General features: G+C 39.3%; 2 protein-coding genes across 3 annotated transcripts; one reads left to right on the top strand and one right to left on the bottom strand.

Moving 5' to 3' along the window:
- The first annotated feature begins 42,433 nt into the window (after positions 1-42,433).
- HAPLN1 (hyaluronan and proteoglycan link protein 1) lies at positions 42,434-117,074 on the top strand. Its single transcript, XM_070412294.1, has 5 exons — positions 42,434-42,515; positions 88,140-88,265; positions 106,669-107,040; positions 111,033-111,335; positions 113,330-117,074. Exons 2-5 carry the CDS (start codon positions 88,166-88,168, stop codon positions 113,617-113,619), a joined length of 1,065 nt encoding a protein of 354 aa, XP_070268395.1. The 5' UTR covers positions 42,434-42,515; positions 88,140-88,165; the 3' UTR covers positions 113,620-117,074.
- Positions 117,075-170,571: 53,497 nt separating this feature from the next.
- Positions 170,572-284,574, bottom strand: VCAN (versican). Of its 2 annotated transcripts, XM_070412292.1 has the most exons (15): positions 284,499-284,574; positions 272,227-272,302; positions 265,362-265,736; positions 261,347-261,521; positions 261,134-261,261; positions 246,770-247,063; positions 236,764-239,400; positions 210,200-215,428; positions 206,870-206,983; positions 204,949-205,062; positions 198,029-198,187; positions 196,462-196,544; positions 177,365-177,509; positions 172,627-172,809; positions 170,572-172,483 (listed from the first exon to the last, which is right to left on the bottom strand). In XM_070412292.1, exons 2-15 carry the CDS (start codon positions 272,294-272,296, stop codon positions 172,356-172,358), a joined length of 9,834 nt encoding a protein of 3,277 aa, XP_070268393.1. In that variant the 5' UTR covers positions 272,297-272,302; positions 284,499-284,574; the 3' UTR covers positions 170,572-172,355. The 2 variants fall into 2 exon arrangements, with proteins under 2 accessions (XP_070268393.1, XP_070268394.1); XM_070412293.1 differs by lacking the exon at positions 210,200-215,428.
- Positions 284,575-288,358: the final 3,784 nt, after the last annotated feature.

Here is a 288,358-nt window from a genome sequence, read left to right as displayed (position 1 = left end):
TGACGCACAGTCCCTCTGTCAAGTGGTCCCACCTCCCACTCTGCCAAGGGCCGCTCACCTTGCCCTCTGGTTCTCCTTCTCTGGAGTTCTTTAGCACACCAGCATTTTAATATTAAAACTGAGAAAAATGCAACCTAGAGGAGCTGGCCTACTTGCCTAGAGCTTTAACATAAATCAATAAAGGGCTTCTGTAAACCAATAAGAAAAAGAGAAATAGCCTAATTTCAAAATAGGTTTAAGACTAGAACCAGACAATTCACAGAAGAAGGAATCCTGCTGCTCAGCCATCATAAGAAATGTGCGCTTTCCTCCGTGGTCCTTCTGTCCTCCTGTCAGCATCCCGCTGCTTCTTTAGGGTGGGCTCTGCCCTGGTTGGCAGTCAATCGATCTCCCCTGATGATTTCATTAGGCCCTGCTTGTAGGAGGAGGATATTAAAGAAATTCTACTCTTCCGTTCCATCATCAGAGTGAAAGAACTACAAGTATATCTTTCTATATCAATGATTGAGTGTCTGATGGCATGATTTCAGTTACTTTCTTAGCACAGTCTCTTTTCTCTGCCTTACCCAGAATACTACTGTTGCTTGCATCTGAGCACAATTCCTAGGATATGCTTATATATTTTTCTTAGCTTATAAAATAACCTATTCTATCATCAAGAAAGTGTTTAACGGAAGGAATTCCACCCTGTTACATTAATATCAAAATCCCTTTATTAGTAAAAGTTCCAATAAATAAATTTTCTCACTTAATGAAATACATGGTTGTAAATCATTTTAAGCCAGTACATTTATTTTATTTTAATTATCATCGTTACATTACAGTAGTTCCAGCTTAGCCTAGGTTTTGCTTTCTGTGGTTTCAGTTATCCAAAATCAACTATAGTCCCCAAATAGAAAATTTCAAAAATAATCAATTCATAAGTTTTAAAGTCAGCTGTTCTGAGTAGCATGATGAAATATCACAACATCCCTCTCTGTCCCACTGGGCTGTGAATCCACCCTTTTGCAGCTGTATTGATTCATTTGATGTGATAGAGACAGATGGAGGTCTGTGTTAAAATCTGCCACCATGACTATGGTTTTGTCCATTTCTTCTTGAATTTTCAATATATTTGGTTGTACATATTTAATATGTTTTATTTAATGATTCAATATTCATGGCTGTGATATTTTATTATGGAGATTTAATGTTTTGTCAATATTTTTTTAATCTTCCTCCCATATTATGACTTTTGCATGGTGACTTCTGATAGTAATGTCGCCAACCTACTATCCTCTTGGCATTTTGCCTAAATAGCTTCCACTCATTCTTTTTTTTGTTTAGCTTTCCAATTTCCAAGGAACTAAATGGTTTTAATAATGTCCACACAGTCTTTATAAATATTTGCAAATTCAAATAGTGAACCAAAACTGGTCTCCCTTTTTAAGAATGAGCAAAGAAAAACACCTCTTTTATTGGCCTAAGGATCCAAACTATACTAATAAAAGGGTAATATGCTAATTAGAGTGGACATCTTCCAGACGTCCTTCCAAACAAAGCTGCAGTGGCTGCGAGGGCGGAGGGCAAGTAGCCATGGCAGTGGCTGCGAAAGGCAAGGGAAAGCAGCCATGGCATCAGCTGCGAGGCCCAGGGCTCAGGCAGCTGTGGGCTCAGGCAGCGTGAGACCTGGTGGCTGTGAGGCCTGGGGCTCAGGCCTTGCAGCCACAGCAGCCGGTAGTGGCAGCAACAGTGGGGTGATGGGGGCATTGCCTTCTTCTGATCATCCTGGTCACCTCCCGCAGAGGGAGGCTAGACTACAACTTAGGCTCGCTCCCCACAGGGAGCGGGCCTAAGCCATCAGTAGGACATCCCCTGAGGGCTCCCAGACTGTGAGAGGGGACAGGCCAGGCTGAGGGACCCCCCCACCCCCAGTGCACAAATTTTCATGCACCAAGCCTCTAGTTGGTCGCAAAGTAGTTCTGATGGAAATTCAGGGAGCTCTCTGTTTTTCTGAGTGTAGTGCAGGTGGCCATTGAAATTGTAGGCACTCCTTTAATTATGTGGTCTTGGGCAGGGTCCTTGACCTCTCAGCTTCTCAGGTCTACCTCATCTGTAAAATGAAGGTGATGATGATGCATACTTTCTAGGACAGATGTGAGACTCAACAGGTTATTGCATAAGAAATGCTTACACCAGAGCCTGGTACTTGGTAAGGACTCAAAAAATGTGAGGTCATGTCATCATTCCTAATGTTACTCTGTCACAATATGTGCTCCATCCAACTGTTTCCCACTTTTCCTTCAGCTCCAGAGCCTGCTGGTGGACATTTAGGGGTATCTGTGACAGGTTAGAGCTGCAGAAGTCAGTAGGAACATGAGTCCATGAAACTGTCCTTGCCATTTTGTTTTTAAGTTTTAAACTCAGCAGAAAATGTTGTGTACACATAATTTTTTTTCACAATATAAAAGATATATAGAAACCGACCACCCAGTTCTCCTGAAGCCTTCCTTCCCAAGAAAATTCTGTGACCAGCCTTCTATAAAACCTTAAAATATGAGAAAAAAATCAAGGAAAAAAAATCCATAAATTGCAGTTGTTAGGTCTGACCAAATAATTGAATACATACCCCCTCCTCTGGGAACTGACCTTTAGGTCACTTCACAGTGGATATTCCCTTTCACTTAGACCACATCCCACTTGCTAAGACCACATTCCACTTGCTAAGACCATTATCCTGCCCCTCCCGACCACTCCTAAGATCTAGACCCACCCCAGAATTCTCCACCCAGAAAAAGTCCATCTAGAATCCTTTAAAATCTCTGATTCCCTGTCCCTGGGTGCTGGTATCATTTTAGGGATCAGCCCATCTGGTATCCAGATGACCTAATAAACTCATGATCCCTAACCACTTTGGCCTCGCAAGTTCTTCCTTAGGAGACCCTAACAGTAGTGCTCCACCTTTACAAATTGACCTGCACTAAATACCTCTTGCATATGGTACAGACATTTCCTTATAAATTTACCATAATTTATTTAATCAGCAATCTATTGATGGGTGTTTATTATTTTTTAAATATATTTTATTGATTTTTTACAGAGAGGAAGGGAGAGGGATAGAGAGTTAGAAACATCGATGAGAGAGAAGCATCGATCAGCTGCCTCCTGCACACCCCCCACTGGGGATGTGCCTGCAACCAAGGTACATGCCCTTGACTGGAATCGAACCTAGGAACCTTCAGTCCGCAGGCCAACACTCCATCCAGTGAGCCAAACCAGCTAGGGCGGGTGTTTATTATTTTATTTACAAAAAGAAAAGTCCCAGTGAATATCCTTGTACATATAGATATATTTTCTGAAGAGTAAATTTTTAGGGGTGAAAATATAGGCTAAGAATCATGAGCACTTTTAAATTTGGGAAATATTGCCAAAATGCCCTCTATGAAGGTCATACCAACTTCCATTCCCACTTATAGTGTGTGAAGATAGAAAGCTGTTTTCCTCACACATGTACACATCAGCAAACCTTTTTATCTTGCCACTCTGATAGCTGGAAACAGTATTTCATTACAGTTGTAATTGACTTGGCTTTAATTAAGCATGAGATTGGGTGTGTCTGCACTTGCCACCATCTTCTAACAATTTTGTTAGTGAGATGATGTATGAGAATGAAGCTCTTAGCTGTAGATTTTGAAGCTCCATGGTTGGCAGCCTGAACCTTAGTTGCTTCCTGTTAATCACAGAAATATTTTAAAGAGCAAAACTGCAGATTTATTTAGCTTAATCGTTTGTTTCTTTTATTTCATACTTTTTTTTACCAATTCAGTAACATTGCTAAATTGCAGTGGCCGCAAAAGTTCTCAAGGAGTCTTTTAAACTTCTATTCATTTTCTTTTCTGTTAAAATATACTAAGAAAATGTAAAGAAAAGAAATCCTTTTCTGCTTGCCTACAGCAATTTAAAGGCCAATGATGAATGGTTAGCTAGGAGAGCAAGGCTCCCAAAGCAGGGGAAATAGGATGATTAGGCTCCCTATTTTAAATTAAGAATATGTTCTCTGAATATATCAGCAATCAGATACCCATTTATGCAGAAGTAAGAGGAGCTAAAGATTAATCCATTAGTTATAAAGGAATCCAGCATAAAATGCAACGTTGGCCAGAGAATAAAATTTTCTTTAAAAAAAATTATGATATTCAAGTCATAGTATTTCCTGTGTTATATTTTTTCTACTCAGAACTAAGTGTAAATAAACAGACATATGTTTAGATGAAAGGACAGTGTATTTTCAGTTTGAAAAACTGAATCATGAAATGCCAACAAGTCTGAACATGGCTACCCACATGAATCATTTCTTAGTGAGATGAGTAGCCCTCAAATGAGTTGATATTTGTAAGTCAATATTTCAATTTATAATCTAAACTCCACATAGGTTTTCTAAAAGCTTTCTTGTCATACTTCATTGCTCAGTTACAGAATGTGCAATGACAATACCTGAATCAATGAGTTGTGCTGGACAATTTTATTGCTACATTAAACTGGTAGGAAGTAAATTTCCCCTGATGTTTTTTCTGTTTTCTACAGTCATATTTTTTCTCTGTTAAGTAGATTCTGGTTTAATCTAATTCTTCCAAAATTATTCTTCTGAACCTTCCACTGGAATTTCTACAGAAATTAAGAATTAAGCACTTTAGGACATGCATCTGAAGATTGCAGTGCTGGCTAAATTTTATTAGTAAAGAGAATTAATAGTTCATCAAGTTATTACCATATTTACATGTGACAACATGGAAATTAATTGTTAAAAATAATGATATGGAATATTAATTAAACCCATAAGAATAAGTTAATCAATAAAGAGAGCAGCTTTGGCCTAGGACAGTAATGGTGAACCTTTTGAGCTCGGCGTGTCAGCATTTTGGAAAACCCTAACTTAACTCTGGTGCCATGTCACATATAGAAATTTTTGATATTTGCAACCATAGTAAAACAAATATTTATATTTTTGATATTTATTTTATATATTTAAATGCCATTTAACAAAGAAAAATCAACCAAAAAAATGAGTTCGCGTGTCACCTCTGACACGCGTGTCATAAGTTCGCCATCACTGGCCTAGGATGTAAGGGGACAGCTTCTTTAGCAAATCTTGAGATACATTTCTCTTCTTACTCTAGCAGTTTTGACCCAGTACATTGTATTAATAATTACTCATTCTTTTTTTCCCAAAGCAATAATAATAAATACTGGTGGGGACAACACTTGAGGGAGCATCTGTTCAATACCTTCACCTTCTTATGCAAAGAGCCTCTCTCCTCCACATAAAACAGAAATCTGAGGAGCCACTTTGTTGAACAAAATCCTCCCTAAACCCTAGCCACAGAAGCAAGTACCTGACCAAGCTGGTCTTGGACTTGGAACCAAAGAAATAATCAAGCAGTATCTCCAAGACACTGAATTTGTGAGACATAAGCTAGGGAGCTACCGGTGGCAATAGAAGATTAGAGGCAAGGAACAGAAAGACAATCATTTGTGACAAAAGGCAAAAGGTAGGAAAGAGCTAAGGGTGCCGACAGTCCACTTCACTTTCAGATGGACGGGTCCGGGAGGCTTGTCAGGGAGGTGCCATGTCAGCAGGGCCTTAGCTCCTGGGAAGCACTGAGCACACATGCCTTCCGTGTGACACAGAATGCTCTGGTGCAATTTTAGAATTTTTCCCTCTTGTTTTTCCTTCTGGAGGTCTTTTTTTCTAAGTCAAAAGATAAGTCTTTAGATATATGTATCAGTTTGTGAGTGTGTATATGTATATGTAAAAAAATTATTAATTAAGTTAGATGATTAAGGTTGTTCATGGAAACTTCATTTTCCTTAGAAAAAATAAATGTGGATATATAGATTTGTGTGTGTGTGTATATATACATACACACATATATAAATAATGAATGACTCCATATTATGACATAAAACCGTGAGGCATCTGTGAAGATTATATTCCAAATACTCTTGTATTCTTTGAAACATTTTTGCAGTGTGTAGTATCTTTATTTTTATTTTGTTTTTTTATTTTTGTAAACGTTATACATGATCACAGTTTAGAGTTAATAGCTCTTGTTTTAATAAAAACAGCATGCCTCTGACTTCCCACAAGGCACTACTTCCTGATTTTCAGAGGCAACCACTTTTGATTCTTTTAAGAATTTATTAATTTCTCTTATTCTGAGTATTTTACTTCAATTGCTTTTGCTTCACCTTTGAATTGTAGACACTATTCACTTCCCACTGTGAAGATGAGGCCCCATCACCTCTTCATATTTGCTATCTCTCAATCTTATAAGAAAATAACAACATAATTTTTATTATATCAATGTTTATTTTTCTGCTATTGTATACTATTTAGTGTACCATGACTATTTTTTCCTTCTCTGCAGAACATTTTATTATTCCTGTTGTAAACATCTTATTTTTGTATGCTTTGTTTCCTGATTGTTAATCAATTCCTAAACTGTTCCCCCACCATTACTTAAATCTGTAAATTAATTCAAACATGTTAGATATTCAAATATATACTCTAGAAAAAGTTTCTTGTAGAGTCTGCTGATATGCTTCAATAAAGACCAAGTATTCTCTTGAACTTTTCCCAGGAGATTCCTTTTGTTTCTTTCTTTCATTAGATGTCTATTCTGGATACCATATTTTCTGATTCTTGCTTTATTCCCTTATTTTAGGCACATACTTCCCTGATGCGTCTAGAAAGAAAACATTGATGCTAAAAATCTTAAGCCCTTACATTTCTGAAAATGGTTTTAGTCTATTTCCAAATTTTAATGATATTTTGGCTGGACAACAGATTTCTAGATTAGAAAGCATTTTTTCATTAGTATTTTATGAAAGTAGTTTTTAACTTTTCATTTTTGTGCCCAATATTGTGAAATTTCAAAATAGTATGCCCAGGCAGGAGGCTTTTTTCCCTATTCATTGTATCAGATACCATATACATTTTCCAACCTACAAACCCACAACTTTCAATGCTAAGAATTTGATTGCATTATTTCTTTTATTATCATCTCTCACTCCCTCTGTCCCCTAAACTTCTTAGATATTGGTCCTCTAATTCTAGTTTGTATTCCTTTTTTGCTTCTTTTTCTTTCTTTTTGCTATATTTTCTGGAAGGAATTTTCAACCTATTTTTATTTATTTTGTGTTCTTTTATGAAATAATTTCCCAGAGCTCTTTTATATCCTATAAAAGTCTTTGTTTTATTGGCATTCTGGTTTTATTTTTATGGACAAAAATATTTGTTTTAATCTTTTATTGTTTTGAAAGTGTTTGGGTTTTGGTCATTGTTGTTTTTCTCCTTGTTCCATAGTAACACTTTCTTCCAAGTTACTTTGTTTTTCTTTTATTTCATTTATTTTGTTCTTTATTTTGGTTACTGTCTTTCACAGTGGAGACTTTTCTTAAATACTTGGTGATCCCTGACTGTCTGCTCAAATTTGTGGCTCGGCCACAAACTCCTGGTTAGGAGGCCTGCAGGTGGCAGAGGCAGATGGGTGTCAAGTGGGGGTTCTTTTCAGTAATGTCTGCCTAAATTAACCCACTAACTAACCCACTGAGGGTACTCAGTGTTTTTACTTGGGGGACCTATCAGATTCCTCAGAGACAGTTTCTTCAATTCCTGTTTGAGGATGGAATCTTAACAGCCAGACTTAGAGAGTCAATACAGGGTACACAAATCCTCACTTCATTCCCCTGTGCACAGTGGGGAATTCTATTCTGTGTCTTAGAACAGAAATGGGTTGGAGACCTTTTTTAGAGAACAAACCTGCCAGCACTGGGGAGAAACAGCGATGAGCTGCAGAGAGTAGGGAACCCAGGACTAACTTTTAAAAAGGTTTCGAGGTCGATCCCCAATGGGAGGTGCTCAGGGGACAGCCAATTGATGAGTCTTTCTCATCATTGATGTTTCTGTCTCTCTCTCTCTCCCTCTCCCTTCCTCTCTGAAGACAATAAAAATATATGTATTTTAAAGTTTAAAAAGGTTTCTACCAAAACTTTCTTTCAGCCCCCTTCAATCCCCACTTCCAGGACTACCCAATAAGCAATTCTCCAACCTTTTGGAGGCCCCACGGTGTGGGGTTAGGACTCAGCCTTCTGGGATCTGCTAAGTCAGTTATCATGCTTCCATTTGCTCTTCAGCTTCCAACATTGTGTTCCTGAAATTTTCTCTTCCACTCTCTCTGTCCTTGCTTATTTATAACCTTCAAAATACCTTCACTATCTTGCTATTGCAGTTTTTCAGGAGAAAGCAGAGGTGAATGCACTGTGTTGAACTTTCCAATTTGCATTTTATAATATACTTTTATTTTTAAAGACTTTAAAAATTAAGGCTAAGTTAACCATGTCTCCTTATTTATTGTAATCCCAAACATTAGATTTTCTAACAACAGAATTAGAGTCTTTTTTAACTAAATATAAATGAATATCAGGCAGTAAAAATCTACTTTAAAGTAATTTTGACAAGATTTAACTCCTGGAACTTAGGTACACTGAGTTTAGAAGCTGTGTTCTGATAAATATTAAATATTTGAATACCAACTTTTTGAATCAGTATACTGAAGATTTTATTTCTGCTTTGGAATGAACAAAAAAGATTCCAAAAGAGAAAGCAAAAACTTGAATATCTGAGAGACAAAAACTTCTACCATTCACAAGTTCTCACTGTATTCACTGTGTGAGAAACACTTCAATTATTGAATACTTGCAACCCTCTCCCCATAAATTTTGAGGAGATTGAACTTTTAGAAAGAAATGAAGGCAATTCTTCTTACAACTAAGTAAACTGTGCCATCTATCTCAACATTTTAATTTATTTTTTCACCATATTAACTTAAGGAAATTTTAGAACAAGTTTTAGAATCTTCTTGTTTCAAAAGAATTTCTATAATTGTTTTTATCTCAACCAAAGGGGATATACTTAGTGTCATGAATATTTACCAGACTATAAGATTTCACAGAATGTCTCAGACATCAGAGAAGCAACGTTCCCCTGTGGCAGCTACCCATAGCCTCCAAGCAGAGACCTCTTACAAAATACAGAGGTTTCCCAGCAGTTCTAACCAGTTGGTACTGGATTATATTGACTATTTGTACCACAATAAACATCAGGATTTGTAACAATGTAAGCCAACACTGATAAAGGTAAAAACACAATTTCCATAAGACATTCTCACTTGCCAAAGTTAAGATAAGAAAAGGTTCTTCCAGATTGTCTTAAAAAAACACAGATAATATGTGTTACAATCTGACGAACTATATCAGCCCTTCAAAAACGATTCCCCTTATCATTTGGGAGCACACAAAAACCTCTTGGGAAGAAAATGATTTGCACAATTTGGAGTCAGAGTTCAAAGCCATCTTGATATTTAGGTAACTGACTAGTTGCAAGCTTCCCCACATTACTCTCTGTGGCCTGTTATCCCCGTGGTTCTAGAAGCAGAGAGTTTGAGTTCAAATTCTGGGCCTGTCACCTACTAGTTGTGGGTATTTAGGGAAGTCAGTTAATTGCTTGTGTGTAAAATTGAGAAGGAATAATAGTTAGTATTTTTTATTGTAAATGCCAGAAACCTTACTCAAAGTGGCTTAAGCTAATAATAATAATAATAAATAATAATAATAATAACAAAATACTGACTAATACATGTATTGGCTCTGATTTTCTCCTGGTTGACTTTGTTTGCAGGAAGGTCCTTCTCATGGAGTAGCATGATGGACCCTTGCTAATGCAAGCATACTTACCCTTGATATTAGAAAAGCCAGGTAAAATAGCTCCCTCGAGAGCCACATGAGTCTCCAAGGTGGATTCTTGATGGCTTTTGTTGAGTTGAGTTATTACCCCTGGCACAGTAACAGTAACTCTGACTACCTCAATTAAGCACAGACCGGCAGTTTTGATCTATGTCACATGGAAGTGAAGGCACAATTAGTTTCCGCACGACCAGAATTACATGGAGGGTTTGTTTCAAAAAGAAAAAGATGAAGGCAATTTACAAAGTAGCAGATAAACATGAAATGGTCTACCCATCCTTAATTTATTGTCACCGTGATAAATACGTGAGATAACTTCAGCAAAGTACTTGAAACAATACCTATAGTAATGATTTTTTTTAAGAGGCTTGCTTACATAAATAAGCCATTTCAATCCTGGTATTTCGCCTATTTACTTAGAAGTTAGATTTTTGCATTTTGCTCAGCAATCTCTTGAACATCTAATCAGATGCTATTTCATTTAAACGCACATGATAAACGTGGTCAGATAAAGCTAGAACTTTCAAATAAATAATTCCAAGTCCTTTTTCAAAAAGAAAGTCTGAAAACCTGAGCAATCAAAATACAGATTGCAAGCAATGCACGGAAGTGCTAAAACTCACACTGCCAAAAAACAGAAAATCGCCCCACTTCAAAATACAGTCACCTTTAACCTCCATTGAACTGGCTCAGACAGGGGCCATAGGAATGATTTCAGACTTAGTGTGTTATAGAAATGCTGTATGAAATCCTGAAAATAAAACTTAGGTATTAAAAACTATATGTTGGCCCTTGTTGGCCTGTGGACTGAAGGGTCCTGGGTTCAATTCTGGTCAAGGGCACATACCTTGGTTGCAGGCGTGATCTCTGGCCCTGGTGAGGGCTCCAGTGGGAGGCAACCAATCGATGTGTCTCTCTCACATCAATGTTTCTCTCTCTCTGTTTCTCCTCACTCCCTTCCACTCTCTCTCTAAATATCAATGGAAAAATATCCTCAGGTGAGGATTAACAAAAATAAAAAATAAAAACTCTATGTCCTTGCTCTTTCAGAAAATATTTTAAGATCCAAAATTAGAGACAATTAGTGATATTTTTCCTAAGGTTGCCAATAGAACTACAAGAGTGGTTTGTGCACACACTATTTTAACCCAGATACATCTACTTTGGAGGTCTTCATTTTTCTAGTTATAAGATAATGTTTATCAAGGAGCTGGAACTGAGTATATACTAAATGATTGTGATATACTTTAAGGGTGAACTTGAATCCATATTTATCTGCTATAAGGTAGGGTGTTGTCAATTATGTCTTAACTGACATAAGATTGGATTGCCTATATATTACAATCCCTGGGATTTCTGATGGAAAGACAATGAAAGTAGAGACTTAGAAGTGAGGAATTAAACTAAATGAACACTTAGTAGTTAAGTTCACCTGGAAAAGAGAAAGCAGAAAAGAAGCTATGGAAAGTATGCATGGACTATTGTAATAAATAGCTGATGAAAGCAGTTTACAGAAAACCAGATTCTAATATTTCTGTTTATAAATGAATCAGTAAGAAATTATTTTTTAATATATTTTATTGATTTTTTACAGAGAGGAAGGGAGAGAGATAGAGAGTTAGAAACATCGGTGAGAGAGAAACATCGATCAGCTGCCTCCTGCACATCTCCCACCGGGGATGTGCCCGCAACCCAGGTACATGCCCTTGACCGGAATGGAACCTGGGACCTTTCAGTCCCCAGGCCAATGCTCTGAGCAAAACTGGCTTCAGCAAGAAATTATTTTAAAGAGAGGATTATATAGATCTTTACAACTCCAGGGTAGCTATAACTCAATACTGCTTTCAATATGTAAAAAAGTCAAAATTACTTCACATGTGAGAACAAAGGGCTTTCTCTGTCATCAACTGCATCATTGTCTGGTCATGCTCTCCTACACTTTTTTTTTTCTTTTTCAAAAGAATAGTATTATGAGAGCTGCTTTTTAGAAGATGAATTCCATGTAGTTAACACATTTTAATTCCATGCTAAAATTTAAGCAATGTGGCTTTTTTATTAAGCAGTTGCTTTCATTGTACTGCTTTTCTTACTGCCAGCTCCCAAGAGCCAAAAAGGAATCTGCTATGAGTTGTCAGCACACATCATTTTTGAGGGCGATCCTTTCCCAGGACGAGGATGATCACACTGTCTTTCTGGGAAAAGCCGTTTCATTAGTTTTTGGACCTTGAGAACTTCTATGTGTTATTGTTAGCCTTGGAAATGTCTTCAGAGCTTTAAGAGTTGTAACAGAAAAACCATTTTATGGGACAGAACCTGTCCTCTAATAATTTAAATCTGGCAATTTTGCAACTGGTTATACAGTGAGAACATTTGTTTTGCTAATTTCCTGAGAATGATTTTTTTGAGCATAATGATATTATTTACTAAAGATAAATAGATCCCCAGTACTCTAAACATCCCCCAAACCCCCAAGTGGAATAAAATTAATAATAGACTGAAACCCACATTGGCGTGCCAAGTGGAGAAAATAACGAAGTACATATGTCATCAAGAAAAATTCAGTCTCTGTTATGTAGCTATTCTGAATATTAACTTTCAGAATCACTCAGGGAAAGGAGGGAAATGAAAAGTTTTTATAATATGTGACAATCTTCAGATAGCAATCAGTAAACTGATATATTAGGTCCTCCTATTAATTGTGGAAAATGCAAATATACTCCTTGCCCTCAAATACCTTATAGTCTAACTAGAGATAAAACATATTAAAAGATATAAAATGACAAAGCATCATAAAATTGATTAAGAGTTAAAGATTTTATAAAAAACTAATTGTTGGGTTTAAAAGACAGTATATACAACAATATTGAGAGCAGCTCATGAAAAGGGGAAAAACTTAATTTAACTGGACCTTAAAAAAGGTAAGAATTTAATAGAGAAATGTTGACATCCTCTGGGTGGGAAGAAATAAGTGAGCAAAGACATGAAGGAATAGTGATTCGTTAAGCTGGATTAGAATGGAAGGTTTGTGTGAGAAAAGTAGACTAGCTCAGAAGGTATATAAAAGGTAAATTGTGTGGGACCCCTCCAATGCAGTATAAAGAGATTAAATCCCAAAGGTGAGGGAGACTAACCTTAAAGATTGATGTATGCAGGGGGAACTGAAAACACAAGGAACATAACACTAATCTTTGTGTGGCCCTTTCCTATTCGGTGCAATTGATCTCCCAGGAACAGAGCCAGCATGTGTCAGTGGGAATGGAAAGGAAAGGATGAATGCGGGAGATATGGCAAAGGAATGTCTGATTAGAGGAAAGGATATCAGCCTTCTGCGCCTGGGGGACTGGAAACAGTAGCAAAATGTGGACATCAAAGGAATGCTGTGCACAGAGGGAACAAGAAAGAATTTGATTCTAAAAACATGATGTCCAGAGAGCCGCCCAGAGGCTAGCGCTGGAATAATACGTTTGATGTCTGCCTTCACAGTGTTATAGGTAAAAACACATGCAAAAAAAAAAGACCCAGAAGGGAATGGGTATAAGGAAGATACTGAACTGTATGAATATCCAAGTCTCAGTATAACAAGCAAGAGAAGAGGAGGCAGCAATGGAGAAAGAAGCTAGATGGACAAGAGGTGTAGCGAAGAAAGAGAGGAACAGGACAGTGAGCTGTGACAGAAACCCAGGGCCAAGGGTGTTTTCTAAAGGGCAGAGCTCTGCGCTAGAGCCACGTGTCCTTGAGACTTCAAGTGTTCTCTGCTCTGTGGGAAGCTTGCAGGTACAGGCTCTGCCCTTCAGGCTCCACTATGCCAGTGTCCAGGTAGATAAATTCATTCAGGGGAATATTTCAGATACATTTGGCTGCCCACACAAAGCCACAATTATCCATTGCCCTCATCTATGGTAGTACCAACTTTTTTATCTCAATAACTGGCAGGAAAAGAGGGAAGAAAGGGAGGAAGGAGGGGAAAAGGAGAACATATTAAATTATGTAAGATGCTATAGAAAATTTAAACAATGTGAGTATGTCCCTTGCAAAAAACAACAACAACAAATTCAAGTCTTCTGAGAGGACATCTGAGGAAGATGAGAAACGCTGTATTCTTTAGCAGTTGTTTTAGCAGTTGAGTCTTCCATCTTCACTATAATAAGTCAGAAAAAAAAAGAAATTTAAAAATATCCTATAGCTCAATACATTGAATTGAACTTTGCAGATTTCATTAATTGTTATGATGTCCTTTAATGTAATTTAATTAAAAAATACATCCACAATAGATTAGGCAAAAATGAAGTTTTTGTAGCATTAATTTTGTGTAAATGAAAATTAAGAATGTATTAATTAGTGCTTTATAATAATTTTCTCTTTATTAATTTGGAAGTGCTGTAATGACTTGACTTGCCATATTTTTTTCCAGTTAAAGCAAATAAACAAAACACCAGTAGCTTCCTAATTGAATAGGCGTACTGTTGTATTTTTAAATATTCATTGAAAAATTCTCTGGCGTGGAATTGAGCTATTCAGTTTCTTTCCCCCATATGTCCTTTAATAATTAAAACTTCAATTCCACTTTAAGGAACATTTAACACCATCTTTCTCGCTTTTCTTCAAATAATAAATGTGACTGCTAAATCAACCATAGACTCATAAAGTTAAAATACATCTCAGGATCATCAAGTCTTTGAATCAGAATAAAGGATATTACCTAAGCCATTGTAATCAGAGACACATTTCAATAGTTTTTAAAATAACTTTAGGTTTTTAATATCTATTGGCTTTGCAATGGGTTACCAACTTAGTTATTCCCATGTAGGCTCATTCCTATTATTTCTCTAACAGCACAGTTTCTTTGTTTACAATAAAGGGACCGAGAGACTTCCTAAAACACATTTTTAGATATAAAAGAAATGCATTCACATATAAACCAGCAAGTATACCTATGCCAGTTAAAACTGGGTTGAGTTGTTAACAAATGAATCCCAAAAGAATAGTGCATTTTATTTTTCTCATATAAAACTCTAGGAATGTGCAGTGAGGATAATTAGGGCAGCTTCTTCCAACTTTTATTTCATTGTATAAGGTCTCCATGCAAAATTTCCTCTTGTTCCAAGATGACTGCTTCAAATTACATTTGCCCAAATAAATATGGTTTCTAATATTCTATATTATAAATAACTTCTCTAACGAATTCAGTTACATGTAACCCTTGTTTATACCTCCCATTCTTCCTCATAATAAATGTCTACTGCCAAAACATCATTCAAAAGGGTGTAACAAATAACTTCACCAACAGTACAGCAGTACCTTTTTGCCAAGACATGCCCTTGACAAAAACTGTCTATATCATTCCTTCAATTATTTGGCAGGTGGAAATGTTTTCTGGTCATTTTAATTTATAATCCATTGGTCATAAATGGCCTTGACCAACTTCTGTGAATAGTAATTACTCATATTTATTCTCTTGCAAATTGACCTGATACTCTGATAATTTGAGTCTGGAAATGGAAAATTATATGAAAACACTTTGCATATTATAAGGTGCTCTATAAACATGAGATGCCATTAGTGTCTTATTAATAATAAGAATGTCTTCCCTGTCTACTTTTCGGATTACTCTTCAGATCAAGTAAAATATTATGTGACAATGCTTAGAAAACTTAATATATTTTATGTGTAGAATGCATTTGAATATACTCAAAAGTTGCTAAATTCATACAGATGAAAGATGGGGGAAAGGACCTATGAAATCAGTGTTTCCCTCTGGCATCACTTTACTCATGCCAGATCTCCACATTTATACAAGTCCAAATATATGGCAAAAGTAAGTTTTCTACTAAGTTCCCTTCAAAATCCTCATTAGCAAGAGGGAAAACAGATTTGGGGAGGAGGGGAGGTTTGAAAAAAATGGAGCTGCTTTCTAGACTTCTAAGAAGAAATTGTCACTATGGATTTTGAAACTGACCTCACCTTTCTTCTAAGAGAAAATAGAAGCTACGTTGCAGAAATCCCCTTAATATCCCTTCCTCTCTTTAAGTTATCTAAATATACACACATCATGTTTTGCTTTCCTGGGTAGTTAAGGTAGGAAATGCTTCTCTATAGAATGCCATGCAAGTTCATCACAGGCCAAGGCTGCAACAAATCTGTATGCTTTTTGTCTCTCAAATCAATATTTCTAGCTAAATCGCACCACAGACCAGCTACCTTGGCATTCACTTCAAACAAAAACTGAATCCATTAATATTTTCTGCATTTCATTGTCTTAAGCAAACACATTATATACTAACACTTTGCCAAAAACATAATATCTTTTCTGTGTGTGGCAATAAACATTTAAATGCATATAATTCATGTTAACAGGATATGCAGATTTGGGACACAAAGAAAAGTAATGATGGCAATTCTATTTTGTTCTGCCTTATTTATAAATTTTAATATATTTTAATTATGCTGCTTGAAAGTACAATAAAGTAGATTTAAATTATATGTGATTTTATCAGAATTTGAATAATGTATCGGACTTATGCTATTATTTTTTTTGCATGGTTAATTTTTTTTGTATTACTTGACTTGTATTTGCTGGTTATTTTGTGAGCTCAGTAAGATATTAACGCAAAATAAATTAGAGGAAAAAATACCTCCCCAAACTAAACAATCCCAATATTAAATATGCTATACAAGAAATGAAATGAATGCTTCCAAAAAATAATATTCTCGAATAAATTATAATTAATATTTTTTTTGGAAAAGAGTCCAACATAATTTAGTCATTGGCTACTGAAAATTACATGGACCTGTTTGGGAGCAATGGAATTTTCCTAAAAGACTTTGGACCCATAGAAGAATGCAGAGCACAATGTGATTCTTTTTGCAGTTGGGAAAAACAAGCATAATGATTCAAGTGCCATCTATAGGAAATGTTCAAGTATAGTAAGAAACCTTGCAGAGTTGATTGATAACTAACCTTTAGATAATATATTTCTTATGTAAAATAATGAAAGCCTTTGGACCTTAATTCTGAAATGATTAAAAATTTCTCATGCAAGATAAGCTGTGGACTTTAATTCTGACCTTTCCTGCTATTAGAGTTGGCTTCTCTATAGATTGTCTCTGCTCTGAGTCCATCACAGTGACTGCATGTGGCTACATCTGATGCATTAGTGCCAATCTTTTCATGCTGAGGATGTGTTATGAGTGCCGCGTTAACAGCTGTGATTGTTGTTTGCAATTATCACTGTTTTCCTCATAGGTGGTCCTTCCCTGCTTCAACTTCTAAGCAATCATCTGCAATGTTGACTTCTCTTAATGCTGTGATAGTCAGGACTGAACTACCTCCCAATTTGTCTCTCTTAGGGAAAAAATGCTTAGACTACAAATGTCAAATGTGTATTTCCTGAAGCTGCTGCCATTTAATGTGTAAAATGGAAAACTAGATGTTTAAATAAAATAACTGTTTGATAGTAAACTGAGGAAGGAGTAACGCTAAACTAATGTCATATCTCAACTGAAAATTCTGATTAGTAGGGACTGTCTTTGCTGCTAAAGATTACGAATCTATATTTACGTCTATCAGAAAAACAGTTAAATATTCATTAGCAATGTCTACCCTCATTGCAAGGGTAGTGATTCAAATCTATTCATTTGGGTTGAAGGGATTCTAGACATATCTGATTGCTATTGAGAATATTATATTATCTGCATAATAGATGGTTTTTAAAATCCATCATTAAGCAGTGCAATGTATACAGCAGTAGGTTAACTGTAATCCTCAAGGCAGGGCATTAAGTTAGCATATGAAATAGATCACAAAGGAAGTACACCTAATCACTTCAAATATTTCATCAAAGTCTTTACAATAAACTTTGTTAATCTCTAAGAAATCTTAGCAAGAAGTTTTCATTGCTAAAATGAATGGTTTCAGAAATATATGGTTGTCTACCATATATTTAGTTTCACAGAATATGTGAGACTAAATGAAGAAGGCATAAAAATTCAACAACCCAAATTGGGACTCACTTGAGATTCAGCATTCGAAAGGCCTTGAACTGCTCCATTTCAAGGAAAACTCTGTTATTTGACCCCCACAAATGTTGGCTGACCCTGCCATCAAAATATTGTTGAATTGGCCTCAGACTGAATCTTTCATGCAAGATACCTATCAGAGGGGCTGAGGACAGAGAGACGGATGCCCCAGAGATTTAATAAAAAGCAGAGTATATACCTATATTTGCTCCTGTTTGCTAATAAGTATTTGTCTATGAGGCAGAATAGGGGTCTAGGCTAAGACTTGCTTTCATCATAAAATATCACCAGGGAAAATGAAGATGGGAAAAGAACATGTAGCTTTCCACATATCTCTATTCATTTAAGGTGACATTGTTTGCCAGTCAAATTGGCTTAGATTAGTTCACAAACAGGGTTACTCTTATTCAAGATGATTATCTCACCTTTCTATTTTTTTGCAGATACTTTTTATGTGTAATGCTTGGTTAAAAATTATCTTCTCCTCCACCATCCTTCTCTGTACTTGTTCCTTACATTTTTTTATCTATTGCATTTAATGAGGCATTTAAATAGAATATAAGTTTGACAAATTTTCTCATAGGTTAAACTCAGAATTTACAGTCTGCATAAGTATCTCAATATGCTAACGGCATATCCATTCATTTTTACAGGCTAAAAAGTCAACAATCTGCTCTTTGTCTGGTATTTGAGCCACTTAAGGATGAATAAAGCACAACATGAGTTACAGTGTTGAAATACCAACTTTGGGCCAATGCCAACTCCAAAGCAATGCTGCTCACATAAATGAAAAGGTACGTATCAGTTGTACAATTAAAATTTCCAGCTTTGTTTATGAAAGAAGACATTATTTGTTGTTGGGTAATTATCTATGGTATCTTATTTCCCCAGCCTTTACCTTATATTAACTCACTGGTTAACAAATCAAGCGCCTCTGGTTCAAGTGGTCCAGTTTAGGCAATGACAAAGCAGTTAGTATCAGACTAACTCTTCCACAGAAAACAACTCAAACCTTGGACAAATTATTTTTAAAAACCAAACAGCTACTTGAAAGCATTAGAGAGAAACCAAAAAACAGGCAGAAACTGAAGAAAGGAACTGCACTGAAGGATATTCATATTTAGATGGCTTTTCCCATAAAGGAAATTCTCAGCAGCAGGTGACACAGGTAGAACCCAAGCAGAAAGCTGCAGTCTTTGGGGGTAAGGTATCACAAGACAGAGTTCAATTAAAGTTATACCATTTTATGTAAATATTATGAAAATTGAAAGTATAAGTTTGTCATACTAGAAATATTTATTATGCAGAAAAATGATCTTTATATGGAATGTCTTTCCTTTCAGACAATTGAAATATTTAACAAGAGTATTGAACATATGAATTTATAAATTGTATATTTGAAGGTGTTGGTTAATTTTTAAGTGGTATCAAATATTATTCCAAAGTATTTAAAAATGATGGTTACAAGTTGTTAGAGACTTAAAAATTACAATAGTAAGATTTGTAAGCTTAAAATAAAAATGTGCTCTTAAGGAAGAACTCAGTTTTTGAATTGTGACTTTATAAATTGAATTTGAGTTATTAGACTCAAAAATAAGCCTCTGGATAGTTTATGAAAAAAGGAAGAAAGGAAGAATCTTCAAAGATACCAAAGATCTTACACTCTCAGAGACAAGAGCATGAGGACTGTAAGAGGCTGCCGGATGGAAGGTCCAAAGTTCAAGCAAATGGGCAAGAGGGGATCTGGAGACGCTAAGGAGCCAGAGGGAAGAATGCAGGAAGAGACCAAATATAGCAAAAACAGGAAAAGATCTCGATAACCACCAAAGTCACCCTTTGTTTTAACCCGGGGGAAAAATAGGTCAATAGCCATCATTCTCTTCCTTTTTATCAAGTTAGAACATATGGAATACTGTAATCACTCAGCTATAGGGGAAAGATAAAGCCCATAAGGAAAACTGCACCAGAGTAAGTCGATGTAACCCTACAGATCCATCATTACTCATTCTTAGAAATCAACTATTTCCGTTCTACAGCAGAATGTAAATGAATTTGGACAATAAAATGTACTACAAATTTATAAAGTGAATGATGCTAACATGAGACCTATGCAAGCTATTATATTATTATTTTCTTGAAATACTAAGACTCTCGTAGTCAATTTATGTGTATTTCTACAGACTATCTTATCACTGGTGGGCAGAATAACTACTTTTCCTTTTACCATGTGACTTCTAACTTCACTTTTTGTCCTTGATGCTCCAATACATAGGAATGTAAATAAGAACCTATTATACTTTCTACATCTCTATTTTAAAATCCACTTAAATTGTTTGGAAGAGTAAAATTTATATTACAATTTTTTCCCCAAGGTTTATCATAATCTTCTGACTAACTATAATAGAAACTTGATGAAAACAACTTTTGATTTACTTTTCTAATTTACTCATACCACCTGGTAATGCTGCATGTTCAAAAACATTCTTGTTGTTCAAGTGATAGATAATGTTTCTGCATAAGCACTGTAAGTGTCCTCAAGTAGGCAGGACTTCTGGGCTCAAATTTCATTCAGGTCCCACATTATTGATTTTAAAATCTAATGATATTGTTATTGTAGTGGTTGTTAAAAGAATACTTGAACTGTTTTTAATAATTTTATATGTTTGAAGGTAATAATACACACACACACACACACACACACACACACACACACTCACTCAGGCTTCCATAACAGAAATTTATGCTGAAATAAACCAGTCAGAGAAAGACAAGTATGATATGATTTCAGTCATGTGTAGAATCTAATGAAAAAAACTGAACTAACAAGCAAAATAATGACATGACACATAGATAGTAGGCTGACATATCATGGGTGGGGCTTAGTGGGAGGGTGAAAAGATTGAGCAAAAAAGGGAGAAAAAACTCAGTGTAGTGATTGCCAGGGGGTAGGTGGGGAGGGAAGTGGAAGAGGGTTTAGTGGGAAAAATGGTGTTGGATGGAGATTTGATTCAGGATGATGAACACACAGTACAGTGCACAGATGATGTGTTCTAGAATTGTGCACCTAAAACCTGTATAATTTTGTTAACTAGTATCACCACAATAAGTTCGATTTTTAAAATGGTAAAAATAAATAAATAAGCTAAACTACAGAAATGTATTTTCTCATAGTTTTAGAGAAAGGAAGTACAGGATCAATTGAGCCAGATACCTCCTTATCCTCCAAGTCTAGTGAAGTCTTACTTCTTGGCTCGCAGTTGGCAGCCTTTTCCCTATGTCCTTACATGGCCTTTCCTTTATGCACAAACCAGAGAGGCAGGTGGGAGGTGCTTTGGAAAAGGAGGAGAGAGAGATCTCTGATATCTCTTCCACTTGTTATAAGGACAATAGTCCTGTTGGATTAGGGCCCCATGTTATGTATGACCTTACCTAACCTCAATAGCCTCCTTAAAGGCCCTATCTCCAAATACACTGGGGGTTAAATATTCAACCTATGAACTTTGGGGGGGACACTATTCAGTCCATAATAACATATAATCCAGATGGTAGGCACCTTTAAACAAAACACCACTATATTCCTTCCTACTAATAAGCCCATATGAGTTTAGCTGAATTATTCACTGGAAGAACAATTTTAATGGCACTCTGAGAAATTAAATTCTTACTTCCTAACTTCTGCTAAAAATAGTATTTTCAAGTCAAACTGAATTAATCATAGCTGTAATCCAATATTTGCCTATATCTTACCCAAAGGCTTCTTAAGGAAGGGTGAGTCAAGCAGAGACAAGAAGCACAACCTGTAGATAATTAAGTAATAATTACATGATAATTAAGTCAGCATTATCATGGGGAGCTGCCTCAAAACATACCTGCCTTTCTCACTGATCTCTCCAACTCTAAAAGGTTGTATGTGGCTATCTTTGGGTACTGTTAAAATATCTCCCTGGATTTCTCCCATGCCTTTCCTCTCTTTTCAGAAAATTATACAACAAATATTTCCCTGCCAAACCCATTGGCTGCCAGAGTACATCAACTTCACTTCCCAGTGAATAGCAAGCAGTTATTTAAAGTTTTCTAGCAATTGAGCCAGATACCTCTTTATCCTCCAAGTCTATAAACCAAATTATTTTGCAAAAGAGAAAAAAATTTAATGAACCAGACAGTATCTAATATACTGATGCCACTTAGTTTTGTAAATACTTTTTAAAAATAACTTTTACTTCCTCTAAAGGTTGCGGTTAGTTTTCCATTACTATTACAAGGTCTCTTTTTTATTTTTCAAAACACACTAAAAATGCATAATTCTTTAAAAACAATTTGAGTGAAAAGTTTAATGCCCATGTTAGCATATCAAAATCATAATAATGCCCAAAGAGCAGCAAAAAGGGGAAAAAAATACATGAACATTTGAATGTTGACGGTGACCTGGAGAAAAAACTATGTACTGTTCAATGTAATAAATAAGTTACAAAATTAACTTTGAGAAAATACGTAAAATATATTTTATATATAAAATCAATGGAGATAGCTAGTATTGGTTCACAAGAACTAATTTATTAAAAAAAAAATTAGGAACTTTGCTAGCCAGTTGTTAAATCACTGGTAGCTTGAAAATGACTAATATAGAAATATTAACACCACAAAAACAAACAGAAAATTCTACAAATCAGGACTTTTTCCCAAAGACCAAGTAGTTAAACATTTACCAGCATACCACCATAATAGTCAGTGCAATTTACTTACCCATGTTTATGGCCTTAATTTTAAGCAGACTATTATATGAACATGACTTTTTTTTTCCTTCTTCCTCATCTTTCCACCCCCAGTTCATTCCAGTTCATCTATATAAAACTCTCTTTTTTTGTAAAAAAAAATGTTGTTTAGAACAAAGAGAAAAAACTCATATGAAAGCCACATTGGCTTGGTAGCTAAGCTCTTATTTTGAAGTAGTAATATATTATAGTCCTGTCATGAAGAGAAATATGCATACCAAAGAATTTCTCTATCTACTTCTATAGCTTCTTTGTGTAAACAGACCCCTAGGTTTGCCTATCAGTAGTAGGTCGAGTGCATAGTATTCTATCAGTTAATAATCCCTAGATGGTAATGGACCTGAAAATTAATCAAAGTCATTATGAAATCAGATCTTTGAGTTTCCCTTTCAGAGACAGTGAGGCTGTAAATTCAGGCTGGGATCCAGAAAACCGACATTTGAAGGTGCCCCTGGTGACTGCGGCAAGAAATGCTCCGCCTCCGCCTATGAAGCCCTGCCCTGAGGTGGTGCACAGGGTGGTGGCAGAGAGTCTGCGGGCTTTGAAATTACTTTGAACCCGCCTATTCTAAGGAGCAGTATTTGCCCAATCTCTTTAGGTCAGGTTTACCTCTCGATATCCCATTCACCTCTTCCAGGAGCCCTGATCCAGTGAACTCACCTTCGGATTTGTCCCGCTAATTCCATCTCAGCACTTTTCCTCTTGGAAAGGGATATTTTACTTGCCAGTTGATTGCTGCTGAATAACTACTGCTGGTTTTCTTGGCTAACGATTATATTGCGGCATCCAACTTCTAAGTAAAAGCAGGACTTTGCTGGGTTGGGACTTCCCTGAAGATCACACAACTTCTCTTCCAAGACATGCTTCCCAGCTTGCAACCTTTTCCTTGGAGCTCCTTAGAAATGCCCAACCAGAAACGTAAAGGCTTTTTAATATGCTTAGGGGCCTCCTTATGTCTCCCTGAGGAATAAAAATGGAATTTAAACTACTTGCTATCAGTGCTTTATTATCTATGGGGTTAATATTTGCCTAACAACTTCAGAGACCAAGCTAATCCCTTTGCTTATTGGAGTTCTGTATCTGACTGGCACCATGTTCATTGCCAGCACCTGATCCATTCCTCAGAGACTTGTCTTATATGAATCTTCCATTCAGTTAGACTACGTGACTACATGTGCTGGCCGTTATCTGCTTTCTGAGGTATTCCCAAATTGCTCTTTTGAAAGTGACTTTTAGCACATACACACAGGGTAGTAGAATATTTCTAAATTTTAATCACCGCTTTTCCCTGTCCATACACCTGAATTTAGTGATTTCTTTCCATTATTTCTCTCAGAGACCTCTTCCCTCTCCCAAGCCTGCACAGAGACAGACAGATGTGAATCACCTCCTGCAGAAACATAAACCAGGCCTGAGTGGAGAAAAAGAGAGAGAGAGAAAGCGAGAGAGAGAGACTTAGAGCAGAGGAAATTTTCCAAGGCAAGATCTATAGAAGCTATCAGTTAAAACGATGAGGAGGCACAAGGTAGAAAGAAGACAGTGGAGAAACCACCAGCCCCTGGAAGCTAGCGCTTCTACACTAACTCAGTGTGCAATTTTTCCTGTTTGAGATTCATTCCTTTGAGTGGCCAGCCAGTTGTCCATGTTCCTTTGGTTTGTATTGACTTTGATCTATACCACAGAGAGACGGCGCAAAGTACACACGACCCTCTCCACTCACTGCTCAATCTTCCTGCTATTGACAATAGAAAGCTCAGGATACGTGAAAGCTTCCAGAAAAGAGGTAAGAAGGTGCTAAGGATGCTTAGAAAAGATGCTTGGGAGTTAGAGAGGATATGAAGAGGAACCTCGCCCTCTGTCCAACAGGGCAAGGCTAAAAGCACAGTGCCTTGTAAACGTTGCAGAAAAGTGCCCCTTCTGAGTGGTCAAAGATAAAAAGGCACCACCCTTAATAGAGAAAAAGTTGCCTCATCTGGACAGATGAATCATAAAAAGGCTTAGGAGTGCAAATTAGAGCAGCATGGGCTTTTCTTTAGCATATGGCTGGCTCTACCTTACCAGACTGGGCCCATACTCTGTTCCCTAATATACCTTGAGTGCTTCTTCCTGAATACTAATTTATAACTCTTGTATTGAGATGCCGTAATCGTGTGTCTATGTCTCCCACTAATCTGTAAACTCATCAAAGACAGAAACCACGAAGCATTGAGTTGGGTGCCTCTAGTACCTAGCACAGTGCCCACTCTATAGTAAAATCTTAATAATGTTTAACTGTCTATCCCTTGCAAAGCCATGGCATGTTTACAATAGCATTTGCCTCTCTGTTAAACACTTCTAACTAGAAGAGGAAAGCCAACGGTGTGGAGACTTCAGTCACACACACACACACACACACACACACACACACACACACTCCACTTGACAGATTCAGTGAAGAGCCTTTTCTTTAATTAGGCAAGTTTAAACGGCAGCATTTTGAATTATTAATGCACTCCCCTCGCCTTTCACATAAGCACATATTCAGGTAGATGCTTAAAAATAAACTCCTCCAACCTTAACCTATTTTGTAAAGTCATGTGTTTCAGCATATCATTTGGAAACATTAAGAAAGGAACTAACTAGCTAACAGTGATTATTTTAACATCTATAGTCTCTGACCAATATTTTTCTTAAGTCAACAAAAATGTCATCACTGTAATTGATGGGACTTACTATAATTAGGGACACAATAATATGCATAGTAAATGTTTAGATTTATAATTTAGAATACAATAATCAGTAAATGAAATATTTGAAGAAGTTGTTATCAGGTATTTTTCCAAAAAGATATGTGTTAGGAATTCCTAATGACAGCACACTTTGAAACCTCACAATCTGCTCGAGTCTTAAAAGCAGGGATGAGTAGAACCCGAGGTGTTCTGATATCTTCATAATGTGTTCAGTTTTTGTAAGTAGTCATTTATGTCAAAAGGTAACAAAGCATAAAAGCTATGCTGGGGTGGCAGTGGTTTCATAAAACTGCCTCGACAATGAAATTAGTAATATACCTCACTGTTTGATAGCATTTCTCTTTCAGATGTTATCCACATGCACTTTCAAAACCCTGGGGGAAAAATATTACATTTTAATTTTATGGGTGAGCTACAATAGGTTTACTATACATTAATTGAAATTCCTGTGTGCATGGTCAACATGATATCCAATGATTGCCCAGACTTAAATTTTGAAACTTACTTTGTTTTTACTTTATAAATAGGAAAGAAAGGATGAAAAAATGTGAACAAAATATAGTTATAAGAATAATCATCAGGATATTGCTTATATAGGAAAAATGGAAAATATCACACATATAAGAGGACATTGGTTATATAAATTATGGTACAGCCATGCAATGGACTATACCATGCATCCATAGAGCAAATGTTGCACAATTATATCTTCATCTTAAAGGGATGTAGATAGTTTGTTGCTCAGTTTAAAAGGCCAGTTTGGGAATAGGTATACTATAACTCTTGAAAATATTAAAAATGGTAATATTCCTGAAAAAATAAGAAAAAGTTGAGACTCTTCTGACAGTAGCTTTTTTCCTTCCCTTTTGCTGCTCAACTACCATAAGTCTGGCTTTTGCCTCATTCACTTGACTGTTCTCACTAAGGACTAATGCCATCTACAGTGTCAACTATAAAATGAATGGACAATATTTGTAACCAGAAGAGGATGAGGATGAGGATGAGGAGGAGGAGAAGAAGAAGAAGGAGAAGGAGAAGGAGAAGGAGAAGGAGAAGGAGGAGAGAAAGAAAGAAAGAAAGAAAGAAAGAAAGAAAGAAAGAAAGAAAGAAAGAAAGAAAGAAAGAGAAAGAAAGAAAGAAAGAAAGAAAGAAAGAAAGAGAAGAGAAGAAAAGAAAAGAAAAGAAAAGAAAAGAAAAGAAAAGAAAAGAAAAGAAAAGGTCCAAGTTGGAAATTCAAAAGGTGGGTATTTAATAAGATTGCCCAAGAAAGCTTGTTTGTTAAGTAAATTATTTAGCATATAGTAGTTAAAATTCTCTGTGATTACAGTTCATAGCATTTCTCTAATAACTTTGTTATTAGTTAGCATTACCTCATGTGAAACATAAACCACTTGGGATACAAATTTTCTAGGAGGAAAACACATTTGGTAAACTATTGCTTTTATCAGAAAACAAAGGTTTCCTTTTCCCCCATACTTGAGCTAGCGAGGCAGATATTAGTACCTCCTGATGCAATTTGGAGCCTTCAGGGGGTTTTTGTTTTTGCATAATTAGCCACATTTTAATGCTACTGCAGAACACATTATCACCTTTACCAAGGAGAAAGCAGAAAATAGAAAGGCAAACATAAAACAACACAGTCAGTAAAATTGGAAAATCTCAGTTCAGTCTACCTCTGGAGGGAATAACCAGTCCTTCCTCCTGTGTTTCCCTTTTGCTCTCACACTACTACACTCACACCGAACATTCACTCCTAGTCACCACATGTGTGGAGGTTTTCCCCACACCAAGAAGCAGCACCCAATTACAATGGAGTGGGGGCGTTCCCCCCTAGCACCGAGCAATGCTTGGGACATGATCTGGGTGTCCTAGAATTTAACTTGCTTCTGGCACCATATACCAGGTAATAGCATCATATTCCACAGGTTAAGGCTCAGTCCTACAAGACTGCTCCCACCCCATTTCAGATGCCAGTCCCAAGTCCAAGTTGTTACCTGTGCTTCTGAAGTAATGGCTACACACTGGAGGTTACAGTGACTTCCTACAACTTGGAATGTCAGTCACACACCCAGATGGTTACTTTCACTTGACTGGCCAGCTATGAAACAGAGATTCCCACAGCTCCCTTTGGGTTCAATTAATTTGCTAGAGCAGTTCACAGATCTCAGAGACACATGTTACTTAATAGATCACTAATTTATTATAAAACATATAACTCAAAAACAGCCAGATGGAAGAGATGCAGCAGGCGAGGGATGGGGAAAGGACTGGAGCTTCCATGCCTTCCCCCAGCAAGACACTCTCCCCACAGCTCCACTCTGTCCCCATCTTTAGATGAGGTCCAAAAGTCACCTCATTTACAGTACAAGAGATACCTTGTCCCTCTTATCACTTAAGAAATTCCAAAGGTTTTAGGAGCGCTGTGCCAAAAATTGGGGTGAAGACCAAATACAGCATTCCCCGTTACCTGTGGGGGCCATATTCCAAGCACCCCAGTGGATGCCTAAAACCACAGAAATTACTGAACCTCTATATAGACCAGTGATGGAGAACCTATGACACGCGTGTCAGAGGTGACACGTGAACTCATTTTTTTGGTTGATTTTTTTTTGTTAAATGGCAGTTAAATATATAAAATAATATCAAAAATATAAGTCTTTGTTTTACTATGGTTACAAATATCAAAAAATTTCTATATGTGACACGGCACCAGAGTTAAGTTAGGGTTTTTCAAAATGCTGACACGCCGAGCTCAAAAGGTTAGCCATCACTGATATAGACTATATTTTTTTCTAGACATAAATAGCTATGATAACAATTTATAAATAAGGCATAGAAAGAAATTGACAACAAAAACTAATACTAATATAGGACAATTACAACACTATACTATAATAAAAGTTATATGACTATGGTCTCTCTCAAAATATCTCATTGTATGGTATTCGATTTTTCATTTAAAGGAATCACTTCATGGCATCTCTTTGGCATTATCTGCATTGCCAGCATCACTACTCTTGTGCTTTGGGGTCATTATTAAGTAAAATAAGGGTAGCAAACACAAGCGCTGCGACACAGCAACAGGCCATCTGATAACCGAGCCAGCTGCCAAGTGACTAACATGCACAGTGTAGAGATGCTGGAGAAAGAGATGGTTTGCATCCCAGGCAGGACAGAGCAGAACACATGAGATTTCATCACAATACTCAGAACAGTGCACAATTTAAAACTTGTAAATTGTCTATTTCTGGAATTTTCCATTTAATATTTTCAAAGCACAGTTGATTACAGGTAACTGAAATAAAGAAAGTGAAACTGCAGATAAGGGAGGATTACTGTGGATATTTCTTATTATCACTATATTCACAATATCACAATCACCTTTAAGTAAGACAACCTTAGACCCACCTCTCCTTTGTTTCCAGGCTTAGGTGACTGGGCAGATGGTATCCACATAAACCATCTCTTCTGACAAGGTCTCATTGCTTTGATGACCTTTGGGTTGCTAAGCAACTCCCTTTTCTCGCCCCCGTGTCTGTCCCACTCATCAGCGCTCATCAAACGCTGGCCAGGTCATCCCACATACTCCATAATAAAAACACAAAGTAATTCATGGAATTCCACATTCCACAGGTTCTTTCATGCTTTAAGAATATTTCATTTTGCTCTCCCTTTTTCTTAAACTTTGCAGAAACAATCTTGTAGTTGATATTGTTTTAACCTCTTACCTGCTTACCTTCCTTTAAGGAGTAACTTCTAGTCCTTTCCTAATGCTTAACATATCTTTTTAGAGTTTTTTTCATTCTTTCTCAAATTTTCATATGGCTCATCTGTGCCTATGTAACAAATGTCATATGTCATTTTCCTGCTCAAAGGGTAATCTTTCACATAACAACCCTTAATTAAAAGTCCTGCCCTATAAAGGAGTTAGTATATCATTTTGTTTTTACAACAACCAGAATAAATAAGTTTAAAATGGTTCTTCCAGGGACACTTTAACAACACCAAGAACAACAACAAAACAGCTCTAGTGATGGGAACTCCAAATACTGTGGCAACCAGATGGGAGCTATTTTTGAACTGACAGGCCGCTCTCAGTGCCTCAAATTATACCACTGGTGTTACTCTTTTTATAAGTGGGCTCATCCCAGCTCAAAAGACTCCAATACCATTTCTTATTAATAGATCTGTAAGGAAGATTTGTGAGGAGGAATGTGTAAATTAGGGCAGGAAAAAATTTTCTCTCTAGTGTCAGTGCCATGCAGAGTCAATTAAGGACACCTTGGACATGAAATCCAATTTTTGTTATGAAGTTTTTTTTTTTTAATTTACTTTTAAAATAAAACAATTTTTGAAGCTTTTGACAAAATATTTGTCAATAACTTACAACATGCTAGGCCCTAAAGATACAACAGTGAACGTAATGGACTTACTATGTGTCCTAGGGTAGCTTAAACTCTACCAAGGAAGACCCGATATCAAACATGTCACAAAAATACCATGTATGGAAATTCAGGACACCAAGGGAGTATACGACAAGGAAGCTGAAGTTATAATTCTTAAGAAAAAAAATTAGATATCATTTCCTTCTACTTCTATTACAGTTTCCATAGTTGATCATTCCTCCCATAAAAACTACCATGAGGAAATACATTTGAGAAAAGAGAAATTAATCGAGGCCCTTTTCTGGTTCTTGTTTGCATGTAACTCTACTCTTAGTTTCTAAAAATGGTTACAACTTGGTAGGCAGTAAACATGTATTATAACTACAACAGCTAAAGCCAATTTAAAATATAACTGTATAGTGATTGAAATTCAAAAACATCATAAGCAGAAGTCTTTCAGCATTTTGGCAGATTAAGTGGATGTTTTTTTTCCCAAAAACTATTTCTCAAGTACAAATAAGACCAGAAGTGATTACATCTCCTTTTACCAATATGCTGGTAAACACATCTTAGGAAGAGAGAATCATATGATGTCTCTGAGGAAAAAAAAAAGAAAGACAATGTATCTGACAAGGCAATTAGGGTTCTTCTGTAACTTTCCAAGCACCAAAGATTCCCAGGTATAAACCTTTCCTTCACAGAGCACGTGCTCTGTTGAACAGGAGGACTCAAAGGCCTCTGTAGAGTATGGTTTGACCAATATGTAAAGGAGAAGCCCACCTAAACTATATATATACATATACATAAAGAATATAGGCTTTACAAGTGTATATATATATATATATATATATATATGTGTGTGTGTGTGTGTGTATGTATATATATATATATACATATGTCTATGTATATATATGCATATATTCTATTTTTTATTATTTCCATTGTCTGCATGACAAGTGAATAAGTCAAAATAGCTTCAGTAACTGCTGATGAATATTTTGATGCAATAACACCAGCTAGATGATTCAAAACATTAAGAAGACATTATTATTTTATTTTATTGATTAATTCATCAATTAATCGTGATTGCCTAACCTATGACTTGAAGCAAAATCTGCTTCTATTTTGGAGTGAAACGACAAAAACCTTAACAAGAATGTTCATCCTGTCAAAACAACAAACATGGATTACTCAAACCCTCCCTTCCTAAAGGCCAAGTAAAGAAAGAATGGAAATGACAGCCATGGGTCTATTACTTTTCTCATTCTTTGGTAATAGCAGCGTACAGAAAGATTATAGACATTAAAATTATGTATTTTATTTTATAAAAGTCTTTTTTTTTTCTAAACTCCAAGGGAAAAAAAGATAGCTTTTGACAGCCAGAACTTTGAAGAATCAGTGAGGCAAAATATGCTTCAAGTTTAATTATTTTTTAAATGGTGCTAGGAAGTCATTTTCAGAGTTAACTTTAAAAGAGTAGTCACAAAATGACATAAATATTTCACATTGAGATAAAAATAATGCTATGAACCTTAATTTCACATGAAATTATGCAGTTGAATAAAAATAATTAATTATGTTTCATAGCAATATTACTAAGTAGAAAATAACACCATCATTAATAAAGATTGAAAGAAGGCTAACTATTGCACATCAGTAGTAGTGAAGCAGCCTGCATAATAGTCCATGAGACAGAAATGAAGCACTATTCTTAGTAAAAGGCCAAGAATATACCCCTAGTGCATTGAGTTACTTTACCTCAAAACTTTTAATTTATCCCCTTCTACAGAGAAGCTAGAAAATGTTAGGACATATTTTTAAAAAAATAACACGTATTTTAAAAGCTCACAAATCAGTGCTCTGTTATGTTTTCTAAGTGGTTGCTAGGACTGTATATTTTCATTCAGGATGGGATCTCATAGAAGCTCACTGTTAGCTTCTTAAAATATCTAGAGGCATTAAAAATGGAAACTCAGTGGTTGCCAGGAGTTAGGTGGAAGGAGGGATAAATAGGTGAAGCACAGAGAATTTGTTGAGCAGTGATAATATTCTATATGATATTATAATGGTAGACATATGTCATTATATATTTGTCTAAATCCTTACAATGCACAACACCAAAAGTGGATCCAGATGTAAACTATGGACTCTGGGTGATAAGGATGTGTCAACATAGGTTCATCATTTGTAATAAGTGCATCACTCTAGGGAGAAATGTTTATAATGCAAGACACTATGCATGTGTGAGGACAGGAAGAGTTTGGGAAAATCTCTACACCTTCACCTCAATTTTACTGTGAACCTAAAACTACTGTGAAAAAGTTAAGTATTTTTTAAAAATAGAAATTCAACTCAGCAAAGTACACAGTTTTTTTAAACTGATATTTCAGTTATGGGAAGGGCCTTCTGAACTCTCTACACACTATTCTAAGTACTCAATGAATAAGTAATACTCAAATAATACACATCCCCTCCCCCCCCACACACACACACCTCTATATTAGGAGTAGCCCAAGTCTGATAAACAAGTATATTTACTCAACTTGATCCAAAGGTAGTTTCTACTGACTCCAAACAACTTAATTAATTCAAATAGTAAAGAATGCCACTCTCAGGCCAAGTATAGTAAATCAGTGTAGATTTTTAAAGTCTAGGTCACAAAATCAAATACAGGTTCTCCTGCTATCTAAAAGTATAGTGTTTCTATGAAACCTTTTGTAAACCAGAATGGTATACAGCAAAGAAACAATTACCACCTATATATATAAAAGCCTAAGCGACCTTTAGGACCTGATGACCAGACGACTAGCTGGTAGCTGACACACTCTGACCACCAGGGGGCAGATACTCAAAGCAGGAGATGCCCTCTGGTGGTCATTGCACTCCCACAGGCAACCTCCCATGGCCGGCCAACCTCCCATGGTCCCTCCCCTTGGCTGGCCAACCTCCCGCGGTCTCGTCCCCCTCTCTCCCCCCTGCCAGCTAGCTCCAATTGGCCTGATTGGGACTGGATGAGATGGCCCCATTGGCCCAACTGTCAGCCAGGCCGAGGGACCCCACTTGTGCATGAATTCGTGCACTGGGCCTCTAGTTAATTCATATGGAAACATGTTTGAGCAGACCCCAAAAATAACCTACCAAATCATATCAAATACACTTCATCATGTCCAGTTTTATGCTAAGGGTAACACTGATAGATACCTTAGGGCACATCTTTGCCAAGGACCTCACAAAAAAAATCAAGATAAAGCATAGATGTTCCATTCAAAGCTATGGCAGCATGAGACTGAGATGCTGGGTGTTGTTCCCAGGAAGGAGTTGGGCAGGACCACTCTCAATGCTTGGGGTGCCTGCTTCCTCTATAAGGCTCAGTGCAAAACAAAGAAATGCTGGAAGTTATCTTCACTTTTCTTCATTTTTTTTAAGCATAAATCCTCTTCAGATTTCTTTCAGGTATTGAAAACAGGTGCTAACGTAGTTCTGTGGTAAATGTTTCCCTTCACGTCCCGCGTGGTTCAGGGTTCAGGATCTGGAAGAGAAGCCACACACAAATGAAAGAGAAAAGACAAGAGATAATTTGGAAATATTGGGGGACCAGGCGGGCAAGTCCAACTCAAGGAGAAGGACTTCTCCTGGTGCTCAGGCCGTGCCAACCTTTTATTGGTTCGGGATACACCCATAGCCCTTAGGCAGGCAATTTCCAGTAACAGGCAGACTAGCCCATCAGCAAGGATTTACATAATAATAAATGGGGAAGTTGCTTCAGCTACCATTGTCTGGACTAACAGAGGTGGTGCACAGCTCTGACCTTTGCTAGGGCTTCAAAAGTCACCAGCCTTCCGGGTTTTCTGTCCACACCTCTCTGCTAGTGAAGACAATAGGCGGTCTCCCACAAGTTCTTTCATTAAAAGTAAAGTGAATTGAGGGATGCCTGTACACATCTTGGTTTTTTAGAGTTCAACTCTCCAACCAGCCTTGGAAAAATGTTTTTGGTGAAGGGAGTGCTATGTACAGAGTTATGACAGAATGAAATAGCATTATAAGCATGGAGAACTGGACCCCTATAAAGGAGAGCTAAGAGTCAGGGAGGGCAACTAAGATGCTACCAATAAGAGTGGGGTTCAAATAAGAAAGCATTATTCAAAATGAGAAGAAGGTGACAGGTGTGAGAAACATTTCCAGCTTTTTTATAGAGTCAACAGAATCTTGACACGATAATTTCCAACTTGTAGGAAAGATCAAACATTTGTAGTGCTAGGCATTGAGAGCAGAACTAACCGGAAGAGCGTGAAAGGGCGAGGGCTAGGCCCTCCACCTTGCCCCAGGGTAAAGGCTACACCCTCCATCTTTCCCCAGGGTAAGGGCTACGTCCTCCATCTTACCTTGGCCACGTGCTTGGCAAAAAGGTTCTTCCTGGAAGTCTAAGACTCTGCTAGCCACACCCAGGAACAAGACATTGACTTGTGCCTGGCCAATCGGCAGAGCACAGTCCTTTCTCCTCCCCTTACTCCAACCCCCCCTTTAAAACCCGTCTCTAGGCGGGGTTCTGTCTCTCAGCCACTTGGCCTGCCATTGTGTCGGCGAGTCTGGTGGATGGGGAGCTCAAGCTAGCTTGAAATACAGATTCTTATGCTTTTGCATTGGATTGGCTGGCTCCCTGATGTGGTTTCTTGGGAATCTTGAAATCTGGGCATAACAGAGCAAAGGACCAAAGGCCATAAAAATGAGTTAAGTCAGGTCCACAAATCAAAACACATTGCTATTTTTTAAGAGAAGATTGAAGTATGGTACCTATTTGCTTTGTTTAACAATGGACAGGTTATTTTGATTTTCTGAATTGTATAAATCATCCCATTCGATTGAATGCCTTATTGATTGAATGACTATCCCATTGATTGTGATCTTACTGGTTATCGAAGCACGTTCTTCTGTACCTGGAAAACAGGACAGCACAATTACCCTAAATTGTTTTAGTGGCCACAGGTGGTGCATTCCAGCTGACTCAGTGGATCCGAGGGCTCTAGATAACGTGTTTCTATCAACTCAGTGATCCGGAGACCCAAAACTGTAATTTAGATAACATGCCTAAGTTTAACCCAGGTTACCCAAGGGCTCTAGATAATGTATTTCTGTCAATTCAGTGACCCCGAGACCCGAAACTGTAATTAACATGCTTAATTCTGCTTCTGTAATCTGCTTTTTTTGTGAGCCAGGTTCCTCATTCCAAACCCTAAGATGTAATCAATACCTGTGTGATTTTTTGCCTATATAATCCTGGAACTGTGACTAAATGGTTACTATGAGATTTGGGAATGTTCCCTCATAGTCCCGGATTGCAATAAATGTGACTCTTTAATTCGACTTCTTGAGGTGTCCTTCTGTGATTCGCGGGGTACATTACAACAAGATAAACCTAAAAAGTTGAACTAGAAATCACTTTCCAATTTTTTCCTGATAACATACTTCCTCTATGGTTTGATGCAATTAAATTCAACAAACATTTCTCTATCCCTAAATGTACAAGGAATTGTGCTCAAGGTGGCATGGGAAGCAACATTGGAAGACTGAAGAATGAATTAGACATAAATAATCAATTTGCTCATAGTATATAAGAGAGATAAATATATGCTTAACTAGTGAATTTAATTGTACTAAGTTCCATAATAGAGATATAAGGTAATAAACAGTGAAAGGAAAATTAATTCTTAGCCATGTTTTAGAAAAATACATTAATTACAACTGCATTCTAAATACTTTGATTTGCAGAAATAGTTGGCAAACTTGTAGACTTATACCAGGATACCAGGATGACATTGGGACAATTTCTTAATCTAGTGTGAATTCTCAATTTACTTATTCAGAAAGTCAAGGATTGTGTTAGCTCCTTTTAGCTTACCTTTAATTCTAACAACTTTCTACTTCTATTTAACTGTTATTGAAGGGGATACAGTGAGTTTAGAATAGAGAACATTAACAGGGAAAGACTTCCTAGAGATTATTAGATTCTAAAGGTACTGACAATTCTTTCCATTACAAACTGAGAGATAGTCATCTGAACTTTGCAAATTTTCAAAACTTTTCATATTCCCAAATTATCTGCCTTTAAGCTCAAAAAAGATCCAATGACAGGTGCTTGCACTAGCAAGCATTATCTAGTTGACATTTAGGGCAGGATTACTAAAAAATTATTGTGCATTTAGCAAAAAGGCTAATAGCAGCTAGAGCTAGACACATAGAGAAATACTTCCTCTTTTTCATTTCTTCATTTACTCATAGAGTCTTCATTCCAGTTTAAACTTTTATGCCTTAATTTAGCCATATGTTGGAACAACTTGATTGTGGTTAACAAAGGAGTACAGATTTCCTATTTATAGTAGAATCAATTGGCTGGGCTAGTCTCTGAAAGGAAGTATTCAAGATAACTGTATGTAGGGTTATTTCCACATGCACTGTTCAAAGACTTCTTCCAAAATCCTTTTACTTCCTCAATGCTTAAAATAAACCACAGTGAGCTTTCTAATGACCTCAATGCAAAATATATGATTTATGTATATGTTGTATATATAGATATAGATATGCACTTTAACAATTATTTTAAATACTGCCTAGTGTCTGCCTAATATTTGGATGTAAGGAGAAAATTAATTTTGTATTTCTGGTGAGATGAGAAAAAAATGATTTTATCTATCAAGTTTAGCATAGACTTGTATATAAAATTTAAAAAATATACAGATGTTTACTCAAAACCATTTAAATTAAAATTTAGTTAGATGTTAATATTCTCTCTAGTCTTCTGGCAGAGCTGTTCCTAAACTTGACATTTGACTAATCTCTCCTTTTTGAAATTCTTCTTAATAGGCTTCTGATACAACACAATCCTGTCTTTCTCTCCATCTTTCTCAAAACTCTAGACTATTTTTCTTCCTTTCCAAATAATCAAAGCCCTATACTTTGGTCTCTCCTAAGTAGTCTTGCCCTATGCCAACCTTGATGCATTAGCTAATTCAAACTCATTTTATCCTAAGAAGGACTATATATAAATCATTCCAGCCCAATTAAACTTGGCATCCTTTTCTCTGAAGGTTGTAAGAAGAAATAGTAAGAAGAAAATACGATAAGAACCACATTTACTGATAGTTATAATTGGTTTAAATTAAAAATAATTATATAAATGCAAGTGAAAAAATCAATATTCTAGTGACTGGTAATGTAATTCTAAGATAAAGCTTTATTTTTCACTAGCCTCAACCTATTTTCTTAAAGGAATAAAATATTTACCTTCATTGATTATGATTTATACCATCACTCACCAGCCAAGCATGGAAGAAAAATATGTGTTATGTTTCTTTTAATTCTATGAGATCAATAACAATGACACGAATTATTAATCAACCTTTGATGATTTATTATTTATGCCATTGGCTATTAGATGCAAAATACTCTAAACTAGGGTTTTTTTGGTGGTATCACCTGCTGTTTTATTTTTTCATTTAATTGATTGGGGTGAAAGTGGTTAATAAAATTAAATAGGTTTCTATAATACATTATCTGTATATTTTATTGTGTGTTTACTACCCCAAGTCGCCACCCTGATACCTTCTTCTACCTCTCCCCTCCCCCTTCTCCCTCTGGTAATCATCATACTGTTGTTATCTGTGTCTATGAGGTGTTTTGTTTTTAAGCAGCTTTTTCAATAACTAGCTTTCCTTATTCATTTTTATTTTCTCTACTGAATATAAAAAATCTTATCATCTTCAACAATAGCAATAAACATTTTTTGGTAAGCTTCTAACAGCAAGGCTGTTTGCTAAAAAGTAAAGATGCAAAGATATAAATATCGTCCCTCAGGGAGTTTACAGTACACTGGGATTAAAAAAAAAAACACCTAAATACATGAAAATACAAATAAAATACAAAGCAATATAAAAGTGACAAATGCATGTTCTTAGCGGTAATATGGGATTCTGAGAAAGGAAGAGCTTTCCTAATATTAAGACAAAGAGAGCATGACAAAGGACTTAAAGCTGGAGCTTAGTGCAAAATTAGTAGAATTTGTACTAATGAAATAGACATCAATTTATTGAAAAAAAAAAAATGAAGAAAGGCTTTTGGCATTCTGGATAAAGAAACACGTGAGAGAACAATAGATAACAAGAAGGTGCTGTGAACCCAATCCAAACAACAGACGAGAAGGGGAAAGCAGGCCCTTACTTCTCAGGAGTTGAGGATATTTATCACATGGTAGGATATTCCTATGGCCTCACTAGCTTCTGCAAAGGCTCTGCTCTTAACAGTTGAACAATTTATTGCCTAATTATTTCATTTGCCCTTTTGAGGATCCTCTCTGCAGGACACTTTCCCAGAGTGAGCGTACAAAAGGTGGGCCCCTGGAATGTCACCCCCCCGCAACACACACTGCATTAAAAGCAAAATAACCTTTTATCAAATGCTTTGTGATCATTTAGAATACTGAATTTGTGTTTTCATCGTGGAGTTCAACAGGAATATAGCCAGTGGGAAGGACTTAATTACAAATGATGTCTTTCTCATGGTTAGGCTGGTCATCTCCAGGGACACTTTAATGAAGTGCGGAGCCCGCAGACAGGAAAGGTCAAATGGCTTCCCAAAGTGCACATAGCTTCACCTTTATGCCAGCAGATGGTCAAGCAGGTACAATGCTAGCCTGAGGTGGAAATTCCAGGGGACTGAAACGCACATGGTTGTAGTTCTCTTCAATTCAGTGGATAATAGAGCAGCCTCTTTTAGAGTTAGAAGAGGAGGTGATTTTAAATATAAATGTATATTTTGTCCTAAGTGTTATATGCTGGAAGGAATGCCGTTCTGCTGGTGAATTTATTACATATTCATGGTATTTTAGATCGATATTTTTTAAATGGTGAAAATGTTCCTGCTATGTTTATAGTATGCACACATTTAAGTTTGTATTAGGTTAAGCCAGATAAAATTGCCTTTTTGGATTGGTCAAAAATAGTTGAATATTCCATTTTATTGGGTTCAGTCTGGTTACTCAAATTGTCTAACAATTAGCAAAAGAATACAAAGTTACATTTTATGACACCATTCTGATTTAATTTTCATTCTTAAAAAATACTTTTGTACATGATCTTTTCAAAATGTGCAGATTCATATATCCATTATCTCTAACTTTGTGTTTGCTTTTTTAGAACTGTCCTTGATTTTCAACTTTGATTTTTGAGCTTTATATCTCTACAATAGCCAGGTAATTTATAGGAAAATGTGACATAAAGTTTAAGCACATAAGTCATTTTTAAAATATTTGGTGTGTTTTTTTTTCTTGAAACTAAAAAAAGCTGGTCATCCTGCCTTCTCCAAAGTAAAAACAAAAACACCTCAATGTGCAATGGAAAACATGGGTTTCCACATGAATTAATAATGTTAATAACTAGAGGGGATCTTTATTTACAGAACACCCTTTTGATATGGTTTTCCTTTGAAAAGATATTTGGGTCTTTAATATATTTTTAACTTACATCTTTGTAAAATAGTTGGTCATGAAAAAGATTTGTATTTTATTTATTTACTCAATTTGTTTAACCAAAGCTTATTATGACTTTGCTTGATACATAATAATACTGACTGGTCAAAGTAATGTGTTCCTCTGTAAAGCACTATTTAGTGGAACGTTCATTAACAAAACACACAAAAAATTTTAAAGACATAAAGGTAATTCCAATGTCAATTTTCAATAATTAGTAAAAATGAGCCCCCAAAGAATGAAAATGTACATTAATAATTAAATTAAGTCTAAATAACACTTAAAACACACATATTGCCCTAACCGGTTTGGCTGAGTGGATAGAGTGTCGGCCTGAGGACTGAAAGGTCCGGGTCAAGGGCATGTGCCTTGGTTGCGGGCACAACCTCAGTTAGGGGGTGTGCGGGAGGCAGCTGATCGATGTTTCTCTCTCATCGATGTTTCTAACTCTCTATCCCTCTCCCTTCCTCTGTGTAAAAAAATCAATAAAATATATTTTAAAAACACACATATTGACAGATTAAGTACTTATGATTAAAAATACTGGAGATCTTTTAACAAAGACCAGCAACCAAGCAACTTGGAAGGGGAGGTAGGAAACAGGGGTGAGGAAGGAAGACAAGGAACAACAGAGGTGAGTAGCTGCCATTATTTCTTGAAACTTATCTCAATTGAGGTTATACCTGAAATTGAAAAAAAAAAAATTCTAATGTAACTCATTGTGGTCTAAGTTGCAAAACAGATGTTTTTGTGTGGCTAACAATTTCTGAAGAGAATGCACTGTGTGCTCTTAATGTTCTGATGACATAAATATAGCAGACTCGAGATAAGGGGACAAGGGCCCTCCATGGGCCAACTGATTTGATTTATCCTCAAGGCAATTCCCAGAAATTCGTATTTTAAGCTGAGGAAACACGATCAGTATTTAAACTATCCTAATATGATCGCATAGCCACACACCACCAGCCTTACCACCTTTATGGAGCTTTAATAGAAAGGATATCTGTTTTTTAAGTCTAATTCCTTTATGTTCCTTAAAACACATAACATTCTGGACATTTACAAGAAACTGCATAAGCCCTCTTTTCATCCTTAACAAGCAGAGGTGTATCATATTCGTATTGGCAGCCCTTGAAATAACCACAAAATTAATGACATAAAATTGCAAATCTTTTAGGGGCCTGTGGGGGGTGGGGTGGGGAAACAATAAAACAAAAAATCAATGAAAAGAGGCGTCTTGCCTACTAGGTTTTGAAATTACAAGAAAGGTATTGAATAGCCTGTTGGAGGATTCATTTTTAATTATTTCATTTCGAAAATAACTGTCTTCGTTTAGTGAGGGTTTGTGAGTAGCTGGTTTGTCTTTGGAATGAAAGCTTTCCAAGAGGCACCTGTTAAATTTCCAAAAATCCGAATGGGAGGCCAGGGCGAGCCGGGGCACAAGAGCTGGAGAACTGGTGAAACACGTCAGGGAAAAGCAGGAAGATTTCTTACTGTTTTTTTAGACCTCTTTCCCGCCTCTCTCCAAAGAGGAAGCTGCCTCGGTGGTTTAGGATTTATCTTTAAGACAATAGCGCCGCTAGCCGCCTCCGCACAGCTCCGACTGCGCGCTCCCTCTCCGCGCGCCCCTCCGGACCCGCGGCCTCTCCAGCTCCGCAGCCCTAGGGGTCACCTGCCCCGCCGATCGCCCTGCCTCACCTGCTCCCCTGTCCCATTAACGACCCTCCCTACTAGCTCGTCTGCCCGCGAGAACCCCCGCTCCATCAAGCACCCCTCCCGCACCAACCCTCTGCTCCCTCATCCTCTGGCCCAGGAGACCAGCTACCCCACTGGTCCCCCAGCCGGCAGGCGCCCCAGCAGCAGCGGTAGTGATGAGCCCGAAGTCCGCCCGGCTCCTCACCCAGGCGGGTGGACCGGAGCCTGGAGCGTGGCCGCGAGCCCCTAGAAACCTCCAGCGCCCACAGCGCCCACAGCGCCCTGCACCCGCCTCTCCTGCCCGCCAGCCTGCGCCTCGCCTGGCGAGCGCCCCTCGGGCTTGTTTGCTTGTCCTCGTCCCCGGGCCAGCCCCGCGCCCTCCTCCCGGCTGCCTCAACAGCCTTTGCTTCCTGCCTTGTGTTTCTTTTTTCCCCTCCTGGGCTCCATCAAAGGTGGCTCTGTTATTGAAATATGAAGCCATTTCCTCTCCAAAACCCTTGGTTACTCAAGGCGGGAATCAATGGACCTATATACTCTCCCAGGAGTTATAAATAAATGTCTATTTGTTCAGGAGGCGTTTTCCCCGCGTGTCCCAGCATCTTCCAGCGGTTATTTTAGGGGCGTGTGTGTGTGTGTGTGTGTGTGTGTGTGTGTGTGTGTGTGTGTGTCCGTGAGCGCCCTGTGCCCATCTGGTCTAATCCTGGGTATGGATCCATAAGCCAACCCCACCCATCTCGTCTGCCCCTCGCATTCCACGCTCTATAAATAAATCCAGGTTTCTGAGCTCTGTCATCCAGGGGTACAACAGTTGTTTGTCTGTTAAAGGAGATCCCAACCCAATAGCGATACTGAGTCCAGAAAACAAGAAAATATCCCTCTGACCATTGCAGCGGAAGGGCACCTCCAGTTTAGGAAGCGTTATCTGCTGTGGTCAGAACTGCCTCCCTACCTGGCTACCCTGGATCTACTTTGGGGAAACGGAGGCTAGAAAGCCACGATCTCTCTCCTACCCTTGAATTTCCCTTGTTAAGCAGAGGCTAAACAACAAAGCGAAAGTTCCGTGTCCCGGGGCGTCTGCCTCACCCCGCTGGCCCACACATCATTTCCCAGAGCCCCTGGCCCCATCCCCTCTGGACACACCTCAGAGCGGTGAGGCTGCAGGAGGTGTGGTGTGGGTGGGGGCTTGTGGTTGTAGCTGTTGCTTTCCCTGTACTTGGGGATCCGAGCAGAGGGGAAAGTCATCTAAGAGCTGCTGTTTCACAAGGTCTGGGCACAGAGCTGCCCCTCCCTTCCTCCCTGAAGTTTGCATGAAGTGCACGTTAGGCTGTAATTAGGGGATCCGGGAGGAAAACTTTCCTGGTGACGCTTTGCTTTTCTTCTGCTCTTAGTGAGAAAGTGCCTCCTTCTTCTCTGGAGCAGGACCTCTGCCATCCAGCGCCACAAAGACACATTCTACACACGGACACACACATACAAACACACTCCTGCGCGCGCGCACACACACCCTTGCCCAGAGACAAACTTAAGGTGAGGGGAAAGAGCTTTGGCTCCACTGGATCTCCAGGCTCCAACTTCAGCAGGACTTGGGAGCATCTGAACTTCTGGATTTCGGGACAAGGTAAAACTTCCACAATTTTTTTACTCTTTCGTCCAAACCTTGGTGCCTTTAAGATTTCAGAAAGCAATACATATCAGGATATATGTATACATTAAAATAAATTTTCTTATTATTTTCTTTTGAATTTAATGTGACACCTCAATTTTTTTTAGGATTCCTGTCACGTAAAATACTGTATTGCAATAAACAAGCTCAGTTGAATTGGGGTGAGGATTAACTCTAGTATCCTGGCATTTGCCGGTGCTACTATAAATCTGGTAGACGTCTGGTTTCCAAGTAGTGGCTTTTTCATCTGTATTTCAACAGGCATTTTTATAGCACCTGAGATGAAAAAAAAAAAAAAAAAGAATAGTATAGGCTGAAGGAAGTGCTGAGGAAGGGGACTGTCCATTGCAGACTTTTGAGTTATGTTTTAGGGAATCCCCCCAAAATGTATACACACTTTAACAGCTGATAGCTCAATTTTGAAAATGAAATGTATTTTAATAAACACTGCCTTTATAATTATTCAACGTGTGTGGGTATATTTTTGGGGTATCCTATATATAGGTGTATGTGGAAATGAAAGTTATTACAATCATAGATAATGGCGGTTAGGTAGATCATCTTTGAGATGTTACCAATTTTGGTCCAGGCCTTGCCAGTTAACTGTGAATTTAAGGTCATAGAATTATGATGCATTTCATATATTGAATCATATTGATGGGTAATGTTAATACACAACAATTTGTGTTAGAGCTGTTAAGATTACTTTTAAAACTTGATTAAAGGAATTATGTAAGTGTTGAGACTGTTCACAACCCTAAGCAAATCTGAACTTTTTGGGGCTTAAATGAAGTTGCTTTCTTCCATTGAATATAACTGTTGTGTTGAAAATAAGATAGTTTATTATTTTGAAAATGGATTATTTTATTCTCATTTATCACTGGAAAAATACACAAAGTGGCCAGTACATTTGGGAATTTTTAGGGTGGAAAGTGTTCCTGTACATGTTCCAGCGTGATGTCATAAAATCAAACATACTGGCTGGCTTCTTGGAAGCTAACGGTTCTTAAGAAATAAAGCCTGTGAATTAATTTCTAAGTGAATGTAATATTTATTCATGATGAATGTAGTTTCTGGTAACCATTTTTATTTGATTATTTCGGTGTACTAACTTTGAAGTAATTTTATACACACTTCAGTGACTTCAATATTTTAATGAAATCATAAAATGAGAATTTTGTTCTACCAAAAATATAGCATAGTAATTCTCCTTGGATAACTTTTAATGTAATGTTTCTTAATCTTTACATCAAGTTTTAACTTTATTTCCATTTATTCCTACCCATAAAGAAGTTTTTCCTTCCATTCTGTAAAATGGAATGTATGACAAAGGTTTGGTGAGCATTTAAGCTTTAGTCTTCACTTATTTGGGGGCTATCTGTTATTAATTTGATTGTTTAAGCTAAGAGAGAATAACTACATTTTCGGTAGTCTCTTCATAAAATTGAAGACAGCTTAAAATGGAAAAACTAGATAAGGAGAAGTAATTTTGCTTCCTTTTAATTAAATGATCAAGAGAAAACAAACAGTATCCAGAGATCAGTGGTCCCCAGGAAGAATGTACCCAGAGTGCAGTATTCCAAATAGGACACCAGTGAGCCTGGACTTTCTATGAGAAACAAGAAAGAAGGGAACATCGTGTTCTCATAAAGAGAGCCATTTATGTCAGCAAGAGCCTGTCTCTCAAAGGAATGACTGACACTGTCATTTAGAAGTACTGAAGAGACTTTCACAGATGAATCAATTCATTATACACCTAGTGCAGTGATGGCGAACCTTTTGAGCTCGGCGTGTCAGCATTTTGAAAAACCCTAACTTAACTCTGGTGCCGTGTCACATGTAGAAATGTTTTGATATTTGCAACCATAGAAAAACAAAGACTTATATTTTTGATATTTATTTTATATATTTAAATGCCATTTAACAAAGAAAAATCAACCAAAAAAATGAGTTCGCGTGTCACCTCTGACACGCGTGTCATAGGTTCGCCACCACTGATAGTGGTTTCACCTCCTTTTCATCCCTTGGGAGCAAGTAACACATCCAGGATAAATACATTCAGAGTAAGCAGAGTTTGAGGAGATGGTCGTCCTGCTTTTTAGTGTCCTGGGTGTGAAATACCGGTATTTTACTGAGTAGTCAAAGAAGTCTTTGAAATCTTCGGTAGCACTGCACTTCACCTTTGTAAAGATGAACAAGAGTCATATTCAGAAAATAACTCCCCTTGCCAGAAACTACTAATTTTCTTTTCTTTTCATGAATGTTTTATCTTCCAGATTATATTTTTAAGATAATGGTATTCTACCAATTAAAATTCCAATAAAATACAAAACAAATTTGAAAAAAAAAACTACTTTCACATTATAGTCTTCTGTTGCCTCTAGTTAGTTTTCCAACAGCCTGGATTTACTATTAGTAACCATAGTACCTGGTCTATGTTATTAAATGTACTTAGTCTGTTATTTAAAGGAAACAAAGTGTTGTTGGGGGAAATAGGGAGGGATGGAAACCTGACTATACTTAGGATTTTAATCAATAGTGTTTAAGGAGGATTAGAGGAAGCAGCTGGTTAAATAAATATTAGGTGTAGAGTGGACGTGATGGTATAAATTAATAATGCAGCTCTTTATTTACACCATGAATGGGAAGGTCTGTGACGGTTCAGTGTGTGAAGCATGGTCCCGGGGTGCCACCTAGTGGATGAGTCAAAGAAGGCGTTCACAGCAACCTTCTACTAAAAAAAATCTGAGACTTCCATTCTGTAGACACTGCATGCAAACTATATGCAGACATTGGGGTAGGTGCTCAGAGTAAAACTACAGCAAAGGACTTTTATATAATTTAAAACCTGAGGCACCACTTAACACTCGATTAAGTTCCCGGTGGTTGCATTTAAAATCAGTTTACTCTTTGTTGGGTAATTTACCATCAACTTTCTGCCTCTATGAGGATACAGTTTAATAACTGAAACTTGCTTCTAATATAGGATTTGTGTTGTGCAGAGTGGTCATGACCTAGTTCAAAAAGAGTGGGGAGAGGCTGAATCACCAATCACCTTATTTTTCAAGTGGAAATAAATTTCTGTAAAATGTATTGTTTTCAAGTTTAAAAGGGTAAATACTAGCTTAAAAGTTTAGCACACAGTATCACATATTGCTATGTACATATTCAGATTTTTTTCATTATATATAAAAAGATAATAGTGAAAATTGCTTTTGGGTAGTGAGGTTTGCTTTTTATTTTTCCGAAATACTGCTCTCAAACTCTAAAAATTAGCATATAGAACAACTTCCCCTATACCTGTTTATTCATAGGTATTTTTTGAAGCAGGAACATTGCTTCCATTAAATTGTCATAATGGGAAAAAAATCCTAGACAGGAACAATTACCAGAAAAGCCAGTGTTTGAAAGAAGCTCCAGGATATCATAGAAGATTAATCCATCAGAATATTAAACTGAGAGTTTTGAAAAACTTTTCTCTAGGAGATATATGAATTATTACTCCAATTGGCTCTCAGCAAGATCTATGGCTTAATGGTAATGGTGTTCAGCACATCAGCATTAATCAAGACCAGCTCTGAAATTCAGATGGGAAGGTAAAATGCCTCAGTCGGAAAAAAAAATGATTAATTTGTTACTTGCCGAGTCTAGAGGTATAATCCATAAATCGGCCTGCCCGGGTGGAACGCAAGTTTCCTATTTAGGGAACTTTGGTTGTGTGTGTGGCAGTGAGAAAGAAGGAAGCTGCTCATCAGGTCACACTAGTACTATGTGCTGTAGCTCTCACTTTATACCTGGAAAATTAATTCTAACAAATCAGAAAGTCAAAATTGATGAAAACAAATCTAAAACATTACAAGAGCCTGAGTCACAGAAACAACAAAAAAGTTCTAGGCTCATAGTTTCTGTTTTCAGAGAATTGTGAGCAGGCATCTTGAAAGTCATTTTCACTTGTTTGCTCTCTCTTAGCTGAGTGGGTAAGAGCTTTCTTCCTTGGTTGTGTGGGCACAGATGGGCCTGGGAGGGCAGCTCTGAAACTCCATGGCTCCAGGAGGGCTATGCTTCCAACAATATGTCTAGATGGACGGACAGGAAAAGCAAAAAATTCACTTACACACACTGTCCTCCAATTTGCAACTAAAATTCAGACTGAGCACAGAGTGAGCTAGTGCTCACCGTTTGCACCAGGCACCATGCTAGGTGTTGCAGAGTCATTGGCTCACGGACTTCACAAGCTAATGAAGAAGACAGATGGACAAACATCATGAATCACTAGTAAAATTTGCCAAGTAGGTGCAGTTTGCCTTCTTAATCTCCTGGGACTTCTTCCTTTGAACTTATCCAAACTTTCCTCCCCCCTCTACCTGTTAACCTGAAACTCCTGCTCTCCACCCTTTAAGTCAGAGGATCTGATACTTCTCTGGTTTATTGATTTCTTGACTGATTACACACGTGTGAATGAGTTTCACTCATGCCTTTACATTTCAAGCTTTTTATCTCTTTAAAGTAAATGTTTTGTTTTCTGTAAAAACAAAAATTCAAACATCTGGAGGCCTAGCCATCTTTACACCAAAGGGTGTAATTAAGTTGATTTACTTCTCCATGGTCTTCAATCTCTCAGGGACTCCACTCCAGAGGGATTCCCTCAAGGCCTGTTTATAAAAAACGTGAAGGACCTTGGGTGCTGTTAACCACTGGCTCCTTCTAGCTGAGGCTGATCAACCTGTCCTCCCACCCTGCCCCCATCCCCAGGGGCATCCAAACCCATTCTTCTGAACCCTGCCTTTTCACTTTGCCATAATCTACTTTCAAGTTCTCACAGCCCTCATTACCATGATTGGGTTGCTGCCCCTGAATAAGTAGACCCCCTCTGGCTTGTTACATTCTACCGTTTGAGCCCTTACTGGTATGCCACCCCAAGTATCTGGGTCTAGAGGGAGGAGACAATGAGAATTCACACATTTGGTCCAAGAATTCCTCTAAGTCAAGGAGCTAAAAGAGGAGGACAGAATATACCCAGGGCAAGCACAGGAACTGGCCGTCGCATTGAAAATACTGGTCAAAGCCAACATCTTTTAGAAATATGTGGACAGGTACTTAACTGCACTTGGTTTCAGAGACATTTTGACATTTATGCTGATTATAGATTCTGGAAAACTAACTGCAGAAAAAGGAACAGTAAAAATTTGCTGTAATCAGAGTCATTTGTTTAAATTCCATTTTATATTTAACATATGGCATGACAGTCATGTTTTATTAACTGTTTCAGATTTATGTTCTCTTTGAGTCTACTTCTTTGATTATGTTTGGTGCCCCTATAAGATACTGATCTGGTCTTATAACATAAAGGTGTGCTTCCAACTTCTTAAATTGCTAAGATGGTTGGACCGGATTGAGAGAGTTGACTTCCTTCCCTATCTATTCTGTAGCCTAGAGGAGAGGGATCATTGGCCTGCATTATTCACCACATGGTGTGATATAAATGCTGGACATTCTGTAGGCACTCTATGAATACTTATTGTTGCTACAAGTGCCCAGTACAGTGCTGGACATGAGGCACCAGGGGTCTCCTTGTCTTCTATCCCAAGTGCCTATATTTCAAATGTCTGAACACCTCCAAAGCCCAGGCCATTCCATGATTCTGCCTTTATTTCCTTATCAGTTGCCTTCCTATCTTTCAATGGTGTTAAATTCACAAACTCTTCTCAGATTTAAATAATACCGATTGGTATAAATATTATAATGTAATTCAAATTAATCAATAATTTTAACAAAATTTAAGGAAAGTGAGACGGGAGGTGGAAAATAAATTTAGAAGGTCTTGGAACACTATGGGCACAATTTAATAAGGCTGCATTGATTGATGGAGGAGAGAAGTCAAGGATAGTGTGAATGTTTCAAGGGCAGAAGATAACATGAAGAGGGATGCAATTGACTAAGATTGGGAATAAATGAATAAAAGTTTCTGGAGACAAAGGTGAGTCTAATTTAGGAAATGGGACAGCCAAAACCCCATTTGAGTTGTACATATCTTAAGCACAGGGGAGAAGTCATAACTGGAAATAGACGTTTGGAAGTCTTCGGTATTAAAACGGGAGTTAAAATCATATGGAAGAGCTCTATAGAGCAGCAAGAGTCATCCACCCTGTGTTGCCAGAGCCAAGCACTAAACACCGAGAATTGCAGTGGAGAAAGTGTTAGGGTTGCTGAAGGAGGAATGCACCAGGCCAAAAGTGATAAGGAATTATACATTTATTAGGTCATCTGGATACCAGATGGGCTGAGCCCCAAAATGGTGCCAGCACCCAGGGATGGGGAGTCAGAAATTGCAAAGGACCCTAGATGGGCTTTCTCTGGGTGGAAAATTCTCTGGGCAGGTCCGGAGGGGAAGGATAATGGTCTTAGCAAGTGGAATGTGATCTAAGCAAAAGGGAAGATCCATTGTGAAGTTTCCTTAAGGTCAGTTCCCAGGGGAGGAGTATAGATTCAATTATTTGATCAAAACTAACATTCCAGCCTTTTCGTTTTATGGAATAGGAATGAAGGTCATATCTTCAGTAGTTACTTCCTGCTGACGGGGAACGTGGAGAGCGTAGCAGGATGGACTTTGATAGTATTCAGCTGGAAAACTGTATAGATTCCTCATGGTTGTAGCGAGGGGTCGTAGCAGCATGATTTCCCTGAGAGACTGCTTGATGAAGGATCAAAGCGGTCCTGAAGGAAAGAGGAAAAATGGCACAGAATACATGGTCCAAAAATGAGGATGAGGAATAGGAACATTAATGGTCCCATGAAGGGAAGTAGCCAGGTATATCAATTTATATTTTTTAGTCAGTAGCCCCATGAATTTGCAAAATATGCTAGAGGAGTGGTTAAGCCTCCTATGGCAGTTCTAAGCCCTGCTGTGATGCCGAGGGTTATGAGGAGAGGGATTATCTGGACTGCTCTTTTGTGTCAGATATAATGGTTTACAGGGAGGTAAAGACTGATTATTGAGGACTACGTCTACATTGGGTGAGAGATAGACGAGAGTACAGGTTCCTGGTTGGGAGGCAGATGTATGTGTTTTCCCCACAGAGGAAGAAAAATCCCAGATCATGGAAGCAAGCTGAAAGGTGTAGGGAGAAGAGGTGGACTAAAGGGTGTGAGGTTCCTTTTCCAGTTCCGTGTTACAAGCTGAGAGGGTAGTTGCTATAGCGCTACCGATACGGGGTGACAGATGAGTGGTTGAGATTTTATTGCAGTGAAAGTGGGCGGGAACGCTAGAATGGGCTGTTATCCAAGGGAAAAGTGAAAGAGAAGGAAAGGAGTTGAAGCCTCAGGCATGGATGGTTGGATAAGAAGTAAAATGGACCAGCTCTAGGAAATAACCATTGGCTTCTGGGGAAACCTGGTAGTCAACCCATTGGGACCAATGGCCATTCAGTAGTTCTAGGTTAACTGTGGTGTTGCCAGCTGATGATGGGAAATGGCCTATTGTTATATTGCCCTGTGACCTTGTAAAGCATAAAGGGGCTTGAGCAATTAGTGGGGTGTGTAGAGTGATAGGACCTGTGCCCGGGATGAGGAAGGAGCTACTTTAGTAAGAGATTTAATATAAGTACGGAAAAGAAGGGAGGCTTGATTTGCCTGGGCTGTAGGATAATTACCTGGAAGGGTATCTGTCTTTTTGAGAAATATGGTTTCCTTTTCCTTTTTATAAGCTAGAGTGATTTTTACCTGATTCAATTTCTTGATTGGTATAGGGATGGTAGGATACACTGAAGAGGAGAGGGAAAGGCAGAGCCAGCAATTTCTGGCTAAGGTTGGATTGGTCTGGTTTAGGAGGGAATGGGCAAGGTTAAGTGTTCGTTCAAGATGAGTGGAGGTGAGAAAGTTCCTTATGGGTATAGTAGAGGAGGGTTGGAGTAGGATGAGAAGGAAAGCTAATTCCCACTTCCAGGGTTGGGATTGTCCTAAGTGGGGGAAAGGGTACATTCGGGATCTAAAAAGAAGGAAATCTCATCCCATAGAATGGTGGTGTTCCGGGGGCGAGTTTTAATTTGGAAAGCAGAACCATAGGGTAAGCCCCAATAGTTTAGCTGCAGTTGGGGTAGTACCCGATAATGGCTTTGCCATCAGGGCTGTAAATTATTTGATAAATGGATTTCCTTTAGGAGGACCCAGTACCCTGGCTGTAGAGGAGTAGGGGGGATGTCTCTCATAAAAGGTTGAGGGAGGACCTGATCAGCAAGATCTCTCACTAATTGATGGACAAGATTTAAAAACAGGGACATAGTCTCCTAGAGGAGTCTCTGTGGAAGGGAAGTTCCCTAATAAGAAGGGTCTTCCATACATGATTTCAAAGGCACTAAGAATGAGGGTGCACGGGGGGGGGGGGGGGGGGGGAGGGGTTGCCCTGATGCGCATAAGGGCTAGAAGTACAAGAGTAGTCCAAGGTTCTTTAGTTTCAAGAGTTAATTTAGTTAGTTGAGAATTAAGAAATTCACCTTTTCTACCTTGCCTGAAGATTGGGGCCTGTAGGGGATGTGTAACTTCTGGAGGGAAGGATAATGGTCTTAGCAAGTGGAATGTGGTCTAAGCAAAAGGGAATGTCCATTGTGAAGTGGCCTAAGGTCATTTCCCAGGGGAGGGGAATCAATTCAAGTGTTTGATCAAACCTAACAGAAAGATTGGCTATTTTATTATGAATAGCGCCATCTAAGAGGACAGGAAGCTAATGCTCAAGACTGAAACGCCCCAATGGCCTGCAAGATACAGGTTATATAGGGCAAAATTACAAGAAATCCTTGGTTAGTGGTTAGGCAGCGTTTTGGGAGCTGATTGTTTGAAGGTGAAGTAAGGGTGATGAATCAGGTCTTGAAGACAGCTCTGAGGGTCCCCCCCCCCCCCCCCGCCCCACCCCTCTGTCTGATCTTATGGGAAAGTAGCCCTAAGGTTTGTTCCACCTTAGGACTCAGGAACTGATACATCACTTAAATCAAGATGTTACTGTCAGCCTACCAGAGGTGCAGATCCTGTGAGCATTAGGCAGGTGTTCTGTTGATTATCCAGGGGAGAGGAGAGGTCCTCAGGAGGAGGAGGATGAGAGAGAGAGAGAGAGAGAGAGAGAGAGAGAACTATTTTTAGAGCTGGATTTAAACCTAACTTTTTTTTCTTTGAGCCTGGGTCTCTTCTCCTATAAGTAATCAAATGAAGCAAAACATTCCTTAACAGATCTAGGCTCTGCCCTTTGGGACTGGCCTTGGCCCTTGGGGACTAGGTTCACCTCTGAGAGTCTTGGCTCAACTCTTCCGGGCTGGGTTTGGCTCTTCGGTGCTAGGGTCATCCATTGGGGACTGTCTTTACCTCTTCAGGCCTAGACTCGACTCCTTGGGGCTATGCTAGGCACTTAGGGGCTAGGCTCCGACCCTCTGGACAGGGCTCAACTGTTTGGAGTTAGGCTGGGCTCTTTGGGCTAGGCTCGGCTTTTAAGGACTAGGCTGGGCTCTTCGGGCTAGGCTAAAACTAACTTTAATCAAAGTCATAATTCTCTTTCTTTTGATCATTCTTCAGTCTTGAGAGAGAAGGGGTGAAGACCCCTCTAGCTGCTTCCTGCTGAAAATTCAGGGGCAGAGTTTGGGATTAGAGGAATGAAACTGTCTTATATTTACTAGTAATTAAAAATATTTGTTAGTTTCCGATCTATCATGAGTACTCTGTACCTTCATAATGTTTGCTTTTTCCCTGAGAGCACTGTCTTTGGTCCTAAAGATGAAATATTTCCTCAAAGACATATGACCTTTAACAATTAAAAAACAATATGCTAAGGATTATCAATGTAATAACAACCAGGAAAGAGACTTCCCCCAGAAGGTAGCCAGGAAAAGAGATCACAGTGGGTCTTCCTTTCTCACATCTTGTAACTAAGTAGCCTTCTGTATGATTCTATTTTTTTCAGAGTCTGAGCTTCCGCAGAGGTGGTAATGTAGGTGTAGCATATTGTGGTAGCTGCTGTATAGACGGCTTTTCGTTTTGCCGGCAAGTAATCGAGAGCAGCCCTGTTGTCGAAGCATCCACAGGTGCTGAGGATGCTAGGAGATCTGCTGGAGTGTTAGAGTTGAGAAGTAGAAAATGGCTGACTGTTCAATTCCATAATATCAGGTATTTAATAAGAGATGTGTCTATGAAAACAAAGTAAAAACAAAGGCTAAACAGAGCAAATTATAAACCAGCTTCTGGCCTGGCCGATGTAGCTCAGTGGTTGAGTGTTGACCTAGGAACCAGGAGGTCACAGTTCGATTCCTGATCGGGGCACACGCCAGGGTTGTGGGCTAGATCTGCGGTGTGGGGAGTGCAGGAGGCAGCCCATCGGTGATTCTCTGTCATTATTGATGTTTCTGGCTCTCCCTCTCCCTTCCTCCCTGGAATAAAAAATATATATTTAAAAATAAATAAATAAACCAACTTCTGAGTTTTTAAAGCTGTCAGTGGAGATTTCCAGATGTAAGGCTACAGGCAACTTTGGTAGTTTGAAATGTCTCTGATGACATCATCAGGTGTCCAGGAAAACTTCATGGCTTATACAGCATCAGTCATAGATTGTTTAAATGTGAGTTGTGGCAATTGTATATCAAGCTGTCCCTCTTTAGTTTTCATGGCTTTGGAGAAAGACAGTTTTAGCTCTCAATGATTCCTAGACAAAGGATTGGAGAAAAATGAAACATGTTTGGCGAATCATAGCAGATATTGGAGGAAACTAAAAGAATTCAGGATCCATTCCATTTTATAAGCAGGGGAAAAACACACCAAAAGCCAATGAAAATAACTAGAGTCTAATATCTACAAAAGAACAGATCCTTATAAAGAGAACAGATTCTTATTGAACTTATGCATATAATAAGTTCTTATTTGTCTTAATCATTTCATGATTACAATTATTCCTTAGAGTTCTATAAATCTTTATCCATTTTAAAGGCATAATATTAAAGTTTATTCTCAGAGACCTGTATTGGGAATAAAGAATCCTCTCAATCTTTCTGAAGATGAAACATATTTGCAAAAGTATCAGAGTAAAATAATGACAAAAAATAATAGATCTGATTATAATGCAATTGACAAAGAAATTTGCTTTTTTCTACAACATAACATTTTAAGATACCAACTAGAATTACAAATAAAAATATTATATCAGGACTTTACAGACTCATGGAAAATATAATCTCCTGAAAATTTATTTTTAGTAATGAATACAAATACCATGTAATTATTATTTCTTTATTTGACAAAGCCTTCCATGTACTTTAGTATATCAAATAGGCCTAATTTGTTTAAATTTTATCTTTTGTAAAGAGAGAGAGAACAAATCTCTGAGGCATACCAGGCACCCACTGGAATTACCCAAATCCATATCCAGGTTAAAATAAATAATAATAATCTCCTTTTACCTCCTGAACCCTGGGAAATTTGTCAAACATGCTTGACCAAAAAGATCACATATCATTATGAAACAATATGAAATTATCCATTTGCTCTGAGTGAAAGTAAAAGATGTCAAAGATAAATGTAGGTGACCTATTATCATCAAAACCTCAGTTCTTAGGATTGAGAAGACCATTTTCTTGAGGGATCTAGTACCTGATAAAGAAACCAAAAAACACAGAAATGTATTTAAATAAAATATCCAGTCCTTGCTTTCTAAGCAGAAAACTTTTCATAATATCTGGTGCAGAACAATATAGGAAAACTTTGTCCTTGTGACAGTGTGAAAGAACCAAACTTCAATTCTGTATTAGTTTACTTTAGGTATTTAAATTAACTTAATCTACTACTTTTATTTTAATACTAGACGCCCAGTGCACAAAATTCGTGCATGGGGGAGGTCCCTCAGCCTGGCCTGCACCCTCTCCAACCTGGGACCCCTTGGGGGATGTCCCACTGCCAGTTTAGGCCCGATCCCTGCTCGCCTGCCTGATCACCCCTAACCCCTCTGTCTGCCGGCCCGATCACCACTAACTGCTCCCCTGCCTGCCTGATTGCTCCTAATCACCTCTGCCTCAGCCCCCACACCCAAGACCCGGGCTTCCCTCCCTTTGGCTGGCCACAGGCACCTGGAACCCGGGCTTCCCTCCCTTTGGCCAGCGGCAGACACCCGGGACCTGGGCCGGCTCGGCCCGGGCCGGCCACAGGAACCTGGGACCACGGGCAGCTTCGCCCGGGACCACAAGCAGCTTCTCCCAGGAAGCCACAGCCGCAGGTGCCCGGGACTGTGGGCAGCTTCGCCCATGCCTGGCTTTGTCAGGAAGGACATCCAGAAGATGTCCGGTCTAATCAGCATATTACCCTTTTATTAGTATATATTTTTCAGCTTGACCATTCATAGATTTTCCTTTCTTAGGATTCCTTCTCCACAAACCTCTACAACTTTCCTAGTCCCTCTTACTCTTCTTACTTATTCAGAAATAACCAACTGTATTTTAGGACAAATAACTTTCTTTTAATTCCTTAAAAAATGTATTTTCATACCTTATACCTTCCTTTACTGAAAACACACACCATTTCCTTCCATATTAATGTGAATGCATAACCCTTATAACCTTAATTTTTACTGACAACTTTAATATAAGTAATCAGTATTCTTTAGATTGGCAAATTTATAAATTATAACCTTTAGAAACATGTGTTCTTTTACTGGCAAAGCAACAAACATTTTCATTAACATGTAAATTTATCTTTTAGTTTCTCTGTTATAAGAGGTCAATAGTAAGTAAACAGCCTGGCTGGCCTGGCTCAGTGGTTGAGTGGTCGACCTATAAACCAAGGTTCAATTCCTGGTCAGGGTATATGCCCAGGTTTTCAACTTGATCCCCAGTAGGGGGCATGCAGGAGGCAGCCGATCAATGATTCTCTCATCATTGATGTTTCTATCTCTCTCTCCCTCTCCCTTCCTCTCTGAAATCAACAAAAATATATATATATTTAAAGTAAGTAAACTTAGCCATATCTAGCAATTAATGTTTTAGTATTTCATGTTGTTATTTCATGTTAGCCCATGTTGTTTAGTTTAACATTTGAAGATTGGAAATGTCTAGATATTTAGTAATTTTTACTCCAAACTCAGTAAAATTCTAAAGTTTCAAGTTACCAAAGAGATTTAGAAAATGATTTAAGTTCACATAAATTATAATTATTGCTAAAGAGGTAACCTAAAAGAAATGTTTTAACCCAATTTACATTCACTTAATTTACTTGCTTCTAACAAGTTTAGATTACTTACGAAAAATTTACCATACCAAATTATTTTCCTTGCTGATAAAGTTTACAACACAGATAACATGAGTTTATTTGACTAATAAACTCAGGTGGAATAAAAGTATTATTTAATGCTGGTGATTTTAAAGATGTGCCTATATAACCTAACCAAACCAAACTCAGAACCAGCTTTAATATCAAATATTTTTCCAAATCATGTGATTCTGAAAAGCATTTGGGTTAGTTTGTTCTATTTTTAAGTATTACCATATAACAATTTGTTTAAGCCAATTTAATATTAGAAATAAGCAATACCATTCAGCAGTAGAAATGTTATATCTACAACACACATACATAGATATACATAAACATACAAATAAACATAAACAGAGATCTCACAGCTTTAATTTTAATCACTAGCTTTGTATCCCAAGTACAATTCAAAACTTAGAGGAACAATTGGATCCAAAGTATATTTCCAGCAGATGGAATAATTTATTATTTTGTTCAGATGACCAAAGCTTTGCATACAGTAAAACAAATAATATGGACAAGCAACATATCTCACTCACTCACATTCCTATATCTACCCCAACGCGCCCCCTCCCCCCGCCCCCCGCCCCGGACACACACACACACATACAATACTTTCAGATTTAATTTGCCAGCTTTAAACCAAACTCAAAATTGGCTTCAAGTTAAAAACAAAATTCCATGGCTGGGTCAAGCTTCTGCTGCCCACTCCTTCAAGATCTGCTGAAATGTGGAAAAGTGGCCAGAGTTGGACCCCCAACTCATCAGATGCGATACAGACTCCACAAATAACAGATACAGTTCCAGTAGTCGATCCTAGTTGCTCATTGTAACATCTCAGCGCCCTTTCCCTAACACAGCCATGAGGGTGATCCCCAAACCAAGTCAAATGAGTGCCTCAAGGGCCCAACCAAAAGAAATAGGGGTGTGTCCCTGAGATCACCCCGCTTGAGGCTACTCACCAGTAACCATCTTCTAAACCCAAGTACCCAGTTTCTCTCACTGAGAAATGAAAGCACTGACGGTCAGGCGCGGCCAGTCAGCGGCGAGCCCTGCAGGTCCATCCCTGAAACAACCAGTCCAGGCAGCTGCTCGGACAGACCCTGGGAGATTGCTAGCAGCCAGAGGTTTCTGAAGAGGGAGCTGAAAGCCCGCTCATGGCCGAGTCCCTCCCTAGTTGCCATTTATGTTTCAGAACAGAAAGAATTTGCCCACCCAGTGCTGGCAGAGCCAAACACTAGACACTGAGCATTGCAGTGGGAAAAGATTGGCTATTTTCTCATGAATGGCGCCACACAGGAGAACAGGAAGCTACTGCCCAAAGCTGAAACTCCCCAATGGCCTGCAGCTTACAGAGTACATAGGGCAAAATTACAACAAATCGTGGGTTGGGGGTTCCGGGTCATGCTGAGAGCTGGCTGCTTGGAGGGGAGGTAGGAATAATAAATCATTTCTTTGGGTCTTGAGGACAGGTCTGGAGATTTTCCCCAGCAACCCTGTCTGATCTCATGGGAAAGTAGCCAGGGGATTGCTCCACCTTAGGGCTCAGGAACTGAAATACCACTTAGATCAAGAGGTTGTCTTTAGTCTACCAGAGGCTTGGACTCTGTGACCATTACTGAGGTCTGGTTACTGTCTTCTGCTTTGAGAGTTGCTGATTATCTGGGGAAAAGGCTGAGTCTCTGAGGAGTAAATATATATATATATATATAGAGAGAGAGAGAGAGAGAGAGAGAATATGATTTCTACAGCTAGGATTTAAAACTAAATTTAATCAAAGTCGTAAGGACCCTCAGTTCAAGAGGGAAGAAAATCATCTCAGGGAAGAACAATGGCAGATGGTGGACCAAGAACTGAAACTTTGGGAAAAAATTGGTAAGAATGCATTTGCCATTATGTTAACCTTTTTATTATCAACTGTAAATGTGCACTGAGCTGGGTAACTTCAATGTTTTATTAGTTCTTATAGCGCACAGTCTTAGTCCTCTGCAGGTAGAAGGTATCAGACATGTTTGTTGAATTAAATGAAATTAAAATGTCATTTCCCAGCCTTGATGCTCTAATGAAAGATTTTCATAATGATAACCCTCAACCTCAGTAAGACCCCAACATGTCTGAATTGTAGTTATTTATTCAATTTTGCCCAATACTGAGATGGCTTTAAACATATGTTGGTGCATTTTGTTTCTTGTTGTTTAAAAATCAGTAATCAATGTGTGGTGTAAGTGGTAATTCACCAGAGCACTTGATTAACCTTAGCCCATGTTGTTTAGTTTAACATATAAATGAGTTTGCCACAGAATACAACCAAGTTAAAGTCCATTTTTAATTATTTTCCTGGTTCCTTGATCCTGAAGACCTCTAAATCTTAGATTAGATTTGAAGACCAAAATCCTAAATTTCTCTGGTTTCTCAAAAACGCGCTTTTTTTGGTCTAACTTTCCTTTCCACTGCACCCACCACCCCACACGGTTGGCCATATAAAATACAACAAATAATTGAACAATTTTAATATAAGCATGTGTCAAATATTGAATGTTATATGCAAATACAAGAAATTATTTGTTGTTTCTCTTAAGTTCATATTTCACTGGGTGCCTTGTATTTTGCAATGACTAAATTTGATAACCCTACCTATCCACTTGAAGTTACTATAACTAGAATATGGCAAAAAAAGAATTTCTCCATGAAACTTCTAAACTCTCCTTCAAAATGTCAACAAATGAAGATAATGAATTTACTTTCATTAGTGAGATAAATGTATTAAAGAGATAAAATAAAATTATCTAACTACAATATACCAACCAGATGCAAATTTATAAAACATTTATAACTATGGTGTTTTATACCCTATATAATAATAGCTATCTTAAGAATGCCAGAAATGTACATTAGTGATCATGTTTTAGTCTAAAATGTTTTTAAAATAATGTGCAAGTTAAAAAATTAAACTTTTAAATTTTCACCTTTTCAAGTTGGCAATAATGACAAACAATTTTAAATGAAAGAGCATAATACATATATATATATATATATATTGTAAAATGGATATAAATTCTCAAATATTCTAACTACAGAATATCTGAAAGGGATCTTTTCCCTTGTTAATGTTATATTGTAAATGTGCTGCCACCTTGTGATGTTTTGAGGTATGGCAACTTAACTCAGTACATTCACATGTTACACCAGATTGATAATTTGGTTAATTCTAAAATCATCCTTCAAGTGCTTAATATTTTTTTCATTTTACCCAAAATTTTAATATGGTTTAATACCAAAGAAGAGCTCTCAAGTATTTAATGCAATTATTTTCTAGGAGTTTAATATATTATCTGCAAATCAGTATATCATTCTTGAGATAGTTACTAAATTGTGTCATTTAGTACTACACTAATTTCTCTTTATGCATGAATTTAGTTTGCATCTGCACGTGTGTTCAGTTCACTTGACCCTTCAGCTTGAATTTCCAATAAACTGTAACTCAGTGTGTCCAAAATGGAACTCATTACCTTTCTCCTACCACAACATGTAATCTCTAAATGGATGCCAATACCATATAATTTGTTATCCAAACCAGAACACTTTTGGAAATAGATGATATGCTTTACTAATTATTTCAGCTAAATAGGTAGAAGCCAATACTAGCTCAAGCAAACTGGTCTCGTTATATATAAGTAATTCTAATCACCAAACTAGAAAATTTGGAGTTACGGACTACTGGTTCATCTAACTGAGTGGGAGCCTCCATCCCAGACTTCCTCTATCCCTTCTACCTATTTTCTCCCTTCTGTCTTCACTTTCTTCTCCATTGTCCATCATATTGGCCGACATTCTCAATGTCCTTGTCCTGTTGTCTGCAGAGGGACCTGCCAGTCAAAAATTCCTTTTTAGGAAAAATTGAACTATTCACTCTCTCTGCTTGATCCAAACTACTGTAAACTGCTAGGAAAAACTTGTATCACCCTGAAGAATAGGAGCACCATACACCTTCTTGTTTCTGACTTCAGCTGGTCCTTAATGCTGTGTGGCTGTCCTACCATATTTCTTCAAAGTGTTTTGCTTCTTGATCTCTCTGTAGCAGATGTCCAAGCCTCCCTACTTTATCCTGAAAATAGAGCCAGCTATAAAGAACTCCCTTCTCACCGTTCTGCCACCCGAACTAGTCCCTGATTTCTCCCAACCCCACATGTTTTTTTACTCTTCTATTAGGAGGAAAAAAAAATGGTCTCCTTTACCTCTAGAGCAGTGGTTCTCAACCTTGGCTGCACATTAGAATCACCTGGGAATCTTTTTAAAATCTTGATTTCTGGGCCTCATCCTCCGGAAATTCTGTTTCTTTGTTACTAATATTGTGGCCCCACCCCATAACAAAGAAACAGAATTTCCGGAGGGTGAGGCCCAGAAATCAGGATTTTAAAAAGATTCCCAGGTGATTCTAATGTGCAGCCAAGGTTGAGAACCACTGCTCTAGAGTCTAAGGCAGACATTGCCCCCTGAGCTCTAGGTCCCTTATCCTTCATCATCTCAAAAACATCCATTATCAATTAGCCTCTTTCCCTCTTGTATCTTCATCTTTCCCACTCTGGCTATTTCTTCCTCTTGGCATTTAATCATGGTCAAATCTTTTTGTCTTAAAATATATGAATTTCCCTCCTCTCACATACATTCTATCTACCAATCTTACTCCTACCAGAGCCACACCTCATGAATTACCTCTGCTCGCTCTCCACCCCGTCACCCCCTCCACCCCTGAACTCACAGCAAAGTGCTCTTTTCCTCACCTGCTCCACTGAAAGGCTCCTCAGACTCACCAGGGGCTTGTTTTCAATGTTTTCTTCGTGGCATTTAATGCTGGTGGCCAAGTTCCCTTCACATCAACCTCCTGGCTTCTTTTTTTAAAAATTTATTTATCTTCATTGTGGATAGTATTACAGATGTCCCTCTGTTTTTTTCCCCCATTGACCCTCTCTAACTGGCAGCCGCCCCTCCCAAACCCCTGGGCTTCTGTGACATTGCACTTTCCTGACTTTCCCTGGACTTCTTTGATGACTCAATCTCCCTCTCCATTTCAGGCGTCTAAGGAGAAGCCTACCTGCTCCTTGGCAGCCTGCGTTCTAATAGCCCAGGGCGCCTGGCCCTCACTCTGCCTACCTATTCTCCATGTGCACTTACATCTGCTTCCCTGCATCACACCACCGTCACCTATGGGCCCATGACTCCCAGGTCACTGCATCTGTCCAGAATTCTCTCCTGAGTGTCCAAACCACAAGCATCTTATGACTAGGAGGTCTCATAAGCATCTCACACTCCATAGGTCCCAAATGAACAACTTTTCTTTCTCCTGTATTTGGCTCCATTTCTCTCTACTCTGTTTCCAAAAATAAAAACATGGGAGTCATCATGTTTTTATTCTATCTCATAAATACCTCTTGAATACACACACCCTTTTCTATCTCCATCAGTGTAAAACTTAGCCTTTGTTACCATTCTCTTTGCCTGAATTCTAGAAAATCTACCCATTGGTCTGTGTCTCCAGTCATGTTGCTTTCTCATGCATCCCCCAGCCCAGACCACCCAGCGCCCCCTGAAGTTAGTCTTTCTAAATTGTAAATCTGTAAATATTTGCCTACGTAAGCCCTTAAATGCCTTTTCTTTTAGTGAAAATTTAATGCAAATTATTTAATTCTAGAGGCCCAGAGTGTGAAATTGTGTGCGGTAGCCCACTGCTGCTCGCAGCTCCGCCCACCCATCCTCATGGTGACCGGTCATTTGGTCGTCATGGTTGTCATGGACACTGGCTTTTTATACATATAGATAATTTGCAAGGTTCTCAGTAATCAAGTCTAGCTAACTTTTCCAGACTCAGCTCCCTTATCTAAAATAACCTAGCATACCAGCTAACAGGATCAAATAACCAAAAAATCAAGACAAAAAAATAGAAATAGATTAATATGAGATATAAATATTAGAGTTAGCAGATGCAGATTTTGTATGAGTAAGATGTTTAAGAAATTAGATTGTAAGAGTATCTTTACCAAAGAACTGGAATGACAGGCAAAGGATTCAAATGGAAATTCTAGAACAGAGAAACATAATAGCTAAAATTAAATAGTTCATGCATGAGTTTCTCAAAAAGTTTAAGCACATTGAGGAGATGGTTAGCACACTGGAAAGTAGGTCTGAAAAAAAATAACCAGACTGAAATCTGAGAGAAAAAAGGAAGAAAATTACTGGGTGAGAGGTGGAGGGAAGAAGTAAACATATTATGTGGGATGTAGACATTGGCATCCCAGAACGAGAAACAGCAACGGGACAGAAACAGTCTCTTAGAAATAATAGCTTCTGACCGAAGCACAACAGCCCCAATAGATAAATAATAAGTAATCAAAAATAAAAAGTAAAAAACCCATGCTCAGACATGGCATAGAGAAACTGCTGACATGTCAGAGTCTTAAAAGCTTCCAGAAACAAAGGACTTCAGATCAACTAACAAGTAGCAAAATTAGCCAGTTGGAAATATTGCTTTTCTTTCCACATTAAGAATTGCCAAAAATCAGCGGGTTGGCTTGACTGCATTCTGGGTAGGTATTATCTGTGTGGTCTGCTTTCTCTGAAAGAGTGAAGTCTTCCTGCACAGAGGGATGAGGTGCACCTGGTGCCCGGAGAAGCTGGACGGAGATATACGTTAGTGGTAACCCATTTCTACAACCTGTTTTTAGATGCTGTACCATCCTATTGCTACCTAGGAAAATTACGGAAGCTGTCAGGGAGGTTTATATTCCTCTTTAAAATTAATGTGATTATTTGTTTTAATCTGCAATACCTTGTATTTCAAGAACTGGCGAGAGTGCAAATACCAATTACTCAGGAAAAAAAAACTTTAAAAGAATAATTCAAAGGTGGAACTCAATAAATAATGTTAAAACATAGGATGCCACATGCATTTTACTGTAAGTTATTTGAACTGAAGCAGGGACCCAATGGATCTTGTGAGCAGATTTAAACTAGGTATATGGCTTACATTTTTATTTCTTTTTTTTTCCTTTGGAAAGGAAGATGCTTCCGAATTTTGTAACTTTATCACTATCTGATGTTATTTTAAATGGCAAAGAAAAAATTAATATGATGATTGAGAAGTTTATGATCTATACTGGATATTTTACAATATATAACTACTAGAGGCCTGGTGCACAAAAATTTGTGTACTCGTGGAGAAGGAACAGGGGGGTCCCCAGCCCTGCCTGTGCCCTCTCATAGTCTGGGACCCCTTGGGAGATAACGACCTGCTGGCTTAGGCCTGCTCCCGGGTGGCAGAGGGCACGCCCAATCCCTAGGTGCAGCCCCTGGTCAGGCTCAGAGCAGGGCCGATTGGGAGGTTGCGATGCCACCCTCAGTCACGCTCAGGGTAGGGCCAATTGGGGGGTTGGGGCACTGCCCCCTGTCACACTCAAGGCAGGGTCGATGGGGAGGTTGCGGCGCCACCCCCTGTCACTCACAGAGCAGGGCCCATCAGGGGGGTTGGGGCTCTGTACCCTGTCACACACAGAGCAGGGTCAATCAGGGGGTTGGGGAGCTCCCCCTTGTCATGCACAGAGCAGGACCCATCAGGGGCTTGAGGAGCTCCCCCTTGTCATGCACAGAGTAGGGCCGATAGGGGAGTTGGGGCACCGCCCCCTGTCACACACAGAGCAGGGTGGATCCGGGGGTTGGGGAGCTGTACCTTGTCACACTCAGGGCAGGGCCAATGGGGAGGTTATGGCTCTACCCCGTTACACACAGAGCAAGGCCCGTGGAGGGGGGTTGGAGCGCCACCCTATATCACCCACAGAGCAGGGCCGATCAGGGGGTTGGGCGCCGCCACTGTCACACTCAGGGCAGGGCCGATGGAGAGGTTATGGCTCTACCCTGTCACACACAGAGCAGGGCCGATCAGGGGGTTGGGGCGCTGCACCCTGTCACACACAGAGCCGCAGGGTGATCAGGGGATTGGGGAGCTCCCCCCTATCAGGCACAGAGCAGGGCTGATCAGGGGGTTGGGGCGCATTCTCCTGTCACGAACAGAGCAGGGCAGATAGGGAGCTTGTGGCCCCGCCCCGTCACACACAGAGCCACAGGGTGATCAGGGGGTTTGGGCACTGCCCCCTGTCACGCTGATCCCGGTGCCAGGAGCCTCGCTGCTCTGCTGATCCTGGTGCTGGGAGGCATATTACCCTTTTACTATATAGGATAGAGGCCTGGTGCACAGGAGGGGGCCAGCTGGTTTGACCTGAAGGGTGTCCTGGATCAGGGTGGGGGCACCACTGGGGTGCCTGACCAGTCTGGCTGAGGGGCTGAGGGCTGTTTTCAGGCTGGTGGGTTGACTGAAGCTCCCAACTGCTCCTTTTTTTCTTTTTCTTTTTTTTTCTGGGCCAGCTTTAGCTATGAGGCCTCGGCTGCTGAAAGCAGGTTTCTAGCCTTTACCTTCTGTATTTGATACAATGTTGCGGTCCGGCTGGCTGAAGCCTGGCTGACTAACGCAGGTTTCTGGGGTTTTGTTTAGCTTCTATATTTGCAACATAGTTGCTTAGAGTTGCAGCTGAGAGGCCGGCAACTGAGGCGGGGAACGTTGGAGTCTGCCATCACTGGAGCAAGCAAACCTCCCTGTTCGCTTCAGTGCATGGCTGCCGGCCACCATCTTGGCTGACAGTTAATTTGCATAAGGATATGCTGATTAGCCAATGGGAAGGATAGAGGTCATGCGCTAATTACCATGTTTCTCTTTTATTAGTGTAGATTATATTTACTGCACTGGAAGGCAGGCCTTGGGAATAAAAGCAAAGTTATCACAAAGATTCTGATCATTTCCAGAATATCTATCTTCTCTTCCCAAACACTCAAGAAGTTCAATTCCTCTAAGTCTTTGCTGAGCCCTTCTCTTGGACAGGACTCTCTTACCTTCTATCCTTCCCACCCAAAATAGGGCTCACACTAGCATTATCAATATAACATTTCCTCCAGTCAACCTTACACTGAACTACTGCCTGGAATTAGTCACTTATTTCTCAATTCTCTTTAATATTCTGTATGTACCATTACTTCAGTTAGTATTCTTTTCTAGATATTTTTACTGTAACTGTTGAAATGTCTTTCTTTCCCTAATTTATAGCCTCCTTGTTAGCCAATTGTTTTATCCATTTCATGTCCTTCAGAGTTCTGACCTCAAAGGTTAGACTTGGAATCTGAGTTCAAAGGACTAATCTGTTCCAACTTCCCACCCACTAGGGGAATCCCTTGTGTAATGTAATTGACAGATGTTTGTCGATCTGTTTCAACACCTGCAGTGGCAGAAAGCGCTGTGTATTTCACGAGCGATTCATTTTACTTTTTAGGACTTACCAGAAAGTTCTTCCTCACATTGAGCAAAATCAGCTTCCTTAACTTCCATTCATTTTTCTAGGTTTGCCCTGTGAAGCTACATTGAATAACTTTAATATCTTCCCTGGTTCATATCTGGGCAATTTTTTTCTAAATGCTAAACATTATGTTTTGTTCTGTAAATTTTTATTATTGCAGGCACACAGATTTCCACTCTGCAGATCATTTTATTTCTTCTGGCTCCCAAACCATGTTGCAATTACTCTCATTATTAGTATTATCACCCAAGTATAGGTTTTGAGTCTTGAAATTCTAAGACTAAAAGGGAAAAAAACTCATTTATAATAACATGACTTGAAAGCAAACCTCTTGAATTGATCATGCTCAGAGAATTATAGATATGAATAAGATAACGTCTTTGTCACTGGAAAGGTCTCCTTTCATTAAACAAATAGCTGGTGCAGCAGAGAAAGGGAAAGTAAATGTCAATGCAGAGTTGAAAACCTTTATTTTGAAAACAGAAGGCATAGATCATCTGCACTCTCACTGTGACTTTATTTCATTATGTATTGTTACTATTTCAAATTAATCTTCAGGCAGCAGAATGAGAGGAGCATTGTACCATCATTAAATATCTGATTTCTTAAACAAGTCATATCAAAAATTGAAACCTAGCTTAGTCTGATAGTTATTATTAATGGTAATGCATTAATTGCTCAAAGGTAAAATGAAATAGTTTGATGAGTTTGAGATCTAAATATTAAAGGAAAATGCCAACTCACTTATAAAGCAAAATGAGTTCTTAACTTGCATTTATGTGCATCCTTGTAAAAATGCACCCCATTCTACCCCACCCTCATCGTATCTTGCCTAAACCAGCAAGACAATATCCATACTAAGAATGAGAGGTGACCCTAACTGGTTTGGCTCAGTGGATAGAGCATCGGCCTGCGGACTGAAGGGTCCCAGGTTCGATTCCGGTCAAGGGCATGTACCTTGGTTGCGGGCACATCCCCAGTAGGGGGTGTACAGGAGGCAGCTGATCGATGTTTCTCTCTCATCGATGTTTCTAACTCTCTATTCCTATCTCTTCCTCTCTGTAAAATATCAATAAAATATATTTTAAAAAAAGAATGAGAGGTGAACAATCTGAGACCCCTGAATAATGATAATGCTTCTAGATTCTGAATGGCAGTAGATTTGCTATAGTTCAGTAACTGTCCCCTAAACTGATGGGAGGAAGAGGGGCATTCAGAGACAGGACATCTGTAGTGCCTGGAATGCTAGGTTGACAGTACTTTAAAGATCTTGCTCCACTTTTGTCTCAGACAAGCAATCTGCCTTGATCCTTACCTTTATTCTGCACATATGGTGCATTTTTTTTCCTTTGGCCTTTTTTATTCAGATTTTCTCATTGCCACTGGTTTTATGAAATATAAATATGTGCCTTGCTTTAATTTTCTTCATGTTTCTGGTGCTTGAGTTTTGTAGAGATTCTTGGATCTGTGGGTTTACAGTTTTCATCAAATTTGAAAATTTTCAGTTTTTATTTCTTCAATTTTTCCTAAGCCCCCTCCTCTCCTTTCAAACCTCTAATTACATATTTATTTGAGTACTTAAACTGTAGTTATGCGATTTTCTTTTTTGTTTTTCAGTCTATTTTCCCTGTGCTTTATTTTAGATAGCTTCTATTTTAACATCAATTTCATTAATCTTTCCTTCTGTATTGTCTAACTTGCCATTAATTTCATTCAGTAAACTTTTCATCTTGGACATTGTTTTTATCTCTAAATGTTTTCTATGGGTCTTTTGGAAATGTCTTTCCCATGCCTCTATTTAACATGTTCAATAATTCTTATAGCTTCTTGAACATTTGGAATACAGTTATAATATAGCATTTAAATTATTTTATCTACTATATCTATCACTGATTCTATCATCAGTATCATTTCTGAGTCAGTCCATTGATTGCTTTTTCTCTTCATTATTTTTTGGGGATATTTTTCTGTTTCTTTTCATGCCTGGTAGCTTTTTATTGAGTGCCATAAAATATGAAATTTGCCTTATTTTGTGCTATTTTTTTATTCCTTCAGTTATTATTATACTTCGTTTGGTAATGTGATTAGGGTACTTAGAAACAGTTTGATTCTTTCAGATCATTCTTTTAAGCTTTGTTAGGTGGTACCAGAGTGGCATTAGCTTAGTGTTAATTTTCTCCCACTGCTGAGTAAAGATGCTTGTTAGGACTCTAAATCAATGCCATGTGAATTATGAGGTTTTCTATTTTGGCCGCTGGAAACAAGTGCTATTGCCAGTGCTGTGTGAATGCTAATCTTTTGGGATGATTATTCCCTGGACTTGGACAGATTCCTCACCCACATGTACTAATACGTCCTCAGTTGAATATTTCAGGGACAGATTCTATAAATCTCAAGAGTTTTCTCTTTCTGCCACTCTCTCCCCTCCCTCCCCTCCCCTCCCCTCCTCTCCATTATCCTATGACCTCTATGATCTCTAGCTTCCTAAGATTTCCAGAACTCTGGGCTCCATCCCCTCAGCTCAAGTTGTCCAATGGGCTCTGCATACATTCCATCTTCCTGCACTGCAAACATCCTTTAGGCAATAAGCTGGGATAGTCACACAGCTCACTTCATTTGTTTCCCGTTAATCAGAAGTCACTGTTTTTCTCTGCCTAATGCCCAGTATCATGAGTGCTGTTTCTGTCTATATTTTGTCCATTTCTTTTAGACAAGAGGGTAAATACGGCCCCTCTTACCCCATCTTCATTGGAACCTGAAGTTGTAAATGGTTTTATTTTCATATTTTGCTTCTTTTTACTTTTCTAGTTTCTCTAAAATAGTACACACATACCTATAAAAATTGTGACATTAAAAATATGTGACTTTTTATTTTTTATGTGTCCTTCACCTCCCATTGCCCCCCCACTCGTGCCCTCACCCCCCCCCCCCCCCCCCCCGGTGTCTGTGTCCATTGGCTAGGCTTATATGCATGCATACAAGTCCTTTGGTTGCTCTCTCCCCCTTCCCCCCACCCTCCCCTATTTTCCCTCTGAGTTTTGACGGTCTGATCGATGCTTCTCTGTCTCTGGATCTGTTTTTGTTCATCAGTTTATGTTGTTCATTATATTACTCTGCAGGGGAAAAAGAAGGAATTCCATTTGCAACAGCTGGATGGAACTAGAGAGCATTATGCTAAGCAAAATAAGCCAGTCATAGAAAGATAAATATCACATGATCTCACTCATTTGTGGAATATACAACATGTGATTTTTTTAAAATAAAGTAAGCAGTGTAGTATTAAAAGATTTATTTGGTAATTAATCACATTAACATGTCTGATAGCTAATATGTAACTACATAAATAGCTTTCAACTTCTTTACCAATATCCAGATTATATGAGATATTTCCCCCTAGGGCAGTGGTTCTCAACCTTCTGGCCCTTTAAATATAGTTCCTCATGTTGTGACCCAACCATAAAATTATTTTCGTTGCTACTTCATAACTGTGATGTTGCTACTGTTATGAATCATAATGTAAATATCTGATATGCAGGATGGTCTTAGGCGACCCCTGGAAAAGGGTCGTTCAACCGCCAAAGGGGTCGAGACCCACAGGTTGAGAACCGCTGCCCTAAGGATAAAATCAAGGCACACAAATACAATAATTTAGGAGAAGAAAATGCAAGACCTGTTTTGAAAAGAAAGATATAAAACCTATATCAATTAACCCTAAAATGTTACAATGGTACCTGTTAGAATAGCATTTACTTGGCTGTAAGTATAAATTACCCAACATTTTCCTTATTCTAGGTTCCAGTGTACTCCTCAAATATTTTTTTATAAAACCTTTTAGTCCCCATTACAGATGTTTCTTCCATGACCAAGCAGCTAATGAGAATTCCATGGCCTAAATGCTCCACTTTGAATAACATCTTATGCTTTCCCCAAACTCAGAAACTCATCACACTCCTAAAACCCTTTTCTACATCTGTGACTTTGGCTTTTATGATCTCCTTGGGTGGCTCATTTTTTCCCCTGGCATTTCTAACCCTCAAATTATGAAGCAATGTCTCTGAAAAAGGTCTCAGAGATTTCTAACTATTTTCTTGCTTTGGGTGTTTTAGGAGCAAACAGTGAAGACGAAGGTATTTCCATAATTTAAAATTGTCTTTTCCATTGTATCCAGCCCAAACAGATAGGACAGAGTTCTGATGCCAGGAATGTGTCCCATGCAGCCTTTCTTTTTAAATAAGGTAAAGAGTGCTTCCTCAATTAGTTGAAACTTCTGGGTGGTCTTTTCAAAAATACTTCTTTGAAGAAAGTAGTGAACTAATAATACTGTAAATGTAAAATAACATTAGTCCTTTAACTTTGAAGCTAAGAAAGAACGAATAGCAATTTAGTGTTTTTGTTTATTCATATAAAATTTCCTATCTCTGACTTTTAAGAGGGAAAATGTCTACATAAATCCAGTAAAAGACATTTTTATTTAAAAAATATGTGTATGTAACTGGGCTTAGAATTGGCCAAGTTTAACTAATTGTGTGTGTAAACTACTTGGTTTACTTCTTTTTATATGTAAATAGATGTGCATACACACATGCTACATTCTGCATTAAAGTCAGTGTATGATAAATTTAAAAGATCTGGGAGTATATAATACATAAAAAGTGTCTTTTATTTCTGAGAAAATTGGCCATTTTTGGCCTTACTTCACACATTTGATTCTTTCAGCTCTGAAATCACCCCTGTGTGTTCTCTTGATATTATCCTCCCATTACAGTTTGCCTTTGGCAAAATACTAAAGTCATTGAAGTTGCTTTTGTGGGCATGCCATTTTCTTCCAAACACTCCTTTTTCCTTTTCCCTCTTTTTGGCTGGTCAGTTAAAAAAAAAAGCGTATTTCAGTTGTGAGAGCATTCACTGACCTTTAAAATATCCATTTAGGCAGCTGTGCCCTCCAGAGAAACATAGGACAGGCTGACAGTATGTGTAATCTTTACTACACAGACAGCCATAACTGGGATTTTCATTACTACACTGGCTGTGTCTATGGAACAGTTTGGCGGTGAAAACAGTCACCCTTTAGGTGTTCAGAATGTTTAATTTTGACCTTAGCTAAATCCAGTGACCCCAAACCCTCCCCATCCAACCACCCCAAATAGAAAGGGTAGTGAAATCTGTTACAAAAAAGAAAATCTTCCTCAAATAGGGGCCTAATAATTGGGATGACTGGCTAGTGGACTGAGCAAATTTAAATAAGACAGACTGTGCGCTCATTGTAGACTGCAAATCCTCCAGGCAGGCTCGTCCTAAATGGCACTTTTGGCTGTGTAAATGCAATGTCTGTACAAAGAATTAGATTTAAGCCTGAATGCAGAACATGGAGCAAAATTCCCCATGGTGCTGGTGAATTTCCTCAGCTCTTGACCAAATGGGCATTAGTTGGCAAATGAATACGGTCAGGACCTTCAGTGTAGTTTTCTTGGCTTATGGCTTTACTAGTGAAATTATTAGTAGCTATTCTTCACTGTGCTTAAGGAGAAAGAGAAGTTTCCTGCTCTGTTCACCATTGCCCCAAATACACCATTTTTTTTAGTGTTATTGTCTCCTCAGTCTATATTAATAATTCCCATCTAATAAGCTTTCCTCAAATACCCATTATCCAACATTTAAAGAAAAAAAATGCTGAAAGCTGCATTTGGCAAATACTATTCCAGGAAATTAGCCAAAATTGTGGGTGCCCACAAAGGAGGTCAACAACCATTTGCTTTTCATGTGCATTTAATTATTGGAGAGAATTTGATTTGCCAATTATGCTAGTATTTTGAAGCAGCTCAATTTTACAATTGGGACTAAGGAGCTCTTAAAGTGGGGACTGTGCCAGTGAGCTCATGCCAGATCCATTGTGGGCACCAAAAGTTCAACTTGTGAAGAGAACCAAATAAAGAATGACAGGAACCATGCTGCTGCATAGAGATAAATATAGGTTGTGTTCAGAACAGGCAGCCAAGGAGGATGGTGTGTTCAGTGGTCATTGGGATGACTTCTTGGACAAAATATTTCTCCTGTTGCCTAAAATGTTCACTCTGGAAGATGAACCTTCGAATCAGAAGCATTATTAGAGAAGCAAGAGATTATTAACAAACTAAAAAAAGAAAAGAAAAAAGAGGAAGTGTTATTTTCAAAGGAAGAGCATCAGAAAGGAGCTAACAGGTGGGAGGGCCTAGAAAGGTAGATCTGTCAGTAGCTAGAATGTTTCAGACACCAGCGTGTTCTAAAGAGAGAAAAAAGAAAGATTGAAAACAAAGGAAGGAAGGAAGGAAGGAAGGAAGGAAGGAAGGAAGGAAGGAAGGAAGGAAGGAAGGAAGGAGGGAAGGAAGGAAGGAAGGGATATTAGAGCAAATTTACTTGGTCTTATCTGGCTTATTTTGTGACCTAGAATTTCTTATCTATCTAATATTTGCACCTGAAGGAAATCAAGGGGGTAAAAGGAGCCTTTAAATGTTTCCATTGAAAAGCAGTAATTAGGAATGTTATATATAAATGCATTTGAGACTAGGTATTCTAACACAAAAATTAGTCAATCTCCTGATGTATTTCTCTTTTTTTCATTATGTGAATTAAAGAATAGGATGTTCCAAACATTAACATTGACAGAAATAACTTGCGAAATAGTCATGAGGACGTTTTCCACCCTATTTGCTGGAGGTTCGAGGATTGAAAATATACAATGTGGGCATTGCTCTGACCAAGGCAGTTGTACTTTATCGGGGACATTAAATGTCTAATCACATTAGGATGACACCGATGCCATCCAATGGGAATTAAAGAGGTCATTCCATAATGGTGAGAGATATTTGGGGCCATGGGTTGCATTTTATATACTTGCCTTTAAAATATTGTTGAATACATGCTTTAAATAAAATGTCAGTAAGTAGCTATTCTGCCTATGCATATGGCTAAACAGAAATTTATGCTTTGGCTATAATGGCTATTTTGCAAGGACCTTCATAAACTATTACTAAAAATGCAAATTGTGCTCAAGAAGTTTCTAACTGAGGGCGATGCTTTTCTCCTCAATGGGAGAAACTGCAAGCAGATGCATCCTTGGGCCATTCACCACATACAGACAGAATATTTGCCAATTTTGCAGTTTTTAAAAATTGATTTTGACTAGATCAGATCACTGAAGTTAATGGTTCAATGAGATTATTGTCTTTTCCTCTTTTCCTGTTTTTTTTTTTTAACAACCAGTTACCCTTTTTTAATACCAGTTACATTTTACATTGTTTTAAGTACATTCCCTCTTTTGTTTATATACCAAAATAGCCTGGCTGGTGTTGCTCAGTGGTTGAGTGTCAACCTATGAACCAGGAGGTCAGGGTTTGATTCCCCGTCAGGGCACATGCCCAGGTTGTAGGCTCTCTCCACAGTGTGGGGCATGCAAGAGGCAGCTGATCAATGATTCTTTCTAATTATTGATGTTTCTCTCTCTCTCTCCCTCTCCCTTCCTCTCTGACATCAATAAAAATGTATTATTTTAATATAGAGATATATAGATAGATGACAAAATACCTGTCACCTTACCTACTTTAACTTTAAAACAGCCAACTTAAACCTCCTTTTAATTTTTTTTTTGTTTTGTTATCAATGGCATTTTTACAGAATGAAAGTCTTCCCTTGAAATTCAGGAATGAAAAAAAAAAACCCAACACACCCTTCCAGATGTGGAGGAAATAAACTTACCCTGCCCTTGAACTTCCCATAATTTAAATGACCTTCTTTTGTTTTGTGTCACTTTGCATCCCACCTGCTTTACTATCTTCTCCAACGCTTTACTTCTCCGACCCTTTGGTCCAGCAGTAGACTCAGGACGCTTTCCTAAGTTCACTAGCTGAACTGTCTCCAGTGGCAGACGTGGGGTGAGAGATAGGACAGGTGGGTGTGTTTCATTGGATTTGATGCATTGCATTTCCAGTCAGCATTAGCAGGCGACATAGATGCCTGTGAATTTATTCATTGCTATAAATTACTCTCTAAAATCCAATGACACTGAGCCTTCTTACTTCATTGCTGCTATTACTATGACCAATTCAGATAAAGTATGTGGATTTCACTATATTTTTCTCTCATACAAGCCGAGAGAGATTCCCATAAGCTTGGCAGGAAAGGACAAGCAGAGTTCGAAAGTCTCACGAAGGAGATTATATTTGACTCTGGTCTTGTTGTCCCTTCCACTGTTTGACCACTAATAACAGCCACTAGCACCGGTCATACCTTTCCCTAAGACAGCGGGCAAATAAGCCTGCAAGGGGTGCATCAAAGGACATGATCCTCAAGCAAATTTAAAATTAGGAAGCAGGAGGAAACGAGATAGACAACTTGGCCTGGAGTCTTGTTCTTTTCTTGTTACCCTATTTGACTATATTTGTTTTGAGTCTGCCATTGGTGGTAGCACCATTTCAAACCTTCTCCAGAGTACCAGAAGAAACGAAATAGGAAATGCTGATGCAAATCAATCCCACTCTCACTGAGCCTTCAATGGCTAGCACTGTGCTTGTTATCCATCAGCGTGAGCATACTCTATCCATAAAGTGGGCTGGGCATTAGCGGTGGAGGTGGAGGAGGTGGACAGTTACCAAGGAGAGCCCACGTAAATGCCTTAACAGCTCTTATACTGTGTGTCCCCCAACAAATGAACTTCAAGAACGTGTATGGAAATACTGGTAGAAAGGTATAGGAATCGCCTGCTTTTGGCCAAAAAGTGGTCCTTTTATGTCAGAGTAGATTATACTTTTCAAATGAGCAGCAAACTTGCAAGATTGGCCCATGACAGGTTGAGGCTGAGGCAGGCCAGAAAGGGTCACAGCAATCAACACAACGTGAAGTTAACCCTCGTGCACCCTCCCATCAGCTGTGTTTTGGACGCAGAAATGCCCATCTCTTTTGTCATTCACCAAACACTCACTGGAAACTTGCTAGATGCCAGGACTATAACGACTAATCAAATATGGTTTTTGTCCTCAGGCAGTTTCAACTTTGTAACACTTTCAGGTGCTTCATCATTCATTTGAAAATTGTGTGATGGTTTTCTACATTTGTATGAATTGTGATGATTTGTTTATTAGATAAGTTTTGCATTCATCTTCCTTTGTAAGCAGCATATATATGACATGATTAGAACAATCCTGTTTGTCATGATCTCGAACACAGATGTAATTTTAGGACATTACTATGAGATATGTAAAGATAAGGTGGGTAATGTGTGGTGGATGTGGCATTTTGTCTAGAACAGTGGTTCTCAACCTTCTGGCCCTTTAAATACAGTTCCTCATGTTGTGACCCAACCATAAAATTATTGTTGTTGCTACTTCATAACTGTAATGTTGCTATTGTTATGAATCGTAATGTAAATATCTGATATGCAGGATGGTCTTGGGTGACCCCTGTGAAAGGGTCGTTCGACCGCCAAAGGGGTCACGACCCACAGGCTGAGAACCGCTGCTCTAGAAGAACTGCCAGCACCAGTCTGGTCTCCAGCCAGTCCCTCTGATTACCCTCCTCTCTAGTCCCACTGAGCTCCGTGCAGTCACACAAGCAGCCCAAGCCCTCTCACAGCTCATTTCCCCTGCAGGTGCTACTCTAGTAGACAGCAGTGTCTGTCCCCCTCCTCTCTAGCTAGCTCTCCTCTTGCAGATCCATCTGAGCAATCATCTTTGCAAAACCGTTCTCGTCCCCTCAGGCTGGGTGAGGTGCCTGCCAAGGCTACTGCTCTGCACATCTCCAGGGGTGCCATTCCCTGTGCTTAGTGGAGAGACCCTTCTCTTTCTACGGAAGTATCCTGAGTATGCCTGTGTGCACTTGGCATCCTGCTCTGTTCCACTGCTTCTCAGCCTCCCTGAAGGGTGACTGCTTTGGGATCTGAAGCTGAGCCTTTTTCCACGTGCCCGGCATAAACTGGTGCCTGTGGATGGATAATTACTTAGATTGCGGCTTCCTTTGGCACAGTACATGATTTAGGAGCCCCTGAGATATTTAAGCTAGGTTTTCTCTCCCTGGATCTGTTCAGATGGTTGGTTCACTTAGCCTCTCTGGCTGTTTTTTTTTTCTCTCTTGTGATATCTGACTTTCAGGCCATTTCTCTCATTTCCGGTGGCTGTGCTGCTGGCTGACTTTTAGGGGTCCATTGGCACTAAGGGACACTGCTTCTCCTCTTCCCAGATGCTGAGTTTTCTTCCTCCATCCCTCCCCCTTGCCCTCCTTGTCTGTCTTCTTTTTCTACTCTCTTCCTTCCCCACCCCCTCTCCCTCGGTTCCCTGTCCCACTCCTGCTTCTCCTCCTCCTCTTTCATGTTCTCTTCTACTTGCTTCTCATTGGTAGGAGTTTGCACCTTTCAAACAATTGCCTACCAAAGCATCCATTTTTAGAAGCCAGTCTCTGAACCAGCCATTGACATTGTTTCTGTGACATTCATGTCTTCCTTAGTTCTCTCAGTATTTGCTGTATTGTGTGCATTAAACATTATTTTGGGGTATGCAGCTATTACCTAATCTGAGGGTGATGACTGACAGTGGTGTGTGTAGTCACATAGTGTATGTGAGGTTTTTCTACAACCTTTGACTAGCAGTTCTTTTTTTGAAGAGTTGTACAATGCTACCTTTCCCTTGCTTTCTAGGTCCTATATTCTCGGGATTCCATTTCAACACCTATATATAAATCCATCTATGTATCTGCTAAGGTTAACAGGTGGAAGAGTTTATTTAATAATCATTAGTATGCAAATAACCTTCAACTGTCATTTGCCTAGCATTGATGAGAATTGGGGTCTTTAATATAATTGTTCATGGAACGACCATTTTTTTTTTTAATGGAAATCATGGGAGAGAGAAACTTTGGTTTTATGGTTGCGTCTTCTCTCTTGACATTGACAGGACCCAGCCAGGAGCTCTGTTACTCTCACGATCATGGACTTGAGGCTCTCCATAATATGTTACAAAACCATGGTCAAGTTTGAAATAAAAAAGACCTTGAGGAACTTTGTATTGGTAACTCTAATGCTGGGATTTTGGAGCCAGCTTGAAAGAGAGAGTCTGTGGGAAGCGTGGGATAGTAATTTTATGGTATTTAGGACATTGAGAAAACTTTGAGATTTAGGTATACCTGCTGTCCCTACTTTCTCCTGTGAAAATACAGCCCATGTTTTTGTGTTATACTCATAAATGATTATTTAGTTCTGAGTCAGTTCTAACTGACTGGCTGAGCTTCAGTGCCTGTAAAGAAGGTGGGTCCAATGATCTTAGTTTGCAGAATGAACAAATTTCTCAGCTAAAGAAGATGTAAATGAGATTATTAAGTTTTAAAAGCTTTAAAAAACACTCTCAAAGATTACTATAACTTAAAAGCCTATTAAAATAAATTCTGGGTTTGTGTCTTGCATCACAAAACCAGTTTGGAAGATCAACTTAATGAGCTTAGCTGTCAATGTTTGCCAAGTTAATTGGAGAATATTGTGGTCTCCCTTTTTGTGCTGTGTAGACACTGGGGCTGGAACAGGCTCTGTTCCCCATAAGCCAAAGAACTGAATTCTGATGAGATCATGCTTTGACGTAGGATGTGGACCAATGGTAAACCTGCTTCAGCGTCTTGGAAGATATCTTAAAAGTGACAGCCAAGGGGGGCGGGGGCTGCATCAAGTGGAGAGGAGAGAGAAGTTTCTGCTGCTAAAGATCACTAATGGATTTATTTTTGTTTTTATCATGACTTAATATAATCTGATACATCAGTTAATCACCAGTCATAAAATTCTTCCTTGTAGTTAGTAAAAAATCAGAATTGACAAATATTTAAAATCTTTCTACACCATCTCAGAGTATGATCACCGTTTAAAGTATATGTGAGTTGCCTGATTCTTGTTGTTTGTCGACTAGTTTAGAATTACATGTGGGGTGCAGTGATGAGCTTAGAGATGGATTTGCATATGTAGAAAACGTGTTATTTGCATTGCCACCAAAGTGTCTTGTAAGATGATTTTAGATCCAGTATGAATATAATGGATCTAACTGACAGCTTAATGGATTTAACTGACAGCTGTTGAAATTTTGAACTTTATAAGAAATGCTAAAATTTTAAATGAAATGGAGTCTTAAAATATTGATTTTGTAGCTTAATTAGAAATATTTCTGATTTAACTGAAGTTGATGTTATGATCAGTTTTCTAGCTCTATAACCTTTATTTCTAAATATTTATTTTAAAAACTTTTGTATCCAATTATAAAGCCTAAAATTCAGGTTTGTAGTCACTTAGTAGTGTGTGTATGAGCTAGATCTTACACTCGTTTTTATGTAACCTACATTTAAATCAGTCCTAACAATTGCCAATTTATTTGTATTTGAACTTTAAAACAGAGAGAGGAGAGTCATTGTCCATGGATTTAAATGATGTAAAAGAATAATAAAAAAAATGGAACTTGTTTAATTTTATTTGCTTTTGTCTGCTTTGGGGATTTTTTATTTGTTAGAAACTATTGAGATAGCAATCTAAGCTCTTATTATATATATGTATACATATGTAATGCATTCTTTTATAATGTTTCAGGAAAAAACTGTTTACTATACATTGTTGGCTAAAAGGGGTGTTTCATTCTCTTTAAAGTGACCTTGTTTAAGTTCTATTTGAATTGTAATTCACTAGGAAATATGTCTGCCTTGGTAGAGTTCTTAATTTAGTGCCAAATTCCTTGTCAGTATTCAGAAATCATTTACTATTATTGATAATGACAATGAGTTATTTGATTTCATACATTAAGAAGTATTTGTAAAGTGTAATTTTGTATTATTCAATATAATGCTTTGTGGTTGATGCTACTGAAATTTTTTATTATGGAATCAAGAAAGAATGAATCTCTAAGATGACGTCCTTTCAATACAAGCATGCCTAGAAAGCATACTCTTTTGAGTGTTTTGTTAGGTTGTTTGTGGAGATTACTTTAAGCCAGAAACAAACAAAATTTTTTTTGAAATTTTCATTTTAGTCAAAATTACATCAAGCATGTGGGCTTATTGCTCCCATATTTTAATCGTTATTATAAAGTCGATACACCATGACAACATTTTTCACATTAAACTAAAAGACATTCTGAGGTAGTCTGAGAAATTGCAGCATAACTAATTTATATTCTGATAGATTTAATCAGCTTTTAAGACTAGCTCATGAGATTCTTTGATTTTTTACAATATTTGATGTGTAATGACAGAAAATGAATGCTTTCTCCTGCATTCCATGAAGGATGCATTTTAAAGAATAGAACAATGTAATATTTACATTGGTTATAGTCTAATTTTTAATGAGCTATAGTAAAATTTTGACTTTAAGTCATTAGAAGTAGGATAAGTTCCTCAAAGATAAATAGAAGGAAAGATGTTTACTTTCTTTTAATATCACCATTATTATCAAAATGTATTGCTTAACATATATTTCTTGACTTACTCCACTAACAACTATCTGTTTAAGAACCAGATTATTAATTTTAAGAGACAGGTTCCCTCCTGACCCTGGAGACTTAGAAATCTCATATAGCTTGAAAACATTTGAGTAGATAGTGAGAACACCTACAGATAGTATACAGACAGAACTCACAGAAACATACCGAAACTACTGCACCAACTTCTACTACACTCTAGGGCTTTGTGACCGTAAGTCTCCTTGTCCAGCTGTTAGACCATATTTTTTCTCTAACATATTGTGAATTAATTATCTGCTAGAGTTAGAACTAGAATATTGGAATATACTGAGAGCAAATCTAGGATTTCTTCAGCATGACCTGAAAAGAGTCTTAGTGACTGCCCGTATAAATGCATAGGGGGAAAACGTTTTTAAGTAGCCATGACACAACAAATTGGTGTTTCTGTGGATACACCCCATCTTACCCGTATGATATGGCTACACATGCAAAAGGCACTAAGAACACACCATGACAAGAAAGTTGATTTTTTACTATAGTTACAACTCATATTCTTTCTTCCCTGTCATATGAGTGGATTTTGACAACTACCTGTCCACTACTATTACCCCTTTGAAGAGATTCCTGATTGAAGAAGACATACCACAAGATTGGAGAGGCATATTTACTCTGCCAACTCTCTTAATAGTGGGAAAATAAGTCAAATAATGAAAAATAAATATGCAATACTACACTTATTTTATCTATAAATTTCATTTCCAACCTCAGTGTGACCTGGGTTGGAGAATACAATTCCAACTGAAGGTATTGTGTGCAAATAAATGTTGAATGAAGTGTTTACAACTCTTAAGCATCACCTTTAGGATAGATTTTCATGTAATTTTTAACCTATGAGTGTCAGAATCCTGCTATATGTGTTTCATTTGTTTATTTGTTCAGCAGTACCAGACTATTAGTTACCCAGAAACAAAAAAAGAACAGTCCAAGTAAGTCCTGCACTTCGTATGTATATGCTCTGTTTTCCCCCTACACACTAGATATTCAAACACCACCACTAAGGAGACCTTAAATGTGCTTTAAGAAGTGAAGGTTTGCAGAGTTTGTCCTAAACTGTATCAATATTCTCTGAGAGCTGGTGAGGAATAACCAGCCAGGAGCAAAGTGAATAGAAATGCTACTAAACAAACAGTATTGTTATTATCCTTTTTAAAATCCAGGAAACTTTTGCTGAAGAGTACTGTCCTAAAACACAATAGGAATAGAAGGGAGGGCCTGATATCACCAATAAAATAATAATAATAATAGCAATAATAATAATAATAATAATAATAAGAAGAAGAAGAAGAAGAAGAACTAATATGTGTAAGGCTTTGACATTTGTCATCAAATATTCCAGTTGATGGATGAAAAACTTGAACTTGAAGCAGTTGGGTGGCTTCTCTCACAGTCTACAACTAGAAAGTGGCAGAGCAAGAAATAAAACTGAATTCTGCCTTTCCTCCTTTACACCCTCTGCATAGCTCCCCACCTTCCTGGGACAGCCTCAATTTACATGTTACTGTTTTCCCATCTCATTATAAATATTCTCCTGATCACTCTGTGCCCTGGTTCAGATGGTGAATCATGTGATCATGACAAATATCAGAATAATGTAATAAATATAACAATACATAAGGAAGAGAGAAGAGAAAAAATGAAGAGTCGATGAGTCAGATTTGTAGGCAATGAATGGAGAAATAGAAATATAAAAAAAAAAACCAAGAGAAAAAGTAAAAGGATGGAAAATTTGAGGAGGGAGATGAAAGAAAAATGGGCTAAATACAAAATGCAGAGGAGGAAGAGAGAAAGAAATGACTCATACATTTTAAAATGCAGTTTATTCTGAGAATCTTGAGAGTCCTAGATTCAACCTTTCAAGTTTTACCTCAATGGCACAAATTTATGACTTGTTGAGACTTCTGAGACTTTTAAGTAGGAAAGAAACCATGTAAATAGTAGAAATATCTACAATAAAGTGATACTAAAAAAAAGTGGTCATTTTGAAATTACCTAAGCAATTTCTATACAAGTGGCTAACTTGTACTTCAGCAGTAATTGTAGGCTATATTACAAATCTTAGAGATTGTAATCTTTCTTAGAGAAGCCGTCTTAGGACATTCTTGGTTCTGGGAATTATAATCCAGTACTCATTTTCTTGTGGCATTTTTATTTCCTCAAACTCAGAGACAGTGTGCCAAATATTCCCTTTATTATTCCTTTGCTACTATTTTATTGCCCTTCTTATTTTTGAGTGGCCTTTTCTTCCTCTTTATTTACCTCTCTTAATATCTCCTCTATAAATTCTTCGCTTTTTCACTCCATTCCTATCCACTTTCCACCGCATTGTTTTTAGAGAGCAGCAATGGGCCCAGAACTGAAGCACTGAGGGAACCTCAACATCAGACGTGCTGAATTGTCAGAAGTCCAGAGAGACTCAGAAAGTGTCTCCGACTGTTTCAGTAACGTGACAGTCATGCCAAACTTAGAGAATATAAATCATGGCAAATAACCTTTTGTAATGCCAAATGTATTTTTCAAATCATTAGCCATTTTGGATGGAAATTGTTCCAAATTGAATCGCCTAGTTTTCTGCATTTTTAATTTTATAAACATAGCAACATTATGAAAAGTTTATAAAATAAGAGGAAAGTATCCATCTGTCTGATATTTTAAGAAAATAATTAGCATGTTGTGTGCATTTCTTTCCAGTGTTTTAATGTAACAGTTTAAAAAATAAACACATGTGCACTGTAGGAAAAAAAAAAATAAGGAAAATGAGGGAAGAAAAATGAACATAGGCAAACATTATTTCCAGGGATTTATGGACTCTCTGAAGCTCCATTGCAGATGAAAAACACCTGGTAGGTAAAACTTTTTTCATTTTATTAAATTTTTTTTGGATGACACTGGTCAACACAATTACACAGGCTTCAGGTACACAATTCTACGACACAGCATCTGTGTACTGTATCGGGTGTTCACTACCCCAAGTCAAGTCTCTGTCTGCCACCATTCTTTTTTTTTTTTTAATCCTGACCCAAGGATATTTTCCATTGATTTTTAGAGAGAATAGAAGAGAGAGGGAAAGACAGAGGAGCCTGCAACCAAGGTACTTGCCCTTGACCAGAATTGAAACCGGGACCCTTTGATCTGCAGGCCCACGCTCTATCCACTGAGCCAAACCGGCTCGGGCCCTACCACCATTCTTAAAGTCTTTGACCAGTGGTTCTCAAATTTGAGCCTGTCAGACTCCCCTAAGCGAGGGTGGGGCTTGTGAAATACTGATCAATAGGCCCCACCCCTACTTTCTGATTCAAGAGATCCTGGGTATGGCCCAATAATTTGCTTTTTTAGCAAGTTTCCTGGCATATCTTCTGCTCCAGGACCCATACTTTGCTTTGACACCTACACTCACTCCAAATAGTGAACTTTTAGAACTCACCTGTCTCTAAGATGAAGTTATCTTTAGGTTGTTATTTTTCTTATGTTTATCCATAAAAATTAGTCAAGTTTGAGGTGGGTCATGCCATCTCGAGAACAATAGTTTATTTAGTTTTTATACTTTTTCGAAAATACTTTTCACCCTGGGGAGAATTTATTATTATTACTATTACTATTTCATGGGTGACAACATTGAGACCTAATGTAATGGACATGAGACCCGGAGTAGAACTTGTGTTTTCTTCTTCCTGATCTAGGACATTTTCCCAGCTTCTCAGGTAGCCAGAGGATCATGCCAAGGGAAAGGAAGCAGTAGACTGACCGGGCCAGATTAGGAGGTCACCATGACGACTATGGCTGGACATCTATTCGGGGCATTATAAATGCTCTTTAGTTGCTTCAGTAGTTTGCACTTCGATAGATCAAGGCAAGATGACTGGGAGAGTGCTACCTTCGCTTGGAGTTTATATAGACTAACTCCCTGAGCAGAGCTATTGTTGTATAGTTGAACAAAGATTTTTTTTCCAATCATGGCTTCTCTCTTGAGCATTGGTTATAGTCCAAGCAGTTCTGCATTCTTTGCCATTGTGTGAGTAAATCCTGGGGCTTAAGTAAAGATCCAGTTGTCCTGCACACGCTGAGCAATTCAAATGCATCATTAGTCTGAGGTCTTTAGCCATCATTTGGGTCAGCAGCCTGACTTCTGGATTGTACATACCTGTAGAGTTAAAACAGAAAACAAAGCCAACCAACAGCAATAAAACAATCAATGACCCAGCATAAGGTTGCCATTAGAGAAAAAAGTAAGGATAAAATAATCTATAATTTGAACAGTGTAAAACTTATAATTCTATGAAGGTCTTTCTAACAGCAAAACAGCAAGAAAAGAAACTTCAGGAAAAAAGAACACTTGTTTAAATTGAGTTAACTTAACCCAATGGAAAAGTACATTTTGCAGTTTTTTGTTGTTGTTTTGTTCATTTCACTGCACCACTGACCAGCTTTTAGGAAAAACTGGCCAACCCTCTTCTGCCCGTAAGTAGATCAGACTTAAAGGGTATCAAGGAGGAGAAGATTTCATCTACTTTAAAATAATTCTGTAATAAGATTCTTCTGTTTAATATTTTGTGGTTTCTTTGTTCCTTCGATTTCTAGAAAACTTTACATTGATTCTCATAATTTTAAAACTAAATTTCAAGCACTAAATTGAAACAGGTTCATGTCATTATACCCTTGATGGAAGAAAAAGTAGCTCTTCTCGATCCTCCACATAATAAGACATAATCTTCAAATGGAGCAAAATCTCCCTCAGTTTTGGCTCCTTTAGTCCTTGTAACTGGTTCTCCCATCCATCCTTCCTCTCGGCCCACAGGACAGTGCTGGGTGCGGGGTGGGCAGTGAGGAAAGCAGTGGGACTTACACTCACTGGTGTCTTGTGCAAACAGGGCTGTGATCAGTGCTACACACCCACAGCTGATGAAGAGGGATGAGGCGGGCATTCGAGCTTGTGTGAGCGAAGTTTTGAAAAACACATGAGAGCTGGCCATGAAAGCTGGTGACATTCCTCAGGGTACACAAGACAAAGGGGGTACAGAGTGCAGGTTCTGGGGAACACTGCCCAGACTCCAAGCTCCTCGCTATACATGCTGGGGACTTTACTGCTCTGAGGTTTCCAGAACTGTGAAAGGTGTGTGCTAATACACTTAGTTCAACTGAGTTGTTCTAAGAAATAACAGTTGAATGTGTGAGACAGTGCCTAGCATGTAAGGAAATATGCGACATTAGCTCTCCAGGCACAGAAAAAAGTATGCATGCCTTCCACTTAGGCTAATTTATCCATTATCTAACACAATTATGTTAAATAATAGATGCAGAGCCTCATATTTGGCCACCTGTTGTTTGTATAATCTCTTTTAAAAGTAAACTAGTAACCTTATTTTTTGTTCTGTGTGACATCTTAGAACATACCACAAAAGCAATGTAGAATAAAATAACTTGAAAGATTTCAAAATTTCTAGTCCTTTAAATTGCCCATTTTAAATTCTTTTTAGAAAATTTAAAAAAATATATTTTTATTGATTTTTAGAGAAAGAGAAAGGGAGAGGGAGAGAGAGAGAGGGAAACATCATTGTGAGAGCAGAACATTGATCTAACCTGCAACCCAGGCATGTCCCCTGACCTGAAATCAGACTGGCAACCTTTATGGTGCACAGGATGATGCCCAACCAACTGAAGCCACACCAGCCAGGGCTGAAGATGGTGTTCTTAAAGTTCAATTTTCTAGTGTCATATCTTTTGGTGAGACGGTTGTTATGCAGCCAGGATGGCAAAGATAATTTAGACTCTCTCCTACCTGGTGTGTATTAATGGCAGTGAGGTACTTGGTAGTGCTCACTGATATATGCCTCTATTCTAATCACAGATCACTGAAGATGTGCAATATCCTCAGCTTTTTAAAATTGAGGCTGATGTGTGTGTGTGAATGCACATGTGTGTGCACACAATGAGCCACCAAGGAAGTGCTCATGGCACCAAGGTGGTGTCATAAGCAAGGCAGGGCACAAGCATGCTAAGCAAAGTGCCATCTGACTTCTTACATGTAAGTCTAAAAAAAAAAAAGCTTATATTCACTGTAACATAAGTCAAAGTTTTAAGATCATAGCAGGTTCAAGTTAAAGAGCCTAAATTTAAAAAGGCAACAAAACAAATAAGTTTCTATTTTATTTTTATTTTTTATTTTTTGGAAAATAAGCACAACTCAATGTGGGTATTGCTTTTGCTTGAAAGCAAATATAAACGCTGCTGCTTACTAAATGTATGACCTCCAGCAAGAAAGTGTGTCAGGGAAAATGGAAATATCTGTCTCATGGTATTATTACAAGGATTGCATGAGCCATTGTATGCACAATGCTTAGCATAGATTGCACTTGGCAAATAATAGATATTCAGTTAAAAGTAGTTACTATTATTATTTATACCCCCCCCCCCATGCTTGCATATTTAATTAGACCCTTGAACAGTTAATACCTTAACTCAATGAAATGAGCACTTAGTGGCATACTTTTTAATACTTTGGTATGGAATTAAAGGAGATATATAAATTTGTGCTGGTTTGCTCATTATTTTTTGTTTGTGTGTATAATTGTCCCAATTATATTCCAAATTCCAAAAGAATCACTTTTATTATATTTGTTCACTCAAAGCATGTTCTGGGCTGAAAACAGATAATCTACACTAATAAAAGACAAAGATGCTAATTGACTGTACCATCCCTATGCCTTAAGCCACACCCACCAGCCAATCAGAGTGACTATATGCAAATTAACCCAAACAAGATGGCAGCCGGCAGCCACGGAGCTGGAGCAAGCAGGAGGCTTGGTTGCCCAGGTGATGGAGGAAACCAAGCTTCCCGCCTGCCCTGAGCTGGCTGTGGCCTCCGCTAAAGGCAACAAAGTTTCAATTATAGAAGATAAACAAATCCCAGATACCTGCTTCCAGCCAGCCTCCACTGGGAGCTTGGGTGGCTGGGGGCCATGGCCAGCCTGCAAACAGCCATCAGCCCCTCACCCAGGCTGGCCACACCCTTAAGGGGTGAGGGTCCCTGCTGGGGGTGCTTGACCAGCCTGCAAACAGTCCTCAGGCCCACACCCAGGCTGGCCAGGCACCCCAGCCGGGACCCCCATCCTGAAAGGGCTATGGCCAGCCTGAAAACAGCCATCAGCCCCTCACCCAGGCTGGTCAGGCACCCCAGCAGGGACCCCCACCCTGAAGGGGCTCTGGCCAGCCAGCAGACAGCCATCAGCCACTCTCCCAGGCTGGCTAGGCACTCCAGCAGGGACCTCCACCCTGAAGGGGGTGTGGCCAGTCTGAAAACAGCCCTCAGCCCCTCACCCAGGCTGGCCAGGCACCCCAGTGGGACCCCCACCCTGATCCGGGACACCCTTCAGGGCAAACCAACCAGCCCCCACCCATGCACCAGGCATATAGTAAAAGGGTAATATGCAAAAATTGACCCTAACAGCAGAATGACTGGTCACTATGACACACACTGACCACCAGTGGCAGACGCTCAATGCAGGAGCTGCCCCCTGGTGGTCAGTGCGCTCCCATGGGGGGAGCTCTGCTCAGCCACAAGCCAGGCTGACGGCTGCCAGCACAGCAGTGATGGCGGGAGCCTCTGCCGCCTCCTCAGCTGCGCTAAGGATGTCCAACTGCAGTTAGGCCTGGTCCCCACTGGCAAGTGGACATCCCCCGAGGGCTCCTGGGCTGCCAGAGGGATGTCTGACTGCCAGCTTAGGCCCGATCTCCTGGGGAGCAGGCCTAAGCCAGGAGGTGGTCATCCCCTGAGTGGTCCCAGACTGCGAGAGGGCACAGGCCGGGCTGAGGGACCCCCCAGAGTGCACTAATTTTTGTGCACCGGGCCTCTAATATTTAATAATGGTATTCCATGGACAAAAGTCAGTAGCATCAAAAAATAATCATTTCTCCAAAAAATCCTCAGAAACACAAGCCAGTAGTGAACTTCTGACAATATGAGTAAATCAGGTAGAATTTTGAAGGTGACACTTTGTTTCCTGGAAAAGTAAGTTTCTCAGTTTGCTCGCCCACAATCTTCTTTCTGCAGCACAATGAGGAAGAAGAAAAGGGTTAAAGCAAACATGAAAAACTGAAGCCCTAAGCATCACAACAATGCCAATTTTTAGAGGGGAGACAGCAGAGAGGTTGTGGTCCCAAGAGAGACTCGGGGAACTTTGCAGACAGTACCTTGGGCTCCGGAGCAGAGGCTGGCCTGGGAGGACCTCCAGGAACAGGCTCAGGGCTCTTTAATAAGTATTCCAGGGAGTCAGGCTTTCCTGGAAAAAACAAATTAGTGGGAGAAGCCAGTACTGTGCAATTTCAGTTTTAAAAATAGCCAGGCATTGTGAAGGCTGCTGTGTGCGTGAGAGAAAAAGAAAGCCCTTGTTAATATTTGCCTCTGCTTCCACACTAAAACAGAGCAGCTACACTGACATTTTTGCCCTGCTGAAACTGCAAAGGTCATAAGGTTTGTATCACTTGGAATGGTCCTTCCCATGACAAAGTTTGGGGGGTGGATTGTGTCCTTTTGTATCCATCAGTCTTGCAATAGAGGACAGACAGGTGATGGCTCTGCCTCTTTCACTCAGGACCAGAGCTGCTCCTTGATGTCAGCCTCAGCTCTTCATTTGCCTAATTGCCCTGGGAGCCTGGCAGGGACCTTCCCTGCAGCTGTGGCTCAGCTGACTGCAGAGACCCTACCTGGCACTCGAAGTTGGTGCGTCAGCATTTTAGGTGGAAATGAATGAAAAATCAATCAGGATGACTGCAGTGGTAGCACATACAACTCTAACCTAGTTTGTCCATAACTTTCAACTAGTCACCATAGACCCAAGCAGTGTTTAAGATGGTAACTGAATCTGTAACAAAAATGCTGCTTCTGCTTAATCAGGCTTTTTTTTTTTGTCCTCTTTTCCATTTAGAACAAGCAAATCTAACCTGCTTAGGGAGCCACATGGAAAATGAATGATATTGTCTAGTTTCATGCAAATATTCTCTATTTGCCCTGGTTTAACATTCACTGACAAGTTTCCAGATATGTATAAAATTGTTTTATGAACTTATACTTCAAATTCAGAGGTTCAAACAGCTTTTTTTTAAAAAAAAAGTCTGTTATATCCTTGCCACATATCTTTGTAACTTGCTATAGCACTCTGTTAGCAAAACTACACTGTCTTAAATTTTACAATTCTGCAAAGATAGAGTTAAACACTATTTGGACTCTGGCTACATGAGGGAAAGTGAAATTGTTCAAAGCTGCAGTCTTCGGCTCCCAAAGACAGCTACAGAAACTTTCTGAACAGATTGGGTTAAACATTTTTACAGACCCATTCTGTGATGGTAAGGCAGCAATAAGTTGTGCAGTGCAACACTCCGAAGGGCTCCAAATCTCACAAGCCTCTTTGTATGTGATGCTCTCACAGTGAAGAAGATTCTTGGGGCTATAAAGATGAAGAGCCTACTTCTTCTGGTGCTGATCTCCATCTGCTGGGCTGATCATCCTTCAGACAACTACACTCTAGATCATGGCAGAGTTATTCACATCCAAGGTAAGAAAACACAGGTTCTCTTACGAACGTCAAACGAATTTCAAGTTACTTAGAGTTGAGATGCTGGGTTTGTGTTTCTTCATTAGTTCTGCTGCACTGACTTTTCCCTTTCCTTTCTGCTAATTGGTGAACATGCTCCCTGGCTTTTGAATGCGATAGCATGACCGTAGAGTCAGGAATTGGGGACAATTAAAGTGGAATGGCTTATGAATGTCCGACTGCAGGGAATTGATGTAATTGTTCCAGGCTTTTTAGCACAGTTGCTACCTTTCTTGTAAGTAGAACAGAGGACATAAAGTTTATTTCAGTGCAAGGCAAAGGGGGTGGGGAGAAATAGGAAGTAAAACTTATGATGTAAGGTCATGCTGCTAGAGTAAGCATTAGGAAAAACTATGTGAAAATGAAAGTCAGACAAGCTAAGCTTCAGGAGAAAGTAACTCACCGCGTTATAATCTCCTTTGGTGAATATTTAGCTCCGATTGACCAGTATGTTGCCTCTGCGTGTTTCTGTTCAGCTCAGCTGAATCCTCAGCCTTAGAGCTGTAACAAGGTTTGGGGCTGCAGTGCAATGCAGCTATTTCCTCAGTCCCAGCTTCAGATGAGGGGCATCCTGCACTCAGAAAGCTAAGAGACTTATGCAATAAGGAAAAGATCGTTCTAAAGGAGCTGTCGCTTCTCTCTTTGCCCTGGTGTGCTGAATAATTAAAAGAAGAATGACAGGATTTAACAGTTTAAACATATGATGACATTAATTTTAGATGAACTTAGTTTGGGGACCAGAAGCATTATAGGTTTGCTAAGAGACATAAAACATCAAGTTATATCCTCAAGGTCAAAAGTGTAGTCTCAGAAAATTGCATCCACTGTTGCAAAGTATGAGTTGTGAAGGTCAAATGGTAGTGTAAGTCTGGCTAGAAGTATTTTCCTGTACATATTGTGACTACACAAATAGAGTTCTGAATTTGACAATAGCTTGCTGTTTTAGATATATCTCTTTCAGTTCTTTTGGCTTCCAACAGCTTTATGTTTTTTGCTGGGCTGTGAAAAGGAATTATATAATCATAAATCGTACTATGCAAGCTGCTGACTCAGCTGTTTTTTAATGTATACAGTAGAGGAATCAAAGCTGTTTCCCAGACACTATATTTACATAGAGAGATTTCTGATGAGGAACAACATCTTTTTAACATCTAGTCACAGAATGCAGTTCAGCCAAAAGGTTAATACTGAGTCATGATTAACAATAGCAGGTTTAAAGCTGATGTAAAATTAACGTTAGCTGTGGTTTCAAGTTATTATTAGACAGATATCTGTTATATTATGAACTATGTACAAGCCATTTAGTTTAAAGTGCACTCAGAGTATGCAAATATTATTTTGGGAGTGTATTAACATTTTAAAAGTTACTCCTGGGGAGCCTTTAAATTAGACTTGAGTTTCGTCAGTGAGGAAAACTTCTGTGGCCCCAGCCTTTCCATCCCATATACTCTGCTGGAATTTAGTGCAAAGGAATTTCTGACACGAAGTATCAGAATTCACATTATTGCATACACTATCAAATTAAAAAAATAACTTGATAGTTCATTTTTTAATTGTAAATTCATATTCTTAGAAAGTTACTCATAGCTTTCAAATAATAAAACTAAACAGCCTACCTTTTGCTTGTAGAAGCCTATACTGAAATGTAATTTGAGTCAGGATTATGATGCTATGTCCATACATCTTAATTTATTTTAAAATTGCTCCAAATACCTGTTCTTGTTATTTTTCATCTAATAAAAAGTTTTCTTTTTCCTTTATGATAGCATTTAGGTTGACCATTCATATCTTCAGTCCTCCAGAGAAACACCTCCAAGTGTCCTGACATAATTTTGGTTGTCATTTACAATGCAAAAATAACATGTATAGCACACGAGATAATCATTACAGCAGATAATCTGCATTCCTCACTTGAAATACTAGTTTCTCATATTTAAACTCTTATTTGTCAAACATTAGTTTCTTATATTTAAACTTTCATTTGTCAAACATGGCCCCAGAGGAATTTAAAGGAGCTTAAACCCTCATAAAATTTTATAAGAATTCTGCAGTCAGATGACTAAATTAGTAAATCTGGCTTTCAAATTCCTGAGTTGTACTGATAAGCACAATGGGCTCCTCTCAGTGATAGAAAATTGTTCAGAATTCGCATTACTGCAAAAACACCTTTTCTGTCTCCCCATGTTTATTAAATTTCTATGTTTGTATTCCCAGGCCCAGATGACACCAGGGCAATATGCACATTATTCCCAAATTCCCCTAAGCTGCTTTGAGGAAGATGTTCAACACTTTGATAGTATGTTCTTGAGTCTCAGGCATAAGAGTTACCTAATTATGTTTTGAAGGCTTCCTCCCAAATTTGTTATGGGAGTGGCTATAGATACATGGGAACAAAAACATTTAATCTGGCTTTTTCTTTTAAAAAAGTGGAATTACCAGGAAAGAAAATGCAAGTATAGAAGCCTGTGCAGTGTTTCTGGTGAAAAGCATGTGTCTGGTTATGAAAAAGGAAACTCTCCCAGTTTCCCACGAAGAAAGACACAGCCTTTGATAAAAAGTGCACATATACTCATTCATGCCTTTTAACTTTTTCATTGAAGCTGTTTGAAAGCAAGCTTTACTTGTCCATGGAGTCTGCTAATGTAGTTCCCAATGTAGAAGACAGTAATTTCTTAAAATATAGCTACAGGAAGAGATAGCTGCTGTTAATACTGTCTCTACAACACTTTCCACTAATACATTACATCCCTCGTTTCCTGATATGCCTAGTCAAACAACTTCTAACTCCTTTGAAACCTGAGACCATTAGGAAGAGTTTTATATGGAATACCAAATCACACAAAAGTCTCTTTTAAATAAATACGTGGATGAGGTCCAAAAACTCTTTCTGTATACTTTTACTTACCAGTAGATGTTCAAAGATAAAGAATATACTTTTTTAACCCTGTTTTTAAGGAGACATTTACATAGACACCAGAGAAGTCATATGACCATTTGCCCATTAAACAATGTAAAAAGCAAAATAGTGAATGCAAAACTGCTTGACCATATTCAGGTCCGAGAGCCAATGGCGTCCTTCCTCTGGTGGCCAAATGCAGTCTTCCGACAAGTTAGAGACTTTCCCCGCCAATGCCACTACTGACTTTAGATATTGGACATTTAATTTCTTCAAGTTTCCTTCCCCTCACCTATAAAATCGGCATAATCACCATTTATTCCGTAGAGCTTTGTAGGAATTAAATTAGGCAATATTTGGATAATATATGGATAAGTGCTTACTACTGAGCCTGGCCCACAATAAACTCTCAATAGATGACGGTTATTATCATCATCATGTTTGTTGCTTCCTCACTGACATGGAAAAGGAGGTACAAAAACTGGTGGAAAAGCTCATGCTTTTCAAACTTATTTGTAACAGAACCTTAGTTCTAATGAAGTAAACGTTCTATAAGTTGCCTTCTTTGTCCTCTTTAGTTTCACAAATGAAAATTTCCCCCAATAGTATTAGATATTATCCAGTCCTTTCACTTTCCTTGTAAACACAGAAGCTTTTCAAACTTAAGTAATTTTCCTTTAATAGACTTAGTAGGTGGACGCAGATAAGCTAAATGTTGTTCTTTTATAATTTTAAAAATAGTTTTAAAATAACAAGAATAAAATTGTTGCCCTCTGTTTAATAAGTAAAATGTACTGTCACTTTCTCAAAAGATAACACAGTAATAGTTTTTAAGGGAAGAATTGTCAGAAGTTTATCTCTCTGGGTAGAAAAATAATGTATATCTAGAATCCTTGGCAGAAGTGGACATTCCCCATCCAGGGGGTTGGCTCCTTTATCCTGTGTGTCTCAAATAACTGCTCTGTCCCCGCTTAGCATGGGTTACTTTTTTGTTAAAATAGCTCCATTTCCCCATCAGATGGTCAGATTTTTAACACCACAACTATATAGTTGTGCCTGGAACATAGTATGTGATATATCTACACTAATAAAAGAGAAACATGGTAATTAGTGTACGACCGCTACCCTTTTCATTGGCTAATTAGCGAGATATGCAAATTAATCACCAGCCAAGATGGTGGTTAACTGCCAACAAAGATGGTGGTTAATTTGCATATGTAGGCACAATGCAGGGAGGCAAAAGGGAAAGCACGGCAGAAGCCCCCTGGCATTGACAGTGATCGGAAACCCAGGGGGGAGCTAAGAGCGGGGGGCAGGGCAAAGGCGGCCCCCAGGGCCGCCTTTGCCCTGCCCCCCAGCCATGATCAGAGAATCCTGCACCTCTGCCGCACTGGCCAGTGATAGCGGGAATTAGGGGTGGAGCCAGCGATGGGAGCTGGGCAGGGGCGGAGCCCACAATCAGGGGGCGGCTGCAGCTGGGGGGGTCCCCTGCCTGGGCCTAAAGCCTCGACCAGAGGGATTAGGCCGGGCAGGGGCGGCTGCAGCTGGGGGTCCCCGCTGCCCGGGCCTAACGCCTCGGCCAGAGGCGTTAGGCCTGGGCAGGGGCGGTGCCAGTGATCACGGGGCGGCTGCAGTTGGGCAGGGGCGGTGCCAGCAATCATGGGGACCAGGGGCAGAGTCGCTGATGGTGGGAGCTTGGGGTCCCCTGCCCAGGCCTAATGCCTTGGCCACAGGCGTTAGGCCTGGGAAGGGGTGGAGCAGGAGGACCCTTGGAGAGCTGTGGGTCCCCTGCCCAGGCCTAATGCCTGGGTGAGAGGCATTAGGGAGGAGCCATCAATCGCAGGGAGCAGGGGCTGAGTTGGTGATAGTGGGGTGCTGGTGGTCCCTTGCCCAGGCCTAATGCCTTGGCCAGAGGTGTTAGGCCTGAGCATGGGCAGAGCCAGCGATCGTGAGCAGGGGCGACGTGGGTGATCGTAGGGAGCCGGGGGTCCCCTGCCCACCCTGATCTGGGACACCCTTCAGGGCAAACCAGCAGGCTCCCACCCATGCACCAGGCTTCTATCCTATAGAATAAAAGGGTAATGTGCACATGCAATTTTTTTTCCAAATATATTTTATTGATTTTTTACAGAGAGGAAGGGAGAGGGATAGAGAGTTAGAAACATCGATGATAGCGAAACTTCGATCAGCTGCCTCCTGCACACCCCCTACTAGGGATGTGTACACAACCAGAGTACATGCCCTTGACAGGAATCGAACCTGGGACCCTTCAGTCCGCAGGCCGACACTCTATCCACTGAGCCAAACCCGTTAGGGTGGTAATGTGCAAATTGACCCTAACAGCAGAACGACTGGGAATGACTGGTCACTATGACACACACTGACCACCAGGGGGCAGATGCTCAGTGCAGGAGCTGCCCCCTGGCAGTCAGTGCACTCCCACAGGGGGAGCTCTGCTCAGCCACAAGCCAGGCTGACGGCATCACAGCGGCGATGGTGGGAGCCTCTCCTGCCTCCTCAGCAGCTCTGTGGATGTTCAACTGCAGCTTAGGCCCGCTGGCAAGTGGACATCCCCCAAGGGATGTATCACTGCCAGCTTAGGCACAACCCCCCGGGGAGCAAGCCTAAGCCAGCAGGTGGACATCCCTCGAGGGGTCCCAGACTGCGAGAGGGCACAGGCTGGGCTGAGAGACCCCCGAGTGCACAAATTTTTGTGCACCAGGCCTCTAGTATATATATATATTTGTTGAATAAATGGATGAATGTAATGGAATACATCCAAATTACCATTATCATAATGAGCATTTCTTAAATCCTGTGGTATCCATGGCATTTAGCAATGCAATGACATATTGTGTAGGCTTAATAAACATTAACTAGATGACTGCTTTCATTATAATGTTGATAAAAGCTAAACCATAGTTTATAGAATTTAAGGACCTACGATGACTTCAATATATGATATCTAGATTAATATCCCACTGTACAAATAAAGAAATCAAGACCCAGAGATTTTATATTTCTTGTCCCTGGTAGCATGGCTAATGAGGAACAGTGTCTCTTGGCTAATCCGTTCCCCTCTTCAAGTATGGGCTCATTTCTCACCTTCTCAATGAATTTTCCCTGCCTATTGCACTCTCCTGCTCCTATGGACCCCAATCTCTCTCACATCTTTTCCTTTTTTCTGTAGCACTGGTTAATGACTTTACCTATTTTGCATAATAATTTGTGTCCATCTCAAGGTGCGTTTCACAAGGGCAGAGACATCTGATGTATCCAAGTCACCTAAATCAGTACCTGGCACATAGTAGGTGGTCAATACATGTTTATTGAATAAATCCAGGACCAAGATCCTGGTATTATTCCTAATCAAGTTCTAGTCAGTCTTCCCAAATGTCAGGGAAATAGTTTCAGTTCGTAGAATGAGAGGCAGCAGATGAAGAAGAGGATTATGAGATTGGGTAATTGGTCGTATGCATGGCTCCCACACTGCACACAACATCTTACTCTCCATGAGGGTCCATCAGAGGCAGGACGCAGCAATCTTTCTAATGTGTGCATGCAGCTTTGAAGAGCAGTCATTTTACATTTGGTCACTGCAATGCTATCTTGTTCCTTATGTAATATCTGCAGAGTCGGGATCTGGTGGTACAGAGTGGATCAAAAGAAGCGGAGTGAATTTAAAAATGTATGAACACAAGCCATCCACTGAGCCAAAGTTTAATGGGAGAAGTAGATAAGTGCTACTCCAGCTTAATTTTCTCTCTTCCACTGAAAACTCATTTGGATTCTATGAGTCTATTATGAAAAGTTAAATTAATTCATTTTGTCTTTTTAAGACAGAGTATGCTATTTACAGCCACAAATGAAAAATTCACAAATATCAAGTATATTTTCCAAAAGGCATTTAGATAAATATATAGTGTTAATAATTCTATCTAGAAACAATCAGCTATAAAGTATCAGAATTTCATCATGAAATCATAAGAATTAGCAACATCGTGAGTATTAGATAACTAATTCTAAAATCTCTTTTACTATAAGACATGAACCCAAAAATGTCAGAAGAACCTACTACTTGAATACAGGCTTATCATTTGGTCAAACTAAGAATATCACCATACAAATATAATAAAGGAGTCCAGAAGGAAAATATATATATAGGCAAATATGTACATACTAGTGGCCCAGCACAAGAAATTCGTGCTCGGTGTGTGTGTGTGTGTGTGTGTGTGTGTGTGTGTGTCTATGTGTACGTCCCTCAGCCTGGCCTGAGCCACCTCGCAGTCCAAGAGCGCTTGGGGGATGTCCGACTGATGGCTTGGGCCCGCTCCTCACAGGCCTAAGCTGTCAGTTGGACATCCTTAGCTCTGCCACGGAGGTGGGAGAGGCTCCTGCCACTGCTGCTGTGCTCTCCAGCTGTGAACCAAGCAGTGCTCCCCCTGTGGGAGCGCACTGACCACCAGGGGGCAGCTCCTACATTGAGTGTCTGCCCCCTGGTGGTGAGTGTGCGTCATTGCAACCAGTTATTCTGCTGTTCGGTTGATTTGCATATTAGCTTTTTATTATATAGGATGTAAAAATACTCACATACTGCACACATACATTTATACACTTATTCATACTGTTACAGCAAAGTACCATATACTGGGTGGCTAATAAACAACAGAAATTTATTTTTCATCGTTTTGGAGGCTGGGAACTCCAAAAATATGGTACTGACAGATTCAGTGTCTGGTGAAAGCTGACTCCCTAGCTCATAAATTGTCATTTTTTTTTCCTCTGTGTCCTCAAATCACTGAGGGGGAGAAGGGATTGCTCCCAGGTCTCTTCTATAAGGGTACTAATCCCATTTCCAAGGGCTCCACCCTCATGAACTAACCATCTCCCAAAGGCCCTACCTTCAAATGTCTTCACATAGGGGATCAGGTTTCAACAAATGAGTTTGCTAGTGGTGGGAGGAGGGGAATAAACATTCAGTGTCGAATAAGCACCTATTATACATAGCCAGTGGGGATGGAATGATAAACAGAACACATGGCTTTGTCTTCTTTGAGCTTATAGTCTAGTGAGAGACAGGCATTTCTGTGGATTTAAAACTATTGATTATGATAACTGCTAATAGGAAAATTATGGAATTCTACAGAGAAAAGATAACATTACATGTTATTACCTTAAACAGAAGCATTCAAAAAAGCAGTATCTTTAAATTATGGATATAAGTCAAATGTGGTAATATCTTTCTTCAACTATATAGCTGCTACACTAGATATGTACACATATAATTATACCTATATACACATACACAATGATTATAAATAGAAAAATCAAGAAATGAAATGATTATAGATTGATATACAATTTCAATAAGTTACTGCTGGGCATAAACTAAATTGAGGAAGATTGGGAGAACAGATTTGGACAAAGGAGGGGGGGACTCAAGTTATCTATTGGACATGCAAGTTATGACCAGCAGGTAGTTGGTTTACTAAGTTTGATATTCAGGAAAAATATACTACTAGAAAGTTTGGAATTGTTAGCACATAAGTGGTATTTATAGCCATGAGACTAGACGAGATCACCTGGAAAAGAAGGAAATGCAGATAGAGGCAAGGAGATGACCCTGGTCTGAGATCTGGAGACACACAGCACCAACAGGTGGGCACAAGGGGGATGTGCAGGTTCCCAGATGCAAATGTTCTCCAAGTCTGAATCCTCATCACTGATATGTGGCCACTTTTTCTCATATAACTTTTTTCCAAAGTTTAAGTTAGTTGCATACATTTTAAGATGGGGGACTTTTTAACATTAAAACCTTTTGTTTGTTGAAAAATTCAAAGAAGTGCTATCTTTCAGCCTGCATTCCCATTGGACAACATCAGTGGGAGCCAGTTCATGCATTAGAATGGGCATGTCCTTCCCACTCCCTGCTGTCCTCAGGACAGTGGTGCTCCCGCAGCCTTGCCCACCTGGGCATTTGTGTTTGACTTAACTTTCATTTTATTTGAGCATTAAATTTAATACTCGGCACATTGAATGCCATCATTTCATGATCGCTTATTAAATAAAGAATCACAAGATCCCTTTTGCCTCCAGGATTGACTCTGTGACAGTATTATTTGGTATATTTTTTACTAAGTGGAGACATTAACCAACAGTGTCCTTTCTGCAAATTACAGATAGCTTGACCTTATACTTCACCACAAAGTGGAAGTGGTCTGAGTGGAGACAAGTAGATTTGAGATCTACCCTTTGACCACATGAAGACAGTTCCAATAATTAAGGACTGTGTGGTTAATTACAACTTAATGAAGAAGAATGACTCATGCTAATGTTTTGGTTTCCCCATACCTTTGGAAACAAGCCTCCATTATAGTTAAAATCCTGCAAAGTATGTTTGTATTAAGAATGTCATTCACCATGTTAGTGAAATGTTCAAATTTTATTTTCCAATTTATTTTCCTGTAATGCATTCCTTAATCTCTTTATAGCTATGATAACCCAATTTGCTTATTCTAAGTCTAAAATAATAAGAATTAAATCTATTTCTTTATCCATAAACCTTTGATAACATGGATTAATGTAAATTCTCAAAATTATTAACCAAAACAGACAACTCTGAGTTGACAAAACACTAAGATTGTCTCTAGTTCTGGGACAAGTTGTGCTGGACATAGCTGTGGCAATAATACTAACATACTTACATTACAGTGTGATGCACAATGGAAAGTACATTACCTGAGTCAGCCCATTCAGCCCTCCCCGCAACACTGGAGAAAGGTGGTTATCTTCACTGAAGTGGAGACAGGTGCAGTCACTTGCCTCGGGTCATAAGGTTATTATGCAGTGAAGCTGAGATTCAAGCTCAGGCAGGCCAGCTCTTGTGCTCCTCTCACACAGGAACCATGCAGCCTCCATCTACCTTTTCTTAGGACCTTTTAAGTAAAGCAGTGGGTAAATCGGCCCCCGTTTTATTCCATTCAATTAATATAATTATGTTCCAAAAGAAATCAAATCACTATTAAAAAAAGATCTTGGTCTTGGACCTGGGAGAAACTTTTCCTACAGGTCACCGTGGTGATTCTTCAGAGGAGTTAGAGCAGTGGTTCTCAACCTTGGCTGCACATTAGAATCACCTGGGAATCTTTTTAAAATCCTGATTTCTGGGCCTCATCCTCCGGAAATTCTGTTTCTTTGTTATGGGGTGGGGCCACAACATTAGTAACAAAGAAACAGAATTTCCAGAGGATGAGGCCCAGAAATCAGGATTTTAAAAAGATTCCCAGGTGATTCTAATGTGCAGCCAAGGTTGAGAACCACTGAGTTAGAGGAATGAGGCAGGGGTGGGGTGGCAGCTGTGTAAACACATTCCACCCCTACCCCGAAATGATGACTGTCTGGAACCCCCCAAGGAAACTCAAGAGGCGGCAGAAAGAAGTTGGATTATATAGATTCAGATAGATTTCTTTTAAAGAAGTGGTTCTCAACCTTCTGGCCCTTTACATACAGTTCCTCATGTTGTGACCCAACCATAAAATTATTTTCGTTGCTACTTCATAACTGTAACGTTGCTACTGTTATGAATCGTAATGTAAATATCTGATATGCAGGATGGTCTTAGGCGACCCCTGTGAAAGGGTCGTCCAACCACCAAAGGGGTCGCGACCCACAGGTTGAGAACCGCTGTTTAAAGGCTTCTTAGTTGGTGGTCCTGAAATGCACACTTGTCTCGGTGGGAACCAATGTATTTAGAGAATCATCAAGAGTTGGTAAGATGTGACTTTCTCAGAACCAGTAGCTTCTAGGAACTGTCTCTGAAAGAGCACGGGTAAAGAAGGCCATGTGGAAGGTAGAAGCTGTTGCATACCTTTCACACTTTGGACACTCAGTGACTCTGTTAGTTAGAGCCAGCTTTCCTGGGCACTTACAGTATGCCAGGCAGGAGGAAGTTCTCAACATATGACCTCATTTAACTCTCACTGGGATCCTGAGAAGAAGGTGGCTTAACTCTATTTTACTGATGAGGAAACTGAGGCACAGAGAGGTTAAGGGACACAATGTAAGGGGCATAGAGTATTTACTTCACCAATAAACACTCTCTGTTAAAAAACAGATGAAATAATAATGAATGTGAAAAGATAAAAACTCACATAGAACTTAATCAGCAGAACAGAGCCTAAGTCACTTATCCTACTTCTGGTACAAAAAGAGAATTAAGAAAAAAAACAAAACTTTTTTTTCAGGATATTAACAGAGTTTCAAGTTTGTATCTCAGCACAGTGATTTTTATTAAACTGTGTTCAATTGACCCCCTAGAGCTACTGGGGGGAGGGGAACTCTTGATGCACATTTTAAGCAAAGAAGCTCACCTTTTGTCACATTTATATTACAAAGGTTTGTCTAAAATATCCTTTGGGGATAAAAAGTTTCACTGTTTCTGAATTTTTTAAATATTGCCATAGATCAACCTCTAGGCTCTAAAATAGTGATCGCATTTATCCTTCTTTTTTATTCTGAAACTTGGATATAATAATAACACTGTATACATTTGTGGTTACCATCATCCAAAACAATACTATATCTTGGTGTTGGGTAATTTCCCATTAGAGAAACAATTTAGCTTAAGGCAAGGAAGGAAAATGGATATGGTCAATACCTAAGAGGATGCTTTATGGCACATCAGGTCATCTGATGAAGGTCTTGACCGAAAGGACGTATGCCACTTAAAGACATTGTAAAAACACAATTTGGTTCAGCTGTAGATTGAAGGGAAACAGCAGGGCACGAAGACTCTACCATGGTTAGAGAGAAGGTAGGGGTAGGGGTTGGGGTGGAGGAGAGAAGTAAATTCTTATTGCCTGTGAGACCAAAGGCAAGATCACAGATGGTGAAAAACAGCAGTGAGCACTCTCCAGCAAAGAGCAACCTTCACTTATCCCATTTTCAGCATTGGGCTTTTCCTTTATAGTTCAAAGCTAGACAACAGCGAGGACCTTTGGCAATAGCATCTTTAAGAAACATGGAATATGAGATAACTTTTTCATGTTTTAAAGACATATTTAAAGATAGCATTGTATTAACAAATCAATAGGTCTTCTGCAAATATATACTCCTTCAATAATGACAATATATAGCAATTTTGTTATCAGCTCCTTAAGTATCTTTTCTAGAGATACTCAGATAATGTTTGTTTGTTTGTTAAATTCCCTCAACTATTTAATTTCTTTTCATACCATTTTCACTTAGTTTGTGCATAGGTGATACATTCACATGGTTCGAAATTTCAAAAATGTGCAAGTATACACTGTGAAACTCTCCCACAATTCCTCTTAGGCAAGCATGTCAAATTCTTGGCCCATGGGTGCATGCCTCGTTTATTTGGCCCGTGTTAGCCTTTGAGTTTGACATGCTTGCTCAAAGGAGACATTTACCTCACTTTTCTATAGGCTACTGAGGTTATTAGTTTCTGGTAAATCCTTTCAGATAGAGTTTATGCAGATATACCTTTTTTTATTATTTATACAAATGGTGGGAGCACCACATATTCTTAGAGCAGAGTTTGAACTTCTGATGAAAGCAAAGACAGGCTAAGGACAAGTCCAAGAAGGTCTCAAACTCAAGTCAAGTAGTTGAGGGCAGAGGGCAAATTGGAGCCTCATTAAAGCTCCTCTCCTGCCCCCTTCAGGTCAGCCCTTCCTGAAGCACTGAGTGCTAGAGAGCCTCAGAGTCCTTTGCATTCAGGAATAGCTGGGGAAGAAACTAAAGCTCTGTCTCTGACAAATTAAAAGTAATCACCTCTCCAAAAGGACAGTAAAGCCCAGCCATGTTGCTCATGATTGAGTCTCCACCTATGAACCAGGGCACATGCCCAGTTTGGGGGTTCGATCCCCATTTGAGGGCATGTAGGAGGTGGCCTCTCCCATTATTGATGTTTCTATCTCTCTCTCCCTCTCCCCTCCTCTTTGAAATCAATAAAAATATATTTTTTTAGAAAAGCATAAACAAAAAGACACACACACAAAAGGACAGTAAAGGCTGGACGGAGGTAGGGCTAGGACCAGAAAGAGTTTCCAATGCAAAGCTGAGCAGACACATCAGAATTATAGCGAAATGATTGGAGCTTCTCACTCCAGGTGAGCAACTTTAGGAAAAATTAGATTCATTCCAATCTGAGGGAAACAAAATAATTATAAACAGTTTAAGTTTAATGAGTAAGATACTCCACATTTTCTTCTTATGTACTTATCCTACTCAAATGTAATGTGTAAGGTACAATGAGAGACCAATGTCTAAATTAGTCATTCTGCTTAAATATTGTCTTTAACACGTATATTTAATTTTTGAGAGCTATCTAATTGCATAAAGCAATAGTAGGTGTCCATGTCTACTGCTACAGCTAAGCACGGGCTCTAGGCACACTGGTGGATGTCAGTCAGACACCAGCGTGTGCCAGGCCTTATGTTGCTGCGAGAGGAACAATGTGAACAAGGCGTGGAGAGGAGGCAGAGGGATTGTTTTCAGGAGACTGTGGCAGGCACAGCAGTTAGGATACAAATCCGTTCTGGCTGCTCATCCTCAGGCAGCTTTGGCTACTCTAATGAAAGTAACAGCTTCCAAAGTGTGAGTCTTACACATCCAAACCCACCACAGTGAGAACAGATGTCACAGAAATAAGGAACTATTTTTAAAACCTGTGCAGTTTTTTCAAATGACTCATCATGGAGCTGACAGTTGAGTCTCTGCCTCCCGGTCTGGAGTATCAGGGAGGAATTAGCTTTCCATTTGGGGTGATGAAACGTTTTGGAAATAGGTAGTGGGGGTACTTGCACAACATGGTGAAAGTAATTAATGCCATTGAAATGTACTCTTTAAAATGCTTAGAATGGCAAATGCTCTGTATATTTTTCCACAATAAAAAAGAAATTCAGATGATGGTGGTAGAGGGGGGTATTTTTAATGTCCTAGTTTAGTACCTTATTCGGCCATATTCCCCAATTTTTTGTTTTTCCTTTTTACATTTTATTGGTCTAGGACAGTGATGGCGAACCTTTTGAGCTCGGCGTGTCAACATTTTGAAAAACCCTAACTTAACTCTGGTGCCGTGTCACATATAGAAATTTTTTGATATTTGCAACCATAGTAAAACGAAGACTTATATATTTTTTTAATATATTTTTATTGATTTTTTACAGAGAGGAAGGGAGAGAGATAGAGAGTTAGAAACATCGATGAGAGAGAAACATCGATCAGCTGCCTCCTGCACATCTCCTACTGGGGATGATGTGCCCGCAACCCAGGTACATGCCCTTGACCGGAATTGAACCTGGGACCTTTCAGTCCACAGGCCGATGCTCTATCCACTGAGCCAAACCGATTTTGGAGAAGATCTATATTTTTGATATTTATTTTATATATTTAAATGCCATTTAACACAGAAAAATCAACCAAAAAAATGAGTTCGCGTGTCACCTCTGACACTCATGTCATAGGTTCGCCATCACTGGTCTAGGAAGTCCAAAAGTCTGTAGACTACTTCATTATACATCAGTGAGAAAGTAACCAACCAAGATGGGTTATTTGAAAATCCATAATTTATTTTGAAAAGAAAACTTTGATCTGTAGCACCTTCTCCTCTTTCTGTTACCTTTGCATTTTTTTTTTTTTTTTTTGGCAAGGAATGGCAAAAAAAGGAGATTATATTTTGAATAAAACTAAGAACAATAAATAGCCCAATACCATATTTCTAAATTGTTTTTCTTCAACTACTTATTTTTTTCTATTGTTTGAAAGACTTCACCTAAATTATGAAGCAATACAAAGATCAGTCCTTTGGTCATGCCACTGCTTTTATAATTTGGTGAAACTGGACAGTGTCCTCTGGATTTCACAAAATTTGTAAAATAATAACGAGGTCCTGCTGTTTCCCCTGGAGACAACTGTGGTCTTTGAAGGGCATCAAAATTTCAAGTCAGTGTCATTGAAACTCACTAATAGAAATAGGAAACTTATGTAACTTACAAATTGAACTTAAAAGTTGAAACCCCCCAAATAAGCACATGTAAGCTATATATATATAAACAAGCAATACTCATTCTGGTTATCAAGGTTTATTTTTATCTTTTACATTATATTTGCTTTGCAACTGCATGTTGACCAAACAGTTTTGATTTAAACATAAATTTAAGGGTCCAGGTTTTTGCACCCAATGATCAGATTCAAGACTTCCTCTAGGCAAGACAGCACAGTTTGTCATCAGCACTCAGTCCCCTTCCTGCTTTTTGTGCCTTCCCTCTTCCTCTCCAGTTTAATGTGTTTCCTGGCTGATCACTATCATAAAAGCTTACCATAACAAGTCTGAAAGAATCTTAATTCAGTGTCCTCGTGACAGATCTGTCACTCAAATAGCTAAATCCTGGTAGAGCCTGCAATGGAACCCAGAGCTCCTGACTCACTGGCCAGTGCTCATGCCTACATCTCACCTGTTCTGCAACAGGCCACTTCCCCTCCACCTTCAATGCTCTATAATTTGCACTGTGGATCTTCTAAGAACAAGCAAACTAATGAAATATGATATTCTCAACAGGTCAAGTCAGGAGTTTAGGTTAATGAACACGGCTCTCAGTCACTCAATGTGTTACAGTTTACACATCTTTCTTAGGGTTCTTTGAATTTCAGTCAGAGATTTCTGGCATCTGTTACCTCAACACCTAGCCCCCCAAAAGATAAAAATAAAAATGGTAGAAATTTGTACACTCTGGCTGATTAGAAACATTGCTTTGTGAGAAGCCAGTGGATTATTGGTGTCTGCTCAGTTCTCAATATTATAGCACAAAGTCACCATCTTACTCACAATGCTGGAGTAAAATAAACAGTGCCTAAAAAAAAATCAGAAGCTTATACTTCTAAAATACTACAAGATGATTTACAGTTAACCACAGAAAAAAATTAGAAGTCTCAGTCCTTTGCACAAGAGTTTTGATCTTTGCTTTAACTCTTTAATTTATAAAACACTCAGATCTTGTATTCATTCTGGAACACCTTATGATTATGCTAAACCGCACAATAATTTCCAAGTTTCCTGTATAATGGAGGTGGTATTTTGTATATTTTTTACTCCATATGGATCAAAAATGTATAAGTAAATGACAATATAGGTTAATATATGCCAAAATTATTATCAATATCAGGCAGTGTCATACTTGAGAAATATTGTGGAAAGTATATGCAGTAGGAACAGTTAGCAGTGAGCAGACACTTACTTTGGGTGAGCCATTATTTTAAGTGCTTTATGTGTCTACTCTAGTAGATATTACTACCCTAATTCACATACAATAAAATTGGGATTTAGATGTTGCAGAACGTGCTCAAGGCTACACACCCAGTAAATTAAGGAGATGAAGCTACAACAAGGTCTTTATCACATGAAAGCCCTGTGCCTAACTACTGTAATACCCCTATTCCAGTGCATTTGGGCATCAGTTTCGACTTTACAAAGCTTAGAAGAATCATGAAACTGCAACCTCTTTTTTAAAATATATTTTTATTGAGGCAGGGAGAGGGAGAGAGAGAAAACATCGATGAGAGAAACATAGATCTGCTCCGATCCAGAATTGAACCAGTGACCTCTGAGTGCACAGAAGGATGTTCAATCAACCTCTTGTAGCTGTGTGTCACGTCTAAACTCAAGTCCCTGCAGGAGAAGGCCCAACCCCCAAGTGTCCTCCCACGGGGCTGGGGAGATGTTCCTTGTGGCCCTCAGACATAACTAAGCAAACTGAGGCAACAGCTTTTTTCCTCCTCCCAGAAAGAAGACATTAGAGAGATTTAGGTAGAACTTGGATGCAGTCATTGGGAATATTGTAGGGGAAAATTACATGTAGGATAGAGTGGGAGTTATCTACTTTTCGTCTCTTCTAATTCCATGGTCCTAACATAAGAAGATAAAAAATAGAATCTAAAGGAAATGCTTAATGATCTGGATTCATTTTAATTAAGCAATTGTCCTCTCTCCTCTTTTTTTTTTTTTAATCTATTCAAAGTGGGATTATTAATGGCTTTGTTAAACTTTTCAGTTTCTGAGGATTGGGGCTGACTTATACATGAAATTATGTTTGTTTTTTAATATTACATAATTCTGTTTGCTATATGATAAAAACAAAACCATTGTATCTATTTTTGTACACTTTTATATTTTAAAATCTGAATCCTAGGCATGCTGTTGAATACGTTTTGAGATCTGCCTGGAGATGAGTGGCTACTCTTCATGGTATCTTGTGTATCTTAAATGATTCATGGCCAAAAGTTACTCAGTACCTACCTGCCTAAGGCAGGAAGGGCTACATGAAAGGCAGTCTTGGCAGCCTTTGAAAGCTGTGCATAGATGAGAAGCTTTGTGCTTCCAGGAGTTCTTATATCACTTTCTCATTTTCAAATTTTGCACATCCTCAAGAGACCTTGTCAAGGTCAGAAGCACAATGAGCTAACCAGGGGAAACCCCAGAGAAAGCCAAGATCTGAAAATAACAGCAGGTTCTCTAGCGAACCGCAGCCCTGCTGACTTGGCAAGTTTAGAGCACTGCAGTACTCTCTGGAAGGCAATAAAGTCCTTGGAGGAGGGACGAGGAAAGCAAAAGGGCAAGGAAATGAAAGGTAGATGTGATAAGATAACTGTTAAATAAGAAAGAGCAGGAAACAAAGAGAGAGGGAGTAGAAGGAGCTTAAAGGGAATAAAGAAGTAATTATTTGGTTAATCAGAAGATAAGTATAACTTTGGATACACTTTTAACATTCAAGTTTTGAGGAATATATTTCAAAATCTGCAGGTTTTATAAAGCCTTTGCTAAAAATACCTTTTGTGAACATAAAATATGTACATGCTGCTTAAAATGCTCCAGAATGACATTTTAATCACGGGTATATATTTGAATAGAGGCCATGTGTGAGGCTATTCTAAGTTATTTGGCCAGAAGTATAATAAAAGTTAATCATGTTGTTTTATACTTTTTTCATAAATACAATACAGATTTATTGTATTAGGAAGCTCACTTAGGAAGAGAAAAGTTTGCCTACAAAATTTTTGGTTTATATTAATGAAATAGCCATGGTACTTTGTCATTTCTCTTCATCTTGTTTCTACATTTTTATATTTAGATGTAAAAAATAAAATTTATTATGAAATCACAAAACTTCAGATGACTATGGAGCTTTGTACCCAATATTTCTTAGTGATTACAGTGCACACCTTTCCTTTTTTCAATGGTTTACTAGTAAAAGACATAGCTACTTTATGCCCTCTAAGTATCAGAGGTACCTTTCTAGGTGGCTCAAAGAGACTACTGTTCAACAATGCAAAGAAGCTTATCACCCAATGTTGCTGTTCATCAGATACCCTGGATTGGTAGCATATTTCATTTCATAAAAATATCTACACACATCTTAATTGTTCTTTTCTTTCTTTTTTTAATTACAGCAGAAAATGGCCCCCATCTACTTGTGGAAGCAGAACAAGCCAAGGTGTTCTCACACAGAGGTGGCAATGTTACACTGCCATGTAAATTTTTTCGAGACCCTACGGCATTTGGCTCAGGAACCCACAAAATCAGAATTAAGTGGACCAAGCTAACTTCAGATTACCTCAAGGAAGTGGACGTTTTTGTTTCCATGGGATACCACAAGAAAGCTTATGGAGGCTACCAGGGGAGAGTGTTTCTGAAAGGAGGCAGTGATAATGATGCTTCCCTGGTGATCACAGACCTCACCCTGGAGGATTATGGGAAATATAAGTGTGAGGTGATTGAAGGATTAGAAGATGATACTGCTGTGGTATCATTAGATTTACAAGGTAAGTATCTATAAATCATGTCAAACTTAGAAACTATAATTAATCATTATTCTTTGTTTTTCATGACCAGTGGCTACCATAATGATGATGTGAGAAACTGAAAGTCCATTTATAGCATATTTTTCAATTCTTTTGCATTTTGTAGTCTGTCTATGATTCCAACTTTCATATTTGAAGGGTACACACAGTGCTTATGTGCAAAATTGAAGACATTTGCACATAGGAGAAATGTGCAGTGTAACTGAATTAATAATATTCAGAAACTGCTTTATGCTATTCAAAATTTAAATCTCATTACATAATTATTAAGAAATTCAGATTTGATACTTTTTTATTATACTTCTAAAATTATCTTAGTTTCAAAATAATGACAAGTTTTGTGAAGGACATCTACTAACTGAAATACATGCAATTGTATTCTGTAAAGTAACTGTGAAAACTTAATTTTAACAATAAGGTAAAATTTTGTGTATATATATATATATATATATTACATTCAGTAGATTCAAAAACAAAAATGTATATAAAGCTAAATAATAAAAAGTGTCCTTGTCCTCCTGTGTCCCCTCTGCCCAAAGCCCACACACACTCTAAATGCCCCACCAGCAGGGAAACTCTTCTGTGTGGTTTCTCACGTATCTCAGAACTTCCTATATTCAGGAATTCGAGTTTCTTTGCCCTGGAGGATACATTTCGGCTGCACTGATAGAGTAACCTCTTTCTGTGCACATCAACTGTAAGTGTGTGCTTGTTAGGAGCTCCTTTCACAGCCTAGGATGGATCTGTGCCTTTGGGAACGTATGTGTTTGGTCCAGTAGCACATCATGGAAAATCTAACCTCTGAAGCCCTCAGGACCCCATCACATGTATGGAGAACTATTAGCTTTACTTATCTAATAAATTACACAATGGAGTAAAGTGCATTTTTATGATCTTCTCATCTCTCTTAGTTGTAGTTCTTGGCTCCTGATCAAAAGCCACCTTGTGCTTTCAGTTTTTATTAATTCAAATTAATATCCATGAACATTGGTGAAATTGAGCCCAAATACACAAAAATGTAATCTGAGGACTTTCAGAAATAGAAAAACAATTTTACATATGTACACAGCACTGCCAGGCACCATGAGAGGCACAGAGGAAGGTAAAACTTTGCTGCATGGTCTCTGCCTTTTTATTATGAAATATATTTACTTTATGGAGTTATTGCAATTTACTTTAGTTTCTACATGTACCACGGTATGAAAACTTTCATATGTCTAACAAATTGATATTTGCCAACAGCTAGGATGAATTGAACTGTGCAATTGTAAATCTTAAAGAATGTGTTTTCAAAACATATTTAGACTGATGAAACTACCCACATCATTTGATATTATTCGTTTCCATGTGATGTATCATTCTTATTAATCCCTTTTGTAGTGATACATACCAGACCTCTATGGAAAAGTAAGGAGCTTCTCATTATATCTTGACATATAAGTAAAAAATCATTATACTTGGAAAATAGGTATACACCCTTCTTCATACCCATGAAAGTTTAACTTTTTATAAGTGCTGGATAAAAACAATCACCATTTGCTCCATAATTCAGCTGTAGGAATTGCACACTTTCCCAGAGTCAAGAAGGTTTCTGTAATCATAGTCTAAGATGTTGAAATCTTAACAAGCTGGAAGTAAAATAGGTAAATAAATAAATGCTAACAAACATGTAGTTCAGAAATGCCCCGGCTTGTAAGAAACATCTGAGTGTTTAAATGTATGCACTAAATGTGTACAATACACTGAAGCTTTTAAAGTCTTGGCCGAGTAAAACATAGACAGTAACTTTGATGTACTAGAAATGTGTTCTTCCAGCATCATCAAACATTAACTATAATGTATGTATATCTTTTAAGTTAATAAAACAGTAAGTTGATCATTTATTCTTATAATTGAAAAATAGTAAAATTTTAAGATAGAGTTTCATTTTTACTTTAAGAAATGCTTGCTTGAAATTATGTTAAATTTGAAAGAAACTCAAAAATATGTTACACTGGATTTAGAACTGAATCAATATTTTATCAGTAACATTCAGTGATTAATCAGGGACTAATTACTAAAAAAAATTTTTTTCCTAACACCCATGAAAGTCCCTAAATATACTACAATAAATTTAAACCCAAAATATTGTCATGGTTTTTCTAATTATTTTAAATTAAAATACTTTACATTCTCCACTGTTACCATCTTGAGCCATATGAGAAATGGAATTCAAACCATATAATTTCTTCCTCTCTCCACATTGAGAGAATTTGAGATTTTCTCTCACTTGATGTTCAGCTGCTAAAGAAATCTCTACTGGATAAATTAGGTATTTGTATAGCAGCATTCCTGGGGCTGCTGAGGAAAGAAGAGGTAAGGCACAAGGGGACAGGGAGCACTGTGGCCGTTCCTTTAGGGAGCTAATTAGGTTCTTAGCCAGGTGCCTGGGCATGGCTCTCCTTAGGTAGAGCCACCTCCAGCCTTTCCTTCCATCATCACTGCAGGGGGCAGTGGCAACCCAGAGAGCCTTTTCCTCCTTCATTTTGGCTCTGGTTCAGCTTACAGATCCCTCAGCCAAGAACCTGAGAAGGCAGGATGAGATCGGGAAGCCTTCCTGGATCTTTGCCTGCAGTGGACAGTGCCAGCTGGACTGCCCCAGAGGGACAAACGTGCCCTGCAGAACCCTTCGGCGACGCGACTTGATCCAGGCTATTGAAATCTCTGTAGAGGCTTCCAGGACAACTTATAAAAGAAAACATTTCCTCTGTACTGGTTACACTCTTAGTGAATTGTACATTCATCTTCAATAGGGTCTGCGGTCTCATAAAAAATAGCTCATGTGATATAATTCACCAAATTACTGTCAGTGGGACAATGTTTTATATTCCACATGGTAAAATATTAATTATTTCTAATTACATTCTAAAAAGCCAAGGCAAGGACTTGAACAATCATCACACTGAATTATCTTTTAGCAACTATGGGGGAGACATTTTGATGCAGTGGTCCTTCTTAAAGTCCAGCAAATGGTGCAACTTTACTTTCTTATGTAATCCGTGTCTTTTGAAGTAATTGTGCAGCAAGCTGTAAGACAGCTCCATCACCTCTCATGATGATTTGACTGAAAAGAACGGGGGGGGGGAGAAGATGAAGGGCTATAGTAAAAATTGAAACAAATAAGAGAGCTATGATGTTTTTTATGGAGGTGTTTTTCCTAGTAAATAACTGCTTTATTAAGATGAAATAAGACTGTTTAATTAGATTTTTGTTAGATATGCAAAGGATTTCACTTTCGGGTTTCTCCAAATCAGAAGCCTTCTAAGTGAAAGTTACTTATCTGCAAGTTTTTAGGAGCAGGTGTAAAACAAATTATATATTAGTATCTACATTTGAATAATTGATCTTTGTTTTTGCATTTAAAATACAATATTAAATGAATTAGTAATTATATAAGAATAGTTACTAAGAAAAAAAATTGTGAATTTTGACATATACCTTCTCTTTCAGCACTATTTCTACATCCCCTACCATGCTTAGTATTCAATATTGATTTTTTTTCCCAGACAAAGGGAGCTCAGGAATACACTTTTAGGCTTAGTAACCAGTAGCAGATATTAAATTCTCAAGGAGAGCTATTTGGAAAATATAATCTGCAGGTGAATCATTTCAGAAAGGAGAATTTCAAGGCTTGAGTTGAACTCTTAGCAAAAGAGATAAATCATTGAAGTCATCAAACCAAGTAGCACACTGGGGCATGCTTAGAGCTGAGAGGCTGTTTGAAGGGGAAAGGGACCATGAGAAACCATTGTAAGCTGTCCAAAAACTGTACTTCATCTGATGGAGATTCTATTATGTTTTGTTTTGTTTTGTTTTTGTTTCTGTTTTTGTTTTTGTTTTGCCAGTAAAGTGTGATTTGCCTATACCTGTTACTCTGGCGCCACTAATAACCCCATGCTTTCTCCTTTGGACAGGTGTGGTATTCCCTTACTTTCCACGACTGGGGCGCTATAATCTCAATTTTCATGAGGCACAGCAGGCTTGTCTGGACCAGGATGCCGTGATTGCCTCCTTCGACCAGCTGTATGATGCCTGGCGGGGTGGGCTGGACTGGTGCAACGCTGGCTGGCTCAGCGATGGCTCAGTGCAATACCCCATCACCAAGCCCAGGGAGCCCTGCGGAGGCCAGAACACCGTGCCTGGTGTCAGGAACTATGGGTTTTGGGATAAAGATAAAAGCAGATATGATGTGTTCTGCTTTACATCCAACTTCAATGGTAAGATATTAACTGTACTGCCTTCTTCCCTATACCATAGGCTAATAGGTACTATGACGCTACACTTGACTTTCAATCTTATCTACTTATAAAAAGATAAAAGCTTTGAAGTATTGCTCCAGTTTGAAAAGATATAAAAAGTTCTTTAATGCCCTATTTTTTTAAAAAAAAATCCACAGAAGTCAAGCAAAAGTGTAGAATTCCACTATTCTTGGGTTTTATTGCATCTGATTGTTACTATGAAATAGTTTAAGCTATGATGTTGTCTGGGGTCTGTTTCTTATTGCAAGGATGCTGCTGCTACCATGTGCCCTCCTTAGGATATAACTCTCCAGGTTGAAGTAAGGGTGGCTTCTGTGTCATGTTCTCCTTCACTAACTTACAATGTCAGTATATTCATAAATGATCAGCAAAGTTCAGGATGAAGAGAAGTTTGCAAAAAGAATAAATAAAAATAACATTGCCGGTGAAAGCAGAAGAAAAGAGATCCAGGTTGCTTCCATGTTGATGACTGATTATTTGCCTTCAACATCACTCCCAGCCCTACCTTCTCCATCTAGAACCAGCCACATAATGTGGGGATGAAAATGTTGGTTCCTTGATCAAAAATCATTGAGAATTTTAAGATGGTGACAGCAAGGCAGTAAGCCAATCATGAGGCCATGTGCCACTGCACAGGCCACACACCCATGAAGTAAACTCTTACCCCTTCATTGGTATATAAGTTCCGTGGTGACATGCTTTGGAAAAAATTGCAAGGAATCAGGGATCAACAAATTTTCTGTATGGGGCCAGATAGTAAATATTTTTTGCTTTGTGGGTCATATGGCCTCTTTTTCAACTACTCAATCAATGTAGCTTTGTATATAGTAACACAAAAGCAGCCATAGGCAATATTAAATGGAGGGGTGTGGTTACGTTCTAAATGAAATCTCATTTGACTCCTGTTGTAGCTTGCTGACCTCTGGTGTAGATGATAGAACTAACGCTAGTAGCTAATGTTCCAGCGGCCTCCACTCTTTCTCAGAACCACATCATCTTAGTCTAGAAAGAATTGGCAAGCATTAATTTACACTTCAATAATCTATATTTAATGAGGGGTAGGGAGATATTACATTACAATGTGTAATCAGATAAGAGAGTGATTGTATTCTACCGGAAATGAAGTCTGAGAAGATCTTCAGTTGGCATATGTCACTTCAGTCAGTTGATGTCATATTTTATGTATTTTATTCATTTTGAAGGAATCTCAGTAATTAACACTATTCAATAAGTGGGTGAGACTAACTTGCTCTTTCTTGTGAAATTAAAAAACAAAAACACTTAGGTATCAGGCTCCCACAGAATAAAGTTGGAAAAAATAAATAAATGCATCCTCTGCTAGGGAGTGAACAGACTAGGTCCACAGTCTGAGCCAGTATTATTTATGGCAAGTGACTTCCTGTATTTTTTTTTTTTTTTGCATTTTCATACTGTAGTCTTTGAAGAAGAAGAATGTCTTATTGATACCTGTAATGAAAAGGACTTGAGGGCTTTGATTTTTTTTTAAATAGACTTTTATGTCAGGAATGTTTTTTGATCCTTTCACATTCAAATGTTGCCTCTCCAGAAACTTGTGCTGGGGCTCAGTCCCGCCACAGCCAGAATTTCAATAGCCCTTGCTTTGAGCATGGGCTTCTGTCTTCCCTAGCGCCACAGAAGGGCCTTTTAGTCACTAATTAGCGAACAGAAACTGCATCTGCCACTTCCCTTTTCCTTTTCAAAGCTATAAAAGGGCACGTCTGAACATGGATTAAGGGGCAAAGAAAAATCAACTGATTTAATGGAGAGCGACTCCGGGGCACTACATTTGACTGAGATCCCAGGTCCCCAAACCTCTACAGACATGGCTCCATACCCCACTTCACTGGAAAGCACGTCTGTTCGGGGCTCCTTCCCTCCCTGCGTGGCTCAGTGGCACACGGGCCCATTGACCTCTCTCCTCCTCTCCGCAGGCCGCTTTTACTACCTGATCCACCCCACCAAGCTGACCTACGACGAAGCGGTGCAAGCTTGTCTCAACGATGGTGCTCGGATTGCGAAAGTGGGCCAGATATTCGCTGCCTGGAAGCTCCTGGGATATGACCGCTGCGATGCGGGCTGGTTGGAGGATGGCAGTGTCCGCTACCCTATCTCTCGGCCACGAAGGCGCTGCAGTCCTACCGAGGCCGCGGTGCGCTTCGCCGGCTTCCCAGACAAAAAGCATAAGCTGTACGGTGTCTACTGCTTCCGAGCATACAACTGAGCGTGCCCTGGAGCACGTCGGGTTTAGAGTCATTCAGAACATGTGAAAGGTGTTTTGTTTTATTTTCCGTATGAACTCATGCAAGTTACCAAAACTGTGATAACCCTTTTTTTACTTACTGTAAAGAGTCATTTTCATAAAGACCAATTCATTAATTTGTTTTTGTAAAGCTATCACTCAATATATATTATAAATTAATATAATTTTAAGGAAAGTCCTACATAAGGAGGCTTTTGAGCCAAACCCTTTAGGCTATATCATCCCAAGGAAGCATCCTTTCGTGGGCGGGGCATGCAATAATTTGAGGACTGCTAGGGTTAAGTTAAGGAAAGGAAAGTTACCCGGAGCAGCAGCTTCCACAAGCACAAATTTTACACATTTGTACGATTTTGAAATGCACAAGAAACAAGTTAGAGCAGCAGATTTGACATAAGGCTTCTTTACATAAACTGAGATTCTGAGAGGTGGCACAAAACTCAGTCTCACAGGGGAATAATCTACACTTTTCTAAAAGTTCCTATTGCAAGTCTCCAGTAGAATATTTTACTCTTCAAACATCCTGCCTTTTGACCAAAAAAAAAAAAAAGAAGAAGAAGAATTCATATGGACTCCAATGCATAGTAAAAAGCACAGTTAAAATTCCTTAATAACCCCGTTTATATGAAGTATTAAATTTAAATAAGCAGATAATATTTAACCCATGAGAGACTCTACCTTCTTCTAATTAAAATTACACACACCTAAGAAGAATTGCGTTATCTTTTGAGTAGCTTTACTGAGTTACATTTAAATTCTAAGGGTCGTTGGCTAAGCAGCATTTCGCATCTACTCAGGGCAGTTATATAGATAAACTGCTGGACAGAAAAATTGTAAAATTTAGCAGCTTGATTTTATGTTAGCCTATGAAATGTTATTGTCCTATAAAAATAACTTTAAACTATTTAATATTTTCTTCTTATTTACATTACATGAAAACATTTAACTCATAAAAGGAATGAATAACTGCACACTTTCCTAACCAAGAAATAAGGACCCAACTTTCAAAATTCTTTTTTTTTTAATTATTTGTATGTACATTAGAAAGCCCAACTGGTGCCTGTGGTTGGGGGGGAAATGTCAACCCAGTAGTTCTAAACCTTCCTCCATAAGAAAATGTGGTCCATGATATCACTTTCCCTGCTGGTCATCATTAGGTGTAAATGAAACACTGAACCTGTCATCATAGAGTTTACACTAAAATCATCAGGGCTGTAAGGGAAAAGGTAAGGCCAGCTTCAGAAAAACAACTTTTGCATTAGCAGCTCCAATCTTAAATAAAGCTCTGTTTTCCTATATTTTTATGACTGTTGAGACCCCACAGGGACCAATATTTGTATTCAAATTACATTTTATGGTTTCCCATTGTTTCACAATGAGTTCTAATAAATGGGATTTAGTATCATAACCCAAGTATGACATAGCTGGTGTGCTTTCATGAATGTTTTTATGTAGATTTTCTTCCTGTGAACATGAGTTAATAAATCTGTTTCCTGAATTGATTGTGGTTGCATTTAAAGCTCTGTAATAATTCTAATAAATGTACTCTCTAAATGTAGAGTTACATGTGTGGAAGATACAGAACAATTGGAAGTCAATAAAACCATAACTATACTTACATTATCTAGATAAAATATTGTAAATAAAAGTAAATCACTTCTTTTATCAAAAGCATAGCTGGAAATTTTCAGATGCTTTAATATTAAAAGATGACAGTATATGCATGCTCATTTTTACATTAAGTTGGATATGCAAATTGTGCAAAAATTACAAATATAAATCCAAAGAGTTTGTGAGGTTTAACTCAAACATTGCTGATATAAATAGAACTTGAAGTTTTAAATTAAAACTATCTGAATGGTCTAAGATGAATATGTTATTTAAAGATGGGACTATCTCCAAAAGAGTGATTCTAACACCTCAACTATGGGGGTGAGCTCACTGGAGGAAGCCCATACTTGAATGATTATTACCCATGTTATAAGATTTTTATTGGAAATGCAAGTAAGAACAAATTTATATTGAAGAAGATATATAATGTTCAGTTAATTGCTGCAAAGCTCTACCTTTATAATGTTAAGCATAGTAGCTACCATTTCTTAACTTTTGAATACTTACTAGTATAGGAACTGGTGCTGATCAAAAACTCTGGACTGACTTTTAGCTGATTAAAATCTAAATTGATAGCACACCATTTTTCTAAGCTTGTAAAAAAAATAAATACTGCCGGGCAGAATTTTTATCTTCTGATTTCTCCTAAAGGATGAGGATCTCCTTACCCTTTTGGACTTCTACTTGAATAGTTCTTTGTTTTTTTAATGTTATCATTTTCCATTTTTCCACCAAATGTCTATTTTCCTACTTCATTCCCCAATATATCACTGAGAATATTGAAAAAAAAAGGTTATCCTAATACCTTTCTGAACTGAAAGTCAGTACAACATTGACTAATTCAGAAATTGCTCCTCAGACTTGGGTTCCAAGGCTATCAGAGAAATAAGATGGGACTCAGGGTTACAAAATCTTGCTTGGATCATTTTGTCCATAATTCACACTTGTAGCCCATATAAGCAACAAAGTTTATCTGCAAGTTTCACTGGGAGACCTATATTTGAAAACCAAACAATAAGGATTCATATAAAAAGACAATAGGAATGGAAGCAAGTTAATCACATTAACACTGGAAGCCATCTTTTAATGACTGCTGCCAGATTTTAGCACAGTAATTTTTAGTCAAATATGGTATTTGTAAATTTAAACTTTTTCGCATAGGAAGGGGGCCGGTACCTGGTAAAGTTTTATTTTATGCAATAATGTAGTCGCTTATTATTTTGGCAATTAAAAGTAGACTCAAAGGAGATTCCAATTTGGTTGCTGGCAGCCATACTGGGTTTCTGGATTCAGTGCTCCAAAGAATATGGTGGTCTTATGGAGTAGCTGACCACTAAGAGGGGAGGACTAAAAGGGAATTACTATCAGTTCTCAGCATAGAATGCATCAAGAATGATCAATGGATAACTGACAGTTTTGTTGAGAAGTTAACTTTATCACAGCTCACTACTGCCAGAGCAGCAATGATGTACAATAAGAGAAATAAAAAATACAAAAAGTCAGTAAGGCACCTGATTAAAGAAAATAAGTATTTAAAGGCATTTAATACCTACTGAGTACAAATCGGAGGAAAAGAACCAATCTGTATTATAAAAATAATGTTTTCATTTTCTGTAAGATACAATGAACTGGTAAACAAACATTAAAAGACAATTTTGTGTTAATGCAGTATCTTTTGATTCTTCTGAGTTGTATAACCTTAGCTATTATTCTTTGTGTCAAACTCTATAAATACATTATTTTAAAGAAGACATTTACCCATTTTTTTTTGTAATACATTTGAGTTCAAATTGTAAACACATAGCAATTTCCATTTCCTGGGATTTTTGCAATGTTAAGAAAAAAAAAGGAGTATATTTATGGTGTTGCTAAATCAACAGTAGTACTATCCCAGAATCTAATGGCTTTTTTTCTCTCTTTTTATATGATGCAAAGTATAATTTATTTTGCTCATTGGTTAGCAATTCCATAAATCTGTTGTGTTGGTGATTAGATTAAAATACTTGAGATACTTTATGACTTCAATTATTAGTTCTGAGTTAAAAGATCTCTGTTTATATAATAAAATTCTTCCACTCCAATAACAAGGGGCATATTTTTTTTAATATTTCCATTCCTTTCCTGAATTTTCAGTGTGGAAAGTTGTTTTTGGATTTTCTTAGTATGTAGAAATGGATTATTAGGTGCAAGAGTCTATTGGTGATACAATGACTTGAACACAAACACATCCAAAACATTTTGAATCATTGATATTAAAACAAAAAGTGCACTTAAATTTGTTCCCATTCTAATTTGGAATACATTGAAAAACCTTGGAGAAGAAAGTTCAAGAAGATGAAATTAAACTTATTTTAGTGTTTAAATTCTAACACAGATGAAGTATATAATTTTTACTTTGCAAGCAAATTTCATGTATTGCTATAACCTGATCATATACAAAACCCACTGGGTACTAGTACTGAAGAGCCCTATGGCGTTTCATCATGCTGAAATAAAAACAAGTTAAACTGTTCAGATGTAATGTCTTTGGTTCCCAACCAAGTGACAAAGCTTAATGCTAAGACTATTCTTGAGTAAAAAGGACCCTGTCCAGGAGAGTCAGTTATGCCAGGAAAATAATAAAAGCAAAAGATTATTGGAGAATATGAGGGAGACGTGGATGAACTAACGATAAACTAACACTGAAAGTGTAAGAAAAGCATATTCCCTTTCCTGTCTTGATTTCTTGGGCTGTCTACTTAGGATTATTTAGAGACACAACTTAAAATGCGTCTGTAGTCTTTGCTTCTCAGTTGGTGATAGATATAACAGGACATTGACAGCAGACTACATCCCCACTCTTAGGGAGGAAATTCACTACACACATTTTCTTTGTCCTTAGAGAAGCAAACAAAACTTATTTATTTTCTCTGTATTTCTTTCAGGCCAATAACATCTTGTCACCTTCATAGCCACTCATCATTTGAAACAACTTGGGTCAGCCCAGAGGGTGATTCGAGGCCTTTCTTGAAATCAACCAATTTCCTTCTTAGCTTATCTCTGACCACTGGGGCTGTGCAGCATCACCTGCCTCAGCTATTAAGAGGTGGCTCTTTCATTCAGTTGGTACCTGACCACAGCTTGAGCTCTGTTTATTAGGGGAGTCCTCCACAGATGGAGAGAAAGCACAGATTCTCCATTACCTAACAATGAAACTATTGGCTTTGTCAACAAATGTAAGATGGTGATAGAATTCTAAGAATATTTTATTCCCATATTTTTCTTTCTAAGGAAGGGCTCAATTGCCAGTCTTCATCCTGTTTGAAATACATTTTGTTTTTTTCTTATGTTTCCCCCGTTGATTTTCATCAATGTAAACTCTGCCTTCCAAAACTCATCTATAATAATAATATGCTAATTAGACCGGACGTCCTTCCGGAAGAAGCCAGGGCTGCGAGGGCCAGCTGGGGCTGCGAGGGGCTGTGAGGGCCTGTGAGGGCCAAAAGAGGCAGCCAGGGCTGCAAAGGCTGAGCCCCTTGTATGAATTTCATGCATCGGGCTTCTAGTCTATATATATAAAAGGTTAATATGCTAAGTGTCCATCCGGGTAATGATGTCACATCACTATTCCTGGCTTCCTCTCCCTAGCAACTAGCCTCCTTGGAGTTTCTTCAGCCCAGGAACACTACTTGCTTTATAGCCAAACCTGAGGGGTCCCAGGTTTGATTCCAGTCAAGGACACATGCCCTGTTTGCAGGCTTGATCCCCAGTTCAAGATGTGCAGGAGGCAGCTGATCAATGATTCTCTCTCATCATTGATGTTTCTCTTTCTCTCTCTCCCTTCCATTCTGAAATCAATAAAAATATATAAAAAACAAAAACAACCTTTAAAAAATAATAAAAAGAGTGCAATCAAGACATAAAGAATTTTTAAACCTCTCCTCAACCTCAGTTAATTCTAATATGCAACCAAGATTAGGAATCACTGACCTTAACATATTTAGGAGGAAAAATTAAAGCTACTCAATTAATAACAATATAGAATTATATTGTTATTAATAGTTCACAATTAAAGATACTTTTTAAAATAGTATAATTGGTTTAAATTTGATTGAACTTAGAATAGTCTTCAAGGATCAAGCTGGGGAGGTTCAGCTGAGAGACAGTCTGCAGCCAGGAAAGACAGAGAACTCCTGAAAAATGCGGATGGTTAGAGATTGAGGCTGAAACTTCCCCCTGGGCGCCAGCGCAGCGGCGAGACCGCGCCATCTTGGGAGGCGGTTATCGGCATCCAGAGATCGGCTACTAACCCGGAGGCGGCGACTTGCGGGCGGCCCGACTGCGGGAGCCCAGAGGAGGCCTGCGCCCCTCCACGGAGGGGCGGACACTCCTGGGTGGCCAGCAGAGGCACAGCGACCACGCCATCTTGGGAAACAGAGCTGCTTGAGACTAGGATCCTGGCCTCAGCACCACCCAGTCTGATCTCAGACGCATACCAGGACCCTGCAGCCACTGGGGACAGAGACCTGTGACCACAGCTACAGACCTGCAGACACGGAAAGTTCGGAGATCCCTGCTGCAGATCCGTGAGTAGCGGAGCCCATCCCCCCTTCCCCCAGGATCGCGGGCAGTGCCAGAGTAACTAACTGATAGACCTACCCCTTGCCGGGGCCTCAGCGCTGCAGAAACTTTGGCTGAAAGTGCGCGAGCACCTTAGAACTGATCCTATGCGCACTTCGGGCTTCAGAGCCCTGGGCTGGGAGCAAAAACGCGCACAGCACCAGGAACTAATCCTGTGCGCACTGCTGGCATCAGAGCCCTAGGCTGGGAGCAAAAACGCGCACAGCACCAGGAACTAATCCTGTGCGCACTGCTGGCATCAGAGCCCTGGGCTGGGAGCAAAAACGCGCACAGCACCAGGAACTAATCCTGTGCGCACTGCTGGCATCAGAGCCCTGGGCTGGGAGCAAAAACGCGCACAGCACCAGGAACTAATCCTGCGCGCACTGCTGGCATCAGAGCCCTGGGCTGGGAGCAATCGCGCGAACGGGAGTTTGTCCGCCTAGCACAGGCCCAGAAACCCCGTTTCTCAGGGCAGGAGGCAGCACCAAGCACCAGTGACTTGACTGTGTTTCTTATCACCTGCGCCTGAGATCCTGATTTCCTGTGCATTCATACTAAGAGCCAGTGAATCCAATTCCTGGTGCAAGGGCACACAGGGACCCTGATTCTCAAGGTGAGGTTGCGCGAAGCAACAGAGACTCTGATACTGAACTCTTGGGGAACTCTGACTCCTGGCGCAAGCTAGGGGGCTCTGCTCTGGTGCTAAACACGCGTCAGGGGGGCATCTATTTCAGCACAGTGCAGGCAGGGTCCCTAATTCTAAGGGCACGTGCGAGGCCACATTGAGTGTTGGCAACACTGACACAGAGCGAGCCTGGTTCCCACCAACCAACAACAACCACACATCTTAGTGTCAGAGCTCTTCAGTGACACTAGGGTGGTGGGAGCCTCCCACTGCGCACGGCCCAGGCCCACACAACTCAACCTTTGAACCATCAGGAGATAATCAAAATGAAGAGACGACACAATACCCAGAGGAAAGACAATGAAGAATCACCAAGAAAGGAAATTAATGAAGCTGAAGCGTGCAACATGACAGAAAAAGAATTCAGAATGATGGTTGTACAATTCATTCACCGGATGGATGAGAAAATCAACAACCTATGCAAGAATCAGGAAGAAATGAAAAGTGATATAGCTACAATCAAAAACACCATGGAAAGTTTCAACAGCAGACTAGAAGAAGCAGAAGACCGAATTAGTGAGTTAGAAGATAAGGCAGAGAAACAAGTTCAATCTGAACAGCAACTGGAGAAAAGAATTAAAAAACAGGAGGAGAGCCTAAGGGAGCTTCAGGACAACATGAAACGAAGTAACATACGCATAATAGGGCTGCAAGAAGGACAAGAAGAGCAGCAAGGATTAGAAAATCTATTTGAAGAAATAATGACAGAAAACTTCCCAGATATGGGGAAGAAAAAAGTTACACAAATACAGAGAGTCCCAGGCAAGATGAACCCCAAAAGACCGACACCAAGACACGTCATAATAACGATGGCAAATGTACAAGACAAAGAGAGAATCTTAAAGGCTGCAAGAGAGAAACAGAGAGTTACCTACAAAGGGTCCCCCATCAGATTATCAAACGATTTCTCAACAGAAACACATCAGGCCAGAAAAGAATGGACGGAAATCTACAAAGTGATGCAAAGCAAAGGACTGAATCCAAGAATACTCTATCCAGCAAGGCTATCATTCAAAATTGAAGGGGAAATAAGAAGCTTCACAGACAAAAAAAGGCTAAGGGAGTTCATCACCACCAAGCCAGCAATGCAAGAAATGCTAAAGGGACTGGTGTAAAAAGAAGAAATAAAAAGCCCAGAAAGAAAGCAGCCACAAAAAAATAGAAATGGCTACAAACAAGTACCTTTCAATAATAACTTTAAATGTAAATGGACTAAATGGTCCAATCAAAAGATATCGAGTGGCTGAATGGATAAAAAAACATGACCCATACATTTGCTGTCTACAAGAGACCCACCTCATTAGAAGGGACTCACACAGACTGAAAGTGAAGGGATGGAAAAATATCTTTCAGGCAAATGGAAATGAAAAAAAAGCTGGGGTAGCAATACTTATATCCGACAAAATAGACCTCAAAGTGAAGGCCATAACCAGAGATAAGGAAGGCCACTTCATAATACTAAAGGGATCAATACAACAAGAGGATATAACCCTGATAAACATATATGCACCCAATGCAGGAGCACCCACATACATAAGAAAACTCCTGGAAGGTATCAGGGGAGAGATCGACAACAATACAATCATAGTAGGGGACTTTAATACACCACTAACATCACTGGATAAATCCGCTAGACAAAAACTCAGCAAAGAAACAGCAATCCTAAATGACTCACTAGATCAGATGGACTTAATTGACATCTTCAGAACACTTCACCCCACAGCTGCGGAATATACATTCCTCTCAGGTGCTCATGGGACATATTCAAAAATAGACCACATATTGGGTCACAAGCAAAGTCTCCACAAATTCAAGAAGATTGAAATCATAAAAAGCATCTTCTCAGACCACGATGGCATAATGTTAGAAATAAACCACAATAAAAACAACCCAAAATACTCAAACACTTGGAAGCTGAATAGCATGTTATTAAATATTGATTGGGTTACCGATGACATCAAAGAAGAAATTAAAAACATCCTGGACACTAATGACAATGAAAACACAACAATCCAAAACCTCTGGGACACAATGAAAGCAGTCCTGAGAGGGAAGTTTATAGCTCTACAGGCCTACCTCAAAAAACAAGAAAAAATGGTAGTTAATCATCTAACTCTACAACTCAAAGAATTAGAAAGAGAGCAACAAGAAAAGCCCAGAGTGAGCAGAAGGAAGGAGATAATAAAGATTAGAGCAGAAATCAATGAAATAGAGACCAAAAAAACAATACAGAAAATCAATGAAACCAAGAGCTGGTTCTTTGAAAGGATAAACAAGATTGACAAACCCCTAGCCAGGCTCACCAAGAAGCAAAGAGAGAGGTCCCAAATAAACCAAATCAGAAATGATAGAGGCGAAATAACAACAGACCCCAAAGAAATACAAATGATTGTTAAACAATACTACGGACAACTCTACTCCAACAAACTAGACAACCTGGAGGAAATGGACAAATTCCTAGAAAAATACAACATTCCAAAACTCAATCAGGAAGAATCTAAAAATCTCAATAGGCCAATAACGATGGAAGAAATTGAAGCAGTCATCAAAAAGCTTCCAGCAAACAAAAGCCCAGGACCAGACGGCTTCTCAGGGGAGTTTTACCAAACTTTTAAGGAAGAACTGAAACCTATCCTCCTCAGATTACTACAAAAAGTCCAAGAGGATGGAACACTTCCAAACACATTTTATGAAGCTAGCATCACCCTAATACCAAAACCAGGTAAAGACAACACAATGAAAGAGAATTACAGGCCAATATCCCTCATGAACATAGATGCCAAAATCCTCAACAAAATCTTAGCAAATCGGATCCAGCAGTACATCAGAAGGATCATACACCATGACCAAGTAGGATTTATCCCAGGGATGCAAGGATGGTACAACATCCGTAAATCAATAAACGTGATACATCACATAAACAAATTGAAAGAAAAAAACCACATGGTCATATCAATTGATGCAGAAAAAGCATTCGACAAAATCCAACACCCATTTTTGATAAAAACTCTCAGCAAGGTGGGAATAGAAGGATCATACCTCAACATAATAAAAGCCATATATGACAGGCCCACAGCCAACATCATACTCAATGGACAAAAACTAACACCATTTCCCCTAAGAACAGGAACAAGACAGGGATGTCCACTCTCTCCACTCCTGTTCAACATAGTCCTGGAAGTATTAGCCATTGCAATTAGACAAGAAGAAGAAATAAAAGGCATCCAAATTGGAAAAGAGGAAGTAAAACTGTCCTTATTTGCAGATGACATGATATTATACATACAGAACCCTAGAGACTCCATCAAAAAACTACTAGACTTAATACATGAATTTGGCAATGTAGCAGGATACAAAATTAACCCCAAGAAATCCGAGGCATTTCTATATACCAATAGTGAACTTTCAGAAAGAGAGATTATAAAAACAATCCCATTTACCATCGCACCCCAAAAATTAAGATACCTAGGAATAAACTTAACTAAAGAGGTAAAAGACCTCTACTCAGAAAACTATAGGACGTTGAAAAAAGAGATAGAGGAAGACATAAACAGATGGAAGAACATACCATGTTCTTGGATTGGTAGAATCAACATCATTAAAATGTCCATATTACCCAAAGCAATCTATACATTCAACGCACTTCCCATTAAAATACCAATGGCCTTCTTCAAGGATCTAGAACGAACTCTCCAAAAATTCATCTGGAATAAAAAAAGACCCCGAATAGCTGCAGCGATCCTGAGAAAAAACAAAGTAGGTGGGATCTCAATGCCAGATATCAAGCTGTATTACAAAGCCACTGTTCTCAAAACTGCCTGGTACTGGCACAAGAACAGACATATAGATCAGTGGAATAGAATAGAGAGTCCAGAAATTAGCCCGAACCAATATGCTCAATTAATTTTTGACAAAGGAGGCATGAACATACAATGGAGCCAAGATAGTCTCTTCAATAAATGGTGTTGGGAAAATTGGACAGATATATGCAAGAAAATGAAACTAGACCACCAACTTACACCATACACAAGAATAAACTCAAAATGGATAAAGGACTTAAATGTACGACAGGAAACCATAAAAATTCTAGAAGAATACAAAGGCAGCAAAATCTCAGACATATGCCAAAACAATTTCTTCACTGATACAGCTCCTAGGGCAGTTGAAACTAAAGAGAAACTGAACAAATGGGACTACATCAAAATAAAAAGCTTCTGCACAGCAAAAGAAACCATCAACAAAACAACAAGAAAACCCACCTCGTGGGAAAACATATTTGCCAACGTCATATCTGATAAGGGCTTAATCTCCAAAATTTATAGGGAACTCATACAACTTAACAAAAAGAAGATAAACAATCCAATCAAAAAATGGGCAAAGGATCTAAATAGACACCTTTCAAAAGAGGACATTCAGAAAGCCAAGAGACATATGAAAACATGCTCAAAGTCTCTAATCATCCGAGAGATGCAAATCAAAACAACAATGAGGTACCATCTCACACCTGTCAGAATGGCCATCATCAACAAATCAACAAACGACAAGTGCTGGAGAGGATGTGGAGAAAAAGGAACACTTGTGCACTGCTGGTGGGAATGCAGACTGGTGCAGCCACTATGGAAGGCAGTATGGAGGTTCCTCAAAAAATTGGAAATGGAACTCCCATTTGACCCTGTGATCCCACTTCTAGGAATATATCCCAAGAAACCAGAAACACCAATCAGAAAGGATATATGCACCCCGATGTTCATAGCAGCACAATTCACCATAGCTAAGATCTGGAAACAGCCTAAGTGCCCATCAGTAGATGAATGGATTAGAAAGCTGTGGTACATCTACACGATGGAATACTATGCTGCTATAAAAAAGAAGGAATTCTTACCATTTGCAACAGCATGGATGGAACTGGAGAGCATTATGCTAAGTGAAATAAGCCAGTCAATGAAGGAAAAATACCACATGATCTCACTCATTCATGGATAATAAAGACCATTACAAACTTTTGAACAATAATAGATACAGAGGCAGAGCTGCCTCAAACTGATTGTCAAACTGCAGTGGGAAGGCCAGGGAGGGTTGGGGGGGAGGAGGGAGGGGATTAAGAGATCAACCGAAGGACTTGTATGCATCCATATAACCATAACTAATGGACATAAGACACTGGGGGGTAAGGGAGGGCAGGGGTCTGTCAAGGGCGGGGGGGAAAAAAGGACACTTATGTAATACACTTTGTAATACTTTTAGCGAAAAAAAAAAATAAAGATAACTGGATTCATAGTGCAAAAAAAAATATATATAAAAAAAAAAAAAAAAAAAAAGGAATAGTCTTCAAACAAATATTCCATCCATTTGATGTACTATTTTCTTCTGGTTATAGTTCCCATTAGTAAATGTGTACCTAAGAATCTACTTATCTGCCTGCCTGCCCTATTATTCTCACTTTTGCAAAGATGACTTTAAACCATTTAAACACATTCCTGATCAAACTCTTTCTCATCTAAAGTACTAATATCTGAGGGCTATAACTGTAAATGTGTAAAATATTTTGGGAGGAAGAATCAAATTCCACATTAAAGTCAATGTCTTCTGAGTTTTCAATTATATCTCAGAAATAAGAGAACTATTCCCACTGTGAGCTCTACATTACAAACATGGGGCTTTCAGAAAAAAAGCCAACACAATGCTGGTGAAATAGAACAGCGGATTGGGGGTGCAGGAGACAGGGAAGAAGAGAGTTAGGAAAGGGAGGAGGGAGAAAGAATCTACCTTTGTCCTGAGTGAAGATATATGGTTTGATGAAATCAATTTACCAGGTGCCAGAGACAACTTTTTGAAACTCTAAGAATACACATTAAAATACATAAATGCATCTGCTTTCCAAAAGCATATTTATTTTATGGTATATACATATGGAAACATGCATTCCCTATTACTTATCACTAATTCACTCATCACATAAAAACCATTGGGCTGTTTTATGATCTGAAGACAGCATTCAATACAGTGGTTAAGAGCACAGAGTCAGATGCTGGGGTTCAAATCCAACCCTGCCATGTACTGTCTTTGGAGAAATCATATATTTCTTGACCTTGGTTTCCCCATCTAACTGTAGAGATATCTGATTAATGCCTGCCTCATAGGGTTATAATATTTGAATGAATTAATGTATTTTGGTAATAGTTAACACAATGCACCACACTGTGCTAAATATTTTACATATATAATTTATTTAATTCCCTTAACCCTGTAATATAGATATTATCATCTATTATTTTTTTTAAATGAGGAACCAAAGGCCCAGAGAGTTTAAATGATTTGCTCAAGGTTGCATCGCTTCTTGTAAGTAGCAAAGTAAAGATACAAATCAAGAGATGGTTGAAGAAGTCACCATCTTAACCAGTGCACCACATTTAACCTCATAGGAAATGATGAAACAGCTCCTGGTACAGAGTAAACACTCTGTAAACATTAGTTCTTATTAAATTATAGTTTATACATAGATTCACAAGTTAAATAAACAAAGAAGCCTTAGTTTCCTCATCTGAAAACAGGGATCAGAGAACCAATATTATACCTTTTTTTCTCATAATTAAATGAGATTATTTGAAGTTCATTATAACTCATCATTAAATACTACCTTGAAATATCATTATTGTTCATTTTGTTACTATATATTTCTTTAATATATAATTAAAATTTTCATTTGCATACACTTTTGGTTATTAAGCTAAATTATAAGTTTACAAAAGCACAGACTACTAATATTAATTTAATAATTCTCCACTCTCACTTCAAAGGCTAGCATAGTGCTATGGATGTAGTTTAAAAATTAATAACATTTTCTTATCATATATTAACACATATAGTAAAAATATTGGAAAATACAGGTAGAAACAAAATGAAAATCATTCATAATCCAAATACCAAGGGGAAAAATAAAGATTGATTTTGTTTAATAGTATTGTATTTTCCATGAAGTATGTGAATAAGTCATAGTTTTTAATAAAAATTAAATCAATAATATATATTTTAAGTAAATATTTACTAAATTAATTAATTGATTAATCAACTCTAAAAAATGTAAAATGTATAAACTATGTCATAATAAAAGTATAAATAATTTCCTAATTGGCTTATAGGTCTGGTGTAGCAATTTGAATCTGTGGCAACTCACCCTGATGCAAGTGAAAAACACAAATGATACAATTCAACAATAAATTAGCTAGAAATGTTCTTTACTGTCCTCCAGCTTCTTTAGTTCTGAAGCTCCTGCAGGGGCACAGAGGCCAATGGCCTGGCATTGGCAGAGGGAACAGGACCTGCCCCTTCGTTTCCTAGCTTTAGATGACACGAAGGAAAGACTAGCAGCTAAAGATATGGAGGCCTCCTATCAGAGCACTTCTTTGCAAAAAAAAAAAAAGAGGATGACATTCTATTTTGTATTCCCTCCACTGAGAAGAAAAATTCTAAATTCCAAAGGGAAAGGCAAAAAGTTAACTAATTACCTAACTGGATTAAAAAGAATAAACATTAATTAGAAAGGTGTGCTAACAATATAGCAGTTAGTTGACACCAAAAAGATACAGAAAACTGTTGATATATGACAAATTCATTGGGAACTTGCTCCATACTAAAGGTCAGAGGTGGGAAGTTCAGCATCGGGGTGTGGAGGCTTGATGGCAGAGCACTGCTCAGGATGAACTTCGGAAACTTAGAAACACAACCAGTACAGCATAACGGTGTCTAGACACTGTGCCTAATACTAGAGAGCCCATGGAGGAAACCTATCTCTGTGGCAGTGGGGCTGTAGAATGTCTCATTCACTAAGCCTTGCTTCACAAGTCCACTTTGTCATGTAATATAAATAAAGTCTTTCCAATAGTGCTGGAAATAATGCAAGGATAAGTGAAACACTGAAAACATAATTAAAGTTTACTCCCATTTGAAATGTAAATATTAAGTGACTTTTCACATATAGAAGCCTTTAAAAAATTAAATTTATAAACATACAATATTGATCTGAGGCCATAAAAGTCACTTCCTTCTATGCAAATAATAAAAATGCCAGCAATAATGTGTATTGCTTTTATGCTCTCAAATATCTGTGAGCAATCAATATGCCTATTATATCCTGAAAGGCAATGTACTAACATGTTCATGGGGGTTATCCTTTTTCTTTCTATTTCTAAAGTTTCCACAGCAAAGATATATTATACAAAAATTACTTAACAAATTAATGTGCCACAATATTAATACACTAGAGGCCTGGTGCATGAGATTTGTGCATTGGGGTGGGGGGTCCTTCAGCTTGGCCTGCCCCAGGGGATCGTCCTAAGCTGGCAGTCAGACATCCCTCTCGCAGTCAAGGGCTCTCGCAGTCTGGGACCCCTCACTCCTTACCACCCGCTTGCAACAGTGAGCCCGGCTTCTGGCTGAGCAATGGTCCCTCTGTGGGAGCGCACTGACCACCGGGGGCAGCTCCTACATTGAGCATCTGCCTTCTGGTGGTCAGTGCGCATCATAGTGACTGGTTGTTCTGCCCTTTGGTCAATTTGCATATTCACCTTTTATTATATAGGATTCTCATTGGAAGCTAAAAATTTCCCCCCCAAATTGGAAAAACTATTTCAGATTTGATTCTATAAATTCCTCCCCACTGCATCATACTCTTTTCCAGTTCTGCCACTGCAAAGCCACCTTATAAACTCTTGGTGAGGATCTGAATCACTTCTAGTTTTTCTCAAGAAGTGCCATGGGCATTTTGGATAAAATGATTTTTTACTGTACTGGATCATCTCACCTTTCAAGCATTTAACATTCCTCACTCTTCTGGCCACTTGCTGTCAATGATTAGTCCCTTCTAATTGTTGTAACCACTCAAAACACACTACACAGGCTTCCAATAGTGACTTTAGTGAGAAATGCCTGGGTTTTGTATTACATGGTGGATGATCCGAATAGAAGGGAAAGGAAAGAAACGGTAATGCTCCCCAGTGGGGCTTTGTTACATCTTCTATAAGGTGGCCACAATCAAGCTCCTTCCATAATGTCCCCCAGAGCTAGGTGGGAGTGCTCCTCCCTAAACCAGGCACCTGTCTGGGGCTCAGTCAAGGTTGACCTTCTTCAGGAATTTTACCCAATGCTAATATCTTTTCTGCTGCAGGCCCTTTATGAGTGCCCGAGATTAGGAGAGAAACTCATCACAGCACTTATCCCATCGGTTAAGATTATTTGTTGATTAAATGAATTAAGGCAAAGGGTTCTTGCCCAGCAATCAAAGTTGTAACCATATTTCTAATAGACACAATGATTCAGTTCTTGGTCATGTATTTTTTAAAAATTACCAAAATTATTCACAAATATGTGTTTTTAAAAAACATTTATTGAGTTGTAAAACCAAACACAATGTAAAATTTGTCATACATGTTCCTTTGGAAATTTTCTGCATTGGCTGAACAGTTAAAGTTTCTTAAAATATAAGACTGGTGACATTTGAACTGGAGAAATTTTTTCCTCTCTTAGCAAATCTTTCTGTGGCAAGTGAAGCTTTTTTCCATTAATTGAAGATCTGCTTTCTAGGGTTCAAAATTAGAGACAAATGTCTCAAAATTGTACACATCCATGGAAGGTTTGATATGTCTTTAAATAGTAATCCCGGGCCCTAGCCAGTTTGGCTAAATGGATAGAGTGTTGGCCTGTGGAGTGAAGGGTACCAAGTTCGATTCTGGTCAATCTCTCTCTCTCTCTCTCTCCCTCCCTCCCTTCCACTCTCTCTAATAATCAATGGAGAAAATATCCTCTGATGAGGATTAACAACAACAACAAAATAATAATCCTGGGACACCTGCTGACTGGGCCTGTGTTGCTATAGACTGCAGACCCTTGGTGGAGTGAGGTAAATGCAGTTTGGGTAGTTAATGGGGAAGCAGGCCTTAGGGATGGGGTTCTTATTAGTCATTTTCAAAAGATATAAAATTTGTGTTTGCCAGAAAAATTACTATAAACTGAAAGTCAGCTGTGTTATACCTAGGACTTGGTCATCTGTGTTCATATGTGGCATCTCTGATATAGAACACTGAAAGTTTCTTGAGATCCAATACTGTCTGTTTGCAGTTCTCCACTTCCTGCATAGTCCTAGCAGCACGCACTCTCAGAGGCTGCTCACTGTGGCTCTCAGTAAAGGTGCAGCTTGATTGAGGGAGGGATAGCTGAAGAGGTGAGTCTGATGTGAAAAAACGAAAATAATTCTAAGATAAAAGTGACGCTTATTACTTTTTTAGTCTGCAGACTTATCTATAAAACACCTTGACTTTCCTTTATAGCAGTTTCCTTTATATAAGAACTCAACTACTGATAATGCGTTTCCCTGCCAACTGGCAAAGGAGAAAGGTCACTCAGAGCAGAAGACTTTTTGGATTAATTTAAAACATACTTTACAGGTTTGGTTTATTAGGGAAAGAGTTTTTAATTCAATTACTAACGAGTGTTTGCATTCTTTTTAGTTCATGGAGCAAATGGTTCAAAATAGATCTATTCATCAGTCCTTGTTAAGTATCTGTGCATTGTCTGGGTTGCCACATTTTATGTCCCAATTTAAAAGTCATTCAAGTTCAAATTCTTTTTAGTTGCAATATGTTCAGGATCCCTGGGGAGTTTGTGAACCAGATGGCTGGCAAATATGCAGAGTTCCACCTAATCTAACATTTTATCTTAAAATAATTGAGTTTCTCCTCTTTGTGTAGCCTTTAATAAAAAGCAAACTATGTAACAGGAAAATGCTATTGATGCTGTTCAAGTTTTTTAGGTGATTTAATACAGGCAGTCTTGGTAAATATGAGAAGAAATTGGGTTATAAGATGAATTTCCTAATCCACTGGCGCTCCTCAGCTTGCTAAATAAATGAGGGGGAATGCATGTAACTTGTCCTAATGGAATTTGTGAGAGCCCACAAATTTTAAAAGCAACCAACTTCCAGATTTGACTGAAATGTTTCCTGATTGACCTAGTCAGACAATGCTGTGTATTTCAGCAACTCTCAAAGTATTTGCTGCCATCTCACACACAACAAACATATGGAGGCTCATGATGCGGCACAATAGTATTTTGAAGTATCAGTTTGCATCTTTCCTCCCAAATACGAAATGTGTTCAGTCACACCCTGAGGGCTTCCTCCCCCCCAGGTGCTCCTGTTGGACACAAGTCGCCTCTGCAGAGCCCAAGAAAGAAATCTAAGATACTCAACTCCTCAACAGCACTGGCCTAACTGGAAACTGAGTCAGATGCATTCATTGCAGAGAAGGGTTCCTGCTTCCCAGTAGGTTAGCAGGAGACAATGGGGGATTGCCATGTGGACAGAAGAGAACCAGAAAGTCTCTACACGTTGCCCCTGTTGACACAAAGGAGTTGTGTGGGCGTGAGTCAGTGCAGAACTGATGCCCTGTGAGGCCACCAAGCCTTAGCTTTTTCTGCCTTACAGCTTCAGAAGGTACGGGGTGCTGCTTCAAGGACACCTCCTGGTCGCCAGGAGCTCTCCACACTCTCCATGAGCAGGAATGGGGTCCTGGCTGCCAGCCACAGCGCAGGCTCCAGCTCCAATATCCCACTTTAGAGTTGGCTTCTGTGGATCATCCTGGCAGCGACTGCCTTAGGTCTCCTCTTGCTGACAGATCTACTCTGAGATGCAGACTGGATGAAGGAAGTCTTAGTGTGCTCAGGAAGAACACTTGTGATGGAGCAAGAGAAGTATAATTGAGCAGATGGAGAAGCTGAGTGGCAAAGCTATTGCAACAGAGGCTTCAGGCATGCAGAACAAGGATGGATGTTTAAGATTATCCTGACTTGAGGGAAGAGGCAAGGTTTGTGTGTCCCTGCACTGACCAGTCCTTGGATGTGGGCTGCTCCAAGGAGTCCCTTCAGCAGAGATCATCTTTTATTGAGGGACTCAGATGTGAGTTTCCAGCAGCCAACATGCCTGGCAGCAGGGAGAACAAGTACCTCCTAAAATCAGGTTCTTTCCTTCCTGACCTAGGGCCTTTAGCATTGATTCCCATGCTTATTCCTTGATATTTTATTAAGTAAGTTAACAAAGTCTTGCAAATCTTTTCTGTCAGCTCTCTCCACTCCAGTCACACTTTGTACTTGTCCCCCTGCATCATGCTGGGAGCTAACTGTTGTTATAGGTTGAGAAATAAGATAGGAAGGGCAGGTCCTGAGGAGAGTCACCTTTGCAGCACAACTATCTCAGGTGAGGTTGCTTCAGGTTTCCAGGCAAGGCAGGACCAGCTTCATCTACAAAAACGGAAGCCCTATGGGGGCAGGGACACTGAGCATCATCCAAACTGTTACAAAGGCTCCCTTTCCAAATCCTCATGCTCTTCCTCCCTCCCAACCACAAAATAGATCCCGCAATGCTATACATTCAACTCATCTAATCATCAGCAACTCTGAGGTCTTGTTTTAGCCATGACAGCCCTGTGGTATAAAAGATAAAAATTATTTTTAGATAATCCTGACCATGCCTTGAGCCCAAAATTAAAAATTCTACTTTATAAGTGTTTTCTGCTGCAGCCCTGCAGAGCACTCAGAAGCAGCCAGCCGGTGTCCACATTCCTGCTAGGAGGAACGCTGGACCAATGCTGCATTGACATCAAAGTAGCATGTCGGCGCCATCACCGTTCACCAGAACGCAGCGTCCAAAAGACAATGTTCGTAACTTCCGCAGAGTTTATGTAATCCACCTTCTAGGTCAGATGGCTGGTTTTTAAGATTCTGATGTACATTAGCATGCCAATAAAATACTAAGCTCTGACAGCTTTTTCACACATTCTGTTCAAACAACAATCTACAAACAGCTTCATAGAACAATAATTACCTTAAAGATATCATTATTTTAAGTAAACAATTTCCCTATACGCATTCATTTTTTTCACATATATGCATTTTTTAGGTTTTGAGAGCAGGGAAACTTCCAGCCATTTCAAGGTAAATTCTAAACTTTACGTATTGGCAATAACCTCATGATAATGGAGGACTGCTGCTAAGCAGAATGCTGGAGAAATGGGATTAAGATGAGCAGGCAGTGCCCTAACCGGTTTGGCTCAGTGGATAGAGCATCAGCCTGTGGACTCAAGGGTCCCAGGTTTGATTCTGGTCAAGGGCATGTACCTTGGTTGCGGGCACATCCCCAATAAGGAGTGTGCAGGAGGCAGCTGATGGATGTTTCTCTCTCATCTAACTCTCTATCCCTCTCCCTTCCTCTCTGTAAAAAATCAAAAAAATATATTTTTTAAAAGATTATAAAAAAGATGAGCAGGCAGTCAGTGATACAAAAAAAAAACCACAAAAATGTTCAAGTAACTCAAGATTAGTTTAAGAAAGAAAAGAGAATTAAAGAAAAAAAAACCTGATGTACCAAGATATAGTGATTTCATTGCATTTAAAGACAGGCTACTTGGATAGTTTTTATTTATTAGATTCCCATCGTCTTTATAAGAAAAGGGTTTAGGCATTGAACGCCACGCAGCAACTGTGTAATTTGTCCTTTAGAACCAGCACTGACAGCGGCTCTGTCTTTAGAGAAAAGCTTTTCTGAACAGTTACAGGGCACTGGCCTTGCTGACACTAAGTTTGGTTAGGAGAAGGTGGTACTGTTTGGAGTATATCATATCCTATAATTTTATGTGACTAGGTTTTTCCACAATTTAAAATAACTGTGTTTCTAGATAAGTAGTCCCTAGATAAAAGTAAGTTGGGATTTCATACTTAAACGAGAGAAAACTTTGGAAAGAATTCTGTTGCTGACTGGCGAAGCTTCTGGACAAAGTGTTTTCAAGGAACAATGTATATGCAGAGGATATTTTCCAAAATATTTTAGAAATCAAGGTTGAGTGCCAGCATCCAAAGTTAATGGTTGAACTAATAAACTGCTTTTGAAATAATGATCATAACTTGCTATATAAAAAGTAACATAAAGATACTTTAAACCGCCATGTAAAATATTTCAGACAGGCTTTCAAGTGGATAACTAAAAAATGAAAATAAAAAATAGAAAAGCACTATTATAAACCACTTCTAAATATTCTTTAATTCTCTAAAGGCCCCAGACTTGTCTTCAATCTATACCTACAGGGGTTAAGAACAGATGTCAGACACACATTTTTATTCTTATATATGCATACAGCTCTGGTGGGCAGAGAAAGGGCTGTCTTAGAGTTGAACAAAGCCTTGGGGACCCCAGCCGACTGCATTAACTGTCTTTGTGAGCAAGAAGGATATGTGTAGTGTGCCACACGAAACTTAAAAGCGAACGTTAGGAAAGCCTGTTCTTAAGTATCTTTTGGCATCTATAGTGTTCAGTCATGCCATGCCTCTGTCTCTTCGTCTTTTGGCTCCTTCCCTCAAATCCCTGTTTCTTCCTAGTTCACCACCACTCCACTATCTCTTTATTTTACTACACCCAAGCTCTCTTATTCCACCCCAATCTATTACACAAATGATTTCCCTAATAACACTTTTCTTTTTAGCAGAAATTCCTACTGCCAGTGGTTACGGTCATTTCTTCATTCCACTCCCCAAGCAAAAATCTACAGCCTACAGACAGATCTATCTAACTGCGGTTCAGATCTCTGGGCATTGAAGATATTCCTGATCCTCAAGTAGACGGGCTTGGAGGAAGGGTCTGCTCAGGACTGCCTCTGGCCTGACCTTGTGATCTATATTCTCGGCTTCTCCTCTTCGGTGTCCCGAATTGGCCAGCACCGAATGTATCACATCTTTGGGTTGGGCATAATATACCACCTATGGAGAAATACCTTTCAGCCATTATTAATGCAGCTTGGTGTTTTTTTGGGGGGGGAGTCTGTATTCAGTATGTTTGGAGCCCTGCAGAGCCAGACCCTGCGAGGTTCCTGGTCTGGTCTGCTAATTCCCACCTGCAAATGCTCCCTGTGGGAACGGCCAGGAGGACTCCTGCAGGGGCGTTTCTCTCTGAGGCCCCACTAGTCACAGCCCACAGACGGCTGCAGGCCCTGGTAAGAGGAGGGCAACTTATAGGTGAGTGCTTCTTCAGAACCTCCTCTCCCTTCTAACAAGCCCTGTGACTATAGCCTGTGAAGCATTACTATTGTCTTCCCACCTGCAAGACCCTGGAGATCCTTGACTTAAACAGAAATAAATATCAGCAACACACTCAAAGAAAACCATCAAGGGTAGAAATGGAAGAAACAAGGTCTGTGTCATCCAAAGAGATTGCTAGAAGATACTACCTGGTGGCCCTAACCAGTTTGGCTCAGTGGATAGAGCGTCAGCCTGCGGACTCAAGGGTCCCAGGTTCGGTTCCGGTCAAGGGCATGTACCTTGGTTGTGGGCACATCCCCAGTAGGGAGTGTGCAGGAGGCAACTGATTGATGTTTCTAACTCTCTATCCCACTCCCTTCCTCTCTACAAAAAATCAAGAAAATATATTTTTTAAAAATAAAAATAAATAAAAAACAAAAAAAAGATACTCCCTGGTGGGGAAAAACAAAAACAAAGCAAACAAAGCACCAGCCTATAAATTGTATATTTGTATCATGGAAAAGAGTTTAAATAAAAGCCATTTTCAGAGCAAAAATCTTCCCGTAGTTACTCTTCCCACTAAATTTAATTCCAATATAGTTATCTAAGCACCTCCTTCAAAATATTTAAGTTCTGCAAACTAAAACAATGAATCAAACATGACGTTTTTAACAGTGATAACAGCCAAATTTAACTTCTTCACAAGCCAACTCTCAGATACTTACAACATTAACCTCAGGTTCTGATATATATAGTAAATTAAAAGCCCATTTTGTAAGCCGCCCTAGGCAAAGGATACAAATGTCTGGGTTTTTCGGCAGAGAGACGCAAATTACAAACAACTTTACAATGTTTAGTCTTGCATTCTTTGATCTATAGGTTCTGCCATCAGTTATGTGTTTAGTGCCTATTTGCCAAGGCACTAAAGACATGCTCAGAAGAAAGTACCCAGGAACATACTATTTATTAAACTGAAAAGGAATTATGGGAGAGTCACCTTTTCAAAAATAGCCATTGTACACCTGACCTTTACCAGTGAACAAAGGGGTTTCATTTGGAACATAATTACATGACCTAAACCACGGGCGCTCTGCACAATGCCCTTCACATTTTATTCTTCATAAAATAGGCTGAAAGCTCCCAGTTTAAATAAGCAAACTCAGAAGTGTGTGCGAGTCTACATTTACGGATGCCGGTTAAAGTGCTCATAGAACTGAGTCGGATATAGAGCAGTTTCGGCTTCTTTCCCCTCTGACTGACTCAGGTCCTTTTTTATGTCTCTGGAAGTGTCCCTCTCTCTCCGTCTCAGACCTCAGCCTGCATTTCTAGGGCACTGATGCCAGACTCCTCCCTTCCCAATGGTCTCCAGCTGCTCATCCTCTGCCTCCCCACCTCTCACACCCTGACAGCTCACAACCGAGCAGACTTCTCCCCAAAGGACATTTTCTCTAGGTAGACATCTACCTAAGGACACACACACACACACACACACACACACACAGGATTTGACCTGAAATCCCAAGTCACTTACCTGGGATCATTCACCTGACTCCAATGTCCGCCACCAGTAACAGGTCCACCACGCCTACCCATTCACCTCAGGCCCCAATTACACCCAAACTAGCATTTCAGTCAAGAATGCTCACTCCCACCTGTTCTTCCTACAAAAATTCCCCAAGGCCTTTTAAGATACACTTGCATATCACTTATTTTGGCATATCTGTCTTAACTCTCCTGGACAGATACAGAAACTCCTCATCCGTCCTCCCCATAATCCCACACACACATGACTATCCACTGCTGTGATTATTGTTGTTCTGAGTGCTTTCTAGAAGCAGGTCTGCCTCCCTGTTATGTTATAAACTATAGGACAGCAGGGACCAGGCCTAATTATCGTTTGTGCTTCCATGCATCCACTTCATTGGGAAACATAATTTTATTTGATGTCTAATACGTAGGCCCTAGCAGGGAGCTAATTCCCTCAAGTGATAATGAATAAGAAAAATAGTTCTTCTGGGGGGTAAGGGAGGGCAGGGGTCTGTCAAGGGCGGGGGGGGGAAAAAGGACACTTATGTAATACACTTTGTAATACTTTTAGCGAAAAAAAAAAAAAAAAAAAAAAAAAAGAAAAATAGTTCTGCTTTGAGGCCCAAAGTGCCTGTATATATCTATTAGTATATAAAGAATATGTAAGTGCAATGAGAGAGGCAGGAGGAAAATAGAAAATAAATGGCACTAAGTGGTTGAATGAACCATTAAAGTCCCACACAAATTATGACTTATTTTGGAGGGGTCTTTGGAATTTTACTAATAGATATCCTCTCAGGAAAAGGGAGGGGGGATGGGAAATATCTGTAATACTATGAACCATAAAAATATATTTTAAAAAAGAAAAAGGGTCTGCTTGTACACATGAACATAAGCACACACACACACACATACACACACCACACTTCAAGATAGTTTTAAGGGGTCTTTTGCCTTTGAAATGCATCCCTGAATTCCAGTAGAGAGCTTTTGGGCTGGTATCCTCAGACCATAGATTAAGGACACTGAGCTTTTGAAAATGGTGTGAGAGGAGAACACCCTGTAATCCAATAAAGACTACAATTTTAGGGGAAGTGAAGGAAAACAATGGGAAAGACAGACAGTATCTTTTTGGACCACTCTGGCTCAAACAGCTTTTGCCCCAGCCTTTGTTTGACTTTTATTTTAAGCTGTATCTGGCTTATAATTACAACTAGCTGTCTAGGCAGCATGGTTTTTGTTGCAATTGTTGCTGTTTCTTTAGGAAGCAAAAAGATACAACTGATTAAAGGCCTCTATCCTTTTCACCTCAGAAGGTAAAAGAGCTGAGATCTTTAGGAGCAAGTTGTTCTTGGGGGAAATGTCTAATGTGTAGGGTAGGGAACTGGAAGAAAGGAAGGTAATGGCTTGAAGAGAAGAAAGATGAGAAGTTAAGCTTGTTTTCACCATTTAATTCCAAACTTGGAGGAGCTTTGCAACCCTTAAAACTTGTCAATAGAAGTAGGATTGAGTAGGAGCAAGCAAACATGATGAAATATGGAAGAAAAAAGAAAAACCAACAAACACAGCAAATGAGATACAGAAAAATGTTAAAATTATATGAAAGGCTTAATAGAAGAAACCACTACTTAGAGGGAATACGACATGCTAGCAGTTAGAAATAAAAATGTGCTGTGTCTCCAGACTGCAGGAACCACTGCAAAGAGTAGAATGCTTTGATCGGAGTCACTGTAATTCAGCAAGCCCGGGGTTTCTTTTTGGTCCCATATAGCCTGCCAGGACACAACATTTCTTCCTGAAGACTTCCAAAGATTCTGCTTGACTTTCACCACTTAACAACCTAAACAATAACAGGGCATATCATTTATTTAGCACTCCCACTGTGCCAAACACTGATCCTTATACACGATTTCCCTTAATCCTCACAACTATTCCATGAGGTAGGTGCTGGGGGAAAATGGAAGATAAGCAAAGGTTAACTTTCTCAAAGTCAAACAGCTGATGAATGCAGAGATGAAAGGATTTCTTCTCCCAGCACTCATGGACCTGGAATGCATTGCAGCCTGAACTAACTTAGCTGGTTAAACTGAGACATGAAGTCTGGAGTGTAAAATGAATTTCCTAGCACCATGGCAGGGCAGACTATGAGAACAGTCCAGCAACCAAAAGACCTTTCGAAGTAACGTGGATTCTTTATTTGAGTAATGCCTTTTAAGCTCCCATTTCCTCCAACCCACTTCCTTACCATCCTGCAGCTGCTCTGCTCCTTCCTTCCACTCACTACCTAAAAAACCTTCTTTTTCCAGTCCTTGCCACCCTCTCTCTGGGCTCTTTCCTTTTTCTTCTCTTGGCCAGACTTTTTATAATTCTCCTGATTTTGAATCACGAAAGCCAACTACACAGAACCTCTGTGACAGCAGGATAAGCATGCCACCCTGGATGGACCAGCACCTCCTGGCACCAGTCACGCCTGGTAGGCTGCACACCCGGTGAAGCTCGGCCCACTCTCCCTCCTGCTCCAGGTGACTTTGGGAAACCTCCAATCACAGCACTGCCCAGCAGCTGTCACAGGACACTGGAAGACTCTCCTGAAAAGTAAAAGGAGCCTGGCCGGCGTGCCTCAGTCTTTGAGCATCAACCTATGAACTAGGAGGTCACAGTTCCATTCCCAGTCAGAGCACATGCCCAGGTTGTGGCCTCAGTCCCCAGTGTGGGGCCTGGAGGAGGCGGTCAATCAATGATTGATGTTTCTATCTCTCTCTCCCTCTCCCATGGTCTCTGAAATAAATGCAAATATATTTTTAAAAAAGAAAAAAGAAAAGAAAACCTGCAGAGGGGCTGGGGGGCAGACCACTCTTCAGCTGGCAGAGAGAAGAAAGAGACTAAGAGCTCCCATATAGGAGTTGCTTTGGTTCTGTGATATTTGTTGTTTCCTTCAACCGGCCTTACATGTCACTGGAAGGCGGGAGAGCAGGAACTTCAGCACCACGTCAATAGACTGTAAATCTACATACAAGATGGCAGAAGACATGTGTTTAAAAAAATATTTGAGGCAATGTTTTCAAGAAGAAGGTCCTTATGTACCACAAAATTATTGCAAACTCAATCTGGATACCTGAACTTCCTCCAGGGCAAATTGTTCTCTCCTCTTCTCTACCTCCTATCCCCGTGGTATCTACTGATTCACAAAAGGAAAGGAGATATTGACTTTTTCTGAGGAAGCTACAGAAAGGAAAACAGGGCCAGTGACATTTAAACTGAATTTTGGTTAAAAACACACACACACACACACACACACACACACACACACACACAAAACAAAAACAAAAAACAAAAAAAAACTAAGATTTTACTTAGTTATCTAGAATTAGAATATCATGAAATATTAACTCCCTACTGGATTTTTGAGTGCCTTATTCTGTGTGGGATGCTACTATTCATTTACCCTTATAATCAGTACTAGAGGCCCAGTGCACGAATTCACGCATGGGTGGGGTCCGGCTGGCCCACCCCGATGGGGGCTGATTGGGCCAGGCTGGCAGGACAGTGGGGATGCAGGAGGTTGGCTGGCTGGCCCTGCCCCTGATCAGGGTGGGTGTTGGCTAATCAGGGGAGGGGCCAGCCGGGGGGTGGGGCCGAGGGAGATTGGCCAGCTGGCCCCATCCCCGATCAGGCTGGTTGGCTGGCCACAGTCCAGTAATTCCAGTTGTTCCAGCATTCTGGTTGCTGGCTTTTTATATATATAGATTATCTCCACCCATAATCAGCTAAGAGGTAGCACTGCTATTCTTCAATACAATAAGTCAATAATTTTGCTCTCTGCCTTCCCATTCTTGGGAACACTAGTTTTGGTCCAAGAGTGGAGAGAACCCTGAATGTGACTCATGAGCTCATGTCTTTCTCTGCTGTCTTTCCATACAGACACAGGTTAGTTTCCCCAAGAAGCTGACTCTGAAGAAGGAGGATTAGCAGAAGGAGAAGTCGAGCTGTTTTGCAGGCTTAATAAACAACTTTATCTGATCTTGTGGGGAGTTCTGGAGACAATGACCTTTCCAAGTTGTCCCATAGTGTGCTGAAATGACTGAGCCTTTATATACCAGTCAGTGAATGTGGGCCACCCCAGGAAGACTATGCACTTAAGTCAGGCAACAACGCCTACAGCATAGGAATGCCTACAAGACAACAATATCTGTAGTCTAGCTTCTCACCACCCCCAGCAGCCCTTCCTTGCAGGGGCATCTGAGTGATGTGTTTTCATGTCAATCACATATACCTCCTGGTCTTGTGTAGGCTGCACTGTTTTGGACTCTTGCCGGATTTGGTACCCAAAGAATCCAAGCACCAGCATTGTGACTGCCCTATGCTAACAGAACGCCTTCAGCAGTCTGTAGGCTAGAAGAGTACTGCCTTCCACCCAGTTCTTTTCAAGCCTGTAGGCATCAAGTGGGTGATTATCATGAAGTACTGTTTATTCTGGAGTACATCCAGCTGCAGGTTGTACCAGCCCTTTTCCACCTTCTGCCCCTGTGTCCATTCTACTGAAAAGAGTCAGTTCTCCTCATTTAACCATATTCTTGTTTTCTGCAGCATTTGTTCCCAGTAAGAGCTGAAAATTCTCTATTTTGAGGCTGTTGCTATATACACTCCTATGGTCACATTTAGCTCCAGCATATTCATGCACCAGTCTTTTATGCTCATGGACACTCCTCAAACATCAGGTTGCAACAGGTGTGTACAGATGATTGGGTCAAATGGACTATGATAGGAAGGGAGAATCGTGTGTCCACTTGGCAGGTTTAGCTATTTTAGGCAGAGTTCACCTTCTGTTTTTATTTCACTGGACTGCCTGTCAGTAGAATGTTGGATAGGTTAAATTCCACGGGGAACGCTATACAAAACAGGGGTATATTTTACAAGGCCTTCCCAGAGACTCAAACTTAAGATACATATCAATACTGTGCTGGCGAAACCGGTACTTTAGGAGAATTGTTTCCCTAGACAGACCTTTAATGCTACTCATTACCCAACTCCTAACCCAGTTTTTCATCTGGAGGGTGCTTTCCTCCACTTCCTTTGATGCCTCTCCAATGGCAGGGGCTGGGAACTGGAGGTGAGGAGGATAATGATCTTCACTAGGAGGCATCTTGGGCTCTGAGTGTGGGCATTGAGGAATATTAAGCCCAGGAGGTTCCAGATTGGGGGATTTTAAAGGCCAGAAAATTTTCCCAAATTAGAGCACCAAGATAAAACTGCCTTTTAATTTTGCCAATAAGAATATTAAAATAAAAACTTCTACCTACTAATGTTATTTCATAAAATACAGGACATTTTAATATCAACATAAAACAAAAACAATGTTTAAAGGCCTGGTCCCCTCAAGGGGGGAAGGGGGTCCAAACCCTGGCACAGATTATCACTGTTACACAGAGATCAGTGTGGAAACCACAGATCAAAATAACACAGATCATCTTCCCTTCCCAGGGGAGAAATGCCACAGATTTTACCTCAATAACATGAAATCATCTTCTTCCCCACCCCCCCTTATCCTGCACTGCCAGCATTATAGTGGAGGCTTCTTATGACTTCTATCTTGGAGAACTTATTTAAACAAGAGTGGAAAAGATGTGTAACTTTCCTGAGCCCTTGTTAAAAGGATGAACCACAGATATTACAAGCCTGCACTAGGGCGGTCACTCCAGCTAAAGAAGGATTAGAGAAACCTCAGTTTCTGTTCTGCTACCCTGGTGACTAGCTAGTTTATCAATATTAATGATAGGAAAGGGATCGGAGGCAGCTTCACTAGGAAGCCGAACTTCATACTCCTCAGGAACCACTGGTCCATTCCCTGCAAATCACTGGGGGAGGGGGCCCAACAAGTGGGAAGATGGACGCATGCAGCGAAGTTAGGGTGATGTAGGGAAGGTACGTTCCTGTCAGTCTAACCTGGGGAAATAATTGGCTATTCTGTGCAAGTGCACAGAATCTGAAGGATTCATTGGTTAAACTCCTGGTTAAAATTCCCAGACAAAGAGCTCTCCCTCTCTTGTTCCTCTTGCTTTGCTCCTGCTTCCTTGCACTGGCCTGCTCCATGACACACACTAGCCCGCCAGGTAGCCCTAGTCCACACAATAGACTACAGCTGGGAACACAGCTAAGCTAGCCAGACGCTGGACTGGAGTGGATTTTGATCTGGAGTAGAAACTCCGGGCAGTGGCTTTGATTCTAGCTCTGCTAAAGACAAAATGGGGATTTTTCCATGGAGGGTCAGAGGGAGACAGGACCTTGGAAGGAGGCTGCCTTAATGTTACATCGCCAATAAATCTTCACACGGCACCTCACCCGCCTGTGAGGGCCTCAGGAGATCCCTGGGGCACCCCAAGAAGCCCACTTCCACCAGCAACAGGGAGGGATGCAGAGGAAGGACACCCCATGATAACAGTTCCACATGTAAAGGGCCTGGAAGTCACCATGTTGTCCTAACGATAAGCGAAAAGCTAAACAGACTGAAAAATCAACATTTTGGGATCCATAAGAGAAAAGATGTCACAGGACAAACTGCTGCTCCCAAGATTGGAGAAACAGGTGAATAGAGGGAGTCTTGGGACCCAGTGCGGGGTTAGGAACACCTGAACAGTAATGGACTGTTGCTGGAGGCTCAGTGTGAATAAGGCTGCGTTAAAATCTCCAAGGGACCGAGTCAGGGGGTGGGGTGGGGGGCACAATATTGTGAGATTTATTTCCAGGAGTTTGACCAGACTCCCACATAAATATCAAAGGAAGCTTCCCTCTTCCCAGGAGGGGCAGGGGAAAGGCACCACTTAGAAATATGCCAGAGCACCTTGATCTTAACAAGGCCCACCCTCAGGGGGATCCAGTTAACCAGAGGCTAATCTGCTGGGATTTTATCAGAGCATAACTGACTCTAGGAAGGGAAATACCAACTCTAGCCCACTCTAGCCATCCTGCCCCATCAGAAGGAGGAGAAAACACTGAAGTTCACAGTCGGAAGTCACAGTCTCACTAAAAGACTGAGACCTAATAATAAAACATTAAGAATACTTCCCCTCCCCCCACACCTCACTATCACATGATTAAAGCCTCTTTACAGCAGTCCCTGGGACCTGGCACATCATGTCTGGCTATTAATTAAAAATTACAAGGCATACCAAATGGTGAATAGAAGAGATGTGGGTGGAATCATTACATTACGCTCAAACCTCTTCAAGTCAAGATGTCAACACCCCCACCCCCAAGAACTAATGCAAAGAGTGCAATTTGACTGACAGGGGTCCCGTGCCTCTTTACTTTAAAGGCCCGGTCCTCTCAAGAGGGGGAGGGGGTCCAAACCCTGGCACAGATTATCACTGTTACACAGAGATCAGTGTGGAAACCACAAATCAAAATAATACAGATCATCTTCCCTTCCCAGGGGAGAAATGCCACAGATTTTACCTCAATAACATGAAATCATCTTCTTCCCTCCCCACCACCCTTAGCCTGCACTGCGTTAAAAGGCACATCATGTCTGGCTATTAATTAAAAATTACAAGGCCTACCAAAAGGCAAAACCACAGTGTGAATAGACAGAGCAGCATTAAAACTAGACATGGCAGGGATGTTGGGATTATCAGACTGGACATTTAAAACAACTGTGATTCATATGCTAAAGACTCTGATAGATAACGTAGACATCGTTCGAGAACAGATGGGCAATGTAAGCAAACACATGGAAATCCTGAGAAAGAGCCAGATAGGAATGCCACCGATAAAACGCACTGTAGCAGAAATGAAGAATGCCTTTGATGGGCTTATTGGTAGACTGGACATGGCTGAGGGAAGAATCTGAGCTAGAGGACATATCCACTGAATCCTCAAAAACTGAAAAGCAAAATTAACAAAGATCCCCAAGAAAGAAAGAAAGAAAGAAAGAAAGAAAGAAAGAAAGGAAGGAAGGAAGGAAGGAAGGAAGGAAGGAAGGAAGGAAGGAAGGAAGGAAGGAAGGAAGGAGAATATCCAAGGACAGTTAGACAACTACAAAAGGTGTAACATACACATAATGGGGTTACCAGAAGAAGAAAGAAAAACTGTATTTGACTATAATAGAAAGATAAGGGATTGCTAAAAGTGAGGGAAAGGGATGAATGGCAGATGAATAGCAGAGCAGAGGATTTTTAGAGCAGTGAGAATACTCTGTGTAATTGCCTGGGTCTGTTCAGGCTGCTGTAACAAAATATTATTCCCTGACTGGTTTGGCTCAGTGGATAGAGTGTCGGCCTGTGGACTGAAGGGTCCCAGGTTCGATTCCGGTCAAGGGCATGTACCTTGGTTGCAGGCACATCCCCAGTGGGGGGTGTGCAGGAGGCAGCTGATGGATGCTTCTCTCTCATCGATGTTTTTAACTCTCTAGCCCTCTCCCTTCCTCTTTGTAAAAAAATCAATTAAATATATATTTTTAAAAATTACAGACTGGGCAGCTTATAAACAACAAAAAATTCTCTATGGAGGCTGGCAATCTGAGATCAGGGTGCCAGAAAGTACAAGAGCGAATCCTAAGGTAAACTATGGACTTTTTTATAACAATGATGTGCCAGTATAGATTCATCCTTTGGAAAAATATACCATTCTGGTGAGTGATGTTGATAATGGGAGACACTATTTATGTATTGGGGCAGGGGGTAGATGGGAAACTACCTCCCTCTTAATTTTGTTATAAACCTAAAACTGCTCTAAAAATATTAAGCTTGCCCAGCCAGCATGGCTCAGTGGTTGAGCATCAACCTATGAATCAGGAAGTCATGGTTTGATTCTGGGTCAGGGCACATGCCCAGGTTTCCGGTTCAATCCCCAGTAGGGGACATGCAGGAGGAAGCTGATCAAGGATTCACTCTCATCATCATTAATGTTTCTATCTCTCCCTGCCTGTTCTACCTTCCTCTCTGAAATCAATATATATATATATATATATATATATATATATATATATATATATGAAAGATATTAAGCCTTTTAAAACAAAAGTTTGTTGTTTTTTAAAAGAAGGATTTAGAGTCCCTCTTTATCTGTCCCTGCAGGAGAAGCCACAGAGAACAGAGCAGAACATGTCCCCATTTGTGCCACCTAGTGGCTTTGCCTCCGAATGACAACCTCTTAGTCAGAGAAGGAAAATCTGGCTGAGTCAAGTGGCTCTACCCTGAAAAAACGCGACAGCTCTCCTAACTCCCCAGAAGAGTTCAGCAGTGCTCCAGTTTAAGAACCAAGTAGATTAAAATACATTTGTCTGTTTGTAGAGGATTTATCTGGATTCAGCAAAACCTGCTTCTCATCCTCAGGCTGTTCCTCAGCAGGAGAAAGACAATTAAGGAGCCAGCCATCCTCCATTGCACCATCTTGCAGAGCGGTGGGAGGCCACCTTCAGAATGAAGCTTCAGGCAAAATAGCTGGTGTCTTCATGGAGGCTGGTTCCTTGGGAAAGAACTGAGAAACGGACTCCGTCTTAAATCTTTCTGCAGCCATGTTGACTTGGCTAGTTGGTATCCTCTTTGTGCTTTGCTACATGGAGAAACTACAACACTGCATATATTATCTCACTAAATTCAATCCTCATAACAACTCTAGAAGGTAGGTCTTTTCATTTCCTATTTTGGTCAGTGAGAGGGCAAAGGCTCAGAGAGGCTAAATAAAACTCGCCCTGCTTACAGCTAGGAAGTGGCATTGTTGGCACCTGATTCCTCGTCTCTTTGGCTTCAGGAGTACATTTTTCTTTCTTATCACATTTATCTAGATTGTAGTTTTAATAAATTAACTGATATTCTTTGTTTTGACTCCCTTCCCCAGTATATATTCTGGGTTCATTGCCTCAGGGGAGGGATGTGGCAAAACAGAAAGCTGAAAGCGCCAGAAAATATTTGGGATTTGTATCCAAAAAGTCTGAGTAGGGAAGATAGAGGATCAGAGTGCCAGGAACTGCGGTGGAGGGAAATGGGTCTAACATTGACTGCAGAGGTGGGATAAAGATGAAACAAGAGACGCAGGCCTTGAGAAAAGAGGCCCCAAAGCCCTCTTCCCTTGAAGAGCCATCACGGCAATGATTCAGTCAGCGTGGAAATGTCCAGAACACGCCACCAGTGCACATGAGTGTCAGAGGCCTGTCTGGGACCCTCATGCCCTGTGGAGGCTGGAAACTGCTAGAGTCATCAGAGCTGCAGAAGCCTGGGCACCGAAACTGGGCTGGAGAGACGTGCACGCCTTGTAGCTGACACAGCCCTGGGGGCAGAGTGGGGGGGAGGGGGTAAATTACCTGGGTTTGTCTGTCTTTACCCCCTTGAAGAACTGAAGCACAAAATAAATGTCATTTTCAATTACAGAACCATAAAATTATACTTAATACAGCCTTGTATTAGTTTCCCAGGGTTGCCACAATGAATTATCACAAAACGGGTGGCTTGAAACAATAGAAATTTATTCTCTCAGTTCCGGAGGCTAGAAGTACAAAATGAAGGCGGCAGCCAGGCTATGCTCCTTCCAGAGACCCGAGGAAAAACGCCTTCCTTGCCTCCCCCTCGTCTCTGGAGGTTGCCTGCATCCTTGGCCCCTGCCTCACTGCAGCCTCTGCCTCCCTCTGTCTCCACGTGGCCTTCTTCTCTCTGTGTCCCTTTGAGTCCTCTCCTCTTATAAGGACATCCATCCGTCACTGACTTAGGACCCACCCTAATCCAACAGGACCTCATCTCTGCTTGACTAAATTCATATTCACTGTCACCAGGGATTAGGACTTGAACATATCTTTCTGACGGGATACAATGCAAACCACTGCACACCTGAATCTGTGGTCTTGAGGGAGGCAGTTAGGTAGACATGAGCAGAGCAAGGACGATGGGCTAGGAACAGAGGACACCTGGGAGGAAAACCCCGGTGCCCAGCAATGGGCAGAACCGGGAGAACAGGGACCTCACCCCCCGGTTGACCTTTCCCCCCCTAGGATACCCCTGGCCATGTGGTTTAGACCCCTTGGCCTTTCATGTCACCGGTGTTCGCACACTCCCTGACCTTTCCTTCCTGGCAAGTTGCTAGTCTTGCGGTAGACCCCCTTGGAGGAGGGGGCCTCGTGAGATTCCCACTCTTTTTTTTTTTTTTTTTCGCTAAAAGTATTACAAAGGGTATTACATAAGTGTCCTTTCCCCCCCCCCCTGCCCTTGACAAACCCCTGCCCTCCCTTACCCCCCAGTGTCTTATGTCCATTAGTTATGCTTATATGGATGCATACAAGTCCTTCGGTTGATCTCTTACTCCCCTCCCTCCTGTCCCCCAACCCTCCCTGGCCTTCCCACTGCAGTTTGACAATCAGTTTGAGGCAGCTCTGCCACTGTATCTATTATTGTTCAAAAGTTTGTAATGGTCTTTATTATCCATGAATGAGTGAGATCATGTGGTATTTTTCCTTCATTGACTGGCTTGTTTCACTTAGCATAATGCTCTCCAGTTCCATCCATGCTGTTGCAAATGGTAAGAGTTCCTTCTTTTTAACAGCAGCATAGTATTCCATCGTGTAGATGTACCAAAGTTTTCTAATCCATTCGAGATTCCCACTTTTGCCCTTTCGGACAGCTCCCTTAAGCATTAACCCCATAGGGATAACATCTTTGCCTCTGGTTTGTTTCGGCTGCGGGCAGCAAAACCAGACAAGTGATGCCAGGTCGGCCTTCAGGACCAGCTGCATTGACTAATGACCCCCTGCCCTGGTGCTGACCAATCAGTGGAGACCATGACCCTGAAAGGACACACCTGGAAAGCTGATGAATACTCTATTGCAGCGGTCGCCAACCTTTCGGACATCACGGACCACTGGTTGGCGACCTTTGCTCTACTGAGATCCTCCCCTGGGGCCTCCCCTAAAATCCCTTAGGAGGGATGGAGGACCCAGCTTGGTGTACTCTATCTCATGCTCTCTCTCTCTTCCCCTCCCCTTCACTTCCCACCGTCCCCTTTCTGGAAGGCTCTCTCTTTGGAGCAGACCCAACCTTTCCCGACCCCCTTTGCCCAGAGACATTTTCCTTGCCTCTCTCTTTCTCCTAAGCTCCAAGAGCCCTTCTTTTGCCTCTGTAACTTGTTTCCTGAGCCTGTTTCTTCCATGGCTCACTTCTACCTCTGTGACGTTCTAAATAAACTTTCTCTTATAGTTTGAGTATTAGCTCTGAATTCTTTCCTAGCCAGAACTCAAGTACCAAGGTTTGCTGGATGAGGTCTGGTCTGACTCCACCAGTCTAACACCTGGTGCCATTTGGCTGCCAACAGTCTGGGATTTATACCCCCTACACATGTGTGTTTGGTGGGGAAGAGGTGACACTTGCAGGGCTAAGAGCACTGGTATCAGGATGGCTGGTCCTGAGCAAATGCTAAGGTGATGTGGGACCTTGAGCAAGGCAATTAGCCTCTCGTCTTGATTTCCTCATCTCCATAGGGGCTGGGATGTTGGCTATGATGCTTTCTAGCACTGACATTTAAGGGTCCTACCAGCCCTGAGTGAAGGACTAGATGATTCTCCCCCCCCCCCCGCCCCCCCCCCCCCCCCCCCGACCCCTCAGTGTGGTTTAAGAGTTACCACAAGATTCTGTGATCTGAAAACACTATCTGGCCACCTGGTGCCACTTCCTTCCCTCCTGGCCTGCTCTTCTCACCATTAGAATCAAAAAGGTATTAAATAACACACAGACAAATACATTGTCTCCTGAGGCCCCTGCAAGGATAATCTGATTCTGAATTACAAGCAATTATATTGACAACAGGGTTCAGTTTTGAAATGCTAAAACTGCAGATAGACCTGCTTTGGAGGAAGAGGGGGAGTGGGAAACTAGGACATGATTTAGAGGAGAACATGCTAAAGACGCAACACAGGGCTTAGAGTCTGCATGATTTTCTTTGTTATAATTGCAAATGCATCCTAGAAAGAAAGCAATGACAGAGAGCCAAAAGCCAAGGAACAAAGGCTGGCCCAGGCGCCCGCCATTCATCTCCAGAGAGAGCTAGAGAGCTGCTAACGTGACTGGACCCAGCCTGCACCAGAAGGCCACGGAGAGGTCTCACTCCAATAAGGAGACAGTCTCAAGGACTCCCACTGCAGACTGTTTCAGAGGCGGAGTTCTGGCTGAAAGCTGGGCTGCTTTTCAATGCCTATCAGCTCTGTGAGTGAGAAAGCAGCAGCCACTGAGAATGAGGAGCGAACTCGGGATCACAGAGCCGTGGCAGAAGCTTTGTGCCCTGGAGACAGACAAGCAGCCCGGATGCCACACTCACTAACTCTGTGACTTCAGACACGTTATTATCTCTGCTCAGCCTCAGATAAAATGAAGATTATTATTTTCCCATATACCTAGAGGTGTAGTTGTGAGATTAAATGAGATGGTGCAGGTCAAGTGTTCCACCGAGCGCTTGGCTCAAGAGAAGTATCTGTGTTACTTATGTTACAGATGGCGAGCCAAAGCTGAGAGATACTCAAAATTAAGTGGCACTAAAACTACACAGGTAAACACCTCTGAGGCAAGACTCCAAGGTTCCTCACTCCTCAGTTCTTTCACAAAACAATAGAGAAACTAACCACAAATAAGCCAGGAATGCTGAATTTACAAACAGTTATCTTGTTTGCCCTGTGCCAGGCCCTACTCTAGGCACTTTATTAATACCGAGCCATTTAAGTCTCATAGCAACCAAAGAGGCAGGCACTATATCATCATCATTTTATAAAAGAGGAAAATGAAGACAAAGAAGGTAAGTGACTTGCCCAGGGTCACTCGGGGTCAGCAGTGCTATGCTGTGTCTAGGGGTTCTGAAGCAGTTTACTCTGAAGCGTGAGAGTATCATTTTACTTAGACCATTTCTATAGAAATTCGTTAGCTAAAACATAATGTTATTTTTAGTACATATTTAATTCTTAAGACATACAATAGTCTAGATCTGTGGTTGGCAAACTGCGGCTCCTGAGCCACATGCGGCTCTTTGGCCCCTTGAGTGTGGCTCTTCCTAAGCCTTAAGAGTACCCTAATTAAGTTAATAACAATGTACCTACCTATATAGTTTAAGTTTAAAAAAATTGGCTCTCAAAAGAAATTTCAATCATTGTACTGTTGATATTTGGCTCTGTTGACTAATGAGTTTGCCGACCACTGGTCTAGATGGTATGCAAAAATCTAGGAGTCCCAGTTATCCATGACTAAGAAAAGAGCCTACAATTTCATCCTGTGTAGCATAAATTGATAGTCTATCCAGTTAGTAGCAGTTTCATAAATAGTACAGTTCTATGAGATGATGACTATTTTCCATAAGACAGCCTCACAAAATTTACTTAATAACCCACTTCAATAGTCTCCAAATTTCTATAGTTTCCTAGACATTACTTAAAGATTAATCATAAATGTCCTAAGCATCTAAAATAAAGTATAGAGAAGATAAATTAATATTTATTTGATCTTGCCTGTGAATCTCTATATCTACCCTATGCTGAGATATGGTGACATTTCATGGTTCACAGCCCCTACACCCTCAAATATCCTGGGGCTCCAGAACTATGCATTTGGCCCAGGGCAAAGCAAAGACCATCAGCCAGCAAAAAAAATGTATGCTCATAAAGTTGAAAGTCTGAACAAAAGATGAGCTGCTAAAGCCTGATGTTTTAAAATGAGAGGGAAGAATCAAGGTTATTGCCAAGTGCCCGGCAAGAGTTACAGGTGGGAGAATGGGGGTAGAGAATGGTGTCCTTTGCTGAAAAGGAGACCTTTAGAAGAGGGGGCAGGTTAGCACACAGCACAAAAGTAGTTCAGTTTCAGACGTACTAAATTTGAAAATCCTTCAGTCATCTAAGAGGAGCTCACAAGTAAGCCGTTAGATCTATGTCAGAAAGCTGAGAAGCGGGGCCTGGACTGGAAATATAAATATGAAAGTTTCCAGCATATTGTGACAACAATTAGTTTGAATGAGATCTCCTATGTAGGGGTTGTCGAGTGAGGAGAGAATAACACCTAAATCTCCCATGGGAGGAGCTGAGAAACTCCAATATTAAAGTTTGGGTAAAGGAGAATTAAGTCAACAAAAATTACTGAGAAAAAACTTGATCACAGAGGTAGAAGGAATACCAAGAGTGTAGGGTATGAAAGCCAAAGACAGAAAGTGGTCAACTGTGTCAAATGAGGCTAAAGTAGAGATAAAGTAGGATAAGGCTGAAAAGGATTCACGGAAGTACCACCATGGAAGTCCCTGGTGATCCTTGCAAAAGTGTTTTCAATGGAGCAGTAGGATGGAAGTTATATTACAGTTCTAGAGGCCCAGTGCATGAAATTTTTTTGGGGGGGTGGGGGTGTCCCTCAGCCAGAATTGTGCCCTCTCACAGTCCGGGGGCCCTCGGGATATGTCCAACTGCCAACTTAGGCGCTGGCAGTCAGACATCCTTAGTGCTCCCGTGGAGGCAGGGGAGGCTCCCACCACCGCTGCTGTGCTTGGGAGCCATGAGCCCAGCTTCTGGCAGAGCAGCGCTCACCTTGTGGGAGCGCACTGACCACCAGAGGGCAGCTCCTGCATTGAGTGTCTGCCCCCTGGTGGTCAGTGTGTGTCATAGCGACCAGTCATTCTGCCACTCGGTCATTTTGCATATTAGCCTTTTATTATATAGGAAGTTGAAGAGAAAAGGGAGACAATTGGCATAGTATCATACCGGCTAATGCTATGACTGAAACTATTACAAGAACTAAATGTACATCTATAAAATATTATAAAATATAAGTCACACAAAAATGTACAAAACTACTGCTTGAGCATGGAGAACCAATAATACAGATGCTGTAACCCCTGTGAGAAGAAATCACACACAAATTGCTCCACATTAGCCCTGGCTTTTTCTCTAAGGTAAGTTTCCATGTTCAAACGTGGGGAAACAGAGCCGACGCGGAGTGTGACTGATGCAAATTTTGAAGTGTGAGAGAAATTCAGGAAAGGAGCCCAGAAAGTGACCAACATATTCCCCACAAGTTGTTGGACAATACCTAAGCTGCACATGAGTCAGGTGAAACACCGCAAACCCAGATGAAAACAGCAGCTGGAAAGCTAAAAGCTGATCACGGATTTCAGCAGCATGCAGCCCTGAGACAGAGGTTAGAGTTTAATCCCTCCCAAAGAGGAGATGCGCCAGTAAACGTCACAAAATTGTAGTCAAAATCTCGGATGGGGCATGTCCTTGGAACAGAGGAAACCCAAAAGGAGTAAGATCTGCACAAGAAGGTCAAATAAGGTAAAACAAATTAATAGTCTCGCCCTAACAAAGCCTAAATTCACACCTCAGCAGGATCTATCTGCCTGCCAAAAAAATAAATAAACAAAAAGGACTAGCTCTTTTAGAAAGAAATCAACAGAGCCTCTACAGTGTGTTTTTTTAAATCCACAATATCCAAACTTATGAAGCATGCTCATGCATAGAATGCACTAAGTTAGCGGTTCTCAACCTGTGGGTCGCGACCCCTTTGGTGGTCGAACGACCCTTTTACAGGGGTCGCCTAAGACCATCCTGCATATCAGATATTTACATTATGATTCATAACAGTAGCAACATTACAGTTATGAAGTAGCAACAAAAATAATTTTATGGTTGGGTCACAACATGAGGAACTGTATTTAAAGGTCCAGAAGGTTGAGAACCACTGCACTAGGCTTACTAAAAACCAAGAGGGGGGGGGGGGGGGGGGAGATCCACGGGTGATTCAGATATTGGGGGAAAATGTTGGTTGAAGAGTAGAAAATATTAAATAAGCAAAAATTGGAATCTATAAAAATCAAATGGACATTTTAGAATGAAAAAAATACAATATTTGAAATTAAGAAATCATTGGATGGGTTTTACAACAAACTGAATACAGTTAGAAGACTGGATTGGTGAACTGGAAAACAGAAACAGAAAAACATAGGGGAAATAAAGTAGAAAGTAAGAGACATGTAAGGCACAGTCAGAAGACGTAAGTGGTATAATTGGAGTACCTGAAGGAGAGGAGGCGGGGGATGGGAGAGAAGCAATATTTAAAGAGATAATGATCTGTGCAACAATATTTTTTCCCTATTTCTGCAGCCATCTTTGTATCCTGAAATGATGTTTTTTGCTCAAAGTCTGATATCTGGAAAACAGTCTCTTGTATTTTTGAATACCTGCTGTCTTAGTCTGCTTGAGCTGCTATAACAAAAGGCTATAGACTGGGTGGCTTGAATACAGACATTTCTTTCTCACAGTCTTGGTTGCTGGGAAGTCTAAGATCAGTTCCTGCTGAGGATCCTTTTCCAGCTTGCAGCTAGATGGCTGCCTTCTCCCTGTGTCCTCACCTGGTGGAGAGAAAGAAAGCTCTGGTCTCTCTTCCTCTTCTTATAAGGACACTCATCCCATACAGGGTTTCAGCCTGATGACTGCATTAAACCTCCCAGGTACCATCACTTTTGGAATTAAGAATTTAACATATGGGTTTTTTGGAGGGGGGCACACAAACATTCATTTCAGAACACTTGCCATGTGCACTGGGAGAGCTGAGCTTAAGGCCAGGTCTGTCTGATGTCAGATTAATGATTGCTCTTTCTCCTGTGCTTTGATGCACCCTCCTCACGTACTTATGGTCCCAGCTCCCAAGTAATATATTCTCTATGTTCTATCATAAGGGTAAGCAAACTACAGCCTGTCACAATTGGTCTTCCATGTCATCATTCCCTCTCTCTTTCTACCCAATGAATAGCTAGGGTCTCCCAGAGATTTCTGGTGAATGAGATTTTCACAAGTCCTGTCTTCTAAGCAACTCATTAAACAAAATATTACAACAAAGCTTGTAATCCAAGTTAGCACCTAAAAGCTAGAGACTGATGTCAGGCCACTAGGGTAACCGAGTAGTGTGGAACAGTAAGCTTAGATATTCTATTTATATCTAAATCTCAAGTTACCGAAAAAAAAATCACTATTGATATTCCCCATTTGTATTAGAGCTGGTTGTTCAGTCAAAATTGTTTTCTTTTTCCCCTTCCTTCTAGGGTATAATTAGGTTCTTTATGCCTTATTTCTATAAGTATAATAAAAATACATTAACTGTATCCATACACAACTTCCTGGCTCCAGACCAGGTCTGAATGCAGAAATTGGCACCGCAATCATAACAATTACCAACAGCAAAGTCTTTTTCAAAGTTTTTCTTATGTATTTCCCTTTCATTACACAAAGGATTAAATAACAAAAAAAATTTCTATGCTCTAATAAAATCATCCATTTTTAGCCTTTTAACTGATGGGGGAAAATTGTTTTGTTCTAAGTGAAAATAGAAAGCATAGATGATAGCAAATGAATTCATATCTAATTATCCACGTCTCAGTGTGCGGAAAAGCAATCCCAGGATATTTAAGTTGCAATATTCTGCCTAGAAATCAATGTAATAGAAGCTTGATTTTCTATAGAAAATACTTCTTATTGCTTTGAATCATATTCCAAATTTCCAAGTGTAAATGTCCACATCAGCTCGGTTTCAGTATTTAAATATAGTGCTGGCAGAACTGCAGGGCTCTCACAACAAAAACTTATGTTGACTCTTAGAACAATTAAATTCTTGCCGATACTAACTTAGTGTGTTCCCTTTCCTAGCTTTCAGATTTGAAACAACTTATCTGGTTTAGTGAAAAATAAACAAGATTTGTTCAAAGCACCATATAGGGTTCACTTACTTCTTGGACTTTGAGTCTCCCAGAAGTAATCTATTCTGAGACCTGTCCCAGTTTTTCAACCAATCAGATCAGAAATAACAGAGTTGAGTGCTAGGAAAAGGCAAAGGAAATTATAGACCCTTCAAATTTGTATTCACACAACTTCCAATGTTATGCATAGTGTGCCAGGATGGTGGCATATTGATTTAGCTCTTAAGGACCTGGCACAGGAATGGAGAAAGGACACAATAATTTGTATGAATTGCCTTTATGTGAGACACTCTTCTGTAAAAGTCCATACAACATACAAACAACCATTCTGGGTCATAAAAACCATGTGTGTGGAATTGTCTAGTTCCACCAAGATAGAGAAATGGAGATTTACTCTTTTGTCTTAAACAACCACCCTCCCCAGAAAAAAACAACAGATAAAATATATAAAATGGTGGATTTTAGATATTGAACAGCAGGCAGCACTAGACAGCAATCCCTGAAAGAGGAGAAACAAATGAAGCAAAAGATACCTTTCCATCTGTACAGCTGAAAAGTAGAAATAACTCACACTCTTCAATCATTCTTTCATTTTTTAAAATGTGGAAAAGCATCCACTTATTCAGCAAATATGTATTGAGTCCTAGTATGTTACAGTTATAGGCATTCAGGGCTAGTAAGGGAGACAAGCAAGGAACAATTAAACCATAAAATAAGTAATATAATTTCAGCTGATAAAGACTATAAAAGTAAAATATAAAGAAGGACAAAAGACAAAGTATGTGCCTGTCTTAATGTGATAATCATGAGAGTCATTTTTAGGAGGATGTTTGAGCGAGAGATCTGAGCATTGAGGTGTGCAGATCTAGAAGAAGAACATTTCCAAAGCAGAAAACGTTGCATATAAAGGCCATGCCAGAAGAATAAGATCAAGGTAGAAAAGCATTGTCTGGGAGACAATGAGTCCAGAATGGCAGGTAAGGGCCGGATCATGGAGGGCCTTGGGGCTATGGGAAAAGCTTAGTATTTTATTTCAAGTAGATTTACTTTAAATCTTGGAAAGTTTTGAGCAGGTGAATGACATGACTAAATTTTTATAAAAAATAATTCACCTGGACTTGAGTGTGGAGAATGTATAGTATTGGGTTGCAGGTAAGTACATAAAGACTAAATAGAAGACAGTTTTAGGAGCAGAGCAAGAAGTGATGGGGGACTAGAATGGTAGCTCTAGTTGTGATAAGAAGCAATTTATTTCAGGATACATGTTCATATTTATACTAAAATATATACTACATTGCCAATACTGTGTGCTAAGTACATTCAAGCAATGGCTTGTTTGATAACACAGCAACCATATGAGATAGGCATTATAAGTAGTACGCCCACTTTACAGATGAGGAAACGAAAACACAGAATAGTTAAGTACTTAAATATTATAAGCTATTAAGAGGTGAGGCCTGGATTTGACCTCATGAGTCTAGCTCTAGAGCTCTAAGCTCTTAACAATTATATCCGCGCTGTAGAACCCACAGGAACTGCCAATTTCTCACCTCAGTCACACTGGCTGTCTTTTGGTTTATCCAACATGATGTGTAGCTCTTGTTGAAAACAAAATACTGGAGGTTAGGGTTCTCAAGCCCCTACAAGGATATTAATGGGCTAGAACTGGATTTTGTTGCCAATGCCCCAAGTTGCAAAACAGAAGATGAGAAAGGTGTAAACGCTGTTATTTTCATAGCGGTATGCCATACCTGTACTGAGAAAATGCACACTGCAGGACTCTGGAGTCTTTCCTGCATCTCACAGAGGTATGTTTACCAACAGCTATGAATTAGACCATGCTTTCAGAAATCTGCACATTTTTCTGCTCTTGTACAAGATGTATCATTGTAAGGGATTCTACTACAGGATCCAAGGCATCAGCTGAACAATTGTAGAAGCAAAAACCAGAAAGGAAATTATAGAGATAGAGAGAGATAGAGATAGAGATAGATAATTTATATTATATCAGTGCATATTTATCATATGACCTATATTATTATGTTACACTAGAGGCCCGATGGGGTCCCTCAGCCTGGCCTGTGGGATAGGGCCAAAATTGGCTCTCAGACATCCCCTGAGGGATCCTGGATTGCGAGAGGGTTCAGGCCAGACCGAGGGACTCCAGGAGTGCACAATCAGGGCTGGGAGGGACATGGGAGGTTGGCCAGCTGGGGAGGGACCACAGGAGGGCTCCAGAGTGTGTCCGGCCCTTCTTGCTCAGTCCAAATTGGCTGGTCCCCAGCAGCAAGCTAACCTACTGGTTGGAGCATCTGCCCCCTGGTGGTCAGTACATGTCATAGCAAGCAGTTGAGTGGCCTTAGCATATCATTAGCATATTACACTTTGATTGGTTGAACAGACGAGCAGACACTTAGCATATTAGACTTTTATTATCCTATCTAATAATAGACAAACATGGTAATTAACCGCAACTTCTCTACCCTTCCCATTGGCTAATCAGGGCGATATGCAAATTAACTGCCAACCAAGATGGCGGCCAGCAGCCAGGCAGCTGAAGTGAACAGGAGGCTTGCTTGCTCCAGTGATGGAAGAAGCCAACGTTCCCCGCCTGTTGCTGCCGGCCTCTGAGCTGAACTCTAAGAAACAAGGTTACAATTATAGAAGCTAAACAAGCTCCAGATACCTGCTTTCAGCCAGCCGGGCCTCAGAGCTGGAGCTGGGCCTCAGAGCTGGAGCCGGCTCTCAGCTCCAGTGACAGCTATAGAAGGTAAATAAATCCCAGAATTAAAAAAAAATAAAATAAAAAACAGAAAAAAAGGAGAGGCTGGGAGCTTCAGTTGCCCGCCAGCCTGAAAATGGCACTCAGCCCCTCACCCAGACTGGCCAGGCACCCCAGTGGGGACCCCCACCCTGAAGGGGGTGTTACCAGCTGCAAACAGCCATCATCCCCTCATCCAGGCTGGCCAGGCACCCAAGTGGGACCCCCACCCTGATTTGGGACACCCTTCAGGGCAAACCAGCCGGCCCCCACCCATGCACCAGGCCTCTATCCTATATAGTAAAAGGGTAATATGCAAACTGACCCTAACAGCAGAAGGACTGGGAATGACTGGTCACTATGATACACACTGACCACCAGGGGGCAGAAACTCAATGCAGGAGCTGCCCTCTGGTTGTCAGGGCACTCTCACATGTGGCCGAGCAGAGCTCTTCCCAAGCCAGGCTGATGGCTGCCAGTACAGCGGTGGTGGGGGGAGCCTCTCCCGCCTCCTCAGCAGTGCTAAGGATGTCCGATTGCAGCTTAGGCCTGCTCCCCGCTGGCAAGTGGACATCCCCTGAGGGCTGCCGGGCTTCCAGAGGGATGTCTGATTGCCATCTTAGGCCTAATCCCCCGGGGAGTGGGCCTAAGCCAGCAGATGGTCATCCCCTGAGGGGTCCCAGACTGTGAGAGGGCACAGGCCGGGCTGAGGGACCTCCCCCTCCCCCCCGAGTGCACAAATTTTTGTGCACTGGGCCTCTAGTATAGGATATTTAGGTATATTTACCAAAGGGTGTATATACAAACTTTTGGTGATATGAATCCCATTGTTCTAATGAGACTTTTTTCCCATTAAAAAACAAGTGATCAAATTTTATAAGATAACATTCCCTTTGAAATTAAAATACATTTCATATTCTTTTCAAAGAGTCACCATTTCCATTGAGGTTTTTGTTTGCAATCTCAGAGTATTAATTCAGTAAAGAAAATTAAATATTAATACGAATGTGGGATAGATCATTTTCTTTCTTTCTTGGGTTTAGAGCTTTGTTCTGCTTTTCATGCTGAGTACATGAGGTGAATGTAAATGAGCCAAATAAAATCAGACATATTAGCATGTCACAATTAATACCAAATGACAAAAAACAATTTCTGCACGTCAACTTGAAATGAGATTTTTTGGACCCATTTTAATTATCAGTAGTTTCAGTTTCATTATTAATTACCAACTGCTGGAGCTGACTACAATTGGCTTCATTTGCATTTTAAATAATTAGTGTTTAATAATGTATTATGCATTACACAGATATTCATAGAGAACCCAAGTTTCAATTACCTGTCACTTCAAATTATAGGCTCCCAGTAATTAGCTTCTGCCACATAACCCATAATGGAACTGACCAAAGTTAATAGAAAGTGGGAATAAAACTATATAGCCAGTTAGGCATGAGTAGATTTCAAAATTAACCAATTCGTGTACCTTTTAATATATTTCTCTGCAGGAATTAAAGAGTTGTCTGGTGAACCTTTCTAAGTCTCCCTCATTTGTAATAAAAGAGATAATAAAGACAGTGTCTGTCGCATACAGATTGTTCATTATCCATATAAAGGAGTCTTGTTCAGTTGTCAGGATTTCATCAGTGTTCTCCTTTAAAACTCTTTTAAGTCATGAGTTATTTCTAAAAGCAGAGATAACTAGTACATAGTATTATATTTAGAATAAAATCTGAAGTCCTCATCTGACCTATGAGGCCTTGAGAGTGGGGACCGTGGAAGTGGGGTGGAGGGGAGGGATGGAGGTGCCTAGCCTGAGAATGCTTTGTAAGTTTGCCAGATGTGGCCAGGTTTGAGAGCACCACCACACATGATCATGTCCAGAGCTGTGAAGCCTGCAAAGTTATTAGAAATGCACATCCCAAGGCCCCACCCAAGACCTACTGAATCCGAAACCGGGAGCAGAGCACAATGTCTGTGTTCATTAGTAAGCACTCTGGCAGATTGTGATGCCCACTGCAGTGTGAGAACCAGCACCCCAAGATCTTGTTATTCATAATGTGTTTTACCTGCAGCAACATCAGCATCGCTTGGGGGCTTGTCAGACAGGCAGAACCTCCGACCCATCCCAGACCTCCTGAGGCCAAATCTGCAGTTAACAGAATCCCCAGGTGATTGGCAGGTACGTTGAAGTTTCCAAGTACTGTGCTAAGACAGTGGTTCTCAATCTTGGCTGCAAACTGGAAGTACTTGGAGGGGCTGCAAAAATGCCTGGTGAGCTGAGCAGGCAGCTCCTGGTTCTCCCCACTTCAACACGGAGAGCCCTACTTTTATCCACTTTATATACCTGTGTTTGAGATAAGCTTTCATGGTAAGAAGGGCTCTACTTCCACTAACCACATTTGGCTTCAGCTACTGCCCTTTTCACCAGAACAACCTCAGAGAAAATCACAGTCGCTGAAATAACTAAATGAGTCTGACTCTTGCCTCTGTAGAGTTCACAGCGTCTTTAGCTCCCAAAGTAGCCTCTGCTTCTTTCTGGGGGTCTCAACATTCCCACTGCTGCTATGATGTTTCCTGCAGCCCTCGGAGGGCCAGAGCCACTCTACTTGCCCTGCTCTCCCCTTAACTACGGGTCACATTTTGTCCCTTTGCCCTAAAGCACAGCACTGCATTACCTTGGTTTCAGAGTCTCTGATAAAAATAGTTCCTCCAGCTTCTGCCTCAAGTGACAGAGTGGGTGGGGTATGTCCTCTCACTTCCTCACCATAAAAACAAACCAGGAAAGCCATTCCCTTAGTGTTAGCGAAACGAAAACACCCACAGGAATGTGCACACAAAACATGATTCCTGAGAATCATCTCCTCATGCTGTATCAGACATACCAGAGCTAACCACCACTTAGGTCCTGTTGGAACCAGCTGCATTATGTGAGCAAACTGAGTCTCACAGGGACCGAGTCTCAAGAAGCCCCTTAGACAGTAGATGGAGATGCAGGGACCTGGTTCTACGAGTCCTGATTCAGGCAGATCTGCTTTCACCACATGCAATCTGCCTCTATTGCCTGTGATCTGGCATCACTCCCCACCCCCACACAGTGTATCGTCCACCTGGAGCAGAGTAGCCAGTTCCCCACTCCCAATGCGAGGAAGGAGAGCAGGAACGTCAGCACCATGCCAGTAGACTGTAAATCTACATGCAAGATGGCAGAAGACATGTGTTTAAAAGAAATATTTGAGGCAATATTTTCAAGAAGAGGTCCTTATGTACCACAAAATCATTGCAAGCTACTTGTTGCTTGAACACAAATCTTCCTTTCTACCCCCAAACATTTATTTCCATTCCAAACTTACACATTATTTCTTGTTTCCAACAAAGCTTGCTTTACTATGAAATGTCATTCATCCTGAGGCAAAAAATATGAATGTATAGTATTTTCAGGTGTAAGATATTCTTGAATCATGTGTGGACAGCTGAAAACTTTCATGTTTCAGGAGCAACAACTAAAAACCACCAGAACCTTGTCTCATTGTGGTAACAATGTAATAACGTCTTAAATGAATCCAATAAATTAAGTGGACTAGTTCCTGGACTATAGTTCCTGCTCAAAAACTATTTGTGGAGGGAATGAAAAAATGAGTTTAGCAATGAATGAAAAAATGAGTGCAAAAACAAGGAAGTTTGTGCTTTTACTTTAGTTGCCTAACTCTGGATATCAAAGGTTGTGAAAACTTGGAGCACATTATTTCCTTATTTTTTTCTGCTATACTTTCTTTGAAAGCAAAAAGGTGGATATTTAATCTCTACATTGATTTCAAAAATTCACATATTCACACACTTGCATAAACATTCTCAGGACACATGATAAAAGCATACCAGTGACTGCTATGAACGCTGTAATGGGGGCTGTATTGGCTAATTTCACACAATAATTTCTTGATATCCGGACAAAGTTAAATGGCTGCATGAAAATTTGCTACATATTTTCCAATTCTGTTCTGATGGAAAATATCTACTTTGCTTAAATAGGCGAGAGTGAAAGTCACAATGTACTGACATCCAGCATGAAATGACGCTGACATTCACTCTGACTCTGCAGGTAGACATCAATTGCAATTGTATTTTTCTAAACACTCTCTTGTCTGATGTTCTAGAGACCCCAGTAGTCAGTATAATTCTCATCTGCTAAGCCATGCAGCCTCTGACGTAGGAGACAGGCAAGTGTGGATGGCACCTTTCTGGAGCAGAGTGGTGAGACATGGACAAATGCCTCCTCCCCCCTTTTTTGTCCTCTGCTTCTGATACTGCTGGTTAATAGACCTGTTCAATCAATATAACATAACAGGTACTTGATCTCACCTGTGGCAAGGAGGTTAGTTTTAGTTTGGTGTTATTAACTTCATCCCACTGACCTCCGTTTCAACAGGCTCTCTCTCTAGCTAAGGCAGTGGTTCTCAACCTTCCTAATGCCGGGACCCTTTAATACAGTTCCTCATGCTGTGGTGCCCCCCAATTTTATTGTTACAAATTGAACATAATTAAAGTATAGTGATTAATCACAAAAACAATATGTAATTATATATGTGTTTTCCGATGGTCTTAGGCGATCTCTGTGAAAGGGTCGTTCGACCCCCAAAGGTTCGAGCCCCCTGAGCTAAGGCGTACCAACCAAATATATTAACAAGTCCAAAGTCAGACTTGCTGGGTGTACATCCTAGTGTATGCGCTAAGATTTCATTGTAATTTTGTGCATCTGTTTCTTCATCAGTAAATAGGAATGCCAATAAAATCAACGTGAATAATAAGACCGGTGATTGAGTCAATCAATGAGTAATTATTTATCAAGTGCCTGCTGCATGCCAGGCACTATTGCAGGTGTTGGGAACATGGCGATGATCAAAACAGGGGAGTCCCTGAGCTTATCAGTGATGGCGAACCTTTTGAGCTCGGCGTGTCAGCATTTTGAAAAACCCTAACTTAACTCTGGTGCCGTGTCACATATAGAAATTTTTTGATATTTGCAACCATAGTAAAACAAAGACTCATATTTTTTTATATTTATTTTATATATTTAAATGCCATTTAACAAAGAAAAATCAACCAAAAAAATGAGTTCGCGTGTCACCTCTGACACGCGTGTCATAGGTTCGCCATCACTGGCTTACATTCTAGTGAAAAGAAACAGAGGGCAATCCACGTATGAGCTTGACTGGCACACGATAAACTGTGCCTTCTACACATAGTTACTGAGCTCTCTGCGACCACGTGGGTTAAAAATAGCGATCTCAAGGCGATATTCTCTTGAACATTTGCTTTCCTACCTGTGATTTCTGTATTTTCCAACACAATGACAATGAACAGGAAGCACTTTGGTGAGATAGTAACAAAAACAACAAAAGAGCCATGACATAAACTAACCGATACCTAAAAGTGTTTCCGTGGTGTCTCATAGACGTGTGGTTCAGGGAATGATTAAGTAGACATTACCTTTCATGCTGTTTTCAGCCTGGAAGCATATTTTCCAGCCTTAGCACAGTGGCCTGTTCATTCTGTTATTTCAGCATCTCTCATTCTTTGGTCTAGTCTCTCTCCTGAACCTTCTCCTTAGTGGATGGACCTGACCATTATTGTTGTGTTTCCAAACCCTCATTTAATGAAAAATTATTCTATTTTTTTCATCTTTATACAATCAGAAACTCTCAGGCAAACATTATTGCTAGTGAGCTTCACATATTTCTTGGCTTTTCAGGTAAACTGCTTTGTAGTTTTCCCTAACTCTGTATGCAAAATGTTATAATTAATATTTTTCTTCTTTCCTCTTTTCATAATCAGAGCATCGCCAAATCCCGATGCCTGCTTTTTAATGACATGTCTGGCTCTACATAGATTAGCATAGCTTCTAAACATCCCAGAGTCTTCTTCCTTTCCTAAATCCTTTTCCAAAACCATGGCATTATTGTATTACTGTCATTCTTCTGGAATTACTTGGCTAATTTTCTTCCATTTATTTTGATGGATTACTTTTTTTTGCTTGCTTATGATATTCATTTTTAAATTCCCAAATTACTATTTTTGCCATGCATATCCTTATACAAAATGAAAGTATCTGTTAATTTACCTCATATTTTAAGAAGAGACTCAAAATTAAAAGTCAAAAGTATTACCATATGTTAAGCATGGAAGATATTACTTACAACAAAGCTTTATGAAAGACAGATATTCTCAAATTTAGTTTTAAGAAATTGCACTTCCCTTTAGGGCTAAAACAATATTCCCAAGACCACTTGTTGCTTGACAAAAAATATATATGAAAATTTCTGCAGACTCCTTTCCCCAAACATTCCTGGCACATGGCCCTGTCCCATAAATCTACCTTGCATGTCACTCTGTCCCCAGCCAGCCTTCTGGTGCCAGGTATATGATCACATCACACTATCTGTACTGGGCTTGCTAAGACTACTGCTCATCTCTCCACCTCTCCACCCCTCCCCCATGGGGGCATGGCCCATCTCTTAATTCTGGAAAGCTCAGTTAAGTCTTACCAAAACTATCCTGAGGACATGAGGAATCATAGAGCATAGCCAAGCAGCACTTTAAAACTGTACAGTTTCTTGGCCTATTCCAGACTCTGTAGGCTCCTCCACAGATCGCTACTAGAAGTTTCTCTCAATTTCCGCACATCTGCCATCATGTTACTGAAGCCAGCTTCTCTCCTCAACAGAGGAAGGCCCTTCTGCCAATATTTTCCATTCCTTGGAATCAAGACCCCAGAAAAAATAAATAGAATATTTTAAAGTAAAAGTTTACTCTAAAAATATAGCATTTTTTTAAGAGAAGAGAATAACAGCTACTTCGTAATGCAGAACAGCTCAGCTCCTTCTTTTACAAATTCCTTCCAAAGTAGGATCTTGATCTTAAACTTGTATAACTTAAAGATCCTCTGGAACAGCTCCCCCATAAACAAAGGGGGGAAATCTTTCCTGAAAGATAAAGGCACATCTCTATCTAGAGAAACTAAACAGGCTGGCTGCTTTCAAATATCAATCTCCCTCCCCTCACTTCCCACTTTCCCCACCTATAGCCATAAAGCTTCAAAACGCTTGGGGTTCAGTCCCAGAGAAACGTGTTATGCACATGTATAACTTGACTCCAACTCTTTGCTCCTAATTATGAAACAAGCATTGAAAACTGAACTTGACTGTGATCTCAAGCTGAGGAGTACCACATTTTATTTTGGAAACGTGAGCCAGAGAACACAGCCTCAGGACCAACCAGTCTGCAGTATGGCTCTGTGTATGCAAAGCTGAGGCTGCAATAATCACCTGTTTAGAGTTTAGTGGCTGTAAGGAAGGAACTAAAGACATGACCTCATAAAACACACAATACGATGCTACGGAAGAAACCCAAGGGAACCAATGTAGAACTTCCAGACTGTAATGTAGCTTGCCCTTCCTATGATTGATATGAACTGAGTTGATCCCAAAATGTCCCTGAAAAAGGCATCCATAAACACTTTGTCAATTTGGAATCCAGCAGGAAACAGGTGACGCAATCAAATGGGATAGATTGAAGAGAGTATAATAAAGGGACTGTTAACAGAGGCAGGCAGCTTAGGGAAATCACAATCTATAGGGCAACACCCCTGGGCCAATAACAGTGGAGAGCTCTTACTACCCCAGATCTGAAGGGTCAAGGTGAGAGAGCAGTGGTGCAACCAGGAGGCAGAGAGGTCTATGCGGAGATGGGGGCCTGCTAGGAGCTAATGATGTTGCTTTAGGGATAGAAGCACCACATGGCAGTCCCACTGGATTGCGAGGGAGCCAAGGGGACACACACCACTGTCACTCGTCTCTTGCTCTGATCTCCTGCCTGGCTTGCTCCCCATGGCTGAACCCAATAGGAGCAATCTACACAGTCAGCCCACAGGCACAGGTAGGAGGAGAAGGATAGAGAGAGTATCTGGAGAGGCAAATGTCCCACTCAATAGCATTTCTGGCCTTCCATTTCTGCCTTGTATGAGGGGCGCCTGACTTTGGATCAGAGACTGAATAGGAAGCCAAACTAATTTGAGAGAAAAACTAAAACTTAAACTTAATGGCTTATTTATTTAGGATTACTAAATCAATTTCTCCATTCATCTTAAGTGCATAATGCCTAGAATAGGTGATCTCCCTCTGACTCCGAAACATTTTGCTGTGCATACAGAATTAAATTTTATTTTGTAGGCAATAGGTTCTGATAAATTCTGACCTGGAGAATGGCAGGCCCTTTTGCATATTAGTTCAAAAGATTATATTTCTACATGGATCTAGAATATTAATACTATATGAATAACATACTAGATATTAAAGAGAGTGGACTAGAGAGAAGATGATGGCTGTGAGAATCTTGAAAGTATAATTAATAGAATTTGGTGGTTGATTGAATATTGGCATTAAATTAGAAGTCCAGAATGACTTTTAGACTCCTAGATTTTTTTAAATGTGTAGATGGTTAGGAAGAGGTTCAGATAATCGTTCAATTTGGAACAAACAGAGTTCAATATACCTGTGAAATCCAACAAGTGAATATATACCCATCGCACAAAAGAGATATGGAAGTTACCATAAGGTAGAAAGTGGTTAAGGCCATGGTTATGAAGGGATCAGGTAATGATGGAGAGCAGAACAAAGAGATGGCCAATAATGAAGGCTTTAGCAACAATATTTTGAGAAATCCGCTCTCTTCCTGTTTTAGTGCCATTGCTAATCTTTCCCATTAGACTGTAAGAGCCATTAAGGACAAGGACTTGGCCTATTCTATATAATAAAAGGCTAATATGCAAATTGACCAAACAGTGGAACTACAGGTCACTATGACACACACTGACCACCAAGGGGCAGACCCTCAATGCAGGAGCTGCCCCCTGGTGGTCAGTGCGCTCCCACAGGGGGAGTGCCATTCAGCCAGAAGCCATGAACCGGGCTCACGGCTGACAAGCTCAGCAGCAGTGGAGGGAGCCTCTCCTGCCTCCATGGCAGTGCTAAGGATGTCCGACTGACGGCAGGCCCGCTTCCTGAGGTCAGACATCCCCAAGGGCTCCCGGGCTGCATGAGGGCACAGGCCAGGCTGAGGAAACCCCCCTCCCCCAAGTGCACAAATCTCGTGCACTGGGCCTCTAGTCTTGTTTATAACAGATATTTTTTAAAGTGTTTGCTCTAGCAGAGTGCCTGGCACATGGTAAGTACTCAATATGTATTACTGAATGAACAGTGAGTTCAATCTGGCTAATGGGAGAGGGTGATTGGATTTAGGAAATGGCGTTATTTAGAGATCAATTCTCTCCCAAGGATTATCCCACCTACACCTCTCTCAGGGCTCCCCACTGAATCTGAAGTTCTTTTTCCTGGCTGACTGTTGCTGGGAATTTACAATATATATTTTTTACTTCTATTTCTTAATTTTCAAATGTGTCTTGATTCTTGCATTTCAAACTTTCTTTCAGGTCTAGAAGTAAGAAACGAAACATTTTAATCATGCTGTTGTATTCAGTTTTCCCGGTAGAAAAGCTTTTCTGACATGGAAAACCAGAGGCCCATTCTAAGTTTGGAAAGCAATCACCACCAACTGATAAAACACATGCTTATAAATGCAGATAGGTAAGATACTAAAGATCTGAGAGTACTTTAAGGGCTGTGTATCTTAAACCAGTGGTCTCCAAAGCAGGGTTGCTTACCCTTGGAATACCCCAAACTCTCCAAGGGGCACATGGGCTCATAAAGGGAAGCAATGTTTAATGGGTGATAGTAGTATTCAAATCATTATGGTAATTAGATTCCACTGAGTGTATTTATAAGACTGATATTACATGTTAATTTTAGAATGACAATATTTAAAATATACCCCCAAATGACATCCTTTACAATTGTCTAACTTTATGATGAAAACATTTTTGGTTGACAACTTAAAAATAATGGAAATTTTATTTTAGAGCAAACACTTTAAAAAATCATTTAAGAATTACTGCCTTAAGGCAGCACTTTTAATCTTCAACAGGGACGATTAGATGGAACTCTGAGTTAAATTCCAATTTAAAGCCAGCATTTGCTTATTCTGTAAACACCTCAACAAAAACCATTTTTGTTCTTGTTTGGCATTTGCTCTCTCATGTCCAGCTGGGATCCAAGCATACAGAAATGAGTAATAATGGGAAAAGATTATGCCATCTTGAATGACTCATTCAAAGAACTTGATAAACTTTCCATTTAGGCTTGTTTTAGAAAAGACTTACTGGGTGAATTCTGGTTTGTTTAGCAAATGGCAACTGCAGCACAATAAAAAGAGGATGCACACATATCAGAACAAAAGCATCACTGTGGGCCTTTTACTTCACTGCATTTGTGATATTAGGAAAGAGAAACGCATTAAAAGATGTTAAAGTTATCATTGAAGCTACATGATAACATTTTCTTGCCTTCCTCTAAAATACATTTTCTCCTGTGGATCCTTTTCTTGGCAGGTATTCATGTACAGGTGATGCACAAAATCAACTCTGAAATTCTGTGCAACCTACTACATTTTTTTTCTGTCCATGTCCCAACTCCATAACTTTATTTTACATGTTTTATGACTTCTGGGCTTTTAGCTCAAGGCTAATCCAGTTCCTACTTCCTGCACAGTATTGAAAATTCAGTTAAGATTGGCAAAGGTCCACTGGTTATCACATTAAAATGATGTGCCCTTCCCTATACAATCTCTCTTACCTCTTTTCCATTTCTGTTGCCCTGAAAGGTCACCTATTCTTAAATAGCCACCTATGTAGTAGGGGCACATTCTTCCCCCCGATATGCAACCCTGCTTTTAGACATGAATAGAAAGCCACCTCCAGCTGACTTCGAGTAGTGCAGGTCTCCTTAGACTTCTCACTCTGTCCAGTATTCTGGGTGATGGAACATCTCACAGTCTGTATTATTTGCACCGAAAGCAATAAATATTTGCTTAATGAGATTATTAACATGCAAATTCTTATATATTCTTTTGGGTAATTTCTGCTTCCAGTTCTGTGTAAAAGATATGACAGGTTGCACATGGAAAGGACAAGCTCAGCAAGGAAAAGAATCTCTTATTTCCTGAATCTATTCCTGCCCCACTCTCCTTATACCTTTGACATTCCCAGAAAGAAACCTTGATATAAGTTTCAACTCACCTTTGTCCTTTATATCTTCTGTACAACTGCGAAGCATATAATAGATTTGTTCTTCCAAGTTATCAATAAAGATATTGAATAGAATTGGCTGTAAAATAAATCTCACGGGTTGTATCCAGTATAAAAATTTATGTAGGCATAGACCTACATCTCCAGGGCCTAGTACAGTACCTGACACATAGTAAGTACATAATAAATAGTAAATGAATGAAAAATGAAGGAATGGTGGATAGGAACTTGACATCTTCTGATCATTATTTAGATATGATCTTCTAACCAGTCAATTTACCTCCTAAATGTATAATAATTGGGAACAATATATTTTATATTTGTCTTGAGAATGTCATGCAGGCTCTAAAGATTACCTGCATCTACTTCAAAGTAATTATGTAACTTTGGACAATGACTTGGGTTGTCTACACTTGATCCCTCATCAATCAGAGTAATGGCACATCTCCCACAGGCTTATTGGGAGACCATGCACATAAAACACTCAACCTGGTTCGTGGAAAGCATTTGGTAAATCTGAGCTATCACTTCTCCTTCTGCACATGTCTTTAATACTTGAGATTAATGCATAGGTGTGGAGATGTAAACAGTATTGGAATCATTATGTCAATTTTTGCAGTGACATATACAATCATCTCTCTGTTAGCCACAAAATCATATCATGTTAGCAGCTTGTACTCGTGATGGAACCAGAATGTAAAAATGTTGGTGCACATCAGGATTTAAAGTTGTAAATAACCAGACCAGTCACAGAATAGTAAAAGAAGGACTTTAGGTTTCTTTGGTGAAACAAAAGCAGGTATAAAAAGTTACAAAGTTTTTAGATTTTCATTCACAAAAAAACACACACAATCATTCACATTTTACACTATACATGGTATAATATAAATACAGGAAGTATTATGTGCATTGCAATAAAAGAGGGAAAAGTAAAACCTAATAGGGCCACACACGGTTGCTCTGTGCTCTGGAACACTTGGCGGTGGACTACAGTTAATGCAACAACCAGGGAACTTGCTCAAAGACACTGTGAATGATTGTAGCCACTGTGGTACCTTCTCAACAAAAGAAGGTTTCATGAAAAGAATCAATGTCGGGGCTGTTCTTTTGCTATTTGCATTTCCTAAGTTGTCTACTTTTCTCAAGATTATTCTTATTGAAATTAGGGAAAGACTCCTAAATGCCTTCTTTTCATTACAGATGTTTATTTAAGCATTAAATTAAGTGGATAATAGTTCAAAGTCATCTTCGGCAGTCAGTTTATTCAAATAAAGGGGAGAAAACGAGTGGGAGGTGATAGGAAGACATTTTAACACATACACCTAACTATGTCTATATATATATATGCTCCTTGCTTAGAATCGGCAAACACCATTTGCTGAAAGCTATACACTTTTCCACTCTTTTCATAATAAACACTTGATGCATTCTATCCATCACATTATTGAATCAGGGACAAAGTACCTAAGATTATATGGTTCCAAACTGTGTGAGAGAAGTACAAAGGCTAACACTGAAAAATAACTAGCACACTATGTCAATTTTCAGGTTTTGGGGAAAATAACATCCAATAAATTAAATCAGTATGGCTTACTTCATTTATTTATGTATGCTTCACAGCTGCAGCATTCATACATGAACATTCAAAACTTTATAAAAGATTAAAATGGTTATATATACAAAATTTCTTTCTTTGAACGTGTGCTGTTTTAACAATCCCCCACCCTCCAGAGCCCTGGGTCTATATCCATTTGAAATGTGTTGATCTGGAACCTTGCAAGTTAGTGTTACGAAAGCCATTAAAAAGTAGACCTGGTTGAGTTAATAATTAGCACTTCGACCCCTAAAAATGCTCCCGGTCAGAGAAAAGTCCTCCATTCAGGCCTTTCTTGTAAGTGAAGAAAAAGGAATGCAGCAAAGAAGAGTTCCACATGGCAGTCCTTCATCCCAGCAGGTCCCGTCAGCCAGGCTTCAGCGGCGCGTGAAGCCAACTGCAGCTAAGGCTGAGATGGTGCAGTGTGGCCTACAAGACTCTGTGTTTGTTAGTTGTCCAGGAAAAGCCGTCCTCAGTCTTGCTGACAGTCAAAGGGCACGTGAAACCATTTCCAGCCTAAACAAACTACCCAAAGCAGCCAAACCAATGATTAAAGACCGCGGAGGCTCCATAATCATCATTAAATATGCCAGAACTCAGTGTGACTTCTTATTTTATATACAGGATTAAAATCAACATTAAATCATCTTATTTACATTGCCATTGGTGCTGAAATGGAGCTTTTTAAATAGTACAGTAGGCTGGTATACATTATAAAATGGTCTGCACTGGAGGCAAACAGAAAACTGAAGACATCAGATAGGCTGTAAATGGTTTCTCTCTGCCCTTGTTCTCTTTCATCTCGTTTGCTCCCTTTTTGAATGCCAATGCTTTCTTTTAAGATGTTTGGGGAGCGCAGCAACCCCCAACTGACTGGACGGTGGTCCATAAATCCAGACCAACGGATAATACTTCTCGAGGTGATAGGAAAGGCACAGGAAGTTAGGACTTTGGCTGAAATGATGAAAACACATGTTCGCCATTATAGGGATCAGCGCCTGGACTCCTGCCACCTTCGGCTCCAACGGTGCTCATGTTTTGATGTATTTATTGAATTGTCCTTTGATGAGGAGGAATTTTTTAAGTATTTCTTAGAATAAGTCCTTTGGTATGCAGATGCTACATGGAAGGAAAAGAAAGAAAGAAAGAAAACACAACAATATTACTTGCTCCATACCCTAAACTACCAGTACCGCAGCTGTAAAATGATGTCTAGTAGCGGTTATAGCACGGTTGTCCATTCCTTCTAAAGTACCACTTACGGTTCATGCAGGTAATTTTAGGCATAGCCCAATTTCCATTCCCTAGGCAACGAATAGTTGGAAGGTGGCGTTGAATGAAACCATCTTTGCAGTGATATCTAATCAGGGAGTTGATTTCATAACGAGGTTTCATCTTTCCAAAGGTCTTGGCATTTTCTACAACAGGGGGCTGGCCGCAAGCAACTAAAGAAAAGTAAATCAAGTTATTTCCAAAGAATCTAAATATTTCTATCAGTATGAGTCTCTTTTTATCTCTTTCGCTACTTGTGAAACCAATCTAGCACCATCATAAAAAGCAATCACTTAGAATTCACAAATTGAAAATATTCAAGAAAAAAAGGTAAATAATGAGGCTCTGGGCCCAATTTGAATCCCAGATTATGTCTTCTTGGATTGCATTTTATTAAAGAACCATTTGGCTAATGGTCACTTTTTCTGGAAAAATTCCAAATTAAAAAGTACCAGTTTCATGTGGCCAGGTGGTATTGTCTTAATCACTAACTCAAAGTTTTTATTTATTCCCCATTTTCACTTGGAACAATAATAAATTTGTGACAATTAACTATTACTGTCACTTCCCTGAAAATACTTAAAATCTAAAATAACATCATAGATTCAAAATATGGGTAAAACATGGCCAAATTGATACTCTTAAGTATCAATAAAATATCTCTGCTTCTATTTACTCTTTTTTGACTTCTCTATAAGACAAAGGGAAAGTCGGGACTTAATATTCATGCTTGATTTTGTAATTATCTTAAAATTTAAACTCTTGAGAAGGGTAATGAAGGTAAATTTTGGAAAATTTATAATTTTTAATTTACAATAAAAATTCTAAATATCAACAAACTTAGCAATAGTAAATAAAAAAAAAAATAGAAGAAGTAAAAGAAACCTTGCAATCCAGAAATTCAAGAGGCTGGGCAAATTGATTCAACTGAATTTGAACTTAAAGTTTTATTCAACGTGGTGTACTTGTTCTAAATGATATGCTTTAAAAATTAACATTTGTAATTAGCAAAAAAAGTTATCTTTAATGAAACACGAGACAAGCATCTCTTTTCACTCACATAGGACTTGTCACTCAGATAGACATAACCTAAAAATAGATTATAAAATCACACTATATATAAGAAATTAGAAATATTTGTACATGTATTTTATCTTCACAAATTCCTAAAGCAGAGATTTCTATAATAACATATCATTTTCAATTAATAAACTACACAGTGTATGTGGTTCAGTGATAACTCAATCTGGATACCTGCACTTCTCTTGTTATACTATGAAAAGCCTATACCAAGGTTTAGATACTAGCAAGTATCAGATAGAATGAGACCAAACTGACACAGAAGGTTAAAAATTATGAACTAGATAGTTCATTATACTTAATTCTGTGCTATGTTGACAAATTAGAAATTATCTTTATAATTGTGGGAAAAGTAATGTTGAGATTTATTCAAAAACTAGTTATATATGAATACCTATATGAAAGCTAAAATAGTTCAGTGAATATGGTACTGGCAACGACAGCAGATAGACCAGAAGTAGATCCACACATATATGCATGATATTTGACAGAAGCAACATGGCAAAGCAGTGAGGAAAGGTAGCTTTTGCATTTGGACAATTGGGTCTTTTTACGGAAAAAGTTTACTTGGTTTCTTACCTCGGAGAATACAAGGAAAATCAATTCTAGATGGCTTAAATATATAAATATAAAACACAAAACTATAAAACACTTAGTAAACAATATAGAATATCTTTGTGATTTTAGGGTAGTAAAGGTTTCTTGAGATGAAAAATGGTTTAAACCATAAAGGAAAATGTAACGAATTGAAGAATTCTGTTCATCAAAAAATGGCATAGGGTAAGAGTAAAGACAAGCTACAAACTGGGAGAAGATATTTTCAAAATATCTAATTGTCAAGGTATTCGTAATCAGAATATAAAAAGAACTACAAATCAATATATAAAAGAGAAGCAACCGTTTTTAAAAAAATAAGTAAAAGACATGAACAGAAACTTTACAGAAGAAAATCCATGAATAACCTATAAGTGTATGAAACAATATTAAGGGAAAAGTATCCAAGAAAATGCAAATTAAATAACAAGAAATAACATTTTATACCCACCAGACTGGCAAAAATTTCAAAGTCCAAAAATACCAAATGTTGGCGAAGATGTGGAGTAGCAGGACCTTCACACATTGCTGGTGGGAGTGCAAACTGGTACAACCACTTTGGAAAATAATTTGGCTGTTTTCTAGTAAATTTTATGGTACATATATCCTATGACTCAGCACTTCACTCCTGGAAAAATACCCTATGAAAGCTCACAAAAGTCTACCTGGAACAAGTTCAAAAATGTCCACAGAAACATTGCTTACAACAGCAAAAATACTTACTCTAGCCCAAATGTCCACTGGCAGGAGAAATGATAAATACGATGTTATATAGTCATACAATGAAATACCATACAGCAGCAAAAATGAAGAAATACAGCTACATGCATCAACATGGATAAATCTCACAAACATAATACTGAACCAAAAAAAAAGCAAGGCACAAAATACATACAGTATGATTTCACTTACATAAATTTTAAAAATTTGCAAAACTAAATAATGTGTTGTTTACACATACAAACATATGGGGTAATACTAAAAAGAAAAATAAGGAACTAAGTCATCATCGATGGTTGGAATTGGGAAGTAAATAGATGGGACTGGAAGGAACCTATAGGTTCTTCAGTGAATAGTATTCACTGAGGTGTTCTTTTAAATATACATATGTCTTTTGTATATATTATAGTCCTCCTTTGTGGGTATTTAATTAAAAGTAGAACTATTTTGGTCTGTATGTTTTAAGATGCCTAAATTATCTGAAAGGAGAAATGAGTATGCTTTTATAAAAGTCTATAGACAGTTACAAAATTCACATAATTCCCCAGAGAACTAATTAACAAAGAATTAAATCCACATAAATAAAAACCAGACAATAGGGAGATAAAATACAAAGATCATTTTGTTTTGTTTGCTTTCTCCTTTAATGAGGTAGAGCCAAAATGTTATGAATCTCTTTCCCCATTGGGAAATGTAAATTGTGATGCTGGTTTTGGGAATCCTTTTTAGTTATAGGACAGTGGTTTTCAACCTGGAGTAGTTTTCTTCCTCTCCCTCCATAGGAACAGTTGCAACTCCTAGAGGCATTTTTAGTCGTCACAAAGCAGAGGAGAGGGGCTTGTAGTGGGGAGAATGCTACTAGCTTTCTGTGCGTAGAAGGCAGAGAAGATGCCAAACATTCTGCAATGCCCAGGACAGCCCCTCACAACTAAGAATTATTGGACCCAAAAGGTCAATAGTGCTGGTGCTGAGAAACCTTGCTACAGGAAAAATTAACATAGCATATAAGAATGTTAGCATCATAAAATGAAAAGCATGACTCCAAGGACCATTTGGAGATCTGAGAATGCAAACATGACATTTGGATAAAGACAAACAGTTCATTAAAGGCTTCTTACATTACAAGCAGGGAAAACAGACACTTGATTTGCTATTTTCACAAGTCCCATTGCAGACGTGCTGAGGCAATGCACAAAGTCAGGAAAGCGGCTCATGTCGAAAGGATATTCACAATAAATTCTACTTTAGATCAGAGAAGAGCAAAGTAATCACAAATAACAATGGAGTTTTATCTGAGCTTTGTGTATCTTAATGTTCTCTTTGTTCTAATAGCATTTCTGATTTTTGAAGTTTCCTGAAATATTTACAGAGTTTGAATTTGTACTTTTATTATTTTTATATTTTAAAAAAATCAAATGGATTTTATATTTTGCATGTGTACTTTGAACTCTTACTTGAGGTCTAGCTCTAGAGACTAAATATTCATGCTTTAACACCATTGCAAACAGGTTAAAAATGTTTATGGAATTACTATTTGTTTAAGGAAGAAGTCTATACAGCTTGCCTTAGAAATTCAAACATACTGGTCAGTGATAAACACAACACATTTTTAAAAAATCAGCATTCTTAACTTTATCTGTTTAATGTCAACTAAGCAATTCTCCTCTTTATGGGACTTACATTACAATTGTTTTTACTTGATTGCATCTTGAGGACATTCAACTACTTCACGGTTTATAAGCATACAATAAGCTTCTAAGGAAATGATTAAAAAACTCAAAGTCTACAGAGACCAGGCATTTAAAAACAGGGAGGAATGAATAAAGACTGCAATGACCTGAAGACCACGGCCCCCGCTGAGGAGAGCAGAGGTTTTCAGCTCCAGTGCTTCAAACCATGGACAAATTTGAAAAGGTCAAATGGGTACCAGTTGTTCTTTTCCTTCAAGTAAAAAAAAATCTATAATATTTTATGATTTAACAATTTTGAAATGTTGACAACCAATTTTTTAATGCTTTCTTCATCAAAATAAACAGGTCTTCAACCCTTGTGCTGGCTGTTGTGTGTGTGTGTGTGTTTTTTTAAAGATACTTGGAGGTAGTTTTTCTGCATAAATACTACATTGTTATCTTAAGCACCTGAAATCTATGGTGCCAACATTACAGAAAACAAACTTTTCAATTGCATGGAAAGAATGAAATATTGCAGAGCAACAGGAGATGATGCACATGACATATGCAGTTCGTGTCTTAACGAATGAAGCTTAGTCTTACTGAGTTTACCTGATAATGAATAGGTGGGTTAAGTAGACATTATTAATGGGGTAATGATTACCTGTTCCTTTCTTGCAAGTATAGGTGAGATGGTAATTGCAGGGAACATCATTCCACTCGCCGTTCTCATGCCAAATGATGACAACACAATCTTCTCCAGAAGAAAAGAAGCTGTCTGGCTGGTTGGGCCTCCAGTTCTCATATTGCTGCAAAAGTGGAGAGAAAAAATGACTACTTGATAGTAGCATATTACAAGCATGATAGTGGCATTGAATCACAATCAAATTAGAATGGACTAAACAGTTTTGATTTAACCATCTAGCTAAAATGATTTTGGTGGTAAAGAAAAAGACTTTTATACTTGAATGGATAATATATGTATGTATCTCAGTGTCTCTCTTCAACAACTGTGTATTTTTCTTTTGGCAATGAGATATAGCTGAGGAGTTTTATTCTACATTTCTAAATATATAATCAGTACTCAATTTAAGAACTTAATCATGTTATTATTGTTAATTATAGCAGCATTAATGAAAGTGGAACAAATAAAAAGATCATAATCTTATCCCTCTGATCCATCATTTCCCTCTACCTTTATGTGCACATAGAATTTATATGATTGTGATTATAGTACAGTCAAATTTGTATGCTCTCTTTTTTATGTTACCACTATAAAGTATCTTTCTTTGTCTTTTTTTAAGTGATTGTTTTATCCAAATTCATTTATTTGGTTAAAAATGGAGACATTTGATGTATATATTTTATGTATTTACCTACTATACCCGTACACATCATTTTATAATTAAACTTTTTGAGTTACTCTGTTTTAGATGTGATCTTATGTGCACCATACAGTTGAGTTTTGCTTTATGATTTAATCTGGAAGTTGTTTTCCTCTTAATAGGAAACGTTTACCACGTGTATACATGTTGACAAGATAAGCATTTAAAAATGTATCTTGCTATATGCCTGGCCAGAGTGGCTCAGTGGTTAAGCATCGACCTATGAACCAGGAGGTCTTGGTTCGATTTCCTGATCAGATTGTGGGCTAGATCTGATCCCCCATGTAGGGCATGCAGAAAGCAGCCAATCAATAATTTTATCTCATCATTGATGTTTCTATCTCCCTCTCCCTCTCCCTTCCTCTTTGAAATCAATACAAAACTATATTTTAAAAAGTAAATATATCTTGCTATAAATATGTTTGGGGTTTTTTGTATAATGTATGTTCAGAAACTAATTGAAAAGAATTTTATTGATTTGATGTTTTTCTACTGGTACCCTTATATCTCTATCTTTAGATGGTATCTATCAGTTCCTCATTCTGAGCAATGATATATAACTGGAAATCTATTTTGCCTCGATCATAATAATAAATGCTGTTTATTCAGCACATATGATGAATGAAGCCCTCTTCTAGATACTTGTTATGCATTATCTCTTTCATTGTTCTAACAGGATTGAGAGTAATTTCAACCTTACTGATATTAAGCACCCAGGGACTCTTTGGTTTATGTTCAATTCTTTGTTACTTTAAAATACTGCCTCCATATCAACCAATAATTATATGAAAAACACAGCCCCTATCCCTATCCAAAAATAACAAGCATTGATGAGATGAAAATATTATTGGACTAAAAATAAGAGTTCACTTTGCTAGTCCTGAGTCTCCTAACTAGAATGTGGAATGGGATAATTTTGTTTGTTCGATGTCTTTCTCACTCAACTTAAGTATCACTTTCCTACTATGCTTTGCCTACTGTGGTTTAACACAAATCTAATGCTGACAAGACTGTCAACAAACTTCCTTTCTATGGTAGAAGTAGCTTTATGTAATAGTGGCTAACATGATTATCTTTAACAGATCTCTTAGCCTTTCCTGGAATGAAATTTAAATGAAATAAGTCTGTGATCTGAAACAATCAGTTAAGAGATATTATTTGAGAAAGTTAAAGTCAGAGAAGAAAGAACTCTACCTAAGAATTAAGGTGGTTTGTTCTCGATTCAGAGCATGCAAAAAATGGTGCTACTATTTACTCCCAACAACACCATGGCCATGTTTATGTGTTTTTAAAATGCATAAATATACTAGAGAACACCTATACTTTTTATTTCTTCTCAGAAAAAAAGCGTGTCTTTTAAAACTTTCAAATATGCTACAAAGCTAAATCTTTGATAAAAGAATTAGTAAGAAGACTAAACTTTGAAAACCTCAAGATTAAGAAATCTACTTTTCCTTCCATCTCTTTGCTTAGCTTTGCTTTAAAGCCCTCCTGAGTCATGCCAAAATTAATGTAGGAGGCTAGAAATTTTGGCTTTATTGATTGATTGATTTTTTTTATATTTTATTGATTTTTTACAGAGAGGAAGGGAGAGAGAGATAGAGAGTTAGAAACATCAATGAGAGAGAAACATCGACCAGCTGCCTCCTGTACATCTCCTACTGGGGATGTGCCTGCAACCCAGGTACATGCCCTTGACCAGAATCGAACCTGGGACCTTTCAGTCCGCAAGCCGACGCTCTATCCACTGAGCCAAACCGGTTTCGGCGATTGATTGATTTTTAAGAGAGTCTTTGAAAAGTGATAAAATTGCAAAGAACCAAGGGAGGCTTAAAAAATTGTTTTGTTATTTTTTGGTTTTGCCAAAACACAGAATGAAGGTTGTTTTTATTTCTCTGGTGGAAACCAAAATCCAGAAATTAGATGGATTTATATCCAACTCTAGAAGACTTCACCAAACCCTGAGTTACTCCCCGATGGCCCTGGGTAGGAAGCTCAGGCCAAATTCACCGAAGTACTCTGACTGGCAGGTCTCCCTTGGACCAGGAACAGACCTTTGCTCTGAACTGGGTTTCTAATGACTTACTTCTTTTCCTTTTCTTTGTATACTTCCCTTCCCTTATTATCTTTCACCCACCGCCCAACAACCCTTCTTCCCCCTACTCTCCTTTAATAAATAATAGACAAGGAGCAACAAAGAAGAGGTACAAAAAGTCATATTCAGTCTGTTGCTGATGTATAACTAATTTGTTTAGCAGATTAAGATAGAATAAAAATAATAAACAAAAAAATCGAAATGTCTTAAAAATAATAAAAATCTATGTTTAATTCCTTTTATGATCAAAGATTCCAGACCTTCTTAAATATTTAATTTGGATTTTGAGCTCAATACTTTCTAGCTTACTTTTTAACGAACCTCTTACAAGCAACCAGACAATGTCCTCAGAGGTGGAAAATGTCCCAGATCCCAAAAGTATCTGTGCTATGCTTCCCCTTCCTTGTCCCCACCCACACTGCCCATCTCCCTTTCTTGCTTCATTTTTCTTCATAACACTTATCGTCTAACATCCCACATGATTTACTCATTTATCTTACTTTTTCTCACTAGTAGATTATAAGCTCCTTGAGGACAGGAATTTAGGGTTCTTTTATTTAATACTATACCTTCGGTGCCAAGAACTATGCTAGACACATACTGGTGTTGTTTAATAAATAATCTGACACTTATAAATAACGAACCACAGAGTGTGTTGCATTCTCCCCTATCTACACCTACCCCAAATCGAAGATGTTGCTTGCTGCTGGCTAATAATGGGTGAGACAGGCAATCACAGATACAACGGGTGGAAGTAAATAACTTCTCTGGAAAACAGCTGGCAATCCATATCAAGAGCCTCAAAAAGTTCCTACCCGTGGACACCATAATTCCACTTCTAAAATTCCATCCTAAGGTAATTTTAGCTGAACAACACTTTACCTAAAATACTATTTATACTACCAGTAAATGGGAACCAACCTACAGTGTGAACACATATTCAATTAATTGGGGTATAGCCAGACAAATGGAATATTGTATAACCATTCGGTATCCTGTCCTTGAAGAATATATAAGGGGATAGTAAATACTAAAGTGTTAAGTTAAAATTCAAAAGCAAAACACTAAAAACAAAGAATGATCCAAATTTGACATGTACCCTCTGATGCGGCTGTGTGTGTGTGTGTGTGTGTGTGTGTGTGTGTAAAAGGCCAAAAGGAAATGCCGTATGATGTTATAAAGTTTATATCTGGGTGATCTGAGATTGAAATTATATCTTATTTTTTGTATCCTTACATACTTTCCTACTTCCCTAGAGTGAGCGTGAATTATTTTTCTAATCATTTAAAATGAGCATTGTAAAAGGATCTCTGCACTATCAGAAAGGAGTTACAGGCTTCTTAGCGAACCCTTTTCCAATCTAACCTCAACAAATATCACTTCAAGTTTCAGGCATTGGCTGCCCTGGATTTTGCAGCTGACATTTCCTCCTGATCTGAACAATAACCATCTCATTTTCACACTGAAATGAGATTCAGATTCTCAGGGTGCAAGCTGCCCAGACTCAGACCTCTGGTAAAGGATTTAATTGTTTTTGGTGGGAATTACATTTGGCTTGCAACAGTGATTTAAAACGTGTGTTCTGTGTTGTTGCTTGGCAGAGCTGTGGCTTAATGGTGCAGGACCAAATTTTAGGTCTGTGGTTTTTATAAGAATGTCTGATACCCACAAGCATGTCACACTATTACCTCATATCTGATAGCTCCATTGTGCGGATTTATTTTGGCTGGGATGCTTTGATTCTGCTCCATGTTATTGCCAAATGGAGTTAGCAAAGGAAACTCGAGTTTTCTGAACAACTTTCTTTGTTCCCTTATAAATGCTTTACAGCCTTATTTAACATCACTTGCAGGGAGAAAGAGCATAAAAAAATAAATCTTTGACTTTAGGTTTAATAATATGTGTGTGTGCGTGTGTGTGTGTGTGTGTGTGTGTGTGTGTGTTTTCACAACAGTTAAATGTGACGGAGTGATCTCGCCTCAGGAAAGCAGTTCTGAGTTAGAAGAATGTAATAGAGCCTCTTTTACACACAGAGGGCTTCATGCACAGAGAAATAAAGATTCTTGGAATGAGCAGAGAAAAATTCACCACTCCTATATGGGTGTTTTCCTCTTCACTTGGGATTATAAGCATACATCCTGGGTCAGTGATGGTGAACCTATGACACGCGTGTCAGAGGTGACACTCGAACTCATTTTTTTGGTTGATTTTTCTTTGTTAAATGGCATTTAAATATATAAAATAAATATCAAAAAATATACATCTTTTTTTTTACTATGGTTGCAAATATCAAAAAATTTCTATATGTGACACGGCACCAGAGTTAAGTTAGGGTTTTTCAAAATGCTGACTGACACACCGAGCTCAAAAGGTTCGCCATCACTGTCCTGGGTGATCTAGTCTGGATCAACCCTCTTCTAGGGCTGGATGGGCAAACTAAGAATTGTTCCAGAAAACTAGCACGATTTGGGGAGAATTCATTTTAACTTCATTGAAAAAATAAGTGCTGATCAGACTTTCCCCCTGTTTGTCTGTGTCTCAGAGACTCATGTTCCCCACGCAGAACCCTGAACTCTTGCCGTGCCCCCCAGAGACCAGGATTAGATCAATACGACACCAGAAAGAGAACCCTAAATTACTTTCCATCTCCAATTTCTTCTGATGTAGAGAAAACTATGGCATGAAACTCGAATAGTTGATTAGAGAAAAGCCAGCTAAAATGGAACATTTTCTACATGTTCTGTGACAAACTAGTAGCTATTAAGAGGCAATATGTGATAAAGTTACTTTTCTTTAGAGTTCCAATTAAATGACTACCATTTTCTACCTGTAAAAAAAAGTGGCAAAAGAGACAATCATTTCAAATTGTACTTAGTAACTTCTCAGTTATTGTTTTCTCCCCCTCCCTCCCCATTGGATTCAAGTAAGTCAGCTGCCAAAAGCATAAAATGACCAAAAAAAACCTAGCCAAAATCGAACATCTAAGTACAGTTTTCTCACATGAAAATTGTCTCCATAAACCATAGAACCCATTTTGAACCATTTCTAATACTGAGAAAAACTCAGAGTAGACTGAAATTATTCATCAAAATTTATTAAACTTTATAAATGCTTAGGTTACTCCAAGTAATCCATATTTTATTGTGAAAAACATATTCCTGTCTTACATTGATATAAGAGTGCAGAGTTACTGTGCAGGTCTACGGGAGCACACAGCACTTCCTTGCCAGCCACATTCTTCACTCTCAGAGAGTGGCTAGTTCCACAGATCTCACAGGGAATTTACTAATTTTTCTCAAGCAGAATAGCAAGAGAGCTATTCTCTCCTTTCTAGCTCTTCACAAGTCTCCAACTTGATTCAATTAACATACTACAGAAGCCCTGACTGTTTGGCTCAGTGAATAGACCGTTGGCCTGCAGACTGAAGGGTCCCAGGTTCGATTCTGGTCAAGGACATGTACTTTGGTTGTGGGCACATCCCCTATAGGGACTGTGCAGGAGGCAGCTGAACCGATGTTTCTCTCTCATCGATGTTTCTAACTCTCTATCCCTCTCCCTCCCTCTCTGTAAAAAATCAATAAAATATATATATTTTTAAAATTAACATACTATAGGAAAAGTGTGTATAGGGGTGGATCTCTGCTTTTGAAACTTATGGGCAATCTACTAAAGACAGACAGGTTTACATCCTTTCAAGGTGAACTCAGATTATATGGTGTCTAGGAGTCCCAGCTGTGATTCAGAGATACCAGACATCTTTTATCTTTAAAATACATACCACAAGGCCATGATCAATGGCCCTAAGCTCACCTCAGATAACTAGCATTATAAGTATGAACAAAACAAACTGATGATAAAGTGTAATGTAACTAATTGACCTTTTCCTTATGCAGCAATAGATAACTGCCTTTTCATACAGTTAAGAAAGCATTATTTCAGAAACATTCAAGACTTAGAAATAAACCAGGAGCTTTCTTTGCTTTACTTTAAAAAAAAAAAGGGGAGGGGGGGTTTGTTTGGGTTCAGTTTTGAGCTCTGCTTTCAGTTAAAGGAAACACGACTGACCAGTATCAGTCAGTTACTGCTGTGACAGTCACATCCCTGCTGCCCCTTTAGGTGATACAGATATAAGCAAATTGATTTATGAGGAAATGTGTAAACAGCTGGGTGGTGAAAATGAAAGGGTGGAGCAAGGAAGGTTCTTGAAGCAAAGAATGACGTATTCTTCTCCATCCATGCAACATCCCAAAACAGTGCTCACTTTTCCACATAAAGCTTTTTTTAAAAGTCTTTGCAAATATTATGCTAAACGAAATAAGCCAGTCAGAGAAAGACAAGTAACACATGATCTCACTTATATGCGGAATCTAATGAACCAAAAAAAAAAAAAACAAAAACAAACAAACAAAAAACAACCTGATGAACAAAAAAGATCCAGAGATATTGAAGCATGCAACAGACAAATGTATTTCAGAGGGAAGGGGTGGGGAAGTGGTAAGAGATTAACCAAAGAATTTATATGTATATATGCATAGCCTATGGACAGAGAATAGTGTGAGGAAGGCCTGGGGTTGGGACTGAGTTGGGCGAAGGGATCAATGAGGGTGCAGGGAGGGAGCGTGACATCTGTAATGCTTTCAACAATAAAGATAAAAAATTTTAAAGTCTTTGAAAAAGAATGTCAATTCAAAAATAAAAACCTTGAAGATACAAGGTCATGCTTCAACCTCTACCAGAGTAAAAATTCCCAGAACATTAAATAGTCTTATTTTTAAATTCCTTTTACCAGCATCTTGAAACTAAGAAGTTTTCAATCCAAACATAATAATTAGCCCTTATTCATAATATTTGACACATTTCAAATCCTTTTCATTGCAATTTTTTCATTTCTTAACTTTATCAAATAACTATATAATAAAAGCCTAATATGCTAAATGTCTGGTCAACTGGTTGGCCATTCAACCAATCAAAGCGTAATATGCTAATAATAAGCTAAGGCTGCTTAACCCCTAGCTATGGCATGCACTGACCACCAGGGGTCAGAGAGTTGACTGGTCGACCTGTCGCTATGATGTGCACTGACCACCAGAGGGCATACACTCCGACCGATAGGTTAGCTTGCTGCTGGGGTCTGGACAATCGGGACTGAGCGAGACAGACCAGACACACTCTGGAGCCCTCCTGTGGTCCCTCCCCAGCTGGCCAAGCTCCCGCATCCCTCCCCAGCCCTGATCGTACACCGGTGTGGTCCCTCAGCCTGGCCTGTGCCCTCTCACAATCCGTAACCCCTCGGAGGATGTCAGAGAGCCGGTTTTGGCCCGATCCCGCAAGCCAGGCCATGGGACCCCACTGGTGTACAAATTCGTGCACTGGGCCTCTAGTCTATGTAATAAAAGCCTAAGCAACTGTTATGGTGGAATGACCAGAACGATTGATCGCTGTGATGTGCACTGACCACTAGGGAGCAGATGCTCAACGCAGGAGCTGCCCCCTGGTGGTCAGTGTGTTCCCACAGGGGGAGTGCTGCTCAGCCAGAAGCTGGGCTCATGACTGGCGAGCACAGCTGCCATGGCAGGAGCCTCTCCCAACTCCGAGGCAGCAGGTGCAGTGGGCTAGGATGAGTGTGAGTGGCGTTCAGGCCCCAGCCCCAATTCAGGCTCCTCCCTGGCCTTCTGCCACTTGGCACACTGCTACATCCCCCCAAGGGGTCCCAGACTGTGAGAGGGTGCAGACCGGGCTGAGGGATCCCCCCACGACCCCCAGTGCACAAATTTCATGCACTAGGCCTCTAGTAAGGAATAATCAGTGGACACTAACTAGTTCTTCTAAAGAGACATTCTGTTTAGAATCTCTTAGTTTCTTTTCCTCTACTAAAAGGAAAAAAGAGTTTTCACAGACACTAGATAAAATTAAAGGTCATCTTTTTGTATGTCATAAATTTAAGATTTACCACCATCTCTCTCTCTCTCTCTCTCTCTCTCTCTCTCTCTCTCTCACACACACACACACACACACACACACACAACCTGTGTAGTAGATAAGTTCCCACCATAAATATAATAGAGAATATGCAAATGGTTAATGATTAGCATAGTAGACTTCAACAGAGCCCTTGAGATGGGAAAACTAAGCTATTCATTAGACAGACTTGATAGCTAATCAAGCCGCTGTTACACACTAGCAGCCATTGGGTTCCAGCCTGAGAAAAAGGTACAAATCATCTCATATTGTAGCTCTTCAGGGACTCTAATACATAACTGAAACTGCAAGTCTTGAACTCCATCTACCTATGTATCACCTACCTGTCCTAAGTATATTTAAATATAGTTTTTCAGCTGAGATGGAGTCACCTTTTACTCTTTAAAATTCACTATAACTTAGAGAACCTTTGATGGCCAATTAAAGACTCTATATATTTCAGAACTATTATGAATATTGTCAAGCACATTTGAACAATAAATCACACACATTCCATTGAAAACAACATTCTTGACATTTGCTCAGGGAAGCTATTCTATGACATAATATATTATTGTAATTTGGGGGAGAATTTACTAAAGCATCAAGTAAGAATATGGGTGTGTTGTTTTTTTTCCATGAGCTGTCCAGTCACCATTTTCACCTACTCTGCCTCCCCCCAAACACTGCTCATTTAATTCATTGTAAAACATTTTCATAAGAAAACCAGAATAGTATTCTAGGTTCACATACCAAGGGAACTAGCCAAGGAAAACTTTTCACTGGTTTATTATTGTGTATAAAGTAAAGATACGGTAAAGACTAGTGCTAATATTTGCCTCAGTTGCTAGGATTTTACTAAGCACGTGACTCCATGTGTTTGCTTCATGCTGCACTTGAAAAATCATCTTTTTTACATTTAACTTTCAAGTTCACAATATCAAGCAATTTGTGCTAGAATTTTTAAACTCAAAGCTATAAGAACTTAATTCACAGAGACTATTATTCCTGTATAGATTTAGTTGGCGGTCTGGGAATGTGAAGTTTTGGAACGCAAAATACAATATGGCCACTAGGTGGAGATAGCCATCCATCAATCTATTATGAATTACCAACTCACTGTTAACAAAACATAATTTAGAATACAGCCCCAGGAATCGTGTTCATTTACTCCACGTGGCAAAAAAGATGAAAGGATCATCTGCAATATGTCCTCTCAGATGTGAGGGAAAGCATGAAGGAAGCACTGCTGGAAGAGGGGCCTCAGCCAGATCCTATTTGCCAACCTGATTGCATTCGATTCTGTTCCAGGCCATTGTAGCCAGAATCAGAATTTTCTATTTGACTAAAATGTTCATCTACAACAGCTTATTTTTATGCATTTGGCCTTTTTAAAGTATCCATGGTGTACATCAGTGGTGAAATCGTATCAGAAGCAAAGCCAAATCTATAGTATCCGCCTAAATAAAATCCTTAGAACAGGGCAGGCCATCAACACCTCTGCACACCAATGAATGTCGGCAGTGTGGTTCACATTTAGTTTGGCGTTAGGTACAAACTTATCTGGAGTAGCTGTAAAAACATGACACCTGTACTAAAAGCTGTGCAAACTCCTATCACCTGTGCTCCCACAGCTACAAATGACATCCCAAAGCAGTCCATGCCAGGGGTAAGCAGATAACCACCAAAGTATAAAAGCAAACTCCAAAGAAAAAATACTTTGCCAAGGGGCCAGCTTACTCGTTTGAAACACACGCTGATAAGGCCCACCTCTTCCCTAAATAAGGAACTCAGAATGACCACGCTGGGCTACCCCCAGCCTTTCAGAACACAGGTCAAACGTTTATCTGAAAGAAAGCTCGGGGGAGTACTTATTACAGAAATCAAAACATTTGGGAACTTTAAAATGCCCTTTTCCCCCTCAGATGGCTGTGGGACACAATAGACGTTTGTTTGCAGTCTGTGGAGGGTACATTAAACTTTGTTTTATTTAACTTGTTTGGGGCAAATGACCTCCCTGCAAGGTAGAGATAGACCCTCTACTGATCCTCGTAGTTGCATAAGGTTACTCTGGTCTGGGTCCTTGTTTATTTATGTTTTAAGGGAGGTTATGATTCTGCTGTTGTCTTTTAGTTGAACAACCGAAAGGAAAAGAGCAGCTTTGTTTCAAAGGAGAAAGACACATTTGTTTTGGTGTCACTGCCCTAGGTTGGCAGCCTAGAGACAGATCTTGCAAACATGAATATGCTGAAGGGAAGAAAAACGAACTTGGGGTCTCCTGATAGTTGTTAAAGTGGCAGTGTGCCCATTATTTTCCAAGCTGGCAAATCTCTGTGTGGGAGAGCCTATCTGCCAGCTCTTGAGCACAGCACTAATCTTGTGTAATAGCGTGAGCTCACTGCCCTACAAAGGCAGTAATTATCAACAGCATTTTCCAAAGGATGTGAGTTCCTCCCACTGTGAGACCACTGGAGACAGGGCCCCAGGCAGAGCCCCTCCGAGCCACTTGCATTCATTCAATCCCCACCGTGAATGGGTGGGTGCCAGTGGCTCCTTCACCTCAGGCTTGTTTGCACAGGTCTTCAGTCAGGAAGTGCTAAGGATTCAAATGCAACTGAAACTGCCAAAACTCATTCAACATTTTTCTTCTGCCTTTTTGATGGTTATTCATTGCCTTAGCCTTATTAGCCATGAAATTCTGATGTCTGTATGTGACTTTAAAGTTTCAGGGAGCATGCTGGAAGAGCATCTGTGAGAAGGAACGGCAATTCATTGATCATTTACTTATAATCTTCTCAATTAGGACATGATGTTCCGGGGATGGGTAAATGTTGTTCTTACAGTGTTTGACCCGTCACTAGCCATCTGCACTCAAGGAAAGGCAAGGTGGAGATGAAGGTTTTATGTTCCAGAACTACTCTATCGCTCCTCATATTTCCCGTGTAGAATCAGAAGGACCAGTGCTTGGTTTCAAACCAAACTGAGCTGCAACACAATGAAAAATTGTCATTAAGAGCTCGGTGGCCTTCTGCAGAAAAGAAACTGAGAGTTCTACTAATGAGGAATGTGTTAGAGGCTGAGGAAACTGCATACGTCTTCCTTGGCTTTTAGGTTAATATAATGAAGCCTGTGAGGTTTGACATAATTAAATTAATGCCGATATGCAGAGTGACTTGTTCACAGAGAAGTGGCATTTGGAACTAAAGCCCACACCACAGCTGACACACACCCATCTGTAAATACTTTCTAGAAAGTCTTAGATTTTCAGGTGGCAAGAGGAAAACTTAAGTTTTGGGTTTGAGGGTTTTGTTTTGCATTATTGTTCTGCTAAAGCATGTGTAATCCTTTCAAACAAGCAGAAACCTACAAACAAGCTTAGAAAACACCAGGAATTAGTTAATTCTCCTGATTCTCTTTTCAATGTCCAAGACATCTGGGAGAGGGAGGAGGCCAAAGCCTTTGTGTTTATAAAGGATAATGATGATCCATTCCTGCAAAAAAAGAGCAATGGTTTATGGCCTGCAATTTGTTACTCCTTTTCTCTGCCCCTTTTAAGTGTCTCTTCCTGGGTTACGGGCTATTTCTTTATTGTTTCTACCTTTTTCAAAGCTGGTTTTTCTCACAATACTCTGCTTGACAGACTGATGTGTTTATTTATGAAAGAAGAAAAGGCACTCTGGATTTAAAGTCAAACCCACAACCAATCTGGCTATTCTTACACATCAACTCCAACCAGTAGGGAGAGTGGGTGCCCCTAATTCTAGGTGTGCCAGCTCGCCAATGTTGGACCATGCTTATTAAATGAAATAAAAATTCAGTTATGTTCTAGAAATATTTTAAAGTAGGATTTTTTTAAGTAGCAAAGGCTATCAATTAGCTTCTTTGTAATTTATTTCATAAGTATCAAGGGACAAGTCGGCTAGACATTGATGGATCTGTGAATTAGCAACTTGTTCAAGATTACTAATTCAGGAGATTCAGACCCGTGCAGAGGAGAGGGGGTCTGTGTGGACAGGGAGAGCCAGGAGGAGGAAGTCAGGACTACTTCCTAGGAAGCCCTCAAGCCAGCAGCCTTGCAGGGGTCAGCTTAAGCGCGAACAAAGTGAGATGACTGAAGGGAAAATGGGCAAGAGATGCAGAAAATGTCGAAGAATAAATTCAGGATTTGGTGAGTTTTTTTTAACCAAACACATCAAACTTTCCTAAAGCTCCTCAGCATTTTAAACAGGGAACTAACTGGGCTGTCAGTTCTATTCAATCCTCCACCTCTGGACAATGCTACCGAAGGTGGCATTTTTCTTTCAAGTCGCTGTGTCTGATCCATGAAGCATCGGGTCTCCCGTGGTGACGGGTTAGCTTTGAAGGTGCTGGGGAACTCAGGGAAGGGATGAGAGGAAGGAATTGCCTCCTGAAGCCTCATTCCTGGGGGTCAGAAGCAGGAGGGAGCAGGATGGTAACAGCTTTAAATCTCTGCTGTCCATGGGTTGATTTTAAAGAGGTAAGTAGTATGATTAAAGCACCCAACTATTTCCAATATCTCCCTGATTGTGCTGTCCATGGACACACTGTAGTCTATAGTTCAAGAAAAGCTGTAAAAATGAATTTGCTGCCCTAACCGGTTTGGCTCAGTGGATAGAGCATCGGCCTGCAGACTCAAGGGTCCCAGGTTCGATTCCGGTCAAGGGCATGTACCTTGGTTGCAGGCACATCCCCAGTGGGGAGTGTGCAGGAGGCAGCTGATCGATGTGTCTCTCTCATCGATGTTTCTAACTCTCTGTCCCTCTCCCTTCCTCTCTGTAAAAAATCAATAAAATATATTTTTTTAAAAATGAATTTGCTAGAAAGTAAAAATGCTTCCATAGTGTTTCCTGACGTCTGTGCTTAAAAGGACAGTCACAGACAGTGTATGAATAAATGAAGCTCTGTCCAACCTTAGGTAACAATTCATCCTCGGTCAAACCTGCAGAGGGGCTGTGGTGGAAATCTTTGCTTTTCATCTTTCCTTTCCAAAGCTTGTTGTAAATGTATTCTTGGGACAACCATGGACACAACTGTTATCATTCCCAGTGGGAACACCTATGTCCTTTGCGTTAATAACTTTTGTAAGACACATTATGCTTGGCTATAACTTTCTGTTTGTGAGGAACATTGTTTTCTTGTCACCATATTTGAAATCTTACCTATTATGTTTTAATGTTTTTCATCTTGGTACAACTTTAAATAAAATAGTTAATTTAGGTTAAGCAAGAATTGCCACAAAGAGATTCAGCCAAAAGACTTACTTGGTCATTTCAGGATTCAGAAGATAACAGTGAGTTGGTTGAACAATTTATGGATATTGATTACCATTCAAAAAACATTTGTTAGGTCTCTATTTTTGTCAACAACTCTGCTAGGTGTTGAACAAATCGAGATGAAAGTTAATCTCTGCCTCAGAAAGCACAGTGTCAGGAAATTTACACCACAGGGGTCTGTGGTAGGATGGGAAGAGGCACAAGGAACCGCAGGAACACAAAAGATGAGCATTTAGTCACACCCAGCTTGGAGGGCTTCCTGGAAGAAGACCTTTAGCTAAGCAAGGTATTGAAATGCTTATTAAATAAAATGTAGTAAGGGGCATGAACATTCTAAGCACTAGGGCAAGTGTGTGCAAAGAGCTGCAGGAGTGGGGGGTGCTGGCTTATTCTTTGAGATGGGATTGCTTAGGAATCGGCAGGTGGAGTGCATGGACTTGGTATGCCATGCTCATCATTAGAGCTTTTACTGAAGGCAATAGGAAGACACTGAAGAATTTTAAGAAGGGAATAACAAGAGTTTAAGGCAAGGAGAAAGGAAAGTCACAGGCACCGCAAAACAGATCTGGGGGGAAACACTTCAGACTAGTCATTCATTTAACAATTAGTTAAGGCTAGAACTTAAAAGTCAGATAATAGTATAGAAGCTAGATAAGAAATATTTGCTTAAGTTTGCCAGCTTTAATGTGTATTTAACTTGGATGGTTTAACTTAGTGTCTTTGAAGACATTACTTGGGTGACAAGTGAAGTAATTCATTATTGAGGTTATTTGTCAAGGTTTCCAACAAAGCACTTGGGGCATTTCACTGTTAGAGATCAATAGTCGAGTTAAAGAGTAACTGGTAGTAGAAATAACTGCCGGTAGAAATAACGTAGTAGAAACCCAAGTGACAAAGTGAAAATGTAAATGTGTTAAGAGAAAATAACCTCCATAGAAATCACAAGGGGAAGCCTATAACCAATTTTATTCATGAGCATTCTTTTGTGAAATTTATTGGGCAAATGCATCAAATAAATAATTTTTTAAAATATAACAAAAGCAAGAGTTTTGCACTTTGTTAATTATATCAACATCCTATTATAGAGGCCAATAATGTGGAGTGAATTGACCAGGATCTGAAGAAGAGAGGCAATTTAGGTAACTTGGACAAATAACATTGTTAAATTAGTCTAAGCATGTAATTGAATTAGTCTAGCTGTAAAGCACGTTAAATATGATATAATTATGCTGCAAGTTGGAAGCAAAGTTTAATTATTTCAAGAGAAGAAATTATTGAAATTGAGACCTAATATAAACTTGTTTTTACTGAATATTAGACTGAGTAACCAAAGATAATATACGGTAAATATCAAAGGTTCTTTTTGTTTTAATACTGCTCTACCTCCCAAGAAGGATAAGCAATGATAAATCTTTCAAACAAAAAGTGGGGGAGGGAAGGGAGGGTAATCACTCTAAAACATAAACAAAGTCCTTAAAATTACACACAGTCAAGTTAACACCATTTCCAAGGGTAAGCAGATACTGCTTTCTCCGATGAAGAGTTTACTACTAAGGGTATTTTCAAAAGCAAGACACTTGGAGTAAACAGCGAAACAAAGGAGAACTATTTTATTCAGAGGCCTGTGCACATATGGAACCTGTTAAGGGGATGGTGGCTGTAGAAAGAACTGTAAACGAGGGTGAGACACCTAGCCTGTCTCAGAAAGGAAGGGATGGAGGCAAGGGTGGTTTCAAAAGCAGAAAGTGGGCCAGAGATCAGTCAGATGGGAGGGAGACAGGCTGTTGGGCAGATGGTCTTTTCTGTTCCAAAATGTTCAAAGTTAAGGGACACTCCTTACCACACTTTTATTTCATACAAAGAATGAATTAAGAGGAAACCGGGGGCCAGTCAGAGTTTTTTCTGGAGTTACTTGTGTCATTTCTTTGATAAACTTTGCTTGTCTGTGTAATTCATTTTCTGCCTTCTTCAAACCAAGGCCCTCACTTGGTGTGCTCTCCATCACCCTTAGCTTTCAATTAAAAATGTGAATTAATTAAGAGTAAGGTTCCTGTTTACAATGTACAGTTATCAATGGTAGGTTATCTTCCTCTGGAAATTCCTGGGAAAGATCAATATTTTTCGACAAAGTGCAATGATTGCTTATTTACCAAGTTTAGACTATGAAAATGATCATTTCACAATCCACTGAAAATTAACGGACACAGACAAAAAAAATGGTTAAGTTGGCTTGCTTTGGCTTAGTGGAATAATGGCATCTGATGAGCCAAGCGAACCGAAATGGCACCTGACACGGAAGATAAATTCCCTAAGATATTTTACAGGTCTTATATGCCTGCCAGGTATGTCAATATTCAGTCTCATTGACAAAGCTCACAGAACTTCTAGGGCCTTCTCATGGAAACCATGAGAAATAACAAGCAAGCAAGAGAAACACTTCTTTGAAGAGTTGAACTGCTAATGGAGAGATCAGAATAAACACGTAGGAACATGCAAAAATGGTAAGAATGAAGACATACAAATCAATGCTATGTAACCAATGAGAGATTGCACATAGTCAGGGACTTGGCCCAATCAGGTGAGCATGTATGTTGCAAATGACAGGCTTTACATATACTCCACCCAGCCAGCTGCAGCTCTTCTAGGCTCAAGGCCAGCACATACAGGGAGACCACGTGGTCTGGCTCTGCAGGGCACGAGTAAGTACCAACCTGAATGGCCACCTTGGCATCCTGGCTTCTGTAATATAGTTGGAAGCTCACAACTACCTGCACTTTTCACTGCGCTATTTATAAAGGAAAGTTTGTGAGAGGAAGACCCATTGGTGGGTATCCTATAAACCCAGTTTATCCCAAAGAAAGCAGTATGTATTCAACAAGAGAAAACACATTAAATGCCTATACTATATAATCTGCATTAAGAAAATTATGGAAACAGTTTTAATTATTGTAATACACAGAAAAATGTCATCTTAATTTTTATGTATTCACTTAAAAATGAATAAAAACAAGTCTCTCTTCCATTAAAATGAATATATAAGAACTTATGTCATACCAATAATAATCTAATTGACCAAATTGATCCCCTTAGGTACAACAAAAAGAAAACATACAGATGCAAAAACTGCACATACAATTAAAGGACAATTAAAGATAAGACTAATTTACCCAAGAGGTGTGGTTCATATATCTTATACCAGTGGTTCTCAACCTTCCTAATGCCGCGACCCTTTAATACAGTTCCTCATGTTGTGGTGACCCCCAATTTCATTGTTAGAAATTGAACATAATTAAAGCATAGCGATTAATCACAAAAACAATATGTAATTATATGTGTTTTCCGGTGGTCTTAGGCGACCCCTGTGAAAGGGTCGTTTGACTCCCAAAGGGGTTGCAACCCATAGGTTGAGAACCGCTGTCTTACAGAAATATGTTTTATGGACAATCTACTTTCCCTATTACTTCTGAATCCTGCCAAAGAACCTACTTATGAACTTGAATGACAAACAGTATTGATTAAACATAAGGAGTCATGACAGAGGGCAAGCTTTATTGCAGGATCGCTAAAGGAGGTCTGTGGCTTTGGAAACAGGTCTAAGTTCAAATACTGGCTCCACCACTTACTAGCATCGTGACCATGGGCGCATATCCCAGTCTACTGACTTTCCCTGTCTTTACCTGTAAAACACCTAATGCCTGCCTGAGAGGTTATTGTGGGGCAAAACAAATGCAAAGTGCTTAGTAAGAGATCGACACAGATGAACTAAGGAGTATATCCACAAGGGCACCAAGAAGATTTTCTGAACAGAGTACAGCTTCCAAAAACAGAGATTACTCTGGCATTTGTTCTAGATCAGTGATAGCGAACCTTTTGAGCTCGGCGTGTCAGCATTTTGAAAAACCCTAACTTAACTCTGGTGCCGTGTCACATATAGAAATGTTTTGATATTTGCAACCACAGTAAAACAAAGATTTATATTTTTGATATTTACTTTATACATTTAAATGCCATTTAACAAAGAAAAATCAACCAAAAAAATGAGTTCGCGTGTCACCTCTGACATGCATGTCATAGGTTCACCATCGTTGTTCTAGATGAACCTTACATTTTGCCAAGCTCTTTAGATATAGGTGAATGTCAGGTACTGAATGAAATATAAGCAGCTAAGTGGTTCACACCCAAGAAAGAGCTTAACAACTATTTTCAATTTTTCTTCTTATTTATTTACTAGGTAAATTAGAATTAAATTTACACTTACTGTCTAGCCAGTGGATCCCAACTTTGTCTGCACTTTAGAATCAGAGGTTCTACTGTAATGACTTTGAGCTGAGGCCTAGGCACTGGTTGTTTAATTGCAGTCTCCTGGTGATTCTAACAGCCAGGGCCTAGAACCACTAGTATAGCTAACCACACTGGCACTATTTCTAAAAAGCACCTTTGCCAATCCTAACTCAAGAACCTTAGTACAGCCTACTCAAGACTGTTGCCAGTATAACCACTCCTTTCTTTATGAAGTAGAGAAAGCTAAAAAGCATATAATTAGTCAGCAGAGTTTGAGTGGAAGGAAATTCATAAGATCATCATTCAAAAAAATTTTTAAGATGAAAAAAATAGGGCATTTTGCTTGGATAAAAATGAGCCATGCCTTATAGCAGATTTCCAGTGCAATTTTTTAATAGAGAAAGGTATCTTTTAAAGGCATTTTTATTTTACAGTTATTCTTTCCCTTTTTATCTTGAAGCTATGCAAAGCCAACATAACTATCTGAAAGACAGACTTGAGGCAGTTCTGATTATGTGGCTTCCCAGTTCAATGGAAATGTGATCCAGTCCTCTTATCAAGAGAGCCACAGTGATTGCAGGACTGGTGGTTAGATCGATTCTCATGGAACTCTGCTCTAACTCCCTTTTATTTCACTGAGTGACCCTGAGCAAGTCACTGAACTGGTCTCCAGTCTAATGCGCCCTCCACACAATGCAATCAGCACACAGTACCAAGTTCCTAGGAATCCTTTTCATCAGCAGCTTACCAGGGTGCTGCCATCAGTCCAACGGAAGTCATGCTCAAACATCTTGTCATTGAGGCCTATCCACTGGTAGTCATGGCCCAAACCTGAAAGATGGTAAATAACACGGATATGTTTATTACCTTCGCAATATATGGATGAAACATACAAAATAATATTTTCAGAATGAATCGTGTATCCTCTTTTCTGGATGGATTTTTGTTTAGTTATTCGTAAAAATTTTTCATAGTCTGTCTTTTGTCCTTTTGCCCAATGTGCTTTAAACTAAAAAGCTAATTTTCAAACACTGTAAAACATTAAAATATGAGATATAGACATTATTTTTCTAGCAGTTTACAATTATTTAATGGTTTTCTTCATCCTTACTCATGATAGAAACTTTTGATTTATTCTTTTTATTAAGTTATGCTATTGGTGCCCAGGCAGAGTGGCTCAGTGGTTGAGCATTGAACTATGAACCAGGAGGTCACAGTTCAATTCCTGGTCAAGGCCCATGTCGAGGTTTTGGGCTCGATCCCCATTAGGGGGTGTGCAGGAGGCAGACAATTGATGATGTTTCTCTCTCATCATTGATGTTTCTATCTTTCTATCCTTCTCTCTTTCTCTCTGAAATCAATAAAAAATATATATATGTATATTTTTTTAAAGTTACAACATTGGCAAAAATTCAGTGACCCAATAAAACATGACAGATCTTACCCATGCTAACCTCACTTTGAGAGCCACATGTTTCTTCTCAAAGCAGTTTAGACAGTGAATATCTAGACAGTCCTGCAAAATTTCCTCAAAATTAATTGTTTTCACCATAAGATGAGTCACTGGCAAGCATACCATGCAAAAAAGTTAAGTGAATCTCTATCCAGATTGCAAATTAACAATCACATTTCTAAAAGATAGGAGGCATCATGAGAACATATTTAATTGGGCATAAAATAATGTTTCATGAGCAAAAAAATTCTACGTTTGTTACATGAAAGCTAGCTTGCCCTCCTCTTTGCTATAGTTTAAAGAGTAAGTAAACAGCTTTGGTAATAAGTTGCATTAGTATTGTCTCTGTCTATTCATAATCTTAATATGAAGTCCACTTGCTATGGTCTAAAATAATAGAATTTTGGTTGAGAACTAATTATGCACAGGAGATAAGAATAGGGTTCTATTAGCAATTCAGTTTGAATTACTGGGACAAGAATAACTGAAAGCAATTTTCTCTTTAACTTTAGACAACATATGCATGTATTCTAAATAGACTATGAAGGTAACCATCAGAAGGATTAGATTGAACCCTAAGATGCAGCCATTTTTGTAAGTAAAAAGCTGATCAAATAGTATGCTGTTTCACCTCTTATTGCAGGCAATCCAAGAAATTCCTCCCTATGTTATAGTTGAATATTCCCCCAAATGGGGGACTCATACCAGATATATGATTTTAAGTAGTTCATAGATGAAGGATTTAATAAGTAGAATCACAACTGAGAAAGTACTTGTTCTTTTTAATTAGACGGGAGAGAAAGCTAAGAAGGTGGTGAGAATGAATGAAGCTTCAGGAAACCAGTGTATATTTGGTACATACGATTCACAAACATTTGTTCTTCGTGAGACAGAATGCTGGTGAGATGGGCGCCCTGCAGACGGCATTCCCGTTCGGCTGCATCCCACGTGCGTCGATGGGCGAAGTACTTGTAACACTGCCCTTGGAATTTGTGCCAGCCATAGTCACATGTCTCCGTGTCTGGGAAGAAATATGGCAGAGGCTTCTTAAACACATCTACGTCATCTAAACTTGGCTCACTGATCCAAAGTGCTAACTGAAGACCCAAGGCAATATCAACGCAACATCCCTGCAGTAACAGATCCATAAAATTTGGCATGATGACAAAAATATTATGATAAAGAGAGGCCAAATGATTCCTGCCAAATGGATGGCTGTACTGCAGGTCCTCAAATAAGATCTTGTTGTTCCATTCAACTTCGTTTTATTATAACATAGATGGGATGCTATAGGAACTTAACTGTTGTTTATAACTGTCAGCCTATGGTTAGACACAGGCCTGACACACTAACCTGAAATAAAGACATCATTTCACTTAAAGTCCCAGAACCTTTGGAGGATGTTAAGTGAGAACTTACTGTGCATCTTTGGACTGAAAAGCCAGCATCTAACTGCAATGTCTTTGATTAGAGCCAGCATTAGCAGGAGAGAAGACTGGAAGAGAGGCCAGCCAAACCTCTTAGGCTGCAGTGTCTACTGACTTACTGGTGAAGTAGTTGGGGCTAATTCCTTACCAATGGAACTTTTAGTGATAAGAATTTGGCTAATAGGATTCTGGATGCTTGCATGAGTACTTCAAAGGTCTGGAAGTAGGAGTAGTCCTTTCCCACTTCCCAGAGAGATAGCTGGTGGCCAGTCTCTGGCCAGGTAAGATTTACAAAGAGAAAAAAATTCTTCAATGGTAGCATCTTCTGGGATACAGCTAAAGCTGTGTCCCTTCTTCCCAAAAGGAGCAGGAATATAGGTAACTGCAAGTGCAAATGCATCTGGATTTTAAGTTTATTAAGAATTATAAAACCTGAGTTCTTTAACTTCATTCCCAGTATTCCACTAAACCCATATATATATATATATATATATATATATATATATATATATATATATATATATATATATATTTTAGAGGCCCAGTGCACGAAATTCGTGCACGGGGGGAGGGCGGGGAGAGGGGGTGTGGTCCCTCAGCCCAGCCTGCACCCTCTCCAATCCGGGACCCCTCAGGGCCTGCCACTTTAGGCCCAATCCCACAGAGTCTCACAATCCGGGTCCGCTGGCTCCTAACCACTCACCTACCTGCCTGCCTGATCACCCCTAACCACTCTGCCTGCTTGCCTGATTGCACCTAACCATTTTGCATGCCTGCCTGATGCTCCTAACTGCTCCCCTGTCTGCCTAATCCTCCTAACTGCTCTCCCCTGCCAGCCTGATCACCCTAACGGCTCTACCCTTACGGCCTGATTGCCCCTAACTGCCTCTGCCTCGGCCCCACCACCATGACTTTGTCCGGAAGGACATCTGGAAGATGTCCGGAAGATGTCCGGTCTAATTAGCATATAACGCTTTAATTAGTATAGATATATATTATTTTTTTTCCTCTTTCACAACAAGCAGACTATAACCAGTATTCTGGTAGGATGAAAACATTTCTTCAATATATCTAAATTATATACTGGCAGTGAGTGTCAGCTATACTTTCTAGATTGCCAGTTTTGATGTGTTTTCATAGGAAAGCAGCCTTACTCATAGCACTGCATTTTCAGTGGTAATCTTTCCTCAGACTCACCCACTGACAAATAAGGTTAAATTCTGTATTTAATAATAATTAATTGAAATAATTTTTTATTTCTACAAAACAATTCTCACAAATATATGTAGTTACATGCAAAAACTAGCAAAACTGTAAAGTTCATAGCATTTTAAGTACCAAGAAAACTTTCTAGATTACCTAATGACCATCTATTCCTCCCCTTACTTTACTGATCTATGAAGAAAACAAAACCCTACTCCATGAAATAAATGCTTGTTTTATGTACCAGACTTGGTGGCCAAATTGAAAGTCAGATTGTCTCCCAACTGTCACTATATTTACTCCTCTTTCCACAATCATGGGAAAGACTGTGGCCTGAGAGATTAAATTTATTTTTCCCTGGCTTCAGTGATTTAGGCCATACTCATACGACAGATGCAACTGATCTCTGAGAACAGTCTTTAGTTCAGTTTAGTCTAACTGGCCTGTTGTTTAGCTATAGCCAGCTGACTAATTGATTTAAATCATGTGCACTGGAAGCTTTGCGTTCTAGTAAAGTGCTGTATGGAGACCACTAGATCTCACGGGAAAGGACACAGGACACAGCTTACTCACTTGGTATAAAAGTAGCAATCAGTGCCCAAGAATGAAGCATATTTTGTTACTTGGATGCAGTAATTTTCTTTTTGAGGAATTCTCGGGGAAGAACTCAGAGCTGAGCTATGAGAGGTGGGGAAGAAACCAATCTTCATATATGAGGGGGTTGGTTTACATGGGAGGACAACTGGAAAAATTTTTAGAACATTCTTGCTGCCAAAGTCAATAATGTGATATTATAATAGCATAGTGTTCTTTATCCTTGGAAATTATCATTTATTTTAAGACACATGGCTTAAAATTCTGGACAAAAAAGTCTTCTATAACACTCTTTCTTATCTTCTATTAACCCAAGTGATTTTTGTCTGGTTTTATCTTTTATCATTAAAATAGATTACCACTATATTTCCTTTAAACCCCCCCCCCCCCCAAAAAAAAATACATGATCATACTCTTCTGAAAGTAGGTATCAGAAGCAGTCTGGCATTTGGCCTTGAGGTCAAGTAGTAATTACCTACAACAATCAAGGCTTGACTACAACAAGACTGCTCACAGAGACCACAAGGGGGTGCACCAAGAGTGTCTACCTCAGGTAATTGGGACACTTAACACGGAAAGCCACTCTATCAACACAGCGAAGCATAAAAAAATGCGAGACATAGAAACAGGCCACAAAGGACAGAACCGGAGGAAAGCAGGCTACTGGATATAGAATTCAAAACCACACTTTTGAGGTCTCTCAAGAGGCTTCTAGAGTCTGTCAATAAACTTGATGAGATGTACAGGAAATCTAATGAGACCCTCGATGGTGTGATAAAGGACCAACTAGAAAGTAAGCATACACTGACTGAAATAAAGAATATTATACAGACTCCCAACAGCAGACCAGAGGAGGGCAAGAATCAAGTTAAAGATTTGAAATGCGAGGAAGCAAAAAGCACCCAACCGGAAAAACAAAATGAAAAAAGAATCTGAAAGTGCGAAGATAGTGTAAGGAGCCTCTGGGACAGCTACAAGCGTACCAACATCAGAATTATAGGGGTGTCAGAAGATGAGAGAGAGCAAGATATTGAAAACCTATTTGAAGAAATAATGACAGAAAACTTCCCCTATTTGGTGAAAGAAATAGACTTACAAGTCCAGGAAGCGCAGAGAACCCCAAACAAAAGGAATCCAAAGAGGACCACACCAAGACACATCATAATTAAAATGCCAAGAGCAAAAGACAAAGAGAGAATCTTAAAAGCAGCAAGAGATAGAAACTCAGTTACCTACAAGGGAATACCCATACGACTGTCAGCTGATTTCTCAACAGAAACTTTGCAGGCCAGAAGGGAGTGGCAAGAAATATTCAAAGTGATGAATACCAAGAACCTACAACCAAGAGTACTTTATCCAGCAAAGCTATCATTCAGAATTGAAGGTCAGATAGAGAGCTTCACAGATAAGGAAAAGCTAAAGGAGTTCATCACCATCAAACCAGTATTATATGAAATGCTGAAAGGTATCCTTTAAGAAGAGGAAGAAGAAGAAAAAGGTAAAGATACAAATTATGAACAACAAATACGCATCTATCAACAAGTGAATCTAAGAATCAAGTGAATAAATAATCTGATGAACAGAATGAACTGGTGTTTATAATAGAATCAGGGACATAGAAAGGGAATGGACTGACTATTCTTGGGGGGGAAAGGGGAGTGGGAGATTCGGGAAGAGACTGGACAAAAATCATGCACCTATGGATGAGAACAGTGGGTGGGGAGTGCGGCCGGAGGCTGGGGTGGGAACGGGGAGGAGGGGAGTTATGGGGGGTAAAAAGAGGAACAAATGTAATAATCTGAACAATAAAGATTTAATTATTAAAAAAAAAAAAAAGAAACAACAACAACAACAAAAAAAGTCACTCTAAAGCCTGCATGGCCCACTGTGACGGGGGCCTTACAGGGGAGTGTGAGTGCGTAGACCAGCGGTTCTCAACCTGTGGGTCGCGACCCCTTTGGGGGTCGAATGACCCTTTCACAGGGGTCGCCTAAGAGTAAAAAAAAAAGAAGCAGTCTGTTTGTTTATCCCATCTTACCTAAAAATAATGTAACACACATTTCATTTCTCAAAAGGCAACTCTTTTGGGTGACACAGCCTTAGAATACACCTGACATGAAAATACTTCTTATGTTTTAAAACTCCTATAATGCATAGGTTGCATTACAAAGTCCCAGATTTTGTTGTGCCTGTGCATGATGGGATTGGGTTGGGGGAGGGTATGCCACTCCTGCTCATGGTCACAGAAAATGAAACTGTCATTCAAACAATCTCACACAAAAAATCGATTCACCTTATGATATGCAGGCAACGTTTTCAGCACCTCTGACATATAGCTGTCAAGTCTTAAGTTGTCAACACTTGGGCACTTCTCACTGACAAGCTATGTCTCTGACTTTAGTGGGGGCCATCTGTGTGTCTCTCCACTGTTCTAAGACCCTCTTCCAGATCTCAAATCTGTTATAATTCCACCAAATTGCAGCCCCTATTCCAGAGTTACTGGGAGTTGGGATGTTACTAATGAGAGAACAGAAAAGGTCAGCTGAAGAAACAACAACACAGTCATCACTGAATTTGGACAGAAAACTGTTTAGACAACAATGCTGCTGTGAATGAAGAAAACATTTGCTCTTAGGCAACCTGAAAAGAGCAGAAAAACTCCTTCAGAGTCCTGCCAATAAATCACAGGAGCACAGCTGCATTTGGTAAACGGGCCGGGATGAATGTTGCTCATCATGTGGATGAAAGTCTAACTCACTGTAAAAAAAAAAAAAAATAGAGAATGCACCTGAAAGTTAGGTGGCACCGGAAATGAGAGAAAAACCCAAAACCTTTTCTTTCTGATTTTCCTTTAAAGAGATGGAAAAGGTAACTGGCCCCAAAGTCCCTCTCAAGGATGTGTTGCCGCATCAGGTACAGACATAAATAAAATGCTTATCTGTCAGAGTTACTTTAGAAGGGTGAAGATATTGAGAAAAACCTAGGCTTTCAAAGGAAGCTTAGATTCATTTCCCCGACACTCTCATTTTCTAGCTGTGTGACCTTTAACACATACACACTTGTTTCTCTCTGAGCCTCAATTTCTAACCCATTTACTCATAGAAATACTGTGTCAACCAAATGAAATGATGTACCTGGAAGCATTTGATAAACTATAAAGTATCCCACAAGTAGTATCTCTTTTTATTCTCTGCCAAGAATTATGCTGAGTTGCCAACATCAAGTCTGTGTTTGTGTTGTTCAGAGCTCTATCTCCAGTGCCCAGAACAGTGCCTCGAAAACAGTAGGTGCGCCATAAACACCTGTTGAACAAATGATTTTTGAATTGATCCTTGTATTTGGAATAAGTGTGATTTTTGAATTGCTCCTTGTATTTGGAATAAGTGGAGCAAGAATCATTTAAACAAATTTTAATAACTCAAGTATATTACCCTATGTTTTCTTTAACAAATAGCATTTTTCTTACTGTTTTAATTTAAGAAGAGAAACAATGAGAAATTGCTTGGTCAATTTTCATATTTACCTTTTAAAATTCTAAAGCAAATAGATTCCTCCTTTGCAATAAAGAGAAAAGGAAAAAAATCTAAAAACTCAGCCATCAGCCATCCCCTTCGATTGGCAATTTAATACAGGCTCCTTTTAGTTTTGTTTTTTAATTGTGGTGATGTTTGGATTAATGCTAAAAAGTAAAATGTAGGGCTAGACCAATGTGTTCTGAGTCTAATACATTTTCCTTTTGTCTGGTGGAATGGAGGTTTGGCACTAGGCACTTTTGTCAAAGCCAAATCACTGTATGACTTTAAGTAGAGGAAATTGGCGTTCCGAAGCTTAGTGTGCTGAGCATGTGACCTGTTTCTGATGCATGGACTAAGAAATGTTACCATTAACCACCTAACATGTACTCTCACGTGGGCCATAAAGTGCAAATTACAGGGATCAGGAGATTTAAGCCATCGTGAACATAGGCCTTTCTTTCATTCAGAAAAAGTAAATGCTTCTTCAGTAGGAAAATTCCCTGTTGAGCAGATTCACAATATCTTTTATGTAGTGTTGGCCAAGTCCGAGTCAATGTGTCCTAACAACTATATAAACTCATTCTCCAGAGATGATTGACTAAGGAAAATAAGTCCCTTGAGTCTCAAGTGCGTAGGGGGAGAAAATAAAGGCAACTAACATTGAATTCAATACTGCCTGGAACAAACCATGAACATGGATTAAGGTCTATTCCTAATTTGTCCTTTGGATGAATACATATAACAATGTTCCTTTTGTTGGCTAGATGGTTTTAAATTTGCTCAGTGTGCCTGTCTGCAATTGCATCCTATCAGTGAAATAAAAACGATCAAGTCAACACTATTTTTCAGATGTTGTGAACTATGGACACATGAGGAAACCTCGAGTATTTAGGAACCTGTGGATTTCCTCTACAGGAAAGAATATGTAGTATGGCCAAAGGACTAAAAATATCCAAGTCATTATGACAAAAGACTCTCCAGAAGTAACATTCAAAATGAAGTATCAATAAAGTTAATCCTACAAATGTTGCAATAGCTCTTACCTTGCTCACAAAGTGCACCAACATAGCTGGGAAGACAGAGGCACCTGAACGTATTAAAGCCGTCAACACACGTGGCTCCATTGCGACAGGGGTTAGAGTGACATTCATCGAATTCTGAAATAAAATCATAAAAGGCCACAAAAGAACTTTCAAAAACAAAGGATTCTAGTTACTGTGAGGTTGCTAGATAAAATACAAGATAGCCAGTTGAATTTGAATTTCAGATTTAAAAGAAAAAAACTTTTAGTATAAGTATGTCCCATTTTATATTTAGGACATACTTAGAGTGAAAAATTATTCTTTTTTTAAATCTAAGATTAAAATTTAACTGACCTTCTTATATTTTTATTTACTAAATATCTGGAAACCCTAAGAAAACTTCAACAATTTAGAGGAGGATCACTGTGTCCATTTCTTTTAGATGAGTTACATGAGCCCTAAAATGGATCAAGTTTTAGTCTAGCCTACCCACTCACAATCCTGGCTCATGCTCCGATTTCCTCACTCCTGAAATACTGAAAATACCTGGCAGGCCTCCCAAGCCCTGGGCCCTTCCCTCTCCAATATATCCTCCTTTCTGCCGATGGTCGCCTTCTTTGGACAGTCATAATTTTACTCCTTGGCTTTCAAACATTCCATAGATCCCAGCTGTCCAGGACAGTTGTCCTTAGAGTGTGGTCCTGAGACCAGCGACAGCAGCATCACCTGAGAATGGTAGAAATGCACATCCCCAGGACCACCCCAGATCTACTGAATCAGATACTGGGGCTGGGGTAACAACAACCTGTATTTACCCGGCCCTCTAGGTTACTCTGATGCACACTAAAGTCTCAGAATCACTCAACTAGAGCATAAGGTACAACTATTGAACTATTATTTTGAGACAAGCACTCTTTCAATATGAATGTTAGGGATTTTATCCCAATATTTCCATGAGCTCTCTTTACTCAATCATTAAGAAAAAGCATCCTGGTACCTCTAAAAGAAGCACTCGACCGTTATTATATTCCATCATTTCTTTCATCAGAGATAAGGTCTACAATTAGGCAAATTTAAAATGGAGTCTTGCCCTAGCTGGTTTGGCTCAGGGGATAGAGCATCAGCCTGGGGACTGAAGGGTCCCAGGTTTGATTCTGGTCAAGGGCACATGCCCGGGTTGTGGGCTCAATCCCCACTGGGGGGTGTGCAGGAGGCAGCCAATCAATGATGCTTTCTCATCATTGATGTTTCTCTCTCTCTCTCTCTCTCTCTCTCCCCCTTCCTCTCTGAAATCAATAAAAATATACATTTTTTAAAATGGAGTCTTTTTTTTTAAGAAAAGGAAATCTAAATAAGAACGAGAACAAAAGGAACTGATTCCGTAAGAACACAGTTACATTCTTCGGAACTAGAAAGAGAGGAGGAGGCCTGCAATCCATACCTGCTGGAGGTGAAGGCGGGTGAGGCTGGCTACTGGGGACAGCCAGGCAAGGCTTTCTCCCACTTCACAGCAGAGGAGCAAGTTATCTCAAAATGTTACAGCTAAACTCCCTCATTTTAAAATACAGCTTTGGGAAAATTTGCTGTATTTAAATTGATCATTTATTGATATTCACATTTGGGGGATAGACTAAAAAAGTTTGTTAATATTTATGCAACTTTACATTTGTAGAAAGCCTATCTGTAAAATCCACAAAAAGACATAGCTGACCTGAGTAAGCTTCACTGAGTCTTGGGTATATTAACAAAATTCAGTAACCAAATGACCCCATTTCCCACAATCTATTTAAGTCACTCTATGACTTTAACTTCATTGAACATATAATTCATCTACACATGGATTTCTCTGAAATCCTCTGATTGATTCAAGCAGTATAAATACCCCCCCCACCAATATCTCTTTTGTAAAAGCACTACACCCTTTCAGACAAGGACATCTTACCAAGTTCACACTGGTCCCCAGTGAATCCCGGCACACAGGTGCACACATAGGAAGTTTCAGTAGCATAACAGGTGCCTCCATTGAGGCACGGGTTCATTTTGCAATGATCAGGTCCTATCGTGTTCAGGAAAATAAGAAAAGCAATTAGGCCCATCTCTAACTTTCAATGTATTTTAGCATAAAATGCCACTTGTTGCTACCATGATATATAAGCTTTACCGTAGCAATTTAGAGATACTACACACAAAAATTAACATTAACTTTACTCTCTGGAGTGTTTCTTGGCATAACTAATTATTAAAAATTGGATCTATTCATTTCTGGGATTCAATCATCATTATTTTCAACAATATTTTGCACAATATCTGGCAACTAATATATTCTACTGCAGATTTAGTTGGCATGATAATGGCAATTGATTTTAGTCAAAAATGATTACACGTATGTGCACAGTGAATGGAAATGTATTCTTTTACACGAGGTTAGTTCATGTGAAATGGTTGGATACACAGAACATGCATTCTTTTTAGCAGATTGGCTTGTTACCATCATTTGAATTATTATTGCCTTTTACCACTTAATGCTCAGAAACTGTTTTTCTTCGAAAGTGTGCACTGAAGTCTCTTCTGCTACATTAATATGCTTTTTCCAAAAACACGTTCCAAATGTACTCCTTTAAACTATACTTGAAGAAAAGCAACACATGGATTAAACTCTACTGTATAAAAACAAACCCAAACACAAAAACCTCACCTAACATGAAACCCCCAATTTTTATTGCAATTTTTCTCATTAAAACACAAATAAATCAACACTCCTAGCAGATAAATATAAAGGCCAGAGCCACAAATTTATGAGGAGAAACAGCTTAAAATATGTTTTTAAATGGCAAATGCAAATACTTTTACACTATTTAAATCACATATATTATTCTGTAACAATTCTTGGATAATTGTCTTTATATTAATAGCTTACATTTATTAGAGTTTGAGTATTTTTCTAGAGATGCCTATTTCAAAATGTTCAAGAATCCAAATAACGGTTTAAAGTTTTACAAAATAAATTGTGATAAATAGGTTATATATGAGCTACAACTTATGTTCAAGAATCTTAAGACCCCAAACCCTGAAATAATTACACATGAAAAGAAGACCGTCTACTTATAAAACATGAACTTAAGGAACATTAGGATAAAGAAGGTACTGCTAGTAGAAGATAACAGCCTTTTTCATATAGGAAAGTCAAACAAACTTTCTGAGTGTTAAGTAAATGCTAGACTACTAGAAAGACTTAACAAATTCATATTTGCATGTGTGGGACCAATGTTAGGTTAATTCAGATGCTTACACCAACTTCAAAAACTACCCCAACTCTTCTAAGATTCTTTCTCATGTAGTCCTAAAAATATTTAAAACCTCCCTGGCCGTTTTAGCTTTCTGCCTTTCAAAGTACTCTGCCTAGATGATGAAGCTACAGTCAACAGCACATCTACGCACTGGCCTCAGTGAAAAATCAACATGACACTTAGGAGAAGGCGCTTGGTGAAACTGTGATGTGCCATATAAATGTGATGCACTATTATTCCCTCCACAGACACCAGATACCACACTGAGAGTATGGGACAAGGACTTGGCAAGAAAGTGGATCTTTCTGTGAACACAAAGTAGCTTAAATTAGAAAAAAATTATGTTTATGATTTTTATTCTTCTGCACACAGTTTGAATTAACCTCTGAAAGTTAAATCTGCAACAGATAGACCAGGCAATGCAATACGAGCGTCCAGTTACTGAATTAACCTAATGTGACGATCTGTTTTGCAATGAAGATGCAACATCTAATTCTAGGTAAACATTGTGGACTGGATAACTGGTACACATTTATTATTCATTTGTCAAACTTAATTATCTCTCAATATTACCAATGATTCCTATATCATATTTTCACCAACCTGAAGTATATTGTAACTAAGTTACAAATGGACAAATGTTGGCCAGATTACATGCTTACCATTTACAGATTAAATATAGGATGATAAAAAAAAAATTCATCAGCCACCTTTGATCAATTTTATTCATAAAATAGTTCAAGTCATTTATAAAAAGTTGCATGTTATGACTATTTTAATCTATCTGAAGCACAACAAACTGAAGTGGCACAAAAGATAATATTGAAATGTTCAGAAGAATAATTCTAAGTGAGGCCATGCTGTAAAGCATATTCATTACAATAAAACTTATTTTGAACCAACACAGCCCTTAAAGTACTGATTTTTTTTTTCTTTTTGTAGGTAGTAGCTAGGTGGTGATGGTTACTTTTGGATTCCATTGAAAATATTATTCAAATGATGTTCCAGAAAACACCATTGCAGCAGACTTCTCAACATTATTAGGCTAGAGTAAAACGAAAATAAGTTCTACAAAATGAATAGTCTAAGATTTCTGGTTTACATATAATTAACTATCAATTATCCACTTTTGTGCTATAATAATAGGAAACCAGCTAAGAACAGTGAAAAGACCATGGACTTTGAGTAGGGCTGACCTAAGTTCAAATCCCACTTTTTCATAATGTGTGTGGCTGTGCAACCCTTAGCAAATTACAGAATCTCTCTTAAAAACGGGGAGAGCTGCACATGTTGTATAGCCTTTTCATGAAGATCAAATGAGACAGTCTATATGACCTAGCATAAAATTCATGCTTCCTGTTCATTCAGTAAAAAAAAAACAGAAATCCTCTCTTGACTGACGGAGCTCGAATAAACACTAAATGAATACCCGCTGAGTTAAAAGCATTGTGTGGACCACCTGAAGCAAGAAAATTGAATAAAAGTATAAATGGATAACTGATATTGCATGAACTATGTGAAATGTTTATTAGAGCTATTTACTGCAGTCAAATTTTAAAGGCCTGACAAATTTTGATATTATCATAATAGCACTTATCAATAAGAGATTTTTAAGAATACATTTGTTTTCTGTGTTTAAAACTAAGATGTGTGACTATGGTACATATGACAAAACAATACTTGTGAGTAAAACGACAATGAATTTTTACACCACTAACATGCAATTTTTCCGTGGTGCGATTATACATTGTTTCTAAAACCCAGAAAAATAAAAGGAACATCTATAAAGCTCGGAAATGATCTATACTTGCTTCTTTTGCCTCTCATTATGGACTCAATACTGTGTGCTGACCTACTGTTATGTGAACAACAGAGAAATCTCCACTGATTTAACATCACAATAAAAATTATACAGGTATACATATGTTAGGACCAAGGGACTGTTTCCACACTTGGAAACAGATTTATCAATGTCGTGACCTTACCTGGTAAATAGACTGCTGTGCCTTCCACTGACTCTTCATTCATGTCAATCAGGAAGCTGGTTTCATTAGAAGTTTCCAGAAGGTAAAGTGGTGGTGTTGGAAGTGAAATCTTTAACTCCGCAGTGCGCACTGTTGCCTGATTATTGGAATCAAGAATTCTTGCTGACACTTGCTGTCCCCATGCTGCCACTGTGGAATCCTGCCCTCTGGTCAAAGCTGCCTGCGTTTCAGAGTTTATTTCCAGAGAAGGAACCGTGGGCTTCTCAGAAGTCTGTGGGCTGGGCTGAGGCACCACACCTGCCCCAGTCCCAGTGGTAGCAGAAGCGGAAGTAGGGTGTAGCCCCAGTGTAGCACCTTCTGACTTAGTTTCACCTGCAGCTGTGACAAGGGTTTCAACCTCAGAGGTTCTCATACTAGAAAATACTTTGGTTGTTTCTCCAGAAAGTTGAACATTGGTTTTGTTTGGGGAATCTTGGAGAATCTCAGATCCTTCTTCAACAATTACTTCTGTGGGAAAAGCTTCCATTTGTTCTAAAAAGTTAGGTTTAGTTTCATCTTCTGAAGATTCTGACTCTGTGTCAAGAGGTAAGAATGGAGGCCCAGTTATGTGACTGTACTCTTCACTTGATGGTTGGAAAGTCACCTCAATATTTGCAAATTTTCCTGGGGACGTTTGAGATGTGCCAGCATCTACGCCAGGCAGAGCACTTGGCTGAAGGCTCTCTGTGTGTTCAGACGCTCCACTGCCTAAGGGCACAGTGAACGGAGATGATGTCTCGGGAGACAGCTTCACAAAGGCCAAAACTGGTGATGTTGTATCTGTGTAATCTGGGGGATTCGATCCTTCTATCACATGAGGTCTTTCTGTTAAACTCTGAGCCGTTAGGTGGACAGTACCAGTACTTACGTGGGGTGTAGAATCTATCAGTGTAGAATCTATTAGTGCCTCCCCAGCTCCTGAAGAGGATTCTGGCTGAAAAGAAGGACCAACATATTTCTTTTCCTCATACTCTTCCTGTGTCTTTTCCAAATGACCCAATGTTGATATTACTTCACTTTGGTCTGCAATAGCTTGACCATCAGACAAAGTGCTTGATTCAAAGATGTCTTCCAGGGCTTTGGCTTCAGTTTTTGGTTCTTCTATATTTGGGTGAACTGTGGCAGACTTACTAGGAATGGGCAGAGATGTTGCTGTGGGAAGAAAAATATCTAATTCTGTTTCTGTGCTTGGGATGGGGATCCCAGTTGTGAAGATAAAGCCCATGTGATTGAACTGGCTGCTGTCTTCAGAAGTCATGGATTTGTTATGTGTGGCCTGAGTGTAGCCAGCCAGAAGAGCATCACCAGAACCTTCAAAGTGTTCCCCAGTTAAGGAAAGGTTGGCAGCTGCCTCATGCTTCTCTTGAATTTGAGCGCTGTCTTCATTATTGACCTGTGGTCCTGACGGTGTCTCTGGGTCTATATCTGTTTGCATTCCAAGGATGTCTTCATACATGGGTTTAGTGTGATCAATATCTATGATAGTATTTTTATCTGATGTCAGCTCAGGTAGAATTTCAAGTATGGTACTCTCTGTAATTGTCAATAACAAATCCTTGTCCTCTTTGTCCAGATCTATAATAATATTTTCAGTGGCTTTTTTTCTGTCAGGTTTTAAGGTGGAATCCTCAAATCCCCCCAAGCGGTGGTGGAAACTATCTGCACCCTCGGTGGACCTCTTATATGACACGGTGTTGGACACTGTGACAGTTGGATCTGGGGAGCTTTCATTCAGCTCTAGATGAAGAGGTGGCACCATTGAAACTGTTGGGAACCCGTCAACAGTAAAGCTTTTAGCACTTGGATCCTCAGGATGTTTCTCCAGGGGCCTATTAGGAACAAATGTGGTGCTTCCTTTTCTGGTTGCCTGAGTAGTTCCAGAAGTGTGGACTAAATCAACTACATCCAGTTCCCCAGATCCTTCTCCGGAATATTCATGAAACAAGTCAGATGGTTTTGTTGTGGATGTAACAGTTCCTTTGGCCATTCCAATACCAGAAGTTCTAGCCAGAAAGTCAGTAGAAGAGGTTGCTGTTTCTTTAGTTTCTACTACTGAAGAATTCTTGTTAGAGACTTTCTCAGTGGTAGGTTGTGGTTGACTACTCTGAATTTCTTCTTCCCAACTCTGAGTCTGATTTTGAGGCTGTTCAGTGTCTGTGGAGAAGGTAAGAGTTGCTAAAGACGGTCCTTCTGTCCTGGTGTCACTTAAAATTTCTAGTAAAGTTGTGCTGGATGCTGTCTCACTATATTCAGAGGTGCTGTCTGTTTTAGAAATGAGTGGTCCAACTTCATTTGCCACATTTTCCATTCCCTCATAGTCTTCAGTGGTGTCACTCGAGATGCTAGTTTCTAAGCTGTCCACTTGAGAAGTCTTGGGATATAATGTGCTAATGATTTGTTCTGTTTCAGTAAAATTCACTGACACTGTGGTAGGCAAAACTTCTTCTCCTGATCCCAGGCCAGAGAATAAATTAGTATCTGACTCTTTAATTATTGGCTTCATAACTTTGGGGAAGGGTTTTATATTTTCTTCCTCTTTGATTGATGAATCTGTAACTATACTTCCAGCTAGTATAGATTCAGTCACTGAGGTAGTAGCCAAGAAAAAATGGGATTTTTCAGTAACTTCAGGGAGAGTAGTGTAGGGTTCCAAACCCTTTGCTCCCAGATCTGGAGTAGACAAGTGAACTAAGGAAATGCCTTCCTTTCCCATTTCCTCATCAGCACCATACATTTTCTTTGTTGTTTGTATAGAGTAACCTGTGGTTTGAAATCCAGTTTCATAAAAAATTGTTTGTTCTGGTGCAACAGAGCTTTGGGGGGATTCAACAGATTTTTGTTCTTGAATCTTTTCCTCTGATGCTGTTTTGATTTCAATTTCTTGTCCTACAGTATTGACTCCTTGGCTGGACCACAGTTTGGTTGGCTCTATCGTCTGGGAAAAGTCCATTGAAATTGTGCCATCGACCTTCATGTCCCCCTTTTCTGTTGGAGCTTCAGTACCTTCAGCTTCTGCTCTTGGTAAACTGGTGGTTCTCTTATCAGCTTCTTGGATAGTACCTTCTTCTCCCAATATGTGGTCAATAAATGGAGATTCTGTACCAAAAACATTTCCCACAGCACTGGGAAATACTTGGTCAGCAGAGCTGCTGACTGAGACCACTTGCCCACCTGAGCCCTCACCTGAGGCTGTGAACTCTTCCCAAGGGAAGGCTGAAGTGCTGACAAAGGTGCTACCAGGTCCTTCCGAGTCAGCTGTGTGATTGATGCGGCCTGGAGTAGGGATTAACAATGGCGAAATCTGGGTGTCTTTAAATGCTGCATCCCCAGAGCCTTCCATCATTACTGTTTCTTCTTTTGTTATGATTTTAGATACTGTTGAGTATTCTCTGAAGTCACCACTGAAATCTTCCTCCAAAGGAAAATCTGTAGAGAAGCCCTTTATTTCTGTCCCATGATTTGATTCTACTGAAGCCTCTGATATAAGGCTTTCCTTGGATGTTTGGCTTATAACTTCAGTAACCTCTCTATCCATTACATTACTCAAATCTAGTCCTGGTGGCTCAAAGGGGAATATAGTTTCCACACGGGGAGACATAGTACTAGCTATTTCCTTTTTAATTTGCATTTCAGACTCTACTTTTAATGAAAATGAAGAAACTGTGGTGGTTGCTGGGTCAGTGGCAGCTTCTCTTGAGCCCTGCTCCATAGAGAGAGAGACGGGGCCACCTGGCACAGTGGCCTGCCCTTCCTGAACCCCAGGTTGACTGCTACTGCTGGGATTGGTGGTCTGTGGCCCCAAATTGTCTAAAACATCTGTCTCCGGAAAGAAAGGATTAGAACTTGTCATTTCCCTTTCAGCCTGTGTGGATGTTGTTAAGGACATAACGCTGTTCCGGGTAGCAGATGTTGAATCACTAGCTGTAGCTTCATTTGAGTTTTCTACTGCAGAGGATAAAATTAACTGGTCTGACCTCTGTGTAGGCATATGTAGCTGAACTGTAGAAGCTGTAGTTCCCTCCTCCTCACCTTCCCTTTGCTTTCCCTCAGGAGACGTACTGAAAGCCCACTCAAACCTGTCTGTTTCCTCTACAAATTTTGTGGGCACTATTTCTGTAGAAGGTTGTTCAGAAACCAAGGAGACGGCAGTTGCAGGAACATCAAAAAGGTTGTCTGTGATCATTATCTTGCCAGTGTCTAAAGTAACCAGTGTATCGGTAGGATTTCTCTGTGATGAATGGGTTACCGCGGTGAACATTTGATCTTTATCTTCTTCTTCCCCAGAGCCTTCTGGAATCAGAAGTGAAGAATTCCCAGAGAGCTCTACAATTTGTCCAGGGGTTATTCCCACCCAGTTCTCCACAGTGGCCAATGGGTCAGCAGGCCTGGGGGTTCCTGTTAATGTGACTGATACTTCCTCCAACACATTTGCTGACATAGAACTTGGAACTGTACTTAGAGTAGAGGTGATAGAAGTACTTTTTTCTGCCTCTTCACCCAGTGTTACTTCCGTGGTCCTTGAAAAGATCGTTTCTGGGGATTCTTGGTTGATGTCAGCATCTCCTGAAGATTCTTCGGGAGAGAGGGGTACAGGTTCGGTATGTTCAAGCACCAGACTATCACGCACAGGCTCAGGACCTTTATCTGAGACTGATGCTGGTCCCTCTGTGGCTTGGCCCTTGTGCGATGGGACTGTGGGGAAAATATCAGGCTCACCACTTGAAAAATGTTCTGGTGTTTCAGGGTAAGTCTCAGGCTTCCATGTCATTTCAAGCGATTCCGTTGATTCATTAGATTCACTTGGTTGCACAGCCGTAGATGATTCCGTTTCAGACATGGGGAACTCAGGGGTGTCACTCTCACTGCTGTCTGAAAAATTCTGAGAAGGTGCAACACTTTCAAACTGGCCACGCCTAGCTTCTGCCGCCTCTGGGTCCTTGGGCACAGTGGTGACCAGGTGTTTCCCATTTATGTACTGCACTGATGGGGTGGTTGTGACGTCAGTAGCATTTGCACAGTCTTCGTCTTCCTCCTCGTCTTCCTCACTGTGGTATATATCTATGTCAATTAACTCAGGTAAAATGGCAGCAATTAGGTCGTGCTCTGAATCTGTTTCTTCACTACAAGGTTCATCTTCTTTAGATTCTGAATCTATTGGATGACCAATTACACTCAAATCACTCATTCGACCTGAAAAAAACAAAGAGTTTTCACAATACTTAAATAGAACAGTTGGCAGCGTATGACAGAAGAAACTGATAGCAAGGCTGGCAGATCACTCACACACAAGGGAGGATTCAAATCTTTTCACATTAAGTACAATCACCCTTCTACACAAAATTATCAATCTTCAGATTTGCTGTTTTACATTAACAATGGGAAAAATAAATCCAATTTAAGATGATAGAAACAGGGCATGAAAACTCTTTAACACGTTTAACAAAGCAGCGTCATAAAATGAGACAAGAAAGCACATATATACATTGTAATCATGACATGTGTGAATTCATCTTTGTGGGAACTGAAAAAAAATGAAAAATTTCACCAAATCATACAGAAAAAGTAATTGATTACTGTCCTTCATGTAAAGGGATGCACAGACACTCTTACTCAATAAGGAAATGAGAAGAGGTTGCTTCTGGCCTCTTGTCATGATTTGTCCTAAAGAAGACTTTTTAGAAAAGTGGAGGCGAGGTTTCTTTCTGGCCCTTTCGCAGCGGTAACCACCCCTCCCACAGCAAGTGAAACTAGACTTAGCTGCCTAAGCTGCAGCCACCTCCCCGACACAAGGGCAGAAAGCTTGGATGGGGCTTTGTGTGATGCACAAATTGTTCCCAAAGCACAAGAGAGGAAGAGCTGTCCCACATTTACACCTTTATCCCTCATGACATGATGGATAATGGGTCGATTATAGCTCTTTTTAAAACATTTCCTCCAAAGGAAGTTTAAGAGTCACATCTAAACATTTGAACTTGCATATTTTAATAACAGATGTCCTTAGAACATTCCCTAGATCACAAATTGCCACAGGGCACAAACTGCTCAGCCTGGTTGACTTTCGTGCCTCCAGAAATACACCAGCAAAGGTCCTTGTCTGGGCACCAGGAAGGAGGAAATTCTGGGCCCTCACCCTCATTAGAGTGGAATTTAGTTGTCCTGGGAAAGGGTCCTGTCCTTACAGCTGCCCTGCTCCTAGCATCACAGCCACATGCAAAGGTGCCCATAGGTGCATTGTCCCATGAAGAAGACAGAGTAAAGCAAGGATTGCACAGTCTCACTTCCAACCCCCAGAAATACTGTTACAAAATTATTTTCATCCTAGCCCTGATCCATGCCACGAAGGCGCAAGCTGAACCTGAGAAGCTTACAGGGGGAAAAATGATGATGGAGCCAGACCTGTCCCCATCGGTAATGAGATTGTTCCTGTTGTAAGACGCTGCTCCCTTCTACATATGAAAGATCGACATCTAGCATTTACTGACAGTCAGAAAAGAAAGGCCCAATTGAGAGGGAACCAGTACTGCTTGTATTCTTTACATATCAACATAAACACAGACATATATGAACTATCAATAAAAACTCTACAAAATTTCTTCTGTTTTTAACTATGGTTTGTTAAAAAAAAAAGCACAAGACCTTTACATAACTAGAAGACATCTACTATATTTACATTTATCCCTTTCACTCTAATAAAATCAAAAAGAAAACTTCTCTGTTTCCTATCTTCACTGTATTACCTCCATAAAATACTAGTGTGTAGGTTTGGCTTACTCTTACCCCAATTACACATCCTTCCTCATTAACTGTCACATATTACCGTTCTACAGTTCATTTCTTATATCTCAATCCCATTCCACACCATACATCCAGCCTTTCAACTATATAAATGAAGGCTTATGGATATTCAAATAAATGAAAAAACATTTCATCCATAGGAGAAGTGAAGTCAATGCATAACGCTAGTATATAATAAAAATATAAAGGGAATTCTGATGGTTTCTGCCATAGGTGTTGCAACTACTCTTCACTGCCAAACAAGAAAATGACTAAATGTCTTACCTTTTTCCAAAAAGCATAATTAAATGAGTAAGATCATTCAATATTGCGTCACTAATGTTACAGTGATCTCATAGTGCCTCATATGTATATGTTTTAAAAGAGGACACAATAAATATTCAGGTAATAACACTTTAAATGACTTGTGGTAAAGCCTACCTTTTCACTATGAAAAATGGAATGAGAGGGAAATATGCACACGTGTGAGAGAGAATACATTTTAAATGCCTTTTGTAGAAATTAATCTCTTGAAATATCACATCAATGATTTTATTTAATCATCAAATTAAGTAGTCTCTCACTGCTAATACTATTTGAACATAGTTGAATTACACTATTTTGTACTTTATAGATTTAACTGGAGCCTCAAAAACATGCCTGTCTTCATGTTTATACCTTCAACCCTGTCTTCATGTTTATACCTTTATTTAGGTATAAATAAAGCTAGAATTCTCATTAAGTATCACACCACAGGCAATAAATTCACACAGTAACTTTCATTTGAATACAGAAAGAATTTTAAATAAGAAACATGCATCTGTGTCAAGAATACAAAGAATCCCAACCACATTCTGTACTTTTTTATCAATTAAGGAGATAAAACTAACCAGCCAAGCTACTCCAGCCAAATGCAAGGATCAATAAGGAAATAATTGTTCAATATTGTTTATTTATAAACTCTTGGGCCAGGAATAGGACAACTCATTATAGAATTTATTATAGAAACTTATTACAGAATTTAAATGGTTTCTAAATAAATTCCTTGGGTTTAAAAATAATATTTAAGAAAACAAAACATGTAAACATATACCATGAACGTCTTGGTGAATAATTATAGAGGAGGTTCCATCAACTATGATGTTGGTAGCTCTAAACATAAGTAGAGTGGAGAAAAGCAGAGAGAAGATACTAAGGTTGCCAGTGTGTCAAATGTCAACTTGTCAAAGAAACTGACACATTACGATGTTTGCCTAAATGTTTTACCAAAGAATGAATAACTTAAAAACAAAGTGTTTTTCTAGAAGAACTCTAATTGAGAATAAACAACTTATATAATAATTTTATTGGCTATCAACTCTTATTAATTCAATTAAATAAGGACCCTGGCATTCACTTTACATTCTCTAGTTTTAGTTCCAATGAACAAAGTATAACATTCCTTGAGTCCATATTCCACTTAGATAATGAATCCTAACATTTCTTACTATTCATAAAACTATACAGATTTCCCCTAACATGTTAAACCATCATATCAGAATATTTCACCAAAGACTCAACTGTTAGGTGCAGTATATTCCATTTCCTAATCTAAATAAATATCACAATATTTCAATCACAGCAATGGAAACATTGCATATTGTTCATAAACACACTCAGCTTCATACTGGCTTTGCACATGAATTTTAATTCACTACCAAAATCATGCATGCCACCCAATTGTATTATCTCTTCAGGAGCCCATTGATTGCACAAAATTTATTGAGTACCTCTTATCTACCAGACGGTATAGCAGACACTTGCCTACCAACTTTATAGAGACCTAAGACTTCCAAGGTATCGTCCAAGTATCTTCCAACTCTCTCCCTCTCTGCTCTCTCAGGAACAAATGCTCTTGCCAATAGGTTAGAGAAACTCTTTTCACCCTTTTTTAAAAGGGAACATTTGAGTGTACCTATTGCAAATGCTCCAAACATTACATTTAAATTATAATTTCTTTTTCCATCTGCTTCCAAAGTATCGGATCTCACTTGCCTTTACAATAGTAGAAAACACTGAATCATTTTAAGCTCTTTCATCTTATTCTTCTCACTCTACCATGAAGCTGGCAATGACCAAAGAACTATCAGCACATCATAATAGTGATTGAAGAGAAAAGATTTATTTTAAAAAGTGCTCATTTGATATGTTACAAAAATGTTCCATTTAGAAATTCTTAAATAAAACAAAGAAGTAAAATGAGAGTTAAAATTATTTTGTGTCCTTTTTCTTAAAGGAATATTCTCACAATTAAGCAACAAGTATTCATGATTTCAGTACATTTTGTCAACTTCCAAATGGTTCCATTGGATTTCTTAATATCGGTTTGAGGGTGCGGGAAATGTTGATTGCCTAAGGGCCGTGGTCAGCAAACTGCGGCTCGCGAGCCACATGCGGCTCCTTGGCCCCTTCAGTGTGGCTCTTCCACAAAATACCACGTGTGGGCGTGCACGTACAGTGCGATTGAAACTTCGTGGCCCATGCGCAGAAGTCGGTATTTTGTGGAAGGGGCCAAAGAGCCACATGTGGCTCGAGAGCCATGGTTTTCCCAGCCGCAGTTTGCCGACCACTGGCCTAGGGCTTTGAAGTTAATTTTTTTCTGCCAACAGATTCTCTACAGATCAATTTACATATTATTATCTCAGTATAGCCAATTTGTTCTCATACTTTTAAAATTTTAAAATTATGAAATCTGTCTAGTGGAGACAGGTGAATTCTTTCTGCCACTGGTCTCCTGTCATTGCCACCTTACATCTATCCCCTAATCCTATTTAGTCCCCTTTGTTTATTCAGCTGCTGAAATTACTTCTTCATCCCCCTATTTTATCACCACCCCTTCCACCCACCACACACATTATCCGAAAGCTGCAAGAGCTATAATTATTGCAAACTAGCAAAGTTTCTTTGTAGGGTGTGGCAGGGGAGAGGGGGACACCTGTGATATTGTAAAAGCAGGTATATCATTCCAAAATTGTGATCTGCTCTTCGTTGTACTAACAGTGCACCCTAATGGAATAATTAACGTTCCCACCTCTTGGGTGAACAAGTCCTTATAAAAGACTGCTGTATTTTAGAATTTTATTCTAAGAGTAATATAACTTCTATTTAGATTTCAAGAGTTAAACCACAGAACTCTACACAGTGTATGTATAATCTTTTCTATGTTTATGAGTGTATTTTAACAGCTTGACTTGAATAAACTGATACCACGGTTAATAGATTTTTTTAGTGGCCTTTCACACAAAGCTTTATTGCTAGCTGACCTCAAATTATTCAGCAAGTGTTTTGAAGTACTTCATGGTAGAGTTTTGTAGACATAGCACAAGTCTCCCAGTTATACTGTTAGCAGACACAAAACATAGTTGCTAAGATGCATAGGCAGCTGGCTAAAGTTCATGTTCTCTTCAGGGATTTTTACAACTTAAGTTTAAGAGCTTTCAATTAAATGTAAGCATATAGCAATCTACTTAGCAGAAATATATTAGTATCACATTTCTTTATTAAAATTGATTTTATTTTAATGAGCAACAAAAAAGATTTTGTTTCCTTGTTTTAAAAATACAACAGACAGCCATACTGCGGTGTGTGAGAAATACTCACAGCATTTAAATAGAAAAAACTTGAAGTTCTTTAATAAGTTTAGGTTTTCTGATATACACCTATAGATTCAGAAACCAGCCTGAAACAAATGCTTCTATTCCACTCATCTTTGAGATGCTCTTAATTAAAATACAAAGCGAACTGGCTTCATATGAAGCAAAGAAAACCAGCTAATGTGAATTTCAACCAGGTTACCTCAGACATCCTTTCCTCAACATTTGCAAAATTTGAGACACTAAAAATGGTGCCAACTCAGGATAGTAAAAAAATTTGACCTTAGTAATCAAGATATACCCTCCCAAAATTTTATCAGATATTTTTGCACCTTTAATTACCATAATGATTGGAAATCATGTGGTACTATAGCAATACTCAATCTCCCCAGCAGTGAGAGAGACTGAACTAAAGGTTGGGGGATCAATAGTGGATTATGCGGCCCATGTCTCTCTATTACCTCTGCTGGCCGAGGAACGCTTGGTGTGCCACCCAGGCATGTTATCTTAAACTGACAGCCCCCTTCTTGCTGAGTGAGAAGCTCAATATTTCTCCATTTATCAGGAGTTACACCCAGAAAGGGCAAAATATAAGTATGAGCAATATAAGCATTTCTGATGACCTTACTCTTATGAGGCAAACCTATTATGGGGATGATAAACGGGAATCCTCTCTTTTCCCAACTTCAGATAATTCTCTAATAATGCTGTCCCCTCAAGTGGAAAGAATGTGTTTAGATACCGCCATCTGGTCTAAGTGTGCTTAAGGAGATATCTCTGAGTGTGAGCTTGGGCTTATAGGAAAGGCCCAAGCCACTTCATAACTTCCAATTAAAGAGTAAGGGCTTTGCTGGAGAGCATAATCAAGTAATTTTGTGACCTTCAAGCATTTCTGAACAACAGGATAAAGAGCTACATGAAAGGGAAGTGAGCCACATTATTTGGTTTTTAAATGTTTCCTTAAAAGCAGAACAAATAAAAAATAATCAATCAAGGGCAGTACTTTTACAATCTTTTGCACTTTAGTTATCTAGCATTGTCAAAGCTGGTTACAGTTGATAGATAGATAGATAGATAGATAGATAGACAAATTGATAATTACCAGATATCCTAACACCAGAAAAATGCTTTGGTCAGATCCATGGATTTATAATTTAAATAAAAACTTTGACTAATATAAAATAACTGCCTCTAATAAACAAATATGGGGGTGGGGGCAAAGTAGGTTTATAGTTGTGAGTACAAAAAACACAGTTTATTATTGTATTATTACTTATTATTATATTTTCTATAGGAACAACTGTAAACCTATTTTTGCCCCATCATGTATATATACTTCTTTTCTAAGCCTCCAAAATTATGGCTACTAAGTTAAACTTCACCAAACACCATTTTTTATTTTGTAATGATGCCACTTCTTTCTTCAAAAATTAGTAGTAGTTTCTGGTCACCTCTACCATCTGACTTCTTCAAAAGAGTGTTCAAACATCTCCATTAACTCCCCACATTTATCCTCTTCCTTCAGTTCTCTGTGATTCTCTGCTTCTCTGCCCTGGAGACCAGCAGCTCCATGTCCCTATCTCAACATCCTCATTCCCATCTCAGACTTCCACTCAGAAAGAGCCCTCTGCCCCGACTTGGAATGCTTTCTAAGTCCTCCTGTGAACTTCTCCCGCACACTTAGTATGAAAGATCCAGGTAAGCCCGCCCCTCTCCAACATATCTCTCTAACACTCCTCAGCCCAAACTGGTGCTGTTTTTGATTTGTATGCCAAAGGACTCTGACATATTGTTTCTTATTTATAAATCCCCTCATTGTCAATGGGGCAAAAAAGAGACACATGTAAAACTTTCAACAATAAAGAATTTTTTTTTAAATCCCCTAGTTTTTATATTTTCATCTCACCTCCCTTACTTACTTCTATATTCCATAATTAAAGTGAAAGGATCCTTTAAACATGTAGTGCTCCTTAGACTCTGACCACTTAGCCCTTCTTTGGGGGATTTTGTTGGAAGAATGTCTACACAGTTATTTATCATCAAGAATGAAAATTTTCATTCTATACTTGTTTGATGCTCCCTTTAAAAGATTTACATTTTAGCCTGAAGAAATGGTTGTTCTTCGGCTGTAGTAACAGCCCCAATTCGAAACTATAACTAAAGAACCATACAGATAGAGGAGAAAGATGGCAGCGATATAGGCAGATGCGTCCCAGGTCTTGTCCCGGAGCAAAGGGAGTAAGCAGCTGAAACTAATAACACCCACCTCGAATTGGCGAATTTACTCAGCTGGTGAGACGGTTTGCAGCCGGGAAGGGCAGACCTCCCCTGGAAAGGTTAAAAACCAGGGATCTGGGCAGGAAAGTTTGCCAGACCTGAGCCCAGAGGGTCGGAGGGAGACCGCATGGCAAACAGCCGCGTCTCTTGGGACAGACACAGCCCCTGACTGGGGAAAGGAGTTCCGAGGGTTTGTGGATGCCGGGAGATTTGAGATTTGGATTTGGTGATTGCGGAGAACTGAGACTAAAGGGGGCATCCTGAGGAACTGACTGGACCATGCAGTGCCCATAAGAGAGGAGCGTTTCCCAGATCATACAGTGCTGGTAAGAGAGGAGCTTTTCCCAGACCAGTAAGAGAGGAGCGTTTCCGCGGCCAGCCAGCGTTTGTTTGTTTCTTTGTTTTCACTGAACCCTGCTCATAGGACAGTTCGGATACAGACACTCACCTGTGCTGAAGAGAGGGCGAAGGTGCGGACGGGTGGAATCTGGGGAGAGGCTGAGGAGAGAGGGGGAGCAGGGGGAGGTGGCAGCGAATTGAGTGCTGAGACACCCCTGGGCCCAGGACTGGGGCAGCCATTCTCTCCAGAGGGTGGAATTCCTCCCCCCAGCCCCCCAGGCAAGGAGCACAGCCACACCCAGATTCCACCCTGTATGAGATAAAGGATTAAAATAAGCTGATTAGTCCCTGGGAGTTACCAGGGTCTGGCCTATAGAGGGACTTTCAGTCCCACCAACAACACAGAGCAGGGTAACGATTAAAAAAGGATAGAGAAGCTGTATAGCCTCAGAGGCCAACCCAAAAACACTGCCACCCAGAGGCTGAGCCACAAACTGACTCTTAGGTGAATACAAATTAAGGCAGACTGGATCACAAATACGGCCTGCTTTAAAATCAGGACTGTGATTTACAACACGGAGGAACAGTGTAACGCAGGGAAATTCAACACTCTCCTAAATACCTGGCAGGACTAAGGTGAACCAGGCTGAAGAGTAGAAGAACCGAAAGACCATCACTACTGCAAATTTTTTCTTTTTCGTTTTTTTTTTCTTTTTTCGCCTTTTTACTAAGAAACCAACTTTTTTTTTCTTTTTCTTCTTTTCCATCACCTGATTTTACCCTTTCAATTACTACATTTTTATTTTTAACCAGTATTATTACTGCTACCATTTTACCATTTTTTAAAGTGCCATTTTATTTTCTCTTTATTTTCTTTTGGGATTAGTGTTCTCCATTCTATTTTCATCGTTCCTTTAGCATTAATTTTCCCTATCTCAATTTCACCTCTTTGCTAAAACCCTCTTCCTCACTTTTCCCCTTTTGGTGTCCTGTTTCTCTTACCCTATTCCTGCTTTAGATTTCCCCAATTCCGTCCTTTTACCCCCTGTCTAATTCCACCCTACTTATATATCCTATTTCCAATCCACTGCTCTAAATCCTTATACACCTACTCTTTATCCTTCTTCACTTTCCAAACATTTTTTTTTCTCTTATCCTTCTATTGTTTTCTTGATTGTTGAATATATTGGGGTTTTTTTTTTATTTGTTTGTTTGTTTTGTTTTGTGTTTTTTTTTTTCTTTTTTAGGACTGGTTGTGAGGTTGTTTTGCTTTTTCTTTTTATTCTTTTTTTCTGCTGATTTTTCCCTTCCCTCCCCTCACCCCCCTCCCCCCCGGTTATTTTTGTGCTTCTGTTTTCCCTTGCCCCTCTTGATATTATTGGTGGTTTGTAGTTTGCATTCATCTCCAGGGGTCTGTTGCTGGAATTTGTTGAGATTAGTGGCAGTTCTATTGGAGTTTGCTCCTAATACAAATAGTCTCTTCCCCGCTTCTACTTCATTCTCTCTTTTTTTTTCTTTTTTTCCCCCCTCTTTTTTCCCAATTCTATTTTTGCACTCCTTTTTTGTTTGTTTTTTTCTTATTTTTCTTTTCTTTTCTCTCTTTTGTCTCCTTCTCTTCTTTCTTCCTTGTCCCCTAATTCTCTTAATTCGGGTGGTCACCTTTATTTGGGGTTATTAATATCGTGAATACATTGTGTTCAGTGCCTGGTACGTTGTGCCTTGTTGTGTTGTATTTTGTGCCTTTAAATCAACGCAGCAGATCCAAGCAACAGCAGCCCCCTAATCACTGCAGCCTCCTGATCACCACACCCTCTGTCTGAGGAACAGCAGCTGTATGTGAAACCTCCCCCAACCAGCCAGAAGAGCCACCACAGCTGTGAACAGCACCCACCAGAGGAGCTGCTGCCAACTGAGGAGCAGCTGCTACCGCAACCACCCAAGGAGCAACCACAGCCCAAGGAGCCACTGCCACCCAGGGAGCAGCCACTGAACGACTCAACATCTAGATATGTCAGTGAGATCAAACATGGGCAGGCAAAGAAACCCCCAAAGGAAAGAAAAGGAGGACTCTCCAGAAAAGCAGCTAAGTGAGACAGAGGCATGCAACATAACAGAAAAAGAATTCAGAATAAGGGTCCTAGCGTGCATAAACCGGATGGAGGAAAAAATCAACAACATATGCAAGAAGCAAGAAGAAACAGATGAAAAAATCAATAACATATGCAAGACCCAAGAAGAAATGAAGAGCGATATAGCGGCAATAAAAAACACCATTGAAAGCATCAACAGTAGACTAGGAGAAGCGGAGGACCGAATTAGTGAATTAGAAGACAAGGAAGCAAAAAACACCCAAACTGTACTGCAATTGGAGAAAAAAACTAAAAGACAGGAGGAGAGCCTAAGGGAGCTCTGGGACAATATGAAACGAAACAACATACAAATAATAGGGGTGCCAGAACAACAGAAAGAGGAACAAGGGTTAGAAAACCTACTCGAAGAAATAATATCAGAAAACTTCCCTGAGGTGGGGAAGAAAAAAGTCACACAAGCACAGAGAGTCCCAAACAAGATGAACCTGAAAAGACCCACACCAAGACACATCATAATTACCATGGCAAATGTTCAGGACAAAGAGAGAATCTTACAGGCTGCAAGAGAGAGTCGGAAAGTTACATACAAGGGATCTCCCATTAGACTATCAAATGATTTCTCAACAGAAACACATCAGGCAAGAAAAGAATGGACAGAAATTTACAAAGTGATGCAAAGCAAAGGACTGAATCCAAGAATACTCTATCCAGCAAGGCTATCATTCAAATTTGAAGGGGAAATAAGAAGCTTCACAGACAAAAAAAGTCTAAGGGAGTTTATCACCACCAAGCCAGCAATGCAAGAAATGCTAAAGGGACTGGTGTAAAAAGAAGAAATAACAAGCTCAGAAAGAAAACAGCCACACACAAAAAAAAGAAATGGCTACAAACAAGTACCTTTCAATAATAACTTTAAACGTAAACGGACTAAATGCTCCAACCAAAAGACATCGAGTGGCTGAATGGATAAAAAAACATGACCCATACATTTGCTGTCTACAAGAGACCCACCTCATTAGAAGGAACTCACACAGACTGAAAGTGAAAGGATGGAAAAATATCTTCCAGGCAAATGGAAAGGAAAAGAAAGCTGGGGTAGCAATACTTATATCGGACAAAATAGACCTCAAAGTGAAGGCCATAACCAGAGATAAGGAAGGCCACTTCATAATATTAAAGGGATCAAAACAACAAGAAGATATAACCCTGGTAAACATTTATGCACCCAATTGCAGGAGCATCCAAATACATAAAAAAACTCCTGGAAGATATCAAAGGAGAGATCAACAACAATACAATCATAGTAGGGGACTTTAATACATCACTGACATCTCTGGATAAATCCTCTAGACAAACAATCAGCAAAGAAACATCAACCCTAAATGACTCACTTGATCAGATGGACTTAATTGACATCTTCAGAACACTTCACCCCAAAGCCACGAAATATACATTCTACTCAAGGGCTCATAAGACATATTCAAAAATAGACCACATATTGGGTCACAAACAAAGTCTCCCCAAATTCAAGAAGATTGACATCATACTAAGCATCTTCTCAGATCATGATGGCATAATATTAGAAATGAACTACAAAAAAAACAACCCAAAATACTCAAAACACTTGGAAGCTGAATAGCATGTTATTAAATATTGATTGGGTTACCAATGAGATCAAAGAAGAAATTAAAAGCATCCTGGAAACTAATGACAATGAAAACACAACAACCCAAAACCTATGGGACGCAATGAAAGCAGTCCTGAGAGGGAAGTTTATAGCTCTACAGGCCTATCTCAAAAAGCAGGAAAAAATGGTAGTAAATCATCTAACTCTACAACTCAAAGAATTAGAAAGAGAGCAACAAGAAAACCCCAGAGTGAGCAGAAGGAAGGAGATAATAAAGATTAGAGCAGAAATAAATGACATAGAGACCAAAAAGATAATACAGAAAATCAATGAAACCAAGAGCTGGTTCTTTGAAAGGATAAACAAGATTGACAAACCTCTAGCCAGCTCACCAAGAAGCAAAGAGAGAGGACCCAAATAAACCAAATCAGAAATGATAGAGGCGAAATAACAACAGACCCCACAGAAATACAAATGATTGTTAAAAAATACTATGGACAGCTCTACTCCAACAAACTGGACAACCTGGAGGAAATGGACAAATTTCTAGAAAAATACAACATTCCAAAACTCAATCAGAAAGAATCTAAAAATCTCAATAGGCCAATAACTATGGAAGAAATTGAAGCAGTCATCAGAAAGCTTCCAGCAAACAAAAGCCCAGGACCAGATGGCTTCACAGGGGAGTTTTACCAAACATTCAAGGAAGAACTAAAACCTACCCTCCTCAGACTACTACAAAAAATTCAAGAGGAAGGAACATTTCCAAGCTCATTCTATGAAGCCAGCATCACCCTAATACCAAAACCAGGTAAAGACAACACAATGAAAGAGAATTACAGGCCAATATCCCTCATGAACATAGATGCCAAAATCCTCAACAAAATCTTAGCAAATCGGATCCAGCAGTACATCAGAAAGATCATACACCATGACAAAGTAGGATTTATCCCAGGGATGCAAGGATGGTACAATATACGCAAATCAATAAATGTGATACATCACATAAACAAATTGAAAGAAAAAAACCACATGGTCATATCAATTGATGCAGAAAAAGCATTTGACAAAATCCAACACCCATTTTTGATAAAAACTCTCAGCATGATGGGAGTAGAAGGATCATACCTCAATACAATAAAAGCCATATATGACAGGCCCACAGCCAACATCATACTCAATGGACAAAAACTAACACCATTTCCCCTAAGAACAGGAACAAGACAAGGATTCCCACTCTCACCACTCCTGTTCAACATAGTCCTGGAAGTATTAGCCATTGCAATTAGACAAGAAGAAGAAATAAAAGGCATCCAAATTCGAAAAGAGGAAATAAAACTGTCCTTATTTGCAGACGACATGATATTATACATACAAAACCCTAGAGACTCCGTCAAAAAACTACTAGACTTAATACATGAATTTGGCAAAGTAGCAGGATACAAAATTAATGCCAAGAAATCTGAGGCATTTCTATACACCAATAGTGAACTTTCAGAAAGAGAGATTATAAAAACCATCCCATTTACCATCACACCAAAAAAATTAAGCTACCTAGGAATAAGCTTAACTAAAGAGGTAAAAGACCTCTACTCAGAAAACTACAGGACGTTGAAAAAAGAGATAGAGGAAGACATAAACAGATGGAAGAACATACCGTGTTCATGGATTGGTAGAATCAACATCATTAAAATGTCCATACTACCCAAAGCAATCTATAAATTCAACGCACTTCCCATTAAAATACCAACGGCATACTTTACAGATCTAGAACGAACTCTCCAAAAATTCATCTGGAATAAAAAAAGACCCCGAATAGCTGCAGCAATCCTGAGAAAGAACAAAGTAGGTGGGATCTCAATACCAGATATCAAACTGTATTACAAAGCCACTGTTCTCAAAACTGCCTGGTACTGGCACAAGAACAGACATATAGATCAATGGAATAGAATAGAGACCCCAGAAATTGGCCCGAACCAATATGCTCAATTAATATTTGACAAAGGAGGCAAGAACATACAATGGAGCCAAGATAGTCTCTTCAATAAATGGTGTTGGGAAAATTGGACAGATATATGCAAGAAAATGAAACTAGACCACCAACTTACATCATACACAAGAATAAACTCAAAATGGATAAAGGACTTAAATGTACGACAGGAAACCATAAAAATTCTAGAAGAATCCAAAGGCAACAAAATCTCAGACATATGCCAAAGCAATTTCTTCACTGATACAGCTCCTAGGGTAGTTGAAACTAAAGAGAAAATGAACAAATGGGACTACATCAAAATAAAAAGCTTCTGCACAGCAAAAGAAACCATCAACAAAACAACAAGAAAACCCACTGTGTGGGAAAACATATTTGCCAACGTCATATCTGATAAGTGCCTTATCTCCAAAATTTATAGGGAACTCATACAACTTAACAAAAAGAAGATAAACAATCCAATCAAAAAATGGGCAAAGGATCTAAATAGACACCTTTCAAAAGAGGACATTCAGAAAGCCAAGAGACATATGAAAACATGCTCAAAGTCACTAATCATCCGAGAGATGCAAATCAAAACAACAATGAGGTACCATCTCACACCTGTCAGAATGGCTATCATCAACAAATCAAACGACAAGTGCTGGAGAGGATGTGGAGAAAAAGGAACACTTGTGCACTGCTGGTGGGAATGCAGACTGGTGCAGCCACTATGGAAGACAGTATGGAGTTTCCTCAAAAAACTGGAAATGGAACTCCCATTTGACCCTGTGATCCCACTTCTAGGAATATATCCCAAGAAACCAGAAACACCAATCAGAAAGAATATATGCACCTATATGTTCATAGCAGCACAATTCACCATAGCTAAGATCTGGAAACAGCCTAAGTGCCCATCAGTAGATGAATGGATTAGAAAACTGTGGTACATCTACATGATGGAATACTATGCTGCTGTAAAAAAGAAGGAACTCTTACAATTTGCAACGGCATGGATGGAGCTGGAGAGCATTATGCTAAGTGAAATAAGCCAGTCAATGAAGGAAAAATACCACATGATCTCACTCATTCATGGATAATAGAGACCATTATAAACTTTTGAACAATAATAGATACAGAGGCAGAGCTGCCTCACACAGATTGTCAAACTGCAGCGGGAAGGCCGGGGAGGGTTGGGGGGCAGGAGGGAGGGGGGTAAGAGATAAACTGAAGGACTTGTATGCATGCATATGAGCATAACCAATGGACATAAGACACTGGGGGGTAGGGGAAGCCGGGGTATTGTCAAGGGCAGGGGAAAAAAAGGACACATATGTAATACCCTTTGTAATGCTTTAAGCAATAAAAAAAAAAAAAAAAAAAGAACCATACAGATAACTCAAACACTAAAAACTCCAAGAGTTATAAAAATCCAGGTAATCTAAAGGTGCAGGCACAGTCTCAATATTTTTAATCATTCATTTTCTCTCCAAATCCAGCATTCTATATAGGTTGATATCGGGGTGATAATCACTGTTTTCCTCAAATTAAAATACATACTTGTATACTATATACATCAATATAGTCAAAAGAATCCTTAAGCCAAAGCATACATAGTTCCTTTTAATTTCCATGTTGATAGAGAGAAGGTAACATGGATACAGCCAAGTGAGGTATGCAGTTCTGGGTAATTCGAGATACATTCTCCACCCTTCAATATTACTTTGACTCAATTACCGTTAATCCTGAAACTTTAAAAACATATGTCAATGATATATGAAATATGTTTCACATATTCCTCACTTACAGATGCCAAGATTCATTTAACATTTGTGACAAAAGCTACACTTCCCAAAATATGCTCAAAGACCACCATTTCGTTCAGACATAATTTTTCCTCCTTAAAATTGGTCAAGTACATTTTAAACTGGCAGAGTCTTAGAGCAGCCCCCTCCCCAGGAATTTTGGTATTTCAGCCACTGCCTATAGGTAGAAAGCCTTCAGTTTATCAGTGGTTTTGAACCCTCACTGTGCATCACAATTTCATGGGGCACATTAAGAAAGACAGATACTAATTTAAAAATGAAGCAAAATTAAGAAAATTAGCAATGCCTGAGCCCCACCACTAGAAATTCAGATTCAAGTTGTCTGATGGGAGGCCGGGTGGAGGGTATTTTTATTTGGAGGTTCCCTGGTTATTTTGAGAGATAGCTAGGGTTGAAAAGCAGTGCAGGCAATACTGATGCACTGGGTGATTCCCTGGTGTCTCTCACACCCCTGCATGGACGGGCATCCTGGCTGGTTACATGCTGGGGCCTGGCTGCTGCAGCTCTGGGATCTCCCAGGTAAACTGTGTGGTTGCCTAGTGAGGGGATAAATGTTCAGAGTTTCCTGGGAGACCAATTCTGAGACTTTGCCTGCTAACGATGCTTTTCATATTACTTAGTTCATATTACCTCTATTTTTCCTTTTACTAAAGCAAGCAATTTTCCTTCATTACATACTCTTTTGCTTACTAATTATTTCAAGTTGCCTTCTCAACTAATCTATAGATTGTATTATTTTCTTTACCCTAGCCACATAGTCGTTTGACTGAATGACTATTTCAATAACCCTCTAAAATATTTCCTTGAGGGTGGGTATGAAGAGATAGGCAGAGAACGTTTTATCTTCAGGTAGTAAAATGACTCCCTTAAAGAGCAGAGTAAGGGTGAGATTGCAAAATACTGAAATATGACAATTATACTACATTCCATTAAAGTACACAGGTTATACATTAGTACATTTCCTTTTCCTGTTCTCCAGAAAAATCAACTTTCGGAAACCTACTGTATGCATCATATGGTCAATGCAACAGAACTGTCCTGTGAGATACTGGGAATACTGTGGTAAAGCCAAGCAACGAGGACACTAGAAGCCAGCTGAGGTGGTGTATACCAATCATACGTGTGCACAAGCAAGTCTGGGTATAATACCATGACACAATATGTTAAATGTTCATAGACATCGATGCTAAACATAATTAAACTCTCCCTCTCCCGCCAGGGATTCTTTCCAGTTTAAAATCTCATACTTTAAATTCTAGCAAGTATTTAGAAGGTTCTTCATAATTTATTTTCTTCTCAAGAATCAAATTACTCTTTTTAAAAATAAGTATAGTCTTCTTGTCAATAGCTAGATGTTTCCCTCCGAATTCATACTCAAAAGTCTAAACACTGGCATATCTCTCTAAGGAACACCATTTTTAATGCAATAAAGTAAATTTTCAGTTGTCCACATGACGCCTTAGGATGAATGTTTTGCAGTTTTCTATCGCTTCAATTATGTTGTAAAAAAATTCGGAGTACTTCAATATAAATGAAAAAAATGTACAACAGTTTTCACCAAAACACATCGCCATCCCTATTGCCCCCAGCTAGGGTCATTCTTATAATCCTTCCATTGATAAAACCACTGAATAACCAATTCTTCTTTTTATACCTGACAAACTGGTCTCATTGAGGTGTAAACTGACAAAAATAATCACTTTTTTAAAAAACACAAAATTTTCAGCTTTACCTTATTAAAATGAAGCCTCAGAGAGCATTTCTTTTATCCCTATTGCTCCTCTCACCAGGCACGTCTGTCCCCTTAGCTACGCCCACCAACCCACCCCCCTCCAAAAAAGTGCTGACCACTGTCTGGGCCTGTGAATACATTTTTTATTCATTGCACAAATGAATGATCTAAGAGCTATTAAGAAAGAAGAATGTAATCCCTGTGTAGAGAACTAGAGGGTTTCCTTGACAACAACAAAAAGACAGCAGGGAATGCCCATGTGTTCTATGAATATGCAAGGAGAGGCTGGGCCCAGTACCTGCAAAAATTCATAAAGAATTCAGAAAAAGCTCTTTTTCTCTGAAAAAAAAAAAAAAAAAAAGAGGAATTGGTAGTTATTAAAATCATAAGCCCAATTTTCACACATAAAAAAGCTAATGAATTGTATGTGTGGGTCCTACAGAATCAAAACTATATTTAAATGCTATATTATAATAAGGGCTGCAGCTGCTTCTGATCTGCACCCTCCTGGCATCACCCAAACAGACACTGTCCATAGAGGATTAAAATGCTAACAAGCTCCTGCGGCCGAGCAGATACTGCAGTATAATTACGGTTGGCTCCCCGAGGTATAAAGCATCTTGAGTTTTAACTCGGTTTTTACCTATTTAGTACAAGACAGTCTAAATTTTCCTATATTTAGAAGTTCAGCATAAAATAATTCCTAAAGCTGAGAGGGGGTTCATTTGTGCTACGTGGTTCTCTTGTGCCAAGCACTGTGCTTGCAGCAGCATTCTCATGGGAGTCACTTCTGAATGATGTAAGCAATATGTAAGCAAAATTTTCAATAAGGAAACCGAGCAAAGTAAGTTCAAATTTAGTGGCAAAATTATCTTACTTAATATCTCATTGATTTTTAATATCCATTACATTAATAATTTTATATCTCTTGATACTTATATCATTTTAGTTTAGTATTGGCTTTATACTTCTTGCCTTGCACTCGGATTTAGAATGATATAAATGATAAAATAAGCAAAAAAAAAAATCTGACAAGACAAATAACATCAAGCTGGCCTGAAAAATATTATGTAGTTTATATGAACTTGTTTAAAAAAAAAAAAAAAAAACACTAATAAGCCACCTATTTTAAGGCTATAACTGTGAGCATTTGCATAAAAATGTTTGCATATTTCCAAGGTATTCTTTGATTTAAAGATACCAGTATATCATTGTTTTAAAAAACAGTCACAGTTCTGTTACACCAACTTGTGACATTTCAGATGATTTAGAAAAAAAGCATTCTTTAAAAAAAAAATAAAAGCCCAGAATTGAAGAAACTCTTCCTACACCATTAAACCCTGTAAACTTCATACATGTTCACAAAGAAAACCTTTTAATAATTTTCCAAAATGCAGGTGTGCAAATTACTCCTGAAATAGACAGGAGTCATGTTTTCAGTATCCCCCAAACCACTGTTAAATACACCCCATAGCATTTTTCAGCTCATAAAACTTTTATGAGCTGAAAAGTTCCTTCAGATTTTTTAACTGCTAACTCTAGCTGCCCTCTGGCAACAGCACCCTAAGTTGCTATTAAGATCCATTTGAACAAATATAACATAAACATGTCCTGAGTAGCATGTTTTGTTTAATAGTAGTAAAAAATATATAAAGATTTATAAGATTTGCTGAGTGTAGAAAAATTATGAATGTCTTGGTTTAGTGTAGCATGGGTGGTATTTTTGCTTACTTGGATATACAGTATACATAGAGGTTGAGTCTATGTTTGTGAATAGATTTATACAAGTTCATACATATACCAAGGATTTTCCAGTCTGGAAAAATGTGCCTTGATACATAAAAAGGTTGCTTTTTTAGGCACATACGTATTTTATCTTTGTTAATGTACACCTGCCTTAGAACTCATTAATTTAACATCTGCTTTAGGGCTTTCCCTTGCCAAAGTTCAAAATGCTTGAAAAATTAAGTTTCTCATAGGAAACAAGTAAAAATAAGCAGTTGTATCTGAGCTAACCTCATTGTCTTAATAAGGCAATAAATAATGCTTTTAGTCATAAAGAGAATGGCATATACAAACTATACAAAAATAATAAAGAGGGGGGAGATGTGGGAGAGGGGGAGAGAGAGAGAGATGGAGGGAGGAAACTAGGTAGATATAGGCTCACCCCACGCACTCACCCACCCACGCCAACCCTGAAACCCTGTCCTGATGAAGATAACCAAATACTCTCTTTCCCCAGAGTTTTCTGACCACTTGTTCTCAGTGCTGAACAAAAATTAATTTTAAGACAAATCTTGGTCCCATGCTTTAAAAGTGGAAGAAAGAAAAGGAACATCAAGTCATGTCTCCCGGATCCAGCTAAGTTCACTAGTCAAATATAAATACGCACCTTTGTATAAATGGCTGCTGGTGAGGTTACTAGACCCTCCATTTCGAGTAACTGTTTATAGACTTAGATTTTTTTTTCCTGCAACTGCCAATTCTTCCAGGGAGATGGGGTTTCACTTTTCCATTTTTGTAATTTGATCACTCTAACTTTAACAGTTTCCCATGTAGAAGACTTTTTTAAATGTAGAACATTCTTTACTGTTTTCTAGATTATTTGATTCAACTTAATATCTACACTAACAAAAGAGGAATATAAATTGGGGAAAAACTGCTGTGTAGTCAGTCATTCACTAAGTGTTGGCAGTAGCTCCTTTTCATTTCCCTTCACTTCTTCTTCCTAGTTATACCTTCTTTTCAGTTTTCCAAGCCTACTAACAGCAATCCTAGTCCCACTACTTGGCAACTCATCTTCTCTCTCCAACTCCAGTTCCCAGAAGCAGGAAAGGAATGTAGGAAATATGCTATGGCCTCTAAGAAACAGCATTGTCAGTAGGAAAATAATGCTCCAATCCTGGCCTCTTCGAACTGTATTAGAAAGTGAAGATTAACTTCAATACTCTGGGAATGTATTCCCTTCTCTTCTATTTACTGCCCCGGCAAGAGCTTGCACACTGAGAAAATTCTGGACAGCAGAGCTGTGAAGACAGTAGAGCTGTGAAATCTCCATCTACAGAGCTGGAGGCCAACTGATATGACAACAGAGTTACCTGTTTGTTCCCAAAAAGTGCCCTCCTGGGAACTCTAATGACGATAGAGTTACTCTTAAGAAAAATAACACCCTGAGGGGCCTATCTCAACAGTAAGAGAGAACACACCACATTCTTCTAGTCCGTCTTCCCAGAGCCATGTCAAGGAAAAATGAGTAGCCATTCATTTAATTCACATATTAACACTAGAATATAGCTCCTTAATTAAAATCAAGGATCTTGACTCCTAACTTAGAAAGAGACAAACAAACTTGATTTATTGAACTGTGTAGTCTAAACTCAGCTTACCAAAATTAAAAGATGGTGTGGTTTTTAGAAAGGAGCACAGTATGTTTGATAATGAAAATTGCAAGTATTAATCAATGTAAAAAAACAGCTTTTAAACATTTCACCAGAGAGATAAATAAGCAAAATATAAGGCATTCCTACAGATGAAACAACAAAACCATAAAATAATAACATGATAACCTGGTTTTAGGAAAGAGAGATAATGCTGACATAGCCATCTTCTGAAATGATATCGGATGCAATGAATTATAGCAATTCCTAGACCTGAGCTAGATTGTATTTGTCCTAAATATTTAAAGCCTCATTAAAATACCCAAGGACAACAACTTAAAAACATTTGGAACTTGCATGAAATAACATTTAAGCAGCAGACTATAACTCTCCCACAAGTCATATAATAAAAAAAAAAAAACAACCATAGCAAACCTTTAGATGTCTTTTTGTCAGCCCTAGGAATGTGAAAAGGGTTTTAGCTGTCCACAATGTAAGTACTGAAGGTTAATAGTTAAAGACCAATGGAATGTTAACACAGTCTAGTACTACACTGAGTAGTAATGCATGGAAAGACACTGAAATTAACACACTTTGTTCTGCATGTTCTGAAGTGATGTAACAGGATGATTTGGTTATATTAGATGACAAAGCAGGGCTTCTCATAACCTTTAAAATAAAATTGTATCTAACATTCTTCCAAATTCTTTAACATATTCTTCCAATGCTTGTACAAATATGTGAAGCTAAAACACAGAACTTTTTCACACTCCAGATATCTTCTAATGGCAGCATTTGGTAAGTTCATTTTTTTTCCAAAAGAAATTTTCAAGATAAAATGCTGATTGCCTTGACTGGTATGTCTAAAAAGCAAAGACTTACCTGTCTTGTTTTCTCTGACCTCAATAATATAAATATTTATGTCAGAGTGGAATTTTGTCCCCGTCGGGGGTTCTGGAGTGGAAAGTGCCTGAGGACGGAAGGCCTCTTTGCCTTCTACAGTGGGCGGTCTTGTTGGCTGTGTGACAGGAGGAGGACTTGAAGTTGTGAAATACTCTCTATCGATACCGGTTTCCATTTCCTTTTCCTCAAGGGTAGTGGGAGGAACATGTGATGTTGATTCTGCAATGATTACCATGTCACTGGTTGTCTCTTCACCGGGTTCTCTGTCAATGAGGGGAGGTTTCTCAGTGGGTGCTAAAGAGGGCTTGAATGCTGAAGTTGTGTGAAGTCTGTCTGCTGAACTGAAGGCGGTAGTCATCTCACTTGGAACTGTGGCTTTAATTGTTGAAAATTCTGGGAGTTCTGTGACTTTGGGCTTTTCGAATAATCCTGAACCTAACTCAATATAATCTAAAGATGTTTTCTCTCTTTCCTCAGTAGTGGTTTCTTCTATAAGCTGGGTAGCACTGGTGCTTAAAGGCGATACAACTCCCCTTGGACTAGTACCTTCTGTTTCATATTTTTGTTCAGCCCCCGGACTTAAAAATACCGTTGGCCCCATGCTTGGTGTTAGCCTTACAACTTCATCTATTTTTGCTTTGTGCTCAGTGACAGCACCAGGTACATAAGACAGAGTATGCTCAACTTTTCCAATTGGAGTTGTTTCTAAAATTGGGACTCTCTCAGAACTCGTCACCCATCTGTCTTCAGAAACAGTATATGCTGACCCATCACTTTCGTGTTCATCCAAAGGTAGTGTTGCTTCCTTGGCTGTGCCAGCTGTAGAACCAAGGGCAGGAACTGTTTTTTCTGGAGTCTGATCTTTCCAAGGAAATTCTTCCTGAGTTGTGCTCTGTGCAATTTCTGTTGTTGTTCTTATAGTTTCAGGAGAAATTGTTGCTTCCAGGTGAGTCTGATCAATGGCATGTATGTCTTGAGAGGGTTCACCTAGAACTTCACCTTCTGATGGAGCAGACGGTACCAACACTTCCCATTCTGTCTTGGGAATTACAGATAGAGGAACGGTATGGGAAGTGCTTACATAAGTAGACTCCTGGGTGCTACTATAATTAACGAATGTTGATCCTTCCATATCTGAAGTGTGTGCAAATTGAGGGACAGTAGATACAGGCTCAGAGACATCCATATCTTCTGCTTTATCCAAAGCACTTCCTTCTACAGTTGCATGAGCAGCTCGATCTTCCATGCTTGTGACAGGGGGAACTCTTTCTTCAGCTGTAGAATCCCTCAAAGTTGACTTTTCTATAATGCCAGTTGATGTAGTTGGCTGAAATCTAATTGTGAATTTCCCATGGTCTGTTGAGTCTTCTTCAGTAAACTTCTCTAATGGCATTTGAGTACTATCTGGGATAAGAGTAAACTCCTCTCCTCCATCCTGAGTGAAACTTGGGATTTCTTCATCCTTTCTACTCACTCCTGTAGTGGTGAGTAAGGCCGGGGGCAATTTTGGAGAGCGTGCATGTTCTGTGGACTCCAACGACTTTGAGGTTATACTATCTTCATCCCATGACCATTTTGATACAGTGACTACCTCCACACTTAAAGTGCTGTGGGTTGAATGCACTGTTGTAATACCCTCATCATACTTTGTAGTGTCTTGATAGCCATCTGTTTCTAATCCAACTGGAGTTCTTGTAAAGTCTTCCTCCACATCTCTTGCCACTGTTGGCACAACACTTAGCTTTGTTGTTGTCAGTGCTGGTGAATCAAAGGATTTGGTCATTTCCACCAAAGACTCTGAGGAAGCTGTAGAGAACTTCATTCCAGAGAAGTCCTCTTCCTCTATTTTTCCTATAAATGGGTCAACGGTGACCTTTTCCTGTATTTCATCCTTGGTATAAGTATCCGTTCTCAATGCTGGTATTAGTTGACTGGGGGTGGTGTCTTCTGAAGTCTTTGACACTGTAATGACTTCAGGTATTTGGCTGAAGACCAAGGTGCTCTGGCCAGATCTAACTGTAGATGTTCTGTCTTCACCACCATCCCCAGCTTCTCCCAAGGTGAAATAGTCAGTTGTTTTCACTAAATCAGAAGTAGTGCTTACTCTTTTCTTTTCAGTTTTGGATTCCAGGGTCATTGTTGTAGATACAAAAGGTGTTTCAGTTACAGAGAATTCTGTGGAAGGAATGTGCTTTGATATTTCCATAGATGTTACCAAGGGACCCACTTCTATTTGTTCAATTTGTGTAACTGATTCTTGTGTTGGCATGTATTCCATGACACCATTCCACGAATCAGTAGCATGATGGGAGGTGACAGTTGTACTTTGGGGCACTTCTTCCCTAATTTCAGATATAGTACTCCCAGGAGGTGTGGGTGAATCAGTGGCTAATCTGTGTGTGACCACTGGAGACTGAACTGTGGATTTCTGTTCAAAATTGGCTATGTTTCCCACAGCAGGGAACTTTGTTGTAATGACAGGTAAGTCAGTAGTTAAAGGGGTGATTGGTGTAGTTCTGTCAGGTACCATTTGTAGTTCTTTGGATAAACTGTGTGATGCAGTTTCTGTAAGGGTATTCAGATCGATGGTTGTAGTCTCTGATATATTCTGTTTGGCTAGAAAATAATTTCAAAGAGTTGATTAGACAAGGCACTAATAAAAAGTTGCACGTCCAGTGTTTGTTAAATGCTGCTGTGTATTTTGGGGTGACCCAAATGTGTTTTGTGATGTATGGGAATCTAAAAACTACTTAAATTAACCCAAAGGCAACTGAACATTTAATAGTCACCAACAGATCACTTGTTTTATAGTGTAAGGGTTATCATTGCTTTTACCCATAGGTGTGAATGACTGTTCCTGGTTAAGAAAAATGAGTATTATCTAGTTTTAAAATACAGAGATGTCCAAAAATATAGATGAATGCAGAGTTTGGAAGTAGTAGATAGGTGATTTATCAGAAACTACAGCAGCAACTTGAAGCCTAGTAGGAGAACTTAATGTTACTCTTCTGGAAGCTTCTGTACCCTGCCTCTAGGTTTCTCTCTCCTTCTCAAGCTGCACAGTGACTCAGGGGAGAGGGAGTGCCTTAGATTGCAAAACAACCAAAAGCCACATCAAATGTCCCCAAGTTACACATAAACGATTACATTGTCCATAATGCGGAGGGGCTTCATAAAAACAGGATATTAAACTTTTAAAACCACTCTTCACTTGATTCCAGGTGTTGTGCATTTGTCTTCCTCCTCCTTTCAACTCTAGTGGAGCCTCGTTCTAATAAACAATAAAATGTTTTTGGCAGAGGCTACTTGGCATTTGTTGTATTTCTACATTTTGTTCTAATGTTCTACACAATGTGCTTGTAGCTCTTAAAGGTCTTGGTTCCAGGGTTACTTTAGCATGAGACGCAAATGTAGAACAGGAAGTAAAGTACCCACATGATATATTTTAGGTCTGTAATTACAAATCACTGGAAACAACTCTGAGCATCAGAAAGAATAGGCTCAGGCAATAAAAAGTAACATGTCATCAGAAAACGCTACATGAGAAGGCATCCAGATTTACAGAGAATGGCTTGGCCTGTTTAAAGACATTTAAATTGTGTGTAACAGCGACAGTGTTGGAGACAAGATTCCTTCTCAACATGAGGTGGGGCCGGGGGGTGGGACGGGGGAAGCAGCAGCTTAGTACAGAAAGATTCTGAGTTGCCCTAGCCGGTTTCGCTCAGTGGATAGGGTGTCGGCCTGCAGGTTCGATTCCAGTCAAGGTCACATGCTTGGGTTGGGGACTCCATCCCCAGTAGGGGGCATGCAGGAGGCAGCCAATCAATGATTCTCTCTCATCATTGATATTTCTATCTCTCTTTCCCTCTCCCTTCTTCTCTGAAATCAATAAAAATAGTTTTTTTTTTAAAAAAGAAAGATTAGATTCTGGGTTATTTGTGTGCTGTTTGTTTTTTCAAATTCAGACTTTCAAAAATCAAAAATTAGTTGCCACTAAACTCAGAAGGAACTGTCCTGAGGAAACCTTAGTCGTTGCTTTGCTGTATCTTGTACACCTTAAAACTAGTTGTATGGGTAATGCCTGTTCCCCCCGATAAGAGTTGTAATATTTGTAGTATTTATAATATCTTGTGTCTTACTCTTAATCCCAAAACAGGAGTCCTTGGAAAATGAAATTGTATACCTTTGGACTCCATTTAGTCTGTCAAAATGTGATGATATGAGATCAGTGAAACTGTTCTAATACTAGGATGGTAAATACATGTCATTATATATTTGTCCAAACTATAAAATGTACAGCACAGAAAGTGAACTTTACTGTAAACTATAGACTGTGAGTGATTATGACGTGACATGTGGGTCTGCAACTGTAACAAATGTAAGGGGAATGCTAATAACGGGGGAGGTGGTGCCTGTGGGGACAGGGGGGTATATGGGAAATCACTGCATTGCCCACTCGATTTTGCTGTGAACCTAAAACTGCTCTAAAAGTAAATTCTATTTTAAAAATTTAATGATAAAATGATGTCATTTTGTTGTAAATCAGACTTGAGCTATAATAGCCCAGATTAATCAACTTTATAATAAAAACTTGGTGACTATATTACAGTGCATTTAAACAATCTTTAAAGTCTGTCACTATTTATCCTTCTTTAGTAAAACAAAACTAAATTTAAAAACAGAATTGAACTCTTCAAAATACATAAAATATCCTTTTCCTCCTTTTTTTATTTTTTAAAGAAAAGCTCTTTCTACATTCATTTATTGGAAGAAGCTTTAATCTATTTTGATTGACATGAGCAACTTAAGGAGCCAAAGCGTGGTTGACTGTTTTTCTTTTAATTCAATTCCCTATAGCCTCTGAAATTCCATCACTGTTACCTCATTTAACTGCCAAATATCATTTTTGTCTTATAACCGCATTCTTTGGGAAAACAGTAAAATGTACATTCAAAGAAAGTTACCATGGAAACATAATATAAACACTTACTACACTGCATATTATAAAAAAATTATTCATATTATTAACAACAAAAAAGGTAATTTTGCTTTTTCCCTCTGAGTATTTCATAGCTGATGAGATTAATTTAACAAGAGGTGATAACTGTATTAGGGCCAAACAGAGTCTGTGAATCAGGTATCCTTAGGTTCCAAGCCCAGTTCTGTGCTAGCAACATCTACAAGGCTATGCAAACACTTGACAGTGTTTGAAAATGAAGGACTCATTTAAAACACTCACTATGTCGTTGTCAATTATTACGGTACCATTTGGTGTTGGCTTCGTCTAGTCCTGGAACATAGTGAAGTGACCGTAATGCGAGTCTGAGAGGATCTCCCTTACAAAGCCAGGATTTGTGTGATATATATATATATATTTTTTTTAAAAAAAAAAAAAACGGTTTTCAGTAATTTTAGAGCCCTGTTAAAATGTCTGCTCATAATTAACTTAATTAATTATACTACTTGGAATGAAAAACCTCAAACTTCCTTTTTGGGGTTGGGTAGATTTTTCATCAATGTAACAGCCGATTCCCATCATAACTCAGCATAGCTCCTCTTCTGGGCCATTTGTTTCAACCACTTGCCCCACCCCGAAAAATCTTTTTTAAAAAATATAAATATCTTTGAAGAGGGTTGTGAGTGTCACTGTGTTAATGGTGATTATTATGAAGGTGAGAACACAACTGTAGGCTATTCTATAGGTGTCATTCCAGAAGCACTCATGTGGAGAAGTTTACGTCTTGGAAAACTACCAGTGTCCCCTCAGCTTCTTTGCCGAGGGAGCCAACAGAAATCAGCATGCTTCTTTTCCCACAAAAGCTCCTTCCAACCTTGCAGCTGTCTACCACACAGATGTTTCACATCACTGTCCTTATGGCATTTTATGTTCTATGGACTATCTTCTCCATGCTTCTGTTGGGAGACATCTGGCAGATTTTTCTAATAAAATATAAAAACCCAATTACCAGTGTGATAGTCGATTTAACTCATACCCATTAGCCTACATTATAAGGAAATGACTAACTTCAAATTAGTTCTTCTAGTTTAAATGGTTTATACATAAATAACTGTAAACATTGGAATCACAAATAAAGTGGATTCTCAGTAAGTTGATTCTATGTAATAGTTGGGGGGAAAGTAAAGATTGAAACAGTGAGATTAAAATGCAAAACTTTTAAAATAGTTTTGTAAGTGAGTGAATGCTAACATATTCAAATTCAATAAACAGAAAACATTTTTAAAATGTCAATAAGGGAAGAATAAGTTTTGGTGCCCATACTCAGATTATGATCTAGATCATACAAAAAAATAAACTGACTAAAGGTTAGAAGGGCAGGCCAAATTTAAAAGTAAACAAATATGGCCCTGGCTGGTTTTGCTCAGTGGTTGGAGTGTCTGCCAGTGGACCGAAGGGTTACAGGTTCAATACCTGGTCAAGAGCACATATCTGGGTTGCAGGCTCAATCCCAGGTCCCCAGTCAGTGTACATGTGGGAGGCAACCAATCTATGTTTCTCTCACATCGATGTTTTTTTCTCTTTCTCTCCCACTCCTCCCTTCCCCTCTGTTCTCTCTAAAAAGGTCAATGAAAAAAATATCCTTGGGTGAGGATTTATAAAAATAAAAGTAAACAAATATGGATGAAATAGCATATAAAGTGGTGGGTACTTACTTAGCCTTCTTTAGGCCACTATTTTAAGTTCCATAATTAATCAAACAGAGAGATATAAAATAAAGGAGGGCACCCTAACCGGTTTGGCTCAGTGGATAGAGCGTCGGCCTGCAGACTCAAGGGTCCCAGGTTCGATTCCAGTCAAGGGCATGTACCTTGGTTGTGGGCACATCCCCAGTAGGGGGTGTGCAGGAGGCAGCTGATCAATGTTTCTCTCTCATCAATGTTTCTAACTCTCTATCCCTCTCCCTTCCTCTGTGTAAAAAATCAATAAAATATATTTTTTTTAAAAAAAAGGAGGGCTCAAAGCAAGATCAGATAGATGATTAAAGGCTTAGACATTGAAATTTCAAAACAAGGAAATTATTTCAGTTAAGGAAGACATTGAGGGACAACTGAACAACTGTGTTCAATAAGAGAAACAGCTGTTATTTAGATTTTGGTCTCTAACTTAAAAAAGAAAAATGGGCTCCAATTCTAACCCAATGGATTTATATAATTAGAAAAACTATCTGAGTGACAGTAATAAGATATTAGAATGGGTTTCCTAGGAAACATGTTCTACTACCTGTCTTGAGATCATTAATAACATCAAATGAGAGATTACCATGAGTCTTGAATGCTTTTGATTCACTTAAGTTTAGGGATGTATTGGGTGATCTTTCAAAGCCCTGTATAACCCTCTAACTTTCACAGAACTCACTTAACTCTGAGGTCAGAGAAAAATCAAACGTGCACAGTTTAGTTTAATTAATTTACTTGTTTTTAAAATGTAGTTGACAAGAATAGATTCTAACTATATTTATCACCAGCCATTATTAATGTTCTATCCAATGATTTTTAAAGGAAAAGGGAATTGGAATTATAGCAAAGTAAGATTGGGTACTATTCATTCACCAGGAAATAACTATAAAAACACTTTCTACATTTGGTAAAAGCAAACAAGAAAAATATGGTGATATTTCTACATTCCTCTACTTTACCAACCAATTATACATCTCTGAAATCATTTTTGGAATTGTCACTAGGGCCACAACTCCTACAAAATTTACCCTACAGAATTTAGTCACTACTCAATTATGTGGGAAAAGTGAATGACTGTCAAGTCATTTGAGAATATTTTTCAAATTATTATATACATATGTGTGTGTGTGTGTGTATGTATGTGTGTGTGTGTACACATCTATATACAGGGTGGGGCAAAAGTAGGTTTACAGCTGTTCATATGAAAAATAATACAATCATTAATAAATAATAATACAAGAATAAACTATGTTCAAGTGCTCACAACTGTAAACCTACTTTTGCTATACCGTGTATATTAAAAGAATTTTTGAAAAATAAATCAGCAGTTTGGGGAAGCTGTTGGCATTTCATGTGCTTTAAAAAAGGTTTTTATGTTATGACTCAACATTCTAAGCTTTTTATGCACTGAATAAATTTTGAATATGACAGGTTCTTAAAGGTAGGGAAGAAATAAAGAAGAATCTAGCCTATAGTTGAGGTGGGACAAAACCCAAAATTTGAACCATTAAATTTGCAAGTTATATATTTCCAAGTTATATATACATTCAATTGAATTAGAAAGAAAATAATAGACCTAAACTTTCCAATTTTTCAAAGATTTTCATGTAGAGTTTTAGTAGGTGGTGTTTATATTTGAATCCAAGTAGCTTGTTATTTCATACATTCATGTGAATTCCTCATTTAAACAAATAATTTAAAACACATAGGATGGATTATTTGTGTCTACAGACAAGCTTTGGTTTAAATTTTACCTTCAGGGAGAAAAAATGTTTAAAAGTTTTCTAGTGCCACAAGAAATATATATAATCAAGGAATGTAGTGAAGTTGAAGAATTCTACTCTTTCCCTACTTTAACCTCTCTAACCCCTTCGTCCCAACATACACCAATCCAATTTTATTCCTTAATCCTATCAGTCACAATGTAAAACTGATCATTGAGCCTGGACTACTTGAAAATCACTGTTATGAGAATGTGACTTAAAAGAATGTTTATCTTTCTACTTTTAGGAATAGGTTTTGTCATTGTTGTTTGTTTTCCCAAAAATTAGCAAGAAAGACTTTCCTATTGTTTCAGGGTTTAGAAACAAAAGCTAGTATTTTCAATGGCTTTTTATTGCCCATTTGTATTGTGCTAATACACAACATGTGGCTTTAACACTCAGGAAGTTGAGTTGTTGGGAGGAGATCCAAGCAGAGGCCTCATAGTGGGAGGCAGCAATGTGTGAAATAACACCTTTCCATTGTACTAATATCTATTCTGCTGACCACTCAGATCCTTTTTGGTTGATGAAGAATGCCTGTATATTTCACTTTAGAAACCAATTACATTAGCTATTTTCTACTCATTTCAGTTACATGTTGCTATAACAAGATATATTAGAAGCTTGGTAAAAACTTTTCACTGTATTTCAATATAACATGGCTCTAACTTAAACATAACTCAAGGTCACCCAAAATTTTGGGAGATCTTTGTTTAGCTGTCACAATATAGACCTGACAGTAAATAACACCAGACTCTGGATTATTTGCTTGTTTAATTAAACATTCTACAAGTATTATATCATGAGACTACTATTGATAAAGTCACTTAAGGTCAGTTGAAAATTTTAAATAAATATATCATGAATGTTGAAAATTGTTATTTAACACCAATTTAAGTAGCAAACCTAATGAAGATAGCAAAAAGCATATATTGTATGTCAATATGATTCTAGAGAATTATTATAAGACACATTTCCGTTACTTGAAACAAAATGGGATAAAAGAAGATTTTAATTTATAGCATGGTTCATTTTTAGGTATTAATTGAATGCTATGATTATCTATGTCAGTTCCAAGTACTCACCTGCAATTACTGAGATTTCAGTTCTCCACCATTTCAAAGAAAGACATACGAAACAAAGACAAAATAAACAGACTCAAGGTCTCAACTCAGCCACAGTTGGCCTTGGCATTATAGCACCAACTATCTAATTGCATTTAAGTACTGAAATTAATATAAAATAATGACTCATATATATGTTTTGTGGTGCAGTGGGGCACCATTAAGACCTTAATTTGACATTTCTTCATCCCCTTTAAAAAACCATTTGTCAAACTTCACGCAGTTATAACCATATCACTGCTGTTCCATTTGCATGCTTTTGAAAGTTACTGTACTGTTTCCACTCCGTGCACAGACTGCAAGTTATGGGATCCTTCCCAATTGCTAGGTGAACATCAATGCATGCCTTCGAAGTATTTTTTTTTAAAATCTGTAACTTTTAAAAAGGTATCAAACACTTACGTTTGAAGCAGTAGGCATCAAATCTGCTATCAGGGGAAGGGAAGCCTGTCTGGTTCTCAAAGCGATACAGGGTTCTCACCCCAAGCAAACCACCGCCACACTGGGCCTTGGCCACAGTCACAGGGTGGCGGACGCTGGCATCCATCAGCCACCCGTAATCGCACTGGTCAAAGCCGTTCCTCCAGGCCGCGTGGAGCTCCCCCACCGTCGCCAGCCGGGCATCCTGGTTTTCACACTCTTCTTCGGCCTCCTCATAGGAGAATCTATTGGGAGCAGTGATGTGGAACACATCACCTGAAATAAGAAGAGGAGAAAAAGCCCTAAGTTGTATTATTCATTCCTTTACAGTTTGGGGTGACGGGGGGGAAGCATGTGATACTTCTTCATGGCACGGTAGCAGCTTCTGACACTGTAAAGCAGCAGACATAATGGTTACTTAATTATGTTACTATTCGTGCATGATAAGATCTAGCACATACCAGAAAAGTTTCAGATGTAAACTTGCTTATCAAATGACTGCTCTATGGCCTATGGGTATATAGAAGCAATTGTTTGATAACAATGTAATGATAATTAAGATGAACAAACCTCTCCAAGTGAACCTTTGGATTGTTGTCTAGGAAACGAGTTTCCTCTTTAATGAAAGAGCCAGTGATGTACTTACTAACATTGCACGCTAGGATGGGAAAGCTGTATTGAACTGTCACTGAGGCTATTTCACTTCGTTTATCCTACAATCAAATAGTAACTCTCTGACCCTCCTTTTCATGTACCGCTACCATCAAAATGGATCAACTCCCATCAACTCCAATAATAAAATAAGAAAACCTCCAGGGTTTGAAGTCAGGAAGGGAGGGAAGCAGAGTGGAGTGCCCTTGCCTGCCCTCCTGTCCCAGGCACAGGGCTGCTGGGATTGGCATGCGGGTCATGGCCTGCGCATGGTCAGGACCAAGAGTGAATGGGGACCATCAGCTCCCACTCAACCAACCAAAGGCACCAGAGTCCCCCCAGGAGGAAGGGGGACCTTTTTCCCAGCTTGCTCTGTGCAGGGTAGGTGCCTTTTGCAACCTGTCTACCCAGAGGACTCCTTTCTCCAGTTCTCACAAAGACCCCACATGTTCTAGCTAGCAGGGGCTCTCACGACATTTGAGAGCCTCTTATATTTATTTATTGACCAACAAAGAAGGCTGAACATTTACTTTGCTCATCACCAGGCCCATTTAATGGGGGACATGTTCATTATAATTTAAAGTGCATTAATAAAATACTCTGGAAACGCCAGTTTGTTATATTGGAATTCTCCCTGGGTAAACTAACAAAACAATTGGCTGAAATGAATTCAATGCAAATTAAACGATGCTTTCCAGACTTGAACACAAGTGGCCTTTTAAAAGACAGAGGCAGAATTAGAGAATACCGAAGCAAACACAGCAGGCAGGAGGGAGAACATGAAATGAAAGGGAGAAGGAGCTAAAATATTGATAGCCCATCATTGTCGCCACTGCGGGTCCTGTTTCCCTCTCACTGAGGCCGCTGGCTGAGTCTGTGAGATATTGGACAATTGGGACTTCAGAGCTCTCACAGTTTGGATCGTCACCTGACAGAACGTCGATGTAACAAGCTGTTGTTTAAAATGAATAGAGCCATCACTCTCTCTCTGTGACAGCTTTATAAAACAAGAAAAATTAGTCATAGGAAAAATAGCCAAATCACACACATCAGCTTTACTCACTATAAATCTAAAATTGCTACTGATGAAATTTGGTCAAACCCAAATAAGAGCTCTTTGAAGAAAAGAAAGAAAAACGACTTTTAGCTGACTGAAAAAAATAAGGTGGGAGGTGAATAGGTTTGTCCTTAATGATCTAGTCTAGCAAAGGATACTCATCGCAAATTCAAAAATACACCAGCCCAGCCAGCTGTCTCAGTGATTGATCATAGACCTATGAACCAGGAGGTCACAGTTCAATTCCCGGTCAGGGCATATGCCGGGGTTGTGGTCTTGATCAGGGGGGTGGGGGTGGGGGTAAAGGGGGGAGGAGGCAGCCAACCAATGATTGTCTCTCATCATTGATGTTTCTACCTCTCTCTCCCTTTCCCTTCCTCTCTGAAATCAATAAAAATATATTGTATCAATAAATAAATAAAAATGCACTATAAGAATATAAGTTCCTCCTGCCTTCCTTCAATGCCACTCTCCCTAGTAAGTTTTAAAAGCATAAGGGTCACAATACCAGTCACAGAGTATGCATTCCGTCATCTTGGTTAAAATAAGTGCCATTTCAAGTTCTTGTTAAGGAACAAGGTGCTCTTTTTCTCCCCTCCTTCCCAGGCAGCACATTAACTGACGCTAATCCTGCGGTGGGGCTGTGGGGAGCTGCTGTCTGGACAGGTGATTGATCTCACCTATGGGTTTGGCTCAAAGCTACAGGGGGAATAAGGCAGCCCGCGAGGCTGGTCTGAGCGGCCCGAGAAGCCTCATTCACTCCGCCTTGCACTGCAGTAAGCCTGAAAGGAATGCAAGTGTGAAAGAGGGCAGCATGCCAACCCGCTTCCCTCCCCTCCGAGGTGGAACACTTGCGTTTGTTATTACAGCTGGCATATCGTTTGTGTTGCCTTAGTTTCCTGCAGTGCGAGGTGCTTCTACTCTGAGGTGAAACTACTGTTCCTCTTAGGTAACAGGAATGATCAGCCAACCAGAGCAGGGCAACGAAATATAATTAATTGAGTAAAACTGCTTCTCCAAACAGCTATGTTAGTCGATCTGTTAGGGGAAATCAACTTCTCCAAATGCGGCCAGACCAAAGGGCTAATGAAGAAAAATGACGGCATGATTTCACGGGTAACTGGTTTCCCTGTCTCAAACAGCATACGTGTTTGGGGTATTAAAGGAAAGAAAGGTTTCAGAAGGTGATGGCAGGTTAAAAAGAGAATTCTCTTATTATTATTAAATCATAAAAACCTACTTATGAAGCTATATAGAAACTCTTGTTAAATCTGATTTTATGTCAAAATAGTAATTATATAATTCATTTTTTGGAGGATACAATTTCCATCTACCTATCCAATACCCATAAACTAAAAATTTTATTTATTTGATTAAATTCTGTTATTCCCTAAGGCCACCTATTTTTCTTTTTATTTATATGTAGGAATTTTTCAAACAAGAAAAATGAAATTTTAAAAATATATATTGAAAGATACATCACCAGTGGGTTTCATGTATCTCAGACAAAAAAAAAAAAGGAAGATTTAACTGACATTGAGTTTACTTTAAGGTGAGAATTACTATATGCCATAATTGTTGTTTTATTTCAAAAGAAAAAGAAACATTTTCTTTAACTCAACTCCAAAAAAATAAATATCTAAGACTCCTAAATCATAATTGCTTAACATAAACATTACCTTGCCCACTTCAAAAAAACCAATAATATAGTGAGGCAACCACATTATAGAATTAACTTACTATATATTGATACTCCTATGATTAACAGTGAATCCATATGCAAAGTGATAAGTCAAGTGCCCAAACTATTAAGGCCAGGACATTTTGTACTTCTCTAAAATATGCCAGACTCTCCTGGCATCAGTTTCATTCTAAAACCCAACCCACCCACCACCACCCCACACACACACACACACACACAAAGGTAAATCAATGGGTAATGCACAGATAGCAGTAACTGAACTAATTTATATTACTAAGAGTTCTGGATTGCTAAGGCATCTATAACTTTCTGTCAAGTTTTTTTGTGTGTGTGTCTTCTTATTCATTAGATGCCTGGATTTAATTAGATAACCCTTTGACATTGTATGACTTTTATCTAACATAATACAAATGTTGATGACCCGCTGTTTAAATCAGAATTAATCTATTAAAAACTTGTTGAAGATGTGGACCAGGAATATTGTTAACTTACAGTTTAAATTCTAAGAACATAACTTCCAAAAATGTCTTCCACAGAACACTGGTGAGCTTTGAGATGTGACTAGGTATTCCAGAGAGAAGAGTTCCATGCATAATTGCATTTAGAATAACAAATACAAGTCATTTGACAAGCTTCATGTCTGCAAAACTTCTCAGAGCATTTAATGTTACAGTATTTATTGGGAGACCCATACCATTTGACCATATAATTCTTTTTTCACAGAATACTACTTAATAGTCCATGGATCTGTCTCATGGAGTAGTTTGAAAACATTGCTCTAGAAGTGACATATGTGTTTCAATGAAGAGGAACCTCAATTGATCCATAACTCTAACTTAGTATTAAGTTTCTGGTTGCCTATTTGTCAACCTGCTCAAGATAGGAGCAGAGTAAGTGGATCAGGTAACCACACAGAATCAAAGCAGGAGCCAAACAACTAAAGGGAGTACAAAGCAAAGGGCATATTAAGTCCATTGCTACCCAGGGTTGCTTCAAAGGCTGCAAGTGAGCAAAGCAGGGGCCGGGGCACTGGGGCAGAGTGGTGATGAAGCCTCTAAGACAGTTTTAAAGCCAAACACAGAAGGAGCTCATTTCCTAAAAAGATCTTTTTGTAAAAATTAAAACAAGATACAGCCAATAAAAGCATTAGACTTTCTCCTCTATAATAAACCATTGGCACATCTTTCTTTTTTTAATTTTTTAAATATATTTTATTGATTTTTTACAGAGAAGAAGGGAGAGGGATAGAGAGTTAGAAACTTCGATGGGAGAGAAACATCGATCAGCTGCCTCCTGCACACCTCCTACTGGGGATGTGCCCGCAACCAAGGTACATGCACTTGGCCGGAATCGAACCCGGGACCTTTCAGTCCGCAGGCCGACGCTCTATCCAGTGAGCCAAACCGGCTAGGGCTGGCACATCTTTCCATACCAAATCTCACAGAAAAACGCAGGTCATGGGCTAAATAATGACTGCTTTTATACTGAGAAAGCAGTCAAAATATTAAGATTTTCAAAAATTGTATTGATCTACTTGCAGTGTTTAAGTCTATAGTCAGGAATTATCTACAGATCAAATTATATGTTCTAAACAACAGCCCAGTGGAATGAAATTAGACAGATATTAAGTCTGGGTCCGTAACAATAAAGTAACTCCAGTCTTGGTCCAAAAATGAATGATCACAAGAGGATGCACCAAGAAATAAAAATCTAAGGTCCAGAGGCACAGCCAATTCAGGAACCAATGAATAAAAGAGAAAGAGAAAGCAAACATCTGAGAAGCAAGCAAAGCAACTCACCACCTTTGCTTAGTTTCTCTCCAACATGACTTAATTGGCCATGTTGCGTAAGTTCCTACCCTGAGGGTATCTTAAAGACACCTTTTTGCCTCTGATGTAAGCAATAAAAGTTCCCTCTGAGTTTTTATCCCAGTACCACCTGCAGAGGCGAGAAGGGGGAACTTTCTGTGAGAGAAAATCCTACTTTATTAGCACAGGACAAGGCTGTGTTTTGTGTCTACACCTGAATACTTGTAACGAAACAATTTCATGTTATTTTGGATTTACTAGACAATTGCCTTTCTGGAAGGCAAGCAACACTTTTATAAGCTGAACCCACCATTAAGTTCCAGAAGTGCCCTTGTCAAAGCAGCTGCACCTACAGGACACTTTTATGAAATCTGTAACTAGAGTACAGATGTGGAACATGTCTCTAAATGTTACAGACCTATGAGACAATATTCCATTTTTCTCTGGATACAGAGAGCAAATAAAATGTCAGAAAAGAAATACACAAAATATCTTTTTATAAGTAAGAATTCATCCAGGTGTATACATATGCATTCATATTAAAATACATAAAATATAATGTAGAACAGAAGCTTTCACACACAGACAAATTTGCATATTTCATATCAAACATATATGCAGTATTCTTAATGCATACTTTTCCAAATTTTCCAACTAAATACTGTGACTCTGAGTTATTCCCGATATTTCAACTGCCCAGGGATGTCCTGGAAGAAACTGGAAGACATTGCTGGTGAGACTTTAATATCTGTTGACACTCCACAAACTCAATTCATCTTAATCATAAGAATTAACATCATCAGAATTATTAAGAAAAAAAGACACACTTTAATTTGACAATTAACTGCTCTAAGACCCCCGAGAAATTTGACCATGCATATTCTTTTTCATCACTTCTGATTGCTAAATGAAAAGCTGTTACCTGGCTAACTCAAAAATTACACCTACTGAAAGGGCAAGCAATGATAAAAACAAATCAAAACATAAAAAATGACACACACTGTTCAAAAGTTAGAGTTTATAGCCAGGAGTAACTCAGAAACATTAACAAGCCAGGCTATAGCAAAGGTGGGATAGGCTCTCTCTCCCGTGCTGACAATTCCTTGTGGTCACTAAGGTGAAAAGGGAAGTTGGCATCAGCAGATCACAGATAATACTCAATTCTTCCCTAGACTGAAGCTGATAGGCTGCTTTCTATGGCAGTCTAAGCTGAGACCTCACCAGTTTTCCAGCTGGATATATTTGCTGGGTAGTGTGATAAATGTTTATGCTTCTTCTGTTTATCTGGGCTCGTAGCCATCTTTCCTGAACTATCTGGTCTGAAAATTAGTTCTTATAAACTAATCATGATTCCCTTTGTCCATCTGAGAACAGGAATCTCTGATTTTTTTTTTCAATATAAAGAAGTTCAAGATTTGTACATTTCCTTGCTATTTGGATCAAAAGGGTATATAATTTAATGAATGTGTGCAAAAGTGGATATATGGGGTGAGCTGCAAGTAGTCACATGTAATGAGCTTCTAAATGCCATGCAGTAAAACCACTTACAGTATATGGCAAGTACCATGGTGATAAAAACAATTCAACATAATTATTATTTGCTTTGAAGTTTTGGACTTTTAAGTTTTTTCAAAGGAGGTTTCCTTTTCTTTTCTTCCTCTTTCTCTCTCTCTGTCTCGTTTTTGCCTGAGTTGACATACACAGATCAAAGCAATGAACGCTAATGCTCATTATCCTCTGGATCATGAAACCCATCCGCTGTACATATTTGGTGAACAGCTAACACACACGCTTTCAAGGGCCAATATTTGTAGATGACTCAAGAACATGTCAATGCCCCTCAGATTTGATCTTCTAGCTTCACAGAAAACACCAACTTTCTGTTAACAGTCACAAGAAAACCTCCAGGTTCCCTCCCTTTCTGGTGTTGGGCTGGTGATGTCTCTGATTTGAGGAGCAATGAGACTGGACAGCCAGGCCAGCACCTATCCACCTTCTCCTCGCCTTAGGCTGAAGTAGAAGCTTAATGTGGCTGAAAGTGTAGACTTTGAGTTCTGAAATTTGTAACCTCTAATTAATTATTGGAGAATTGTCATTAGTCAACTTTGATCGCCAGTTAACATTATCTACATCAGATAACATTCATGGGGAAAGGGATTCATGTATTTGTCAATGTGCTACTACACAAGAGCTCATGTGCGTCAATTTGAAGGGCTGAAAGACACGGGAAAGCCCCAGTAAAATTTAAACATACCTGTATTCATATGGTTTTCAGGATGTTATCTCATTCTTTCCCATTGACAGAGCAGTAAGATTTTAATTAAAGTGAGAAAGAAGTTCTAAAAAATTTCTGGGTGTCTGAGTCGTCAAAATATATAAGAGATTGAATGTGTTATTTGGTCTGACAGGCACAGTATGGCTGCAGGACAGCACAGGAGGATCAGCCTAGTTTGTTGTTTTTGTGTGTGTTATGTGTTTTTTTAAAGTTTCACAGTTGAGAGGTAAATAGCCACTGTATTTCCAAAGAAGCTCTTTGAATTCAGAACTCCAGGAGACCTTGACATCAAAACATTAAAGCAAATGACTGTCATATGCTTCAAGGAGTTTATGTCAAGCATTTATACTTTTTTAAATGTAACATTATAAAATGGAAAAAAATTATTGTAGAAAGTTCTAAGGATTCCATTAAAGAACTATTAGAACTAATAAATTCAGCAAGGTTGCAAGATACAATATCAATATATAAAGATCAATTGTATTCCTACACTTGCAACAAACAGAAAAAGAAATAAAGAAAAACTCATTTACATTTGCATCAAAAAGCTAAAATTTTTAGGACTAAATTTAATAAAAATACTATAAAACTTATACTCTGAAAGCTAAAAACATCATTGAAATAAATTAAAGAAGATCTAATAAAAATAGAAAAACATCTCATGTTCATGGATCTAAAGAATTAATATTGGTGAGATAGCAATATATCTCAAATGGACCTAGAAATTCAATACAATCCCTATTAGAATCACAGCTGGCTTCTTTGTAGAAATCGACAAGCTAATTCTAAAATTAATATGGGAACTCAAGGGACCAGGAATAGCTAAAACAATTTTGAAAAGAAAAGGACACAATTGGTGGTCTCACATTTTTCAATTTCAAAATGTACTACAAAGCAATAGTAATCAAGACAATGTGGTACTGACATAGAGATCAATGGAATGGAATGGAGAGTTCAGAAATAAAACAATATATCTATGATCAATTGATTTTCAAGGGGGTAGCCATTAAATGGGAAATAAATAATCTTTTCAACAGATGGTGTTGGAATAAGTGGATATATATATGCAAAAGAATGAATTAGAACTTTTACCTCACACCATGTATAAAAATTAACTCAAAGTAGATTAAAATAAAAGTAAAACTTAAATGTCATGAAACTTTAGAAGAAAATACAAAAGTAAGTCTTCATGACTGGGGATTTGATGTTTTCTTAGATATGACACCAAAAGCACAAAGAAACATTTTATAAACTGGATTTCATCCAAATTAGAATTTTTTTGTGTTTCAAAAGGCCTACTGAGAAAGCAAAAATACAACTCACAGAATGGGAGAAAATATTTGTAAATAATATACAGTATCTGAAAAAGGCACTTGAATCTGTAGTATATAAAGAACTCTTAAAACTCAATAACAAAAGGGCAAATAACCCAATTAAAAATGGGCAAACATTCCAAAAAGACATTTCTCTGAGAAAATATATAAATAGCCAAAGAGCACATAAAAACTTGCTCAAATCATTAGCAAACAGGGAAATACAAATTGAAACCACAATCAGGTATTATTGCATATATTATTGCATACCCATTAGGATGTTTATGATTTAAAAAAGAAAAAGTCAGATAAAAACAAGTGTTGGCAAAAACATGAAACAAGCAGGACCCCAAAATACTGCTGGTGAACAATTACAGTGGTGTAGCCACATTGGACCACAGTCTAGCAGTTCCTCAAAAAGTTAAAAAGAGAGTTACATTTAACCAGCAATTCCAATTATTGTAGTCAAATCAGTAAGGCAATCATTACTCAAAAAAGAATTCGCATAGTTCCATCTGATAAGTCAGAGATCTGGGGGAGCTGTGGAGCACTGTGCTTTTCCTGGTTTGTAAGGCTGCCTGCTGCTCTGCCGGGGAAGCTTTGGTGGCCCTGAGAGTTCACTGCAGTGGAACAGAAAAAGGGGTACATCCAATCACCTAACCTCTCCGGTGGCTCAGTTTCCTTATTTTCAAAAAGAAGGGGGTTTTTAAAGAATGCCTGACAAGCAGCCATATAATAAGTAGTTTCCTTCCTTGCTCTACCTATGGCTACCTCACAGTCAATCTATTGAAGTAGCTGTACTGAATGAGGATGTCATCTACCAGAGGTGCTTTAGGGTGCCCTGCCTGCTGGCCTTCATAAGTGGCTCTTTGCTAGACCAAACACTTAACAGAAACAACGCCTGGTTCAGTTTCAAACCCTAACAAGTTATGTTGGTCTCCAAAGCCTATTTAAGAAGCATAGTCCTAGCTGTGATCTATGATTCTGTGAGGTCTACAGAGAGTAGCTAGAACGTTTGCAGCATCTTCTAGTACCAATCTCAATCAATGTGGAGCGGTTCTGTAAACCAGAATCAATATTTGAATCATCTGCTGACCCACGGTGCGCAGGAAGCTCTTCCAGCTAACTTAGGGCTCTTCAACTCAATAAGCTCAGTATTACTTATTCTTAAATAACTCCCATCAGTGCAATATTCTGTAGATTGCATGCTACAAATTCTATTAAAATCAAAAGTCAATCTGAGAATCTACAGGCAGGAAACCACATAATTTCCAGATTTGATATCTAATTTTAGTCCAATTAAAGGTTCCAAAAAGGCCAGAACTAAGCCCTGCTCTGAGACCTATTCAACAACATTCAGGCCTTTACCTAAAGTTTTGCTTTCCACATCTACGCGAGCTCATACAATAACAAAACGAAAAGGTTATATTTTATTCCAGGTCAGACACGTGGATGAAATGGAAGCATTAGACAAGTCATGGAGGAGACAGAGCTATTGTGGATTTTGACATGAGGAAGAAGTTGAAAAATTAACCCATAATTTGTGAGTAGGTACAAAGGAACCAATCCCAGAGAGGACAGCGCAAGAAAGGGAAGTTATTGTGAGAGGCTGGAAAGGAGGAAAGAGTATCTCTGGGAAGGAATTCTTTCTGAGACATCACAGAAAAGAGTGAGAGGAGATATTTAAAGAGAAAAATTAGTATCATGGTGATACAATAAAAGTGAAAAAAATCCTTAGTAAATTTGGTGAACAAAGCTTGGCATTTTTTCGAGATATTAAAGAAATGGAAGGGTAGTGGAGGCATTCTCAAAAAAGACAGTTTGGGGAAATACCGCAATTACCACCAAGTATTTCTTGAGTAATTATTATGTATCTATTACTGGAATAGGTCCTTCATTGTGGTTGAAAGTTATAGAGGACGTTTCTGGCCAGGAGTTTACAGAAGTTTTACAGAAATAAAACTAGTAGGTAATATTTTGTATCTGATGACTATGAAGCAATTAGGGGATAATTAAAGACCAAAAATAGGTGGAACTAGGTCTAAGAAAAGTGGGAGTTCCGAGCCAGGAAATCTCCGTGTGAGCTGGGAGAGCCAAGGATGGGCTCTTGGAACCAGTGTTTACAGGCACAGGGACAAGCAGAATGTTGGGAAGCCCAGGGGCGTGTGTTCTCTGAGGACCAAAGCAGAGGTGCGGGAAGGAGCAAGCACAGAGTCTGTAAAGGATATTGTACTCATATGCAAAACTGTGTTATAATCACCACCTCAGAGTAAGAACCAGATTCACTTTTCTCTTTTATAAAGAAATACATGTCAGGATGAATATGGTATTATAAAACAAGAAATAAGAAAAAAACCCCAGAAGGTTGACATCCTGTCAACTAAATATCTTTGATGATAAATAACTACATTAAAACAAAATTAATTTTCTTTTTGAACTAGATTTCATTTTATACTTCACTGGATTTTTCATTAGACCATCTGGAATAATATATCTTCCAATTTGAAATAATTATACCTTGTTCATAACTGTGTCCTGTTCCATGACACACATTCTGAATACATCAATATCTCTCATCTTTACTGCCCTCACCACCTCTCTCACTCACACCTGGCTGTCAAAATATAACAAAATATAGGTGGGAATTATAATACCCATGAATATAGCAATTAATATATCTTAGGAAGAATTTTGGCTTACTTCAAATAATCTTATACCAATATGGCACTGAAATACCGGATATAATCTTATATTGTTAATTTTCCACAAGAATGTTTATCAATTCACAATTTAGCCAGTGGTCTTTACTTCAGAGGGAAGACACACACACTTCAGTAAAGGAAGGAGAGAGGCATTACAAGAATGATCTTGCAAGTCACTCATAAACCTCCCCACTCCACCCCTCACCACCAGTCCAATTTCAAGTTAAGAGAGAAAAGCCCAGTGACCCAAAATTTGCTAATTATTCCAAGGGACAGAAAACAAGGATGAAAAAATTTCCAGCACAATGTCATTGTAAACATACTGAATATCTCCCAACTTTGTTGAGTTCCTTCTACAAAACAAATAAAAACTTGGTCACTCTGCTGGTACAAACTTCAGTCAGTGCTTGAATTAGTAATTATACTGATTCTTTTATCTTTCTCTTCCAACTTTTGTGGGCTAAAACAAAAAGGTTCAAATTCTTTTTGCTTTGATATAAATACCCAAACTAAATGTGTGCTATATTGCACATATAAATTTTCAGTCATCAAATATGTGGAACATCTGTCCCAAGTAACTGTATAAAATACAGCTGGGTTATGTTGGGGCATAGACTGGTTTTACAAATAACAGTTGCCTTCGAAGTGCTGTTTATGGAGGTGGAAAAGGACTCCTGTAGACTAGTAAATCCTTCTGTTTGCAGTGTATATGCACACTCTCAGAGCTACTCTTCCCACAGAGCCCAGTTCTCCTCACACACTAGTTGCAATATCTGAGCAGACAATGGGGAAGCCAGCTCCCAATGGTTCAGGACGGCTAAGGATCCCCAGTGGTCCTGTCAAAAGTACCTCAAACAGTATATTTGTAGAGAGCATGGAATTTCTAGGACTCCTGGAGAAACAGGAAGTCCTCTGGTCTTGGAAAAAATGTAAGGAGCCTGTAGCCTTAGAGAGTGGGGTTTCGGTTGTTCCATCAGGATAAGACTGAAGAACAGACACGCAGAGGGGCCCTTAGGCGATCCATCTGGTAGCACTGTGAGTACATAAGCCTGTTTCTCCATCAAGGAGGCTGGCTTGTGATAATGTTTTTAAATATATTTTTATTTATTTCAGAGAGGAAGGGAGAAAGAGAGAGAGAGAGAGAGAAACATCAATGAGAGAGAATCATTCATTGGCTGCCTTCTGCACGCCCCCCGCTGGGGATTGAGCCCGCAACTTGGGCATGTGCTCGGACCTGGAATGGAACTGTGACCTCCGGGTTCATAGGCTAATGCTCAACCATGGAGCCAGGCCAGCCAGGCTTGTGATGATTATTCATATTTGGATCAGGCCATGGATTTGTTCCTGAAAGCCACCACTTCAATGATGTTTGGTAAAGCTGTTTTAGGTAATTAGAACTTACGTATACTTTTTCAAAACTACCTTTGATTCAGTTCTAGTTTTATCAGAATTCCAGAAATTTTTATAATTATCACTCTGGTAGATACTATTCTAAATTAAAACAACAGTGATTTAAAAATTCCACATTACTGAATTTTGATACAAATATCCATCTTACTGAAATAGCAATAGCCAAATTCATTTCCTAGAACTAGATTCTCCTACCAACTCTCTCCTATTAAATGAAACTTAAAGTAAAGGAAGAAAAAAAAAAACTATGTCATAGTTTGGACTTTACATGTATTTTTTCCCCTTTGTCCCTACACAAAAAGGGAATTGCTAGTATCTGAAGTTCTGGTTTAGAAAATACATTACCAGTCTGAAATGAGAGTTACAATAAGAATGTTAAGATGGTAGGGAAACACACTTCAAAAGCCTTCTTGTAGGCAGCCCCTCTGATTCAAAATTAGTCAGGGCATCAGGAAAATATAAGCTGCTTCTTTTCTAGCTCTCAGTCTCTGAGGTTGTTTATTCAATTCATAAAATCACAGAATTATAATATTGGAAGAGACCGTGTCAATTGCCTAGTCCAATTTCCTAATTTTACAGATAAGAACAAAGAGATTATTGTTTTTATGTGTACCCAGCCAAAATTAAATGTACAGCTCAATTCAATACTTCTATTTATATATTTGGGCTTCTAAGATATCTGTTGATATAAATGAAACTCCATTTCTAAAGTCACAGAAACTTGTCTTCCATGTGTTTAATAATAAAACTTCAAGATAATGTTGCCACTATTGAACTTGCCCTTGTCTTTAGGAAGCTCTAACTCATGCTAAGTGAGATGTGATCATCTAAAATCAGTCAGACTAAGCATCTTTAAAGCAAGGCTTATAACTTACCTGGCTTCACATCCCTAACAACTAGTAGAGTACCTATCACAAAGTAGGTGGCTTTTTTAGTATGTTGATTGGCCAAATGAATGAATGATTGCTCTGAATATCTGGGTAGCAAAATAAACAGAAGTGTAACTTGACCACCCTCCTGGGCTAGCTAAGGTTGTTTAGTTGTGCTCTAGGGTGTTTATCAGCACTTGGATTCACCATGGTTTGTCATCACAGGATTTTACCTGAAGTTCTCACAAAAATAGGTACCACCCTTACAGCTTTCTATTCTCAATACTCTAAAAGTGTATTGGAAATAGTCCAACAGCAGCATGACTGAAAGAAAACCTGCTATTAACTAAAGACATTTCTAAGCTGCATAACCATTTACACACTCCTCCTTCTCTTTCCACTTTAAGCTTATTTCACCACAGAATCATATGGTCATTTAAACTCAATGTTGCTGTTTGGGATTTAAACAAGTGTGAAGACTTCTTTTATTCTAACATGCTCCCTGTCTTTCCTCAATTCTCTTAGTTCAAAGGACACTAGAGAAATGTAAACATCTTACCATCCAGATGGTCCACATAGCAATACACGTCATAAGTTTCATGAGGAGAACGGAATCCATAGGTCCTGACACCTTCCTTCCCCATCATATCTCCATAACAGCCTTCTCGAGGAGTCCGGATGGGATATCTTGGGAAAGAAAGGACTAATAATTAGTACTTTATTCTCACTCCCAAATTGATGAATTAAAAACTGTGGCCCCCAGACATCTTACCTAACGGTCTGATCAGACAGCCAGCCTGCATCACACTGCTCAAATCCATCTTCATAGGCAGCATTGAGTTGCTCTGGACTTGCTATGACTGCCCCAACATCCAAACAAGCCTTCTGTGCACTCTCAAAATTCAGAGTGTACCTGCTGGTTGCTGCCCTGTAGTGAAATACAACCCCTGCAAAGATAGCAGCAAACAATTACTGGCATGTACAAATCTCCCACAACAATGTGCAAAGTTTCTCACTAGAGCAGTATATCAGATTAATTGCTAACATGTAATAACATCATGATAATTCTTTATTTTTACTTTATATAGCATTATGCAAAATTATGGTGATATGAGGAGCCCCAGAAATGCCGTTCAACTAGGTGTCCCACTTTGCTCCATTAGAAAGTTTCCTAGCCACAAATTCTCTGTTCACACATAAACAATCTAAGATTTAAGCCACTAAATCCCAAGAGGTGCATAGTTGACTTAATGCATGTAGTATTTAGGCTATCATGGGAACACTGGACAACTAAAGGGAGTAGGTATTGCAAGAGATACAAAGAGTGCCCTAACCAGTTTGGCTCAGGGGATACAGCATCGGCCTGTGGACTGAAAGATCCCAGGTTTGATTTCCGTCTAGGGCATGTACCTTGGTTGCGGGCACATCCCCAATAGGAGGTGTGGAGGAGGCAGCTGATCAATATTTCTTTCTCATTGATGTTTCTACCTCTCTATCCCTCTCCCTTCCTCTCTGTAAAAAATCAATAAAATATATATATTTTTTAAAAAGAGATACAAAGAGTTAAGGGGGTCACAAAACCAGTTTCTACTTCATGACTTTTCCCAGGGCCAACTCAAAAAACAAACAAAAAACACACATACATGGAACATTCAATAACATCACTTCATAAACACCCTAGACATACAACATGAGATATTACTTCCAGAGACAATATGTTAAGATGGAAAAGATATCGCACTATGTATAAGTGAGAAGTCTTGTTTTAATTCCTAATTAGCTCCTTGATCATATACAAGTTTCTAATCATATACTGAGCCTCAATTTCCTTCCCTAAAGCGTAATTAATATTGCTTATGTTATTTGACTGATAAGACATTCAACTTAGGTAAAGAATTTAAAATGTTGGATAGGCTACTAAGTACTATTCAAATGTGTATCATGTTCACTAACTGACTAGCATAATTTAGAGTCTCCCCTATTACAAATAAAATGTAGGACTTTTATCCCAAAGAAGTCCTGAAATAAAGTTCTCCCAATTCCATGGGTAGAAGTCAGGAATCCTGGTACTTGCCTCAAATTCCATTTTGTTGTAGTTTAGGAGCTGCATAAACTAGTAGTTCTTGCTGAGGAAAGAGGGCTGAGGAAAGAGGGTGGAGCTGTGAGTCCTCTCCTCCCACTTCAGCAAGAGCATCTCCATTTTTTTTTATTTTTTAAAATATATTTTATTGATTTTTTACAGAGAGAAAGGGAGAGGGATAGAGAGTTAGAAACGTAAATGAGAGAGAAACATTGATCAGCTGCCTCCTGCACACTCCCCACTGGGTATGTGCCCTCAACCAAGGTACATGTCCTTGACCAGAATCGAACCTGGGACCCTTGAGTCTGCAGGCCGACGCTCTATCCACTGAGCCAAGCTGGTTAGGGCACATCTCCATATTTTAAAAATATGTTTTCATTGATTTTTAGAGAGGAATGGAGAGGGAGAGAGAGAGAGAAACATCAATGATGAGAGAGAATCATTGACCGGCTGCCTCCTGCATGCCACACACTGGGGGTCAAGCCCACAACCCGGGCATGTGCCATGACAGGGAATCGAACTTGACCTCCTGGTTCATAGGTCAATGCTTAACCACTGAGCTATGCTAGCCTGGTGAGCATCTCCATTTTTAACTGGAGTAAATATGGTGACTTATTTCTATAATTCTGCAAAGTGACTCAAGCTAATGTGCCTGAGAAGTCACTGGAAAATAGAAATTGGGGCAGCTGGGTCTCATGAATGAGATTTTATTGTCACATCACAGAATGAATTTTGGTTTCTGAACTATCTTCCACTCTCCTTTTATTCCTAGTAGTTTACTGGGGTTGACAAGAGTCTATTGTTCCCATTCTGACTTCTATTTATAAGAATCTTCCATATGCTCATCCTTAGATTCTCTCTCAGAGGCATGTGCCAAAAAAGTAACTATGGGGCAACAGACTAGCCATGTCATAGATAAGGACATCGGATCAGGACCAACACAAAAAGACCTGCGTAGATGCACTGACATCTAACATTTGTTTTTCCATTTCTAATATTGTAAAAAAAAAAAAAGTCATCAAATGCCTTTCAGAAAATTTGTATCTTTATAGAACTACTCTGAAATTGCCAAGAAGAATCTATGGTGGCATTGGGGAAGTATGAGACATAGTTTATAATAATCCCTAAGGCTTAAGCAAGAATTTGAACAGTTTGGGATTAGTCTTATGTTGATGGACGCTTCAAATAGTCTTCTTGCTAATTAAAAATCTTCTGTGTGCACTGATGACTGGCAGTAAGGGGGCACAAAAGGGCCTCCATGACCAAGGCAGGGAATATCAGCCTGTCCAAGTATCTGCAATTGTTGGGAGAATTTGAAGATCTCATGGGGCTAAGGAGATTAAGCAGAGGATTTTCATTGTTTCAGAAGGGCAAGGGACAAATCCATTGCTAATTCTTTAATGATGAAAATCATAAGAAGTTGTTAAACTCCTTTGTGGATTTTTAATATATGTATATTTAATATATTTATATTTATATAGTATATATTTATATATTATTGTATAAATTTATATATAGCGTGCATCTTACACTATTACCCATCTATCTAGAGAAACAGTAATAGAACAAAACAATTCTATGCTAACTAAAATAAATAATAAAAAGCTAAAAGATGGACAAGTCCACAGTATTTAGTCTATGCCTGGTTAACATAAAAATAGATTTATGGGAGAGAACTATAGAATCTGATTGTAAAAGGATGTCCAGAAAATTAACTTGTTGCATCTGAAATTTAAAGTATTTCCTTTTGGCTACACAAGAAAGAGTTTTAATAAAGCCCTTTGTATATATTTCTGAAAGGTAAATATAGGGAAATGGAAGGTTGGAAGAAAACTATGTTCCATCATGTCTGGGTTCGAGAATTTTGCTTAGTAACTTGCCAAAATATTCTTCTTTCAAGAGCTATGGCATTATGAGTGTACCCAATTAAAGCAATTTTTCTTTGCCTTGTCTCCTAACTTAAATTCAAATGACATATAAACCACTACTGAAAGAAGGCTAAACCCCACATGTTTCATTGCAGGACTTAATGGCTAACTAGTGTATTAACCTTAAAAAAATTCACTGAGTTCTTGTTTTGATCCAATTCAAATATTTATTGAGTCCTGGCTTTTAAGGCACTGTGATATGTACCATGGTACTTATTAAGTGCCTTCTATCTTCAATGTAAATTAAGATAAAATTTATATTTCTTATAGGTGAACTCAAAGATTTTAAATCATGTTAGGAGTGTGAGAAAAAAGAAGGAAAGGGGATTTTATCGTGTGTGTATATACATGGATATGTGTATATGCATATGTGTGTATATGTATACGTGCATACACACACATGTAAAATTAAAACAAAATAAATTAGCATGTACAGTCTTAAAAAGCTATCATTGATAGGTCTCAAAAACAAAGTAATGATCTTGAACTATACACCATGTCTTCATATTCACTATTTCCAGAGTATAATGAATCATTGTACATTATTTACAGACTACATTGAATCATTAAAGTTGCTGTGCAAAAAGTCACCTCCCCGCTCTCCTACCCCCAATAAATAACAGTTCATTTTTGGTGAAAGACATGGACTGTTGGGATGACTGACGGTTTTTCCACTTGTCCAAACCCCAAACAAGAATTACTGTTGAGTTAGTGTCCCACAACACTTCTGAGCCAGGTATCATGTTTTACTACCTTCTTATAGATTCCAAAAGCCTTACCGTCCACGGTCAGTGACACTGCCTCCTGTGTGTCTTCAATCCCATACATGACATCGCAGCGGTAGAGGCCCGCGTCACTGGCAAGCAGTTTGACCATGGTGAGTGAGGCATCACCCACATCCTCGGGATGTGTAGGCACAGACACTCTCCCCTTGTAGTCCTGGCCAATCTTGATATTCCCATCTTGAGCCACAAGAACAGTAGTCTCCTTTAAATCCTTTCCACTCTTGTCCAATTCAATCTTAGACCATTTGATTCGGAGAAATTCACTGGTGTTGTAACTGGGTGGTAAGGTAGGCATGGTTGAGAAATGACAAGGTAGGTTGACTTTTCCAGAGAGGGAGCCCTTCACAGGTGGGCTTTTTTCCACTTTGACTAGAAGAAAGAGAAAATACCAAATTAACATTCCTAAAAAAGCCCAAACTGAGTCTATTTAATATGTGAGTGGATAAGAAACTCTTATCCATATCCTATATAATAAAAGTCTAATATGCTAAGTGTTCAGTTGTCCAATCATCCGTTCAACCAATCAAAGCGTAATATGCTAATGATATGCTCAGGCCGCTCAACTGCTCACTATGACATGCACTGACCACCATGGGGCAGACAGTCAACCAGTTGACCAGTCACTATGACATGCACTGACCACCAGGGGGCAGATGCTCCGACCAGTAGGTTAGCTTGCTGCTGGGGTCTGGATGATCAGGACTGAGCAAGACGGGCCAAACATGCCCTGGAGCCCTCCCACGGTCCCTCCTTGGCTGGCCAACCTCCCGCATCCCTCCCCGGCTCTGATCATGCACCCATGGGGTCCCTTGGCCTGGCCTGCACCCTCTCACAATCCGGGACCCCTCAGGGGATGTTGGAGAGCTGGTTTTGGCCTGATCCTGCAGGCATAAAAGGCTAATATGCAAATTGACTGAATGGCAGAACAACCGGTCGCCATGACATGCAGTGACCACCAGGAGGCAGATGCTCAACACAGGAGCTGCCTCCTGGTGGTCAGTGTGCTCCCACAGGGGGAGCACCACTCAGCCAGAAGCCCTGACCCAAGCTCATGGCTGGCCAGCGCAGCAGCGGTGATGGAGGGAGCCTCTCCTGCCTCCACAGTAGTGCTAAAGATGTCCTGCAAGCAGTGGGCCTAAGCTGGCAGTCGGACATCCCCTGAGGGCTCCTGGACTGAAAGAGGGCACAGGTCGTGCTGAGATACCACCCTCCCCCCGAGTGCACAAATTTTATGCCCCAGGCCTCTAGTATGAAATAATGAGAATGATTTTCTATATAATAGTATATATTTTCAATAATGTTCATAACAAAGACAGGGATAAATAATGCTCATTTTATCCACCAAAAATATGACATTAATTTTAAATTATTTGAAATTCAGTATTTAACATGAACAAATAAGTGATACTATAAGGGAAGTATAGGAGAGCAAGCAATCAAGGCCAAAATAAGATTAGAATCAGCCATGCAGGTTTAAAGAACTAAAACAATGCTAGAAAGAGCAGTTAAAAGGTAAATTTATGTCACAGGTCAGAAGATGAAAAATGTTTGTTAAGATAACTGCCACATTACCTTAAAGGAAATGAAAATAAAACTCAAAGAGGAAGTGAAAATTAAAAATGTACTTCTGTAGACTGGAGCGGGGCAAGTCTAACACTTGGAGGGACCCTTTTTGGTTCAGGGTTTGAACCAAGGCTTTCATCATAATGACAAATGCAGCTGCAATCACTTTGCAGTGAAACATTACCTCTAGATTATATCCTGGGGGAAAGTTGGCAGCTGTTCACATAACCGTCCTAAAGTATTAATCAGCACAATGTCTTTCTGTTTAAGCCTTTAAACTTTTAATGAGAAAGAAGGCATTGGCTACAATTTAACACTATTACATGTAAAAGAAATTTTCTTTCACTCCCTCCCCACCCCAGCACCATCTTCCAGTGTCTACTAATTGGCTAGACAATATTTTGGTAATAACAATAGAAATTATCATTAATATACAAGCAACTTACACTTAATGAAAATATGATGAACAAGTTAATAGTAGCCTCTAGGTGGAGTAAAATAATGATTTTTAATTAACCAAATGATGTATATCTAACACTTAGTATGTTAATGGTCAAAGATGTTGGTAACACACATGTGAATATGGACATGCATCAGAAATGATATAGCTGTCAATATAGCCCTGTGGATTCAGTTGGGGATAAGTCATTTTGAAAATTGTAGGAAGATGTGAAGATATTATGATCTTTAAGAAAAAAATACTCCCTATTGCTAGAGATTAAAATTTAATCTCAGAAGGACTGGCCTATAAAATCCTTCATGTGATACAATTAAATATAAAATAACTAATACAGTTTTATATTTACTGTATTAATGATAGAAACCAGTAACCATTCCAAATTTATAATAATCATTGCTGTCATAAATTTCTTTATCCCTTTATCAAATTATATTAAGCTTGTTCAAAACAGGATTTAAGGCACTCAAGATTAAAAAAAACATTAAATGAAGTGTGCTATTAGCTGAACTAAGTTAATCTTTAAAATGTTACAAAGACTATTAATATTTTAGAATCTAATAGCAATGGAATAATTTTATTTTTAATGGCCTCCTTGACTTACAAAATAAATTATCTTACTTAAAGCTCATCCTGAGTGAAAATGGTCCAATCCTTCACTAAGGATGCTCCACTAAGAGGAAGTGACACTCAAGATCCCAGCTGGCTGGTGACACACAGAGGTCTCCTTACACCTAATCAAGGAATCTTTCAGCTTTGGTATCTATTGGGTTCTTCCCCTGTCCCTGAATTAGTTTTGTTTCATTTCCAGAGTCTGTATCTAGCCTATTTCTAATCTATCCTGTTTTTTAAATTGCTTTCTGAACTGAAAACTGTTAGCAATTCCATGATCTTTAAAATAAATCTATAAAGTCCACAGAAGACTCCCAGAGAGAAACTACTACCTGGTACATAGTCCACTAATTCAGAACCCATTAGGGAGATAATGACTACACAATTTTTATTTATTTATTTATTTATTTATTTATTTACTCACTTACTTACTTATTTTGCCAAGAATAGGGGTCCTGAGAAGGGAAGGGGTGAGAATTCTATGACCTAAGAATCTCCTAATTGACATTTATCATTATGTTCTAGAAAATCTTATCTTCCTTTCTGAAGAATTATTTATATGATTGACTTCACCAGAAATAAAGTATTGTTTTTTAAAAGTGGAGAATAAACAACTTTATCATCAACCTCAATGATGGTATAAATTATAAGACTCTTTATCACCTCCTTAAAAATGATTCTAGGGTAAGTGACTTCCAGTTTCTTAATATTTATTACTAAATGATAGTTCTTCTCACAGTTTTAGATGTGTAGGGGCAGAAATGAGATTCAGCCCAATCTATCCAATTGGGAGGTTTCAGAAACTTAGAGCATTTCTTAATATCTCCTCGGTAATGAAAAGACATATTGAAACAAAATGATGTCAAAAGGAAAACTTTCCAAGGGCTATGTATTGTCCTGGATGTTTATAGGTACAAGAAAATTAAAAGCTTTGGTTTGTTAGATATAAATATATATTCCATATAGAATCCAGGATTAACAAAAAGCTGTGTGGTCAGCTCTTTTGTGTATGAAATCTTGGGTCTTAATGTACTGGGTCACAAAAACTAAGTTCACTAAATCTAAATATTTTAAGAAAGAAATTAAGTAGTTCAGAGGATAATGTTTATAGACTATTCCTGTTTAAAAAAAGAAAATTGCTACCTGCAAGAACTTGTCTAAAATTCTGACAATCCAAGTAATAAAATGAATGCTAAAAAAAAGTTCACTGTTCCCACCAGATGGTTAGTGATTTAATGAATACAGTAAGAGAGAAATAAATAAATATTGAATAACCAATTACCTTTCATTCTCTGTTAGTAAATTTGTAGAAGAAGGCTGATGTGAATTCCATCTACATCATTTGATCAAATACACATATAAACACAGAGACCTTGGCCAAAAACATGTCAGAATGAGGGTATGGGAATTTATCTCTTTCTCAGGTGATAAACATTATTCTCTTGTTCATTTATTTGTGGAGAGCGGCTCCCAGGTGGCTAAGTGATACAGGCTGCCTGAGATGCAGCAAGTAAACAAAGCTTGATCAGGTGCATGTAATTGAATAGATTCGAAACCCATGAGAATGTTGTAAACATCTTGACCACGCCCTTACTTTGCCTCGTGTAATCTGGATATAAAATAAAGCAGTGGTTCTCAACCTTGGCTGCACATTGGAATCACCTGGGAATCTTTTTAAAATCCTGATTTCTGGGCCTCTTCCTCCGGAAATTCTGTTTCTTTGTTACTAATGTTGTGGCCCCACCCCAAAACAAAGAAACAGAATTTCCGGAGGAAGGGGCCCAGAAATCAGGATTTTAAAAGGATTCCCAGGTGATTCCAATGTGCAGCCAAGGTTGAGACCCACTGAAATAAAGACTCAGCTTGTAGGCAGCGCTGTCTCTCCATCAGAGAGGGCAGCGTCCCACCCAGACCCAGCTTTATTCTCTTGTCTGTCTTTTCTTAATCCTTCACCGCCCCCTCTCAGGCTCACCAAACCTGGCTGTGCTGGCGTGGCACATTTATTTACTCATGACTATGCATGACTCCGTTTATTAATATTAGAAGAATATTCAAATAACTAGATCAGTGCTAGATAATCAATATAATTGGTATTGTTAAAGCAAAGAGCTCTTTGTGTATTAAAATAAAGCCAATAACCCGTATACAAGATGTTCCTTAATGTTAGTTATTGACTTTTTGAAGGCCTAAGAATAAACAGAAAAAAAACTCAAGATGTAAGTACTTGTGTTGACTCACAACTAGGTACTGCTGTGTGCCTAAATACAAACTTGGTAAATCTGTTTTATGCAGATTTTATGTTTTCAACTTTGCTTCTCATATAAAAAATTAAATTCTTCTGAAATTAGCCTCAACTAATTGCATCTCTTAATTATGATCATAGTTTTATTAATAAAACCCCTTATTTTTGGAGTAAAGTATATAATACAGTGATAGATATACTGTATATGAATGGATGGTGTGGATGGATGAATAAATAGGTGGATGGATGGATGGAGTGATACTTAAACTTTGAATCTTGAAGAATGAGTTGAAGTAGAACTGTAAAGAACAAGAGAATGGACTACCAAGCAGAAAAAATTACTTGTGAAAAGACATGTAATATGAAAGTGTGATGGGATTATAGATTAGTTCAGAGAGTCTGAAGTGTAGAATGAGTTGAGAAAAACATGGAAGTTGACTCTGGAGAGGTACACTAGACAGGAGTAGATCACTGAAGTTCAAGGCAGTAACATTCTTCATGGACCATAGTCCACAAATTTGGAATTATAAAACATTCATTTGGTGGGTATGTAATTTAAAGCTAAGAAAAAAAGTGCATGTAAACTTACCCAGTTATAGAGGGAAGGCAGGAGAGAGGGAAAGAGGGAGGGAGGGAAGGTAGGAGGGAGAGAGAGAGAGAGAAAGAGAGAGAGAGAGAGAGAGAGAGAGAGAGAGAAGAAAGGGAGGTAGGGGCAAATACTTGGCTCTCAGTCTTCTCTTTATTTTCTTGGCTTTTCTCAAAATCTAGTCTCCTGAGAGTTTGATAGTCTTTCTTTCTTTCTTTTTTTTTAAGTAGGAAAGTCTTTGAATAATATTGAAGAAGATGGAAAAATTGCCCAATGACATATATAGTTGGCCCTCTATAACTGTAGGTTCTGCATCCACAGACTCAACCTACTGAAGATTGAAAATTTTTAAATCTTATGTTGTTGCTGATGTGTACTATGTGGTTAAATTTAGATGGTGGCCTCTATACTGAACATGTACAGACTTTTTTTTCCTTGTCATTATTCCCTAAACCATACAGTACAACTATTTACACAGCATTCACATTATATTATATTAGGCATTATAAATAATCTATACATGATTTAAAGTATATGGGAGGATGTACATAGGTTATATGCAAATATTATGCCATCCTATATAATAAAAGGATAGGATAATATGCAAAGTGACCTTAATGGTGGGATGACCGGAGATAACCGGTCACTATGACACACACTGACCACCAGGGGGCAGACGCTCAACACAGGAGCTGCCCCCTGGTGATCAGTGTGCTTCCTCAGGGGGAGTGCCACTCAGCCAGAAGCCAGCTCATGGCTGGCCAGCGCAGCAGAAGTGGTGGTGGGAGCCTCTCCCGCCTCCATGGCAGCACTAAGGATGTCCGACTAATGGCTTAGGTCGCTAAGCCATTAGTCGAATATCCCCCAAGAGCCTCTGGGCTGACAGAGGGATGTCTGACTGCCAGCTTAGGCCTGATCCCCCAGGGAGCAGGCCTAAGCAATCAGTCAAACGTCCCCCAAAGGGTCCTGGACTGCGAGAGGGTGCAGGCCAGGCTGAGGGACACCCCCACCAAGTGCACGAATTTTCATTCACTGGACGTCTAGTGACATATAAGTGAATTGAACATTCTCAGATTTTGGTATCTGTGGAGGGTCCTGGAACCAATCTCCTGTGATACCGAAGGATGGCTGTAGGAGCCTTTTTGCACAGTCTGGAAGTAATCTGGGAAGTTACTGAAAGCCCTCCTGTTTCTTTTGGCATCTTGTTCATTATTTTGTTTTGATTGATTGATTGAAAACAAGTTTTCAACCTAATAATATTTTAACTAAACATTTTCAGCACTGAATAGATAAAAAAAAAATCATCCTTTATTCTAGTGATCCCATATTACCATTTCATGCCCCAATACTCAAATTTTTATTTTGCTTAGCAACAAGGAAATTGTTACCAGACACTCACCTTTACGTAGTGCATGGGTTGCTATTAAGGTAGAGCACATCCATAAGATGCTCTTTATATTAATCAACATCTTGTCCTGAAAATGAAGAAAAATACAAAGTAAATCATAAGCATTCAGGCTTATGGTGGGCCATAAATCACATGCTATGTGTACACTACGTGTATATGTAATCAAAGTAAAAGAAGCAGCTCCTTTTGGATTGTAAAATCAGGAGAGAAATTATAATCGGAGAGGCTGTCCCAGCACTTTAATGATTAGTTTGACTCTCTCTCAATGCAGTAGTTACCAAAATAATCCCAGAACCCAATTTGGGGGACATAACAACATGAATGTGTGGGACAAACACAACTGGGTAGGCTGTAGGAAGAACAGTCAGGACCACAGCCTTCTTCCTAGTGGCTAGGAACTGGCACAAGAGAGAGGGTTGACCACAAAGTCTGCTTGGAAACAGGAAATTGATCATAGATGGAATGAGAGAAGATAGGGAAGCAATAGGGAGAGATGTTGAAAGAAGAAGATTTGTATCAAATGTGAGGCAAGAAGAAGCCTGGTGGTTCATGCACATGATATCAAAACAGAGATTAAAGACTTCAGCAGGTTTCTTTAAAGAACAGACTCAATTTAGTTTCTAGGAAGCTGCACAAACAAAATAAATGTATTATGAGGAACTGTTAATTACCAAAAAAAAGCAGTGCTTTCCAGGACTTTTAAAGCCATTCTAATAATTCTAAAGTCAGAAGGGTAACGAACGAAAGGAAACACCCTGTTCTGAGTCAAGAAACCTGCTCTTGCTTTGCCATTAATTTACTGTGTGACTTTGGGGAAGTCGTTTTAACAAACAGACTCAAATGGTCTCTTCCAGCTCAAATTTCTAAGAAGCAGTAATTATGAGGAGGGTAAGTACTAGTGTTGGGGACCATCTAGAAATCAAAGAGCCAATCTCTGAAGGATTTTGAAGATTATTTGATCTCCACAGTCATGCCCTTCTCAGCCACATTTAGACTATTCCATAGTAGGCAATGTCGGTCGGCTACTACAAGTAGCCATTCCTCTTTCTCCTTTCCAACAATACTCTGCTTCCATTCTAGTATCTACCCTCCTTCACACAGACATATATTTTAGAGGACCCTGGGTCAAACCCCAGCCAAGGGGTGATCCTGACTGTCCTAAGGAAATCCAATTCCTGTCACCAGTGATCAGTTTTGAACTAAATGTATCATGCGATTTTGGCCAATGAAATGTGAGGAGATCTCTGCAAGGGTTCAAGCAGGTGCTCCTGGGAAAGGTATATTCATCTTAAGAGAACAAAAAGAAAAGATGGTTGCTTTTCTTCACTGCACATTATAATGATAGGATAATTCTTCTCAAGCTGTGGTAGTCATCTTTCATCCCTGAGTGTGTAAGATAGCCTCAGGGGGTGAAGCTCAGAAAGACTCAGGAGAAACAGAGCTTAAGCCTAGAGTGAGCCATTCCTTTGAACTTTCTTTTATATGAGATAATAAATTCCTTTCTTATTTAAACCCAGTAAAATCAGGGAATTTTGTTACTTGTAGCTGAAGGCATCTTACTGACACATATTTGAGTTGGTGTCCTAAATAATTTCCTAACACTTTCCTTACAAAATATCTAAAATCTGTATTATTTAGGAAACCTAGATTGAAAACAACCAAATGCTATAAGAATCCAAGTCCAATTTAATCTCAGTTTCAATCTCATAATTTATGCCAGCTATTTATTTTTCCTGGATGTTATTCTCCATTTGATTGCTTTATTTTATATATCTTGAAATAAGTGTGAAAACAAAATGATAAGATTCCAGATATTTCCTAAAGAGCATTTTTTAACTTAACACATTATATGTGTATTTTTCAGGCCATTTGACAACTCACAATGAACAGTTGATAATCTTAAAGGAACCTTGACTATTAAATTTATAATTTAGCATATAATTGCTGGGATATGCTAATAAACAGTGTTTAACACTAACTGGGAAATTAGATTTCTACATTTCTGGAATTATTATAAGATACCACAGCAAACAGAAAGTATACATCTATATCTCAATGCCATTACAATATTTCAGGTAAAAATAAAGATATCAATTTCACACACTCTATAGCAGCGGTTCTCAACCTGTGGGTCGCGACCCCTTTGGGGGTCGAACGACCCTTTCACAGGGGTCGCCTAAGACCATCGGAAGACACGTATATAATTACATATTGTTTTTGTGATTAATCACTATGCTTTAATTATGTTCAATTTGTAACAATGAAATTGGGGGTCACCACAACATGAGGAACTGTATTAAAGGGTCGCAGCATTAGGAAGGTTGAGAACCACTGCTGTATAGTTAAAAGTTTCCATAAAAATGAAATTTTAAATTATATTATAAAACGCTATCAAAGAAAATGCATTCTATGAATATTAACTGAATCCAAATAAGAAAACTTTCTATAAATGTACTTATAAACAATAATATCCTATCATCCTGAAAGAAAAATTGTTCTTAGTTTTTTTCTGTGCTCCCCCTCCCCCTTCCCCTGGAAATGTTTATAAGCATATTGTTAAAAATCTGGACTCCACGGTCAAGTAGCCCTGAATTCAAGTTCTGAATCCTGTACTTATACTCTGTGATTTTAGGTAAATTACTAATTCTTTCATTTTCAGTAGCTAATTAATTGTCAAAAGTAGTACTTAATTGCCCTAGCCAGTTTGGCTCAGTGGATAGAGCAATGGAAGGGTCCCAGTTTCAATTCCCCTTAAGGGCACATGCGCGGGTTGTGGGCTCAATACCAGTAGGGGGCCTACGGGAAGCAGCCAATCAATGATTCTCATCATTGATGTTGCTATCTCTCTCTGCCTCTCCCTTCCTCTCTGAAATAAATAAAAATGCATTTTTTAAAAAGTAGTAATTATTGGAGTGATTGTAAGAGTTGATAAAATAATGCATATGACATATAGCTCAGTGATACACAGTGTACTCAGTACTCAATATTTGTTATTGAACTTACTCATTCAGTCTTTATCAGGTGTTCTTTTCCTGGTTTCATATTACTAATAGTAAAACGAAAAGTAGTTGAAGCTCTTATATTTGATCATTGTAACCTGGGTTACTACTATAGGAGATGTGTGCAATTCTGTGCTTACAATGAATTATCCTATGTGCTTTGAATCAGTACTTGTAAACATGTTTTATCTCCTCTGTAGACCTAACTCTGGCAGGCAGGGCTAGTACCATATTCAACTTACTAATCCCCACAATAGTTCCACAGTGCCAGGTTTAGAGTAGACCCCTGAAGGAGATTCATACACCAACCAAATGCATAACTAATGCTTCCATATTCTATTCAGAAACACACTTTTAAGCAGCAAAGTGCCAATAATCCCTTATGAATATGGGCAAGTAGGCTAATTAATACCTGAAGTAGATTTAAATCAGTCTAGTTGGTTATTCACCATGACACAATAATAACTGATGTTTGTCAATATCTTATTGGATCTCATAACAAACCCAGAGTAGAGATGTGATCCTCCCCCAGGAATGGATCTCCTGCATCCTCATCTCCTCCAAGACAGATACTCAAAGTCTAACTCCATGTACCATACTTCATCCTTAATGTAACGAGTATTCTCACCACTTGCCTTAAAATTGCCCTTAAGACAAGGATAAGGAATAAAGCCAGTATATTGAAAATATAAGGGAGAGATACATTGATCACATTTTAACTATATTTGTAAAATTATGTTTAAATAAGTTGCCAACATGTAAAACTTTGAGTTTTCATACTAAGTCTCACATCTCTGACTTTTTTTTTTTAATTCAGATCTAGCAACTGTAGGTTCATCTTCCAGCTGGCCAGTCACTAGCTCTAAGCAATCAGCAGCCTCTCACCTTGGCTCTGTGTGCTCAAGGTTATCACTGACCCCATTGGGCTTCTCATCCATTTCTACTACATGCCTGTTCCTTGTAGGCACCCAAATTTACAACCCCGTGATCTAAAGGATGGTCATTATCTCTTTAGTAAATATCTCAGAGTGGTTTACTGAGCTTAGTTACCCGAGACCATGGGCATTCATTCATTTCTCTAATTTTCTTAAGGCTATGTCCAAGTGCATGGTTATTAAGGCACACTATTTCCCTTCTTGATCCTACTAAGTGAGAAACTTCTTTTTTGTTTTGTTTTTTCAGCACCACTCAAACCCCCATTTCTATTTCTCTGCTCTTCCTGTCAGGCTTGTAAGCATAATCTATTAGTGATAACGAGTCTGTCTACATAGAAAGACCTGGGAGATAGGAGAACCCGTGCCTATATTTAGCATTCTACTCCAGTAAAGTCAATGAGAAGAGGAGAAAGTCTTTGAACAATCAAGACACAGCTGACTGTGGCTGTTTGATTGCCAGGGAGACACAAGAGACAAGGTCAACCAGACTCCTATCCATGAGAAATGACTGCAGAGAGAATAAAGGTCACTCCAGGAATGGGCTGCCTCAGAGAAAGAGAGAGCCAAAGCTCTAGCAAACAGACTTTTAATATTCTCCCTTGATCTTGGGGAAGCCTCACTGAGCAAAGGGTGACTTAAGGACACAAATAATGGTTTTGTCTTCCAGTCTTTGAATTAGTTACCTCAGACAACCAACTGTCTAGGACAGTGGTCGGCAAACCGCAGCTCGCGAGCCACATGCAGCTCTTTGGCCCCTTAAGTGTGGCTCTTCCACAAAATACCACGTGCGGGCGCGCACTTACAATGCGAAGTTGACTTAAAACTTTAAGTAAAGTTTATTAAGTTAATTTTAGGGAACGTTGTGGAGTGAAAGAAGATGTAGTGTCGAGGATTGAGAAAGGTATGTTAAGAGGGTTTGAACATATAGAGAGGAAGAACAAAAGGAGATAGACAAAACAAGTATACAAGATGAGTGTGGATGGGAGAGTTGGAAGGGGTCGACCTCAGCGAACGTACCTCAATCAGATTGAGGACGTTTTTAGCAAAGGCCAGCTTAGGAGTACCCTAATGAAGTTAATAACAATGTACCTACCTATATAGTTTAAGTTTTAAAAATTTGGCTCTCAAAAGAAATTTCAATCGTTGTACTGTTGATATTTGGCTCTGTTGACTAATGAGTTTGCCGATCACTGGGCTAGGACACCTCAGCCACAAAGTGGATGTAATGAGCATTGCCTATTACATTGATCCTGGTGCTTTCTTACAGGAGGAATTGTCGTAATACAGAGAGAATTCGCTCATGGTTTAAACATGAACTCTCATGAATTTACTTCACAGGAGTAATGTCGCCATGTGAATTTATCACTAACCTGTGACTGGATTCCTGAACCTGGACTTCGCTAAGCCTTTTCTTGTCATTGCCCCTTAGTACTGCTCTGTTCTCTGCCTGGAGAACTTTTTCATCAATCTATGGAAAACATACAGCACTTTCTATCCCGTTTCCTATGCTTGAGTTTCATCATTGCCCTTTATCAACATTTTTAGGTATGTATTTGGAAATTGCCTTTCTCTCCCCACCTTAATATAAGCTCCAGGAGAGCAGTCTTTGGTGTTTGTGTTTACATATACTATTTGGTATATTACTTCCTTTACTTAATATTCAGTGTATCTTGCAATCAGTAAATATAGTCTTTCTATGTTATTTTCAGCTACATAGTATTTCATTAGATAAATGTAGCATCTTTTGTTTCACCAATTCCATGATGATCCTTTAAGGTGTTTCCAACTTTTTGTTATTAGAAAAAGTACTGCAAAGGGCAACCTTGTCCATTTATCTTGGATGACATTTGTTCCAATATCTATATGATAATATCTAGAAGAGGAATTGCTGGGTCAAAGGTTATATGCATTTTTTTCAAAATTTGATAGCTATTACCAAATTATTTTCTAAAAAGATGACCTTATTTACATTGCCACAGTACTATATGAGATCCAATTGTCCCACAACCTGGTCAACACAAACTTCCATCAAGCTTTTTATTGTTACTGCTCTGACTGATGAAAAGTGTAGCATATCATTGTTGTTTTAATTGCTGTTTATGAATGAAGCTGAGCAATTTCTCATAATTAAAAAACATTTATGCATATTTCTGTTTCTTCCAATTGCCCATACATAATTGCCTTTATGTTACAGATAGTTTCCAAATGTGCTATTTGTTTTAATGTAAATAATTTGTTATTTAGTCAGACTTGTCAATTCTTTTTAGATTGCTTCTGGGTTTTATCTTTTGTTTAGAACAGGTTTATCCACTCCTAGCTTATTATTATAAAAATCCCATGATTTCCTCTGGTTCTTTTCTTTAAATGTAATTCTGCACATTTCATATTTGATCCATCTTAACTTTATTTTAGAACAAGAAATGAGGTAGAAATTGACTCAGACTTTGAATGAACTGATCAATTGTCCCCATACCATTTATTGAATAATACTTTTCCACTTAATTTTCATGTCCATTTCAGTGTATTTCTGGAATCTGTCTTCTGTTCAATGAAACTTGACAGTTCTTAAAACAATATACCTCTATCTAACTCATTTTATATATTTAGTAGGAAATACACAATTTATGGAATACTGTCATTATTATTAAAGTTATAGAATCAGATCAATCTGAGTCCCACATACATACTATAGTAACACCACTTATTTGTATAGTTTTCCTTTTGCAAAAGCCTTTCCACAGGTATTCATCCTTTTAATGTTTATAACTGTATATTCACTTAATTGATTCTGACACTAAAGGTCTAGAAATTCTGTCTTAATCTGGTTTTCTCAGTCTACTGCTCATCCCACTACACCGGAGGTAATATCAACTCAGTGATCTATACTAATAAAAGGGTAATATGCAAATTAGTCAGGACGCCCTCATGCAATGACCGAACAGCAGGCTGCATGGGGCGACCAGGCCAGCAGGAGGGGCAGGGAGGGGTGACCAAACAACTGAACAGCAGACTGTGTGTGGTGACCAGGCCGGAAGGGGAGGGGGCAGTGAGGGGCGACCAGGCTGGCAGGAGGGGGCAGTGAGGGGCGACCAGGCTGGCAGGAGGGGGCAGTTAGGGGTGACCAGGCTGGCGGGGGTCAGTTAGGGGCGACCAGGCCAGAAGGGGGGGGCAGTTACGGGTGATGAGGCTGGCAGGCAGAGATAGTTAGGGGTGATCAGGCTCGCGGGGGGGGCGGGCATTAGGGGCGATCAGGCAGGCAGGCGAGAGGTTAGGAGCCAGCGGTCCCGGATTGTGAGATGTATGTTCCAGATTGGAGAGGGTGTAGGCTGGGCTGAGGCAACCTCCCACCCCATGCACAAATTTCATGCACCGGGCCTCTAGTTTAATAATAAAAAGATTGAAACTTACATATTATATATGTTTTTATAATGTGATGTAATCTCATTTTTATAGACATAAGGACCTCTTAAAATTCTTAGAAGAATTGGGTAGAATATATATATATATATATATATATATATATATATATATATATATACCCTTTTATAGCTGATAGAGCTGTAGAGCTGTCCAGAGGAATTTCAGGAAACATAATTGACAAACATATTAAACAAAGGTAATTTTCACTAACCACTGAAATATAACCACTTCTGGCATATTCAGTGATAAGAACTTAGCAAAGTAAAAAAAAATATATCCTGGAGAACATATGCATATATATGTAATTTACCAAGTCTAGGCTACCAGAGGAAACTGGCAAAAATTCACTCATTGAAGTGGAAGTGGAGCTCAGCCAAGTCATTAATCTCTACATCCCCTTGTTCTGATTCCAAACCAGAAAGAGTATGGGCCTTGTGTTTTCGGGTAAAGTACAGACCTATGCAACAATCAGCATGTTTTCCTAGACCAGAGCTAGGAACCCCCAACAATGAGGGTTTGTGAGTCCAAACTGGTTTCTCTAGGTGGGTGGTGAAATAATAGCCTACTACAGTCATTCATTCTTTCCCTCAAATGAACCATGTGTCCTGAAAAGTTCTGCTCAGTCACAGGGTAAAATCCCATTTTACATACAGTGTCTAGGTATGTTTGCCCATGAATAAGGTCAACACACATGTTTAAACCCCACGAGGAAAGGAGAGCTTAGTTTTACAACTGTTGGGAGACAGCCTTGGTTGATCTTTGTGTTCTCAAAGGCTCTGATGCTCAATTAGTGACCAATCATTAACCATGAAGTACTTAAGCATAAAATGTGAGGAAAGAGAAAACAATGACTGTCTTTAATATCCATTATATTCAGCCTTAATTTAGCTCTTTAGGTCTTTTCCAAAAAGAATTTACAAGGGTGCAGATATAGATATCTTAGGATATTAGAAGCATCCCCCTCCAGTTTGTAAGCATAGAGAAAAAGAAATCTATATCTGTAAACATATGTAAATCTAGGAGGATTCTTTTCAAACTTCATTTTTTAAAAGCCAGAAATATATTGTAGGAATAGCTTTTTATTTCTTTTTAATCTACTAAGGAAAAACAATAACTTTGAATTTTTACATAAATTCTTAAGGATTATCTTGACTCTCATCCCTCTTCCCACCACCCACAAAGAAGATTAAGGACTGTGGACTTCCTGCTGGAGGAAGTAATTGCTCAATCACTTTGGAATCCACTGGGACCCTTTGCAGTATTAATTAGTCAAGACAGACATATGCAATTGTAAAATATTCCTTTCTTTCTTTAGAGCTCAGAACTAGAAGTCAGTCTCTGATGCCTTCTGCTTGATATGCTGACATTCCAAGTTACACATTGCCCAAACTGGGGACCGATCTTATCTCAGCAAACTCATTGTAGCTTCCATGGGTGCCTTCCTATTTTTATATTAAACTCACCACATACTTCATATGAATATTTGCAGGATAGATTTGGCATAATTGCCAAGCAGTACTTAAAATAATCTACGTCACAGCTTTTAGGAGTCAAAAAGAGAAAGAGCGTTAATTAGATGTCAGCATGTGAGACTGAAGAGATCATTAAAACCCTGCAAAGAAACAGGAGAGATTAAAATACAGCTCTAAGTGGCAGCGTCTCATCTGCGCCACATTCCCTCAAGTCACTAGTTCAGTCATTTCATAAATATGCGCTCAGCTCCCACTACGGACGGGCGCACAGGCTAAGGCCCCTGATGCCCGGAGACCGCCCCTACACCCGCTCAGCCCCAAAGTATCTGCGCTCGTGGAATTCTGTAAGTTCTGTCAAAAAATGGCAATTGCTTGTTATTCCAGACGAACTCTGTATGACAGTGGTTATCCTTGTAGCAACGACAAAAAGTGGTCTTTAAACCGACCCCAACGTATTTAATGCAGGAGAGTCTCATTTTTCTGCCAAGTACAAAAGAGTTTGCTTGGAGTAGGTCTTTCCTTCTTCCCAGTCGCAAAGCAAAAACTCCTCCTACCGCTCCAAAGAAACAAGAAAAAAAAAAAGCCAGTCTTTCAATAGGAGTGTTTAGCGCCGTCTGGATAGGAGTCGGGCTGCCTACAGCACAGCTGCCAACAACCTTAGGGCTGGGGGTGCAGACGCGGAGCTCCCACCACGTAGCTGCCCCGCCTCCCCCGCCCGCCCCGCCTCCGTCCTGCGAAGAGGGGGCGGGGAGGGCGGGGGGGCGGGGGGGGCGCTCCATTGGCCTCTGGGCGGGGACCTAGGGGGCGCCCCGCCAGCCTCCAGGCTGAACGGAGGGCTGGTTCGCAGAACCGCTGTCTCGGAGCCGAGAAGTCACACCCGTCTTGGGCCGCAGCTGAGCCCCAGCCCACGTGGCGGCGGATAGTGAACTCCCGGCGGCAAAGAGTGCGGGTCGCGGCCCCGGCCCCGGCCCCGGCCCCGGCGTGGGCTGAGCCCATCGGGGACCACCCCAAACCCTGTGCTCTAAGGGGCTAGTTCCTCCCCTACTCTTCCACCCTGCACGCGTTTCTTGTCGCTCGTGGGATTAAAGAACTACGTTAACAAGAGACCTGAAATTCAGCCCAAAACTTAGAAACCCTGCCCGTCCGCTCCCAGCTGTTGGCGCGCCTCTGTCCCATCTCCGGTCCTGCCTTCCTCCCTTCCCCCCACTGTCCCCTTCCTTTCCTTTTTCCTCTGGCACCCTCCTTCCAAACTTCCATGTTCCTTGGAGGCCGTGAAGTTGAGGGGGTTTCAACTTTGGATTAGGGACCCTTCTTCTGCAATGTCCTGGGGCGGGGCCCTAGCATTGGGTTCAAATGGTCATGGGACTTCGTAACATTTCCAAAAGTTAGGCATTCTGTATTATCTTTCTTAAAGCGACGGCCAAAACTGGGCACCAACCCCCTTCCCCCCAAAACCGGGATCCGCCGGGCTCCGTGTGTTCGTGAGCCCCGCTGCAGGCTCGCCGCGTGGCCTAACTGACTCGGAAGAAGGCACTTCTGGGCTTTGCATAGGCAAGGTCTCCCTCCCGAGTCCTGCAAACCCTTAGATTTATGTCGCAGGTTCTGAAGTAGAAAACGAACGACTGAAGGGGAAGATAAGGTCCTCCCTCCATCCTTGTGAAAACCGCTCCTTTCACTGGATGGGTGGATAGGAAGAGACACTCGCTTTTTTCGCCACCTTGCTGGATTTCTCCATCAGGGGGCGCCCACACCCGCCACAAAACGCCCTATTCCTAGACGTCTGGGTTCGGCAAGTCCTTTGCACGCCGCTGCGGGCAGATCCCAAGGAGCGCGCCGCCTCCCTAGCTCCTAGCTCCTCCCTTCTGGCCGGCCTCGGCGGACACGAGAGGCAGGGACACTAGCCATTCATTTGTCAGCCTTGGGGGAGGGGACGCAGGAGAGAGAGAGAGACCGAGTAGCCGAGGCTGGGAGAGGGGAAGAGAGGCAGAGAAGATGGAGACAGAGGGAGAGACAAAGATGAGACAAGGGACCCGGCTGCGAGACTGCCTTTCTGCCTGTGAGTGCGCGCCAGGCGGGGCAGCTCCCAGGCTCGGCGGAGCTTTCCCCTCCCTCCCGCAGCATCTCCCCGGGACCAGCCGGACTAGCTGCGGCGCAGCTGGATCCCAGAGCACATAGTTTAGGCTATGACACTATTTTTCGACCTCGTTCTCCTCTGCCTAACACGCTGACCACTCCACGCCCAGTGACACGGACAGCGAGCCGGGACAGCCCTGGTGCCCCCTAGTCCGCAAGCACCGGGGCTGCCGCCCAACAGCGCCCACGCCTCCGCAGGGCGGTGGGACGCTCAGCCCAGGGCGTCCCGCGGGGCTCCCGGCACTCGCTCTCCGCGGCCGCGGGACCCGCCAGTAAAGTTGCTCAACCAGGACCGAGGGCTGGGAGGGGGTGGGGAGATGGAAGGAAAAGGAGGGCTGCCGTGGCCCGGGCGAGAGGGCTGGTCCTGGAGGCTCCAGATTCGAGTCCCCGCGCCACCTTTGTCTGTGGAGCGCTCGGAGCGCAGGTTTGCTCATTGAGACGGGAGCCTCCACTCCGCTCTTCACAGGGAGATAAACTCTTGCACATCCCTGCTGGTTCAGGGCGAGCTTTTCCCGCCCAGGCGCCTCCCAGACCTCCGCGGCGCTCCAACAACCCCACCCCCACCCCCTGCTCCTTCCCGGCGGGTCGCTGCGCACCGCGCGCAGGACAAAAGAACCCGGGGGCACCGGGGAGAGCCTTGACAGCCCCTAAGTCACCAAGGAGACGCAGCCCAGGGCCCCGGACCTCCCCCGGCCGGACCTCCCCCAGACTGCCTGCGGGCGGAGGGGGATCAGGTCCGCACAGGTCCCGGGCTGCTGGGGCGCGGGGTCCCCCTGTCAGGAGCAGCCCGGGAGCCGCTTTCCAGGAACGCAGGGAATTGACCGCACACCAGGGGCCGGGAACCAGGTGGCCCGCACCAAAGCGGCTTCGGGGACTTGTATGTGGGCAAGTCTCGGAGTCCCCATTCAAACTTTTGCCTCAGCAGGTTAACAAAAAAAGATCAAGATATACCAGGGTCCCCCTTCTCCTCTCCAGCTCAAGACCCAACGACTTTTCTAGGGGTTCTCCACCATTCTCTTCCCTCCCTTCCCCCAAATCCGTTAGTACTTCTACCCCCACCCCACCTCGGGCTTCTTTTGTCTGCATCTTTTTCAGCACCCTGGTCCCTCCGTACTCCTCTCTGCAGACGTCCTTCTGAAAGTTACCTGCATTTTTAAAGTGCATATATTTTCTTAATGTCGCCCCACATCTACTTCTCTTTGCCTTAAAGCCTTCTACCCATTGCAATGTATTTCTTTCTTCTACGCTTGCTTTTTTTCCATAAGTTTTTTTTTTTTAAAGGGGAACAAAAGAAACGTGATTACCTTGAAAGGCGGCTTAGTGCAGTTTGTGGGAAACAATTCACCGCAGAGCTGCGCGAATGGGCTCGGCGTGCCCGGGCGGGTCACATAGGAAGCGCGGTGGCCGGGGGACGGGTGCGGATGGTGCGGGACGGTGCTGCAAGATGCGGGAGGATGCGGGGCTGACCACAGATCCCAGTCCCAGAGCCTGACGGCAGCGCTTAATGTTCGCGGCTGTTTCGCCCGCCCGCCTGGAGTTCCTCCCCAGAAAGGCTTGGGGCAGCTCGCCTGCAAGTTCAAATGCGGGTTGTGACACCCATCGTCATCATATCACTGTACCGTCAGCACCGAGGAGGAGACTCCGCGAGGAGGAGGAGGAAGAGGAGGAGGGCTCATTCACCGGCTCCTGAAGCGCTCCGCTGCTCCAGCCACTCCTAAGAGCCCAGGCTCGGAAAGCAGCGGAGGGGCGGAAAGGCAGCTCCCCGCGCTCGCTGCAGGGACCGCCTGCCTCCCTCCCCAGGCACTCCCACCTCTCGGCGTTTCTTCCTGACAAGTACCAATCGGCTAGGGGACAGCAGCGCTCCCCATTCAGCGACTCACTAAGGAACATCGCGCTGTGCGCCAGGAAACCACTGCCCTCCCACCCCGTCCCCACCCCCACCTCCCCGCCCCCGCGCTGCCAGCTCTGGGTTAGGGGGAACCAGCCCCCAGGCTCCGGCGGGGCAGGCCAGTACTAGACAATTGAGTGCCGTCAGTTCTTGGGAGCAAAGGAAACTCTGGAAAATCTGCAAAGAACTTGGCTGCAACGTGTTTACGCAGCCACGGAGCCTCCCCGTCCCATCTGAGGGAAGTGTCAGGCGCTCGGCTTCGGCCAACCTGAGACACAGAAAGGAGATCCTTCGGAAACGTGGAGGGAAAGCATAAGAATCGCCCGCTGCCTTCCGCGGGACCTGCCCAATGGGAACCCAGCGGCATTGCGCAATCCACAAAGCCCCTTGGTGGTAAGGGCTGCACAGGAAGTTCTCCTGTTGGATCCAGACAGATCCTCTTCCTCTGACACAAACCTTCGTGAACTCTAGATTCTGCGTTCTTCCTTCTTCTCTCCCTCCCTCTTTCTAAGTATCCCTCAAGGTAGAGTATTTAATAATTTTTCTGAGTGACAGAGACTCCTTGGATATATCATATCAATCACCGTCCTTGTGATCAGGAAGTGAAACCATGATCATATTGATGTGATTTTTGTTTTCAGCCAGGCCCACCCAACTACGTAAATAGCACCAACACAGGGAAGAGGGGTCTGCATTGTGTTACAGAAGATTTCCAACAGGACCTTACAGAGCAAGGGGTCAACCAGTTGACACAAAGGATTTCTGCCCCTTAGAAAAAGAGGGACTTTGTGTTTTCCTTTTCTTTGAAGTCAAGTATGCCCTTATTCAATGGGGACAAAATAAGTCCAAGGTGCACATCGGTTTAACACTGGGATTACTGGGAAGGACAGCAAACACTTCTTTCTGCACAGATATGGGAGCATCTTCATAATTCTCCCTGGTCTCTACTTAGGAATTTATATCAATCACAATCCCTCAGAACAGTGATGTTTAAAGGAATTCTTTGAGTAGGTTGGCTGGAGCTCATATTTTAAAACTTGTAGTAACCTAGACTCTTGTCCATGCACATTTATAATATTTCTTTTATGAGTTTCTTTTGCAAGTTGTATGAGTCCTGTGTTACAGTTTTTAAGTAATAAAAGGTGGGTTTCAATGCTCAAAATGGACATGTTTCATTTCTTTATCAGTGAATGACATGACTATTAATTATAGGGTGTAGAAATCCATTTGTTTCCACAATGATTTATTCTCATAGTTAATACACTACCATTCCTAACATTGAAATTCTATTTCATTAAATATTTAGAATAACAGTCATACCAAAGAATTAGACTTCAACCTTCACATTGAACAGATAAGCAAACTAAGGCCCAGAAAGTGACTTTCCTCAAGTCACATGTTTAACAGCAGAGCTGGAACCAGAATGTAAATCCTGACTCCTGGTCCAGTGATCTTTTCAGTGCTCCTCATATTAATTTTATAATCAAGATGACTTCACTCAGAAAGGGAGAAAAATGAAATAAAAGGATTGTTATTGAAATTTATATTCCAGAGTGAGTGTAGACCTTTCTCTGAAACACTTCAAGGTATGCATTATTCTCATTCTTAAATGTGAGTAAACTTAGTTGAGTTCCAAAGAGTTTACGTTTCTTGCCCAAGGCCACTTTCTAAGTGGTAGATCTGTCAACCTGAAAAGCTCATTCTCTCTCTGGTATCCTGCTCTCCCTTCAAAATACAGTTAAATAAAACATTTCTACAAAGGAGATCTACAGTAGAAACCAGCAACTAATAGCAGATTATATCCATTTTCAGGAAATGTTAATAGTTAACATTCATTATAAATATTGCCATCTGTACATGAGGAACATGATGAAAAATTATGGGTCAGATACCCCTTACATCCTGAGATACTTTCCTTTATCTTGCCAAATTGTTTCTACAGCCCTCCAACGTTTATGGTTCTCTATAGTGTCCTTCCATAGACATTACAACTCTTGTCCAATTAGTTCTACAGGGCAAAGGCATTTTCTCGAGCATTCTTAAATAGTCAGAACACGGATCTTGTTGAAAAGCTTTATGCTACATGCCCTTGCTCTGACTTGTTACATTATTATTTAGAAAACCAGACACTTCTTCAGGCTGTTATATAACTGCAATGGAATGACACCCCTGAATATCCGCTTTCTTTCTCTAAGGCATATTTTCACCCCTAGCTATCTGTAATGGCAGAAAAATAAAAAGGAAGGAATACTAGGTACATTCAGGATAGAGACTACAGCTGTATTATTTCTGTGTAACTGTTCTTGAGCTCTCTCTCTCTCTCTCTCTCTCTCTCTCTCTCTCTCTCCTTCCCTCCCTTCTTCCCATCTTCTCTTTTATCAACTAAAGAGAATGAGAGAAGAGTTATTTCTGATTGCCTCATGTCTGAAAAATAATCAGACATTTTTGAATGGGAAAATATATTTTTTTCAGCTTTTATAACCAAAACTGTGTTTGCCTACTACACCCAAGTCTGAATCAAACAGTAATTCAAATATCCTGTGACCCCCTTTGTATCCTGTCCTTGTAGGGGGGACGTTCCCTATGTAAACTCCACAGTCTGGGTGGAGATAAAGCAAGATCTTCACTCTTGGTGCTGGTGGCTACAAGAAACCAGAAGCCAGAAAGTATGTGCCTTGCTTCCTTGCCTTGATCTTGTCTTTAGGAACTTGGCTGCGGCCAGTGGCAGCCAGCCAGTGACTTGAAGAAGAGAGGTGTAGTTGGCAGGTTTGTCTCCAGGGAATTTCATTATCTCCGTCTAAACCTCCACCTGAGGGCCTTTGGGATCGCATGTCAGTCTTCTCCTTTTTTATTGATCAGGTGAAGTGTTCTGAGACATGGTATTATCTGTTGCTGCACTAGGGATGACAAGGTTTCAGTCTCATCCACATTCAGACAGCAGAGTTCACATTTCAAGTGCCTGATCTGGCTAGTCCCAGGTACAAGCAAATATCCTCTCTGGGTGGTGAAAGAACGTGACAGGTTAAAAATGCACCTTTAATGAACTCCAAAGGCCCTAGAAAAAGGAAGCCAACCCTCTAAGATTGCTTCATTTAAAAAATTTTTTTTTAAATTTACATATTAGGGACAGATATTTTATCCAACATTTTAAATCCACTTTGGTTTTTGAGAAAGCGCAGAAGTAATGGACGGTTTTCGTTGTCTTCTTTAAAAATTAAAAGAAACCCTTCAAGAGGCAAAGTGTGGTGACAATCTCATTATACTTTTTAGCCTGAA

This window comes from Myotis yumanensis, unplaced genomic scaffold (genome assembly GCF_028538775.1).
Source record: "Myotis yumanensis isolate MYYU_CA2020_CCGP unplaced genomic scaffold, mMyoYum1.0.hap1 SCAF_4, whole genome shotgun sequence".
Lineage (NCBI taxonomy): Eukaryota > Metazoa > Chordata > Mammalia > Chiroptera > Vespertilionidae > Myotis > Myotis yumanensis.
The sequence above is the reverse complement of the archived record's forward strand: the minus strand, read 5'-3'. Positions and strand labels throughout refer to the sequence as shown.

What these genes read in the sequence shown, in the direction of transcription:
- VCAN (XM_070412292.1), bottom strand. Translation starts at nt 272,296, where the DNA reads ATGTTGATTAATATAAAGAGCATCTTATGGATGTGCTCTACCTTAATA. An exon ending in TGATGCCTACTGCTTCAAAC is followed by an intron (nt 239,401 to 246,769) that starts GTAAGTGTTTGA and finishes ATTATTTTCTAG; the next exon opens with CCAAACAGAATATATCAGAG. An exon ending in AGAACAAATGTTTGTGAATC is followed by an intron (nt 196,545 to 198,028) that starts GTATGTACCAAA and finishes ACCATCTTTCAG; the next exon opens with GTTTGGGCCATGACTACCAG.
- HAPLN1 (XM_070412294.1), top strand. Translation starts at nt 88,166, where the DNA reads ATGAAGAGCCTACTTCTTCTGGTGCTGATCTCCATCTGCTGGGCTGAT. An exon ending in CAGAGTTATTCACATCCAAG is followed by an intron (nt 88,266 to 106,668) that starts GTAAGAAAACAC and finishes TTTTAATTACAG; the next exon opens with CAGAAAATGGCCCCCATCTA. An exon ending in CTTTACATCCAACTTCAATG is followed by an intron (nt 111,336 to 113,329) that starts GTAAGATATTAA and finishes TCCTCTCCGCAG; the next exon opens with GCCGCTTTTACTACCTGATC.